At 45.2% G+C, this 288358-nt stretch overlaps 5 protein-coding genes, 1 long non-coding RNA gene, 6 other non-coding genes and 1 pseudogene across 24 annotated transcripts; 4 read left to right on the top strand and 9 right to left on the bottom strand.

Moving 5' to 3' along the window:
• Positions 1-1476: 1476 nt before the first annotated feature.
• ACTR5 (actin related protein 5) lies at positions 1477-20738 on the bottom strand. Its single transcript, XM_032606424.1, has 9 exons — positions 20327-20738; positions 18900-19129; positions 16822-16991; positions 13161-13378; positions 12303-12485; positions 6590-6706; positions 5725-5864; positions 4539-4671; positions 1477-2138 (listed from the first exon to the last, which is right to left on the bottom strand). Exons 1-9 carry the CDS (start codon positions 20723-20725, stop codon positions 1881-1883), a joined length of 1848 nt encoding a protein of 615 aa, XP_032462315.1. The 5' UTR covers positions 20726-20738; the 3' UTR covers positions 1477-1880.
• Positions 20739-34170: 13432 nt separating this feature from the next.
• Positions 34171-39058, bottom strand: SLC32A1 (solute carrier family 32 member 1). The gene is made up of 2 exons (XM_032606830.1): positions 38439-39058; positions 34171-36087 (listed from the first exon to the last, which is right to left on the bottom strand). Exons 1-2 carry the CDS (start codon positions 38829-38831, stop codon positions 34900-34902), a joined length of 1581 nt encoding a protein of 526 aa, XP_032462721.1. The 5' UTR covers positions 38832-39058; the 3' UTR covers positions 34171-34899.
• A 56768-nt stretch (positions 39059-95826) lies between these two features.
• On the bottom strand, positions 95827-118852 carry ARHGAP40 (Rho GTPase activating protein 40). Its single transcript, XM_032606065.1, is given in 19 exon segments — positions 95827-95830; positions 96709-96880; positions 97694-97802; positions 99359-99478; positions 99602-99739; positions 101266-101354; positions 101357-101466; positions 103266-103407; positions 103410-103445; positions 105164-105281; positions 105609-105729; positions 106348-106438; positions 107971-108072; positions 108075-108135; positions 113431-113506; positions 115576-115727; positions 115994-116109; positions 118538-118625; positions 118760-118852. Coding segments are annotated over 19 exon segments (1938 nt in total).
• An 877-nt stretch (positions 118853-119729) lies between these two features.
• Positions 119730-124518, bottom strand: ADIG (adipogenin). The gene is made up of 2 exons (XM_032606162.1): positions 123572-124518; positions 119730-119842 (listed from the first exon to the last, which is right to left on the bottom strand). The coding sequence occupies exons 1-2, from the start codon at positions 123696-123698 to the stop codon at positions 119730-119732; spliced, it is 240 nt and encodes a 79-aa protein (XP_032462053.1). The 5' UTR covers positions 123699-124518.
• Positions 124519-125999: 1481 nt separating this feature from the next.
• Positions 126000-226859, bottom strand: RALGAPB (Ral GTPase activating protein non-catalytic subunit beta). 3 transcript variants are annotated; one of them, XM_032604291.1, is made up of 31 exons: positions 226618-226859; positions 222378-222481; positions 206995-207210; positions 203133-203335; positions 195963-196126; positions 194202-194388; positions 191215-191346; positions 182448-182626; positions 181244-181392; positions 180901-181117; positions 177203-177404; positions 174216-174383; positions 173583-173697; positions 173064-173211; positions 169693-169757; positions 168123-168252; positions 166179-166312; positions 161562-161744; positions 160151-160302; positions 154215-154402; positions 151765-151871; positions 149772-149924; positions 147191-147400; positions 142194-142352; positions 140418-140583; positions 137381-137503; positions 135987-136123; positions 134188-134296; positions 133334-133412; positions 130932-131080; positions 126162-130089 (listed from the first exon to the last, which is right to left on the bottom strand). In XM_032604291.1, the coding sequence occupies exons 3-31, from the start codon at positions 207178-207180 to the stop codon at positions 129896-129898; spliced, it is 4488 nt and encodes a 1495-aa protein (XP_032460182.1). In that variant the 5' UTR covers positions 207181-207210; positions 222378-222481; positions 226618-226859; the 3' UTR covers positions 126162-129895. The 3 variants fall into 3 exon arrangements, with proteins under 3 accessions (XP_032460181.1, XP_032460182.1, XP_032460183.1); XM_032604290.1 differs by lacking the exon at positions 222378-222481 and having other exon boundaries at positions 126000-130089; XM_032604292.1 differs by lacking the exon at positions 222378-222481 and having other exon boundaries at positions 166179-166300.
• Positions 163000-164195, bottom strand: LOC116739699 (annotated as a pseudogene).
• Positions 226860-247011: 20152 nt separating the features above from the next.
• Positions 247012-247146, bottom strand: LOC116741087. The gene has a single exon (XR_004346055.1). It is a non-coding gene; the product is annotated as a small nucleolar RNA SNORA71 (small nucleolar RNA).
• Positions 247147-248722: 1576 nt separating this feature from the next.
• LOC116741091 lies at positions 248723-248855 on the bottom strand. The gene has a single exon (XR_004346059.1). It is a non-coding gene; the product is annotated as a small nucleolar RNA SNORA71 (small nucleolar RNA).
• Positions 248856-250646: 1791 nt separating this feature from the next.
• LOC116741089 lies at positions 250647-250780 on the bottom strand. The gene has a single exon (XR_004346057.1). It is a non-coding gene; the product is annotated as a small nucleolar RNA SNORA71 (small nucleolar RNA).
• An 8051-nt stretch (positions 250781-258831) lies between these two features.
• Positions 258832-267799, top strand: LOC116740352. 11 transcript variants are annotated; one of them, XR_004345867.1, is made up of 6 exons: positions 258832-259462; positions 260681-260929; positions 262289-262525; positions 264155-264364; positions 265475-265574; positions 265681-266016. It is a non-coding gene; the product is annotated as an uncharacterized LOC116740352 (long non-coding RNA). The 11 variants fall into 11 exon arrangements; XR_004345868.1 differs by having other exon boundaries at positions 258835-259462; positions 262450-262525; XR_004345871.1 differs by having other exon boundaries at positions 258835-259462; positions 260830-260929.
• On the top strand, positions 260099-260232 carry LOC116741090. Its single transcript, XR_004346058.1, has one exon. It is a non-coding gene; the product is annotated as a small nucleolar RNA SNORA71 (small nucleolar RNA).
• LOC116741086 lies at positions 261391-261524 on the top strand. The gene has a single exon (XR_004346054.1). It is a non-coding gene; the product is annotated as a small nucleolar RNA SNORA71 (small nucleolar RNA).
• Positions 263089-263220, top strand: LOC116741088. The gene has a single exon (XR_004346056.1). It is a non-coding gene; the product is annotated as a small nucleolar RNA SNORA71 (small nucleolar RNA).
• Positions 267800-288358: the final 20559 nt, after the last annotated feature.

Raw genomic sequence — 288358 nt, forward strand, 5'->3', positions numbered from 1 at the left:
ACAGAGCGGACGAGCTAGTCTCAAATTGTCTTTGTTCACAGATTTAGTCATTCATTTATCTACACAACCAGTTGGTCATTCATTCAAAATCCTGTGAGCCCACAGCACCCTGCAGGCCCAGCACTGGGCTGTGGATACTCCAAGCTGAATAAAACCCTCTTCCTGCTCTTGGGGAATGCTTTACAGTCTATAAGAGACCATCTGGGGCAGAGAAAAAGCTCTCGGTACCATGATGAGTGCTGCTGGTGGTCTGTGTGAGGAAGGGCTGAGAGCTGTCACAGAGGTCACGGCAAGCTCAGTGTGAGGGCTTAGAGATAAAGTGGGAGAGCTCAAGGTCCAGCCTCACTGCAGCCCCAAACCTCCTCAGTGCCAGGCTACGGGCACTCCGACTAGGCCCGGCTTCACACTTCTTGTTGGACTACGCTGTAGCCCAGCTTACCTGTCCACCCAGGGTCCTTCCTCGCTGGACTTCCAGGGCAATCCTTCCACCTCATCACTGCTGTTTGGGCTGTTTAAAATGTTGATTGTGGGAGAAAGACCCCTGTCTCCCCAGGCCTACGGCAGTCAGCACAACTCCTCTCCCCAGAAACCTGATATGGAAACCTCTCCCAGGAGGCGGGGCCTGCCTTCTTCGCATCTGTCCTTTCTCGGCAGCTCCCGTTTGCTCTCACCATCTCACCAGGCCTCAGGCCCAGCCGTGGATGGCCTGGGGCTCCCCAGCAGGGCCGTGGGGGGCCCTGAGTTGGCCTGGATCTTCCGCTTCCTCCTCCACCACCACTGGCCCTTCCCGGTCTTCGGTGTCGAAGCCCCGAGAGCTGGAGATGCAGGTGACAGTCCTTGGTGAACTGCAGCAGCAGACTGGTTCTAAAGTGGCCTCCTCAGAGGGCTGGGCCAGACACCCCCTGGGATTTAAACGTACGGATTCTGTGACAAGGACACTAGCAGCTCCGGAGCCTTCTGGGCTCAAGCACTGGGTATGTTTGAGAGTTAAGATTCTCACCAAGCAATCTCTGTATAAGAGAGGGGTTATCTGTTTATGATGAGGCTGCAAAGGTCCAGGGAATGTGAAGTTGTGGCTAAACTGAAAAGGCTCCACGGCTCACCTTTTCCAGTCTGTTTCTCTCTTCGGAAAGAACTGAAAAGTTAAGCAGCCAACACACTCACAGGAAGAGAAGTTTTAAAAACTGTAGGAAGGCCTCACATCGTGGAAAAGTTTCCAGCAAAGAAAGTACAAACAAGAGTCGGGCCACTAGCCCCACACCTGTCCATTCAGAAGTGGGCACTGGGCAGGCCCTAACGGAGTGACTTCGTACTATCCGGTTCCCCTCTTTGGGCCCCCTTTTCCTTATTTCTAAGCAGAAATAGAAGAAGGAGGGAAATATTTCTAGCCCCTGAGAGTTCGTGGTTGATTGTTCTTAGGATACAAATGTTACCTTTTTACCTGTATGTGAAAGAACTCCATCTGCTGGGCATTCACACAATTTTGGAATAAATTTAGAAGACTATCTACACTGACAATATAACATTTAAAGGATTTTTTTTAAAAAACAAGGCTTTAAAATGTGGTAAGAAGGAAGCCTGTGCAGACTGTACACCTCCGTCCCCCACCCTGTCTTCATTCACTGCTGCGGGAAGTGAAGGCTATGGCTCATCCATGGCTCAGCAAAGACAGCAGGCCACCTACAGTCCCTTCACCGCCAACGCCCCCAAGACAACACAGTTGCAGAGGGTAACTCCCAGTGGCACTAAACTGTTCTCCCCAGGAGAAATCCATCTTGCAGCCAAATGTTCCCAGCACACTCGGGCTGGACACAGCTGGCAGAGTCACCGTCCTGTCACACTGGCCGACGTGGCCCAAGGTCCCTGCAGGGGCCCGTCTGCTACGCCTGCTCGCCGGCCCCGCCTCCGCTGGCCCCCGAGCCCTTGCCGGATGCCTGGGCTTCTGTGGAGCGCGAAGCCTGCTTGGGCAGGCGGATGGGGACATACACGTTGGAAGCACAGTGCTCCTTGAGGTAGCCTCCTCCCTTCTCTTCATATTCCTTCCTGGTGATCCAGACGTCCTCGTTGTCCAGGTGGTCCAAGGCCCAGTCGCGAGCACCATACCAGGCGTCCAGCACAGGGTTCGAGGCCAGCTGAACCTGAAACGTGAGCAGAGCAGTCACTGGATGGGCGTCTCCCATCAGGGTCCGAGGACTGAATGTTCAGCAAGGCCAGCTACAGCCCCTACACTTTATCCCCAGAAATACACACGCAGGAGGGCCCCCTTTAATTCCAAGACGGGGCAGGACTACCTCTGCACCCTCCAAGGAGAGCTGAGTGAAATGCTCCAGACTCTTCAAGAATCACACAAGCATGCAGAGCCCACTGGACACAACCTCAGTGGATACGTGGTTAGCAGCTACTCTACCAACGTCAGATCTGCCGCTCTGGGTGGGAGAGGGACCAGCTGCCCTGCCTCCTGCTCCATGCTGTAGACCACAAGTCGTCAGGTGGAGAGACCTGGAGGGAAGACCTTCCTGGACCTGATCCCCTCTCTGCCAGCAGAGGGAAGCAGAGGCTGATGCGAGGTGGCTCTGGCCATGCGGGCAAGGGAGCCTCAGGGGAAATGAGAGCAGAGAGGCTGACCTGGGCTCTCCGTTATTAGGGGAGCAAGGCCGGGGTCAGCAGCCCTGTGAGTGCCCCTCAACGAGGCTGAGCTGAGCACTGGGCGGACCGCATTCCAGCTCAGATCGGGCCTCCCCTGCTCTGGAGTCGCCTGTCTGACCTCCCACCTCCCTCTTCCCTGCCCCATCCATAGAAGTCCCAGGATGGAATGGTGGTTTTGGAACTTTCTGAAGTAAAGGGCAGGTGGAATCAGCACAGATGGAGGAGGATGAGGGTGAGACTTGCGAGAAGGGACCATCAACAAAATCAGGGCCACAAAAGCCCCGACCGCTCTGGCTTAGAAAGTGTCAGTGACAGAACGAGTGTAAGGCTCTCACTCTACTCCTTGCACCGGGGAAGTGCTCACTGTGATAAACCATGAGGACTACATGTTGAATCCTGTGGGTCCTTCTAGCGAATTGTGGAACCTGGAGAGTTCTTAGGGACCCTCAGCACAGCAGCTGATGTCTGTTTATCACACGCAGGCTCTGTGCTGAGCACCTGACAGGCAAGGCACGCTGAATGCTGCTAACAGGCACCAGGACGATCCCCTCCGTACTGCGGAGAAAACTGAGGCCTGGCAAAATTCAGTGATGGCAGGGCCGGAGTCAGGACCAAAGCCCAGAGACCACACCCTGAACGCACAACACATCGTGCGGCACAGGGGGCCACAGCCAAGCCCCCAGCAGGACACGGAAGCTCTGCACCATGTGTGCCCTGCACACTCCCCTCCCCCACCCCTCTTCACAGCCATGAGCCCCAGCCACACCCAGCTGCTCACCACTCAGCAAGTTCGCGGCCCCCGAGCCCTTGCTCCTGCTAAGCCCTGTCCGGAGTGCTCTCTCCACCTCACAGCCCTCCACACTCCCTACCTGGCAAATACCTCCTCATCCTCAGAAGACTCACCTCCAAGAAGCCTTCCTAGGTGCCTACGTCTGTATGCCCCTCACACTGTGGGTTATCCCAGCCTATTCATCTGACTGCTGCCCCCTTGGACAGCAAGCTCCTTGGGGCCAGGGCATCTGGTGTCTAGGACATCTCAGCATCCCAAGGTGCATGGTCCGCAACAGGAGCTCTGACCATGTTTCTTGGTGATCAGGAATTTGGTAGATAAATTGTGGGGCATCCACACCATACAGTCATTTTTTTAAGTATTTTAGAAGAATAATGACATGGGAGAAAATGCTCACGACAGGTTAAGAAATTCAGGTTACAAAGCAGTATACACTCAAATGTGCAGAAAATATGTGAAAGAAAGAAAAATCTCCCCAGCAGCCTCCTAGAGAATGCCTTATTCTCAATGTACACTCTTTTGTACTCTCCGAACTTTTACTATATGCAGGCCTTCCTTTGTCAATTAAAACAAAGAAATATGTAAAATACGATTTCCATTCTGCTTTAAAAATTAAACATAGGGTTTCCCTGGTGGCTCAGTGGTTAAAAATCTGCCTGCCAATGCAGGGGACACGGTTTCGATCCCTGGTCCGGGAAGATCCCACATGCCGCGGAGCAACTAAGCCCATCGCCACAACTACTGAAGCCATGCGCCTAGAGCCCATGCTCCGCAACAAGAGAAGCCACTGCAGTGAGAAGCCCACTCACCGCAACGAAGAGCAGCCCCCACTCACTACAACTAGAGAAAGCCCGCAAACAGCAACGAACCCAACACAGCCAAAATTAAATAAATAAATACATAAATAAAAGTAAAAAAAAAAAAAGAAAATTAAACATAGATTGAAGACCAGAAGGAAAGCCACAAACGTGTTAATAGTGGCTATCTCTGGATGACGGAATTATCAAGTAATTTTTCTCATTTACACTTTACTACTTTTGTAACCAGAAAACAAATAATTAAGGCTATTTTCGAAACAGCTGGTTAAACGGACAATTGGTACCTGAAAGGAAGACTGAAAGGGTCTCATCTCCAACAGCTCCTTCTCGATTCTGACCTTCATCCCAGGATACATCATGTTCCCGCCAGTGAGGAAAACATTCTGAACCAGCAACTCCTGCACATCCTTTGGGTACCTGGGGACAAAAGGATTCCTCTGCTCTAGTCCCTCCAACTTGAATATTGGAAGAGAATCTGGATGTGGAAATGCAAGCTCTCAGTACAAAACAGATAATGTCTATGCAAAAAGTTAAAAAAAAAGCCTTCCATTTTTCATTTGTGTCTTTATAGAATTCCAAATAGCTAGCCAAAACCTTAATTTGAATGGTCAATCCATTTCCTTAGCATGATTAAAATATTATGCCCTTCTAACACGTTTTTCTAAAAAACTGACTTTATTGAGGATTACTTTAAATACATTTGGATGAAGTCTGACAAACTTATATACCCATCAACAGCAGTAACCATTACACAGTAACCTTCACCACACCCAAGATACAGAACATTTCTATCACCCCCAGAAGTTCTGCCTCTCCTTTTGAGGACCCATCTCTCCACTTGTGCTTTTTTTTTTTTTACTACTAGTTTTCTTATTTGTGTTTGCTCACTTTCCCACCCACTGCTAGACAATACTCAAAGCCACTCTAAGTAGCTGCAATGGCTTTTCTTCCTTGCTAGGTGTAAGTTTCCACCCTGTTTTAACCAATAGCAACCAGAGTGCCACAAAATCGTGTTCCCTACTTGTCCAACTTGTATTAGGAAAACTCACACTGCAGGAAAATACCTGTATAAACGGGTGCGGGGGAGGCATGTTCTTGTAGAAATGCAAACTCTTAAATAAATAAAATGCAAGGTGGGGAAAAAAACTAAGTTCTGCACGTTTTTAGGGTGATTTAGAATCACTAGTCTGCAATACTGTGAAGATTTATAGGAAAGCCAATGCACATATATCATGTTGCCCAAATTTTTGAAAGAAACTCTTAAAGCTCCTCAAATCAAGCATTTACACGTTCAGAAATGAATTAGAGAGCCCTAACTCTGTGCCACGCTTGGTGAGAGAGAAAGAATACCATCTGAGTGCAGCAAGTCAATGAAAAGGAGATGCCTGGCCAACAAATCCACTGTTGAATTCAAAATTCAAGGAAATGGTTCAGGAAAATAGACGTAAAAGAAAGAAATTTCAGTCTCACCTGTCCAGAATGTACTGGAGGGTCTCAGCTACGCCGGCCTGCTCCTCCCCGATGAGAGACGGCTGGAAGATAATTTCTGGAGCTCGAATTCTTTCTGTCCCAACAAACAGCTGATGATATGCTGCCAAGTTAAACACGGGCTTTAAAAACCCAAGGTTTAGAAGATATTTTTAGGCCATGAGAACAAACAGCCCAGTTGCCAGTTTCTTCTAACTGCATTTCTTATGCCAACATAGCTTCTGTCCTTTGTGCCAGAATAACCTCTCCCCAACTCTCTTGATTTGATAATTCAATTTTCTACCTTCTTCAACCTTTGGATTATAAAGCGCTACACATCTGCTTCATGAAATGGTCCCTGAGATGCAGGGAAAGAGACTTGGTGAAGAGCAGCTGAGAAAGGCGGGTACTGGAAGACCAAGTGCCTGGCTCAGTCCTCAGTGCCCACAGAGCCAAGAAGGCCTTCTCCCAGGTGTGTCTCAGCCTCACGCCAGTCTACCTGGCTGCCATTGTAATGACAGAAACACAGACCCAAATGAGGATGAAGCATTATGACACTGGCTTAAATGTAAATAAAATCAGTAAAAGCTGGTCTTCGGGTCTAAAGTCCCCAGTTAGTTGCCCAAATGCTTCCACCGAGGAGACTGTTTCTCACAGATTCACGGAGCTTAGTGCTGGAACCCCAAACAATCACCACGGGGGGGCAAAAAACCCTGACTTCGGAAGTTTTCGGTACTGGGACTCTCCCTTCTAGAAAATACAACTGGTATTTTAGGGAAAAGTATTCCTAAAGAAGAAGACTAAACCTGACTGGTCATTTATGTTAAGCTTCAAAGCATAAGCAAGGTGGAGGCTACAGGAGGCCAACCTGGACCGTGGTCACCGGCTTCTCCACTTCGGGCGTTTCCTCCGAAAACAAGGGCTCGAAATCGTTGATGTTTTCCACGTCTTCCAGAGATGGTTCGAGCTGCCCCAGGTCAGGGGTCTGAGAAGAGAAGAAACACAAGTGGACAGAACCTGTAATTCAGCGAGCCTTAGTTCTATGAGTTCACTGTCACCAAAAAGAACTGGGATCTTGCCTAACGTCCTAAAAGTACATCCACACATAAAAACTATGAAAAAGTTTCTAAACTGTTAAAAAAAGGAACACACGTGAACACAAGATTAAAAGACTAAAACGCCAGGGATGAGCTTCGCTCTTATCCCCTACCCTTCCCACTGAGACAAGCCTCATCAACTCCCACCTTCTCTGAAGGCTTCTGAGGGGCAGCTCCAGCCTGGCGCCCCGGGGAGGACTGTCTGCCTGCACCTGTCACACCACCACGCACAGAGCTCTGGGGGAGAGGGTGTGAGAGCTGGTGTCCTACAAAGCAGCTTGGACTACGGGCAAAATCAAGTCAATGTCTCAATAATTAATAAACATATGTGCCAACACTAACAGGCTTAGCAATCAGTCCCCTTGAGGGCAGGTCCACTGGGCTGGGGATGTGACTAAAGGCTCCAAGGCGGCCCAATGCCTCCCATATGTGGAGGCCTGTAGAATAGGCTTTCCTCTTCCATGACAATGACCCTGGGCGGGGCCTAGACATGCCAGCACGGTTCCCAATTGAGGGTTTAGGACACCTTTAATTTTGACCTGAACAAATGAAGTTGGGAGGGTGGGGGGATAGTTCTGGATGATGTCCTCGGGCATCTGTCATCCTCCCACATGAAAGGCAGATGAGTTGTACCTTCTGGACTCAAAGGGGAGAAGTTTCAGGAAGGAACTCTGTTGCATTCCCTGGAAGGAGGCTCTAACAGTGACAGCTATTGTAGAGAGGACTATCTGATGAGACGGCGTCCTGGGAGGGTTCGAGCAGATTCAACACCAACCACCAAGGTTGCCTGAGAGAAGAGCCCTCCTCACTCTCAGAATCTATGACGAACGTAAATTACCGACACAATTCAGAGTACTTAACTACATTTCCCTAGAACCTACTCATAATCAGCTGCAAAGGTAAAACGCAAAGTCACTCTTAAATAAGGCAAAGCCCCTTGACATATGCTCTCCGGCTCCTCCCTCCCGGGAGCTCCCTCCTGGAAGTCAGTGGCCGTGCTGAGAAGCCCCAAGCGTGTGGAGAGCCGCGTGTGGGTGCTCAGGTCCGTGGAGTCCAGCCTCTGAGTCATCCCAGCCCAGATGCCAGGGAAGTGAAAAAACCCTCCAGAGAGTTCAGTTCCCAATTGTCCAAGTCCTCCCAGCTGAGGTCTCAGAGTCCCCTGCTCCACTCTGTCTGAACTCCTGACCCATCACATTCAGGAGCACATTAACGCGGTTGTTGCCTCACACTGCTAAGTGTGGAGTGTTTTTTATGTAGCAGCAGATACGTGAAACGGGCTTCTGGTGAGGCAGGAGCAGAGAGAGCCCCAGACCACTACCAGGCCATCCCTCTGTCACCGGTCAGCAGGTGTCTTAAACCTCTCATAACACTCTTCCCTTCGACTCCACCCACCCCCTCAGCAGTGGCCTTCCCCAGGCATTCTTCTTTCCCCACTCCCTGTATGAGTCTAGGTCCTTCCACAGCTGGGTCCTGGACAGTCCTGCCTGGTGTCTCACAGAGACTCCAGAGATGGGGGGCTCAGAACCCAGCTCATCATCGCCCTAAGCTCGGTCCCCAGCGCCACCTCCCCCTGCTGCCTTTCAACCCAGCCTCAGTGACCGGAGACAATCTAGACCCGGACTGCCCGGGTCTCTGAGCTGCGCTGCTCCTAGCTGTGCAACCTTGGGCACATTTCTTTCCTCGCCTCAATGTCAGTCTCCTTATTCATAAGATGGGAATGAAGACAGTACTTACGGAATTGGGAAAATTAATCAAGATGATACTTGCACAGCGCCCAGCACAGGGTCTGGCACATGTTCTGTGACCATCAGCAACTGCCACTCCTGAACGACACCAGGATCTTTGGCTCCTACCTTGGAAGTGTGTCCTCTCCACCTTCCACCCCAACAGCCACTGACAAACATCAGCTCTCTTCTGGATGACTACACACATTTTAATCCTGTCTTCCCACCTCCAGCCTTGCCTCTCCCTAAAGCCATCATCCTAACTGCTGCCAGTTACTTTCCTAAAATAAAATCTCATCAGATTATTGCCTTGCTCAGCACACTTTGAAGGCTCTGTCTGAAGGATAATATCTGGGCGATGGATAAAGACCTTAATAGGTGGCCATGGCCTCCCTTCCAGCTTCATCTCCCACGCTCTCTGTGCCCGATGTGCTCTGCTCCCCGCACGTGTGCTTCTTTCCATCTAAAATGTCCTTCCTTCCTCATTTGCTATCTGCTGAAATCAAATAATCTTTCAGGGCCCAGCTCAAACACCTCAATCCTTTCTCAAAACTCCTTCTGTATTCCCACACACATCTACCACCACACTTGATAAGTTTTATTACAGCCTGAGTATGGTTCTGTGGCCCTATTTTTTGAGGTACCAAGGAGGAGAGGGATTGCGTCTTAGTCACCTCTGTACCCCTAGTCCCTGGCAACCCTCAAATTTCTCTAGAATAAAGAGGATTGTAGAATGTCTGGGCTTCAAAAGGCTTCTTCAGCTGTGACAAAACTATTATTATCCACCTTCATATCTAGCTATATTCAAAAGCACCTCACCTTAAAAATAAGATAATTTCTAGCTTCACTAAAAATGATAAAAAGATATTTTCCTTATCCCAATTCATATGATTCACAGAAAGGAACAAAGCTGGTAATTTCAATGCCGACAATACGCATCTAAGACAGAACATATTTCTCTGGCATGGCTGGTTTCTCTCCCCCTAGGGTTTGCCAGGGTCTCCACGTGTACTGGGTGGCATGCGGGAACGTAAACATGACTGTTCTCTTGGAACTGAACAGAGCAAGTTTGCCAAAGTCCCTCAGAGAGGATGCAGCATGGTTCCCTGGAACAGCCCAGAGCAGCATAAAAACAAGCAAAGGGCAGCTCTGATCTTGGCTCGTCAGGCCAGAGCACTTTCTGTATTTGGCCCACTGTCTTTTCCAACAAACAAGGGTGCTCGAAAGCTGTGCTCCCGCCTCCCCATCCCCTTACGCTGCGCTCGTAGCGATGCAAAATCAGCATCTTTTAGTTTAAATACTTCATTAGGAGGTATTTTAAAGTATATTAAAAGTATTTAAAATTTTAAAAGTATTCAAAAGGAAGCCCACTCCTTTACAACATCCTCGTCGAATACCTGCAGAATACCGAGGGCTGGCATGGATTGGTCTGTAGGAAAAAATGGATTTTATTTTTATTTATTTATGTTTTTGGCCGCACCATGCATCATGTGGGAACTTAGTTCCCCGACCAGGGATCGAACCAATGCCCCTTGCATTGGAAGCATGGCATCTTAACCACTGGGCCGCCAGCGAAGTCCCGAAAAAATGGATCTTAGAAAACACTGGAAGCTAAAAAGTGTAGCTATATTAATCCAGTGCAGCCATTACTGCTTAGATTGCATTTCAATATGAACTGTGGTCCACATAAATCTGTTCTCTCCATTCTAAAAGAACTATATTGTTGGAAAATATAACAAATACTTTTTGAAAGGTAGAACTGGCTGGCCAGTGTCGTGGCCAAATTTATTCCATGAATGTTACTGTAATCGATCTAATCTCTAACAATCACCCTGACCATTAAAGCTTTGGGGACAGATCGATTCATCAAATTTGTTGTACGTAGGGAAACCTTTTAAAGTACAACATTTCAAAATCACCCCAAGCCCAGAGAAATTTGAGTATGTTCCCTTGGAGCACAGAACAAAGTAGGGACTCCAGTATCTGCTGACTGAATAAAGAGTGATTGAATCAGGGCGCGCAACAAATGCAGAAAAACGAAAAAAGGAAAGGAAGAACTGGTTCCCCGACTGTCTGGGAATCATCTTCAGAGTTGCTTGTTTTTTCCTTTTTAAATCTGAACTCCCCCACGTGCATGTGGCTTAGTGGTCCATCTCTGATATAAAGATGCTGACGTCTTGTGGACATGCTGATAAGCATGATAAAACTGAGTACAGATAAATAAACAACAAAAGCAATGTGGATCTGGATCCTAGGAAACAACAGCTCAAATCTGAAACACAGACCTGAAAAGGAGCAAACTAGAAAAGGCACAGTAGTTCTCTGGAAGCTGATCTGGGACGCTGTGCGAGAATAAGATGGCGGTCGGGGCACTTCTACCCTGGATCTCAGTGATCCAGTGCGCTGTGCCGAGGCAGCCTGACTCAGGATCTGCTTCCTCAGTCAGGCGTGCTCATGGCCAGTCACTGTCCTCACGTGGTCTACAGCCTGTCGGAGAGGTGGGGAAGGTGAGGCTGAGGGCAGGAACCGAGAGTCAGCCTCCAGCTGAGACACAGTCACTGCAAAGCAGGCTGCCTGCCGAGCCAAGGACGGCCCTGAGGTCCCTGGTAAGCACCACACTACACCCAGCAGCAAACTGGAGTTTTCCACAAGACTGTTTCTTTCTAAACGTATAGGTAAAGTTGATTTAAAAACAAAAATCAACAGTTGGATTGGCTAATCTTGCCCCACAAGTGTCATAAGGCAATGAACAAGTTCCTTTGTTTTAGCACTCTAGAGATGACAGATTCAGCAACAATGTGTCCACTTATTAACACTTTCGTCCAGTTCTAGAGACAGGAGAGCCAACCAGTGACTTGGGGCCGAGGTGTGACCTGCAGGCAGCCCCTTCACCACGCAGGGCCCAGTGCTACGGTATGAATTACCCAGGATCCTATCTCAGCCCCGCCACCTGCCCTTTTGGCCACATCAACACTAACAGCCCACTGGCAGGGAGACAAAAAGGAGAGAGAAGATCAAAGAGTTAGTGTTTAGTAACTAACAAAAGGCTGATCTTAAATCAACCCACAAATATCTTATTGAGCATGGCTATTAGCGGCTGTAAGAAATTCCTAAACTATACATGAAGCATGAGCCCTGTCCTTAGGGAGCATGGAGATGGAAAGGAGGTGAATGAAAGAGCAACCATGATATATTCAATAGAAGATCAGAAGACAGTTAAGGGGGCATATGACTAACTGCCCAGGAACCATCAGAGGGACAGGTTCAGGTTCAAGATGGGCCACACGATAGGCGTGTGTATGTTCTTCCTACTCTACTCGCACACATCCCCTTCCCGGGGGACAGAGCTCTACCGGCTGAAACCCCTTGGCTCAGAACTTCAGTTGGTACAAGGTCAGTGCCATCCCTGCCCCGACCCGTGTACCCGTAGATATCACACACCACTCTGCTCTCTCTCCCCCGAATCTGGTCACAACCCCTTTGATGTCAGCCTTCTCCAGACACTCCTCCCGCCCTCAGAAAGGGCTGTTCTCTCTACACCAGTGGTCCCCAACCTTTCTGGCACCAGGGACCGGTTTCATGGAAGACAATTTTTCCACAGACGGTGGGGGGATGGTTCCAGTGGTAACGCGAGCTACGGGGAGCGGCAGATGGAGCTTCACCCTCTCGCCCACTGTTCACCTCCTGCTCTGCGGCCCCGGGGTTGGGGACCCCTGCTGTACCCCACCCCGCGGGACCTCCCTCCCGAGGCCCGCAGTACCTCTGGCTTGCTGTCCACCACGTCCACCTCGAGGCTGACTTCTGCTTGAAGGATCTTCTGCTTCGCCTGCTCCACTGTGGCACTGAGCTTCTGTATGTAGGACTGCAGCTCTTCCGGGGAGTCCATGTTCAGCTCTATCAGGGCCTTGTGAAACTGATCCATCTGGCCATCCTCTAGGAGCTCCTGCAAGCCGAGCAGTCACAATCCATCCTCAAAGATGTGCATCGGGGCAATCACGCACGGGAAGGAGAGATGGAACTTAGAAACTGGACAGAGAACGATGGCGGCAGAGGGCTCCCCGAGCTCCCTGAGCCTGCCCCCCCATGGAACCACCCCCTCCCCCACCACCAAAGCTTCACAACGAAGCCCTCCTCCCCAGCTATCTCTGAGCTCCCACGCATCACCATCTCAGCACCACCAGAGCAGGCAAAACTCATCTATGGGGACAGACGTCACAAATGTTAGCTTCTGGGTGAGAAGAGATGGGAAAGTTACTAAGAGGAGGCTGAGGGAGGCTTCTGGGCTGCTGGTAATGCTCTGTTTCTTGACCTGGATACATCACATGTTTCAGTGGTGAAAATTCATTGAGCTGGACACTTAAGATTTGTGCGCTTTGCATCACGTGTGCTACACTTAAACCAAAAGTTAAAAATCAAACAAAGGAGACCACAAGAATAAAATAAATCAACGAGGCCAGGTCCACAGCTCTCAGGTCCTGCTGCTACACCGTCCTCTACACGCACGATCTCTCCATGGATGACCCCCCCCTCAGACCCCTTCTTGACCCCAGGTCAAAAAGATGCATGATGCGTTATATGGAGCAAGGCTGAGGTCCCGCCCTGGGGGGCATGCTGTCACCTGCACGTAGAGCAGCCGGTCCAGCCGCTCCTGATCCAGCTGCAGCTTCTCCTCCCGCCGCCGCGCGTTGAGCTCCTGCAGCCGCCGCAGCTGCTGCTGCCGCCTCTCCTGCTTCTCCTCGGAGGTCAGGGTGCTGCCCAGGAGCTTGCTGGAAAACGGGAGCTGCATCTTGTGGACATTGTTCTCATAGTAATCGGGGCACCGCCATTTCTGCAATTCTTCAACAGAATGATTTTGGAAGTTAGGAAACAGAAACACTAATAGCACTGAGATTAGAAAGTCGGCACCAGGGTTCCAGGTGCGGGTAAGATGGAGGAAGCACACTCCATCCCATCTCTGAAGCCACCCAATCGGCGAAATGCAGCTATAAGACCTGGACATGATGCCAACACACCTGCTCTGAGCGAATTGCTAAATAAAGTTCTTCACACAGAAAGGATACCATCTAGAGCACCAGAAATGAAGGGAAAGCAACAGAAATGATGAAAATCTGATTAAACACAGTAGATTAACCTCCTCTTGAGCTCCTTAAAATACATTGACAATTGGAAGTAAAAACCATGACGTCTGATGGGTTTCCAATGTATGTAGGTGCGACACAGAAGACAAGTCCAACTAAAGGAGGAAGGATAAAGGGGCCTCTGGGGACTTCTCTGGTGTCACAGTGGTTAAGAATCCACCTGCCAATGCAGGGGACATGGGTTCGAGCCCTGGTCCAGGAAGATCCCACATGCTGCAGAACAACTGAGCCCGTGTGCCACAACTACTGAGCCTGTGCTCTGGAGCCCGTGAGCCACAACTACTGAGCTTGCACACCACGACTACTGAAGCCCGCGCACCTAGAGCCCATGCTCCGCAACAGGAGAAGCCATCACAGTGAGAAGCCCGTGCACCACAATGAAGAGTAGCTCCCGCTCGCAGCAACTAGAGAAAGCCTGCAAGCAGCAACAAAGACCCAACGCAGCCAAAAATAAATAAAATAAATAAGTTAAAAAAAAAAAAGGGGGCCTCTGGCATGCTGACACCTCCATGTTCCACTTGAACTGGTAAAACAGAGATTCTAAGAAGACTGTGAAAAGCCTGTTTACTGTCATCTCTAGAGCAACAGCTAAAAAAACCTACACGAGAAATATACAATGAAAAACACAGTAGACAAATTAAAATGGAATACCAAAAAAAAAATTTCAAATGTTCAAATAACCCAAAGAAGGCAAGAGAGAGCAATAAGAACAACAAAGAGAAGGAATAACAGAAAACAAAAAATCAAATGGTGGACCTAAACCCAAACATAAGAAGAATTAAATTAATTGGAAATGGTCTTAACATATCGATTAAAAGATAGAGACTGACAGAGGGATCTTTTTTTTAAAAAAAAAAGGACCCAACTATTAAGAAACTTACTTTGAATATAATGATACAGGTAGATTAAAAGGTCGGAAAGACACACCAATCAAAAGAAAGTTGGAGTGGCTATGTTAATGTCCAAGCAGACTTCAAAGCAAAGAAAATTGCAAGGGATAAAAAGGGACACTATATAATGGTCAAAGATCAATTGCCAAGAAGAAGTAAGAATCCTAAATGTTCACCTAACAAAAGAGCTCCAGACACTTGAAAGCAAAAACTGACAGAACTGAGAGGAGAAATGGGAAAATTCACAATTATCCCTGGAGATTTCAACACCCTTAATAATCAACATGGCTTGATGGAAAATGAAGAGGAGAATAGAAGAACTGAACAACATCATCAACCAATAGAACCTAAATGGCATCACAGAATACTCCACCCAACAACGGCAGGCTACACATTCTTTGCAAGTGTATATGGAATATTCGCCAAAGCAGCTCGTGCCTGGGTCCTAAAACAAATCTTCACAAGTTTAACTGATACCAGACAACATAAGTTCTTTGACCATAATGAAATTAAACTAGAAATCAACCACAGAAAGATAACAAGGAAGTCTCCAAACACTTGGATATAAAATAATATATTTCTAAATAATCAATGGTTCCAAATAAAAAAGGCTTAGCGAAATTGGAAAATATGTGAACTCAGTAAAAAAGAAAACATAACATACCAAAATCTGTGAAATGCAGATAAAGCACTGCTGAGAGGGAAATTCAAGCTTTAAATGCCTGTATTAAAAAGAAGTTATCGTAATAATCTAAGCTTCTACCTTAAGAAACTAGAAAAAAAGAGCAAAATAAACCTAAAGCAAAAAAGAAGACACCAATGCAATCACCGAAATAGTCCTACTTCTATTAAAGAAACTGAATTCATTCAGAAAAAGAAATCCCCAGGCTCAAATGGTTCTACTGGAGAATTCTATCAAACATTTAAAGAAAAAAATAATATCAATTATTTACACAGTCTTTTCCAGAAAGCAGACGAGAACGCTTTCTAGCTCATTTAATAAGACCAGCATTGCCATGATACCAAAACAAGACAGAGACAGTACAAGAAAAGTATATATTAATATTCCTCATGAATATACACAAAAACCTCATAAAATTTACCAAATTGAATCCAGCAATATATTAAAAAATAATTTACATGAATAAGTGGGGTTTATCCCCCCAAATCAAGGTTAGTTCAATATTTGAAAAGCAACCATGATACCCTCCTATATGAAGAGTCCAAAGCACAAACACCATAGGATCATATCAGATGCAGAAAAAGCATTTCACAAAATTCAAAATCCATTCATGATAAAAATGATCAGCAAAACTAGGCACAGAAAGGAACTTCCTCAATTTGATAAAGGATATCTGTAAAAAAACTAGAGGTTAAAAAAAAAAAAAAACTAGAGGTAACATCATATAATTAATATGGAAAGACTAAAGGCTTTCCCCACCACAAGATCAGCAATTAGGAACAAGGCAAAAATGTCCACTCTTACCACTCCTAAAGAAACAAAGGCAAACAGATTGGAAAGGTAGAAATAAAAATGTCCCTATTCCCAGATGACATGTCTACCTAGAAATTCCCAAGGAATCTACAAAAAACTAGAACTAGTAAATTTCACAAGGTCACAGGATACAAGGTAAACATGCAAAAATTAATTGCATTTCTATACAATAGCAATGAGCAACTGAAAACTGAAATGAAAAAAACAAGGAAAGAAATAATTAGGCATAAATCTAATAAAACATGTACAAGTCTATACACTGAAAATTATAAAATGCTGATGAAAGAAATCAATAAAGACCTAGATAAATGGAAAGACATACTATGTTCATGTATTAGAAGCCTCAAGGTAGTAAAAAAAAAAATGTCAATTCTCCCCAATCTGGAGTTAACATTATATCTGAATCTACATTTAGAATGTTGTTGTTTTATATACAAACTGATCTACAGATTTAATGTTCTTTCAATCATAATCCCAACAGAACATTTTTGTAGATATGGACAATCTGATCCTAATATTTATATGGAAAGGCAAAGGAACCAGAGTAGCCAAAACAATGTTGAAAAAGAACCTACATATGCAAGTTATCAATTAATTGAAAAAGTCTGTTAGGAAAACAAATACCAAAAAGGGAAGGGAATGCTAAAAAGTACTAAGAGGAAAAAAGTGAGCGAAAGAGTCACCCTGGGAACAATTTAAGGAACACCCCAAAGGTAGACAACATTCAAAAGCTGCAAGCAAACATCCTCTTTGTACCTTCCACATAATCCTCAGCGATGTAGCTGTGCTCGTGCAGGATCTCCTCCATGCGGCTGAGAGTGATGGCTGCCAGGTGCCCAGGATACTTCAGCTGCAGGAGACGCTGGAGGTAGCCAGCTGCTTGGCTTCCTCCCAGGTTGATGCGTTTGCAGTTTTTAGCATCCAACCTACAACCAAGGGATGGAAACAGCACTGAAATTTTTGGCAATGTGGAGGAGAGAATATGGAGCATGTGCACTAGTGTGGAGGACAGTTTGATGTAGACTAATAAGGAAGCAACTGACCAGCTGGGGGAAATAAAACCTAACAGTTGGAAGGAACTTTAAAGTTGCCTTAGTGCAACCTCTTACCCAATGCAGGCATTCCTAGAGCACATCCAAACAGACACATGAACATCTAATTTCTGGCAAGCATCTCGGAAGGACTCATCTGCTCTGGGAAGGGCCTAGAAATATGCATTTTTCCCCAGGAATATGCATTTTGACAAGCTTCCCAAGTCCCTCTAGTGTAGGCCAGAGTTTGAGTACCCCTCCCCTAGACACTCCACTTCTACTTATGCAAACACATTAAGTAATCACATACACATTGGCTTACTGTAATCTCCTAAGAGAACCAGGTCCCTCTGACATGAAGTGAAGGGGAGGAGAACCAGAGTACCTTTATTTTCTCAATATGAGAAAGTTAGAGGAGCAGAGCTCTAGGAACTTGCTGTGTACTAAAATGTCACTGCTATATCACACCTCACCAGCAGATGCCAGCATAGAACATGATATGCCCCAATCTGATCATTTCTTAGCCTTTGGGTAAAATCACTTTCTCTCAATATAACATAACATAAAATAACAATATTATTTTTAATTTCTGCATATTCTGGTTACATAAGATAGAAAACTCTATAGCAGGAGTGTTTGGTAATGTCTAAGAATTACTTTTTTCTTCATAAATTTTTTAAGAACTTCAAGAGAAATTCCCACTATAGGTCTCAATAAATTCAACAGCATTTATTTTCACTTAAATGTTCAGACTGTTTTACAAAGTGCCATCACCTACATTATCTCGTTTCATTCTCAAGGTAACCCTGAGAAATCAGTTTTTCCCAAGTTTATATGTTAGGAAACTAAGTGAAGAAGTTAAGTACCTCAACCTCAGCAGAGCTGCAAACCCAGGCTTTCAATCCCGAAGCCAGGCCTTCTCTCACTACTTACACACCCTCTATCTCTATGCAAAGAGAAACCTTCTCAGGAGAGCATGAGGCTGGCCTAGTCTCTCTCTCTCTCTTTTTTTTTAAATTTTTTATTGAAGTATAGTTAATTTACAGTGTTTCAGGTGTACAGCAAAGTGATTCAGTTATATATACATTCTTTTTCAGTTTCTTTTCCATGATAGATTATTACAAGATATTGAATCCTGTGTGTTTATAGTAAATCCTTGTTGTTTATCTGTTTTATATATAGTAGTGTGCATCTTTTAATCCCAAATTCTCAATTTATCCCTCCCTCCCCGGTCTAGTCTCTTTAACAGACAACGAAAACCCAGCTATAAAACGAGAAGATTTTTAAACATGACAGAAACTACCCTCACCTTTTATAGAACTTGAAAACATCTATTAAGTACCTATTATGTACCAGGTACAGTAGTTAAAAAGAAAGGTCTAAATAATTGTCATTAAATAGCTTTAAATAAAAAAATTAAAAATTTCTTATTAAAAAGTGACTCCAGAACACAACAGTCTAAATTAAATCTATTTAAGTAATTTACTCAGAACATTTTTATTGAGCACCTACTACCTACAGGTACAGTGTTAGCCATCTCACCATTAAGTCAGAACGATAAAGTTCTAGAATTATGGATTTGGACCTCAGGGACCATCTACCCCAACTCGATCCAGGAGGTCACAAAGGATGGACGATGAAGTGACATCTATACTCACACAGTGAGGGAGGTCAGAACTAAGCCCAGAGGCCAGTTCATGGTCCTGTCCTTGCTCTTTCCACTCCACCTTTAAATCAGGTGCCCAATAAACGTTTCCTGAATGCTTCTCAAAACAGTGCCCAAATGCCACAAGTGCAACTCACCTCCCTTCTAAGATGGGTAAAATATGTGTACACTGGTATCCAGATGAAATGATGAGCCCGCTGGAAATCAAGTTCTTTGGCTTATTGTGGTAGAAGCTGAAGAGGCTGTCTATTCCATAGGCAACCGTAGGAATCCCATAGCACTCAAAGAGAAGCTCAGACATCATCTGTCGTGAATACAGTGGGTTGCACACGGCTTCTGTCAAAACTATGGGATGATCGACACAGCCCTACTTGGAAAGAAAAGAGTAAATTGGTAGGTGCTAAGAGAATACTCCTTTTAATGCCTAAAAAGAAACAGAAATCCTTATTGCAAGGGCTCAACTGGCTTTTGGTCTCCAATCAAAACACTGGATCAGAAGCAACTGTAAAACACCCATCTCTCCTAGAAGTTGCTTTGGAAAATATGAAAGTAGGGTCAACTTAAGTCAAGCCCCAGCCAAACTGTCAGCCAATCATCTGGCTCTATCTTCAAAATATCTCCAGAATCCAACTGCTTCTTACCACATCCTCAACTCCTTCCTCATCTAAGTCACCATCATCCCTCACCTCCTAACAGCAACAGCCTTCTAACTGGTCTCCCTGTTTCTACCCTATGACCCCGGCCAGTCCATTCTCCATACAGCAGCTATGGTGATCCTTTTGGAACATAAGTCACGTCCCTTTTTTGTTCAACACCCTGCAACGGCTCCCCATTTCACTCAGCGTAAAAGCCTATAAGGTGTGTGACTTGTCCCCTCATTTCTTCTCTGACTTCCTCTTCCACTGACTACTCTTCCCCTCACTCTGGCTGCCCTCAGTTAGGATTAGGGCACACTCCTGCCTCAGGGCCTTTTTACTGGCTGTGCCCTCTCTCCGGAATACTATTCCCTCAGATATTCACAAGGATCGCTCCCTCAATCATCTCCTTTAGTCCTTGCTCAAGCAACACCTTCTTCCCAAGTCCTCCCCCTAACCATCTTATTGAAAACATGTAACGCTCTCCTGTCCTTCTATCACGCCACATAATATACTACTTAATTCTATCGTTTATTGTTTGTTTTTTCATACTAGAGCGACTTTCCACACCAGCTCCATAAGCACAGGAGATTTCGTGTCACGTTCACGGACGTTATTTCAAACACCTAGAAAAGTGCCTGACACAGAGTAGATGCCCAATACATATCTGATAATAAATTAATGTATTAACAAACGAGCCCGAATATGTGCTCCAAGAGGAAAGGGCGTTGTTTTTGCTCACTGCCATACCCCAAGCTCCTAGCACAGGACTTAACACACGTTAGTCGCCTAATATTTGACTGACTGACTAAATCAATGACTAAATGACATTCAGAACTACTGGAGTGACTATTATCCCTCGGAGAGCGTTGTGAGCGGGGACACGACCTCACCCTTCCCCTCAAGCCTAACCCCACCACGCCCTTCACCTGTGAGGAGACACCCAGATGCTGGAAGCTGTAGTCAAGCAGCAGCTCCTGCAGCTCCAGGTTCACCGGCACGTTGCGGTCGAAGGGCGATCGCAGCATCCAGCGCAGCGGCTCCAGGCTGCCCAGCGCGTTGCCTACCTGCGGGCCCGCCCCGCCCCGAGCCCCGCCCCGCCCGCGGGCGCACACGGCGCGGAACTGCAGCCGGGGCTCAGGGCCCGGGTCCGGCCCGGGGCACGCCCAGCCTGCGCGGGCCTGGAACGACCCGTTGTCCAGCACCAGAGGCACCGGCAGTGGCCCGTGCGCCACCGGACCGGCCTCCAGTACCTGATCCGGCGCGGCGCGGGCATCGCGGAATGGGAACACATTCGTAGGCGGCCCGGGTGCACTGGCCGCCGCCATCTTTGCGCGCGCGTACTGGCCCCGCCTCTCGCCGTAGCGTCCGCCCAAATGGCGCGAAGCCCCGCCCCCGACGCAGCGCCCGCCCAGATCGCGCGAGACTCCGCCCCCGCGCATCACAGCGGGTTCTCCAAGCCTCCTCTCCTCTGTAAGCCCGGCCGGCCTTTTCACCTAACTCGCCCCTGGTGGCCCAGGCCGCCTTCGGGATCGCTAGGCCCCGCCCTCCCTGGCTGTGGCTTAACCTCGTCCCCAACATCCGACCTGACCACGCCCCTTCGCTGTAGCCGGGACTCTGGGCCAGGAAGCCCCGCCCCGAGCGCGTAACGCCAAGGGTCCAGCCCCTTCCTGGCCTCCAGAACTGAGCTCCGCGGGGCTCCCTATTCCGCTTAGCCACGCCCTATTTTCTGGGTATCATCTTCAACCGCCGTTGGCTCTGCCCCCACGTGATTACGTCGCCGTTAGCCTTGCTGTCAAGGAAACAAACTCGGGGGTACCGACCGGTCAATTTCTTGACCGAGGAGCTCGCTACTCAGACGTGTTCACTTTGTGAAAATTCATCAAACCGTCCTCTTTACGATTGGTGCACTTTTCTGCACGTGTGTTATATTTTATAATACAATATAAATTTTTAAAATAGATTTATTAAGACCTACAGACTGTACACTCTCACAGACCTCAAACGCTGAGAAAAGGACTGCTAATTGTTACCTACTATGTGCATATTCTCTTTCTTCCTTTTAGTGGTATAATTCCCCTGCATGGTCATTTGGCTTGTTGTGATCATGTGACTCGGTTCTGGCCAATGAGGGTGGGAGTGGAGGTAATGTGACCGGGACCCCCCCACCCCCTTAGTTTTAGCTCTAAAAGGACTGGGCACGCTCTCCCCTGCCCTGTTTCCCCCTTTCCACCAGCCAAGGGGATTGCAAGAATTAGAGCAGCTGCCTTGACTCTACCCTCCCAGCTCTGGAACAATTTGAGAGATAAAAGCAAGTTAATTATAAAAGGTGGTTGTAAATAAACATCCTTAGCAAGAGATGAGACCCCAAAACGTTCTCAAGAACCTCTAGGAGCACTTCTAGGCCAAATAGGGAGCCAGTTAGTGGCAAAATCAGATTAAAGGTGTTGCCTTTCAACCCAAGCCATTTTCTCAGACATCTGAAGGAATCCATCATTAAACTGAGAAAGTGGGGAGGAGCAGAACAGAGTGAAAATAAGTGAATATAAGTTTAAGAACTACACCTAAGTATACTAATATGGAAAAATCTCCAAGATATATATTTAAAAGAAATAAGGCAGTGCAGTTTATAGGAACTCCCTTTAAGAAAGGGGGTGGGGAGAAAATATATATGTTTTTGCTTGTATTTTCATGCAGATGGACAAGAAACTAAGAAAAGAGTTTGTAAAGGAAAGGGACAAGGTGAGTGTGTCAGGTGTGGGAGACTTTTTCACTGCATACTTTTTCATATACTTTTTATTTTTTAACCGTGTGAAAGTATTACCTTTTAAGGGGGGGTGGAAAGCACTATGTATAGGCGATGTAGATTGGATTATTGTTCCCAGTTCTTCACTCCTCTATAATAGGATAATACAGGAGTGAACATCCATACCATCTGCCATGTAACTTTGTTGGGCCTCTCTCACCGTAGACATTGATAATGGGCTTGGCCATGGGACTCACTTTTAGCCGGTGGACTGTTAGCCAGATATGATCTGAGCAGAGGCTTCAAATGTGCTTGTGTGGCTTAGACTGCCCTCTTACTCTCCTGCTGTTAGTCATGAGAAGAACATGCCCTGAGTCTAAAGAGGATGAGAGACACATGGAGAAAACCCAACACAAACTGTAGCCTGGAACCAAGTCCAGCCAACCTCCCACCTAAAGCTGAGCTGTTCCATGGGTACCAAAAATGTTTGTTTTTATAATCCACTGAAATTCTGGGGTTGCTATGCAACATTATTGCAGGAAAAAACTGACTGATACACTAGACCAATGGCGTTCAGTAGTTCTTTCTGTTTTGATGGGAACGTTCTACAATCTGAAATGTCTAATGCAGTAGCCACTAACCACATGTGACCACAGAGCACTTGAAATGTGAGCAGTGCAACTGAGGAATGGAATTTTTATTTAATTTTAATTTACATTTAAGCTTAAATAGCCATATATGGCTAGTGGCTACTCTGTTGCACAACGTACCACCAGACGAAATCCATGGCTGTAGTTATTTGCCCATGGAAATGACTAGAAGATAGATCAGAAGCCTACTGTGTTTGTTAGTTTCCTAGGGCTGCCATAACAAAGTACCACAAAGTGAAATGGCTGAAAACAACAGAAATTTATTCTCTCTCGGTCCTGGATGCTAGAAGTCCAAAATCAAGGTATCAGCAAGCCTGTGCTCGTTCTGAAAGCTCCAGGGGAGAATCTGTTCCTTGCCTCGCTCCCAGCTTCTGGTATTGCTGGCAGTCTCTGGCTTGTAGACCCAACCCTGCACTCTCTGCCTGCATTGTCATGTGGTCTCCCTGTGTGTGTCTCTCTCTGTGTATCTCTTTTCCTCTTCTGATAAAGATTTAAAAAAATCATATCATATTAGGATTAAGGACCCACCCTACCTCAGTATGACCTCATCCTAATTACATCTGTACCTCTGCAACAATCTTATTTCCAGATAAGATCACGTTCACAGGTACAAGACATTAGGACTTCAACATATCTTTTTGAGGGGCATGATTGAACCTACAGGGTCAACACTAAGTTTTGAGGGAATTGTCTTGTCAAGAAACCACAAGTCTGGACTCCAAAATTATATATTTGACTTGTAAGGTAACCCTAGGATCCCAAACCTGCACCAGGAGGAAGCCGAGTGTGAAAGCTGTGCCACCCCAAGGAGAGGATACTCTCTGAGATCCCCAGGAGGTTCACAGATATGAAAGAACTTCTCAGAGGGCAAAGCCAAGAGCACTGAGAACAGTGGACAATGGAGTTGCCCCAGGAAAGGAGAGGCAGAGAGAGCTCTAACCCAGAAGTTACTCCACTGCCAGGGAAGGAAATCCATAAATTCCTGACCAGCACATTTTGATCATTGCTATCAACCTATGACTGCTGTGTGGGGAGCTTTCAAAAGTGCTAATGCCTGGGTCTCACCCCTAGAGATTCTGCTTTCATCCTATGTGGTGAGACCTGGGCATGGGGAGCTTTCTAATCTCCCCAGATGATGGTAGAAGGAAGCAAAATTTGAGAATCAGTGCTCCAGGGCCTTGCACCTCCAAGTGTGGATTGCAGCCCAGCAGCCTCACCATCACCTGGGAGCTTGTTAGAAATGCAAAACCTCCAGCTCCACCAGAGATCCAGTGAATCAGGAACCTGAATTTTAAGAAGATCCCCAAATGATTCACGTGCATATTAAAATTTGAGAAGCATGGGTCTGGACCTCTTACCAGCTCTGATTTTTATGTGAGAAGGAAATACAACTTCTGTTCCGCTTAAGGCACTCTCATGTTGGTCTCTGAACTCACACACACACACCACTACGTATACACACTGCACATTTAGGTGATCAGGCAATGCATATGCTCTTATTCATGAGGGAGTCTGCACAGCAGGACTCAGGTGATAGAGCCATTAGAAAACTGTTCCAAGGAAATATTTGCTTCCCAGTCTGCCTGATGCTTGGCCAGGAGGGTGTGATGGGAACGGGCATCAAATTTGGCTGTTGAAGCTCAATATCAAAAAACAAACAACCCAATAAAAAAATGGGAAGAAGGTCTAAGAAGACATTTCTCCAAAGAAGACAGATGGCCAAGAGGCACATGAAAAGATGCTCAACACCGCTAATTATTAGAGAAATGCAAGTCAAAATTACAATGAGGTATCACCTCACACCAGTCAGAATGACCATCATCAAAAAGTCTACAAACAGTAAATCCTGGAGAGTGTGTGGAGAAAAAGGAATCCTCCTACAGTGTTGGTGGGAATGTAAATTGGTGCAGCCACGATGGAGAATGGTATGGAGGTTCCTTAAAAATAGAGCTACCATATGACCCTGCCATCCCACTCTTGGGCATATTTCTGGAGAAAAACATAATTTGAAAAGATACACACACCCCAATGTTCATTGAAGCACTATTTACAATAGTCAAGACATGGAAGCTACCTAAGGGTCCATTGACAGATGAATGGATAAAGATGTGTTTTGTATATATATATTACTCAGCCATTAAAAAAGAATGAAATGATGCCATTTGCATCAACATGGATGGACCTAGAGATTACCATACTACGTGAAGTAAGCCAGAGAAAGACAAATATCATATGATATTGCCTATATCTGGAATCTAAAAAAAGGATACAAATGGGACTTCCCTGATGGCGCAGTGGTTGAGAGTCCGCCTGCCGATGCAGGGGACATGGGTTCGTGCCCCGGTGTGGGAGGATCCCACATGTCGCGGAGCGGCTGGGCCTGTGAGCCATGGCCGCTGAGCCTGCGCGTCCGGAGCCTGTGCTCCGCAGCGGGAGAGGCCGCAGTGGTGAGAGGCCCGCGTACCGCAAAAAAAATAATAAATAAAAAAGGATACAAATGAACTTATTTACAAAACAGAAGTAGACTCACAGACATAGAAAACAACCTTATGGTTACCAAAGGAAAGGTGGAGAGAGGCATAAGTTAGGAGTTTGGGATTAAAATATACACACTACTGTATATAAAATAGGTAACCAACAAGGGCCTACTGTATAGCACAGGGAACTATACTCAATATCTTGTAATAACCTATAATGGAATAGAATGTAAAAAGAATACATATATTTATATATATGTATAACTGAATCACTTTACTGTACACCTGTAACTAACACAACATTGTATATCAACTATATTTCAATAAATTTTTTTTAAAAAAAGGAAAACAATTTGGCTGTTGAGCTGTGATTCATCATGGTGGACTAACACCGTGTGCTCAGCCTGGCTCAGGGCTCCTTGAGCCCACTCACTGCCTGGGAAAAGGAAGAGATATTATGTAGCTAAGGAGGCAAGCAGCAGACTTGGGCTAGAGACAAGGAACTTAGCACAGGGTTTCCAGCTTCTCCCCAGATTCTGCCAACCCACTAATAGGCTCATTGGATAGAGGGGATGCTGTGGCTTTTTTTTTTTTTGGCCACTGCACGTCTTGCGGGATCCTAGCTCCCTGACCGGGGATGGAACCCAGGCCCTCGGCAGTGACCTTTCAGTCCTCATCTTCATTGACCTGTTGTTGAGCTTCCTTTCTTCAGCTTCCCTTAGTCTGCCTTACTTACTGGTGTTCTTAGACATCCTCTCTTTATACATCCCCCTTTAGAGTGGAGCCTTCATTAGAGCTGTTTCTCAGTCCTGGTCTCGCTCTTCTTTGAAAAGCTTCTAGGTATGCTTCTTCTACTCCAAGCTCTGAGATTTAGAGACAAGAGATACCCACATCCCCATTCCTGGTCCAAATCAGATGCTATTTGTCCAGAGAAAGGAAACAAATTTTTGTCCTTTCCTGCTTCTTACAACCTGTCCTTCTTCAACCCCAGAACATCATTGTCTTTATTCTTCCCCTACCTCTCTGACTATTCTTTATCAGACTTGAATTCTCCTCTTCCTTATCCTCCTTTGCCTGAGCTTGAAATATTGCTGTTCCCCAAGGTCCTTGGCCCAGTGCTTTTCTTATTTTCATCCATTCTCCTGGTTGGTCTCAGTTGGGCTGTATCCTGCAGGCCTGCAAGCCTTGTAAATGCCCAGCCTTGAGACTAAAGAAAGAGCACAGAGACAGCAACAGAGACAACAATGTTTTATTGGATAGGGGACCTTACACATCTGAAGCAAAAGGTCCTGGAGTGATACCCCACCCCTTGTATGACAGACAGCAGGTAGGACATGGCAGCAATCTTCACTACTCGGGGGCGGGGGGTGAGGGCGGAGAGAAGGAGGCTACAATTTTTTTTAATTTAATTTTTATTTTATATTGGGGTATAGTTGATTTACATTGTTGTGTTAGTTTTGGGTGTACAGCAAAGTTGTTCAGTTAGACATATACATATATCCATTCTTTTTCAGATTCTTTTCCCATATAGTTTGTTACAGAATATTGAGTAGAGTTCCCTGTGCTATACAGTAGGTCTTTGTTGACTATCTATTTTATATATATTAGTATATATTAGTAGGGTATATATTTTTATCCCAAACTCATAATTTGTAGGGCGCGGCCGGATAGCCATTACGCATGCACTAAGTATGCCGCTAGGGCGTATGCACCTAATATGCTAATCAGGTTTTGAAGCAGTGGCCTATCCAAAGTCCGGCTTGCGAAATGCGATAAACCATACGGACGAATCAGGGACTTACACGAGTCCTTAAGCCCTTATATAAGCAGACAGGCTCGAGCGTACGGGGTCTTCCTTCCATCCGCCCGAAACCAAGCTGTACTCCAATAAAGTGTGATGCGAGAAGAATCTAGCGTGTGGTGATTCGTCATTCTGCTGGTCAGAAGCGGCTCGCCGCAATAATTTATCCCTCCCAGCTACCTTTCATCTTTGAAGTTTGTTTTCAAAGTCTGTGAGTCTGTTTCTGTTTTGTAAATAAGTTCATTTGTATCATCTTTCTGGATTCCACATGTAAGTGATATCATATGATATTTGTCTTTGTCCGACTTACTTCACTTAGTATGATCATCTCTAGGTCCATGTTGCTGCAAAGGGCATTATTTCGTTCTTTTTTATGGCTGAGTAATATTCCATTGTATATATGTACCACTTCTTCTTTATCCATTCCTCTGTTGATGGACATTTATGTTGCTTCCATATCTTGGCTGTTGTAAATAGTGCTGCTATGAACATTTGGGTGCATGTATCTTTGTGAATTATGTTTTTCTCTGGATATATGCCCAGAAGAGGGATTGCAGAATCATATGGCAGCTCTATTTTTAGTTTTTTTAAGGAATCTCCATACTGTTCTCCATAGTGACTGTATCAGTTTACATTCCCACCAACACTGTAGGAGGGTTCTTTTTTCTCCACACCCTCTCCAGCATTTATTTTTTGTAGACTTTTTGATGATGGTCATTCTGACTGGTGTGAGGTGATACTTCATTGTACTTTTGATTTACATTTCTCTAGTAATTAGTGATGTTGAGCATTTTTTCTTGAATGTTTTGCCCATCCATATGTCTTCCTTAGAGAAATGTCCTTTTAGATCTTCTGCCCATTTTTTGATGGGATTGTTCTTTTTTTTATATATTGAGCTGCATGAGTTGTTTGTATATTTTGGAGATTAATCCCTTGTTGATCACTTCATTTGAAAATATTTTCTCCCATTCTGTGGGTTGTCTTTTTGTTTGTTTATGGTTTCCTGTGCTATGCAAAAGCTTTTAAGTTTAATTACGTCCCTTTTGTGTATTTTTGTTTTTATTTTCATTACTCTAGGAAGTGGATTAAAAAAATATTGCTGCAATTTATCTCAAAGAGTTTTCTGCCTATGGTTTCCTTTAAGAGTTTTATAGAATCCAGTCTTACATTTAGGTCTTTAATCCATTTTGAGTTTACTTTTGTGTATGGTGTTAGAGAATGTTCTAATTTCATTCTTGTACACATAGCTGTTCAGTTTTCCCAGCACCACTTATTGAAGAGACTGTCTTTTCTCCATTGTATATTCTTGCCTCCATTGGTGTAGATTAATTGACCACAGATGCAAGGGTTTATTTCTGAGCTTTCTATCCTGTTCCCTTGATCTATACTTCTGTTTTTGTGCCAGTACCATACTGTTTTGATTACTGTAGCTTTGTAGTATAGTTTGAAGTCAAGGAGCCTGATTCCTCCAGCTCTGTTTTTCTTTCTCCGGATTGCTTTAGCTATTTGGGGTCTTTTGTGTTTCCATACAAATTACAAAAATTTTGTTCTAGTTCTGTGAAAAATGTCATGGGTAATTTGATAGGAATTGCATTGAATCTGTACATTGCCTTGGGTAGTATAGTCATTTTGACAACATTGGTTCTCCCAATCCAAGGACATGGTATATCTTTCCATTTGTTTGTGTCATCTTCGATTCCTTTCATCAGCATCTTATAGTTTTCAGAGCACAGGTCTTTTGCCTCCTTAGGTAGGTTTATTCCTAGGTATTTTATTATTTTTGATGCAGTGATAAATGGGATTGTTTCCTTAAAGAGGCTACCATTTATAGGGGGAATTAACATCAGGTTGGCTCATCAGTTACCAGGGAAACTAGCGGCTGGGGCAGGGAGCAAGCACATAGGTAGTTACTGATTAAGCCCTATGATTAGGGTACAGGTGAAGCAAGGACTGGTCAAGCAGGGGATGTACAGAGAGCAAAAGAACAGCCATCTTGAATGGTGTGACCATACAACCTCATAATTTCCTGTGACTCCAAATCTATTTATGTGTTGATGATCTTTTTGAAAAGAAATTACAATACAATAGGGAGCCCAACAGCGACTATGCCCGCTCTTGTGGAGCTTACTGTGCTTAAAGTTTGTTGCCATAGACCCATTTATCCTTCCCTCTTTTCTTCCTTTCACCTATTGATCCATCCACTGATCCACCTTTTCATCTGTTCACCCCCTGACCCATTCTTCTGTCTATCCATCTTTCCTTCATCCACGGATCCATCTATTAGTCAATGGCTTATCGACACAACCATTGGCCTTCAAAGCACATACCCACTGACCCACATCCATCTACTTGTTCATCTGTCAATCCATTGACCTAACTTTCTCTATATTAGTGATCCCAAACCAGTGGCACATCAGGAACCTAAAAATCTGAATCTAGGTGTGAAGGCAGGGAACAGTAATCTCTGAAAACCTCCCTATTTGATTCTATTCACCTTGCCTGGCACCTGTCTAAGGATGTATATTTGGGAATCACTGTCCGAGATTAAAAGCACTGTGAATACAGGAGCTGTCTTAGTTTAGCTTTCTTGGAAAGCAGACACTGCAACAAGGACTCAGGTGTAGTTAATCATTTGGAAGGTGATCCCAGAAAGGACAAGTGAGGTAGTAGGGAAAGGGAGACAGGGAAGGGGAGGGGAAGCCAAATAAAAGGTGCTTTGATGAGCTTGTGGACACACGAGGTTCAATCCTGCTGGGAACCATCTGAGATACCTTGTGGAATAGACCACAAATAATCCCAATATAGGACAGGAGCCATTCATTTATTGCCAATTGACTGGGTGTTTGGGAGCTTTTAACTCCCCAGCAATTTCAAGTTGTTCTTCCAAGGTATTCTAGAAAGCCCTTGGGCAGAGGAGAGAGAGACAGATGGAGAGAGGCACTTTGTCATGGTTTGCTGTCAGGTTCCTGAGAAGTGTCCACAACTTCTGGTGAACTCAGATGCACCTAAAGACATAGGATAAGGCATTGACCCCTACCACAGAGGCCATGTCTATCTTGTTTATTGCTGCATCCCTAGGGGCTAGAACAGTCCTTAGTCCAGTGGCCTATAGTAGATGCTCAACAAATATTTGATAAATAAATCCTGTACACCTACCAGAACTTGTGCCAGGTACTGGGTAACAATTCCTTTAATTGTGCTCTCCGTTCGGACTGTACTTTCCTCTCCCATCTAGAGTCTGTACCATTCCCTCTGCATCCTCAATCTCTCTGCCCTGTTTTCACCCCATCTGCAGAAGGTTGCTGGGAGCTGCTGGAAGCTCATATGGCTGGGCCCTCAGCACTGCTGGATCATCCTGCTGGGTGTCCCTGGCCAGAGGACCCTCCTCGCCTGGCCCCTCCTGGACCCCATAACTGGCAGAGGTGGCACCCACAGCATCTCTGTAGCATCAGCTATAGCCAGACTCTTGAAAAGTCTCAATCCAAACTTCCAGGGAGTAGAACTCATTTCCCAAGGCCAACCTCACACCCAGAGCTGGGACTAGTGTGAGAAAGTGAGGCGTTTGTTTAGAGAGCAAAATATAAAAGGATGCCAAAAAATTCAATAATCAAGATCATATTTTATGCAGTCTTTTTAAAAATCAAAATTCAAAAGTAAACCATGTGTTCAAAATAGCACGACGAACAGATAATAAAATTTAAAGACAGGATTGTATTGCTGTTATTTCCTTTTGCCTCAGACTCCATATGGCCAAGCATTGTGCCACTACTGGTCCTGTGCTTATCTGAATGTCACGCTTACCGACCCTGCCTGCCTAAGTATTTGGGAGGGAAATATACTGAGGTCTTCAATTCTTCAAATTTACATTAAAAAATGGATTATTGAATGGATTGATGGATAGATACAGGATAGGATCCAGCACCATAAAATGTTAATTGCTCAAGTTAAGCTGTGGAATTCTTTCACCTTTTCTGTATGTTTGAACTTTTTTTTTTTTTTTGTAATTTTGGAGAAGAAAAAATAAAGAGCAGTGGGAAGGACCCCCGAGGCTGGCTCCCCGGGGTCAAAGCAGCTCCACCCCCTTGACCCCTAGGTGTCCAGTGAGGACGTACCGGTCCAGCCAGCCTGCTCCTCCTTGACCTAAGCCTGTCTCTGGCTCTGCATTTGAGATCCCTGCTCCCCACCAATAGAAAGGCCTGGATCCTCTCCACTTCCTGACTGGTGCCCGTGGAGTCCGGTTGACTCCCTCCTTCCCTCCAAGGCCCCTAAGTGGGGAACATATTAGTCCCTGGGGTAGGGTTTGTCATTTAACAAAACATGTCCTATGATATAGCATCCTTCTATGTTTTGGGGGGAAAAAAAACCCATCGAAATGTCACTTGAAATATGGAGGACTTGAAAGTAAAGCACTAGAGATAAGCAATCATTATCAGCTGGGTGGGGAGGTGAGAGTGAGGAGTGGCAGGGAGGGAAGAAGCATTTAGAAATCTAAAGGTGGAGGGCTTCCCTGGTGGCACAGTGGTTTAAAATCTGCCTGCCAACGCAGGGGACACGGGTTCGAGCCCTGGTCCGGGAAGAGCAACTAGGCCCGTGAGCCACAATTACTGAGCCTGCGCGTCTGGAGCCTGTGCTCTGCAGCAAGAGAGGTCGCGATAGTGAGAGGCCCGCGCACCACGATGAAGACGGGCCCCCACTTGCCACAACTAGAGAAAGCCCTCGCACAGAAACGAAGACCCAACACAGCCATAAATAAATAAAATAAAATAAAAATTTAAAAAAACAAAGAAATCTAAAGATGGAGAACCTTCTCTCACCGCTGGGGAGCGAGGCAGGGCTGGCTCGGGACAGGGTGGTGGCTTCCTCCGGGATCTTGGTGGTTCCCAAAGCACAGAACTGGGTCAGGGTCCGAAAGGCGTAGAGCCAGGATCCGTCATAAGAACCGTTGGGAACTGAGGGAACCCTGGTGGGGTGGGAGGGGAAGGGTCTGGTCCTGAGGTGGATTCCCTTCCTCCTCAATTCCTTCACTGAATGAACCTTGCCGGCCCTATCTGCCTCCCTCGAATTCGGATTGCGAACTCACGGCGGACCCGAGGAGAGTTCAGGAGTTCTTTTCAACTTCTAGCCATGCACTTTGGTGTTGGGGGTAGGAGTCGGAGATGCAGAGATGGGTCGCATCTTCTCCTGCCGTCTATTTCTCCCGTCGGCCTGAATGCCAGTCTGGGGATGGATGTATTGCCCACGAGCGGGCAGGGTTTCCCTTGGGGCTCCTAGGAGCTTGGCTCTCCCGCCTCTGCCTTTCTGGGCCCGCGCAGGGTGACGGGTGGGGGACCCGGGCTCCAGGGAGCTGAGCACAAAGCCGGGAGCTAAGAGACAGTGCAGCGGCTCCAGGCGAGTCCGCGGAGATGGCAGCCGTTGTCCAGGGCCTGCCTGGTGTCTCATTTGTCCTTTTAAAGACGGGAAGGACGGAGCTGGTGCAGCGTGACGCTCCCTCCTTCCCTTCCACTGCAGAAGTCAGGGCTTTTTCTGAAGGTTACAGACCGAGCTCCAACTCAGATCGTACCCGAGGGTGGGTGGACCTGCGGAGGAGCAGCGGAGGCGGGGCAAGGACGATGAACAGTCAGTTCTCCCGGCCTGGGAGGCATCAGAGGGCGTAGAGGGACGGGAAACTGAGAATCCTCTGGTCAACTCTGGATCCTGACTCGCGACAATAGAGACAAAGGGGCATCAGGTGGGTGACAGCGGACATCTTAAATGGCCCGTTCAAATCGTCAGAGCCGCAGGCGGCCGAGGGGACCAAATTTTATCCCCCTTGCGCTTCCACGCTTGTTGGATGGCTGCAGAAGCAGGCGGTGCGAGGTCACCTCTGTCGCAGGCACGCGCTCAGGGATGCTCTGCACACACAGGCAAGCACACGCATTCATCAAAGCTCTCACAAGACACAGATACAGCCTCCCACCCCCAACCCCGCACGTCTTCGTGTAGGCGCTCTCTCTCACACAAGCACACTCTGACCCACGCCGTGGCAGCGGGCAGGGAGAAATGGCCACTGTGTGTAGGCATTCTCCCCGCCCTTTCCTATGCTCCCATTGCACCTGGAGAAATCGTTCCAAACGAGGCCTCTGCCTTGGTGGGAGAGATCAAGAACCTCCCATCGTGGCTTCTCTCCCGCTGAGAATGGCCTAGCCTTCCTGAGCTCCCAGATTCCATCTGGAGAGTCTGACCGTGATCCATACCAATGCACCCAGGACTGGCGCCCCTGGAAGCAACAGGAGGGCTGCCCTTGCAGTAGGATCTGCATAAAAAAGGACAGGGTCCTCTGGGTAATTTAAGCAAACACATTCTCAAACAGGCTGCTCAAGAAAAGGGGAGGCTGGGACATAAACGGTTCTGCCTGGTGAATCTAAACAGCCAGATCTCTTCACTGTGGCTGTGTAAACCCCACCTTGGACTTGAGGGGGGTTCTCCAGGGTGAGAGGTGCCTGGGATGCTAGGTTGGCAAACCCTGGGAAATACACAACGGCCCTGCTGACTTCCTTTGTAGCTCTCTTCACAGCCGGCAGTCATACTGTGGATTTCAGAGTCCCAATCTATTGCCTGTCTCTCCTCTGCTAGACTGTAAGCTCCAGGAGGGCAGGGCTGAGTTTGGCAGCCTGCACGGTCCCAGACCTGGTGGGCTGTCTATAAATATTTGTTGAACAACTCTGTAGGGCTTTTGTACGTAAGCAAAACTTTTTCTTCCTCTTTATTTTAGGACTGGAGTTCAAGAGTGTCCACCAAATTCTCAGATGGATCCAGCCCCCGGGGAAAGGTTTGGGGGTGGGGGGGAAGCCTAGTCCTGGCGGCTGGGGAGCCAAGGCCACACCGAAACCGTGGACGCACCACCATGTGCTCCTTTGCCTGAGTCCCCCAAGTACTCAGAAAGCCTCCCCTTGGTGCTGAGCACCCCTCACTCTCCCCGGAGCTCTCCAGGGACTCTTTAACTACAGCTGCTTCTCCTTCCCCACTTGCTTCACGGGGTGGGCCAGGGCTGGTTCCCTCGCCACCCAGCGCCAGGATTCCCGCGGGTGCGAAAATGCAGAACTGAGACAGGGCCGCGAGTGCCTTTGTTTCTTCTTTATTTGCGGATATAATTATGCACCGCACTCTAAATTAGAGAAGGATTTTTTTCCTGATATACATTTCATCTTATTCACCACGAGCACACCACACGCACAGCAGAACAGTTCCACAACCTGATAAATTGCACAAGGTGAGTCTGGATTCCTGAAAACCGGCAAGCAAGCCGGCCCCGCCGGGGCTTCTCGCTTCCCCGCTTCGGCGAAGGAAATCGCCCACCCGAAACGGATTTCCCGGCCAGCCTTTCCCGCTGAAGGGTTGAAATGTCTCCGGAATGGGAATCGTTCTTGCTGGAGATGGCTAGACTCTGCAGATTCCAAGCACTGATGGCTGTGAAATGTGCCCGCAAGGTCAAGTTTCTGCGCCTGCGAGTTGCGCCCCCTCTCCCTCCCTTCCCCCCCCCCCCTCGGTGACAGGGACCAAAGTGTCGGGGCCCCTCCTGGAAGGACAGAAAGCCCTGCCCACAGATGCGCCGCCGCCTCCCCCGAAACCAGGGTGTTGTGGAAAAGAAAGGACAACAGAAACGCAGACGCAATGGATTGTGGATCCCTATCCCCTCCCGCCCCCAACCCCCAAAATCAGAAACGGGGAGCCAGAGATGTTTAAAGCTTGGCTTCCCAAGCGCGGCTGCAGGGCGCACGGGTTTGTTGGGGGAGGGGTGGGTGGGCAGCGGGGAGAGCGCGGGAGGGTGGCCGGGGCTGGCCCTAGCGCCCTAGTCCTCCGCGTTGGTTCGGTAGGCCTCAATGAGGCCCTCCAGCGAGTGCACGAAGCCGGACACGCTGCAGATGCCGCCGATGACGAAGATGGCGACGTCGAAGAAGACCTGGTGCCACAGCAGCTTGCGCCAGAGCAGGCGCAGGTGGAAGAGGCTGGGCAGCAGGAAGCAGAGGCCGGCGCCCGTGAGGCTGCCGGTGAGGCCCATAAGCAACGCGAAGTGCGGCACGTAGATGGCCATGAGCAGCGTGAAGACGACCAGCGCGCAGCGCAGCGTCAGGCCCCACGACTTGAGGCGCCCGTCGCCGCCGTAGCAGGCGGGAAAGAAGGCGCGGCTGCCTTCCTGGAAGAGCGACTTCTCCAGCACCTCGACAGCAGCGAAGAAGGGCAACGGGTAGGACAACAGGGCCTTGGCCACCAGGAAGATGTTGACCACGGCGCGGATGGAACCGGGCAGGTTATCCGTGATGACCTCCTTGGTCTCATCGGCCCAGGTGAGGTAGGCGACGAGCGCGAAGAGGCCTTTGAGCACGCAGGCGGCGATGTGCGTCCAGTTCATCATGCAGTGGAACTCGCTGGGCTGCTGCATGTTGCCCTCCAGCGAAGGCAGGAAGATCTGCGACGTGTAGCTGAACACGATGATGCCAATGGAGATGGGAAACTTCTTGACGTCGATATAGAACTTGACCTTCTCCCAAGCCCAATCGCGCGCCCTCGATAAGCAGTAGGCAATGACCAGAATGTTGATGACGAAGTGGGCCAAAGTGCACAGCAGGCTGAACCTGGACACGGCCTTGAGGTTCTTAAGGAAGGCGCAGGGCAGCAGCGCCGCCGTGGCGATGATGGACCAGGACTTCTGCGACACAGGCAGCCCTGGGAAGCTGTTGTACATGAGGTTGCCGCTCACCACCACGTACAGGATGCAAGTCATCACCAGCTCGATGATCTGCGCCACGTTCACTACGCGGCCGCCCAGCGTGGGGAAGCGTGGAGCGCAGCAAGCGTTGGCGATGGCCACATACGAGTCCCGCACGCGTACCACCTCGCCGTCCTCGTTCTCCTCGTACAGGCATGCGATGAGGATCTTGCCAGTGTAGCAGCACACCACGGCGGCGAAGATGATGAGGAACAATCCCAGGTAGCCGCCGTGCAGGATGGCGTAGGGCAGGCCCAGCACGAACATGCCCTGCGGAACGAAAAGACAACCAGACCCGGGAGCTCAGTGGATGCTGTATCGGAATACGGCGTCTGGGGCAGTGACTTAAGGGTGTAGCCGGAAGGGGGCGCTAAGTGTGAACTGGGCCTAAGCCACTGGGAGGAGAGGGTAAGGATAGGCTGGAGTGGAGGTGTAGAGCGGTCTAATGGGGAGCCTGGGTATCGAGTCAGAGGTGGAGAAGGGGGTGTTTAAGGATGGAACTGAGAAGGAGAGGTGTGCTTAATGGCTGGGAGGTAGGGAGGGGGCTGAGTAAGGGGTCAAGCCGCAAAGAGGGAAGGGGTACGAGGAGATACCTGGGGGTGGTTCGGAAAAAGATGAGAAGGGGCTGGAGGGGGTTGACCGGAAAAGGACGAGGAGAAAGGTAGAGAGCTGGGCCTGAGCCGCTAGGAAAAGGGGATGCAGAGTCTAAGGTGGGGCTGCAATGGGGTGCAAGGAAGGCAGTGAGGGGAATGCAGGTGCCTAAGGGTCGAACTGGAGAGGGAAACCGTTGAAAGCGGCAGCGGGAGAGAAAGGAGACGGGGTAGGGAGGAAGGGGGGCTGAGCGTGGAGCAAGCGGCAGGGAGGCAAGACCAGTGGGAACGTGGGGTTTGTTGGCGAAGGGCTTTGGGTGGGGTGAGGCCAGAGGCGTGGGGACAGGGAGACAGGGTTGGACAGCCTTAGGGCCAGGCCGAAACTGGGGCGGAGAGACCGATCCCTAAGGAAGGGGACTAAGTGGTAGAGGCGAGCAGGATTAGGGGCCTACGGGGAAAGCGCAAGCGCTTTGTGAACGGCGAACCCAACCGGGAGGCAATACCCAGAACCTGCGGGAACGGGCGGGCAGAGCTGTGGAAGAAGGGTTCAGAATCCACATAGGGAAGCAAAGCTAACGAAATCCAGGGTTACCGAGGCTTGCAGGCCTCCAGCCTTCCACCCTGGCCTCCATCAAGACCTACGGAACGGGGCCTTTAAAGATGCCCCAGGTGAAGGGGGGGGGCGGCAACCGAAGCTGGTGCGTGCCCCCGGTCCCTGGTTGCGCTTGGCCGTCCGGCCCGGCCCCGGAGCGGAAGGCGCCTCGGGTCGGGTCACTTACTGAGCAGGGCCCCGAAGAGCCCCGCGGAGCCCGGGTCCCGGGACAACCCCATTTCGGCCTCCAGCTCCCGGGAAACCCACGTTCTGCGCCCCAACGACCTGTGCGCTCCGGGGACGCCGAGGGTGGGAGATGGGAGGCAAGCCGCAGGGCCCGGGGACGCGTGGGGCGGAGGCCCTCTCTGCCCCTCGAGCTGCGGCATGCTCGCCTTCTCCAGCTCCCGGGGTCGTTGTGCAGGTTCCAAACCCGCTCCCGGTGGAGTCCGGCGCCGCCTGGTGGGGACTGAGGGTTGAGAGTAGGGGTGACGGGGTGGCGGGCCTGGAGACCAGAGGCGGTTCAGAGCATTTGGAGGCGGCTTCTCCAGGGTCACACGCAGAGGAGCTTTTTGCGGTGTAGCCGGGATTTCGAGCGAGAGGGGTGTCTGTGCGCAGGTAGCGCTGAGGTACCAGGGACCATATTGTGCTTGTGTGGTCATGCGTATGTGTGTGTGTGCATGTTTGTGTATACCTGTTTGTCCCCGACAGGGCTGCACCTGAGAGCGGGTGGATCCTGTATGCATGAGTTTGTGCATGTGTGCATGTGTTATGTTCAGATGGGTTTATGTGTGTGCCCTTGGTATGCACGGGTATGTGTTTCTGTGTGGGGGAGGTGTAGGGGTGTATGAAGGTGCATTTGAGGATAATTCTGTGGTCTATATATAGATGTATGTTGTGTGCACCTGTGACCGGCGTTTCTTCGGGGGAGGGGGGCTGTGGGCATGTGTGCCTGCCTATGTGCATGCGCGCTGTCTATGCGTGTGTGTCTTGTGTGTCGGGGGAGGAGACTCCCAGCTCAGATCTTTCCCCCTCTCCTTTTATGCCGAAAATGCAGCTGTGAATCCATTCCGGAGTCCCAGGCCATACTGTTCCCTCCAATCCTGATTTTCTTTCTCCCTCACCCCTCCCCACTCCCCCTCCTCCTGTTTTTCTCGCTTGGCAGGGTCTCCGGGAAAGCGTCTCTAACCGAACCTCAGCCTAGCTGTCCGGCGGCCGGGGATGAGGGAGGGGGCCGGATAGGGGGTGGGGAGACACCACCTGGGGACGTAGATCCCCGCGCAGGGCTGGAAGGGATGGGGGCAGGCGAGATTCCTGGTACAGGAAGGGGTCTTGAGGCTGAGATCTCCAGGGGACTCTACTGCGAGTAGAGCCTGGTGCGCAGATCTGGGGGAGGGGGGGGGGGGCGGGGAGAGAGGCAGAGCTGGGAATCCCGCGCTCACCTGGATAGCGTTGGTCACGTTCCAGCCCGCCTCCCACGCCGTGATCTTGGGCTTGTCGTGGCCCCCGAACTCGCCACCAGCTCCCAGGGACTGGTCCTTAGAGCCCGAGGGCGGCAGGGGCGCGCCGCCGCCTCGCTGGTAATGGATGTCTCCCTCGACGGGCGGTTCAGCGCCCTCGTCCCCGCAGGGCTCGCCCTCGGTTTTCAGGATGTCCATCTGCAGGCCCTGACGGTGCTCAAAGTCGAGGTCGTCGCAGTGCGCGAAGCCCACCGCCTCCTCGTCGGTGGCCGCCTGAAAACCCATCCTGGCGAACATGCCGCTCACCTTGGCCTGGGACTTGTTGGATACAGACGTGGCCACGTTGGACAGCTTGCTGCGGAGCAGGGTGGCCATGGCGGCAGCGGGGCCCGAGAAAAGGACAGAAGGGTCTGGGGACGCGGGGGACGCACGGCAAGGCGGTGAGGGCCACGGGGGCGCGAGACCGCTATCTTCGCTCGCTTTCCCCGCGGCGCCCCGGGGCGCTCTGGCTCATGACCCCCTCGGCTGGCGTCTGAGGCTCGCTCAAGGCCGACCCGGAGGGCGGGCAGCGGCGCTGGCGGAGCGGCGGTGGCGAGTGCACTGCGGAGCTGCAGCGGGGCGCGGGCTGGGCTGCGGAGGGCGGCGGTGGCGGCGGCGGCGGCGTCAGAGCATCTACGCGAAGCTGGCGCGGCGCCCCCAACCGCGCGCAGCCCAAAGCGCTCCCGCCCCTCAGAATCTGGCGGGGGCGGAGGGGCTGGGGAGGGAGAAACTCCAGGAGGTAGGAGGAGTGAGGAGAGGGCAAGGAGAAGAGAAAGGGGGCACCAAGGGACTCCGGAGAACCGAGATGCGGACAGGAGAAGGGCGCCCACGGAAGGGAGCAGGAGGGGGCGCGTGAAGGAGGGGTGTGGAGGGCGGGGTGGGGGCCGGAGTGCTGCATTTCTGGAGGAGGTGCTAAACTCCGATCCTGGCCCTTCCCACCTCGCCGCCGCAGGGAGGGAGGGGGCCCGAGCGGGCAGATCCTCTTGGTCCCCTGTCCCTGGCTACCCCCTCCAGAGTTCGCGAGCCTTTCAGCCCCAGATCCTCTGGCCAAGGACTGGTCTAGACGCCTAGAAAGGCAGCAGGACAGTTACCTGTGTCCGGCGGCCCAGGCCGTCTGGGCATCGCTCTGTCTCCCTGGCACCCATCACCAGCACTTCAACCCGGTCGCGAGCCCCCCTTGAAGGCAGAAGTGATCGGCAGAAGTGGAGGAACGCTCTCAAGAAGGCTCAGCCCCGGCCTCGGTCACTGGGGCTGTCTCCTCCCGTCCAGGGACGACGAGATGGAAGTGATTCTGCGGGTTGTTCGCCACCAACCGTTCTCCAAACGTGTGCATAATGAGGGCGAGAGGTTGGCTGTTCGCTTTCTTTTCCTTTGGGGGTCTGGAAGGAGGAAGGACTGAAGGCACCTGTCAACAGCCTCGAGGCGGGTCTGCGAGTGCCCGCGCCGCGGAGGGGCGCAGCTGGTGCCTGGCACAGAGGAAGGAAGGGCTTGCGGCGGGCCCAGGGTGGGGAGGCGCGCTGTGCGCCCCGGCCCTGCTAGCCCGGCGGCTGCCGGGGGCTTTGCAAACCTAGACTGTTTCTGTTGAGTGGGTTGAGTCTAGCTCGAGAGCAGGAGAAAGACCCAGAGACAAAGACCGACACTGTACCAGGTATTGCTACGGGCTGGAGCTGAGCGGACTCCGAGGGTGAGATCTGGTAACCATGTTTATTCTGTAAGTGCATAGTTCTGCGCGCATTTGAACCTGTGTGTGCGCAGAGCTTGTGTGCTGGATTGTATGTGTATATGTATTCCTGAATGGGTTGCTTGCGGTTTTGCCTGTAGGAGTCCTTTTGTAGTTGTGTCTCCGTGCGGGTCCGCGGCTCGGTGTGTTGCCAGCTGGGCTCCTGCCCCGGGCTCTTAGGCACTAAACAGCAGTGTCAGCGACCTGGCCGTCCCAGCCTAGGTACAGGAGGACTAGTGGTTGTGACTGGGGGCGGGATGGGGAGAATCTGAAGGAATCGAAAAGAAAGGGGCTCCCAGTGACCCCCTTCCCAAGACCCAGTCTCTCTCAGAACCCCAGTCTCCTCCTCCCCTGCTGTATTTCTAGATTAGCTCAGGTCAGCGCACAAGTAGGACGGCCTGAGGGCTTTGACCATCGCGTTGGAGCTGCCAGGAGAAGACAGGCTTCCCCTCTACCTCCTAACCCTCCCTGCCCACACCACCAGCACCTCACGGTCTCTGAGAATCTCCTCTCCGGATACGGAACCTCCACCACATTGGGCAGAGATGCTAGTAATCACTCCCAGGTACCCCCCTTAAATTCCCCCAAGAGCCTGCCTGGCAGAAAACAGAAACCCTCTGCCCTAGCGTGAAGCATTCCCCACCACCACTATGACAAGAAAACCTCTCCATAGAGCCTTCTCCCAGACACGGACCCTCCAAATCATGATAGGACTCAGAACAAAGACAGGACAGAGATCCTTCCCCCAAACACAGAGATTCACTCCTCCAAAGAGGCTTTGAAAAAAACAAACAAACAAAAAAAATTAACTGATCTCCCAACCCAGAGATTTGCCCTAGAGACAGACCCTCCCCACCACAAACCCCAGATGCTAGGGAGAGAGAGCCTTTTCCCTACAGATTTCTATAGACAAAGATCTCTATCTCCTAATTCTCATCCCTCCCCTTCTATTCTTGGTGAAATTCTTTAGTTGCACAGGAGATAATCTGGGCAGAGACAAGAGTTCCCTAGGGCTCCCTTCCACCCCGTACATACCCAGACCTGAAGATGGTCATTGATGCCTTCTTTGACAAGTGAATCAATAACACATATGTATCAGTTGTTCATTGCCAATTTGTGTGTGGATTTTGTGAGGGTCCGGGGTGCTTATCCTGTCTTTCCTTTTCCCTACTGATGTTCACTGTTGTAGGACCCAAGGTGGGCTGTGAAGCTCTTGCAGTATTGAGAAATGAGGTCATTCATTCACTCATTTATTCATTCATTCAGCAAAATTTCTCAAAGCTTATTCTGTGTGTGACTCTCTTTTGGCTGAAGATGACACAAGCACGGTCCCTGTTTCTGCTTCTCACCCCAATTCTTGCGACTGCAGGTGGGGACCCCAGAGAGCACTCAGGCCAGTCACCCTCTCTGCAATGCTTAAACCATCCCTAAAACATCCCAACACAGCCTCACTTTCATTCTCATTGTACAGAGAAGCAAACCCAGGCCCAGCGGGAAGGTGTCCTGCGCAAGGTCATGCAGAGTCCAGGGCAGAGCTGGGCTAGGACGAAGGAACCCTGATGCTCCTCCAGTGCGCCTTCCCCTCCATGACCTCATCTTGGAAAATCCTGCCCCATCACGTACTAGCTGTGTGACATTGGGCGACTCACTTAACATGTCCCAGCTTCCATTTCCTCATCACTAAAATGTGAAAATAACAACAGACCCCTGGAGTTCTTGAGGGGATTCAACGAGATTGGGCATATAAAATTCTTGGCATGTGCTAAGGGTCCCAAAACATGGTAGCAATTATTTTATTATCATTGTTGTTGTCGCTATAACCCAATGACCATTTTTCATTGTTTGGGGGAAAGTGAGTGTACGAGAAAAAGCCTGTGATTGGGGCTGAGAGTCGAAGTGAGTTGAATGCACACCCTCTGGCTTCGCCACACCTCTCTGTCCTCACCCCTTCCAGTCCTGGACTGACCTGAAGGGAAAAGAATGAAGGGCAGGAGGAACGCAGAGGGCAGAGGGCCTGGCAGGCAGCCCCAGGAGATGACCAGGACCACCTATCTATCTGGTATTAAGCTGGGCTGTGCTCTAGTGAAGCCATCAACTTCTGAATTCTCCTACTTGCTCCTCTAGGGGCACCCTCAGGAGAGGAATTTGCAGCTGCTTGGCCCCCTGAGTTGAAACACAACATGCGCATACACACATCCACTCACACACAGCTAATGACAAGCCAGTTGACAGATGCACAAAGAAATGAGGACCAACACACAGATTCAAGTACATTAGCAGATTCACACAGCCTAACAGCAACACACATAGGTCAGAGACAGGCCAGCGCATACACACTGACAGACGCCCAGACACAGGAACACACACACACACACACACACAGATTCACAGTGAGACCAATCATCAGGCACCCACAAAAGCAAGAATACCCCTATGTGATCATGAAAGGGAAAAGAGGAGAGAACAAAGAGAGGAAAGGGGCAGAGGAGACATAAAAAGGAACGTGCTAGAAGAGGCAGCAGGGAGACAGAGCAGGACGTGCTAGACAGAGACAGCAGCTGGGGGGCACAAAAGAGACAGAGTTGCCACAGCCTTCCACTTGGCCGATGTCATAACCCAGATCTGTGACTAAGATAATGTGGATGGCGGGTGAGGAGGCAGGAGCTGCCCCTGCTGCCTGTCCTGGGTGTGGGGATGGGGGTTCTCCTCCCAGAACCACACAAAGTCCCACCCTCTTGGGGGACCTGGGCTGCCTGAGAGGGAGCAGTGAAGGACTCCCAGGACTCCTGCCAAGTCCCAAGAAGCTAAACCTGTATTCTGGATTGGTCCTGCCACCTGGACCAGGGTTGGGGGGCGGCGGGTGTCCCTCTTCCAAATGAGATTATTCTCTCTATTTTTGATGCCTTCAGTAGCCAAAGGGTTAAACACCTGGCTAGCAGAGATGGAGGACACTTTGGGGGAATAAATAGGGTTAAATAGAACTGGGCTTATCTCCCAGAGCAGGCAGCACCATGGGGGTGGGGCATGGAGCCCTTGAATTAATGGCCTGGAAAGCCAACATCATGAGCATCGTTTCGGGGCTGAATGATCACAGACAGACCCCCCTCCTCTTCCTTTTCCAGAGCATATTCTGTCCGTGAGCCTTTTCCTGCTATGGGGACAGGCGCTGGCTCTATAAATCACCCTTCCCCCATCAAGCTAGTGCATTGGCTTGAGAAAGTCATGCCCATCTTGCCTCAAACCAGAACCCACTTTCCTGATGCTGAGTCCATGGGCACAAGGGGGGAGAGGGGGCAGCAATCCGTGCCCAGAACAAAGACCCTGATTCTTCTCCCTTTGGTGAGACAAATCAGGGGGCACCATGGATGGTGAAGATGCTGCCTCTGCTAGCTCAGGGTGAAACATATTAAAATATATTAATGACTTTGTAAATATTAGCAGTTTTCCTTGCTGAAATAGAGAGCATGCCGTCTCTGGAGGCATGCAGGCCAAGGCTGGATGTCCTCTCAGAGATCATGTGGAGTTCTGCCTCAGGGCAAGGGAGGCTGGATTTCATGAGTTCTGGGCTTCTAGGTTCATGTCTTTGTGTGCATGGCTCTGAGAAGAGACCAGGGAGCAGGGGACACTGGGGAGCCAGGCCTGGCCCTTGGCAGCCTTTGAAACCAGAGGAAGCTGCCTGGAACTGAAGCAAGAGCACTGGACTGAACCCTTAGACCAAGGGTTCCTGCCTTTATGAGAACACAGCCTCCTATTACACTGGGAAGCAGGGAGAATGACGACCTCATTCCGCACTGGGTCCCTAGCACACAGTAGACACTGAATAAACATTTGTGGGTTGGATTAAATCCATATCACAAAACCATTTCCCCCCATGAACTTTTAGTATAATTGGTTGAGGAAACACACATAGGCAATGGCCAAAATTTAGCTCTGAATTCTGAGTTCTGTAGCTCTTCTAAACTGATTCATCTTTAATGCTCACATTACCTTCAACATAGTAGGAAGCCGGTCATACATACATGTGTGAGATGTGATTTTTGTTCAGAGAGGGCTTGGGGTACACACCCAGATTCAAAGACTCCTTGCAAGACCTCTCAGCAACCGTTAGGAATCTGTGGGTCACCAGTTATAACTGGGAGAGATAGCTGTGGTGGAGGCTCTGACTCCAGTGAGCCCTGCTGCAAGGGCCCTGAACTCCAGGAGTGCAAAGGTGCTGTGGGTCTGACCTCCTGGACCTTCAAACCTGTTGGTACAGAGCTAACCTTTATTGAGTGCTCTTTGTGTGCCAGGCATTGGTGAAAGCACTCTGGGGATTGCCTCCTTAAATTCCCACAATCCTTAGGTTAGGCTACTGTCACCTTCAGAGGCTTAGGCAGGGACTGGGAGAGATGGTGCTGGATGGGCACAAGCAGGGAAAAGGGGAAGGTTGGAAGGATTATGCAAGGTGAGAGATGTTAGATTTGGAGGGCCAGGGGAACTGGAGGTGATCCTTGCTTAGAAGGGTTAAGGGCTAGCCTCTGCTGGTCAAAACATTGCCTCACCCAGATAGCCTACCTTCCTGAGTGATATGGATCAAATTGTGTCCACTCAAAATTCACTATGTTGAAGCCCTAACCCCCAATGTGACTATTTGGAGATAGACCCTCTATGGAAGTAACTAAGGTTAAATGAGGTCATAAGGGAGGGGCCCTGATCCAATAGGATTAGTGTCCTGATAAGAGGCACCAGATCTTGCTTGCTGTCTCTGCCATGTGAGTACACAGTGACAAGGTGGCCATTTATAGACCAGGAAGAGAGTCCTCACCAGCAATCAACCCTGCCACGTCTTAATCTGGGACTTCTAGCATCCAGTACTGTGAGAAAATAAATGCCTGTTGTGTAAGCCACCCAGTCTGTTGTATTTTGTTATGTTGCTCAAGCTAAGACACTGAGTGATCTGCCAGCCCCTGACCAGCACTACCTCAGTGGCCTAAGATTTTTCTAGGTCACAACCTCTTTGAACATCTAAAGAGGCTGAAGATCCTCCTTCCACAAACACACACAAAATGTCACACAGAGTTTCAAATCCTCTATTGTCCACTCATGATAATTCTATGGCTTCCAGTCTAAGGGCTAACTCTAGAAGTTTCTTTCTCTTCCAATTCTGCTGAGAGCTGGAGTCAGGTGAGATATCAACATTAATATTTAACAAATGCTTATTCTATGCCAGGTTCTAGGGTAAGTGCTTTGTCTGTGTTCTCTCACTATTGCCTTAGAGCATTTTTTGAGCTTGTGTTGGTTTCATGTCCATTAGGGATGAAGACGCTGGCATACAGAGAAGTTAAGTAACTTGTCCAAGATCTCACAGCTAGGAAGCGGAGGATCCAGGATTCAAACCCAGGATCAGAGCTGACCTTATAACCTCCACACTCTAAGTGAGTCTGCCAAGAAGAGCTTAGGCCTTGGACTCCAGGGAGGGGCTGAAGTCCAGATCTGGCTCCCATTGGCGAAACAGATCTCCATGTCTTCTCTTGGGCATGCTTCCTGCACTGAGAGGTATCTATGTCTACTCTGGTCACCCTCATCTTCCTCCCTACCACACAGGCAACTCCTCTGGGACAAGAGGTGGGGAGGCACGGGGGCAGGCATACAATAGGTGCTCAGAAAAGCTTGTGGATTTCACTAACGTCTGGGTGGCCTTTGAAGGTCAGGTCCTGTATCCTGGGCTTTCCAGCCTCAAGAGCACATGGCTCTTCCCCATGGGATGGCTTAGCCTAGCACAGCTGATAAAGGCTCCTGGGACATTGACTGTTTCTTAACTTGGGGTGTATGAACCCTCGCCCAGAACTGGTTAATTTTATGTTGTATCATTTTATATCTAAAGTATCTACCAGCAAATTCTAGATCCCCTGGATGACCAGATACTGCTTTAATCGTTGTGGGTCTTATGACAAAAGAACATAGAGGGGCTAAATGCTGACGCGTACAACACAACACTCACTGTGCAAGTGGAGATTTAATTTCAGCGACACATCATCCATCACATTAAATTAATCGTGTCATTTTGAAATTTCTGATTTTGTAGCTTTGTTTGTATCATGTGGGTACATTGTGTTTGCTTTTCCAGTTGTATAAAGCTAAAAGGATATGGATTTATACTTAGCTTTATGTTTGTACATATTTCAGTAAAATCATAATAAAGATAATTTGTCAGTTGTAGGGAGGGGGCTGTGATTTTTTTCCCGTTTGAAAAGTGGCTCGTGTATTAGTCAAGTGTGAGAAGCATGCGTTTAATTCATTCTGACCAAGTAGAAAATAAGCTTCACACATTGGTGCCCCCCACACACAGCCCCTGCCACCTGCATGGGTCCCCATCCTCCGTCCGGCTCCCCCACTGCTGCCTTGGAGGGGAAATATGACAGCGTAATGAACAGTTGTACGACGTGCTATAAAAAGGCAATTAAGGGAACTATTGGACTGGGACAAGCCAGTGTGACCTGGTTAATAGCTCTGAGCAGAGCTGGGCCGTGGGGAGGGGGAGGGGGAAGGGGGAAGGGGGCTTGCTGCTTTACAGTGAGGGGCTGAGCTTTTCCGCTGCCCACTGCCTGCTAGCTACTGAGGGCACCTGGGCTGACCTCATGACTAACGGGTCCAGGGACAGCCTGAGAGGGATGTTGGTTCAGAGCTCGTCTCCAGAGTCTACTCCGCCACTCCTGGTTGAGTGACCCGGGCCGGTGACTCAGGGTCTCTTAGTTTTAGTTTACTCATCTGTTAAATGGGAATAAAAATGATTGTCCTAGACTGATGTCCCGTCAGTGGGAGGAAGGAGTGTGTCATTCATTATTTAACTGGTCAGTGCTCAGAGCTGCCTAGGGAGTCCAAAGGAAGATGTGGAAGAGGCTTTTACTTTGTGTTTAAGTAGGATCTTCGATACAACACAGTCCGTGTGTGTGTGTGTGTGTGTGTGTGTGTGTGTGTATTGTGATCAGCTCACCCAGGCTCTCCGCCCTACACGGGATGTGAGTTCTTTGATTGGATCTCCTGGAGTCACCCATGTGGTCATGCATCGTGTGGTCACTCCGCCCCTTTGGACCCTCTCTCATGTCCTCAGCCCCTCAGTCTCTGTACTCCCCACATGCCCCTATTTGTTACCATCTTTGGCATATATCAACCTTTAGGATGGAGACAGAAACACTTCCTGCCCCATCCAAGCACATCCTTGACCCTACTTCACTGTGTTGGTGGAAGGATTAATGAGACAGCACGTGAAAAGTAGGTAGCGAAGCACCCGGCACATAGTACGTGCTCAATAAAAGCAAGCTATTCTCATAAATCAACTATATTTCAATGAGAATTAAAAAGAAAACCTTACCTTAAAAAAAGCGAGCTATTCTTGTGGTCACAATAAGAAAAGCTCTGGGTTTATATTTAACACCTAGTGCAGTGCCTGACACATAGTAGGTGCTGAATAAATGTTTGTCGACTGAATTAATGAATAAAACCCCACTTGGTTCCATTATCTACTACCTATGATTGTACACTAACCCCTCTCTGAGCCTCAGTTACTCATTAGTCAAATAGGGATGTGCTGCTGCCCCCTGGTCAGAGATGCCTTGCAAACCGTAAAGTCCTGCCCACTGTTGGAACTGGTTCTATTCACCCCCACACCCACCCCCACTCATCTGTGCCTGGCACCTGGATTTCTGAGAGCCCGGGGGCTCAGCCCGCCAGCACGCGCATTTATCCTAAAATAGGAAACAAGCACACACATTGGCTGCATGGCCCCCTCCCCCTTCCCACAGTCTCAGATGGAAGTGAAGCTGACAGCCAGCCAGCGACAAAGGAGCAATCAGGAATCATTATGGCTTATTTAGGGTGGGCTTGGTGATTGGCTGAGAAGCCCCGGCTCGCTCCTCACTCAAGAGGAAGAGGGTCTGAGTAAGGCAGCTGGAAACAAGTCCCTCGGCTACTTCTCTCCAGCACCCAGCCCCAAGGGGGGCTGTGAGAGGCAGGTGGGTCTCAGAAAGAGACCCTGTCCTCCAGGGAAGTGGTGGCACTCCAGGCCTATGCACTGACATCCCCAGCCACTGAAGACTAATCTGTGGGCCTCATGCTGACTTGGTAGAGTTCTGAAGCCAAGTCTGGCCATCTCTATCATCCAACCGCACTCACGATGAAGTGCTAACCCCCTCCCCTGCCCTCGCAGCTTATAAGACCCCGTGTGTCCTGACCCCCGCCTGCCTCAACAGCTTCCTGTCCAGCAGTAAAACTGGATCTTTGTTTTCAGAGAGTGACCTTCTTCCTACCCCCACTCCCACTTACTCTCATTTCTGTGGCTGAGAACCCACACTGAAAGGCAGGCAGGGCCACCTTCAAATAGAATTCCCACCACTTTGTAACTGTGTGGTCAGGAGACTCACTCCACCTGACAGAACCTCAGTATCCTCATCTGTCAATGAGGATAATCAGATCTCCCTCCCAGGGTGGCAGAGAGGATTACATTAAAGGAGATAAAGCAGCTAAAATATCTCACATGGGGACTTCCCTGGTGGTCCAGTTGTAAAGAATCCACCTTACGATGCAGGGGACGCTGGTTTGATCCCTGGTCTGGGAACTACGATCCCACATGCGGCAGGGAAACTAAGCCTGTGCGCACCACACTTACTGAGCTCGTGCACCTCAAGTAGAGAGCCCGCATGCAGCAACTACAGAGCCCACATGTTCTGGAACCTGCACACCACAACTAGAGAGAAACCCGCGCACCGCAACTAAGACCCAATGCAGCCAAAAATAAAAATAAATAAATAAAAATAAAATACCTCACATGTAATACACCCTTCATGAATATTAGCTTGTAGTATTATGCATTCTTAGGTCACTGCTTAGATGTCACCTCCTCCAGGAAGCCATCTTTGATTTCCCAAGTCTGGGGTTTGCCCCTCCTAAGTATTCTGACCACCCTCTGTGCTTTGTTCTGTCTTGCGGCAGGTACAGACAGGTGTGGCCTGTGTCTTACTCGTCCTTGTATTCTGGAGCTCAGCACAGAGCCTGCCATGGAGGAGGCTCTCCATGGGCCTCTGGACAAACCACTGTCCTGACAGCCAGGACCAGGTGGGGATGCCAAGAACCCCTGACCCCCAAGCCCTGAGCCAGGGGGAGGTGGGGCTGAGTCTGCAAGCCTCCAGTCTATGCTTCAGTGGGACCTGTCACCTCATCCCAGCCCCTGGACCATTATCCAGACTGTACTCCCTGCTGGGATGCCTTTCACCCTCCTCTTGGCCTCCAAAGCCTGTCTTGCCCAAGGGACTTTCCAGGACCACTGACCACAAAGTACTGCATAGAAAATAGAATTTGCCTGTCTGCCCCACACAGATGGATTGCCTCTCAGGGTGTGTATTTGAGCTAGGTCTGTGCTCTTTTAATAATAGTAATAGCAGCTACCATTTATCGAAGCCTTGCTTTTTCCATCTAATGTGCTAAATGTATTATCTCATTAAATGTAGCATTTCATTAAATGTAGTATCTTATTTATCCTCAACCTCAGCCACTAGCTTAGTCTAAAGGGGCAGTACTGGAAGGATGCTGGGGTCTCAGGTAATTATGGGAGGACAGGAAGCAGCATGGCCTCAGGGGATCTGGGACCAGGGACCACCCCCCCACACCCCCGTTCCTTACTTCTGTTTCCTTAACATGTCACCTTTGCTTTCCTCTGCTGCAAACTGACTGTTTCCATGTCGAGGGAACATGACTGCCAATAGCTCCCAAGCCTCCTATGTCATAGCTGCCATCACCAGAGGGAGACTAGCTGTCTGACAGCTCAAGTCGAGTGTCTGCCCTGCTGGTAGGGTTGTGGCAAGGATTAAATGAGATCATGTGCATTAAAGTCTCGTGCCTTGTAGTAAACGCTCAGTAAATGGCGGCTGTGATTAACAGTGGTGTTATTGTTATTATTATTACCAGCTTTGATCATATTCAGCTTAGGAGGATGTGACACTCATAGGCGGGGATGTGAGGTTGGAACCCATGAGATTTGGGTTCTGTCCATCCTTGGAACAGACCCTGTTCTGTAAAGGGTATTTGCTCACACCAGAGACCATGCCCCAGACGCAGCCTGTAGGGCAGGGCTCAAAGGGAGGGGCTCTCTCCGAGCCTGCTGGAGGTCTCCCTCTGACCTTGATCCTGGCAGCTGCAGACCAAAACTGGGGCTGTCCTCTTAGGGCCTCACAGCCTGGGCTACTTTGTCTGTTAAATGAAGGTCGCCGAAAGCCAAGGAGGCCTCCTCCATGCAAAGATGTAAAAGCCAAGTGAATGCACTCACAAAAGGGCCTCCTATAGAGGGTGTCCCTCAATATCAGAAATTCACAAGCCATAGGCCTGCTTGAGGCAGGAGGTCCTGTCTGTGGGTCTCTGGGTCTAGATCCCATAGTCAGGGAGAAATCCTTGTACCTCAACAGCACCCAAGGCCCTCGGAGTGGGGCCAGTCAGATCCAGCCCTGGCCTCCTCTCTCTGACTCCAGAATCAACTCTGCCCTCAGGTGCAGGTGCTGCAGGCTATCCCCCATCCCAACCCCCCACCCCCCCCTTTCCCCCACCACCACTCTGTTCTCCCAGCCGGGCCTTCAGCGTTCAATGCTGGGTAAAAGCATTGGTGCAACCTCCATATTGGCCTATTATAAATGTAACCCTGATTTCAGGGGATGCTCCCTGACCCTGGAGATCGGAGAGGGTGCCCACCTGATCCCACGGCTGGCAGAAGTTTCTCTCCAAGATATTGGATCTTTCAATGTTTCTCAGCAGGTGGGTCTGGGGGGAGGGGCAATGAGGCAAGGATGACGAGGTTTCCTTCTTTTTGCTCCTTGGCCTCTTGTATTTATGCTTTTCTCCTCTTCTCCTCTCTCCCCCTCCTCCAGGATGGCCTCTGATTCCCCCCAAGAGTTCTTTCCTGCCATCCGTAGCTACTACCATCAAGTTGGGTGCAGAGGCTACAACAAGAGAGATGTGGAATTTAGGGAAACAATTCTGGAAAGCTCAGGGCTCTTGGGAACTCACCTAATGCTTTCTGGTCCAAGATCAATAGGTGAGGAGATCTCCAAGCCCTTAATTAAGCTAAGTCCTTGAGAAGATGAGCTGTAACTAGGTATTAACTAAGCATTCTCTTCCCTCCAAACAAGGGGGTGACTTATTCAGCGTTTTCTTGGAGCAGATATTTCCTCTTTCTGTTGTTTTTCTCTGTTTTCTTTTTCTTTTTCTTTTTTTTTTTTTTTTGCGGTACGCGGGCCTCTCACTGTTGTGGCCTCTCCCGTTGCGGAGCACAGGCTCCGGACGCACAGGCGCAGCGGCCATGGCTCACGGGCCCAGCCGCTCCGCGGCACGTGGGATCTTCCCAGACCAGGGCATGAACCCGGATCCCCTGCATCGGCAGGCGGACTCTCAACCACTGCGCCACCAGGGAAGCCCTCTCCTTTCTTGATTTACTTTTTGTTTTACATGGTTGTGAAAAAATATATATATAATGTATATAGTGAAAAGTCTCCCTCTGACTTCTATTTCCTATCCACCTACCTTGTGATTCTCCCCAGGTGCTGTTACTGGCTTCTTTCCATTTGCCTATACAACAAATATAAATATACAAACAAGTACAAATATATATTCTTATTGTCCTTTTCCTTTTTTAGTCACACAAAAGGTGGCACATTGTACACCCTGACAGGCTTTTTGGGTTAATTTTTTGCCGAATTTATCTTTGGAGATCTTTCACATCAGAATATAGAAATTACTCAGCATTCTAAAGGAGCTGAGAATAGCATTCTCTAATTATTTTTCCTTCCTTCTTTTCTTTATATTCTACCGCTTCCCCCCCAATAGATGTGCCATTCATTCATTCATCCGTTCACCAATCGCCTGCTCTGTGCAGGGTGCTGGGGCAGCAGAAATGAATTAGCCCAGGCCCCCTTCCTCAGGGCTCAGAGGCTGGTGGGCGCCAAGTCACCCCCAGCAAGCTGTGGGTGGGGAGGGGGCAGTCCCGCGTTTCCTCTAGTCGTGAGTGACTTGTCTTTTGTAGGCCACTGGTCTGGACTGGGTTTTTCTTTCTTACCTTTACTAAATCTCTAGCAGGGGTGTGTGTGTCTGAGTTTTTAATTTATTTATTTATTTTTGGCTGTGTTGTGTCTTCGTCGCTGCGCGTGGGCTCTCTCTAGTTGCAGTGAGCAGGGGCTACTCTTTGTTGTGGTGCACGGGCTTCTCATGGCGGTGGCTTCTCTTGTTGCGGAGCACGGGCTCTAGGCACGCGGGCTTCACAGTGCAGGCTCAGTAGTTGTGGTGCACCGGCTTATCTGCTCCAACGGCATGTGGGATCTTCCCAGACCAGGGATCGAACCCGGGTCCCCTGCATTGGCAGACAGATTCTTAACCACTGCACCACCAGGGAAGTCCCTGCCTGAGTGTTAGAAAAGCAAATTCATCATCAGCATTTACATGGCTCCTCTGGAAACAAACAAAAATTCCATAATGTTCTTAACACAAAGCACAGAAAGTAATACCCGACTGCGGAGTTGGCAGGTGAGGGATACAGGAGGCAGAGTGCAGAGATTCAGAATGTGCCTGAAATTTTGTGAATGAACAGTTCCTTAGTTCCTTGTGGTGTTTGTTATGTGCCTGGGGTGCAAATAGTATGTATTATGATCCACTTTATGTCTCTGGTGCATTTACTATTTTAAAGTTATTATAGAACAAGGGTATAATAGCAGCTAACTTCTAAAGTCAGATGGCTGCCATTTATTAAATGCTTCACATGGCACACTGTCCTAGCAACACTGTGAGGTGAATATAACCATCATAGCCGCATCATAGCTGAGGAAACTGAGGAACAGAGAAGTTAAGTAACTTCCCCGGACCGAATGAGTAGTAAGGGACATAAGTGGGTCTGTACTCCAACCACTACATTATCCCATTCCCTGAGAGCCCGTTTCACTTCTCTGGGCCTCACCTTTTCTCATCTGTAAAACAAGGATAAAAAATTACATCAAAGGACTGACCTGAGGATTTTAAGGGATCATGTCTGTAAAGTATGTAGGACACTCCCCAACACACTGCCATGAATATCACCTAAGATGAATGCCTACGGTACTCCTATACTCAGGCTGTCAGGAAGGGCTTACTTCTGAGCAGGGCCCTGAGAAGATGGTATTGCAGCCAAGAGTCAGGGAAAGGTGCCCAACGAAGCTCATTGATTTAATAAACTCACCTCTGCATCTCAGCCCCCTTCCCCGGGTCCCCTGGAGCTCATCCTCTGCTGAGAGGGCCAGGGTCCCTCTGGGCAGGGAAGTCTGTTTTGGTCCCATTTCCATTACACACTTGGCTGAGCAGAGGGGGAGGGGAGCCAGCAGCTGCGAGGCAGTAATTAATTGCCTATTTGGACTCCTGCTGTCACCTAGATGGAAGATACAGGACAGCTCCTGCCTGGGCCTGGGCCTGGGCTGGTTGATGGCTGGGAGGGGAGTGTCCCTCCACATCTTGCCTCCACTGTCCCCTCTGAATCCATGCCCAGGCCATTTGGGGAGGAACCATGGCAGAATAAAGGCACCTTCTATCCACTTTGACAAAAAGTGGTTCTGGCCAGCGATACTTGAGACCACTGCAGGGTGCTCTGTTTTGGGTACTTTCTCGAAGGCATTAAGGGTCACTTTGCTTTAGCCTCTGAGAAGCGGCTCTTGTGAAGGGAAGAGCATCCAAGACCCCAGAGTTTTAGGACCCTGTGTTCTCGTCCTGGCTTTTCCATCCGCTGGCTATGTGACTTTGGACAAGGCACTTGCCGTCTCTGAGCAACCACTTTCCTCCTCTGGAAAAAGGAGTAGGGGAAGAGGCAATCATACTCCTGTGGACTTGTGCTTTTTTCTGCCTCCAGAATCCATTCTCTTGGAGAATCACCTGCCCTGCCCCCTATTTCATAATAATCCTCCTTGGTGCCTATGGTATGGGTGGGGCCAACGCTGCAGGTCCCAGGGACAGAGATGTGACCCAAGGGATTTTCTTCTAGCACGTTTGAGAAAAAATCCTCTCTCTTCCTTACGACCTCAAGAGGCCTGAATAATACAATTACCTATCGTTGAGGGTTATAGGGGTAAACTGTGGAAGTAATGTAGCTGCTAGTACTTTGCAAGCCTCAAGGCACAAGGTGCGTCTGCGAATCAAATCATTATCATCACCACTGTCAACATCATCACCATCACTGTCATTAACATAATCATTATCATTGCTATCACTTAGGCCCGAAGACCTTTGCTAGAATGAAATGGGTTTCCTAATCCTTTGGCAGTGGCTTGCAGGAGACTTGGATTCGGAGGCTCACTGGATCTCAGTGGGAAGGATTATCTGATCAATTAGTGTTGTCTGCCCTGAGTGTAGCAGGGGACAGTGCTATGTGTTGGTCATTCTTTATTCACCTCTCCTGGGTTGGAGATGAACACTCAAGGTTAAGTGACATTTCTGGTATTATAAGCAAAAGCAGGTCCTCAAACTAGAGACCAGACAAGGGCCCATAGGATACCGGGGTGAGTTCACCCAGTCAAAACCAGAGCTTCTTTATGGGAGGCCTTCCTGCGCCAAAAGTTTGGAGATTGGTCTGCACATTAGATGAGAATTAAAGGAGTGATCCTAGGCAGAAGAAGCAGCAGGAAGCTCAAAGTGGACAAGGGGAGGTATGTGGGCTGGGGGTCTGCAGTGGAGCCCCCTCTGGCCTGGGTGCTACTCTGCCTACCAGGCCACTGCTGGTTGGTGGATGTCTCATCCTCCATCCTCATACTGGAGTTTGTGTTTAGGTCAAGACTTATGGACTAAACATTCTGCCTCTAAGAAGAGCTCTGATGAGGACACCCAAGGGAAAGGCCACAGCTGGAGGCTTCCCCTCTGCAGCCCTGCAGCTAAGATTCCCATCACCCCTCAGTCTCATCACCTCCAGGGTTTCCGTGACCCAGGTCCTCGACACAAATTCCTGAACTGGCTTGTCTTGAGCCCCCATGGCTGGGTCTTGGAGGATCCTGAGTCTTTACAAATCAAGCACAGTCAGGTCTGAGCAAAAAGTCCACTCCTGGCCACTGCTCTGGCGGGAAAAGTGGCAGAGGTTTTCTAATTGATTTGTCTCATGGTAATCATCTTTTTTTTTTTTTTTTTTTTTTTTTGCTGTACGCGGGCCTCTCACTGTTGTGGCCTCCCCCGTTGCGGAGCACAGGCTCCGGACGCGCAGGCTCAGCGGCCATCGCTCACGGGCCCAGCCGCTCCGCGGCATGTGGGATCCTCCCAGACCGGGGCACGAACCTGCATCCCCTGCATCGGCAGGCAGACTCTCAACCACTGCGCCACCAGGGAAGCCCTCATGGTAATTATCTTTACGATGCTCTGACTATGTATCAGGCATAAGCGAAGCACTTCCTGCTCATTACTTCAATGGACTCTCACAGCAGCCCTGCAAAGCAGGTATTAATACTTCCATTTTACAAAGGAGAGAGCGAAGACTTAGAGAGTTGAAGTGCTTTGCCCAAGGTCACAGAGCTAGTATGTGGCAAGTCTGAGTTTCCACCCCAGGGCTGTCAAACCCCACATTTCTAAGGAGCACAGGGGCAGTGCCAGCCTCACCTCGCTCCCATGAATGTGCCTCAGTTCTCATCCCCCAGGTGTCGCCCAGGTGTCACCTCTTTCCGGGAACGCTTCTGAGAGCGCCCTTAAGCTAGGACATCCCTTTTCCCACCTTGTTCTTCTGGTCATGAGACTGTTTCTTCGAGGCACCTCTCCCTCACATTACTCTACAGCTAAGCTACCTAAGATGAGCCCCACTCTATGACCTTGTTGCAGGTCACGGTCAATGGCTTCCCGATTCCTGATATTTAGAACACAATGTGATCACATCCCGCCTGGCAGCTCTATCTTTCCAGTTTGTTTTCTCTGCTCCCTAACTCCCTCCACACTTGACATTCCCTGTTCCTAGACCTTGCCCAGAGCTCTCCCAGGTCAGTGGACAAGAAGCGGCCCAGCATGCCCCCAATTGCCACCTCAGCATGTGCCCGGTACAGAGAGGGGTGGCTGGACGTTCAGACACTGTTCTAGTGAAGACGCATGGACCCACGGATCAGACCCAGAGCCCCCAGTTTCCAGCTCTGGGGGAAAGGCTGGAACGGTGCTGTGTAGACTGAGAAGTGCTGGGAGTTTGTCAGCGAGTGTCATTGAAATGACCTCAGAACAAAGTCCAAAGTCTCTGCTCACTGGGGCTGACCTTTGGGCAGCTGGGTCTCATCCTAGAGTGGTCTTTCTTTTCATGCAGTACATTCCTGCAGGAAATTTCCAAAGCAGATGGTGGGGCTACCCAGGGGAGACAGGCTGGGTCTACCAGAGAGCGGCAGCAACTGACAGCACAGGCAGCGCTTCGGAACAGTCTGAGCAGAGGAATTCCATCCAGATGGAGCAGGAAGGAGGCTTCCAGAACTGGAGCTGTTGGAGGTCCCAGCAGATCCTGCCCAGGTCTCCTGCTGCCTCCTCAGCCCAGGAGCTAAGAGGGTGGCCCTGGAAGATGTCTTTGAATGGGACTGCCAGGCCTGGGGATCTTGCTCTGTGGCCTCAAGAACAACGTTTTGGAGGTGGAGACTTCCAAGGATCCATCAAATTGATCAGAAACCGCAAAGACCAGATCGGACACAGGCACAATGTCGTAACCTTCTCTACTCAGTCCTCAGGATTGTGAGCGGGTCACTGTCGCCCCTCCCTCCAAAGCAGGGGAGGGTCTAAAACAGCCAGTGGGAGGGGAAGTCCGGGACTCCCCTCCCCACTTGTATATCCAGTGGGTCAGCTCCACCCAGCACCCCTTGACCCTTCACACTGAGGAGATTTGGGGTTCCTTTCCCTTACCTGTCTTTGGTTGGGCCCCGAGAGGCCAACCCTGAGACAAGGATGTGGGTGCTGGTAGTTTAGATGGCAGGTGATTCCAGGAACCTCAGTAGGAGAGCAAGCAAGAGAGGGAAGGGAAGAGAGCTAAGAAACACACGGGAGGGCATCACTGAGCAGGTTCTGCCGAGGGCAGCCGGGGACCCAGCTGGGGACCCCTGGGAGACAGTACCTGCGCTGCCCGAGGAATGAGGGATCAGGACGTTTATCCCGCACTCCCAGGCGTCATCCGCTGAGGGCAGCTCGGTGCAGGGGATGGACTCCCAGGCATCCCGGGCTGCCCCAGGCACCAGCTCAGGGGAAGAGCCCACAGGACACAGCGCAAATTGGGATGGGGATTTCTCATGAGATGTGGGCAGGTACCGATGACACCTGCTATATCACCCTTCTCCATCTTTCCTCCCCTTTCTCCTTTTTCCTCTCTCTTCTTTCCTCCTTTTACCTTGAGATCCTTACTGGGCCTCATGTTCTCAACATTTTTTCCAAGAGTTCCTGGAATCTAATGTTTCTTAAAGTGTGGTCCCCTCGATACTTGGGATTTTTGTTAAAAATGCAGATTGCAGGGCCTCAGCCCTACTAAACCAGTACCTTTGATTATGGGCCTAGGATCCTGCATTTAAACAAATATCCCAAATGAATCTGATACATGGGGACGTTGCTAGCCTAACCCCATTACAGCAAGGTGACAGCAGGGAATTTCTGGTCAGTTATGGAATCTCCAGGCCCTGCCTTTGCCTCCACCTGACCGCCTGACCTCTTGGGCTTGGTCTCCACTGTCTGACTCCCTCCCTTCTCTCCAGGCCCCTTCTCTTGACCAGCTATTGGGATGGCTGCATCTTGGGTGTTGCCTCTGCCCTTGATGGGTCCTTTGTGGGATTTAGGGCTTGGACCTTCATTCGGCAGTCGAGAGGTGGTGCCCCAGCCCATCTGCCATCCAGTCACATCTGCCACATCTGGCCAGATGCTCCTGAGGATAGCCCTGGTCCACGGGGAAAGAAATCAGACTTAGGTCCTTCTGTTCACACCAGCAGTCACAACAAGGCGTCCTACTAGAACACACTGTTTCCCAGAGTGGCCCGTGACTTCAGTGTATGTAGCACAATCCCCAATTCCAGAAGCGTCACACAGGCTGACCGCTGTTCACGTACCTTTGTACACAACCAGGTGGCATAATATAGCCATGTGCAAACTCAGGGACAATTTTACACTGTGTGTACACACAACACACACAGAGGAGAAATCTCACTGCAAACCACCAAATCACCCATAGTAGCACACCACCTCACACTAACACGTGGCACACAAATTGTCACAGCATGAAAAAAACACTTTAGAGTCTGTGGCGACAGAGCCACACACCACATAATATAGCTGCACAGCAAGATGGTGTCACAAACACACACACACACACACACACACACACACACACACACACAGAGTAACTCAGTCACAGCAGCAAACACAGACACTTACATACAGGCAAAAAGAAACCCACACAGAGCACAGCCTCAGAGAAGCACGTGGTCACGGTCATGGTCTTAATATAACATCACACCCTGTTGAAATAATAGACCATCTTACAGCCTGGGGCAGCAACACACAACCCGACTCGACTGACTCAGCCACAGTCAGACGGAGCAGGGCAGACACGGGGCGCAGTGGAGACTGATGGTGAGAGGAAAGGTTGCCTTTATTTGAACAGATGTGTACTAAAGGAGCAGGGGCGTTATGTAGCTGCTTTGATGAGCTAATGGATTCCGGTAGCTGTGAGCCTGGGGGATTCATTACTGGCCCCAGGAGCAATTGCTGCGCCTATACACGCTTCCACCCTCACTGATTTCTCACTTCCTTGCTAGCGTAGCCAGCCTCAATCCCCAAAGCCAAAGCCCTATTTGAACAAGAAAGGCAGAAGCCGAGCAAATATTTGTGTCTTCAGGCCTCGCTTGGCACTCACTGGGATGAGGTTTCCTTCTGGGATCAAGAACAAATTTTGCCAGGCAGATTCTGCTCGACTTGGCCTGGGTGGGAGGCAGGGGCTCGGGCTCAGCTCTGTCCTGGACCCCTCAGGTCATGCTGGGATGGCTCTTATCCCTCTCTCCCTGCACTCACCTTGCTGCCTCTCTCTTCATTCACAGCCAGCCTCCCTCTCCTAGAGGGGTCTACATCCACTGCTTTACCTCCTATCCACTTCCAGCCCACTGTAATCTGGGACCCACTCACCATTCTTCCAAACTGCTGCATCTGGAGCCTCTAACGTCATCCTCATTCTCCTTGACAGCTCGGCGGCCTGTGCAGCTTTTGACCAAATTCTTTCCCCTCACATCTGATTCCCAGAGAACACCCATCTCCTGCTTCTTTCTTACCTCTTACTTTGCCCCTTCCCATCTCCTTACCAAGCTCTTCCTTGGCTGCTGCCCTTATGTGTTGGTGCTTTCAAGCTCCCAGTCACTGACCCGCTCTGAATGCTCCCAGGGGAACTTGGAAACTGCCCACGTCTCATTCAATCTATTACCCCTTCTGCTAGTGGTCAAGTGTGCAATGGTTAAGAGCACTACCCCCTAGATTTCCTTGGTTCAAATCCTTGCTTTGATACTTGCTGGCTATGTGGCCTTGGGGAAGTTCCTTTGCTTTTCTGTGCCTCAGTTTTCTCATCTCTAAAATGGGGACAATGATAACTTCTGCCTCATAGAGTTTTTTGATGGTCAAATGAGTTAATATATGTAAATTGCTCAAGCCACGCCCAGCACATAGTAACTGCTACATCAGGGTTGACTGTTATCATTAACTGCGACATGGTGATAATTTACACGCCTGCATTTGTAACGAAAGAGAAATATGTTTTGTTAGTTGGCCTCATGGAGCTTGAATGCAAAGGGAGATAAACAATGAAAGACTAACAGATATGCCCCGAAGCACAGGCAGATATGACTGAGTCTCCGAACTTATGAACAAGCAGGTGGTTTCACCCTTGGGAACATCTCCCACTGTGGAAGCCAGCTTCCAGGATGGCCCCTAGTGATTCTCACCTCCTAGAATTCATGCCCTGGTGCAGTTCCCTTTTATAGTGGGTAGGGCAGATAAACCATCTGGAGGAAGCTCTGTCCCTCTTCTACCCCACACACACTCCACTCGCTCAGCAGCCTCTGTGGGGCAGGGAAGTAGGAAGGAAACCTCTATTCTGTTATCATCCTTTAACACTTGTGCTCTAGAAATAGCATGATTAAGTGCAGAGAACAAGGGTTGGAAAAGTGGGTGCAAAATGGGGGCCAAGGATCCCTGGGTGACAGGAGGGAACTCTGGGGGCCTGCTGGGAGGAGTGAGCTGTGGCAAGGCGTGGGGGTCAGAGACAAGCTTCGGTTGCTGCTGCTTTGCCCTGTAGGCTCTCTGAGGGCCCCTCCCTAGGTGGAGGGGTTGCTCATATTTCCCTTATCTCTGTGAGCCAGTGACAGCCTGTCTTCCGATGTCACTGATCACATGGCATTGTTTTCATCCTGTGCCTGCCACAAGCCAGGGCTGTGGGGCTGTCGATTTCTGATGAACAGCACCTGAGCGCCAAAGGGAATCTGTTCTTGGCCTTATCTCCGGCCTGTGTATCCTGCTTGGGCTCCACGTTCACGGTCCCAGTGGAGCCATCACTGTACCAGTAGCAGCCCCTGGGGCACCCAGATAAGGCACTACCTGTCTGTACCCTGAGCTCTGAAGTCAATGGCTGTGGGGAGGGGGTAACACCCAGACTGGCATCTCCAGGCCAGGTCATATCTCCGGGCATCTTTCTGGGGGCACTGTGGCAGTTCTGGCCATGCCAAAGGCACAGAACTAAACTTGGGGAATGTCCCCAGCTTCAGCATTCACTAGCTGTGTGGAATTACACATCTTTTCACTTATGTACAGTTTCCTTCCTCAGCTGAATAAGGGAGGAAAAAGAGTCAGCACCGAGGACAGCGCATCGCAAGGCTTTCCAAGAAAAGGTGGAAGGAAAAAAAGGAGGGAGTGAGGGAGGGACGGAAGGAGGAAAGGAAAGGGGGGGGGGAGGGAGGAGGCAGAGAATGGTGAGGGGAGGGGGAGGAGAATTCTTTTGCAGGCCAAATAATGGTGTGTTATTTTGGGGTCTGTACTTTTCAGCTTGCTCAGTGGTTGAAGAAAAGGTTGACTGTTTGGCCAAGGCAGAATGAGTGAGGCTAAGTCTTCCTGATGTTAGACAGGAAGGACTTGGGGCAGTTAGAGATTCCACATCAATATCGACCAAAGAAGGAACTTGAGGGAAATGACAACAATAATCAGTTAGTTTACTGTGTCATGCTCTCTGCTAAGTCCTTTATGTGCTGCAACTCATGTAATCCACCCACCAACCTTGTGATATAGGTGCTATCATATCCCTCATATTACAAATGAGGAAACAGAATACAAGTGAGGCTTAATAACTAGACTGAAGTCACACTATAGAAGATGGCAATGCCTGGGACTAGGGGAGAACGAAATCCCTGCTTATCTTCCCCTCCATTCCACCCCTTCCTGATCACCCCCCATCCTCTTTGAGTGTCTTGTATCTCCTTGAACTTTCATTACAAAACTGGTCTCTCCTTAATTGATTGGCTCATGTATCCTCATGTTTGCAGGAGGGGAGTTCTGGGTTCCATCCTGTAACTTAAAAAGCTCTTTTAGATTTTCCTGGGCTGGAATCAGCCAGTGCATTGTTTGGTTCCCTATGTTCCGAAGCAGGGAGGTTGCTGATCAGGGGAGGCCCCAAGGTCTGACTTGCAGTCACTCTGCGGCTGATTCCCAAGGAGGGTGATATAAAGGGATAAAGGGACCTTTGATAACATCAAATATAAGGTTATCTCAGGAAAGCTCCATGTGCCTTTGGCTGGTCCAATGTGAAAGGAATAGCTGAAAAGCAGTATATACCCAAGGTCAAACTTTAGCTTTGCTGTCAACCTTCAGTGATCTTGAGCAAAACACCTCTTCTCTCCATAAATCATGGAGGCCCCACAATTTCAAACAGGGTAGATACTTGGCACACGCTACTGAATAGGTGTGAGTTTTCTCCATCTAATTTTCTTTGGAAAGTCAAGAAGGGCTTCACTGCCTTGTAGCATAGCCCCATCTCTGTGTCCGAGGCTGTGTTCTACACAGAGGATGAAACTGGAGGTGGAGATGTGAGGGGGGAGCACTGTTAGTGGGAGCTTAACGTTGGGCAAGTTGGGGGTAGGTGGACAGCAGATGGGAAAAGGTTTGGGTAGCCTGGATAAATGAGAGTTGTCACACACTCTAACTCTTTGGGGAAGCTCAGAAATCCTCCCTCATGCACATAGGAATCTTCAGGGACATAATTCCTGGTGATCTGGTAGATCTGACTAATAAAACTTCTAAGATCTTATCTAATATCTGGTTTAGTAAGCCGGAGAATGTAGAGGGATATTTTGATGGATGAATCAGTTAATAGTTAGATAATGCATGCCCAAGAATTCAAGCTTTGCAGACAAAGATCCAGGTTCAGATTCTGGCTCGGTGACTCCATAGCTGTTTGACCTTGGGAAAGTCACTTAGTTTCTTCATCTGTCTGAGGGCAGTTAAATTCAAGAGATCTGTCTAACCCCCAAGTTGACAGGTCAAGTAGACCATTGGATATAAAGGGCTGGACCTCAGAAGCGAGGATGCGGCTGGAAAAATTAACATCGGAGCCATTGTCTAAAGATGATATTAAAAGCTATGAAAATGAGTGAATTCCCTGCAGGAGGTTGGGAGAGAGATGAGTTACTTTGAACAAGTTGCTCAACCTTTCTGTGTCTGTTTCTTTATCATCAAAATGGGGATGATATTAGTACCTTCCTCATTGGATTGTTCGGAGGGTGAGATTTAGATAAATCTTGTTCAAGCATTTAGGGTCTGGTAAATGTTCAATATGGAGACTAATGCTATTAATCTTCACCCAGCCCTTCAAGACAGGTGTAATCATCCCCATTTTACAGACAAGGAGACTGAGGCTCAGAGAGGCTAAGGTTTCATGGCAAGTATGCAACAAATCAATGTCTACATGCAAAGTCCATGCCACACTGCTTCTAGCCTCTGGGGGAAAACTATATGAACACATTAAAAAAAATGAAGGGGTGAGTTTATGAGTCTTGCCAGAAAGGACAAGGTTGACCCTCCAAATGGCAGTGGTAGGACACTCTGGGCTTGAAAGAAGGTGTGATTGGGTGGGAACTACCATAGTCTTTAGGTTGAATTCCCAAGACAAAACCCCAAGTTATGTGCACACTCAGTTTCCCATTTCATACGTGTGAATGCTTCCTTGGCAGTCAGTGTTTTCAGTGATTCCAGCTCCTCCCAGCTCCAGAAGCCAATGAAGCAATGTCCCTGCAAGGAGTGACTTAAAGCCAGTCCCATTTGCCTTCTCAGATGAGTCAGTGAGGCAAAAAATTTAGACAATAAAAAGAGTTAATGACAGGCCTCCCCAGCTGGCTGAGCTGGCCCTTGGGGAAAAGGAGTCAATGAGCTCCTGTCGCAGCTGTGCTGGCTCCTCAATTTCTTCATCTCGCTCCTGCACAGCCCCCTTCCCTGCCTTGCTTGCTGCCTTGGACATTGATTGCAGCAACTCAAGCAGCGAAATGAGACCATGCAGGCTCTGGGGCATCTCTAGGTCAGTGGCGGGAGAGGAGGGGTGGAGCCAACTTGGTTCTCTTCGCAAATGATTGCACAACTTTCCTAGCTCCTCAAAAGAGGAACTTCCTCGGGAATACCATGGAGATGACATACAAACAGGATCCCTGGAACTCACGGTTAATAATACCATTAACAATAACTAACACTGGGGGGGGGGCGTGTTTATTTTGTCAGGCACTGGACCAAGTGTATCACGTGCAGTACCTCATTTAGTTCTTACAACAACCTTCCAATGCTGGTACTATTAGTATTCCCATTTTGCAGATGAGGAGACTGAGCTCAGAGAAGTGACATTTTCCTAAGTTCATACAACATGTACTTGGTAGATTCGGCTTTCTTTTTTTAAAAAACTCATTAATTAATTTATTTATTTTTGGCTGCATTGGGTTTTCGTTGCTGCACACGGGCTTTTTCTAGTTGCGGTGAGGGGGCTGCTCTTTGTTGCGGTGCGCGGGCTTCTCATTACGGTGGCTTCTCTTGTTGCAGAGCACAGGCTCTAGGCGCACGGACTTCAGTAATTGAGGCTCACGGGTTCAGTAGTAGTGGCACACGGGCTTAGTTGCTTTGAGGCATGTGAGATCTTCCCGAACCAAGGATTGAACCCATGTCCCCTGCATTGGCAGGGGGGATTCTTAACCACTGAGTCACCAGGGAACTCCCTGGCTTTCCTTTTATAAATTTATTTTTTATTGAAGTATAGTTGAATTACAGTGTTGCGTTATTACTGCTATATAGTATTAGGTATATATATTCTTTTTCATATTCTTTTCCATTATGGTTTATCACAGGATATTGAATATAGTTCCCTGTGCTATAGAGTAGGACCTTGTTGTCTAACCATTCTGTATATACCACTTTGCATGAGTTAATCCCAGACTCCCATTCCAACCCTCTCCCATGCCCTTCCCCCTTGGCAATCACCAGTCTATTCTCTATGTCTCTGATTCTGTTTCCTTTTCATAGATATGTTCATTTGTGTCATATTTTAGATTCCACATATAAGTGATATCCTATGGTATTTGTCTTTTTCTTTTTGACTTACCTCACTTGTACTTGGTATATTTGGGATTCAAACTCCAAAGTTCAGGCTGGATTGCCTCTCTCCTTACACTTTGTCGTGTAGAACAATAAGTCAGTTTCACTAATTTATTCAAAAATTAGCCAGTCTGGTGTGGTAATGGTCACTAAACTAGGTGTCTATTATTCCCTTATTGGCCCTATGTCTTTACCAGTAAAACCTTGGGTTGTGCATTTTCTTGATAACTGGCTCAATCACCCGGTTGACATTCTTGTGTTTGCTGTCAACTAGAACCTTCAACTCTCTCTCATATGAACTGGGATCGAGTCAGTATTGTCTGGCCTGAATTCATACAAAACACAATGATCTCAAGAGATTTTACTGCCATAGGGAATTGGTTTCCCTCCTCTAAGTGGTCCAAAATAGGGTTATTACATTTAGATTGCATTTTACTTTTTCCTGTTTTTTTTTTTTTAAATCAAGGTATAACTAACACACAGTAAAGTATTCTAAACTCAAGTATACATCCTGCTTGGTGAATTTTCACCCAGATCAAAATAGAGAATATTTCCCCTATAGGATTCCCAGTCAATACCTCTACCCCAGAAGTGATCACTATGGGTTTCACTTTTAAATTTAAAGCATCCACAATTACAAACTACAACTTTTGCAAAATGAGATTTAAAAGTGTAATAGAATCCTTCCATCCTGGAAATTAAAATTGTTCAACTTTCCTTTTCCTCAATTGTTTCTAAGCTTTGGAAATCTATTTTCCTCCTGAGATTTGACAACTTTTCAAGTTCATGTCTTCTATTTTAAAAATACTTTATATGTTTGTATGGTTTGTATTTAGGTATTTAATTCATTTGGAATTTATTTGATTACTCCTCTGATGTGAAGGTCGAAACATATTTTCTTCCTAACCGATTAACCTTATGCTATCTATTGACTGTTTCTCTCTAAATTGATCTTTGAAAGTTCTTTTATTATAAATTAAATAATTATGGGTAACACATTTTCCAACCCTAAATTAGAATGCTAATGATACCCCCCTCACAAAATGAGAGTGAACATCAGATTACGTGGAGTAAATTAAGTATAGGATCTGCCACAGTCACAGTTCTGGCACACAGTGGGTTCTCAACAAGTGGTAATTCCACCCCCTCCCACCCACTCCCATAGACACTCTCCTCTCCATGTTTAAGGCTCTGTAACTATGGAAAGGAGAAAAAATGCCTTACAAGACTGTCCAACAGGCTAACCTGGAGGGCAGACGTGCACCTAGGAGGTAGAAGACCTCTGATTTGGATGTTTATAGAGATTCTATTTATTTCCTAAGGGCCTGGATGTTGGATCAATGACTCCCAACTGACAGTTTTGAAAACGATGCCAGTGCATGATAAAATTTTCTGTGGCTCTTTGTGAAGTGATTAAGATATGTACAATGAAGGAAGTTTTTATAACTTCATTTTAACTAACTGTATTTTAGACTGAGTTTATGACCCTCCTACTTTTTCAGTTTTTAAATGTGCTGATTTTTATTAAAAGATGGAGAGAGTAGGTGATAGTTGATGTTCTTAAATGTCTTTTACTTGGAATTTTCCTTGATCGTTTTTAACTTTACTGGTTCACAAACTCCTTAAATCTTGGAATAACATCAACTTTGAGGTTCATTGCCACATCTGCAAAACAGAATTCAATGATTCTGGGTTGACATTTTTTCCATTCCTCAGAGCACCACCCACTATACATTGTAGGTAATCAGTAACTTTTGCAGAATTACTGAATGAATAATATTATAGTATAACATCTGGCTGTGTGTTTGTCATTGACTGGAAAGAAACTGTTGAAAGAGGCCAAACTTGGTGGACTGAGAAGTATGCACCAGGCATTTACCTCTGACAAGCTTTCCTCTCATATCCAGCCGTCAGCACCTCGGACAGCTCAGCTAGAATTACACGGGTCTCCGAGGAAACCTATCTAAACACAGACAAAGGCATTTTTACATCATCTTTTCTCTACTTCATTATTTAAACAAGAACCTCTTGTTCATACACAGGCTTTCCTCTTTGCTCGTTTAAACCTCCCTCTCAGATTGTTTGCCTCATGATCTGCAATTCCCCAGCAAAACGGCCAGCTTCAACTCTGAGCTTCAGAAATGCCAATTTTAATTAAAAGTGCAATTTTCAAATCCACCTAGAGCGCAGATAGATATGGCACACTTGCTGCCCTGTGATCTTTCTGGCTTCTTTGTTGATTAAAATGGGTGCCGCTCTAAGTGCTTTGTCAAATCTTCACAAAAACGAGAAGAAATTGACACTTACACCTTTATACCAGCAAGAAAGTGATATATTAGATTCACCCCTGTTGCCACAAAAGCTTGCTTTTGGCTTAAAGGCAGCAAGAGGCCAAGAGGTCCCTAGTGATAACTATGTTTTGATGCTTCAGCCTTATAGGTTTTCTCTCCAGCTGGTGGTGGCGTAAGGAAGAGTTACTATGCCATTTTCCCATTGACTTCTCCACCCCTGTCTTCCTAGACAGTTCCCTTTGTGCCTATGCAAGGACTTTGAGCTTTTAGGGTAATGGTTCTCTAACTTTAGTGAATATAAGAAAAGCATTAAAAGCTCTCTTAGCAGATTCATTGGCTCTACTTCCTAGAGATTCTGATTCGATAGGATTTGGGTATGACTCCAGAATCTGAATTTTAATGAAGTACCAGATGATTCTGATGAAGGAAGATCATACTCTGAGAAAATTTGTTCTAGCAATTCCCAGAAAATTTACCACAAGGATCTAAGCTGTACAGTGGGTGAGAAACCCTGTGTAGGGAATCTAGAGGTGTGACCCTGTCCAGCTCTGATATTTGCACTCTGGTGTGCTTGAGCAACTCATTTCCCCTCTGTGTTACCATTTCTCTATCTTTATAGATGAAGGATGCTGGCTTCAGTTCCTGAGACCACCTCCAGCCCTCCCATCAGCATGCTGGGCTTCTCATGGACATGACCAGAGTAGAGACCCCTCATTGAGGCTACAATGACACTTTCTTTTTCTGCCCTTTTTTAACAAAAATTATGAAGTATACCACACACCTAGAAAAACTTATGACATAAATGTACATGGTTATTTAATAATTCTAAAGTAGACATCGGTGTAACTACCACTCAAATTAAAAAATGGAAAATTGCCTGAAACCCCCCATGTGATCCTTTACAACCGTGCCCCCATCCTTCCCCTAGAATAAGCCACTATCCCATTTGCTACAGTCATTTATTTCCTTGCTTTCTTTTATAGTTTTACCACATTTGCATGCATCCAAAAACAGTATTTTAGTTTTGACTACTATAAATTGAATAAAAATGGATTCCTGTTGTATGTGTCCTTTGGTGTCAATATAAGAAAGATTTATCCATGTTGCTATGCATGGCTATAGTTCATTCATTTTCACTGATGTATAGTATTCTATTATATGATTACACCACAATTAATTATTATGCTGTTGATGGGTATTTGGGTTGGTTCCAGTTATTAGCCATTACAAACCATGCCGCTATGATCATTGTGTATGAACCATCTAATGTTATGTACATAACTGCCTCTGGAAACTAATGGAATTGCTGGGTGACAGGGCTTGCATATCTCCAACTTTGCTAGATAATGCCCAACTGTTTTATAAAATGTACCAACTTGCACTCCCACTAGCAATGACTGATAGTTTGTGGTACTCCTCCTTCTCTCCAGAATTCTATGGATACTCTCTCTTTTCAGAGTCTTTGAACGTGCTGATCCTTCTTTTGAGAGCATTCTCTTTCCCTATTTTCTTATTTATCCTGCTAAGTCTAGGCAGTCATTAAGGACTCTTAATCCTGGCAGCCTTCTCTGACTCCTCAAATCCGGGTTATGTGCCCCCCGTACTCCCACAGCCCCCTCCATTTTCCTCTCCATAGTATGTATCACATGTAGTGTAACTTCCTATTCACTTGCCTGTCTTAACCACACCCCCACATTCCCACTCATACACCAGACTGAAGGATCCATGAAGGCAGAGGGTGTGTCTTGATCTAATGCAGTGCCTAGCACACAGCTCAATACATGACTGTTGAATGAGTAGAATCCATTTCTGCCCTCAACTCACGGCTCCCCTCAACCATTGAGAAGCCAGGTGAGCATTAAGGCTTTTCATAGAATTGTTGCCAAAACAACATAATAACTCTGGGGAAATTAATTGTTAGATCTGGCTCTCTCATTAGTAGCTCATCAAAGGACTGTGAGCCCCCAGGGGGACTCTTAAAAATAAGTAACCAATCAGCATGGAAGAAAGGGCATCCTCTTCCCAGCACATCCCCCCACTGCCACCACCACGAACACACAAACAGACACACCTCCTGCGAATTGCTGGGCCTGGCCATTTAACACAGTTATTACCAACACCCACTTAGTGAATTATGAGAAACAGCCTCGAGAGAGCTTTCAAAGATCTTCAAATGGATGTTTAAAAGCCTGTGGTTTCTCAGACAGGCTTAGCTAATGGCATTTATTACTTGGAGGATAGGGTATTTACATAAAGCTGGATTTTTATTATAATGGTCAGATGGTTCCCGAGAGGGAGGGTGGAAGGGAGAAGGTAAGGTGAAGATACAAACCTCCGACTTAAATTTGATATGGACAGGTGCTGTCAAACTTAGGGTAGGGGTTGAGTGGGGTGATCCTGGGGCAGGAGAGGCCAGGTATAGCGAACAAGAGAGTCAGCACCCTGGACAGCTCAAGGTGTCTGTCATTGGTCTATTGGCACACTCTCAGACAGTGCTTTCCTACTAGGGTCCTTCCATCGATGATGTATGGATGTCCCTCATTTATCCCAGCTATAGGCTGGAGTGAATATAATCCAGTGTATTCACTATCTCCTGGCTTCACCAGCGGTTCTAGGGATTCCTACATACTCGTCTGCCTGGCAGTTGTGATGAAGATGAATTAAAGCCCGTTGTTGTTGACTTCAAGGAGCTTGAATTCATTGTTTATTTCTGGATCATAAACCACCCCTAAAACATAGAGGCGTAACACAACAATTATTTATTGTGATTCTGCTGATCGGGTGATTCTTCTACTGGCCTTGCCTGGGTAACTTATACAACTGTAACCAGCAGGTGGATCCTTTGGGGCTGGGGGATAAGACAGTGAGTACGGATCTAATGAGTCTGGAAGATGTGTCTTCCAGGTGGTCAGCACTGAGAAGAACCTTTTAGGAAGAAGAATCGGCATGTGAGCAAAGGTCTGAACTGGCTGGGGGCTGTTTGGGAGCCATGGAGACTGGGAAGTGGTTCTGAATGACCAGGTCATAAAAGGGAGAGTGATTTCAGGTGACTCTGGGGAGGTGAGTAGGGCACTGGATACCATGTAAGGAACTTGGCCATTATCTTGTAGATTTTGAGGAGACCTGGAGTGACAAATACGATTTAAAAGAATAATTACCAAATACCAGGCACATTACTGAGCATTGTTGAAAATACAGCATTTAATCCTTGCTATTATCGTCATTATACACATGAATAAAGTGAGTCTTACCCAGGGTCGCATAGCTAATAAGTGGTGGGGATGTGATTCAGAACCACAAACCTGGCTTTAGCACTGATTATTTTCATTGCTATATTCCATAGTTTTGGGGGACCTTGGAGTTTGGAGTGTGACAGGTAATGAGAAATGAGGCAAAATTAAATTTTCATTTCAGAAAAAAGGGGGAAGATTCCATAATTAAATAAATATGGAGGGCTTCCCTGGTGGCACAGTGATTAAGAACCCGCCTGCCAACACAGGGGACACAGGTTCGAGCCCTGGTCCGGGAAGATCCCACATGCTGTGGAGCAACTAAGCCCGTGGGCCACAACTACTGAGTCTGCGCTCTAGAGTCCGCAAGCCACAGCTACTGAGCCCCTGTGCCACAACTATTGAAGCCCGCATGCCTAGAGCCTGTGCTCCGCAACAAGAGAAACCACCGCAATGAGAAGCCCATGCACCCCAACGAAGAGTAGCCCCCCACCACCACAACTAGAGAAAGCCCTTGCGGAGCAACAAAGACCCAACGCAGCCAAAAAATAATAAAATAAAAATAAATAAATAAATATGGAGAACACTGGATCAAACAAAATTTATCAAGTTTCTTTACTGCTGGCCTCAGAGCCTAATGTGAGATACAAATATGTGCTAGAAAGTAAGCTCCATGAGTGCAGGGATTTTTTCCTCTCTTATTGACAGCTCTTTCAATCCCCAACACCCAGAATGGTGCCAGACATATAGTAGATGCTCAATAAATGTGCACTGAATTAATTAATATTGGGACTCTCCAAGAGCTTCCATATTCCAAAATTATTTAACTGTAGAATAGTCCTTTACCATGACTTTTTTTTCCTATTGAGTCTTCAAGGAACAATAATGCTTTTAGAACACAATTGAGAAATTTAGCCTGAGAGCACATGAAAATTAAATCTAATTTTTATTGTGTACCCACTGTGTTTCAGACACTTTCCTTTTTTCATCCACTCATCCAGGTCTCCAGGAAACACAAACTAAGAGCTTGCCACTCATCAAGTCCCCTACAAAGTACTAGGGGCCAAAGATAAGAAGACATGTCTCATGCCCTCAGGAAGAACCCAGTCAGAGGGCATTTTCTCATTTTACATAGGATTTAATTTTATGGAGTTTGCAACCATCTTGTGCAGTTTTCTATCTAATTAAGAGACCTGAGGCTCAGAGAGGTGAAATGACTTTCCTAAGGTCTTAGCACAGCCAGGTGAAAATGGCTGGCCCTTGTATGATGGACATCCCTCTCCTACTCACTGGTGGAGGAGAGAAGCAGTGGATGGCTTGGACGATACCGCTCCACCTACACACTAGAATCCTGGACAGTCTGGGGCCAGGGCTGCACTGTTTCTTCAAACAGGTGAACTGAGGTTGTCACTGTTTTTTCCTGATGTGGGAATAACCTGCGTCTCAGTGGTTGGACCATGAAGGAGAATTCTGAGGCAGAGAAGCAGCTGACCCCAGACTGTGACTAGGACCTCCTGGGCCACCCAGTAGGTAAATCCTTGCTGCAGAAGCCCATCCCTTAGCCAACACACATCTTCTTGCTGTGGGAGCAGGTGAGGTAGGAGGAAGTTCCTCCCATCACCAAAGGGTCCCACCGCCTGTGGTCACACAGGCACACACATATATGACTGTGCGCACATATGCAGAGACAGGCACAAACGTGCATGAAGACTAAAGCACATAGGCACAGGCACATGCACACCCAAAGCAGGGCACAAAAATGCATGCACACAAAAAGCACACCCGCACCGATGCACACACCGGGGTCCACACATGCACGCACAGTCACGTACCTAATAGCCATCTCTCACTCTGGGGGACTCCAAGCTGAAGCCCCTCCCTGGAAGGAGGAGGTGACTGGGGATGAGATGAGGCAGGGAACCAAGGCAGAGTGGGCCCATGGGAGTAGGTGACATGCTGTCCCTAGACATGGCAGCTCTGGCCCAGGCTGGCTGCTTTCAAAAGTCTCTTTTCGGGCTTCCCTGGTGGTGCAGTGGTTGAGAATCTGCCTGCTAATGCAGGGGACACGGGTTCGAGCCCTGGTCTGGGAGGGTCCCACATGCCGCGGAGCAACTAAGCCCGCGAGCCACAACTCCTGAGCCTGCGCGTCTGGAGCCCGTGCTCCGCAACAAGAGAGGCCGTGATAGTGAGAGACCCGCGCACCGCGATGAAGAGTGACCCCCGCTTGCCACAACTAGAGAAAGCCCTCGCACAGAAACGAAGACCCAACACAGCAAAAATAAATAAATTAATTAATTAATAAACTCCTACCCCCAACATCTAAAAAAAAAAAAAAATTCTCTTTTCAGCCACAGGTTGCCCACTGGTTGTGAGGCCTCAGCACACCTGGCGTCTTGGAGATGCCAGCTCTTATAACAAAGCAATCACCTTGACAGGAGGAAGAACTTAAAAGAGGTTTCCAGGATCAGGGGTACTTGTGCAACCCCATTTAACAACCCTGAAATAAATTGAATTAACTCCATCATTTTGGGAGTCAGAATTGTCCCATCACTTATTTCCTAAAATCAAATGTGATCAGTTTCAAATCCCCATCCAGCTGGCCAAGAAGAAAATTCAACTAGTCATATTGAGCTTCTCCACCTCACCTCCGCCTCTGCCAGTTGAGTTGAGGTCATAAGGGTTTACTCAGAGCAGGTCACTTGGGGAGAATCCTCTCGTTCTCCATTCCCACCGGTCGCTATTGAAATGCTCATTGTTCAAACTCACATACAGTCATCTCTCTGTATCTGTGGGGGACTGGTTCCAGGACCACCACCATCCTGGTCCATATCCCAGGATAACAAAATCTGCAGATGCTCAACTTCCTCGTATAAAATGGTGCAGTACAGTTGGCCTTCTGTAGCCACAGGTTCTATATCCGCGGGTTCTGCATCCGCGGGTTCTGCATCCGCGGACTCAAACAACCTGTGGATACCGAGGGCTGACTGTAGTCCTTGAAGACATGTGGTTCTGAGGTCTGAATGTCAACCATGTACACAGGGACCCTTGCTGGGTCTGAAAACCCTGATGCCCTTCCTAGAGACAGGCTCCCAGGTGGCCTTCCTTAGCATTCTAGAGCTGGAGAAGTCGGTATGCAAATTGTCACATACAAACACTCCCTGAATGAGACTCACAATAGTGTCCTGGAGAACAATCGGTTAAAAGGAAGGGAACCACTGAAATATGTCTTCCTTTATCAGCCCGATTCTCCAACAAAATTGATCGACTCCGCCACGCTTAATTCAAATGAAATGCACGTTCTCAGCGCTATAAAAATAACTTTATCACAGTCAAGAAGAGAATGATTAAAAGAAATGAATATGTGGGTGATTGAATACAGGATGTCCAGTGACAGGGGATGGAGGATGAGGATTGCTATCTCGGTTCAGCCTCAGCTGGGCTTATGATGCTCCCAGGGGCTGCCCCATCCCTGAGCAGAGACAGGATGGCCACAGGGTAAATCGTGCCCCGGACACACCTGGCAGCCATCACCTGGCACACCGACTGGTTGGCTGGGCTGGCCCAGCCACACCCGGCCTCCCACTGTTGTCAACACAGAGGAAGCAAGAGTGTGGTACCTGGGGTCAGACTGACAGGGTTTGGATGCCAGCTCTCCGACGTAATAGCTGTGCAGCCTTAGGTAAGCTGGCTAACCCCACGATGCCCCCCTTTCTCCTTCTGGAAAATGGGGATAATGATAACAATGGGGGCTTCACTGAGTTTGCTGTGAAGATTAAATGTTGCAACACACCTAAAGTAGAGTGACAGTCCCAGTGGAGGCCAGGGCCAGCTGACTCAGTGCTGGTGTTTTCACTCACTCAGATCTGTGCTGCCCTGGGCCTGGCTGGGGGCAACGTGGAGCCTCTGATCCCCTGGGAAGGGGATCATCTTAGCTGGGAGGAGCCTTGCATGTGGCTGGGAGGATGCTTTGACCCTTTCCAACAAGCCATAGCATTTACCTACTGTGCTGTGGCAATAGTGCAGCTTCTGAAGCCAACTTCTTCGGTTCAGATCCTGGTCCTGCCACTTACTAGCTATGAGAATTTGGACATGTTATTCCACCTCCCTGAGCCTCAGTTTCCTCATCTGCATAATGGGGGCACCAACAGTCCTTGGTTCATGGGGTTGATGCAAGGACTAAATGAGGTAACTCATTGCCCTGGGGTGAAGGAGGCACTCAATAAACATAGCTATTACTCATCTATTATTGCGGTGGTATCTCATGGCACCACTTCTCACATTCTGCCTCTAGAGTTTATCTGCTAGGTGTTGAAGTGACCATTTATTCATTCATGGATTTCTAGAAGCAACTGCTCTTGAGGGCTGGGCCTGATAAACCAGCAAGGCCTGGTCCCTGCACTGCCTCTTTCATTCATTAGACAAATATCAGCCGGTGCTCTTCCAAGACCTGGGGATGCCGCAGAGAACAAAAGGAAAGCCCTGTCCTCAAGAAGTTCACAGTCTACTGAGGGAGACAGACAAGAAACCAATGGACAAATCCAAATACAACTTCAGGTGGTCATTACTGTGGAGAAAGAGTGGGCAGGGGCAGGGCATGGGGAGCTATGGGGAAGGTTCTGCCGAATCCAGCAACATTCCCTCCTTCCCCGCTTCTCAGGAGTGGTGCCACCTTCCACGTGGTCACCGAAGTCACGATCCGGAGGTGTCCTCAGCTTCTCCCCCCTCCCTAAATATAACCAGTCACTAGCTTGGTAGATTTTACTTCCTAAATAGCTCTTCATGTCTTCTCTCTGTCCCCCTGACCCACCTCTCTCAGGTTTCACAATAGCCTCTCCTGCTGCGTCCTGGTTCCTGGTGCCCTGGACTCCAGCCTCCCCGCCCCATCCCTCCAGCCCCCAAAGCCAGAGGGATCTTTCTAGAACACAAATGTGATCAAGACCAACTACCCACCCCAACCTCGTTTCCCTGCAGATCCTGTTGCCCTCAGTTACGGCCCCAGGTCCTTTGCCTGGAATTCAAGGCCCTCCAAGACCAAACCCCATCCACCCCAGCTCCGGGAATGTGGACTCGCCTCCTCCAGGAGGCCTTCCAAGATCTCACAGGGTGAGACCCGGGTCCCGCGACTTGGTGTAGGACTGATCAGAACTCACCCCCAAACTCCCTTCCCACCCGCCACCCCAGTCTGAATAACGGGCTGGGCGGGGATGGGGGTGGGGTGGCGCTCCCGGTCGGCGACCACGTGCCGCCCCCAGTGCAGCGCTCGCCCGGGGCGCCCGGGAGCTGCAGAACAAAGAGCCAGACGCCCGCGCACCTGTAGGAGCCCGAGCGCCCCCCACCCACGCCCCCAACCCCGCGGCTGCCGCGCGCTCTGCGCCTGCGCGGGGCGGGCGCTCGCCACAGGCCGGGCTACGGAGGTCGGAGGTCGGGTCTGGTGCTGGTTCTCCAGTCCAGAAGTGGGATCTGAGGGAGGACCGGGAGCGGGCCTGGACGCGAGATAAGGAGGTGCTCGCTCGCTCGCTCTGCCGCCATCCGTGGACGAGTAAAAAGCCCTGCTTTGCTTTTGCTGTTCCGCTTGGAGCCGAGCGGAAAATTGTTTGTTGCCGGGAAAATGAGAGCCCTGTGATTAAACAACGGCAGGAGGGGCCAGGCGTGGTCTGGGGGGCCTTTAGCGTCCCCTCCCTCCCCGCCCTGGGAGAATTGGGGGCGGAGAGAGAGAGAGGAGCTAAGCCTGGGGCCCCCAGCGGCTGCGGGGCCTGCCAGACTGGGCCCAACCTCGAGTGTTTCCGGACATACAGCGTCCTATCAGGGCACTGGGGTGGACCATCCTTTCTGACTCCCAGGGTTGAATAAATCCTGACTCCTCACCATGGCGACGAGACCGTGTGGGATCAGCCCCCGCCCCTGCTGCAGCCCATGCCCACCACGGTGCCCTTTAATGTGCCCCACACATCAGTGTCCTTTCTGTTTCCTGGACAAGCCAATCGCTTTCGTGTCCTCGGGTCTTTGCACATGTTCTTCCCTCTGCCTGGAAAGCTGTTGACACACTCTGCTTGACTGGCTCCTTCCCTCTCGGCTAACTGTCACCTCCTCCAGAAGCCCTCCTTGAACATCCTTTCGGAAGTAGAATCCCCACACTTCTCTTAGTCCCTATACCACCCTGTTGATTTTCTTCTCTTTCAAGGCATGGCAAATTTTGTAATTAGACATTGATTGATTTAAAGCTTCATCAAAGCAGGACAGCCTCTTTCTCCCTCACTACCCCTTTCTCAGGTGCCCAGCTGGGTGCCTGGCCTGTCTTAGGTTCTTCTATTTTTCCTTCTTCTCCTCTTCTAGCCTTTCTCCTCCCCCTCCCCCTCCTTCTTCCTGAGAAGTGAAGGCTCAAGGGAGCTATGATGGAAGAGAAGGTGGCAGGGTGGACAGATCAAAGAGCGCATCTCCTTGGCAGGTCAGGTCAGGAAAGGCGGGTGCTCGTGGTGGGCGGGGCCTTCTCTGACCTGACTCCCGAGGCCCCCATGGCCAATCCAGCCTCAGACTCTGAGAACCTGGCGCTGAAGGGCTGCACTGCCCTGTACAGGAGCCGCAAGCCACATGGCTATTGGCCACATGAAAGGTGGTGAGTCCCACTTGAGATGCGGAGCAAACATAAAATGCAGACGGAACTTTGAAGCCTTAGTGTGAAGGAAAGTATGTAAGATAGCTCATTAATAACTTTTTATATTGATTCTCTGTTGAAATGATACTATTTTGGATCCATTAAGTTAAATAAAATATATTCCTAAAATTAACTTCACCTGTCTTGGTATTTTTTTAAACTATGGCCACTAAAAAATGTAAGATGATATATGTGGCTTACATTTACGGCTTGAAGTATATTTCCTTTGGACAGTGCTGAGCTGAGTGTCTGATTTACTCCGTAGGTCTGCCCCTCGGCCCCAGGCCAGCCATATTCAAGGGGAGGGGAATAAACTCTACCTCGTGACCGTGAGTGTGCAAGAATTTCGGGGCAAGTTTTAAAGCCACCACAGTATCCTTTGGCTGTCTACTAGCCAAGTAAACACACTCTGGGGTCAGCAAGATCTGGGTCCCGTTGACTCCATCATGCATCTACTCGGTGCCCCTGGACAAGTCACTTCACCTCTCTGAACCTCAGTTTCCCCATCTGTGAAACATGGGTAATATTATTTGTCTCACAGTTTCTTGGAAGATTAAATGACGTGTGGATGGCTCTTGACACAGTGAGCCCTCATAGATAGCTGTTGACATCATTATATTATTTAAAACACTCTGAAGGTCATCTCAGGGGATGACCTCTGCCTCCTCCCCCAATCTCTGGGCTCGCAGCAGAACTTCAACAAACACAATGGAAACTGAATGAGGACAAATGTGACCTGGGGACAACGCCTGCACCCACATACCCCAAGCAGAGCACAGGTCTTGGCTAGCCTGAGACCCTCTCAGAAGTGGCAAAGATTCTCTCCTTGACCAAACTCCAGCTGCTTTTCTGAGCCCTCTTCTCAGCCAGGCCGCAACCTTGGCCTATAAAGACTTGAACAAACACTAACATCGTTTCTAAGAGCTCAAGGCCACTTCCCTAGGATACCTTAAGCCCCCCCTTAAAGTGCCTGCCTGAGAAAACTCAAGTCTTCCAACCAACACCTGAAAATGGGCCGCTGTCTCCCTGCCTCTGCGGGAGGGCGGGAGCAAACCCAGATGGGTTTCACATGGATCAACCCCCACTTCCCACTTCTTGTAAGTTTTCACTGACTCCACTGAGCCCCCATTCACCATCCTCATCCCCTCATTCTCCCTTTGACACGACCAGTCACCACTGTACAAATCAGGGTTGAGTTCAGTTCACACTGGACTCTTCTTTATTGCAGTAGTACGTTACTGATTAAAAACCATCCTTACCACGTTCAGCCAGCGTCCAGCTTTGTTTACCTTTGACAGATGACACTAGGGGAAGTATGCAGTGGCCTGGCTGATCCCAGTTCTGGGCTCCATGGCTCCAAGGGCTACCCACAGCCCCCAGTCTCCTCCAGGCCTCTTTCTGAACGCTCAGGCTTCTTACCCTCCAGATTAAGGCAGAGTTCCCTGCTTTATTTATTTTTTAAAATCTTTTATTTATTTAGTTTTGGCTGTGTCGGGTCTTAGTTGTGGCATGAAGGCTCTTCATTGCAGCGTGTGGGCTCAGTAGTTGCTGCGCACAGGCTTAGTTGCCCTGAGACATGTGGGATCTTAGTTCCCTGACCCGGGATTGAACCCGCGTCCCCTACATTGGAAGCCAGATTCTTAACCACTGGACCACCAGGGAAGTCCCAGCGTTCCCTGTTTTAATCATCTACAAATCACCACCAAAAGGTATGCTTTATCTGTATGCCATCTGTACTATTAATTATTTACTTAATATTTTTCTTTAAATTGACTCAACTGGTACTATTTTCAACTACTTTACTAAATTTCAACTATTGCTATTTGCTATTTTTACATTTATTTAATAGGGAATTCATATTACTGCCATAAATGGAAAACCAGTAGCTCTGGCCATAAATGTAAAATACCTATAAACACAGCAAAACCACAATGCTACAAACCTCAAGTTAGACAAGGCTGCTTGCTTTCCCCTTAAAAAAGGAGATTGGAAGTGCTAGGCGGATGTTAAAGACACACCAGCACCAAGCTGCTACTTTCTTCTCTGCCCAAGCAAAATTGAAACATGACTAATGAGGGCATGTCCTTCTCACAACAGGATTTACTTATTTGAAGCCAGGACATAGCACTAAACTGTGCAGGTGATTTAAAATCCAGTCCTGGAAGTGGTGTATCGGGTGAGGTCATTAAGGGCTGATCTTCTGAGCTAAATAATAACAGGACTAGTCAGAATAATAGAGATTACTCATTGTGCACTTATGTGCCTTCCACCGTGCTGGTCACTATAAATATTAGTTTGTTTAATCCTCGCATCAACCTCAGTTTATCAGTGCTTTTAACCACTGCCTGGTATCTTGCCTCTCACGTTGAAGAAGGATCTAGTATTTGCATCCAACATGGAGATGCTGGTGACAGGGGCTGCCGGAAGGGCTGAGAAGATGCAGGGAGGGCCTGCTGCGTGCCATGGCCACTTGGCTCCCAGCACCAGTGGCTTGATTGCATTCAAGACCAGGCTTCCCATTTACAAGTTGTGTGACCTCGGGTAAATCATTTAACCTTCCTGAGCCTCAGTTTTCCCATCTGTTAATGGGACCAGCTTGAGGCTCTCTCTTCCTGGCTTGACTCAAATTCAAGTGGAAACTAAAGGCAGGAAAGCACTTTGTCTGTGGTCCATGTGTTGGCGACTGGCCTAAGAACATCTTGCTGAAGATCACTGCAGAAACTCCCTCCCCAAAAATGCAATATAGAAGCCAAACAAGCGAGTAAAAAAAAGACACCTAATAAGTAATAAGGGCAAACACCTAGTACTTACTATATCTTAGCACTATTCCAGGTACTGCACACATATTGACCAATTGCTACCTCACAACCGTCCTACAGGGGAGGTGTTTGTTATTTTCATCTTTGTTTTGTAGAGTGGGAAACTGAAGCACAGAGAGGTTAAGCGACTGGCCCAAGGTCACCCTGTGGGAAGTGGCAGAACTGGATTTGAACCCAGGCACCTGGGCTGTAGGATCAATCCCCTTAACCACGACTGCTGCATCTTCACATTTACAGTAGACAAACTAGATGATCCAGTAGTCAATACAGTTGGGGTAAATCCCCTGTCTTAATTAAGCCCTGATTGGCTTATAGTAAAAAAAATCTTCTAAAATTATGATGAGAAAGGGGAATATCTTTAGGCAAGTCTTGTTTACCCTCCGCTCATGTGATTGCAGGTCCTCTAGTCGTGGTTGGCAGGGAAAGATGAAGACCGATACAGCGGCGCAGGACGAGCCCTGAGCTCACTGCAGAGAGAACCTGAGTGCTACCGACTTGCAAATGTTTGCCCTCCCTGGGTCTCCAAACACAACAACAACAGCGACAACAAGCGCTCACAGGTGTCAGGAACCGTGCCAGGCATTTTCCATGCCTCACAATGGGCCTCTGAGGTTTGGATCACCTTCACTTAGGGGATAGAGCAACTGAAGCTCCCTTCTTGGGAGGGTGGGCACGGGGTGTTCCTGGCCAGAGAGGGAGGCCCAGGCATTCTCTGGGTAGGGAGGTGGAGGGGCGGGGCCAGCCTGGTCTCTTTCACATCTATGAATAGTTAAAAGGCAATTACGATGCTAATTTGCAGAGCTAATGGCTACAGCTCCCAGTGAGGGGGAGCTGGGAGGTACTCTCTGCCAGAGCTGCCAGCCAGCGCCCTGCAGGGACAGTTCCCTTGAGATCCCTGGACCATGGCCGAGTCTAGGCAGAGACACTGGCTCCTTGTCCCCAAAATGTAGGGGCCCCTGGTCCCAGACAAGACTCAGCTCTGCCAGGTCCTTCCTCAGTGTCCCTCAGAATGAAAGCAGTGTTGCTTGGACTTCAGGCCAACAGTCAGGAGGGGGCTGCAGACTCCAGGGGCCATGAAGATGCTCAGGAAATTTTTTCATCTTCCCCCTCCCTGGAACGAAAACAAAAAGAACAATAATACTCACAAAACCAGATGTCGTTATCTATGGGAGGCAGGCTGCCTGTGACTCACTAGCTGTGTGACTTTGGGCAAATGTATTTTATTCCTGTTCCTCGGTTTCCTCATCTGTAAAATGGGGATGAAAAAAACGTCCATCTCATAGGGCAGGTATCAACTTTAAATGACACAATGCCCGTAAAGCCCTTGGCGTGATACTGGAACTGGAATGGAGGTGACTGTGGGCAGGTCCTGGGGATGTCACGCTGAGTAAGATGCACAAGATCCCAGCCTTGTGGTGGAGAAAGAGACAGTTAAACAAGTGATCAGAGAACAGCATGAAAGGTGCTACAGTGGGGAAAGTCGAGGGGGCTGTAGGCTCATAGTGATGGAGGGGCATAATCCAGATGGGGGTGGGGAGTGGCAAGCAGGGAGGGCTTCATGGAAGAGGGGGCATCCCAGGAAGGCCAGGTGTGGGAATCAGTCAGTAGGTCAAAGACTGGGGTGAAGGAGTGGAGGATGCTTCCAGGGGATTCCTTCTCCATCACTATCCCATCAGCAAATCCATCAGTGCTTGGCGGAGCCCTCTTCAGGCCTCACACACATGAAGCTGACTCAGAAGTCACATTTCACCTGGAAGTCAGGGCTCGAGGACTGAACTGTAGGAGTGGTTGATACGATACTTGCACACATCATGAACATATCAGAGTAAGGGAATTACCCACAGTTACCCGTGATGACGTCACTGTGACTGATGCTGGAATACATGACAAAAGTGTCCCTCGAGTGGGAGAGAGAGACAAGGACAGGGGCTGCCAAAAGAGAGTGAGGAAATTGCTTCTTCCGCTGAGCTCTTGTCAAGGGGTCTCCAAGAAGGAGGAAAACTCTGGAGGCAGCAAGGGGGTAGTCCTAGACCTGCAAACCACCCGGAATCCCTCCATGTCACACAGAAGACCCTCCATGGCTCTTCTCTCTGCTCTTCCTAACCCAGGGCTTCTCAAATGTAAGCGTGCACCAGAACCTTCTGAAGGACTTGTTAAAACAGCCTCTGGCCCCAGCCCCAGAGCTTCTGATTTAGTAGGTTTGGGGAAAGGCCTAAGAATTTGCATTTCCAAGTTCCCAGGCTGCCGATGCTGCTGGTCAGTGGATCACACTTTGAGAACCCAAGTCTCCAGCCACATCTCCTCCCATTCCATCCCACACCCTCTACACACCACAACTTTGACCCACCCCATACCTGTTGGCCATGATCAGCGGCTTTTTGTTTTGTTTCGTTTTTTAATCTTTTGGCTGCGTGGCATGTGGGATCTTAATTCCCTGACCAGGGATAAAACCCACGCCCCCTGCGTTGGAAGCGTGGAGTCTTAACCACTGGACTGCCAGGGTAGTCCCAATCAGTGGTTTTGATGTGTGGTAGGGGTCAAGAAAATCTGACCCAACCTCACAGAATGAGACAATGGAATTTTGAAATGAATTGAATACAAGACATGAGCAAAACAAAACAAAAACTAAGCTAAAATGAACCCTCTGAAGCTGCCCTGCTAGTTTATGTGGAGCTCTGCAACTCCGGGTCTCAAAGTATGAGTGCACACGTGAGGTCCTCTCTGCTCCAGCCCTCCTGAAACCTGCCTGAACACCCTGTTTTCCAGCCTCTCTCCACACCCAAGCAGGCCAAGTAGAGTTAGTCACTGAGGCCAGCAGACAGTGTGGGCTCAAGAGGCACATGTATGACACATATGTCTCTACTCTCCTTGCCTACCCACTGCAGACATCACTAATCAATCACAGCTCTCTGGAACTGACTTAGCTTCAGAATGTTTCCCAATATGGTGCAGACACCCATTTCCAAATAAGCAGAGCTGGTACCCAAATTTAAAACTATGTGGTCTGGTCAGGAACTGAGATTGCCTTCCTCACCTCCTTTTTTGACCCCTCTAATTACAGATGACCTCTATTCATTATCTGCTTCTGTCTCAGCTCCTGGTTCTATTCTCTTGTGTCTCTGCCAACTCTTGATACCCCTCAGCCCTCCAGCATTTTAGACTTCAGCTCTCTTGGGTGACATTTTGCTTTGGAGCTTAGCACAGGGCCCAGAAACAGCAGGTACCTAAGCCGTGTTGTTGATATCTAGGAATCTATGAATGAAAAAAGTAAGTTTTCCTGGTGTCTCGGTTATTATTGCCTAACAAGCTGCTCCAAAATGTACTAGCTTTCAGAGAAAACCATACTTTGTAAAGACACGTGCTCCCCAATGTTCACTGCAGCACTATTTACAATAGCCAAGACATGGAAGCAACCTAGATGTCTATCGACAGAAGATGTGGTACATATATACAATGGAATATTACTCAGCCATAAAAAAGAATGAAATAATGCCATTTGCAGCAACGTGGATGGACCTAGAGATAATCACACTAAGTGAAGTAAATCAGACAAAGACAAATATCAGATGATATCACTTATATGCGGAATCTAAAAAGATGATACAAATGAACTTCTTTACAGAACAGAAACAGACTCACAGACTTCAAAAACAAACTTATGGTTACCAAAGGGGAAAAGTAGGGGGGAGGGATAAATTACGAGATTGGGATTAACAGATACTCACTACTATATATAAGATAGATAATCAACAATAGATAGGACCTATGTATAGCACAGGGAACTCTACTCAATATTCTGTGATAACCTATATGGGAAAAGAATCTGAAAAAGAATGGATATATGTATATGTATAACTGAATCACTTTTCTGTACACCTGAAATTAACCCAACACTGTAAATCAACTACACCCCAATATAAAATAAAAATTAATTTAAAAAAACTTACTAGCTTAAAGCAAGAATAATTTTATTTGCTTGTGATTCTGTGGGTCAAGGATTTGGTAGGGTTCAACTGGGTGATTTTTCTGCTTCACACGCCATCATGTGACTTCTCATATGGCAAATGATGCAGATTTCAGGAGGGCCTTTCCACATGGCTGCTTGAGCTTCCTAGCATCATGGTGGCTGGGTTCCAGGAAGAAGTATTTCAAGCAACAAAGGCAGAAGCTGCTGATCTCCTAGGACCCAGTTTCAGAGTTACACAGTGTCACTACTGTCTCATTCTACCGGTCAAACAGGCCACAGAGCCAGCCCTGATTTAAGAGGAAAGGAAATAGACTACACTTGTCCATGAGAGGGGTGGCAAAGAATTTGCAGCCACCAAATCTGGGGAGTTTAGGGTTATGGCATCTGGTATGTGCTAAATAAATATTTCTCCATGAATGAAGAAATCAATGCCATTGCCAGCACTGGCCGGGGCTCCCACAGTTCACACCCTATCACCCAGATCCCCGACCTGCCCAGCATTCCCCTGCACAAACCCAGACTCAGCTCCTGGCCCAGCTGCATGCTGCTGTGATTGGTGGATTCCTACACCCAACCTGGTATGTGCGAGGCAAGAGGGAGGTGCAGGCTTTAAGAGTGGGAACCCCACCAAGGGGTATGGGTAGAAGCTCCCTGGAAATTAGTCACACTTGGGGGCAGGGAGTCAGAGCTGCCCCGGGTCCGTTTCCATCTCACTGATGTGGAATTGGAGAAAATGCTGATTTTTTTTTTCTTTTTGAGCACTGGAGACAGAGAGCAATCTGGGTTGCTATGCAACCAGCGCCTGTGCCCAGCTGATAACACCAGAGGAATTAACTGTCCTTGTCCTGCTCAGGCTCTGGAGGAGGGGGTTGATGCTGCTTCCCAGCGCCTCAGCCTCAGCCCCCGCCAGCTCAGTGTCTGGCCCAGCTATGGATGGGGGAGTCCGGAGCCAGGTCCCGGCCTCTCTCTTGCTTCACAAAGAGCAACCAAGGGAGAGTCCCTTGCCTCGTGCCAAGGATGGCACATCACAGAGTATGAGGCGGGGGTGGGGGTGGGGGCTGCCTGAGGGACTCTCGGACACAGGGTATCTCTACTTCTTTCATCTGCTAATGAGCTGTGAATTAAAGACAAATAGAAACTCAGAGGGAGGCTGGAAAGAGGGCAAGGCTGGTGAGGGGCTGGCCCAGAGTGAGGATAAGATGGGCAGAATGAGGCCAAATCCTGGGGCAGCAGAAGAGCACATACACTGCCGCAGCTGGGGCCCAGCCAGCTCTGCCCGCACAACGAGCCCCCCAAAGCCTAAGGAGGCAGGCCAGGCTGGGGTAGGATGTCCTGGTGGGCAAGGGAGCCACGGTCAGGCGTGGTAGGGCCTTGGCATCCTCAGAAGACCAAGGACTGTCATATCCAGAGTCTAAAGAGCAGAGGGCAGCCTGTCTGGGGACTCAGGGGAGATCCACAGGGGGCAGACCCAGGGAGACATACTTAATGTGTTCATCTCCCCACTAGACTGGCTCTTTAAGGGCAAGGAACATGTAACGTAAGGGTTTCAGAGTCAGACCTGCATTCAAATGCAGTCACTCATAGCTGTGGGACCTCGGGCCAGCCACTTCACCTTCCCAAACATCACCCTTCTCAGGCGCAAAGGGGAGAATTACAGTATCTCCTCTACAGAGGATGGAACGTGCTCATGTATCTGGTTGAACCACAGTAAGCTGCCGTTTCTGGGAGTGAAAACCTGTCAAACATCTGCTCTTTCATTTGGTTCAACATAAAATGTCCAGCGCTGAGCAGTGTCCCGCACCCAAAACGCACTCAGTAAATACAAGCAGCTATTGATGCCTTTTGATGTACTGGGTAGTGGTCCAGTGTGTATGTTCAGAGGAGGAATGAATGAGTGAATGAAGAAAAGCAGGCTGGGGACAGAGCAGGGGCTGAGTTGTGGGTGGCCGGTCCCAGGGGCCCAGAAGATGCTGACAGGTGATGGGGGCTCCTCCCCTGGGTCAGCAGGGAGCGATGATCCCAGGGAACCAAGTTCACAGCCCCTGCTTGTCTGCTCTTCCTCTCCCCTCATCCCCCTCCCCTTCCCCTCCCACGTGTGCCCTCTGTGTTTATTTCTCTCTCTTGCCCCACTTATGAGCAAAAGTTTTGTTTTCCGGTTACCATGGTTACCATTTACTTACTCTGTGCCAGACTCCTAGCTAAGCATTTTGCAGGCAGTTAGCTCACCTACTCTGAACAACCACCTAACTTGAACCTTATTTTTAACCCTTTGAGGTAGGGTTTTTAATTTGTTGTTTTATTGAGGCATAATTGTACATAGAATAAAACGCACCCATTTTTTTTTTTTTTTTAATTTTTTAATTAATTTATTTTTGCTGCGTTGCGTCTTCGTTTCTGTGTGAGGGCTTTCTCTAGTTGTGGCAAGCGGGGGCCACTCTTCATCGCGGTGCGCAGGCCTCTCACTATCGCGGCCTCTCTTGCTGCGGAGCACGGGCTCCAGACGCGCAGGCTCAGCAGCTGTGGCGCACAGGCTCAGTCGCTCCACGGCATGTGGGATCCTCCCAGACCAGGGCTCGAACCCGTGTCCCCCGCACCAGCAGGCAGATTCCCAACCACAGCGCCACCAGGGAAGCCCACGCACCCATTTTCAGTGTACAGTTCAGTGAGTTTGGGCAAATGTATACATCCAGACAGCCACCACCCCAATCAAGATGCAACATTTTCATCACCCCAGAAAGTTCCCTCTTGCTCCTTTGCAGTCAAGCCCCCCACGGACTCTCCCACCCATCCCTCCAGCCCCAGCTGCCAGAGATGTGCTTTCCATGACTATAGACTTGTTTTGACCTTTCTAGCATTTCCTGTCATGGGAATCACACAGTGTATACATTTTGTGTCTGGCTTCTCTTATTTATCATTAATTTCCTCCTTTTAGTTTCTGAGTAGTTGTTATGGATTGAATTGTGTCCACAAGCATCGCCCCCAAATTTCAGAGGTTGAAACCCTAACCCCCAATGTGATTGGATTTGGAGATAGGGCCGCTAAGGGGGTAATTAAGGTTAAGTTAGGTCATAAAAGTCTGAGGTCCTTGTAAGAAGAGGAAGAGACACCAGGGATGCACACACACAGAGGAAAGGCCATGTGAGGATGCAGCAAAAAGGCAGCCATCTGCAAGGCAAGGAGACAGACCTCAGGGGAAACCAAACCTGCCTCATCTTGATCTTGGACTTCCAACTTCCAGAACTGTGGGAACTGATGCCTCAGCTGGAGCCCAGTGGTCCATGCCAGGTAGAAGGAAGCAAGTCAGGGGGAGATGCCCTGGGAGGTTCCTGTGAAGCCCCAGTGTCTTTGCCCTCAGACACCTTCAGCAGGAGCCCAGCTAGAGGAGTGGTCAGTGCCTCACAGGCTGAGGAAGACTGGGGACTGGAGAGAAGATCCACAGAGGGAGACTGTCCAGTGAAAGACCCTGCTGAGAACTCAGTAGGGCTGGCACGGGACTGGCTCTGCCTCACTAAACCTCAGTCTGCTTGTCAGTAAAATGGGCATGCGAATTCTCTTACCGATCTCACACATGGGGAAGGAAAATGAGAGGAAGAGATGCCATGCCAATAAAGTGGGGAGGGGGGACTGATCATCCCCATTTCACAAATGAGAAATCTGAGACCTAGGGAAGAGAAGGGACACCAGGGTCTGGGCCAGCCCACCAAGCAGCATCCCTGCTGCGGGCTGAGACACTGCCTCTAGGTCTGGGCTCTGAGAATGGCTCTGGGCCTTTGATGCCTCTGAGGCCTGCCTCCCCTCCAGGCTGTAAGCCCTGGAGTCTGGGATTGTGTCCAGTTTCCTCATCATTATATCCTTGGAATCTAGTAGGGTCCCTGACACAGGGTATCCAGACAATATTTGCAGAATTAGTAAACAAATGAATGAACGATAGCCATGCTTTTCAAAGGGGTATATGAGTAGTCTGGCAGAGTACCAGAGGGTGCCCCTTCTTGGAATGTCCATTTTATTCAGTGTGTGGGGGAAAAAATCATGTAACAGTTAACATCATTTTGGGGGGTATTTTTAAATTGCGGTAAAATACATATATACCAGTATGATGGTTTCTTAAAAAATTAAACATAGAATAACTGTATGATCCAGCAATTCCACTTCTGGGTCTATACCCAAAAGAATTGAAAGCAGGGACTCAAACAGATACTTTACACCCCTGTTCATTGCAGCATTATTCACAATAACCGAAAGACGGAAACAACCAAATGTCCATCAATGGACGAACAAATAAACAAAATGTGGTCTATACATACCAGGGAACATTATTCAGCCTCTAAAAGGAATGAAATTCTGACACATGCTACAACATGGATGAACCTTGAAGACATCCTGCTAAGTGAAATAAGCCAGACACAGAAGAACAAATATTGTATGATTCCACTTACACGAGGTACCTAGAGGAGTCAAATTCATACAGATGGAAAATAGAACGGTGGTTACTGGTAGAGGCTGGAGGGAGAAGGGAGTGGGGAGTTACTATTTAATGGGTACGGAGTTTCTGTGTGGGAAGATGAAAACACTCTGAAGATGCATGGTGGCGACGGTTGTACAACAATGTGAATGTACTTAATGTCACTGAACTGCACACCTAAAAATGGTTAAAATGGTAGATTTTATGTTATGTATACATTTTGAGTAGTGGTAAAATATACACAACTCCACAGCATTGAAATCATCTTCATGGGTGATCAGGGTGACCCTTCTGTCTAAGTGGGTGGGCCCAGGGGTCATGGTCATCTTCCAGGCTGAGTGAGCCCTACCAGGAGCTCCAGGCCCCAAAGTCCAAGCTGTAAGCTGGATGGAGAAGGGAGGGAGGAGATGGGGTGGTTTAAGGGGGCCTGACCAGTAAGGTGATTTTCGCAGTAACCCACCCAACCTGCCAGCCTCATACTCCATTTCCTTCACCAAATATCTTTTATGTGCCAAGAGCAGATTTACCAGGTGCCACAGGGCTGAGGCGCACAGAAGCAAACCATGCCCAGGGTCTGGTGTCTGGAGCATCTAAGCCAAGAGGAAAGGCACAACGCCCACATCTGTAAAACTGGAGTAAACCTGCTCCATGAGGTTGGAAGGGATGAAAGTTGAAAAGCTCTTTGCACAGGGCTTGGCCCACAGCAAGAGCGTATGAGATGCCAGCTGCTTTTTTTTTGTTTTATTTTGTTTTGTTTCTTTTAACTCTCATAGGAGGTAAAGACAAACAAAGTCAGTTGGCCACGGGGTGCAGGGTTCTGTGAAAGGAGAAGCCAGAGAGAGGGTTTTAAAAAAAACTTTCTTTCCAATATAAGAGAAAAATCTCACTGAGGCAGCAAAGCAGGGTCTTGGCTAATCATGATTTCTCTGCATTTCCCCACCCCCACCCCAACCAAGAGCCTGGTCTAACATCAACTGCTGCCCCCCCTACACTTTGTGCCTCCAACCCCATGACTCACACTCCTCAGAGCCTCCTCAGTGCAAAGCTCTTGATGGATTTGGTAATTGGAGTAATTACGGTAATTTTACCTTAAAGACAGGCAGCTGCAGATTCCCTATTGAGGAGCTTCCTCCCTGGGCCTCCTGCCAGCCAACGTTCAGGGACAATGAAAGTGGCTCCCCTTCCCCTCTCCCAGAACGCAAAGTGGCTGGTGTGGAAAGAGGGGTTCTCAATAGAAGGCATCTCCCACCCTCTGAGCAGCCCGCGGAGGAGGCAGGAGGCAGCAGGAAGGGTTTGCCAGGAATCGTTTTTCGTTTCTACCACCCTAGCCCTGGCTCCAGAGACTTGCAAAGCACAGCAGTGGATCTTGGCTTGTTCCCCACCAAGACCTGAAAATCAGGACAGGAGACCACCCATCCCCGCCACCCGCAGTCTATGGATGAGGTCCCTTATAGATCACAATTGCACGTATCCTACAGAATCCAGGCGTGAGGGGCAGGCAGGGCTGTGGATCCCGGGACGTGCAGGGGGAGAGTCACCTGCCCACAGCCAGGTACCAGGCAGCACCCTCACGTCCTCATCCCCGCAGAGCCTGGGCTGCCCTTCCCCCAGCGGCAGCCAGAGGAATGTTCACCTTCACACCAGGGCCCCTGAGAGCCAAGGGCCAAGTGCGGGGAGGACGTGGGAGGCGCGATCTCTTCTGATTTCAAGTTTAGAAGGCTTCTCCGAGAGGAGGGACTTGAATGAAGGCCTCGAAGAATATATGAGACCCCTTGGGAGGGCCTGGGGCAGTGAGGGACACCAACCAGACCCCAGAGCAGACCAACAGACAGTCCCATGCAGGGGCGTTTGGGGCCATATTTAGTTTTGCTAAAAGCCAACCTGGGGGCAGTCTCAGCATTCCCAGGCCGGTGGTTTGGTAGATTTAAGCCCTTCCAGTCTTCCCAAACTTCTTTGGATCCATTTCCCATCCCTGCGCAGTCTGCCCACTGTCTCCTTGCCCTCTCTCAACTCCAGCCACGTCAGCCTTTCAGCGTCTCCTCCACGCTAAGTTCATCCGCTCAGCGGCTAACACACCCCCTCCTGCCCAGGGGGCCCTTCCACCTCTCACCTGTTCGGCTTTCAGCCTCCTGGGAAACTTCAGACCTAGTCCACTTCCCCTCTCTTTCCTTTCACTCCCCACGACTGTAGTTAGCAATACAATGGTAAGTAACAAATAGCAATTTGTGGGCTGAGTTATTTTAACATCATTGTTCCTTCACTAGACGGTAAACTCTGAAAGGAAGGTCTGTGTTGATTATTCAACGCTCCATCTCCAGTGCCTGTCTCTCAGTAGAAATTTTTGCTGATTGCATGTTGGAAATTTTCAGCAGGCAGAAATGGGGTGGAAGTGCATTCTCAGAAGAGGGAAAAGCACAAGCTAAGGCTCTGAGGCCAGAGAAGACAGAGTAAGTTCAGAAAATGTGGTGCCAACATGGGGAGCAGAGGTGCAAGGGGACAGGTGTGGAGTGACTCTGCTGTAGGTGAGGACAAAGAGGGGGAGGGGCCTGGGTGAAGGGGTGGGGGAGGGGTTGGGGAATCTCAGGGAGGGGGCCTGATCCATCCCTTAGCCCAGCTGCCCCAGACAACCTCTCTGCCCTGGCGCTCCAGCAACTACGGCCGTGGCTGAGTCGTTTCTGTTCCCTCTATCTGCAAACCTCTTCTCCCAGCTCTTCTGATGGCTGGCCCCTTCTCCTCATTTCGGTGTCAGTTCCATTGTCACCTCCTCAGAGAGGTGTTCGGTAGCAGACACTCCGTGCACATTGTCTCCACGCACGCCCCTTGGCACGTACCACCATGGCTTCCGATTGTAAGCACCCCGGCCTCTCTGCGCAAGATCTTTCTCTGGTACAGGAAGGTGTCCAGCCTGTGTGCCTGTAGTACTGGTGGACCAGGCAGGGAGTTAACACTCCTGGGATGGCACTCAACCCATCAAGGGTGAGTTGTGGATAATGCCTTATCTTCTGTACTCCTGGGTTGGCCTGCATTAGAGGCATAACTACACATTTTCCCAGAAATCCATGCAGCACTGAGCCCCAGCTGCCCACGGCTCTGACACGCTCACTGATGCACCCTTCACCGGCTCCAGCCCTTCCCCATCTCACGTCTCTACTCTCACTGGGTCTTCCTGAGACCACCTCCCAAATACTTGGCTCAGAGTCTGCTCCTAGGGGCCCCAAATCTAAGACCCTTTTCTGGCCACTCGAAACAAAGATCCGCCCACGTTCCCACCCCCTGCATTCTCTCTGTCTCTCTCCTCCTCCCCCATCTCTCTCTCTCTGCTTCATTTTCTCTGAATTTTATCATGATGTGAGATCATTTTGTTTCTAAGTTAGTGTGTGTTTCTCAGTAGTCTGTGAGTTCCCTGAGCCCTGGGACCCTCCCTGATGGTTTATTACTCTCGCCCCAGCCTAACCCAGCGCTGCGCTCTAGCTGGCATTGAATGTCATTGGCTAGTGACTGCAGACTCCCTCATTTCATCCTCCCCACCCTCTGTGGTGTAGAAACAGCAGATGAATCTTTCTCTTGGGCAAGTTACCTGCAGCCCCATGGAGCTGGATTGGAGCCCCATCTACCAGCCAGCCCGGGGTGACACCCTGTAAGCACTGCCCCTCCCAGGGAAACACTCACCTGAATGCCAGGTGAGACATTTCCTCTGCTCAGGGGTCATTTTCACCATTTGCCAAAGGAAATGCTCCCACTGGAGGGCGTCTTTCCAAATCCCACCCTCCTCCCTCTCAGAAACTGGAGGCTGCAAGTGCTTGTTTTAGTCTGTTTGTGCTGCCATAACAAAATACCACAGGCTGGGGGCTTAAACAACAGACATTTATTTTCTCACAGCTCTGGGAACTAGAAGTCCAATATCAAGGTGCTAGAAAATTTGGTTTCTGGTGAGAACTCTCTTCCTGGCTTGCAGAAAGCTGCCTCCTCACTGTGTCCTCACATGGCCTTTCCTCTGTGTGCCCACAGATATAGAGAGAATGTTAGTGTCTCATCTTCTTATAAGGACACCAGTCCTATGGGATCAGGGTTAGGGTTCTGACCTCGGTTAATCTTAGTTACCTCCTTAAAACCGGATCTTCAAATACAGTCACCTTGGGGGGTTATGGCTTCAACATATGAGTTTGGGTGGGGGATGGAATTCAGTCCATAACAAGGCGCCTTAAAAGAAACATGACCTCGGCCCAAGTCCAGCCGGCAAAGAGCCTGCAGAAGCTGGGCACCCGCTGTGAGCTGTGCTAACCCAGCAGCAGGGCTGGTGTGAGATCATCAGTCACCATGATGCCACAGGGTGGGAAAAGGTGAGCGCTTGGATAGCGCTGAAGATGAATAGGGAAACTAACATGTGATTAAACTGGGCTCCTCTGCTGATGGCTGGTGGCCCTCTCTGAGTACAAAGTTAACACAGCCAGACCTGGGCTCCCGGCACCCACCGAAGCACATGCCCCTCTCCTGCTAAGGTTAAAGGATTATCCCTCCAACCACACAGCTCCCTGGGATCCCAGCCCTGTTAGTGAGGGGGTGAGGCATGCCAGGGGACCAGAGCAGGTGCTGAGAACCATGGGGGAGATAATATCATCACTCACCATTTCAAGCTGCCTGGCTCTTGTTGATAATTAATAATAATAATGACAACCCTGAATGAGCTATAGGTCATTTCCTCATTTTCACACATCAAACCAGGGAGGTAGAGTTAAGTCAGGTAGTGAGGACAACAGTTTCTGGAGGAAATAGAGGAGCAGAGAGGGATTCGTGCATCTGTTCATTCAGCCAGTGAATTTTTACTGAGCACCTACTATGCACCACTATATCCACAAAGGTGAGCAAAGTCCCACATGGTCTCTGCTTTCATGGGGTTACATTTTTGGGTTTTTTTTTTTTTGTGGTACATGGGCCTCTCACTGCTGTGGCCCCTCCCACCGTGGAGCACAGGCTCCGGACATGGAGGCCCAGTGGCCATGGCTCACGGGCCCAACTGCTCCACAGCATGTGGGATCCTCCTGGACCGGGGCACAAGCCCACGTCCCCCGCATCAGCAGGTGGACTCCCAACCACTGCGCCACCAGGGAAGCCCGGGGTTACATATTAGTCAGGGTCACAGATGGGGAAAAACTAATTAAATGTGATAATTTCAGGTAATGATAAATTCTAGGAAGAAAATTAATTAAGGTGATGAGAGAGAGAGAGAGAGGAAGAGAGGAAGCAACTTCAAACAGTTCAAAGGGGATGGTCAGAGAAGGCCTCTGGAAGGAAGGGACATGTGAGCTGAGACCAGGAGGTGAAAGAAGCTGGCTGTGAGAGTAGCTGAGGGGAGAATGTTCTGGGCAGAGAGAACAGCACGTGCAGATGCCCAAAAGCAGGAATGAACCTGCTATGTCTGAGGAATGGAAAGGAGGCTCATGTGGCTGGCTCTGCAAAGTGACAGGCAGGGTGGGTGAAGTGTCATCAGAGACAATGGATGGACCTCATAGGCCAGGGTAAGGAGTTGGGATACTACTTTAAGTGGTGTGGGATCCCTCTGGAAGGTTTTCAGTAAGAGGGCTTTTAGTAGAATTGAATTTTTGTTTTACAAGGGTCACTATGGCTGCTATACAGAGGATAGATAGGAGGGCAAGGAGAGAGAGTAGTTAAAAGGCATGGAAGCCACTGAGACTTTGTACCATCACCACTACCACCACCACTGCCATCAACATCACCACCACCATCATCATCACCACCATCATCATCATCATCACCATCACCACCATCGTCATCACCATCACCATCACCACCATCACCTCCACCATCATCATCACCACCACCATCATCACCACCATCATCATCATCATCACGATCACCATCACCACCACCGTCATTATCACCAACACCATCACCACCATCACCATCACCACCATCACCACCACCATCACCACCATCATCACCACCACCATCATCATCACCACCATCACCATCATCACCATCACCATCAAAGGCATGTAGATGACAGAGGCTTGGACTAGGATGATAGTAGAAGCAAAGGAGTGAAGTGGGGGGGGTTGGGGTACATTTTGGTGGGAGATCCAACAGGGCTTGGAGGTGGTTTGCAGCGGGCAGGGAGGAACTGAGGAACAGAAGCAGCAACTCTAGCTGAGCCCCACATGGAAAATGTGCCCAATCTCCCTGTGTCTGCTCCTGACTGTCCTCTCCCACTAGCACCTACCAGGTCCTGTTCCTGCTTCAGGCACTTGTGGTGTGGCTGAAAGAGCAATGGATTTGGAATCGGGCATCCAAGATTCTCACTCTCAGTGTGACTTTAGACACATAGTTTAGCGTCTCTGAACTTCAGTTCCTTCATATGTAAAATGGGACCATGGTAATACCTATTTCACAGGATTCTGGGGCTACTGCTGGGCGAAACTCATGCTTCATCCATTCTACGCTCTTCGGATGTGGCTGCTGGGGAAACTGAGAACACTTAAAGGCTCGTAACCTGCTACAATCTCCAAACGCCCTGCCAGGCAGTTCTAGGATTAATGTCGATCCCTCCTCACTAAGTTTTCTTGGTTCCCTCTTTCTGCTTCTGAGGGTGTTTGCATTGTGGGAGGTGGGGAGAGAGAAGCGGAGACTGACAAAGTGATTGTCATGAAACTAGTTTAAAATATAGATATTTAAGGCAACATAGCGTGGATTTGTAGTCTAAAATAGTTAAGAGCTCGCAGCTTGACACCAGACCAACCTGCACTGGTATTGAATCCTGTCATTTATTGGCCATAATAATATCGTGTTTCAGAAGACTGTTGTGAGGATTAAAGGAGTTAACATATGTAAAGCACCTGCTACGTACTTAGTGCTTAGTGACTATTAGCTGCCGTCATCACATCCTCACTCAAACTAAAACACTGGATTATGGTGAAGATTCAGTTTATAAAACTCTTGGTATCGTCAACATCACCAGCATCACCAGCATCACCATCACACCCATTAGCATCGCCCTCATCGTCATCACCTTACAGGGTCAAGCAGGTACTATCAATGCACCAGCGATACCCTTTCATCACCTACCATTTCAGTGTCCGGTGGTTAACTTCTAATTGCCAGCATCTACATCCCTTTACCTGAGGGCTATCTCTGGCTACCGGAGCAAACTATGCCTGTGCTCATGCCGGCTGGAAGTGCCAGGGAACAAAATGCCCACGCTTGTCAGGAGGAGTCCTCAGCCAATCACTCACAGGAGCTGATGAATAAATACCCAGCTCCCTTGCCCTCTGGGTGTGGATAACTGATGAGTATCTTCTCCATTGTTTCTCAGAGTTCTCCAGGAGAATTAAGCTCTGGTGCCCACAGTGGTAACTTGTTTGATGATGCATTCTTTTATGGGCTGCCTCCCCTTCTTAACTTCCCACTCCCTTGTGTTTCCTGGGATCACTCTTTGCCCTTGAATCATTATTTCAGGGTCTGCTTCAGGGGGAACACAAATGAAGACCTGGATTACTGTGAAAATTAAACTTATAAAGCTCTTGGCATATATGAAGGGCTTAATAAATTCATTGTTGAATGAATGAGGCTTCACCTGTCCCAAGGAGACAGACCCAGGGAAGCGGAACGAGGAGGAAGAGACCTGGGACCATAGGAGAGGGGTGGGACAGGATCCCAGAGAAGCTGCCCCTGCAGCCCCCTGCCCTTCAACAACTGTCGTCATGACTCCAACCCTCCCCCTCTGATTCTCTTCCTGGCCCTTCTGGGTGGCTGCAGGTTCAAGGTGTGAACAGACCACGTTGAGAAACACAGCAAGACGTCCTCATCACCAAGCTCCCATGTTAGCTCACTGGAAGGACAACACCCACTGAGAGCTAGACTGGGGAGAAAAAAACTTGAATGAAGTAAAAGTGACATTTAACTTATGCCCTTAATGTTCAAACAGAACTTAAATACCATTTTACAAAATGACATGATTGTCCAAAGCAATATTTAAAATATGGGCACTGTGAAGGGAGAGGTTTTTCCTCTTTCCAGTCCCCTCTGGGGCTGTCCCCGGCCACAGTGCTTGCTCCCCTTCACCGAGGCCCAATCCTCTCACTTTCACAAGGGCTCAGAAAGGCCAAGAGGCTTGCCCAAGGCCACAGAGCTCTCCTGGCTTCTTCTCCAGTTCTGTCCACTATACATCATAGGGCCACTCTCAAAGCAATTTTTTCCTGGAAAAAAAGGAAAACTTGCCCCTTGATAGGGGTGCTATGTTTTTTATTCTCCTCAGGGCTGGAGATCACAGACAAAAATCCATGCAGGTCTAAGTCCCCAAGAGGTGTTGGCATACAGCAAGCATGGTGTAGGAGCCCACCCTGGAGTGAGGGCTCAATGTGTGTGGTTCTACGGGGTACTTTGTGGGTTCTGAGAGGCATCTCAGAGGAGAAGGTCACCTTGGAGGACAATCTCGACCTTCTCCTTAAGTACCTGTGCTCCCACGCCGAGTACACCCAGCCCGCAGGGGCAGGGATGTGGCATCCAGGCTGCTTCTTAGAGCCCAGGGGCTTAGGTGGGGTTCTGTATGATGACCCCCACTCGCCATGGGGGTTGGTGCAGTACAGATCTAAAAGGTGGGCATCTGGGTCCAGGCGATGCTCACCTGTGGGAAGCAGGGTTGAAGGAGGTTGAGGTAGGAAAGACCAGCCTCCTTCCCCGCAGCCAAAGGGAGCCACTCTGATGCAATTTGTGCTCCAGAGCCCCCTTGTGGCCACGGCTGGACATCACCCCTTCTCCTCCTTCCCTCCCTCCCTTGTAAGGCTTTGTCTGAGGACCCTCCCTCAAAGTATCACTACACCCAAAGCCTTGTCTTAGCCTCTGCTCCTTAGCCGGTGGCTCTCAAAGTGTGGTCTTCGCGTTAGCAGGACCTGGAAACTTGTTAGAAATGCAGATTCTCAGGGCCCAGCCACCTGTGTCTTAATAGCCCTCGGGGTGATTCTGATGCACCACTCAAGTTTGAGAATCATTGCTCCAGAGAATGCAACTGAGGACAGCTGCCCATCCTCGGTCCCCACAAAGCTGGGGACTCTCAGAGCTGGACACATGTTTACAGAATTCCTTAAGGAATCCACGGTCACTGGCCCAGGAGGAGGTCCACTTCAGCTAGGCTGGCCCAGAAGCATCAATTTCACTGGAGGTACTGACAGCTGTCACACTAAACAAAAAGTCTGCCCCCTCCATGTCTGATGCCAGCTCCAGGCAAAACTCCAAGCTCCAGGACGGAATCCTAAGGCGTGCACAAGCTGACCCTTGACCTCACAGCAGGGTTCCACTTGGTTTCACGGGAGACAGAGGCCTGAGGGGGATATTCATCCCAGGGTGGACTCTGGCCTCCCCCAGAGGGGTCCAGTGAGCCCTCAAGGTCAAAGAGCTCCCAGTGACCTGGGCTCAGACTCATTCCCCACTGGAAACTTACTGATATTCCCTCTGACTCCGTGGAGGAGGTTGCGGGCTGACTTTATGGACCTGTTGCTGTAAGACAGAGAGAAGCAAGCCACTGGCTCTTCTAGAGGCAGCAAGAACCACTGCGTATGGAGCCCAGGACTGGAAGGGCCGGTCTCACTGATTTTTGGTCACAGGTGGAAGATGAGACATACGGACCCTCCTGAGAGAGCCGGAGCCCAGGAAGGAGCCCAGCACCCAGAGGCAGGGAAGAGGCAGCTGGACGGCACTAGGGGAGGGCCAGCCATGGGTCCCCTGCCACAAGGCCCCTTCCTGCTGGGCATCAGAGTGGAAGCTGTGGGAGTAGTGGGATGAGTGACAGATGAGGACAAGAGCCTGCAGTGGGGGGGCAAATTCTAAGTCAAGATGGATTATGAATGTTGTATGAGTATGTATGTTAATTATAATTAGTATGTAAGTATCATATAATTATAGATATTCTGAGCTCAATTCCAAAGTCTGTCCCCAATTTGCTGTGTGGCTCTGGGCAAGGCCCTTTCCCTCTCTGAGCCTCAGTTTTCCCATCTGTACAAGGAGGAACTGGACTAGACACTTGCTAAGGACCAACAGTCCAAGAGGCCTTTGTGCCAATTCCATCAAGGAGGCTCCTGAGAGTTCAAGCTGTTTCTTACAACCTGGAGTGACAGCTGCAGATCATCCCCATGGATCCTCTTCCAGCTCTTTGGCCACACCGACTCAGGACCTTTGCACATGCAGTTTTTGGTGCCTAGATGCCTTACCTCATTTCTCACACTATACCAGGTGCCTTGTTTTACATTCGCATTGTTCCCTGTATTTCTTATACAACCTAATACAGCTTGTAACTTGATATTTACTTTATGGCTATTTGACTCATGTCTATGTCTTCCACAGGGCTGTGAACTTGTAGGTCCAGGGCCCCTGTCTGTTCTTTTCCTTGTGATTCTAGCATTCCACATGGTACCTGGTCTAGAATAGGCATTCATTAAATACCTGTGAAATGAATGAATGAATAAATGAATGAATCATGGCTATCACCATGACGATTTGGAGCCAAGAAGTTTTCTGAGAAGGCTGGAGAACCCAGCTCTGACCACCCCAGAAAGGGAACGGTCAACAGCAGGCACAACTCCCCTCAATGGCCTTCAGCTCCAAGGGGCTGACCTCTCCCTGCACCAGCACCCTGTTCCCTGCAGGGGAGAGGTTCCTGTAAGGGGTAAAGGGAGGTGGCCTGCACTCAGAATACAGTATGCACACACACAACACACCCACACCAGCTGCTTGTGCACGGATCATACGTCCACATACACAATGTCCCCCAAAGCGTGCATACATAAACACAGGCTATAGAAACACGTGTGCACATGCGTTCACCCTCACACACAACAGGAGTGCGTGCAGGGCACCTCCAGACGCATGCATCTAGGTTTACATAAATACACATGATGCACAAGGCGACACTGCCAACTTCCCCGTTCTGGACTCCTCCTGGAAACAGTATTCTTAGAAGTCCCCTCTCTTCTACTGCCCCCCTCCCCACCCCAATCACTCGACACCCAACAAAGCAAACCCCACTTTCCTAACCCTTGGCAAAGCACACAAGTGCTGCCTAAAAATGAGGCAGCGGTGACAGCTTCCAGAAGACCCCGCACTGCCCCACCATTTCCTCCTTGCTCAGCCGCGTCACCTCCCTCGTTTCTGAGACCCCGCCTCCTCTCTCGCTGAGACGGGCCCGGGACGCCCCCTGGTGGCCACAGTCGGCAGCGCCGTTCCCGGCAGCCTGGTCATGAGTCCCGGCTGATGCAGAAGATGCGAAGGCACGGTCACCAGGTGCCCTCCCGCCACCCCTTGCCCCTTTCTTCTTCCACCTGTGGGGGCGGGCGGTGGTGCAGGGCTCACTTACCAATTCGGGGCCGTCCTTCGCCTGGTTTCTGTCTGCGTGCATCCTTCGCAGCCAGGTCTTGAGTCCCCCATCGCAGAGCTGGGGGCACCGGCGAATGCTGTCGTTCAGTTTTCACACCTGGGCCACCAAGAAAGCAACCTGGCCAGAAAGAATCAAGTCTTAGCAGGGGCGTCGGGTTGCTGGGGTGAGAAGCAGAGCCGCCAGGGTCACTGGGGCCTCTTCCCTGTCCCAGCGTCTCAAACAGAGCTTGGCAAGATGTATTTGTTGAACTTGGGGCTGAAGCACTAGTTTGATGGGAGGAGGGGGGCCATTTAGTCCCTAAAGGGGGCCATGGAGTAGGGGACTCTGAGAGCAGAGCCCACCCTTGGGCTTCCTGACAGGGATCTCCCAAGACAGAGGCTGGAGGGCACTGCACCTGCTGTGGGACAGGTGTTCATTGTCTTACCCAAGCGGGGGTGTCCCCAAGGAACACACCTGCAGTGGGCTAAGGCTTTGAGAACCCCAGCCAGCCCTCACTGGCAGATCCCCAAAGACGCCTGGATCAACCCATACTCCTCTGTCGAATCAGAACCCAGCAGACAGTCAGGAGAATCCAGACTCCATGGACCCTGATAATAAAGGGCATGTGCCCTGGACTCTGACAGGACTGGGTTCCATTCTGGGCTCCTCTGTTTACTGGCTGTGTGACACCCAAACAAGGTGACACATATGGGAGGGGGAGGAAGAGGATTTTCCTATTTTACTTTATCTACATCCGTGTTGCCTGAAAGTTTTACAAGAAGTCATTAAGGTATTAACTATCTTATGACTTCAGAGATGAAGGGAAGGATAGAAGGGAGGAAGGGAGAGAGGGAGAGAGGGAAGGTGAGAGAGAGAAAGGGAGGGGCCAAAGTTGAGTGGATGGATGGATGGATGGATGCGTGGAGGGCTGGCTGGATGGGTGGGTGGGTGGACTGATGGATCGAGGTGTATGGATGGGTGACTAGATGAAAGGACGAACGGAGAGATGGATGGAGGAGGCTGCACGTCTCAGTGGAGTGGTCTCACAAGCAGTGGTGGCGGTGCTACCTTGCAGTCATGGGAGTGCCGGCCAGGTCTTCTCTGTGCTCCGGCTCCACCCTCAGCTTCCACGGGCCTTGGCATGTGACCACAGGTAGACCGCAGTGGGGTCTCTCTCCCTACTTTTGCCCCTCCCTCTTGCTCTGGATTGTCACTCAGGGCAAGGCTCACGGTGGGGCGGGGGTGTCCTGGTCATCTGACTCCAGTCTCTGTCTTCGGCAGCCCCTGTGCTCCTGAGTCTCAGGGGTGGGGCTTTCTCAGCATCATTAACGCTTTGATGTGAAGGAATCTTTGCGGGGGCTCAGAGAACACCCATAACCTGGGGTACATCAGACGGCAGTGGGCTGACTGAGGTGTGGCAGTGGAGACAGAAAGTGTAGACCCCTCTTGGATACAAAGGCAGGGGGAGGAAGAAGACTCTGGCCTACACGTAGGATCCAGCAAAGGTCCCGCAAGAGATACCACTGGGGATTTGAAAGGACAGTACCCACAACCCTGGAGGGCAGGGGCATCAGGACAGCTGTACCTGGAGGAAGACGGGGCCTGTCCCTGCTCCCTGGGTGGATGCGCCATCCCCTCCATTCGTGGTTGCCCACAGCACTCACCGTCCAGAGCAGATCCTGGTATTGCGCTATCATCCGCACCACCTCAGCTGTACCCTCTGCCAGCTGCTTCTCTCTGCCCCTGGGGAGTTTGGGGGTCCCCCTCGGTGCTGGAAGAGATGAGGGGTCATCTCCGTGGAAACGCTCCAAAGCATCATCTTGTTGCTCGGCCCCCCGGGCCACTGGGAAGAATTCCAGGAGTGCCTGGAGGTGGGACACAGAACCTCCCTCAAACCTCAGCACACCCCTGGTGCTCCCTACCCTTCCCAGAACGTCACGTTGCACAACCTGGGGACACCTGGAAGGAGCCAGGGACTGGAATAGGGGTTCTGGTTTCAGCTTTGCCATCAGCCCATCCCACAACCTGTGTCTCAGTTTCCTGCTCCGCAAAAAGTGGCCCAAACCTTCCCACTTCCCTGCTCCCCCAGATGTTACTGAGACATCTGGGTCAGACCACACCTCCCAGGCAGGAAAGGACCACAACTCCAGGAAGTGGGTCTTTTCCTGGAGAGCCTCACGTCAGCTCCTTCTTTTGAAGTCTGGATCTGCCCAGGATGCAAAGGAAAGAATAGGGAAGCAGAGACAATGGGAAGAAAGGGGGAAGATGAAAACAGCTACAATGTATTAAGTATTCTTTGCACTCATGGCCCTTTTGTTAGCACCTTACATACTTTTATCTTCTCACTTAATCCTCACAACTCTATAAAGTGGATTCTATTATTGTACCCATTTTGCAGAGAAGGAAACTGTGGTTTGGAGAATGTGTCCAAGGCCACATAGCCAGTAAGGCTGAAGGGAAGGAGGAAGGAATGGAAGGAAATATGGATGGATGGATGATGGAAGGCAGAAAGGATGGAAAGAAGGAAGGGCAAATACTGAAAAGTATTACATCTTCTACTCTATGATTCCTCATGTGTTAGCTCTTGTAATTCCCCAATCACACAAGATGCTATTATTATCCTCAGTTTACTGAAAAAGGAACAGAAATTCTAAGAGGCTGTCTCTGTAACCAAAGCTAAGGCATAAGGAGAGGAGGTCCCCTGAGCCCAGCACTACCTGGTTACAGACACCTCTCGGGGGCTCCTATGTTTACTCCAGACAAGGGTTCCAGTAGAACTGGTGTTTCCTCACAGCCTCACCCTAGAGGTGCATCTTGAGTTCGACCCAAGGATAGCCAGGAGAGTGCTGGGAGCTAAGTGAAGCCTACATCCAGCCCCAGCCCCCAGTGCTGAGCACCCACTCTCATAACACACAGTGGGAACTCCCTAAGAGTGTTTCCCAAACGGGTGCCCCAGAGAATACCAGTGCCATACAATATCTTCCACAACGAAAGAGGTCCGTGAACAACTAAGTTTGGAAAATGCTATATTCTCTAGTCCCACTTGGAGACTCAGGAAGCCTTAGCATATCAAAGCCTCTGAGAAGTCTTGTAGGAAAGAATGATCCTTCACTTTGTTTCATTAACTCAATGTTTACCCATCTTATTTGGATACAGAGCCCCTTTTCCCAGTGACACCTGTTAACACCACGTAACACTAATGTTCGCAGTGCCCACTCTGGGAAGCACCATTCCCTTCCAAGACCCATCTGCTTTCTTTAGGGAAAAAGTCTCAGGAAAGACTTGGCAGGACTTCCCTGGTTGCGCAGTGGTTAAGAATCTGCTTGCCAGTGCAGGGGACACGGGTTCGAGCCCTGGTCCGGGAAGATCCCACATGCCCCGGAGCAACTAATCCCGTGTGCCACCACTACTGAGCCTGCGCTCTAGAGCCCACGAGCCACACTACTGAAGCCTGCGCACCTAGAGCCTGTGCTCCGCAACAAGAGAAGCCACCACAATGAGAAGCCCGTGCACCGCAACGAAGAGTAGCCCCCACTCGCCGCAACTAGAGAAAGCCCGCACGCAGCAACGAAGACCCAACGCAGCCAAAAATAAATAAATTAAATAAATTTATTTTTTAAAAATGTCTTGGCCATCATGGTTGGTGACCATTGCACCCCAGCACCTGGCATAGTTGTGGAATGAATGAATGAGCACATTTGGAGGCATTATTTTGGGTGTAGGCCGAGGTGGTAGAGTGAAGGCAGCTCGTGGTAACTTTTCCTTCGGGATGTTTCTGCTGGGTTCTGGGAGGATCTGGATGAACAGTGAAGGGACTGCAGGCACTGGGTCAGGTCCGGGATGTCTGCGGGAAGAGGGAGGGCTTGGTCTCCCGTCCCCATGAGAGGCTCAGGAACCATCCCTCCCTGGGGTTGGAGGCCCCTTCTCGAGGAGGGGAGATTCTAGAGCTGGAAAGAACAGGAACGGCCAGGAAATCTTTCCTCCTAAGGCCTGGAACTGTTTCCCGGGCTAGTGTAGCTCAGACAGAGGCCCAGCCAGTGCTGGTCTCGAGGTTCACTCTCTGTACTGTGTGAATAAAAAGTAACACACATGTGTGCATGCACACATACATTCACATGCACTCACACACACATGCCCAGATGTGCAGCCTCAGACCTATGGCACAGGGTCAGAAAGGCAAGGAACCAGCCATCATCTCTAGGAAGTGAATAGCTCCTGGAGACAAGGATTAATGAGAACCTTTGTGTTTTGAGGGTTAGAAAGGAAAAGCTGTCCCACGCCTGAGGTCAGGATCTCTGGTGTTGTAGAATTCAGAGGAACAGTTCACCAGAGCCAGACCACACCCATCAGCGGTGAGCCAGCTGGAGCCCGGGGAACAGCTGTGTGGGGGACACAGAGGCTGAGTGCCTAGGGTTTCGTCCCTCAGATCCTGTGTGGCCTTCATTCATTCATTTACTCACTCAGCAAATATGGTTAAGCATCCTTTAGGTGCCAGGCTCCAGTCCGAGGACCCAGGACATTGTGGTGAAGGAAACAGAGAGGCAGGTTTGTGGAGTGTATGTTTCAGGGGGAGAAGACAGACAATATCAAGCAAAGAAATAACTAAGTGGCTTCAAACACTGATTTGTACTAAGAAGAACGTAAGCAGAGTATTGTAACAAGTGGTGCCTGGGTGGGCAGGCTTGCCAGGACAGGACGGTCTCTTTCCAGCCTTGACATTGAGCTGACATGTGAGTGCCAAGATGCAGTCAGCCTAATAAAGGGGTGAATTTCCAGGCAGAAGGAGCAGCAAGTGCAGGCACTCAGAAGAAGGAAAGAGAAACGGGCACGTCGAAGCAGGAGAACCTGGCCGGGTGGTGGCGACAGAGAAGGGCATGAGATGGGTACGGAGTCAGAGTTTATTCCCAGTGGGTTTCAGAGAGCTTGAAGCTGTCGAGTGATCATCTCTGATTCCATCTATATGAGAAGAAAATGTTGGAGAGGATTTCTCAGGGTCCCTGCCCTCTGCTTGGGAGTGGAGATCAGACTGCCTGAGCTCTGAAGCTTTTCGGAGAATCACAGAGAGAGGGAAAGAGAGCGTATCCTTGGGTTTCTCTCAAGGTCGAAAGCTTTATTCTTCTGCGAAAACCAGCAGTGACTGTGTTTACTCTCTATGGATTGGGAGGAAGTCCAGGCAGGAACTTGTACATGTGGGATATAAACAGAGAGAGATCCATGTGATTCGTGCCGGTCTGCAGACGGGCACACAGACGGCTCGACCCCGTGGATATCTTGAAGGGAAGAAAACCGGTCCAGTGGGGACTGATAGGGACTGTGGTGGGCAAACCCTTACCCTCCTCTCCTCCCCTGTCACACTACACACACACAGCACACACACACGTGCATACACACACAGCACATGCATGGATACACATCCACACACATAGTCAAATGTGCACACACTCACAGCTTGAGGTCACAGGGACAGTCCTGTCTTCCCACCACCTCCCCTCTCCGGCCAAGGCCAGTGCCTCGTCAGTCAGACACTCTTCCCCCCAAACACAAAGGGCTGGGTATGCTCACTGGGCAGCACAGGGAAGGCCTGGAGGTACTCCGCGGTGAGCAGAGGCGCCAGCAGTGCCTGGAGGGGCATTTGGAGCAAATCAGATGCGTCGTTGTGATTCAGCTTGTGTTCCAGCCCCTGAAGGAAGGAGGGGCGCTGATGAGAAGTTGGCTCAAGGCTCCAGTGAAAGCCACTCTGCCGCTCCTCTGGGCCTCAGTTTCCTCATCTGCGAAGTGGTGATAAGATGTGTGTGAGTCTAATGGCCTAATGTGTGTAAGTCACTCAGCACAGGGTTTTGCTCAATAAATGTGAGTAGTCTGACTCCGGGGCCCGCACTCTCAACCCCTCTGCTGTATTGTGCCAACTTCACCCTTCCAAACCCTCCTGGGATTCCATGACCCAAACAGATACCAAAGACAGAACACTGATAAACCATGAAATGGATTCTCTCCTGGCTTAACGCACGGAGGAGGGTGCTGGGAGACACAGCCTCAACGAAGTGGGGAAGCCAAACCATAACTTTGACCCTGGCACCCTGAGAATGCCCGATGTGTCCAGCCGTCTCTCTTCCAAACAGGACAGCAGCTATGGGAGAAAGAAACCAATGTTTAAACCAGCAACCATTGGAAACCGGGTTTCAACCATGTGTGTTCGTCTCCCATGAAAACCAGAAAGAAGAGAGAGTTTGGAGGAGCTTTCCCTCAAAATGAGGAGAACAGCTTTCTTGGCCGCTGCCATGAGCCAGGGATTGTTCTGAGAGCTTTCCGTGCATTTATCTCATTTCATACATAATAAAAGGACCATGCTGTTATTCTAACCTTCCTCTGCAGATACTGAAAGAAAGGCTCATAGAGGTTTAAAAATTCATCCCAAGGATGAGTATAAGTTACACGTGGACTAACCTCCGTGCTGTTCAAGGGTCAACCGTAAAAATTTGACTCTCTTCCAATTGAATGTTAAATTCTGTTATTTGATTGTGCAAAATTTTTTAAAGTTTAAGACACTATTAAAGACTCCTTTGTTAAAAATTCAAAAAAAGTTCATCTCAAGTGTCTCAGCTACCAAATGTCAGAGACCGAATTTGAACCCAAGTCTCCCGATTCTATAGTCCACACTCTTATCTCCCAGGCTAGACGTCTCCCAATAATGGCTCCAGAGCCAGCCTCTCATGGGCTAAATGAGCCCAATCTGGGGATAACTTCCGGCTTGAAGGACCAGCAGGACCTGGGTGCTGGGGAGGGATCTACGGTCAGCTTCCAGCAGGGTGTCGAGGGACATGCTGAAAAGGCAAGTTTCTGCGGAAGTCAAAGAGCAGAAGGGGCATTTCACTTCCTGGAATGACAGCTGGGCTCCAACCTGCGAGATCTCGTGGGTAACTAGAATCAGACGCTTTCGCACTGAGCTCTCTGGAGGATGGCTGAGCTAAAAATTCTCCACATCTCTCCAACAGAACCTTTGGCCTCAGTGATCATGAAAACATTAGGTGCACCACAGAGCAGTAAATCTCAGCTGGATAAAGAGATGTTCAAAGGAAAACGTGCTGCAGCCCCAGGGAGTGCTGGGTATGACATGTGACAATGGCCTAGGGTAGAGGGTCTAGGTCTGCAAGGACAGGCTGAGTTCTGAAGAAATGTATTTCCCATCCTACCTTGCAGTCTTCTTGGGCAAATTCCTCCTTCCCAATCTTCTCTAATTTCCTTCCTTCTCTCTTCAACCATCTACATGCTTCTCTGCGAAACCCCTACCCCTGGCCTTTCTTATCCCCCATCCTCTTGTCTTTGAAGAAGCAAACAAAAAAAATCACAGTGTGTGATGTTGACAGTGATGCAGTGAGATGAACACTCTCGTACACTATTGAAGGCTGATATATACCAAGAACTGAATAAGTATATTCTAAAATAATCTAAGATGCATTCAAAGTTGTGTGTGCAGCCATAGTGATTGTGTTTTATGATAGAAAATCATGAAATAATAAATGTCCACTAATAAGAAATGGTTAAATAAATCACATCCACAAGGAGGGAAACAGTGCCCTGATTAAAAATAATGTTTTCAAAGAATGTTTAATAGTTGTGGTAAATGATAATACTGTTTCCTTGTATCCATATCCTTGGCCATGTGAATTTGCAATCCTTCCCATGAAAGAAGCAGAAAGTACTTTCCCACTCCTTGCTGGTCATTCAGGTGACAGCTTTGGCCAGTGGAACAGTAGATTCTGTGATGCACACAGAGGTTTAAAATGCGTGGTGTGGTAGGGTTTGCCCTCTCGTGCCCTCTTGCCATAAGGACAGGCTCCAGATAGCCTTCTAGTCCCAGGAGAATGAGAGAAATATGAAGCAGACCCAGACCCTGCCAACAGCCTAGATCAGCCAACTGACCCCCAGTTCACCCCCAAACAGAGTAAATAATTGTTTTAAGTCATGAGTTTTGGGGTTCTTATTATGTAGCATTACTGTGACAACAGCTGAACGATACAGTGACTGGGAAGTGCCCATAATTCTAGAATATTTAGTGAAAAAAGGCTATACACACACATGAAAAACAAAAAGGAAGATGATACCCTGAAAGTTAATAGAGCTTATATCTGAATTGCATTTTTCATTTTTGTATTTTTGCTCTATTTCCCAAATGTCCTACAACGAGCAGGAATTGCTTTCACATGCAAAATTATACATATATATATATATATATATATATATATATATATATATATATATAAGAAATATCGCAGCTAAGCATGTTTTGGTGGAACATTCCCCAGGCAGCTCCCTCGATGAGAAAGCTGGGACTTTAGCCTCAGGGTTTTTGATGCTCTGGGACCGCTGACCTGTCGCCTTCCGTTTGCCGGCCTTGCTCTTTTTCGGGTCCAAGCCCAGGACGTCACAGAGCGTGGTCAGCTCGATAAGGGCTAAGGCAGGGACCTTCTGATATCCTGTAAGGACAAGTCTCCTACCTTAGTCAGGCCAAGTCTGCCCTTGGGGATCCTAAATTTCTAGGGAGAAAAGGAAAAACAATCGTTCAAGCCATGCACCAGTATGTGCGTTGAGGCTCCCCCATCCGCCCAGGCAACCAGGAAGAGGAAGCGCAGAGTGGAGAAGAGCAGGGGCTCAGGACTCCATCCCAGGTTCAAGTTCAAGCTCTACCTCTGACGGGGTCACATTCTGAGCCTCTGATTCCCCGTTTGTCATCATAAAGTTGTGCCTACCTTGTGAGGTCTTTGCGATGGTAAAATGCGCTAAAGGGTGTAAAGTGCTTCAGGTGCCAGAGGCCCCAGTGGAAGATGCTTTTACTACCTGCATTCCAACAGGAGGGGCGGGAGGAAAGTGGTCACCCCACAGGCCTCTTCTCATTGTGTCTATTCAGGTCCTTTGTTGCTCTCTCTCACCTAATCTGTCCCTACGCTTGGCCGTGTCACCCACAGCTCCAATGTTCCTCTTCCTCACTCTGCGTAACGACAGAATATTAATTGAAAAATAAATGATGTTAGACTGCGCCATCTAGAGGCAATAGTGGGGATCTGCAGGCATTCCTGCTATGGGAGGTGAAAATTGCCGAGAGAGGGGGTGACAGATTTCTTCAGTATTACCGGAAGACTTAACCAGAATATTCCGCAGTGCCCCATTAGAGTGCTCTAAGAATGGAAAGGAATCATGCGGTGGCTGTCGGTGATAATGTTGTGGCTACAATACAGCCTAGTGCTCGTTGTATGGGCTATGGGGTCACACTCTCTGGGCTCGGATTCTGAATTTACCTGGGAGTTTGGATAATTTTACCCTTTTGTGTGTCAAGTTTCTCATCTGTAAAATGGGGCTAATAATAGCATCTACTTCACAAGGTTGTTGGGGATATTAAATTAGATAAAGCGTATAAAACACAGTTCCTGAGGGAATTCCCTTGCGGTCCAGTGGTTGGGATGCTACGCTTTCGCTGCTGAGAGCCAAGGTTCAATCCCTGGTCGAGGAACTAAGATCCCAAAAGCCACGTGGCCAAAAACCACATCACCTGACATATACTGAGTACTCAGTCATTATAACTGTTACTATTTTTTAGTTTATTTATAGATAATTACTGTCAACATAACAGAATGAAATTCAATCGTATATAAAGTACTTGGTCTAATAACTAATCCACGGTAAAAGGTCAGCAATATGTGGTACCCTTTAGCACTAATTACTACCATCATTCATAGCTGAGTGGGGAAAATCAAATTACCAAGATGAGAAGATAAGATAATGTTGAACATTAATTATCTCCGATGCTTTAGGAATAGAAAGTCATTATTTAAAAATTTTTATTTGATGAACTATGGTTACATAAGATATTAACACTGGGAGAAAGTAGGTGAAGAGTACATGGGAACTCTGTACTATTTTTGCAACTTCTTGTGAGTCTAAGATTATTTCAAAACAAAAGGTTTAAAAGAAGATTCCATTCGAGGGAAGGACAGTGCTTTCACATTGGACTGGGGTTCTTGTGGGGGTGGAGGACAAATTTCCTAAGCAAGAGGAGTAATGGTCAATCTGGAAGGCTGTGGGTCAGGCTGCTGGGGGCTCAGTTTAGCTCCATCACTTCCCTCTGAGCTTCACTTCTCTTTTTTCTGTCTATAAAGTGGGAGTACAATGACAGCACCCATCTCGTAGGGTGAGGTAAGGAAACAAGCCAGTGCATGTGAACGATGCCTCTGGAACAACTCCTGGGGCAGGGAAGTCCTCAGTAAATTGTTACCTAGGATTATCCAGCCACATCAAAATATGATCAATGAAGAACCTCTTCCTTCAGCAGCACGAGGACATGGGAAAGACTTCCTGATGAGAGATCAGAAGCCTGGTTACCCTGGGGGGAGGGGGGATTAACTGGGAAAGGACATGGGGGAGCCTTGGGGTGATGGGAGTGTTCTATATCTTGATCTGGTGGTAGTTGCACAGGTACACACATCAAGATGTACAAGGTAAATATTTGTGCACTTTACTGGGAGTCTGGGACTGTACTGGGACAATTGAACATTCGGAAAAGAAAAAATCTAAGAAGGTGGGTCTCTCACACCAGACACCAAAATTAATTTTTAAAACACAACTAGAAAAACACATGTAGGTGCATAGTTAGTTTGCTGGATGAGGGGGGACTTTCAATGCATAAAAGCAAAGAAGTAAAGGGTAAATGAAAATAAAGAAGAGCATAAACGACTGTAGTTTCCTGCTCCCCAGTCCCTGCCATTTGTGACAACATGGATGGACCTTGAGGGTATTATGCTAAGTGAAATAATTCAGACAAAGACAAATACTGTATGATGGAATCTAAAACAGCTCACAGAAACAGAACTCATAGAAACAGAGAGTGGAACGGTGGTTGCTAGGGGTTGGTGGGGGCAATGGGGAGATGCTGGTCAAAGGGCAACTCCTAGTTGTACAACGTGTAAGTTCTGGGGATCTAATGATTAGCATGGCGACTACAGTTAAAATACTTATACATTGCTACGAGAGTAGATCTTAAATGTTCTCACCACACACAAGTGCTAACTCTGTGAGGTGATAAAGATCTTAATAACCTTTTTGTGGTAATCATCTCACAAAATATATGTGTATCAAATCATCACATTGAATACCTTAAACTTACACGATGTTATATGTCAATTATATCTCAGTAAAGCTGGGGAAAACACACGTAATGTAAAAGAACCAAAGTTAAAAGTAAGAAAGGTGGGCCAAATATTGGGTAAATGTTAACACAATGGCCGAATATCGATAGCACTTTCTGATTGAGAAGCATTCCAAGGAGGGAAAAAGAGTAAATCCACAAAGAACCTATGACCGTGAGGAACATTTCTGCGCTTCACAGCACAGCAAGAAAAATAAAAAGAACGGCTAGAAATGTGAGATTGACAGAAACACGTGGGCCTCATCATTTGCCATTTCCCCACGTGAACGTTGCTTGCCAGTTATGAGTTGGCAAGTTCTCCAGTTTCTCTTAGACCTCCGTGTCTTTGCATAATTTGTCCCCCCAGCCAGGGCTGGGGTTTCCCCAATCCTGGCCACCGTATCCCTTTTACATGAGATCTGGCTCACTCTTACTGCACTAAAGGCAGTCTTACAATAAGAGCTTGGCGAGGTAAGGAAGGCGTATTGCAGGAGGCCGTCAGCATCTCGGGGCCAGACGAGGACAAAGGGACATCACAACGTCACGAGTGAGCGGAGCACGGATGTGGTGGGCCTTGTGGCTGCCTCCCCAGCATCCTTTCCACGATCCCCCATTATAGCAGCTGTGACCACCACCCCCCAGCCTAGTCACAGACGCAGGTCCAGGTAAGCTTGAATTAAGAACTGTTGTGTGAGTGTCTGACGATGAGTACAGAGTTTTTTTAAGGGGATGAAAATGTTCTAAGATCGATAGTGATGAGGGTTACACAACTCTAGGAATAGACTGAAGACGGTTGGACTGTGTACTTTATAATGGGTGAATTGTATGATATGTGAAGTATAGTTCAATAAAGCTATTGTTTAAAAAAAAAAAAAACAGAAAAGAAAAGAACTATTGCTTGCATTCCTCCAGCCACAGGAATTGTTTCAAGAAGATACAACTCAGGACTTTCGTTGGGAATTCTGAGATGTAGACAACTTGCTGAAGACATGTGCGAAAAATAAGTAGCCCCCAGGTGTCGGCAGTCACCCAGCGGGGATCCGGGCTTAGAACAAAGTGGATACCATGCACAGCAATAAAAAGAAATTTTAAAAGCGGGGCCTTAGATAATATCTTGAGCAGTCGAATCATAAGACGTTCACCCACAGAGTGCATTTGAAATATCCTTACCTGGGGAGGTAGCTTGGTTTTTTAACCTACGCCCTTTTGACAGCTGCTTGGATTGCCTCCATCGGGTCATGAGTAAAAAGCATCCTCATATCTATGACCTTGTACCTTTGCGCAGAGGTAGCAGTGGAAGAGAGTCGAAAGTGGAATTGCTGAATCAAAGGGTTTGTATAAAATTTTGACACTTCCTGCCAAATTGCCTCCCCCGTAGAATTGTTCTATTGGATTTTTCTCTGTTGTTGTCGTAGTTGCTATAGCCTGGAACAGGGGCCAATTTTGCTCCTGCTGTCTACCTGGCTTCTGCCTTGTGGGGTCCTGTGCCCTGGAGTCTCTGAGGCTGTATTTTGCCCTCAGCCTGACACTCCACCCGTGGATGTCCCCCCAACTTCTGGAGGTGTGATCCAGTACCTAGGACCAGCATCACGGGTGTGTGACCTGGGTAATCCCACAGGATCCCAGGCTTAGGAGGAGCGCGTGCTGGGTTTAGTGCTCTGCTATCACCATCTTGAAATTCTTAATAATTTTTGAACAGGGGCCCCCATGCTCATTTTGCACGTGGCCTGTCCCGCCAGCACCTTACCCACAGGCCCTGGCTTGTGCCTTTCCCCCAAGTGTCCTGCCCACACGCTGAGCTCCACCCTCCCATCCTGAAACATCCTTGAAAGTGGTAAAGCAAAGCAATCTCAGGTCTGCCAGTGCCCGAAGGAAGAGGCAGGGCACCAGTTCTCCCTGAGCAACCTCTTGGCCAATTTTACCGAGCAGAAGCTTAACTGGAGACTGATTCCCAGTTAATTATAAAATTGGCGGTTTAGCTTGATTTATGCTTTTCGAGAAAACTGCCCTTCCGGGAACCTCCTGTGTCCGTTTGGAAACCCCTGCTGGTGCACAGCATGATTTCTTTAGTTGCTTTGTGATTTGCTTGAAAATTACCAGCCTCTGGGTGTTTTGGTGACAATTTGAAAACTGCGGTGACTCAACCAAAACAAAAGTCATTACCTTTGTCCCCTTTTGACAGCTAAGCAGGGAGAGGGGAGTGATCGTTTCTTTGGATGAACTTTTTGAGGAGGTCAGATGGGACGCAGGAAGGGACAGAAATGAAATAAAACCCTAACAGTTCCAATGGCGTCACTGTCCCAAGGTCACGTGACACAGTGCTGCAGTGAGTCCCCCATTTCACCAGAGAACAAGGGCACTCAGCACATCCACAAAATTTGTTCTGAGCATCACTAACAGCTGATTTTTGTTTGTTCTGTTTTCAGTGTTTTATTGATGTACAGTATATGCAGAAAAGTGCATAGATCCTCCGTGTACAGCATGAATAACCGTTTCCTGTTGTCATTTTGTTTCCAGTGTTTCCTGAGCACTTACTACATGCCCAGCACCAGACACGCGCAGGCATCAGTTTAATATTCACAGGTGGGTGCTATTGTCCCCAGTTTACAGATGAGGAAACAGACCCAGGAGTAGATGACCCACCCATACGTACCCAGCTGGCAAGCAGCAGAGCCAGGATTCGAACCCACGTTGCAAGCCCCAGCTCTAGTGCTCTCAACTGGTATGCGCTGTGGTTTCAGGAGGCCCTTAGGTATGAAGGCAGTGATCTGAACCCATTCTTTCCCCACCATAAACACTAGCCTGTCCCTGCCTGAGTCACTTAATCAGGCTATTTTCTATGCTGTGTTGGCCAGTGCAGTAGCCACTAGCCACGTGTGGCTACTGGCTCTTGAAATGTGGTTGGTATGACTGAGTAAATGAATTTTTATTTAATCTTAACTAATTTAAATTTAAAACTGGATGCTTGAAAACTTGGATATGCGAATCTACTCTGCCAAATCTCAGTCTTTGCTGGAGAATTATTGAATTAGAAACTCTGGTCGGGGGCAGCAATCTGGTCCTCAGGTGGAAATGAGGAGAGCAACGGGGCTCCCTTGCTGCAGGCGTGTTCTGAGCTACAGCATTTTTTGGAGGACAATTGGGCAGGAACTATCAAGACTCTAACTGTTCCTTTAAAACCTACAATTACCCTTCTAGGAATGAGTTTTACCCACACAAATCCCCAAAGATGTCCATTACAGTATTGCTTGCTTAGAATGGTTAAAAATTGGAGCCAATCTATATGTCTAAATTAGCCAGGAACTAATTAACGAAAGGATACCCATAAAACTGGATTCTGGGAGACCATTAAAATGAATGTTAGATCGTTATGTTACTGACATGTAAAGATGTCCATAACATTAATTAAGGGTTGAAAGGAAGCGTAAAGGCACAACCACTACCATGGTTGTATTTGCGTAGAACTATATAGGTACAGCTTTATATATGTCACAACATTCTCCCAAGGTATATGTCCAAACCTTAACAGTAGTAGGTTCTGGGAAATAGGCGCATATACTTCTGTACTGTTTGAATTTCTGTCAGAATCACATTGTTTGTAATATGCTGTAATCACAGTCGAGGAGAAATGACGTTTTAAAAATTCTGATCTGGGCAATTCCCTAGTGGTCCAGTGGTTAGGACTCCATGCTTCCATGCCGAGGGTCCAGGTTCAATTGCTGCTTGGGGAACTAAGATCCCACAAGCCGCACAGCACAGCCAAAAATAATGATAACAATAAAAATAAAAATTTTAGGGCTTCCCTGGTGGCGCAGTGGTTAAGAATCTGCCTGCCAATGCAGGGGACATGGGTTCGAGCCCCGGTCCGGGAGGATCCCACATGCCACAGAGCGGCTAAGCCCGTGCGCCATGACTAGTGAGCCTGCGCTCTAGAGCCCAGGGGTCACAACTACTGAGCCTGCGAGCCACAACTACTGAAGCCCTCGCGCCTAGAGCCCGTGCTCTGCAACAAGAGAAGCCACCGCACCGCAATCAGAAGCCCACGCACTGCAACGAAGGGTAGCCCCTGCTCACCACAGCTAGAGAAAGCCTGCGTGCAGCAACAAAGACCCCAACGGCGCCAAAAAAATAAATAAATAAAATAAATTTAAAGACATTGTTTTAATAAATAAAAATTCTGGTTTTGCTGTGAGAGGCACACTGAGCAGGGGGAAGCGGGTGACAGTTCTCAGTCGAGATGGCCACACTAACCCAGCTGAGACTCCACAGCTTGGGGTCCTGAATCCTGAGCCCCAAAGAAGCCCTGGAGTCCCTAATACTCTCTTCATCCAGAGGAAGGGGAAACGGCACATATTGTGGGTTACTCACAGCTCAAAGTATCCAAAAATCAGTGACCCAGGGTAGTGTGTGGCCCAGGAAAGGCCTGGGTTTGGGGTCTCACGGACCAAGGTTTGAAACCCACTCCAGGGACTTCCCTGGTGGTCCAGTGGTTAAGACACCGTGCTTCCATTGCAGGGGGCATGGATTCAACATGCAGTCAAAAAAAAAAAAAAAAAGAAACCCACTCCACCCCTTGGCGGTAACCTTGGGCCATTTACTTGACCTCCCAGAGCGTCTGTTTCCTCATCTGTAGGATGAGAGGGGAATTCTTGCTTCACAAGTGTGTGGTGAGGATGAAGTGAGATGATGCACGCCCCCAGCACATATGGGTACTCAACTTGGTCCCCTCGCCCCTCGGGCTTGACCCTGAGACACCGGTGGCCCAAACCTTCCCTCTCCTCTCCTGGGATTCCTGTACCTGCAGCCCAGGTCTGCCTAGCGCCAGGCACAGTGCCCCAGCCGCCTGGTGATGAGGGCCCGTGGGATCTGGGGACACGGTGAAGCCAGGGCCACCAGGGCCATCTGGGCAGCAGGGAGAAGGACACACACACACACACACACCCCTCCTGCCTTACCAGACAAAATGCCACAAAGGGGGCCTCAATCCACTCCCTCAGAGGCCTGGGGTCTCAGCCTCTCACCCAAGCAGGGAGGGCATCTTTCCACAGACAACCCGTACACACACAGCCAACAATCCTCCAGAGCTGCTAGCCTTCCAGGGGCCCCAGGGAGCTGTCTGGCCCGCCTTCTGCTGCAGGTGACGCTCCGGGAGCACGGCCGGACATTCTTCCTGCAGAGCCAGGCTGAGGCCACCCTCCCTCAAGGCCTGAGCTCACCCCAGGAGGCTCCTCTGGCTCCTCCAGAATGGCTGGGGGCGGGTGGTGGACGGTCGGGGGGCGGCTTGGTGGTTTTTCTGGGTCAGCAGGAAGCCGAACGATGCCCCAGCAGCCCCCTACAGACAGCAAAGGGGCAGTGGCACTAAACGGTACATGGCATTGCACGGAGCAGGGCAGTTGGAGAAAATGTCAGACAAAGTCAGTGGGGGGGCGGAGCTTCAGCCAAAGGGGAGCTTTTTGTTATTAAAAGTGTTTATTCGATGCCAGGAAAGCCCCCAGAAAGCACAGCACTGACAGAACCTCGTGACAAAGCGTGTGTGGAGAAGGGGCGTGTGTGTGTGTGTGAGAGAGAGAGACACACACACACACACACATACACACAGAGAGAGACACACAGAGACAGAGAGAGAGGGAGAAAGATAGGGATGGTAGGGAGAGACGTTCCGATTTGTGTTTTGGATGGATTGCTCTAATAGGGCAGAAAAAAGCAGAGCCAGAGAGAACAAAGTCCAGGAGACTAGCTAATAATTCAGGCGCTAATAATTCAGACTCATTCTCTTGCCTTTGTTTAGAAGTCTTACGGTGGCTGGTGGGATGTGGGGTGAGAGAGAAAGAGGGGACACAAAGATGACACCCAGGTGATCCCTGAGAGGGCCTGTCCCCTTCTCCAGCCTATCAACCCTGTTGCTTGCCCATAGCCAGCGGGGGTACAGGGACAGGGGGTTTCTTGAAAGGTCAGAACATTGTGTCTCCTCCATATTCTCCTCCAACACCCCAACCTGGAGAAGAACTGGCACAGTGGAACAGGGACCAGGCGCTAGAGTCAGGGTCAAGGTTCAAATCCCAACCCTACCCGTGTGACTCTGAGCAAGTTGCTTGACCACTCTGTGCCTTAGTTTCCCCATCTGTAAACCAGGAATAACCAAAGACCCTACCTCACAGAATGCTTGTGAGCATTAAAAACCATCATGTGGGACTTCCCTGGTGGTGCAGTGGTTAAGAATCCGCCTGCCAATGCAGGGGACATGGGTTCGAGCCCTGGTCCGGGAAGAGCCCACATGCTGCAGAGTAACCAAGCCCGTGCGCCACAACTACTGAGCCTGGGCTCTAGAGCCCGCGAGCCACAACTAGTGAGCCCACGTGCCACAACTACTGAAGCCCGCGTGCCTAGAGCCCGTGTTCCACAACAAGAGAAGCCACCGCAATGAGAAGCCCGTGCACTGCAACGAGGTGTAGCCCACGCTCGCCACAACTAGAGAAAGCCCCTGTGGAGCAATGAAGACCCAACGCGGCAAAAAAAAAAAAAAAATCATGTGTATAAAAAATGCATAGTGAAGCACCTAGCACACAGTAAGCACCCACTAAAGGTGAGCTCTTCCTATTGTAACTAGGCAAATGGTAGATAATGTACATAGTTATAAAATTAATATTTGTTATTAAAATCAACCTGAAGACTAATCAAGGAGTGAGTTTGAGATGAGTGATTTTGAGCTTGATTTCACATACAGTGAGTTTGAAATTAGAGAACAGAAGTTCAGAGCAAGATCCCCAGCCCTTTGAACAGGTGGGAAAGGGATTCCCAAAGGTCAGGATGGCTCAAGGTGGTGCCAGGTCTGGGCCCGGGCTGCACAGCTTGTCAAATGAGTGGACTTGGTCAGGCCCAAAAGGTTTCTCAGGGGCCTGCCCTCACAGGTCTCTGAGTTCAGTCGGCAGCTTCCTCCCAAGGGCCAGCTTATACTGTCTTCACAGGCTCAGGCTCCTCCCTGGGGGGACTGGGAGGTGGTCTGTAACGGAGAAGAGCCGGGTCTCTGGAGGCGTTCGTGTGTCCATCAGTGGAGGAGACGAGTCGGGGGTCCCTGGGGAGCACCTCACTCGCCAAAGTCCTCTCCCCTCCCTGGCAAGTCTCCCATCCACCTCGGTCGCTGCTGCAGCCCCGCTGACTCTGGGAAAACCAGGCTGGGAAGCAGTGGAACATTAGATCTAGGGTGACAATGAGATGAAAGACTAAGAGGGAGACAGAACCACGATGGGGCAGGAAGGGCTCTATATCAGAGTCCGAATATCTCCTTTTCTTACCCCATTAATTGTACACAAACAGTACGGGCTATGTGATTTGTGGGGCCCATTAAAAAAATGAACAATGTGGGTCCCCTTGTTCAAAAACTAAGAATTTCAAGGGAATTCCCGTGTGGTTCAGTGGTTAGGACTCTGGGCTTTCACTGCCGAGGGCCAGGGTTCGATCCCTGGTCATGGAACTAAGATCCCACAAGCCACGTGGCACAGCCAAAAAAAAAAAAAAATTAAGAATTTCAAGACAGTGACAGCAGAACATTAAACGAAGCATGGGGCTCTTCTGAACATGTGACCTTGTGGAACTGCACAGGTGACAACCTGTGAACCTGGCCCTGAGCACAAAACTCTGAGTGCGTGTCCAAGTGTGTGTTTTTCTCGGGAAAGGGCCCTCAACTTCCTTTTTCAACTGTCAAGGTCATGACCTGACAAGGTCAGTGTGACTGAGGTTAAGTGAGGGTCCCTGCTTCTCACCACCACCTCCTTTCTCCACTCGGACAGGCAGGGGCTCCAAGAGTGAGACATACGGACAGACCTTGGGGTAGGGCAGGCCATGGGGGCCCTGGGGACAGAGAGAAGTGGATGCATGAGAGATGGCATTTAGGACTTGCTGATGGACTGGACGTGAGTGGGAGGAAAAGAAAGGCGTGACGGATGACTCCCGGGCTTGCAGCTCAAGCAACTAGACCAACCAACGGCAATGCTGTTCATGGAGATGCGGACCAGCTGGCAGAAGATCGGGTGCTGTGTTTTGCTTTGTTGGGTAGCAAAGGGAATTAAGAATCCCATTCTAGCCATGAAAAGGCATGGAGGGGACAGATAATAGAGCTCAGAAGGGAGATTAGAGTGAGATACATTTGGAGTCACTGGCATAGAAATGGCATTTAATCCCACTGGGATGGATGAGGTGTCCTCGCTGTTCAGTGAGGGTAGAGCTCTGATACTTGGGCACATTATTTAACTGCACTGACACTCTGAATTCCCATCTGTAAAATGAAGATAAAAATAATATCTTCTTCGTAGGACTTCCGTAAATGAGCTTGTGAACGTTTAGCACGAGCTCTGGTACCTATTAAACACTCAATGAATATCAGCCATTATTATTACTATTACCATTGTTATCATGTCTTTCTCCTTCCTTTTACAAATATCTATGGAGCCTCCATTGTGTGTCAGGCATTGCTATGGATGTTTTGGAGACATCAATTATCGAGCATGTCATGGGTAATAAGTGCTATGGCGAAAGAAAACGCAGAGCAGAGCCAGAGTGGGGAAAAGATTACAGCATTAAGGAGGGTGGTTGTCACTGAAAAAGTGAGATTTGAGCAGCACCCTTCGACGTGAGGTATGTGTGGGGAGAAGGGTTCCAGGCAGAGGGAACAGCCAGTGCAAAGACCCTAAGGAGGGTGAACGGAGGTGAGGTCATAGCGATAATGGGTGGGGGGGGCCTTTGTAAAGAAACTCTTCACGGCAGAGGTGGCAAAAACAGGTCTCCCACACAATAAGGCGGAAGGTTCTCTGACATGGCAGAGACAGCAAGATTTCCAACACGGTAGAGGGAGCAGAGCTCCAACGTGGCAGCCGCCCTAGGCTTTGGGCAGGCCCTGAGGCTCCTGTTTCCAGCCCCCCACCTCTTAGAGGGGCCTCACCTGGCCGAATAGCCTCACTAGCAGGGCCTCTCCTCCTCTTGGCTATGCAACGTCTTCTGGCAAAACTTGGCGGGGACTTTGCTCCAGGGCTCCCAATCAAAGCAAACATCTGAGTCATTTTCCTCTGAAGCTGTGGAGGGACAAGACAAGGCCTCTTCAGTGGTCACATCCTAGCTCCTATTTTCGATGCTAAAGGAGGCTCCTGAAGGGCCCAGGCATCCCCTGCAGCCTTATCTGAGGCCAGGGGGCCAAGGCAGAATCATGGCAGGTGAGACAGCCCCAAGACATCAGGAAGACTTTAGGACCTTGAATGGTGAGCTGGGACCAAGAAAGAAGGTTGGCCCATGACACATCCATCTTCTAGAAGAGGAAGGACCCTAGGGGTGAGCAAATGACCTACCTGTATTGAGCATGGTCCAGGAGGGGTCACCGAGGAGACACAAGCCCACCCACCCACCTGTCCATCCATCCATCCACCAGTTCATTCATTAACAAACGTCTGAGTATATGTGTCCAATGGTTTCCCTTACAGCACTGCTTTATGGTGAAACACACACACGCACACACACACACTAAAATACCCTGGAAACCATGTGTGTGTCCATCATGAGAGGTCTGGGTGATGAAGTGTGGCACACTCACGTGTGGCATGTCAGGAGGCTTGTAAAACACCCGCATTAGATCTGTATCTTGTAACTTGCTGGATGTCTATGGTATATTACAAGAAAGTTGCAGAGAAGTATATGGTAGAATCCCTTTTTTAAAAAAAAAGAACGCCCCCTTCACCCACCAAAGCCCCCCACCAGGGATCAAACCCAGGCCCCGGAGGTGAAAGCACCGAATCCTAACCACTAGACCACTAGGAAACCCCCTCGGCCTTTTCTTGGTCTGAAATCTGAGGGGCTGTCTTCAACCTCCTCTACTTCTCTGTAACCAGTGAAACAACTTGAGTATACTCAGAAAAACAATAATCTCCCCCTTCTCCCTCTTTTCTCACCTTGCCTTCCCGAGATACGCCGTGTTAGCAAGCTCAGGTGGTACCCATCTAATAACACGTGTAGGTTTTCCTGCCGCTGGGAGGTGGCAGCGCTGGACGCAAAAGCAGGTACCGGCTCCACAGTCCCGTGCGGTTCCATGGGGGCCCTTGTCCAAAGGCAGGGAATTCGGAGGCTTCATCCTCCCTTCCTATGTCAGGCTGGGGATCAGCATTGCCCTCCCTGGCCAGCGTCCCCAGGGCTCAGCTGCCAACCATCTTTTCTTGCCTCTGTACCCATCTCACCAGGCAGCTCCCCCCTCCCCCCCACTTGCTCCAGCCTCCACTTGGAAAAGCGCATTGGCATCCTCACATCCTCGTGGGCCACGTGGCACTTGCTACTCAACCTTCTCCCTTCTGGGCTCTGAAACCGCCCTGCTGAGCCAGGCCAGGTGGGGTTGGGGAGGGGGGAATCAGAGCTCCTCTTGACGGCTGTTCATACTGGATTCCAGGCCAGACTGATTCCAATCCAGAGATCCATGGCAGAAGAGAAAACCCCAGGCCAGGGTGTCCCGAGCCCCAGCCCCCCAATCCCTGGCAGGTCCAAACCCTGGGTTTGAGCCAATTCTCAGCACAAAGACAGAACACAGTAATACTGAGATGCCCAAGAAGACGGGGACCCTGAGGAAGGGCTGCTTGCCTCACTTTAAGGACAGTTTCTCTTCAATGCAAAATCAACAAAAGGACCTGTTTCAAACCGCCGTGTGAGATGTCGGTGGGTGAACAGCCTCTCAGGAGAAAGTCTGAGAGCGGGGTCAGACAGGGCAGGCTGTGGATGGCTTAGAGATGGGCCTCCAAGGAGAACGAACTGCTGGAGGAGGTTAGTGCCTTGGACCTCAGGGAAGGTGTCCCACCTTCCAGAAAACCCATCTAAAGCTACGCCTACACTTCCTCCTACCTTGACAAAACCGACACTGCCTGGATTATTTCTCAGCTTCCAAACACCTGCTATATGCCATGGGTGTATAGGTACCCGGCCCCTGACATGCATCTCTCCACAGCCCCAAAGGGTAGGGACCGTTATTATCTCCATTTTGTAGGTGAGAAAACTGGGGCTCAGAGAGGATTCGCCCCAAGTCCCACAGCTGGTAGGTGTCAGAGCCCAGGTGAGACACTGGACAGTCGGCACTCTTAAGGGTGTGGCCTTGCACAGGTAACTTCTCTCCAAACCTCAGTTTCCTCACTTGTATGATACGGATTATTTCACAGGGTTAGTCTGAGGATTAAACGAAATAAGGTACACCAGGTGTTTAGCACAGGCCTAGCACAGTGTTCAAAAAAGCTATTGTTATGAACGATTAAGGGGCAAAGCTGAAACCCGGGCCCACATCCCCTAGACTCTGGAGAAACAGGATTTTATAGCCACTGCAGGCAAGGGCTCTGCCTTCTACCCAACACTGGCCCTCAGGGAGGGCTGCCGTCCACCCTGGTAAACAAACATTTTCTGGAAGCTCTCGCCAGGAACTCGTAACAATTGCACAATTGCCGGCCCCTACATGTGAGAGTATGGGGCAAGTTGGGGGTGAACTGCTCAGCTTGTCTGAGCACCATCTGAGCAGAGCTGGCAGCACACTCAGTGCCCTCCCTGCGCAGGTGGTCAAAGGTCATGGGGCTGCTGAGCAGGAAGTGGGAGGTCAAGCAGTCCCCAGGAAGAGGCCCCTAGATGATGGGAGTGCCGGGGGAGACGGGACACCTGAGGAGCAGAGTGTCATTCCTGCCACGTGGCCAGGCTGTCCCGCGTCCCCACCGGCCCACCGCTCCCAGCCTCCCTCAGGCCTGCTTCGCCCTGCCTCCCACTCCTCTGGGTGGCATGCTGAGTTCAGGACAGGTGTCGGTCAGCTTCTGTGATCCTGTGTCCCACAGAAACCCAGATCCTCCCTGATGTGCGGTCTGGGCAGGAAACTGTGTGAGTGGTCTCTGGGCACCTGCTAAATGCTGAAGGCTGCTGTACCCATCAAGCTGGTTGCTGACTGCAAGGGCACAGGGCTGAGGGCCGACAGGGGCTGAATGCCAGCCCACGCTCTGCTCACCAAGCCTTGTGCCCTGGCTGCATTCACAGGAAGGGACGTCTTTTACTAATTCATCTGCCCAGAGGGGCCACCTCTTTCTGATTTGTACCAAAGACCTTATGTGCTAGCTGTGGCCCTGAAGGGACACCTTTTTGTGTGTGTATTTATTTATTTATTTATTATAAAGATTCAATTCCTTCTAAATTAATGATTGGTCACAAAAACAGAAAGCATTTACTGCCATGCTGAAACATACATTTTACATTTGACACCATATTTCACACAAAAATTATAGTTCCATTATTCTGTATATATATATATGCAGTTTACATACACATTTTGATAATAATAGCTTCTATTATCGGTGGTACATGACTACTACCTCTTCAGAAATAAAATGAATTTTGTATACACGATAACCAATTCCAAGTACATTTCTGCTCCAAGTTTATTTTACCACAAATATATTTATATTATAGCGCAAAAGTAATAAACTGTTTTATCTTCTATCTAGAATATCTTAACTAAATTCGCAATCACATTCACAATACTTTCATATGTACCAAAGACCTTACATGCTAGCAGTGGCCCCTGAAGGGCCGGATGTGCACACATACACATTGTTTTCCAAACTCTGGATTCACTCTGGGACTCCAGGTTAAGAAACGCTAAACTACCAAGTCCATGCTTTCTCGGAGCCAGCAGGAAACCCCTCTGCTTGAAGGACGCCCCTCTCTCGGCAGTTGTTTGGGGACTCCCAGCCTATCCCACGCCCTGCCCAGCCTCCAGGATTAGGGCCCGGGCCTGGGCAGCTCACCCTGGCTGAGTAAGAAGTATAGCCAGACGATCAGCAAGAACAACAGCAAAGCCACGGGCAGACAGAGCCAGAACACCAGGAAAGAAAACGTCAGCTCGTTCACCAGCGGCACCAGAGGGTACTTCATGGTGCGTGTGTGGCTAGGCCAGGCTGGCCTGGGCTGGGCCGGCAGGGCTGCCCTGGGGACCTGGCGGGCCGGGCCACGCTCCGCTCTCAGCCCAATTGTGACTGAACGGGTGACGTAATAAGGAAACCACAAGGTCCTTCAGGCAGCTGAAGAGAGAGCTGTTTTGGACGAGTGGGAAGAAACTGGGGACAGTGGGACAGTTTGACTGAGAACAAAAGCTCGGGCTTCCTGGCCTGGGTTTGAATCCTTGTAAGATGCTGTGGGTTCACGTGACACCTCCCCGACCCTCCTGTAGAATGGAAATAATCCTTACCTCGCCAAGCTGCTAGAAGTTAGAAAAGTGGATACAAATTGCCCCCGGGTGGGTGTTCATATATCTGAGGTCACATATTCCTTCTGGAGCCAGCAAGGCCCTCAGTAAATGACTGTTATTTAATCTGGAAGCTTCTGCATCTCTCCTTATTAGGGTTTTCAGTGAAGAGCTTCTAAGACTTGAACCTTGTTCCTTTATCTCCCAAATGGGCAAGACACCCCCAAATGCTGAGCTTCTCTCTCCCCCTCGCCTCTGTCATTCTTTCATTATGGAGTAGTCAGTAAATCTCCGCGTCAGGTCCCACGACAGGAAGGAGGCGCTGGACCTCCCAGGGCCTGACAGCCCCTAAGCTGGAGAGAGACTCTGGCCAGGCTGGGAGCCTGGTGGGTGTGGGAAGTCCACACGAAGAGCGGCTGCTGCCTGTGGAGGGGAGGAAGGCGGAAGCGTGGTATCCTCCAACTGGCCCACCTGCCTCAGCCACTGCCAGCAGAGGGGCGGAGGGGGCTGGACGGTACTTATGAGACATGCCGATTGGCGTGCTCACCCTGCTCTGCAGAGTCAGAGCCTCCAGGGGTTGAGGCTCAGACGCCACACGTCAGTGGGCAACCAGTCTGAGGCCGACTTGATTTTTAGACCACGGCATCTCATGGAGCATAGGTTGGAAAGTCAGGCAGACCCAGTTCCAGGCTGGGGGAGCCACTGTAGGAAGTGGGTGGTAGACCTAGGGGAGACATAGAGTGGAAGGGCCCCCTTAGAGGAAGACACTGGCCCAGGGAGAAGGGTAAGAGGGGTCCAGCCACAGTAAAAATGGGGGCGGGGACAGCTGGGGTTTGGAGGGCCAGTGTGTTTAAAGGGAGTCTTAGCCCAGCTGTGGAATGACCCGAGTCCCCAGCAGAGGAGGGTCAGGGCAGATGGTATTAGAATGTGCATCCATGAAACATGGTAGCCTGGCAAGCTGTGCCACTCAGGGCCCGGGGGCCAAGACCAAGAGCTGGGTGGTCTGGGTTGGGGTGATTTCTTGCCACTGTTTTTTGTTTGTTCGTTTTTGGCTGTGCCAGTTGTAATTGTGGCATGCAGGATCTTTAGTTGCAGCATGCGAACTCTTCGTTGCGGCATGCAGGATCCAGTTCCCTGACCAGGGATCAAACCCGAGCCCCATGCGTTGGGAGCACGGAGTCTTAGCCACTGGACCACCAGGGAGGTCCCTTGGCACTGGGTTCTGAAGGGGCTGGGGTCAGAAAGAGCTGAGCAGCACAGCTGAGAAAGGCTCGAACACACATACCCTTGCCAGACCCCAAAACAGGGCCACCGCGCAGTCAGCCCAGGGCTAAGCTCCCCCGGCCACCAGAACCCAGCAGCAGGTCCTGTGGTGAGGAGGCAAGCAGGTGTGGACACACACCTGAGGGGAGGCAACTCGCAGCCCTGGCTTCCAGTTGCACTTTGGGGGGCCACGCATTGTCACGTGGAGTCAGTGCCAGGCTGGAGGGGTGGCTCTTGGCAGAGTCACGCACCACAGCTGTTTGCTCAAGTGGTACCACCCGCCCCCCCCCCCCCCGCCACGTGTGACCTAGGCATTAGGTGTTAATCTGGCCCCATGGAACCTTCTGCAGCCAAGATCCTACTCAAAGGGCCAGTGGGCAGCGGGAGGACCTCACCCTGCATCTCTGCTTTCCTGACTGGCCAGCCCTGGCAGAGCTCAGATCTTCTGCAGGCAGGGAGCTCAGCGGGCATTTTTCTGTGTTCCCAGGACACAGAGAGCCAGCCAGCCGCTCAGCAACTGCTAGCTTCTGTAAGGTGGGCCTCTGTTGGCAGTGCTTTAGTTACACAAGCTCCTTCCAGCATAGAAGGCCAAATCATTTTCTTTTTAAATTTATCAAATTTTGAGTATTTCATGATACTCTACAAAACCAGGGTGAAAACCTACTGATCTAAATTATGAAGAACACCCATGCCAGAATCAAACCAAAAGCACACATGACATTTTTAGATAAGAATCTCCTTAAAATTTAATTGACTAAATGTATTACATTCAATATTCCATAGGTTTCTTCTGGACAAAGGGGCTGCATAAATACAAACAAGCCTCTGGGCCTTCTTCCCTAACTGACGAAGAGGAAACACAGGAGGCGAGGGTACACAGGACACCTTCATATTTACATTTCGCCTTTACTTTACAGTTCAGTGCCAGAAATATTTACAGAAAATACAATAAGAAAAAGATCATGTCTTGGCAACATACCAAAATTCATACAAATTGTGTATATGATTTCAAGCAAATAATGATACTGCTTATTTTTTAGCCACAACTGCCAAGCCCTTCAGAGGAGAAAGATGTTCTTGGTCACCGCAAGAGACAAGGACTTGGGAAACTTGGTTTGCTTCAACAAATATTTATTGGGCGCCTACTGTATGCAAGGCACTGTGGAATCCCAAATTATACCTTTCCCTCACCATTAAAAAAAGAAAAGCATCTGAAAAACATGAGTTGATACTCCGAGAAAAACACTATACAGTACATGGCTTCTTTAGCTACTGAGAACCCACAGTTTGATTCCACATTGAACGGGTGGATTACCTCCAATCTCTCCATCTCGGGAAAAGAGGCTGTCATGGAAATCCCTAAAACAGACCACCTAACGCAACTTACCATTTCATGTAAACATATAAATCAATTCTTTTTAGGAAGATATAACCTGAAGGGGTTTAAAAATGCTGAATGGAGAACTACCAGCAGGAGTGTCAAATTACCTCCGATACATTTTTACCATCTACATGTCTTTGAGCAAGGCTGACTTCCACTTTCTTTGGGTAAAATTCCACCTTCCAATATAAATAAATACGCTTGAAGACACTGCTTCTCTAAAAATCACTCTGCAGAGTCTGACAAATGCTTCCTCAGTGTATGCAGGAAGTAACCATTCATGAAGCCCTCACACACAAAACCTGTAGGGAACTGACATTACTGGCCAAAGATGTAGGTATTTTATTTTTATAAATGAGTCCAGAGGAGAATGGGCGGCCTCAGGGGACCTGAAGACCTGGAAATGGAGGACAGCATGCATGCATGTTGTGTATATATTGCCAGGACGGGAGGCGGTCAAACCACCATGTAACTATCCAGGTCAAAGGGCCAAAGGACAGGAGGGGGTCTTAGGAGGAAGCACTGACAAAAGAGAGCCGGCTGAACAGGAAAAGGCAAAAGCCCTCCTCTGTCCTCAATGCTCCCAATCAGAGAGGGGGAGAGAGCCCCTACCCCCCAAATGTGAGAAGGGACTACGAGGGGCTACCTGCCTCTGTCCCCTGGGTAATGCTTTCCTTGTCAACAAATGCCACTCTCATCCACACCCTGGTGCACCTGTCACATGCAGCAACTAAACTGTTTAAGCCAAAGACCGAAGTGGTCCTGGCTTCCCCCCAAAGGTTCTGAACCTGTGTTAGCAAATTTATCAAGTGGACTACGAAAGATTATTATTAGAGACTAAATATGCTCCTCTGGCATCACTGCACTCAAAGTGACTTTTACAAAGGCAGTTGAGAGGACTTAGTGACCATGAACTCAAACCCACACTAGTGAAAGGTCCAAGGGTCCCCACCACACTCCCTTTTTAGGTAGATGTGATTCTGAGCAGAAGGAGTCGGCACCTGACGAGGTATGTGTGCCCCATACTCTGTCTGTGCTGTGCACACTGGGGTTTCACGTCTTTGGGAGCAGCACAGTCCTAAATCTGTCCCTCCTTCCCTGGGAGACCACAAAGTCTTCCAGATCATACATGCATTCAACATGGTTGTTCACTGACTTATCAAAGCCATTAGAATTACAAAGAGTTGTCAGAAATTAGAGCAAACTGAAGCATCAGGAAGGCCACCCCAACACACACACCACCGTACATTTTGCTGACGGCAGAACTATGCCAAAGGTAAAAGTGTTATCTGAAGAGTCACACTGAAGAGGTACACCTGCATCAGTTATTTTTAACCTCTGGAATGTTATAAGTTGCACGTTAATTTATAGCCTTCTTTGTCCACATCCATCAGAACAAGTGCTCATTTTTTCCCATGAAATGTCAATCTGGAATTTCCATGAAAGTTGTTAAACCTCACTTTACACCTGCTGAGCTACTAAAACATTTTTAGGGTAGAACATGCTAATCATACAACCCCCTCCCCCATGCTACCATCTGGAAACATCAATTTATTGCCCAGATTAAAAAGAAGATCAATTACTGAATAATATTATACCCTGAATGGAAACTGGAGTCATAGAAGGAGGAGGTTACCTTTACCTGAGCTTAAAACAAACACGAAGAAAAAGGTACGGCAAACGTAAAACCAAGAGCTGCTATGCCGTTTCTTGCTCATAGATATCAACATGTACTTCTGGAATAGAAATATCTGCACAGGGAATTAGGTCCTATACTATTCCCCACCCTCTAATTAAACTACCAAAACATCAAACCAAACAGACCGTTGTAGGCCTGACCTACAGAATCTACTGACATCAGAGTTCAAGTGGGAAATCACCCCTTATACAACTGTGATCACTCCTCTTTGGACTTTTAAATGTCACTTATTTTCTTAACATAAAATAATCTTAATAAAGAAGAAAGTACATAAGAATAGGAGAAATGAGCAGTGTATACTCTAGCACTGTAACAGGAATCCTTGTAAGGATGTTCTGGGTCTGGGCACCTCAAAACATTTATCCCTGGCAGAAAAGTAGCAGCGAGGTAACAGAAGTATTTCAAAAACCCGGGCAGGGATTTGTTGTGCCTTCAGCCGGCAAAGTCCAGAAAATATGACAACAGCCATTTCTAAAAGCAGCCACCCAAGGAGGTGGTCACTAATGTTTGTCAATTATGATGAAGCCTAGTAGCTCTCTGGGAGAGATCTGAATTAGTAGCGTTGAGAGGCTATTTCCTGAACCCCAAATTAGAATCCTTCATAAACTACTGCAGTTTCCTGCTTGGTCCTGAAATGAGACAATGGATGAAACCAAATAAGGTTTAACCTTTGCTGTGAATTTATATTTCTTAATATTTAACCAAGAAATTACCAAGGAATTACAAATGGTTAACCTGTCATAATGTCACGGAGCTAGACAATAATGGAGAGAGTGGAGGCATCACAGCTGTCTTCTAACAACTCCACAAACTCCATTTGTATCCTCATTAAAGGACTGGGCCATGCTTCCATTTTAGATCTGTTCCTGGGCTGCCCAGAAACTGAGGCCTTCAGACAGACCTTTGCAGTGATGAGAGTAACTTTCTGAAGTGTGGAGAAAAACTATGAAATATTTTAATCTCAGACTTCTTATCTGAGCAAAAAACACTTAAGTTCTTTTCCGTCAGTTTGACATTTGGATGAGAGCTGGATGACAAATGGACCTGCGAGTGAGCAGAAAGTTGAGGTTTCCTTCCTTCTCCTCCATGCTATCAACATGAGTCTTTAAATGTCCTGGAAGATTCTGAGACAGATTTTACTTTTGAACACAACCTCCTAAAAAGTGAGGTATAAAACTATCTTCAACTTCTAATTTGCAAATTTGAAACTACCAATGCACATGTTTAACTGAGATGCATAAAAGCCTTTCTCCTCAAAAGGCTTATATTTAACTAAAATTGTCACTTTTAAAAGAAAGTTTATGGCTAAAACGTATATCATCATTACCAGCAGGAATGTGATTGTGTCTGGGAGCCCATTTCACTAAAAAGCCGAAAAGTCTTCTCTCAGATGGGTTTATAATGTGTCTCTTCTATTCTGGCGGTTAAACAGTAAGCTCTTGGGGAGTGATTTGTTTTATTGTTACAGTGATCACCTATCGAATTGTTTTGCTTTGATATTATAGCTCCAAACTAGAGTTCAATAGTCCCAGACAGACAGTGGCCTAAGAACTACAGTTCTTGAGTCCAACCTCCTGAAAAAGTGAAGTATAAAACTCTGGCTCCAACTGCTTGTTCCGGTACTTGTTGACAATGTCGGTGATCTTCTGTTTCCGGCGGACATGTGGTGGACTGTAGGAGTCACTTTCCAGTCTCTTTCTTCTACAAATGTTAATTACAGTCTGCCTCACCAGAAAACCTTGAAAACAGAGGGTTTTAGTCAGCTAGGTGAGCCATCAGTACTCAAGTGAACTATTTTCTGCAAACTCAAACCACTTCATTCCATTTGCAAAACTCCCTGTCCCCAGAGAGACAGAGCTCTACTAAGACAAAACTGTCAGAAGAAACACACAATGACATGGAAAAACAAAATCAAAATCTAGCCTGACAACCCATTTCCTGCCCTGGAGTGCAAACAACTATGCTCGTTTTCCAGTACTGGAAGTTTGTGAATTATAGCTGTGCTCCTACTTAGCAGATTAAGCACACTTCAGAACAGAACCAAACATGCTTCCTTTTAACAAGAGCCACAGGATTTTCCACATGTGGGACCAACTAAGTAATATCATCATTTCCTTATTTATACTTCTTTTTGGTTCATGAAAATGTTAAATAAAAAAAAGAAAACCCAATGGGACTTCCCTGGTGGCGCAGTGGTTAAGAATCCACCTGCCAATGCAGGGGACACGAGTTTGATCCCTGGTCCGGGAAGATCCCACATGCCGTGGAGCAACTAAGCCAGTGCACCACAACTACTGAGCCTGTGCTCTAGAGCCCGTGAGCCACAACTACCGAGGCCGTGTGCCACAACTACTGAAGCCCACGAGCCTATAGCCTGTGCTCCGCAACAAGAGAAGCCACCACAGTGAGAAGCCCACTCACCGCAATGAAGAGTGGCCCCTGCTTGCTGCAACTAGAGAAAGCCCACGCACAGCAACGAAGACCCAACACAGCCAAAAATAAATAAACAAATAAATAAATTTATTTAAAAAAAAAGAACTGAAAAGAAAATTCAATCCTTCAGCCACATATGAAGCTTACCGAGTGCTCGCCTACTGACAATCATCCCATCCACAAGAGGGATGACCATGTTAAATTTTCCAGTGGCTCCTTGAATTTTAATCCGGAATAATCCAGTGTTTAAAGGGTGGATGAAGATGACAGGAACTTCTTTTTCAAGAGCAGTAGATCTTAAGAAAAGAAAAAACTCTTTTTACCCCAGATATTCAAGAGCTGAAGTCCCCCATGTATAATATAAGAATATCAAGGGGACTTACTGCCAGGCAGTATTTGAGAAGAGACAAGTGATCAGTCTGCTCAGAATCTTCTTTCTGGGAGCCCACGGTGAAGCTCCCCACACCAACACCTGACCCTAATTACCCATCAATGGGGTTGGCCTTTTGAAGCTGACCAAAAAAGGGGCTAAAAATTGTGCTTAGAAAATCACTGGGGACACGGGGTGGAAGGAAAGGCCAGAAAAATGTATGGTGGGGAACCATCAATAGCAGCCAGCCATTTTTTTACTTTTACTTAGTTCCTCCTTCCTGTAGGGAACAAGAGTGGGGCTGGCCAGAGGGCAGGGAATTCCACCACAGTCAATGCTGGCACCTCAGAGCAGAAGTGGAAATACAGTTTAGGCTCACTATGGGAATCCCTGATATGATTTTTTTTTTTAGGGGCTGGGGAAAGAGGTCAGGAGTACCTTAGTCTGGGTCAGTTGCAACTGTCCTCCTCAGCAGAGGTGATAACTGGCTGAATCTTAGCACAGTCAAAGCCCTCAAAGCCTCTGAACAGGTAACACAGCTGCCAAGGTCAGCAACCGTACTTTTAGAAGACTGAATTACACATCATGTGTCAGGGCTATGCCAATGCATCTAAAGGTACCCATGTTACTCTTCGATGCTATATGCCAGGGTTTTGGTTTGCTTTTGTTTTGCAACACAATGAGCTTTCTTTCTAAAGTGATTTTGGCCAAAGGGACAGTGAGTCAATTTTTTAAGACATTTAATAAAAATCAATCCTATACTAATTCTGTCCCCAAGACAAATTCTAAACTTTGCTAAACTACTAGTAAAACACAAATTTTACAGTCCAATCATATTAGAACTTTTGACCTAAAAAGATTAAAACAACAACAAACAGTATAAGACACTTAAAAGTTCTCTTGCAAACTAGTTCTAGAAAAGTACCCCTCATGAAATCTATCCTGGTCTCTTCAGCAAGTCAGTGTCATGGACAAAAAAAAGAAAAAACAGGACTGTTCTGTATTGAGAGACTGAAAGAATTAACACCAGATGGATGAAATGGATGCTGGTTTAAACAAACCAGCTATAAAGACTATTTTAGGGAAAATGGAGAAATTTGAATGTGAGCTGGCTACTAGATGAAATTAAAAAATTGCTACTAACTTTATTACTGTAATAATGTTATCTTTATCTATTTGAAAAGTGTTCTTAATCTTCAGAGGTGCATATTTAGAATGTTAGAAAATCTGTAATTTGCTTTAAAATACTTTAGCATAAAAAACATGGGGACTTCCCTGGCAGTCCAGTGGTTAAGACTCTGTGCTTCCACTGCAGGGAGCATGGGTTCCGATCCCTGGTCGGGGAACTGTCAATAAGATCCCGCGTGCCACGCAGTGAGGCCAAAAAAACCCCAAAACAAACATGGAAGTTTTAAGAATGACTTGCCCTATTCTAGAAATTTAATATGATAATGTTAAAATAAACCACCTTTACTGACTTCGTTTCTACAACAGTAATCTAAATTCATCTTACGTGCAATACAAACCAGATCATGGAAACAGAAGGAACTTACTCAAAGTTAAAATATCAAGTTTAGCTTGATATAAATTATTTGTTTAAACCAAAGACAAGCAAGCAAAAAGCTTTGAAACAATAAAGCCTGCACAGATACGTTCTTATTATTCTTAGAATCATATTATTCTGTTTTTATCCTTTTTGTGCATGAGAAGCTAAAATAAAAATCTTAATATTATAATAAAGTTAGTATTATGTTTTACTTAGAAATATTTTTCCATTAAATAGCTCCTATGTGATGAGGACATTTTAACTGCTATCTATCCAGAATGTTTTGACCAATTTAATTCCATTATTTCTATCTAATATTGCTACTCTATTATCAGCCTTCATTAATACTTAATTGCCTCCACTTCCCTTTCTTTTTTGCCTCAGATAAATTTAAACAGCAATTAATTATGCCATTTAAAAATCCTTGCTAATTTGATCACCTTGTGCATTAATCTACAAACTTCTCTCTTTGATTCTTTTCCCCTAATTATGTTTACTTCTTACTGCCTTCATCCCTTCTGTTTCATTAAAGTCCTTATCTCTTAATGAAACTGCAATCAACATACTGTAAAAAATAGGTTTCTCTATGCTTAAACACAATGCTGACAAACTTCAAGCAAGTATAGAGCGTACCTCAGAGAAGTGCTACTATTTGCAGTAGTTTCCACACCAGTACTGATTTCTGTCATCAGGTCTGAGAGGGGAAAGTTTTCTGGAAGAAAATCATAGCATTACAATTAATATCTCCCTCCTAGGAAACCTATTTTCCTAATCTCTTCACATAGCGGGCAACATATATATGGACTGCGCTATCCTAAAATATATAATCCTAACTATTCTTCACAAATTAAAAAAAAAATTCTCCCTTTAGACGTATTTTAGGTAAGTTCATCTAAAGCAGAGAGTTTTTACAGAACATAATCTATAGTCTTGGAGGGCTTGGAAATAGCTTTAGAAGTTCTGGAAAGCAACTTTCACACTTTCTTATAAACTCTGAGCTGGATGAGATTCTAGGATAAATACACATTTCTAATGTTCTTAATGCAGCTTACATAAAAATCATGAGAAACATATCCATAGCACAATCCCTAAGGACAAATTAATCTTTACACTAAAATAGGACAGTAGGGTCTGTGGAAAGAGGGTGAGGGAGGTGTTCCCCCTTCTCCTTTCCAGAGGTTCTAGGGTAACTGGGGGCTACATGCAGTGGGACCAAGTGGCCACAAACCAGTAACTGTCATACCAAGAAGAGCTAAAGGCTTTTTGTAACCGTGAGTCTCATCAAATCTTCACAACTATGAAATAAGTGCTGGATCACTCATTTAACACATGAGTGACCTAAGGCTTAATGAAATCCAGGCTTGCTGAACTCCAGTCCCAGCTCTTGGCCACCATATAGGGCCCATGCTGCCACTCCCTTTAGACATTTAACAAGTCATCGTCATCCTATTATAATCTTATTAATGGACAAAGTCCTTACACAGTACCTATATCATCATAGCGTTCCACCCAGACTACAGAAACTCTTGTCTCAGGTCCAAGGGGAGGCACAGGGCGCCCCTGAGGCAGCTTCTTCATTCTGGAACTGGGACTGAGCTATATGAGGCAGAGAAAAGCAGAAGAGGGGAAGAAAAAGAAACAAACAAATAAAAAACACTGGCTTAATAAAACTACAACCATACATTCATCAAGCTACCCAGTGAAATAAGGATCACATCATGGGAAGTCACTTCTGGAAAAAAGTATAAAATACATTTGCAAAAAAAGCCCTTCTTTGGTTCCTCTGTTTATCAAGTCTCAAACTAGAACAAGGAAATGAAGGTCTAGAAACTACAAATGAAAAAAGATAAGGAACAGTAAACAATTATAGTTATAAAAATAAAATTTGATGCAATGCCTTAATGAGTGCTTAAAAAGGATCTGAGTCTATCTCTATGGTCAGAAAGCAGGACGATTTTTCCATCATAGCAACATCACTGATTTGCCTGGGGATCCTTTCAGTGTTGAATTCTTGTCAACAGCTTTTCCTGTACCTACTGATATGAATTTTCTTTCCTTAAGTTTGTTAGTAGTCTGCAAAGTATGTGGTAAATGAAAACATGGTGCTTTAAGAGTTGTCATTCTTTGGATTTTAAGAAATAACCAAGTTTTATGCGTTTTATTTCTTTTTCTTATTTCCCTGCATAAAACCTCTACTATCTTGTGAATAGAAGTAGTGAGAGCAAACATCCTTGCCTCCATTTGGGGGGAAAGCTTAATAATAATGTGTAAGTATAATGTTAGCTGCAGGTTTCTAGCAGAGTTCTGTTTCAGGTTGAGGAAGTTCCCTTCTAATCGTAACCACGTTGGCATTCAGAAAATGAGTAGCAATCCCTGACCATTAGATCTGACTAAAATTCTGCATTACCTGACTTGTTCTTCTCCAAACTGTATTCTGTAAAACCTTTTTAAAGGTAGCAACTCATGATTTTCAAAATCAGTCGACTTCAGAGAGTTTTATACAAGTTAACTTCTTTTCCTAAATCAATTTTAAAGGTGAACCTCTCCCATATTCTTTTAAGCAAATACTTATGTTAAAAATCATTTTAACTGTAGAAAGAGCCAAATTAAACCCCTTTACAATGGAAGAAGGGCTTCAGGAAAGTTTACACTACACTTCTTTTGTCTTTTTTACTATTTGTTCTAAATCAATTTTCTTACACCTGTAAACTGATTCTGTAATCTTGTTATCACTTACTCAGTCACTTTCCAGTAAGGATTAAGACATAACATGAGGGGAGAACACAGATAAGACACAACATCTGATAAGGTAAGAAAAAAGGATAAAAGTAAAATGCTGTTTTCTTGTAGTAGCTGCTGTGTTGCCTCAGTGCATTTATTCAAACACTGGGCGATTCTTCAAAATGCTGTCATCTGTATGTTGTCAGACTTAAGTTGAATTTTGCATGATTAATGCTATGAAATGTATAGTAACTGTTGTACCTTTAGTGGATATTTTAGGGACCAAATAATAACCTAGGCTTGAGACGGAATGGATGAAAGAACCGAGCACGGAACTGAAATGGCTAAATCAAGGAAAACAACAAAGGCTGAATTAGAATTAAGTATTTGTTGCAAGCTGAAAAAAAGAAAAGCATAAGAATTTGATTAAAAAAATTAAGATACTAATGAATCAGTACTGCTATAATTACTCTCTGGGTTAAAGTTAAAAGCTTTTCAGGTGTGATTCTATAATTACTTCCATTTCACTACAAATTTTTGGAGGTTTATCAACAAAGTGACTTACCCTCTGTGAGGAATTAAGATTGTCTGTGTGATTAGGGAAAAGCTCAAGTGTCAGGGATGGCTGTTTCAGAATTCCTGGCATAAGATCCATATTTGAATCACTATCTTGGTCTGAGATGTTACTTTCCAATGAATCAGCTATAGCGTAAAGAAAAAAAAATAATTATAATACCTACTACTTCCTTAGAGCAAACGTGTTTATTAAACTACTTATGCTAACAGTCCAACCTAAGTCACTTAAGCAAAGCATTGCTTCTAGAGCAAGGGTTGGCAAAGTTTTTCTGCAAAGGATCAGGTAATAAATATTTCAGGCTTTGCTGGCTATACAGGTCTCTACTGCATATTCTTCTTTGTAGTTTACTTACAACCCTTTAAAAATGTAAATACCATTCTTAGTGTTCTGAATTTTGCCTGCGTGCCATAATTTGCTGGCTCTGGCTCTACTGAGTTGGTGCAAACAGGCTGGGCCAGAGACACCAGGCAGGGACTCAGTTCATAGAGGACAGATGGGGCCTGGCTTCTGGAATTCAGGTGGTAGATCACAGCCTTGACATGAAGGCAAACAGCTGCTAAGACACTGACCTAGAACATGGAAGGCCCCTCCTGCCACGGACACAACTGGCCCCAGAGTAAGAGACAGAGAGGGGCCTAGAGTGCAAAATTAAGGGTCCAAATACAAAGGTGAGGAGGCTGCCTAGGTAGGCTAGGGTACACAAAAAGTCATTAGCCTAGAGATGAGATCATCAAAGTGTGATGTGCAGCATCCTATCCTATGGATGGTCTCAATGAAGAAGCTGAAGTTTTCCACCTACTGCTTGGTCAGGCACAAAGAAATGAGTTTAATTTGCAAGAAGCAAAGGTTCTAGGCAAAATAAGACTAAGAATTCAGACTGAGAAGTAATGATCACTCCTGATCCTTGAGAAGAACAGGCTTAATCACCACCTTTTCTAGGCTGAAGTTTCTCCTCCTCAGTGTTAGAAGATCAGCCAGATGTCATCATGAGGGCCTTCCAATTGCAGGGTTCTCTGGGGTTCCATATAAAGGCTCTCACATGGAAACAGGGAAGCAGGTGAGAGCTTACTCATAATTAGAGAAAGAAATGAATAAACTGGAAAATAGGGCTTCTATGTATTAATCAGATTTTTAAAAGTTTAAAAATGGGCCAAAGTGGATCTCCTTTATTTAAAAATTATTATTAGAGGGCCAGTCTTCTTGTTTTTAACTACTGTCCTTTAGTTAAGAGGGGATAACATCCTGTACCTCTGCATAATCTAAAAGCTATCATGCCTTTGAAGCTGAAGAATGTCTTAGATGACGTCAGAATCTCCCCCAATGCAATACTACTGCACAAACCAGTGAATACAAAAATAGTTCCATACAAAAAATGCTCTTACTTAAGGACTCCACAGAAGAAGGAACCACAAAAGCTATTTCTGTAAGGGCATCAGCATAATACAGCACCTTCCTCTGTCCGTTGAAAATGCTAGCCCCAGCATCTTCAGAGGAAATCACTTCATCTAGGAATGAGAAACACTACATTACTGCTCTAAAAAGTGGGGAAAACCAATATCATCCTGCTTCCTGAAATTTTAACTGGTTAATAAAGTGATAATAAATAGAAGGTACGTTTTCAACATGAGCCAATTAATGTATAAGAAGAATAAACCATAAATGTTCATTAAATGTCTTTACACTAACTTTATTTTTTAAATTAGAAGTTGTATTTTTAAAAAATTTATTTTATTTATTCATTTTTGGCTGCATTGGGTCTTCGTTGCTGCGTGCGGGCTTCCTCTAGTTGCAGCGAGCGGGGGCTACTCTTCGTTGCAGTGCATGGGCTTCTCATTGTGGCGGCTTCCCTTTGTTGTGGAGCACGGGCTCTAGGCATACGGGTTTCAGTAGTTGTGGCACACGGGCTCAGCAGTTGTGGCATGCAGGTTCTAGAGTGCAGGCTCAGTAGTTGTGGTGCACATACACTAACTTTAAATCATAAAATCTTAATTTCATACTTTCTGAAACTACTCTAAACCAGACCACTTCTGATTAGCAGGACCTTTAGCTCACCTGTATAAGGCGGATTTAGGCAACAGTCTTTTTGGAAGAGGTAACAGTAATCAAAAGGGAGAAGACTACCACAGTCCCTCTGAAGGGAAGGGGGACAAATGTCTGCGTGTGTGTACTCTTGCTTTCAAGGCATTTCCTGACCCTGGTCTCTCTCTACTGCTCCTCAGCTTTGCTTCTGTTCCACTTTCCCCAGTGATCAGTGATACAATATGAAAGTGTACAGGCTGTTTAGTAATAGTATCTGCTCTAAGCCAGCAAGATTGAATTAACAAAAGTAACACTCCTGAGAGCTAGTATAGTTTTCAATTAAAATGGACACAATGCCCTGCCAGTAATACATAAAACATCAACAACCTGACAAAAAACTGGGAAGAGGAAATAAACAAGTAGTTCTCAGGTAAGAAATAAAAATATGAGAAGATGCTGAAACTCAATCATAATTAAAAATAGAAAATTCCTCACCTAACAGACTGGAAGACACCTAAATTGGTGAGGATGTGGCAAACAGGAAGTTTGGCCCAGACGTTAGCAAACATTTTCTGCAAAGGATCAGATAGTAAATAAGGCTTTGCATGCCATATGGTCTCTGCCACGACTACTTAAGTCTGCCGTTGTAGCATGAAAGCAGTCAGATAATACGTAAAGAAGCATGGCTGAGATCCAAAAAAACTTTATTTACAAAAACAGGCATGGGCTGTAGTTGCTGACTCCCGGTTTAGATGCTGGGCAAGCACTTGCGTCTACTGCAGTACACACTGTGGTTACTGCCCCAACATCCACTCCACCCTCCCCTCCTCTACCTTGTTTGTTTCTATCAGGATCATTCCATCTCTCTTGCCACAGCGACAGGCTCAGGGTGGTCCAATCACTGCGTATCTCAGGATTTGGGGAGACGGGAGGTTCTGAGACTCAGCTAATCTCTCCTCTTCAGACTAGTGTGGTATGTGAATGTAAAGCCTAGAACTGCCTTATTTGCACTACGAGGAAAGCCAGGCTGGGACAAAGCCAACACATGGAAAACAGAGCTAAAGAAAAACTGCAGAGAAATAGAACAGGACTGCTGATCAAATGGCAACAAAAAATGTACACTAATCTCTGGAATTTTCAGTTATATGAGGCAATAAATGACCTTCAAACTCTAAGCCAATTTGGGTCGGGTTTTCTGTTACCTGCAACCTTAAGCATCCAACTGATACATTTATACATTTATCAAACTAAAAAATGTGCAAATCCTTTATCAATTCTACTTATGAGAACTTAGTCTATAAATACACTCAAGCACATATTAAAGGTTATGTGGCAATTAAAATTAGAGCATATCCTCAAATACTTTGATTCAACCTTGGTTGAAAGTAGAAAAAATTACAAGTCACAATGATATTCAATGGGAAACCTTGAGAGAGTATAATCTCGTTGACTGAGAAACTCTGCTAATTCAAAGCACTGGACACAGGCATTACCCACTTGAGAGAGGTATTATTAACTTTCCAGTGATTTCAAGAGCTCCCAGAACAAAAAGCTCTAGCCAGGTGGTGCAAAGGCCTTAAGTTTAAACTTATACTTGCTCTGGCACTTGTTATCCTGATTACAGTTCCTCAGGAGGATTTGCAGAGATGGGCATGAATCTCTCAGAGACAGTCAGCTGTTTACTACAAGGATTCTTACATAATATCCCAAGAATGTAACTTAAATGACAGCCACAAAGTCTAAAAACACATCTGTTAATAGAAAACTATATTTATTAGACAAAATACACTTGTTAGGAAACTGTACTGTTTGCTATAATCTAAATTTATTATAATATTGTTATATTAAATGGAATTTGTTCACTCACACTACAAAAAAAGAAACTTATTAACCTTGTGATAATTATGCCATTAATTTTATATTAATTAACTCTGTCATTATATATGTATATAACATATACATTCATTTATATATACATAAGTAGTCCCCATATTAACAGAAAATGTCTGGAAGACCACACAATTATTAAGTGACCTCCTGTGAGGATTAGAGGAAAGAGACTTTTCCATTCTATACCTCTGCTTGTTTTTTTTTTGTTTTTTTTTTTTGCGCTACGCAGGCCTCTCACTGCTGTGGCCTCTCCCGTTGTGGAGCAAAGGCTCCGGATGCACAGGCTCAGCAGCCATGGCTCACAGGCCCAGCCGCTCCGTGGCATGTGGGATCTTCCCGGACTGGGGTACGAACCCGTGTCCCCTGCATCGGCAGGCGGACCCTCAACCACTGGGCCACCAGGGAAGCCCTCTGCTTGTTTTTTTTTAAATAAGACTACAAACTAATAGTAATAGGCGAAAAGCCAAGAGTAACAAAACAAGAAAAACCAAATGAACGTATGAGTTTTACCTTGTTCAGGTCCTTCACCATCATCGCAACTGTTAATAGACCAACTGGTGGAAACATGCCCAGTCCAGCCAGGGTGTCTGCCCACATCTACCGCCCAGCCAAGGGAGAGCAAAAATTCTAGGAAATGTGGCTGAACATTTCTGGAAGACTCCACATTCTTTAAAATCTGAAATATATACCAATCATCAGATATAATAAAGGAAACAAAAGGGCGTATCAAAATAAGCTTCATAAAAATCGATTCACTTTGAAGTGTCTGATAAATCAAGCCCAAGCTTAGAATAAACTGAGGACTATATATATCACTGTAGTTAAAAATGCATGCTTCCAAGTTAGATAGATTTGGGTTCAAATCCTGGCTGGGCCTTGGGCAAGTTTCTTAACCCCACTGCTTCAGTTTCTTCATCTATAAAGTGAGTAATAATGATGGCTGTGAAGATTAGGTGAGGTAAGAAATACAAGAAAATCCTTTAGCTCCCTCCCTAGCAAAATAATTATTGAGCTAGACGTGTTTACTAAAAGTAAACAAAAAACACTAAGTCCCTGCCTTCACAGAGTCTGATTAGTGAAAAACATTACATAGGTATGTGATTATTTACTTACAAATCTTGACAAATGCTATAAAAAGTATAAACCTATTACAAATTCAATCATTAATGAATGGGAAAACACCCTTCTCTTAGTCCAAAGAAGAGAATGTAACCATTCCAGAAAAAAATGAAGTGACCAGAAGGGTCTCTCCTCTTCACCAAGTACCAAACTTAATTCCTGGGCCTCAGAAAGAAAAGTCCCTTGTTCTAAAACAGTGGTTCTCATGGGGGTGACTTTGCTCTCCAGGGGACATCTGGCAATGTCTGGAGACATTTTTGATATCACAACTGGTGGGGCACTGCTGGGACCTAGTGAGTAGAGGCCAAAGATGCTGCTATATGTCCTAGTCTATAGAACAGCTCCCATAACAAGGAATTATCCGGCCCAAAATAGCAACAGTGCTTCTGTTGAAAACCTAATGCTAGAGGAAGAAAAAGGAGAAATCCTCTACAAATTAAAAATGAGATGGGGAGAGGGGTAGTGTATCAACATCACCTGGGGAATCTGTTAAAACATAAGATTCTCTTAGCCTACTCCAGAATTTCTTTATCAGATCAGCAGAGGTAAGATCCTGGAATTACCACTTTTAAAAGCTCTCCCAAGTAACTTTTGATGCAGCCAGTCCACAGATCACTGATGTAGTTGATACAATGTTAATCTATGGCAAGACCATCTGGAGGCCTAATGAAGTCAAAATATGTGGTGTGTTACGTCAAATACTTCTCAATCCACTGGGCATCGTTGCCAGGCCATTCTCTTAAACGTATCAACTCTTAAAGACATCATCTCCTTAGAAGTGTACCTGTTTAGTTCACCCATATCCCTTCATATTTTTCTAAGTGCCAGGAAACTGATTTGACTGCCAGTTCTCGTTTTCTTCCTTAAAATTTTTTTTCAGAAGTGAAACTTTTAAATAAACAACTTGAAAATTCAGTCAAGATGCAATAAGTCAGTCAAATTCAACTTGCAGGCCACTGGTTGGCAGCTGGAAATTAATCTAAATCTTCCCTGTGACTAGGGAAGGCAGGTCTCAGCCATTCTAAAGGAGGCCTCAGAGAATCTTATTGTTTTCTAGTCACACTCAGTCCCTAGAAAGCTAAGGAAACTCAACCGGTGTAACAATTACCTCAAGGGTTTATAAAATTTACAGCATAAAAATTTACCCCCAAAATCCAGAAATCTTACCTCCTGGTTTGTTTTCTGACCTGGCTTCATATAGAAAATAAAAACTGTGTCGAAGGGACGACATGGCAAGAGATCCAGATACCCAATGTCATCAAAAAATCCAGGTATCATGGAGTCAAGTGCAATAAGGTGAGGAGGTAGACGACTATTTGCAGGTTCCTATCGCCAAAGGAAGAAAGAAGAAATTATTATCTCTCTTCATCATTCTAATCATAAAAGCAATACTTGCTCACGGTTTAATAAACATTAAGTAAAAAAAAAAAATTATAAAGTGGCAGCAATAAGCACAACCATAATCCTAAACTACAGAAACTATTTAACATGCTTGTGTTCTTCCTTCCAGTTCTCTTATTTGCCTTTTTCTGCTGAAAGACAGTTGAAATCTTAATATGTATACAATTTAAAATCCTGTTTTCTCTATAAAATATCAAGCTTTCTAGCAAAAAATTTTATATGTATTTTATTCTTATTCATTGCCGGTCTTAACGCAAAATGGTACAGCCATGCACGGAGGCAATTTGGCAGTTTCTTGCAAAGCTAAACATAGTCTTACCATACAGTGAAGCAATTACATAACTTGGTATTTTCCCATATGAATTAAAAACATGTCTACACAAAAACCTGCACACAAATGTTTACAAGCAGCTTTATTCATAATGGCCAAAACTTGCAAGCAACCAAGGTGTCTTTCTGTAGGTGAATGGATTAGTAGACTGTGATACATCCACACAATGGAATATTATTCAGTAATAAAAAGAAATGTGCTATCAAGTCACAAAAAGACATGGAGGAAACTTAAATGCAAATCGCTAAGTGAAAGAAGCCAATCTGAAGAGGCTACATACTATATATTCCAACTATATGACATTCTGGAAAAGGCAAAACTGTAGAGACAGTAAAAAATCAGGGGTTGGGTGGGGGAAGGAGGAAGTATGACTAAGAAGACTACACTGGATTTTTAGGGCAGTGAAACTATTTTGTATAATGCTATAATGATGGACACATGTTATTATACGCATTTGTCAAAACCCACAGAATTGTACAACACAGAGTGAACTCAGGTAAACTATGGACTTCAGTTAATAATCCATCCCATACTGGTTCATCACTTGTTACAGATGTGTCACAACAATGCAACAAGATGTTACAATGTGAGAAACTATGTGTGTGGAGGAAGAGAGGTTATATGGGAAGTCTCTCTACTTTCTACTCAATTGTTCTGCAAACGTAAAACTGCTTTAAAAAATAGCCTATTATTTTTTTAAGGCATTTTTTGTTTTGTTTCCCCCCATCCTTTATCTTCTTTGAGATCCTGATCTTGCCCAGCAGGTTGGGCCATCCATGATATTTTTCAGGAAAGCATCCCCCAGAGATGGCAAGGATTACTCTCTTCTACAACAGCAAGGATCGTGAGCCTGGTCTTCTAGTCCATTATATAACATTCCTAACAAGGGTTGAGGCAACACCCTATCATCAAAAACATTACTATTTTTGCAGTCAAACAGAAGAGTACTCACACTATGAAATAAGTAAGACTACAAATAGCCTCGCATCAATTCAGGTCAGATTTTTCCACTAAGTGAATTTTATACAAACATACAAAAGAACTTCTAGTTTCCATTTTTCACTTTGAAATCATGGATAAGGAACTACAGACCTGCAGCATGCTATGATACACCTTATAGGACAAAGGCTCCTCATTCTTTCTTTTTTAAATAAGTTATCTCATCAGCTTGCTCTTTGGATGATCTTCTGATTCAGGAACATAACATACATATATTTTATATCTCTTAACTCTTAATAACTTTAAAGTTTTTCCCTCTAGGTCTGTGTTTTAATACATTTTCTTAGAATAACTTTTGTCAATATTGCAGTTGTAACTGAGGTATTTTGGCATCATATTTGTAACTGCATATTAGAGCCACAGTCATTAATATCTATACTTGGTGTGTAGTGATCTTAATTCTCATTTACTTTAAACATTCTATTGATTCTCTTATGGCTGTCTAATTAGAAATCATACTACCTGAACTGTCTTTTCCTTTCCAATGGTTTTTTTCCTCTTATTTAGTTTCTTTTAATTTTTCACTGACTTTCCTGGTTTTGATACTATACTGTAGTTATGTAAGATGTTACCCATTGGGGGAACCTCCCTGCATATTTTTAAAAAAAACTTTGTTAATCTATAATTATTTAAAAATTAAAATAGGGACTTCCCTGGTGGTGCAGTCGTTAAGAATTTGCCTGCATATGCAGGGGACTTGGGTTCAATCCCTGGTCTGGGAAGACCCTACATGCCACGGAGCAACTAAGCCCACTTGCTGCAACTACTGAAGCCTGCATGCTCTAGGGCCCGCATGCCACAACTACTGAGCCCACGTGCTGCAACAACTGAAGCCCACGCGCCTAGAGCCTGTGCTCCGCAACAAGAGAAGCCACCGCAATGAGAAACCCGTGCACCTCAATGAAGAGTAGCCCTCACTCACCACAACTAGAGAAAGCCCACGTGCAGCAATGAAGACCCAACACAGCCAAAAAAAAAAAATTTTTTTAATTAAAAATAAAATTAAAATAACTTTTCATTAACTAAAAAACTCTCAGTGTTAAACAGTGGCCAAGGTAGATATCCTTTACCTCTGATTTTTAACAAAGGGTGGTTCTAGTTTCCTCATTCCCCATCTCGTTTCCTAAACAGGCTGCCATTTACTGAGATCTACATTACTGGCCCTGACTAAGTTTTTGGTTTTTTGTTTATTCATTTTTTAAAAATCAGACTGAATATTATTCTACTGAATACTGACTGTTTTATTGACTGATCTGCTAAAATAGGATCAAATTATTTTCTTAATAACTTTACTAATATTTACCAATAACTGACTCTCCTTATGTTCCTAGGATAAACCTTACTTGGTTGTAGAAGTTAATTTGTTTAACACGCTGCTGAATTCAGTTTTACTAGCATTCTCCTTAACACTTTTGCACATATATTCATAAGTAAAGATTGGTTTATAGCTTTTTCATGTGTGTGCTGTCCGGTATAAGTTACTAGAGATAAGCTAAGATTCATAAAATAAACCAGTTTACTTTCTGACTTTTTCCTATGTTCTCTCTCTTTTTTAAAAAAAATATTTATTTGGCTGTGCTGGGTCTTAGTTGCAGCACGCGGAATCTTCATCGCAGCATGCAGGCTCTTAGTTGTGGCATGTGGGATCTAATTCCCGGGATTGAACCTGGGCCCCCTGCATTGGGAGTGTGGAGTCTTAACCACTGGACCACCAGGGAAGTCCCTTTTTCCTATGTTCTGAACCCGGTGAGAAAGCATGAGAATTATTTCCTTGAAAGCTTAAAAATTTCAAGCAGAATAGATAACATGAAAGGAAAACTTCAATCTCAGAGACAGGGCTGTTAAGGCTCTTCTTGTCTCCCTTCAGTCCATGCCTCTTCTTGTCTCCCTTCAGTCCACAGAATGTAATATTTTCTTCTAGTATGTTTTTATATACTGCTTCTACTCTGTTCAATTTTCTCCACTAGGAATACCACTAATCATTTTTAGGTCGTATTTTTGTTCCTGGCCTTCCATATTTACCACTGTATTTCTCATTATTTTCCTCTTTCTGTTGTTTTCTTCTGCATTTTAAGAGTTTTTTACTTTTTACTCTCCACCACTAACTCGATTTTCTACAACATAAAATATTTTTCATCTACATGCTGAAATCCAAACTCAGTCAGCAATGTTCCCCTCTGCTTTCCTTAAAAGTTAAATGGCCTTTAACCAAGTAGCTGTTGGCAAGTAAGGGCAGGGGGCAACTTGTGCAATAAGCAACTTCTTGCCTGGCAATCTTCAGTTGTGCTTTTCAAAACAAACAGGCCTTAGTACAAACTCTAAATCCACATTCAGGGAAGCCATTTCACATTTTTGAGGCCCTGTTTCCACATCTGTGAAATAGGTATACCATTACTTGCCTTGTAAAATTGTTTTAATGGAATTAAGAATAATGACATTATTTACCTTACAGGCTGGTTGACTTTGTACTACGTACTACATGAAGCACCTGACACGATCATAATGAGATGGATACCCTTATCACCCCTATTTTATTTATCTATTTATTTATTTATTTTTGGCTGCATTGGGTCTTTGTTGCTGTGCACGGGCTTTCTCTAGTTGCAGTGATTGGGGGCTACTCTTTGTTGCGGTGCGCGGGCTTCTCATTGCAGTGGCTTCTCTTGTTGTGCAGCACGGGCTCTAGGTGCGCGGGCTTCAGTAGCTGTGGCTGGCAGGCTCAGTAGTTGCAGTGCACGAGCTCTAGAACACAGGCTCAGTAGTCGTGGCGCAAGGGCTTAGTTGCTCTGCGGTATGTGGGATCCTCCCAGACCAGGGCTCGAACCTGTGTTCCCTGCATTGGCAGGAGGATTCTTAACCACTGCACCACCAGGGAAGCCCACCCCTATTTTATAGATGAGGAACTAAGACTCAGAAAAGTTGGGCAACTTGCCCAAGATCACATAGCTGGCAAGTAGTGATGCCAGGACATAAACCTAGACAGTCTGATCTCAGGAACTGCACAATATAAGAAGTGCTTATACTTGTTCTTTTTTAAAAGTGGCATAAAAGAGCAGAGTAAATTGTAGCCCATACTTTCAGTAATAAAGTGTACTGGGGAAGAGTTTTAACATTCCTTTTTCTAATTATCTATAGATTTCATTAATATGTGTGATATGAGTCCTACATTACCTAGGAAAATTCAGAGGCGCATATATTATTATATTATAAGCAGTCCCCTCAGACAGAACTCTAAATATATTCATGGGAAAACTGTCTTGGCGCTCATATTATAACCTACAGCATCATGGAATTTCATTTCCCTGTATGAAGGGTAAGGTTTTAAACAGTTTGTTTTTTAAAATTCCTTCTATCTTCATAAAAATGCTTTAGCTATCAGCAGCTGAATGTTAATATATGAATATATTTACTCATAAAAGTTTACAGAAATTACCTTCAATGCTTCTAAGGACAAAAATCCAAAGTGTGAAAGGAAAAGGCGTGCTGTTTGGAATTCCTGGGCAGGAGGTGGGGGCTTACAATCTGTAATCGGATCAGGAAAACTTCTCTTCTGCAATTCCTCCTCACTTTGTTGTTCAAGGTGTATTTCATAAGCAATCTGCTGGGCCATGCCATTCCTTAATTTTTCATGTCTCTCTTCTAACTGAAATAAACCGAACATTTCATTTTTTTGGAATTATCATAAAAGTAATAGAATTAATCAAGTTTTAAATGAAAATAAAGCTACAAGCAACAAAATAAATGAAGATAATTTTCAGTGATCAACACTGAGTTTCAATTCAGTACAACCAAGAGCATACAATCAAGCAAATACGTTACAAGGTTAAAACAAATACCCAAAACATGTCCCTACAGCCTCAAAAATTGCTCCTTCATCTCCTTGCTGTAAGTGAAACCACTCTGTCTCTGCTTCCCTTCACATTGGCAAGAAAGGGGGCACAGTTGCTGCTCTCTGCCAGATCCCTGTCCATCTTCATCCTGCAGTGATCCCCTCATGTTTTGAAGTCCATAACCATAGCATTAGTTGCTATACTCTTGGAGTTACCTCTGCTTCCCTTCTGATCCATCCTATTTAAAATTCCATCCTCTTTGGTGAACAGCCTGGCTTATATTCCTACAACCTCCTCAACCTTCACAACTCTTGCCATCCATGGCACACTTTGTACCTCAGATGTGCTGTACTTTCAAGAGCTACAATCCTGAAATTCCTTTCCTACAGCTCACCCAAACTCCTACTCCCCCTTTACTATCACTGAGAGGCAAACAACCCCTCCCCGTATTTCCCCAAGCCATTAGCATCCTTCTGGCTTCATCTACCTCCCAACCAAAACTAAATCCCCAAATCTGACATCTTATACCCTCTTCTAAGCATATAACATGGCTGTGTTGTTCCTTATTCTTCCTTATTCACCCAGCCAATCTCCACACCATTCAAATTTTTTACTTATGCCTCTGGATACCAAGGACTTTTTTTTTTTTTTTTTTTGCAGTATGCGGGCCTGTCACTGCTGTGGCCTCTCCCGCTGCGGAGCGCAGGCTCCAGACGCGCAGGCTCAGCGGCCACGGCTCACGGGCCCAGCCTTTCTGCGGCATGTAGGATCTTCCCAGACCGGGGCACAAACCCGTGTCCCCTGCATCAGCAGGCAGACTCTCAACCACTGCGCCACCAGGGAAGCCCTGGATACCGAGGACTTTTGAAGAAAGTCAGCAGAGTGCATTAAGTAACTTCACTACAGATGATGCTACTTAAACCTAGCTGGGCTGCCTGGCAATTCTGAGAATCATCTTTGCTTCCCCATTTCATTGCTAAGAACTAAGATTAAAATTTATATAAGCTGCTTTAATTTTCCTCCTTTCCACCTCTAAATGTCTCTGAACCTTCACTGACCCTCTCCTCTCCTGTCTTACCAGAAGTGTCCCTTTTCTAAACTCAATGACAGGTTCTTGACCCTACTGCCTCCAGGGCTTTACTCTGTTACTCATCATTTCCCCAGCCCACCTTACAGTGTTGGCAGGTGCAGACCCTTTTCCACTGGCTCCTTCCACCTCTAATTCTTCTTGAATTAAAAAAAAAGAAAGAAAAAGAAAAACCAGCCTTGCGTTTCCTTAGCTAAGGCTATGTCCTCACACTCTTTTTCACTCTGTACCCTTCCCTTTACTGCTAACAGTAACAGTGTAGTTTATATTCACTGCCTTTTCCTCTTTAACCATTCATTCCCCAGACCCTTACACTTTAATACTCCTTTGAACTTGCTCTCAAAGGTCACCAACATTTCATGACAAAATCCAGGGGCCTCTTCGTAGTGCTCCTTCTCCTTGATCTCTCTAGCATTGGAAACTGCAGGCAGCCTCCATTCCTAACCTTATATTCTCTCATGCCCTGACATACCTGTCTTCCATTTCTTAAAATTCTTCTCTCTTGACCTAAGTGACCAATTACTTAATCTATTTAAGTATCTAAATTAATCTAAAACCAAATAAATTTTTCCCATTTTCCCAAACCTGTTCTCTTCCTAATGTCTATATTTCTATAAATGGCACTGTTATCTTTGTCACTCAAGCCTGAAATCTAAAGTTCTTTGGCTCTTTTCCTTCCCTTGTCAATCCAAGACTGTCTGGATCTACCTCTACAAGACAGGCCATATATTTAAACTTCCACTATCAATGAGGTAGTCCTTCCCATCCCCTGCCTAGATTGTCATAACTGTCTCTGAATTGGGCTCCCTTCTCCAAATATCCTCCACTAGGGTCTGATCATATCAGAACACTACTGAAACCACAGACCAGCCCAGGCAGCCCAGTGCCACCTCTCTATAAGATATGTCCAGTTTCTTTCAATCAGCCACAATCTATATTTGTCTTACTACATGGTAACCTCCTGGATGACAAATACCCAGGTCACCTTATGAATCACCCCCAGGAATACCAAAGAAAGGCAGTGTCTTGACCACAGAAGTTGTTGAAGAATGTTAATAGTCATTCTCTTAACAACAGCTGATAATAATTTATCTTACTTCTTCAGTAACAATTTCATGCAAATCTGGAATGCTCAGATCTGCTTTCACAAAAGGAATCTTGTCCACCTCTTCAGGAAATGGTCGATGTTTCACAGTATATTTAAATCCAACATCATTTTTAGGAACTGGACGAGGTTCAGGCACAAAAAGCTGTTAAAATAAAACAAATAACATTATGTTTATTACATTTGGGTGCCATCTGAAATGACATGTATTTCCCTGGTCTCTTAGAAGCCTGTGTTTCCCTAGGACTGCATAACACAGAAATTCACTAAGAATCTGCAAATACTACTGCTAATGGTAAAGGTACCAATGTACTCTTTTATTTTTATAAAAATGTTCATCAACTTATGAGAGATTTTTGTGCCTGATAAATGGGTTACGGACCTCCACTGCACCAGGCCTGAATCTTCCATATTCAGTGGTAAGCCAATAGGTAAGGTATTTCAGAGCTTAAGGCTCAAACTTCCTTCTTCCCTAAGGGCTCTCAAATCATTCCATATAATAAAGTACAAGTTTACATCCACTGGGCATCTCTAGATGATGATGTGGGTTCGATAATTAGAACCTCAGCATGGCTTAAGTGAAAAGATATGGCACCGAATCTAGGTCTTCAAGGCGCCAAATCCCTGCTTTAATATATATTAGTTGTGTGACTTCCGTTTTCACACCTGAAAAATGGAAATAATCCACCACAAGACTGTCATAAGGATTAAACAAAAAGATATATGGCACATATTAAACTACCACACAGTTTTTTTTTTTTTTTTTTTTTGGCGGTATGTGGGCCTCTCACTGTTGTGGCCTCTCCCGTTGCGGAGCACAGGCTCCGGACGCGCAGGCTCAGCGGCCATGGCTCACGGGCCCAGCCGCTCCGCGGCATGTGGGATCTTCCCGGACCGGGGCACGAACCCGTGTCCCCTGCATCGGCAGGCGGACTCTCAACCACTGCGCCACCAGGGAAGCCCTACCACACAGTTTTAGTGCCTTTCCTGATCTCCTTCTTCCTCAGTCTTTAATGGCATTCAGTGGCTTATTCAGTGCTCTGCTGACAGAATGTGACTGGCGCGACGCCACCAGGAGCAAATAGGGGTGTGCTCCTCACAGCAAACACATCTCATCTAACAGAGACATATGGAATGTTCAATTGTTTTAGGCATTTGCTCCAATTTTGTGAGCGTCTCTCTTAAATGCTGGTAAAATTTTATTAAGTTATGTTTTAAAGAATTTTTAGTAACATAAGTAAAAGCTTACAGTGTGATAAGTGAAAAGAGCAGTATATACAAAAATGACTAAAATTCTATTTAAGTGTTATGTACAGAAAGGAACAAAAAGACTGGAAGGAAACCCACTAAAATATTAACAGTGGCTATCTACTTCTGGAGAGTAAGAGTACAGGTGATTTAAAATTTCTTCTTTATTATCTGAATTTTCCAACTTTCTCCCGTAAGCAAATTTTATTCACATGATTACAACTGTTATAAAGAAAATAAACTGTGCCACCCCAAAGAAAGATTTCATTAAATTATATAGCACATTAAAAAATTATAGAGCATATTACCAATTATACAGTTATATGAAACAATTTGAAACTAAGTACTGTTGCCAGAGACATCAAGGCTCTGGCAAAATTTTTTTCATAATGGCATGTACCTAAATTTTATTATTTTAAACACTGCACGGAAAAAATTCGGTCCACTGTTCAGAACAGTAGTTCTTAATCATAAGTGGATGTCAGAGTCACTCGGAAAGCTTTCTGAAAATACACCTGCCTTGAAGACGTCTTTAAAGAGTATTTCAGTGGACCTGGAATTCTAGGCTCCTAAGATGATTCTGATGTGAACTCACTGACTGAGAATCTGGCTAGGATCAAAAATATTTATCTGTGATTTTTGTTGTAATATTATTTAACCTTTAAATCACAACACACACAAACACGTGCACACACACACTCACTCCTAGTCACTTCCCTGTAACTTCTGATGGATACCTTCTGATTTGCTTTTGCTCCTCTGGGTAAAAGGCAAAGTTGTTGTGCCCAAGCAAGTCTTCCAGACATTCCCCGGACCAGCACAGTGACAGAGGGGAAAAAATCATCTAGAATAAAATGTTGGTGGAAAAGTTTTTATTTCTGACAACATATAAAATACACCTCTAATAATCAAAGCCCTAGCATAGTGCTTCCCTAACGTTTATCCTTTGTGAACCATCTCTGTGGATTCTGCCATATTCAAGTACCGCTATTACTATTTAAATTTAAACTTAAAATTTTTGAAGGAAATGATGTATTTCTACCTTAAAAGGAAAATCATGAATTTTGGTGTGCTAATTATATATTTTTAAAACACATGTTTAAAAATACATAAAATAATGTTCACCGATGTATCAACCAACATCATCTCACATACCTCCAGCAATACACATACACATTTTTGGGTAACACTATCCTAGCAAATACTCTTAACTTTCAGTGTTGGGAATGACCTAAATGCAGAAGACAGGCTGGGTGCTTGCGGTGCTGATGCTACATTCACCCATGCCTTTGTGCACCACGGCCCACCACAGGCAGGCACTGTTTCATCCCAACACAAGTTCAGGGGCAGGAAGAAGGGAGGTAAAGAACTCAGGATGGACTTCCTGAGTACCCAGATCCCTCTTCCTATTCCCTCCCTTCTTTTGTCTCTGGTGTAGGAGTCAAACTTGTTCAAACTTCTCTCTCTTACTTCTGTTATTAACAATGAACTATTGTTCATAGTTAATGGTTCAATGAACCATACAATGAACCATTAAAATATACTTGTACTTCTATAAAATCCCAATTGTTTACATTTTTGGTAGAATTCCAATGCAATGAAATTGCTTAGAATGAGAGTAATGGAGTCCTAAAAAATCTGGAAAAGGGTTGACATTTACCCCTCAGGCCAGGAAACCTGGAGAGGATACTGGGATTTTATAGCCTCTTTAGCAGGTGGCTTGGGAGTGGGAAACTGGAGGAATCATGAATAATTGGCACAAACCAGGGAAGAAAGTCAAGCAACACCCAGGTCTAAGGTAGAGAAGGATGAGGTGCCTTAAGAAGGAAAGACTTGGGACCAGTGCTTCTGGAGTTGGGCAACGATTAAAGGCCCCATCCACTTCATATTAAAGTCACTGTATCTTACCACAAGAGGAAGGAAAGCTGTGATGGTATTCACTCGTCCCTGAACTACTGGGAAACGTCTCATTTCATTTTAGGGGTTTATGAGATCCTACCTATATATACTCAACAGAATTTGCATGGGACTCTAAGATCCTTTTCACGTTTGCAAAAGTAAGAAGGTAAGTCTTTAATCACTGAGGAAATCCTATCACTGTGGGGCAACAATAACAAAGAGACAGTATGAGGTTCAGAAAATTTGGACTCTAGTCCTGGTCATACCATGAACTTCTCAAGTAACCCTGGACAAGTCACATACCCTCTCTGAGCCCCAGTTTCTTAACCTGTAAATGAGGGAATTGCACGCTAGGTGATTCCTTGTATGCCCAACGATTCTGTAACCTTCACTTTACTTTACCTTCCCAGCAATAAGGGTCTCTCTAAGAACATGCTTCCTTTACATACTGGCTGATTCCAATTACCATCAGAAAAAAATGTACTCTGAGCAGTCTGCGTTGCAGTGGTAATCACACACCTTGAGATGGTTTATAATTGGGGGAAAGAGGGGAAGAAAACAGTGCATGTTATGTCAATGGAAAATCACTGAAGAATTTTCAGGAGGGCACTGGCATGGTCAGATCTGCATTTGAGGATGAATGCAATGGTGGCAGCAAGTAGGATGGAGGTAACGGTAACAAATTTTGGAACTGGAAGGAGGAAGAATCAGATCAGGTAGGAAGCAATAATCCAGATAAGAAATAATAAATTCCTGCATTTGGCTGTACTGGGAGGAATGCAGAGAAAAGAAGATTCCAAAGTCACTAGCAGGGTAGAAACTTGGAAACCAACTACATAAGGGAGTAACAAACAGGAAGGAGAAGGCAAAGATGACTCCTCCAATTCCCAGCCTGTTTGGGTGGCACCAATAACTGAAAAAGAACAATGTGGAGTGAAGGGCGGGAAAGGAGAGGGGCAGGATCCAAAGTTCAAGAAGGACGAAAGAGTAATAATGATTTTTATACACAGTAAACAACAGAAATATCCCACTAAACTTTTTATAAAATTATGGAGCTCTTTTCTAATAGATATAAAGGGCCTCTAAAAGATTCTATTTAATATGTATATTGCATTTTCTGACCCTCTATTTTTTAGCTGCTATTATCTCATCAGCTAGAAGGCTTTCTGACAAATGCAAAATTACTTAGAATTTGCAGTCTTTCCTTCCCCGATCCTGGAAACAGCTTGCTAATACTGATGAACATGTTGATTTACCAATGGAAAAAGCCCAAAGTGCTGAAACTTACTCTGTTCATTTCCAAGAGGTTGCTCCAGCATTGCCAGGATGACACTGTTATCCAAGACAAAGTACCGGAAACTATGCTTGTTTATGGTTGGCAGTCTGGAGTATTTAATCAAAGTGGTCTCATTCACCAGACTACAAGGAGAGGCAGGACCACTGGGTGAAGGAAATGCGCCAAGCAACTGCATAATACTACGGAGAATGCAAAAGATAACAGTTAATCCTCAAAGGGAAATCTTAAATTCACCTCATGCATCAATCTGTCCTTCTGTTCTTTTGGATTTATCTGACCACAGCCACGCTTCCTCTTTGAGAGTCAGATTTACTCCCTGTGGCAGATGCTGTGGTGTGCTGTCCAGATTTCCCTCTCCAAGACGGAAAGACCCAGTCGCCCAGATGCAGGGAGATGGTGGCCATAGCTTTCAGCTGAGTCCTGGAGAGGCCAATGAGAACCACTTCACTCAAGATCACAGCTTCCTCCTGGGGCAGTTCTCGTCCAATGAACTGTTAATGCAGGGGTATAAAGTCCCAGCCCCCCGGCCCCAACATGAGAGACTCCTGAAGGGCCAGCCCAGCTCCAGAGCTCTTTGTTGCAAATGCATCACAGTTTATGTCTTCCCTCTGCTCAATCCTACTTCCTTCATTCCCTCACAAGGGTTGATCCTGAGAGCACTTTCCGATAAACTTCCTGCAAGCAAATTTCTCTCTCTTGAAGTCTGCTACCCAGGGAACCTGACTAATCATACTTCCAAATCATGAAGCTCCTAAATATACATTTTTAAAAATGTGTGTGCTCCAGGTTTCAGGATAATGCTAAAGCATTCTAGACCTAGAAAAGGATCCAAAGATCAGCCAAGACCCCTCAATTTTTCAGACGGGGAAACTCAGGCTCACAAGAGATAAGTGATCATCAAGAGACCAGAAAACAGGGCCTACTGCCTTCTCACTGTGTGGCCATGAATAGATACCGTCATTTTACAGATAAGGAACTTGATGCACTAGTAGTTAACATCTCACAGAACCATTGTAATTATTAAATGAGAACATATATGAAAAAATGCTTTATAAACTGGAATTCAACTGATCAAGTCTTACCATTCTGAAATGTTTATATCCACAGAGATTTCTGCATACCTTCAATGCATAATAGTAATAACTTACATATACCACTTACCATGTGCCAGGCACTGGGTCTAAGCACTTTACACATTTTATTTAGTTATCATAACAACCCTATGAGATAGCTACAATTATTATTCCCATTTTATAATTAAGAAACTGAAACACAGAAAGAATCTTAAGAAAACTTAAAGATTTTACCTTGTGGTCCTAATATCACCTGATCCTTCATACGTAACTCATTTGAAAATTAGTATTCCCCAACACCATTGCAATCCTCTCCCTTTCTCTTTCATTCTAATGCTTGAACCCAAATCTCTCTGATAATAGAAGGCAACACTGCTCAATAGATACTTTCCTTCCATTTTCTCTCCTCCTAGGAGGAGGACTATCTAAGAATTTCAAGGACCAGGAGAACTTCATGATGAGTTCAGGCCTAAGAATTTACGAAAAACCAAGAGACAAGTAATGGGAAAATGTGGGCTTTCTAACATGGGACAGAGATGGTTGTCACAAAGCATATGGACCATGTGAGCTTATGTTCCATGCAAGATTCTAAGACATTATCAAATAGGTTGCTGGCAAGGGTACACGTCACACCAGCCTAACCACATTTTCTCTTCTTGATGATTACTAGACTGGAAAGGCAGAGAAATATCTCTGAAATCAAGACATGCAAGTATTTGGCAGTGTATCATTATAAACTTACAGACAAGATTTAAAAACCTCTGTGAACCTGAAGGGAAACCTCTTATCATGTGCTTTGTGAGTCTTTCTCTGTTCAATATATATATATTTTTAAAGAACTAACCATTCATTTATTTTTTTGGCCACGCTGTGCAGCACGCGGGATCTTCCCCGACCGACCAGGGATAGAACCTGTGCCCCCTGCAATGGAAGCGGAGTCTTAACCACTGGACCACCAGGGAAGACCCTGTTCAATATTTTTATCGGTATCTTTTTTTTTTTTTTTTTTGCAGTACACAGGCCTCTCACTGTTGTGGCCTCTCCCATTGCGGAGCACAGGCTCCGGACGCGCAGGCTCAGCGGCCATGGCTCACGGGCCTAGCCGCTCCGCGGCATGTGGGATCTTCCCGGACGGGGGCAAAAACCCGTGTGCCCTGCATCGGCAGGCGGACTCTCAACCACTGCGCCACCAGGGAAAACCCTATCAGCATCTTTGATTAGGACACACAGGGCAGGCTCATTAAATCTGCAGTTGGGGACTTCCCTGGTGGCACAGTGGCTAAGAATCCGCATGCCAATGCAGGGGACATGGGTTCGAGCCCTGGTCCAGGAAGATCCCACATGCCGCGGAGCAACTAAGCCCGTGCGCCACAACTACTGAGCCTGTGCTCTAGAGCCCACAAGCCACAACTACTGAGCCTGCTGGCCTAGAGCCCGTGCTCTGCAACAAGAGAAGCCACTGCAATGAGAAGCCTGCACACCACAATGAAGAGTAGCCCCTGCTCGCTGCAACTGAAAGAAAGCCCGCACACAGTAACAAAGACCGAACACAGCCAAAAATAAATAATAAATAAATTTTAAAATAATAAATAAATAAATCTGCAGTTGATCAAAAGTTGAGCTGCAGAGTTAATATATCAGAGTAAGAATTGAGATCCAAAAGAATCTTAAAAGATTAATAATAATGAGGTAAATCTCACATAAAGAAATTTCAAGTTTAAATGTAAAATTCTGTACATTACATCCAAATACCACCCCCCAAAAATAAGTACAGGATGAGAAAGACAAAAGGTAAATGCGTTAAAAAAAAAAAAGGCTCTAAGATTTTAGCTGACTTAGTACAAATCACCAGGTTCTCAAAAACCCAATGCAGTCTCTAAGTACACTTTAATGAAAATATAATATTCTACAATTTAAAGGTCATTGACCTTTAAAGAGGTACACAGACAAACCTGCACCATTGAAAGGAAAAAAGACGAGGATGATAAAGGTACTCTAAATCTCTGTCATATGAAAAACAGTTGAAGGTACTGGCAGAAATGAATTAGAAAGAACCTGAGCATTGTCTTCGGACACCACCACTCCTCGGAAAAAAGGGTTTCATTATTAAAAGTCTGAATCAGAAACAATGGGTAGAAGTTAAAGTGGGAGAGACTTCAGCTCAGTGTAAACATCAAGTTTTTAACAATTAAAATGAAATGGGCAAACTTGAGGGTTAAAGTACCCCCAAATTAGAGGCCAAATAACTTGGTAAATAAGTCTTAAAGGTGACTAAGCAGAGGGGCCACTAAAATGTCTTCCAAGAGTCCTAATGTATATTATACAACAAGGGAAAAAACACCAACCAGCTGATCTGCATTCCATAACTATCTCCTGTGTGCTCAGCACTGTGAGGGGTGTGAAGAGGGAAATGTGGCCTTTACCCAGGTTGGGGAGGTAACACTAGCATGTTATCAAATATAACCAGGTGTGATCGTGACACTGTAGAATTCATGCAGTGTGGTAAGGTCAGACTAATTGAGCACAGAGGTGTGGAAAAGAAGCAGAATGACCAAAGAAGGTCCATGGAAGTAGTGGATATGATGTGAGCACCAAACAATGGAGGATGTGGCCAAGAGGAGAAGAGGGAAGTCCTGAAACCCAGGGGAAGTATATAGACAGGTATGAACATGTACACTTCACAGCCACAAGTGGCCTGCCAGCTGTGGCAGAAGGGATGTGCTGGGAAAGATCAGACAGTTTGAGTGGGGACTCAAGGAGGGCCTTGAAAACGAGACCAAAAATTTCACACCATATGGCAGTAAACAGCCATCTATTCAGTTTTCAATCACTCAAGCAACAGAATAAGCACAGTACCTAAGATGATGAGTTCAGCAACAGAATGCAAAATGAAAAGTGTGAGAGACTGAAAACAGAGAAATCAGGCAAGAAGTGATAAGGGCCTGGACTGGGAATGCTATCTGAGGTCAGAACAAATGGAGGAAATACTTTCAAAGGTAAAGTCTATTGGACTCAGTCACTGGCTTCATATGGGGAATAACAGATAAAGCAGAGATAAATCAGAAAATGAGTCAAAGTTTTGTGTTTGCATAACTGGAAAACAGCAATGATACTGACATAAAGCTGTAATTGTGAGGGAACAGAGAAAATGTGATTTGGATATGTTTCATGATGACTCTTCAGGGCCCTCTTCAAGACTTAAAACTGAAGATGCCTTTTGTAGAGTTGCCAGCAGAGATAAGACAGATGAGCCACCTCGATAACTACTGGCTAGTTCTGGAAGCATCCCAGGACTCTCTACTTATTCCGAGCTCATATCCAATCCTCACTGCCAATCATATTCTCAATGGAATGTCCCATCCAGCCTAGGATGGAGCAAACTTATTTTTATATAATGCAGAGTCCCAGTGAGAAATGTCCTTCCCCCTTTCTCCATATCCCTTACTCTCCAAGGTACACACATCAAGTCTTAGTTTTTTAATAATGCTTTTAAGTCCACCCCAGCCCACACAGGTCTTCTCTCTGGACTTTTATTATTTCTAGTACTCAATTGCATTTTTCTAATTTTCTAGCTATTAGCCAAACCCCCACAAAGTCAATGAAAGCCCATCATTAGCATAGTGAGCAGGACTGAACTAAAGCAAGTGTGCTTCTAAAACTTCACGGAATGACCTAAGCCCATGAGGAACTGAAATAAACCCAACTTTATTGTGCATACTTTAGTGTGAAGCTTTCAACAGGTCACAGAACTCATAAAAGATGCTGGGATCTTGGTAAGGGCTGATTTACATACAAATCTACAAGCTGTCTTACCTACCACTTTACTAAGAAGAACCAAGATGAGCCAACCCAGACTGACTTGACATTCCTCCTTCCTGTTTCTATGTTGTTCTGGGGTCTCATCTACATTTACCCTTTCATAAGCCTCATCTTTCCATCTGTACCAATTCCACCTAATCTTCTCCACCTACCTCTTCCTTTCAGTTGATAAACTGCCTTTCTTCCCTCTTTCTACTCTGCTCACTAACTGGCCAAACACACTCTTTCAATTCTAATACTTTTTCAAGATACCAACCTGTCTCTGTCCCTTCACAACCAAATTGCTTGACATAGGAGTCTTCTCTTGCTGCCTAACCACCCTGCAATCTGACTTGTAGCTCAAACTTTATCCATTCTCTAAGAGTCAGGTCAATGTCCTTTTCCTTAGGAATCTTATTTTGATTTCCCCGAATCTGGAAGTATTCATTTCCTCCTTCCAACACCCCAGCATTTTATTTGTACCTCGTCTCTTGGAGCATTTAATCTAACTAGCATTATAGATATTTGTGTTCACATCTTATCTTCCCTACTGGACAAGAAGCTCTTTGAGGGCGATAACTGAATCTGATTTATCTTTACATCCTATTACCAGTTCATAAGAGGAAGTTTATAAATCTTGCTGAATGAACCTATAACGTAATATAAATGGTATAGCAGAGAATACAAACCACTGAGCTGGCAAGTAGGAGACCTAACTGTGTGACCCAGACATACCCTGTCTCTGGACTCAGCCATCAAAATGAGGGGGTGGGTAAGGCTCTCCAAGATCCTTTCCAGCTCTAAAATGATATGACTTGAATTAACTGACAACCAGCATAGAGAAACAAGGACCCAAACTCTCAGCCCCAAGTTCCTGGTTTCCTTTGGTCCAAAAAACAAGACATTTCCTTTTCCATTTTATTTCTGGAGAAACAGTATCCTAAATGGGGTTGTGTCACCTAATGCTGAACAACTGGGGAGGAGATGAAACAACACAGGATCACATCTAATCCCATCTAACTCTTAGGCACAATCCCTGTGCAGTCACTTTCATACCATGTTAGGGTGGCTTCAGCAGCATCCTTTACCCTCATAGATGCAGGGTTTGGCTCCTTATCTCCTTTGTACTTGACCTCTTGCTCACTGTTCTTGGACTTGCTTCCTGAAATACCCAGTTCCACAATCTCTAGCACTTCCTTAAGACAGTCCTAGAAAAAGGAAAAGCAGATTAGCTTTTGTAATACACCTATCTTATGAGACGACAAGGAAATACATGAAAGTGTCAATATGGGTGTGTTTTGGTGGTGGGACTCTAATTTCTCATTTTCTTGAATAGGTATATATTAACTTCAAAATAATTTAATAAAATAAACTTGTCCCCCCCCCCAATTTTTCTTTAAAGAACTAAATTTGAGTGTTAAGAGATTTAGATAATAAGTAATGATAAATTCAATTCAATTTTTTCAGTCACAATTCTTATAAAATTACCATGGACTGTAAATCGTGAAAGGCTGAGTGAAAGAGATGTAACAGTAATTCAGTTAAACCTAGACAGTGTAAAATATGTTACATTATCCAAAGGGAAGCTCATAGGTTACTGACATTTTAAAGCAATTTCTGGTATGATAACTTTACAAGTCATCATGAAAATGACTAAGAGTTAATCAACAGTATTATTTTTTAAAAACTATATAAAGCTCTCTATAATTTTCCAATAAACCTGGTATCTCTTCTTTTATTTACACTGTGAATTCTTTGTAACTGTCTGCCTTCCCATAAGAAAAGTATTACATGGAACAATGGTAGAGAAAGCAGCCTAGATATCTGTGTCTACTTGAAAAGAAAGAACCATGTGTGAAATGAAATTTTTATATACAAGCAACCTTTATGAACAAGCAGTGCTCTAGGTTTGCAGCCTGGCTATCAACTGCCCTTCTTGGTTTGATGACAGGTGACCAAAGTACCTACTGGCCATCTCTTGACAGTTCACAGATAAATTATTCAAAGGTCCATCTTTGAAAAGAACTTCTCTATGGGTTAATTTGCAACCAAATACATTTGACCCTTGAACAACATGGGGGTTGAGGCACTGACCCTCAGTTCAGTCGAAAATCCACATGTATAGTCAGCCATATCCATATATGCGGTTCCTCCTTAACCACAGTTCCACATTCACGGGTTCAACCAATCAGGAATCATGTAATAGTGTAGTATTTACTATTTTAAAAATTTGCATATAAGTGGACTCACACAGTTCAACTCCATATTGTTCAAGGGTCAACTGTATAAGTACAATGACAGTTTTTGAATTATGCTCACTAGGACAAGTGTTTTCCTGAAATATAACAAGTATATTCAGTTTAAAGTATGCAATGTTGTATTTAAATTTAGATATTCTCTTTCAAAAGATATTTTCCCAACATACATTTTTGTTTCTATTTACTGGTTTAAGATCTAGTAGACTAACCTTTTCATCAAGCATATCAGGGTGCTCTGTCAGCCAGACACAGAGACACTGAAAAGCTGCCACTATCATGGAGTGAAGATCCCGGGAGTGAAGAGGAGCTGGCCGACTACACTGGTACACAATGTAGCTGCACACGGAACTGATGGCTCGCTTCCGGTCACCTGAGTCAACCATCACCTTCACCTGAGCGTATTCGTACGGTGAACACAGTTAGCCAGGAACCACTGAACCAATGTCAAATCCTCAACACTGAGGCCCAGCCTTTCTGAGAATATGACACACCACAGGAAGCCTTGCTTTTTAAAGTATTATTTATATAGAAGAACATAACATTTCAGATGTATTATCATATACTACTCTATAAAAATAGAGGGCATTTTTCAAACCCTAAAACAGTATTTCACTTTAGCATACTTTTTCATGCTCTAAAACCTAAACTCCTGGGGTGCAGCTACTCATCACTGCCACAAATCAAAAGAATAGCTGGCAATGGAACATGTGCACATTTTTTAAGCCCCCTAACCCAACCCCACAGCAATGCTCTATGGGCTACAAAGTTCTGTTCAGCTGCCCAGAGGTATAATTAACATATAGTAAACGATATATATTTAAAGTGTAAAATTTGATAAATTGTAGCCTAAGTATACACCTGTGAACTATCACAACAATCAAGACGGTGGATATATTCATCACCCCTCAAAATCTCATGCACCCTTGTAATCCTTCCTCTCACTCCTTTTTGCCCCCTCCCTAGGTTACTGCTGATTTGCTGTCACTATAGGTTAACTTGCATTTTCTAGAGTTCTATACAAATAAAGTCATAGAGTACTGCACTATTTGGTGGGGGTCGGGGGGAGAGTCTGGCTTCTTTTACTCAGCACAATTATTTATCCATATTTTTGTGTGTATCAGTTGTTCATTCCTTTTTATTGCTGAGTAGTATTCCATTATATGGATTATACCACAATTAATTTATACAGTCACCTGTTGCATGTGGATTGTCTCCAGCTTCTGAATATTACAAATAAAGCTGCTAAAAACATTCATGTACAAGTCTTTGTACACGTATATACTCTCTTATTTTCTAGGAGTGGACTGACTGAATCATATGATAGATGCATGTTTAGTTTTTTAAGGACCTGCCGAGCTGTTTTCTAAAATGGTTGCACCATTTAACATTCCCTTCAACAGTATATGAGAGCTCTAATTCTTCTACATCATCACCAAACATTTGGTATGGTCAGTCTTTTAAATTTTAACCATTCTAAAAGGTATGGAGTGGTATCTCACTGTGATTTTAATTGCATTTCCCCAATAAGTAATGATAATGAGCATCTTTTCATGTGCTTATTTGCCATCAGTATATCTTCTTTGGTAAAACATCTGTCCAATCTTTTGCCCATTTTAAAACTGGGTTGTTTGTTGTATTATTGAGGGCTTTTGCTGTCATTGTTATACTGTCTTTTTAAAAGACTGTATTAAAGGTCTTTACAAAGCAACATCCAGACTCCAGATGCAGGTGCCAAGAAGACCATGTTATGCAGTGGGGACTGGCTCGAGCATGGCAGGTAGCTCTGGCTTCCTATCCTTCTGTCCCAAGATGGAAATGATGGATAACATCTCATCCTTAGAGTCCACAATGTTCATGTGGTCAGAAAGGGGCTTCTTAGGGCCAGTCTTACCATTTGGATCCCAGGACAAGATGATCTTCACTCTGATGCCCAGCACAACACTGACACACAGGGGTATCAATATAGTAGTTAATGGGGTCTCCACTGTGGATCATCACACCATCCAGAAACTTCATGGATTCAGCCCTCTGTCCTTGGAGTTTCCCTGACATCCATGACCCTGTAGCCCTTGGTCCCTCTCTCCATGATGAACTGCAGCACCCCACAGCAGGCTCTCTGCAGAGCAAGCCCTCCTAGCAGTTTGTAATGCAGAGATTCTGTCTGGGCAATGGCACACAGACCTCGTGTGGCCACCTTTTCAGCACAAAGCTCTACGTAGCTCTCAGGGAATCCACACTTCTTCTGAACTACATCAGTCAATTCCTGGATTCTTCTCACCAAGAACATTCTGCTCCTGAAGGCCAAGGTAATGATTTCTGTCCTGGTTGGTATAATTCAGACCTCAATTCCAGAGCAGTCATCTTCAGCCAGCCTCTGAGTGAGGAACTCATTCAGTTTAATTCTGAAAAAGCCATCAACAACAAACGTCCTCTTCTTGGAAATTTTCACCACCATATTACTACTGCACACCACCAAAACGAAAGGCTATTACTGAGTTTTGAGCATTCTTTATATGATCTGGATACCGGTCCCTCACCACATACATACTCTGTAAAGATTTTCTCCCAATCTGTGACTTGTCATCTCATTTTCTTAACAGTACTTTTTGAAGAATGGTAGTTTTTAATTTTAATGAAGTCCAATTTAATAGTCTGTTCCTCTATGGTATAATATCTAAGAAATCTCTGTATAACCCAGATCTCTGTACAACCAATAAAGATTTTTCTCCCATTATTTCTTCTAGAAGTTTAGAGTTTTGGTTTTATATTTAGGTCTACAATCCATTTTGAGGTAATTTTTGTACATAGTACAAAGTATGAATCAAAGTTCTTTTTTTTTTTTTGATATATGAATACCTGATTGTTCCAGCACCATTTGTTGAAAAGACTATCCTTTCTCCTTTGAATTATCATGGCACCTTTGTCAAAAATCAGATGTCCATACATGTGTGGATCTATTTCTGGACTCCCTATATACTACGCTGTTGATCTAGCTGTCTAACCCTATACCAATACCAGACTGTTTTGATTACCATAGCTTTATACAGCAAGTCTTGAAATCACGCAGTGTTAGCCCTTTATAGTTCGTTAGGTCCAGAGAGCACTCCATCTAGGACTAATTACTCCTTACCACTGCAAGTGTACTGAAGGTCACAGGCAACAGTACCTTGCTCTCAAAGACAGTGTGGTCCTGCATGTCTCACAAATGGCTATTCTTACCTTCTGCATTAATACTGCTCCTCACAAAACTATGGCCATTTCATCTATCCTTGAGAATCTCTGAGGTAAAGGTAAGCTCTAAGTGGTGGTGACTTGCCTATTTTGTCTCTCATGACTTAGGTACGTCACAGCCTCTGTTTACCTGTCCCCTCATCTGTAAAACGAGGGCTTAAATTTTATCTCAGACAATATCACCTTATGTGTGTACATCACCTTTGTGTTTACAAAGTGTTCTATATATTTCATTTCATTTCATCCTCACATCACCAGGTGTTATACAAGTATATATATATATATACACACACACACACACACACACACACACACACACAAGATAATCCTGCCCATTTTACAGATAAGAAAACATTTAGATGTTAGTGAAGATGTGGAGAAACTGGAACCCTCCTATATCACTGGTGGAAACGTAAAGTGATTCAGTCGCTGTGGACAATAGTTTGGCAGCTCCTCAAAAAGTTACATATAGAATTACCATATGACCCAGCAATTCCACTCCTAGGTATATACCCAAAACAACTGAAAATTGGTATTCAAATAAACACATGTATGTCCATGTTCATAGCAGCACTATTCACAATAGCCAAAAGGTAGAAACAGCCCAAATGTGCAACAGAGCAACGGACAAATTGGTACATAAATATATAATGGAATATCATTCAATCATAAAATGGAATGAAGTTGTGACAGACTCTACAACATAAATCAACCTCAAAAACATATTAAGTGAAGGAAGCCATACATAAAAGGTCATAGGTTGTATGATTTAATTTATAAGAAATATCCAAAATAGGTAAATCCATAGAGACAGAATGCAGATTGGTGGTTGTTAGGGATTAGGGGAAACAGAGACCAGGAAACAACCGCTTAATGGGTACAGGGTTCTTTTTGGGGTTATAAATGTTTTGGAACTAGACAGAGGTGGTGGTTGCACAACACGGTGAAAGTACTAATAGGCAATGAATTGTTCACTTTAAAAGGATAATTTTATGTTATGTGAATTTCACCTCAATAAAAAAAAAAAAAGAAAATACTTAGAGAAATGCAAATGGACACCCAGCTCTAAGGTTCCACAAAACTGAAAAAGACCTATGAAAGAAATTTGAAAATATAGCCAATTTTCACTTATCTCTGATAATGGAAGATGGAAGAATCACAGGTAGTCCCAAATGGTATACTTTAGGATAAGCTTTTCTTTTGTTGCCAAATCTGCATTTGTTCATTGAAGTTACATGATCTTATAATGGCACAAAATGTTGTTGAAAATGTAAGGGTATTATAAGCAAATACAAAATCAACAGGTATAAATCAACAGGTATTCTATTATTATGTACAAATGAATAGCAAGTATTGAAATGTTTCCAGTAATTTAACAGCAAAAAATATCATTCACACTCTTTGAACCTATTAAACAAAATAGTAAAGATCATTTTGTAAAATCTCACTTGGAGGCTCATTTCTGCACACCTTGATATCAACTGCATTGAATATAACCAATACCACAATACCCCAAGAAGGGGTCAGGAGATACAGAAAAAAGAGCCATATAGTCCAAGGCCGCTGGGCTAAAATAAAAGGATTGTCCTTCTCACCTTCGCCAGGCCAGAGAGGAGCTCTAGAGCTGCCAGTGATATGCTCATGTCTTGCCGCCACTGGGAGTTGAGTCTTTGGGTGACGAGATGAATGCTGCGAATCAGGAGCCCAGCAGCTGAATCTGTATTAAGAGCTAGGATATAACCCCAATGCCACATCCCACAGGGAGGGAAAACAACTAAGCATTAGTAACGAGAAGCACAGCATTCCACTAGGCACAGACCACAGCAGCCACAGTGAGCACGATGGGCACCCACACAGCGCTATGCTCCCCGCCCCACTGGCCTGAGCGTCAAGCCTGACTGAACAACAGTGCACAGGGCACACACACTGGACCAGAGCAGCTTCTAGCTCCCAGCTCATGTACTTTCATACAGACATCCACTGGGATTTGAAAGTTTCAATATCATTTTTATAGCAATGTAAATCTTAAAACTTCTAAATTAACTCACAGAGTTACATTAAAAAAAAAGCAAAACAATAAAAAGGCTATCAATTATTTCCTTGGAATTTTATAGAGGAAAGAATTCAAATTTTAGAATCTCCTCAGATGCTGGGAATTATCCTAAAGCATCTACTGAGATTATTTTCAGGGTTTAAACCACTAAAAGTTACATGCAATCCCTTTTCAAACAAATTTTAACATTGAATTCTCTAAGACAACTTTAATACTTCTAAAAAAATTAAATAACCAAGTTACTGTGTTTTTATTTAGCCTCCAATTCTATATTTAAAAGTAATTACTACTTAGTTAATAATAAATTAGGACAAATTAAATTGAATTTATAAAGGAAGCTTTAGGGACATTATACCTGTCGATCCTATCAGAAAGAGGGCAGTGACAACAAAAAAAGGAATGATCATTAAAGAGAGACATTCATGCGACACTAACACAAATCTGGATTTCTTAGGAAAAATATTTTATGACATTACAAGCAGAACTCACTAACACCAGTTCAAAATACTGAAACAAACAATAACCACTTCAAACATTTATATTAGAACACATAATAATGTGAAAATTTCTTTAGTTTAAAAGTGTCTTAGAAACATGAAAAAACAAATTTTCACCTACACTTAAATCCACAAGCATAATGAGTAAGATAGCAATTTAAATAACTTCTTCATAAATGCAATATTTAAATGTGTTTAATAGCCACATAATGACCTTATGTATCTGACATGTTGAAGGATACTTAAAACAAACTTAAATCACTGAAATATGCCTGGACTCCTGGGCTAATGAACTCTCCAAATGATTAAAAAACTTAAGCTCACATCTAAGGAGCTAGATTTCATTCCAATCTAGCTGGATTAATACTTACAGATTCAATACACCATTAGTATTTATGTGTAAAAACATAAAGGCACCCATAAACTCACAGAACCCATAAAGTAACTGCCCAGGATAAAGGACATTATTGAATAGGATGCTCTAATGGCAAGTGTTTCCTTACTCTTCCTTACATTTTGTGACTGAAGAATCCCAGATATAGTAGGGTATATAGCCTTCAAACACAAAGACAGACTCTCTTCTGGGTTGCCATTTAATGCATAAACCATCACCCACCCTTACCACACTGCAAAAACTGATATACTGGCTGACTCTACCATTAGACTCTGAGGCAGAGCGTAAATCCTATTTGACTCTGTACTACTAGCACCTGGTACAGAATTTAGAAATGTTTCCTAACCACACATTATAATCACTTATAAAATCTAAGAAACCAAACAAAATCTAACTACTAAAAGCTACAGAGCTAAATGTTTTCTTTTTCTTAATGTCTTGAACTAATAGCCTCTCTGTTACACTTAGATACATAAAAGTCATGAACTTAAAATCTGGTTTAAAATTTCTTTGCTTGTTTGTTTTGTATATCTGTGCGTTAAAAGTGACTCTATAAACTTTAGATTTCAAAAAAAACCAAACAAACGTGGATTACCATAATCTCTTAGAAGAGCCTGAGCAGGTCTTTCACTGTCAGGAGTTGTGGGCTCCGTGCTTCCACCACTTGCTGAACTAATACCACTATTCGTGCGACTATGACTCTTCAAGTTATTTTCTCCACCACCCTAGTCAAATAAAAATGAATCAAATATTTGACAGCTAGACCCATAGTTTACAAGTATAGACAGAAGTCAATCACTAAAGCCATGTTGATAAAATGGAATGTGCCAGTTGAACAGCATAAACTGATACAGATAAAAATTGACAAAGGATTAAAACTGCTGTGGTGTTTTCACATAAACACCACCTATTGAAGGTATCAAGGGTCTGATGATTAGAGGCGGTGCCCATTCTGGGGTTTTCTTTGCTGCTGTTTAAAAGGGCCAGACCTTTTCCATCTTCACTAGACTTCACTAGCTAATGACTCTGGGTCCTTAAAGAAATACCCTAGTGCCTCCCAAGCAAAACATCAGAACAGGAATACAATCTTAAAAAAACAAAACACAAATAAACAAACAACAACTTTCAAATGTAGTTATATGATAAAACACAAACAATAAAACATATGATTAGTACAAAGATTAACTCCTGTATGTATAGGGGCTAACAAAGGTGTCTGTTAAAGACATTCCTCATTTTCTTCCCCTACAAACACAATTCATTTTATCCAGATAAGGTGACTGTTATTAGCCACCTACTGGGACATGAACATAATTTCCTTAATAATAACTTGATCACCCATCCAACATCCACTCATCTCACTCCAGTATACTCTATTAATTCCCCACCCACCCACTGCTCCACCTCTACTCCAGGTAGAGGGATCACATATCTCGAAGACAGAAGCAGGGGAACTGGGAGTCTCTGGAAAGTTTTTTTGAGTTAGAAGCATTGGTGCTTTGGGGGGATTTTCAAACTTTGGTCCAGAGGGGCCAGAAAGAGCTGATGAGATAGAAAAGAATAAACCAGATGCTGTTTACAGCCAACACTAGATCTACAACGGATACAAGGAATTATGGAGTAGGGGACTTTTTCTAGATTATTCAAGCCAATTCACCAACACAGCAAAAGAAGTAAGAGCTTTAGGGCTTCCCTAGTGGCACAGTGGTTGAGCGTCCACCTGCCGATGCAGGGAACACAGGTTCGTGCCCCGGTCTGGGAAGATCTCACATGCCGTGGAGCGGCTGGGCCCATGAGCCATGGCCGCTGAGCCTGCGCATCTGGAGCCTGTGCTCCGCAACGGGAGAGGTTAAAACAGTGAAAGGCCCGCGTACAGCAAAAAAAAAAAAAAAGAAGAAGTAAGAGCTTTAAGTAAACACTGTCCAGGAATAAAGACAGTGTTTAGCTGGAATTTCTCTCATGCAGAATCTCTCAGGGACTTGATGAGGCACTGAAAGGTAAGAAACCTCAAAATAGATACTTTAAAAAGGATCCCTTCTGAATCAGTGAGCTGAATTTACAAACGAATGCCTTTAAAAAACACAAGGACAGACATTTGGGAATATAATTTACATAAAAACAGAAGGTGATATTCTCTGACAAATTACATGTTGTACGCTTCTTACCATCTCCATCTGGCAACCAATGGCTTCTAAAAGTGCTGAATCTTGAACAATATTTAACATTGCCCCTGAAACAACAAAAAAATACATTTAACAATGAGATATCGTCTCACACCAGTCAGAATGGCCATCATCAAAAAATCTAGAAACAATAAATGCTGGAGAGGGTGTGGAGAAAAGGGAACACTCTTGCACTGCTGGTGGGAATGTGAATTGGTTCAGCCACTATGGAGAACAGTATGGAGGTTCCTTAAAAAACTACAAATAGAACTACCATATGACCCAGCAATCCCACTACTGGGCATATACCCTGAGAAAACCAAAATTCAAGAAGAGTCATGTACCAAAATGTTCATTGCAGCTCTATTTACAATAGCCCGGAGATGGAAACAACCTAAGTGCCCATCATTGGATGAATGGATAAAGAAGATGTGGCACATATATACAATGGAATATTACTCAAACATAAAAAGAAACGAAATTGAGGTATTTGTAATGAGGTGGATAGACCTAGAGTCTGTCATACAGAGTGAAGTAAGTCAGAAAGAGAAAGACAAATACCGTATGCTAACACACATATATGGAATTTAAGAAAAAAAATGTCATGAAGAACCTAGGGGTAAGACAGGAATAAAGACACAGACCTACTGGAGAACAGACTTGAAGATATGGGGAGGGGGAAGGGTGAGCTGTGACAGGGCGAGAGAGGCATGGACATATATACACTAACAAACGTAAGGTAGATAGCTAGTGGGAAGCAGCCGCATGGCACAGGGATATCAGCTTTGTGCTTTGTGACCGCCAGGAGGGATGGGATAGGGAGGGTGGGAGGGAGGGAGACGCAAGAGGGAAGAGATATGGGAACATATGTATAACTGATTCACTTTGTTATAAAGCAGAAACTAACACACCATTGTAAAGCAATTATACCCCGATAAAGATGTTAAAAAAATATATTTAAATACATAACAAGAATACTAAAATGGCTAAAACATCTCCATTAATACAGAGATAAGAATATTACTTTTGCTGAGTATTCCTGAAATTTCCATAAAATAACTAATAAATCCACTGGTTGGTCAGAAAAGATCTTTTTTTTTTTTTGTGGTATGCGGGCCTCTCACTGTTGTGGCCTCTCCTGTTGCGGAGCACAGGCTCTGGACACACAGGCTCAGCGGCCATGGCTCACGGGCCTAGCCACTCCGCAGCATGTGGGATCTTCCCGGACAGGGGCACAAACCTGTGTCCCCTGCATTGGCAGGCGGACCCTTAACCACTGCACCACCAGGGAAGCCCAGAAAAGATATTCTTTAGAAGTGACCTAATCTCCTGATCTCTCCCCCAAATTTTAAAATAACGTTTTCCTAAAATAAATCTGAAGGTCAAACTTTGCTTTATATAAAAAAATGACCGTTTTCAGGTATTTTTTAATTGGTGTGAAAGACCAGATGTAAACATCTCAATTTCGAGGGTAATATAAACTAAGAAAAATATTATGTAATACTTTCAAAACCAGATTCTGATCTTTCCTTTTTCTTTTTTTAATAAATTTATTTATTTTTTAAATTTATTTTTGGCCGCACTGGGTCTTTGTTGTTGCGCATGGGCTTTCTCTAGTTGCAGTGAGTGGAGGCTACTCTTCCTTGCAGTGCGTGGGCTTCTCATTGCGGTGGCTTCTCATGGCAGAGCACGGGCTCTAGGCACGCAGGTTTCAGTAGTTTTAGCACACGGTCTCAGTAGTTGTGGCGCACAGGCTCAGTAGTTATGGCGCACGGGCTTAGTTGCTCCACGGCATGTGGAATCTTCCTGGATCAGAGCTTGAACCCATGTCCCCTGCGTTGGCAGGCAGATTCTTAACCACTGCGCCACCAGGGAAGCCCTGATCTTTTCAATATAAAATAACAAAATAAAAATCACAGCTATACCTTTCTGACCAACAGCTTTTTACAAATGGTTTAGGGCTCGCCCATGGCTGCATATTCTGAAGGCAAGCTGCATGTATTTATAACCAAGGAACTCATAGCCCTAGAAAGACTAGGACGGAAACAAGATAGTGAGCCTAGCACACTGCTTCTCATCCCAGTGGGGGAGTGCTCTTGTGCACCATGGATAAAGAGAGGACAGACACAGCTTTGCCAATCTATGGCAAGACCAACAATTGATTCTTCCTTGGAACACACATAGGGAGCCTCTTCAGAACAAGGATAAAGCAGAACTAAATACTCTATCAACTGTAGAAATTATCTGATTTCAAGTGATGTTATTTGAATAACCTAAAGAAGTACAATTTGGAGGCTCTCTCATATCGAGATTTAACCTCTGTTCCTTCAACTCCTTTCCAAAATGAAAGGATTTACTCTTGCCTGTTTATTCCCCTCTCTTGTTGCATAACATACTATACTTCCTGAGTACCCACTCCAACCACTACTGCCACCACCAATTCTCTGGCTTTGTCATTTCCTCTCCTGGAATGAAATCCTAACCTCACTGGCGCCTATTCAAATCCTGCCCTACAAGATCCAGTTTAACTTCCACTTCCCTCTATGAAGTTTCCTTGCTCTTCTGGTTTCTTCTTTCTCAACCCTGAAGACACTCAACATGACATGCAATCAGCACTGCCTTCTGCTGTTATCTGAGTACTCTGTGAAGGTGTTCCAACCTCTGCAATGAAACTTGCTCAAGGATAAAAGCCATGCCATTCTCTTCTTTCTCCCTGGAGTACCTGCACATAGGACTATGCCCTTGGCTTTGATAAAAAACCAGAAGTACAGTAAGAGACAGCTGCAGTAACCAAGCTGAGAGGTGATAAGTGTTTAAAATATGTAAGTGGCAATAATAATAAGGAGCCATTTAAGACAGAGAGTCAGTATGATTAGAAAACCAACAGGAAACAATAAGGAAAAAGGGAGGAGGCACAGCAACAGCTACTCTTCAATCTCCTCCTGGCATGTTCAAACATGGCTTCCAGAATTACACCCAACTCCAAATATTTTCACATGTACGTAACAGGCAGGAGGAAGAGGCAGAGGCAGAAGTAATGAGGACAGAAAGGAAAGAGAAGAGAGGGAAGGGGAGAAGAAGGGGAGGAAAGGGGAGAGAAGGAGAGAGGAAGGGCAAGAGGGAAAGAGAAAAATAAAGAACACAAATAAAACTAAGCCAACATCACCTACCAAGACAACTAGGATGCTTTCCTTCCCTCATCTCACCCCTTCAAAATTTTTCACATATAAAAGCAAACAAATTCTGCCTCTGATTCAGAATAAGTAGGGCTATATTATGCTTAGGTTCCCATCCTTGACCCCTGCCTCCTCAACATGCCTGAGGTCAACATACCACCTGGGTTTTCACCTACAAAAAAACATGTGAACACAAACCTAGTATCATTTGAGTGTTGTTGGGGTCCGTTTCCGTTTGCAAGGCACCTATTAGTATATTCACAAGTCTCAGCTTCAGTGACAAAAAAGTTATTGGTTTATCATAAGAAGAGCTGTCATCATTACTAAATTTTCCTTCCAGGACCACCTACGGAAGAAACAAATAACATTTAACATCGTCTGCTGTGGTACACTACGCCCATGTAGGAACTGCTACAGTGGACACATAGATCAGTCTAACAAGCAAGGCTTTCAGTCTGACTAATATTAGCCACTGTGCTAAGTGTGTCACTAACTCACACAACATATGAGATCAGACATCACCAGCCCATCACTTCTTTAAATGGTAGGCCAAGGGCATGCTGGCTCACTGACAGAAGAAATACCTCAACAAATCAACTTTGTTGATTCACTTGAAATAATTTGAAAATTTTTTTAAAAGCTCCTGTTCCATTTTAAAAAAAACAATTTGACTTGAATTAACACACAAAAGAGAATACAGAATACAAAAAACTTTACCTCGGATTTGACTGTGCCAAAGTGATGTGGGAGGGGCAACAAAGAAAGCAGGATATTAATGGAAGATCTTCTCAATTCTGTTGGATTTACATAGCTTTTGAATTTTGAGAGTTCTCTGCCAAAAAAAAAAAAGATAGCTATTAGTATTTCTGAACTAAAGTATGTTTTTAGCTATCGCCAAATATACATTATGCCAATTTTTTATAATACACGTACTGGGTTTGGTTTTATAAAGAATGCAGTAACTACTTTCCACTGAGTTCATATTCTGCAATTTGTGTGTGTGTGAGAGAGAATCTCTGTGTTAAACTGTTATGGAATTAAACTAGAATCTGATTGACTGATTGATTGATTTTAAATGTAAGGCCTACTCCACAAAAGACCTCTGGGCTGGGGCTATTCTTACCCCTCTAGACCAGACCAAGAAGGATTCAACACACCCGTGGACAAAGAGAACGGAAAGAGTTCAGGGACGAGGTAGGCCTGGTTGTTCTACACTCATTTAATATGGCCTGAGTCCCCCTGGGCTATGAAGACAACTGGACAGGATAAATTGGGAAACTGGGGAGGAAGCACCAAAACAGACCAGGCCAAAACCAACAACTGACATACTAGTACAGAATGAAAGCTTACCTGTCAGGCAAAATGGTTTCAAGAGCTGAAATAAAGTAAGGAACCACAACATCAATCCCTTTCAAGTCACAGCAGAACAAAGGAGGGGAGTTTAGAATAACGCTGGCCAAGACAGGATGGCACACATAATCATTTATCTGCAAACCTTGAATTAAAAGCATGTAAAATCTAGGAAAGCAAGAAAAAAATTTTAAACAAACTGCTGATCAACTGTTTTCATAATTATTAATATTTTCTACACAGTCATCTTAAAGTCTATTTCCAATCTTCACTACTTCTATCCTTTAAAAGGTATTACTGGAGTTAGAACAATTCAGAATCAAGTACACTAAGAACCAAGTTATATTTCCTAATCAAAAGGAAAAAAAGATTCATGTCTATTACACTTTCTTGAGGTTTTAAGCCTTGCAACTCAGTTACAGGTGCCTGCAAATGAAGTAACTACTGATAAAAACAAAAGGCTGCAGTAATTATCAATAAACTGGAGGAATTACTGAATTGATTTCCATGTCAGTAAAATTTTGTAGCGTTTCACAACTCCTGAAAAAAAGTGTGTTGTGTCCCTTTCCCCCTCCCCCATTATTTTTGGGGGCACAATGAAAGAAAGAAACCTCATTCGACCCTGTACTCACCATGATATGAAGGTCACTCTGAATAAGAATCCTTTTAGGAATGTACTTGAACATACCTTACTTTCAACATCCTCCCCTAACCCCCAATGAACTAAGCATTCAATCTTCCATCATTCAAGAGCAACTATACTAGTATACTCTTCTGCTACTGTAAGGTACCTTTCTCCATAAACCTCCTCAGAAACAACTTCCTCACCTCCTGGTCATTGCTCAACCCATTTCAATCCATCTTCTCTTTCTAGAAATCAACTAAAACCATGTTATAGCAAATAACCAATGGCCTCTCAAATGGTAAATCCAAAAGACATGTCTAAGTCTTAACTTTGCCTTTTTAAAGCATTCAACCCTTTGATTACTCCCTTCCGCTCTTAATTCTTCTCTGACTTCTATGGCTAGTTCCTTTAACAGATCTTATTCCACGTGCCTCCTAACACTGGGGGTTCCAACTCAGTTCTCTAAGCTAACTGAGCCAACCTCAGTTCTCTAAGCTATCTCTTCTACTAGCCTAGTTTTAAACACTACTTAAGCCACCAAACATAATCAAATCAGTCTCTAGCTCCAGATCTACTAGCCAAAAGCATACTGCAGACCTGAGGGCAGGACATGTCTACTGATTACTCTAGTACTCCCTGTGCACAGCGACTGGCACAAAGTAGGAACTTAACAAATATTTGTTGATTAATAGCCCGCAGGCACCTCAAATTCAACAGGTTCAACACTAACCCCATCCTTGGCCCCCGTCACAAATCCGCTCTTCAGTCACACTACCACCCATCTAATCTTATGGGCCAGATAGAAGGCTCGTGTTCACAGCCTTCTCCCTTACTGCTATTGATACCGTTTTGGAGTATCGTCCCAACCCGTGGGCTCCCTCCTAAGAAATGTGCCCCCACCACATGGGGTGCCAGTATCCAATGTGACCCACCTTCACAGCTGTAGCTGATTAGACCAGAGGTAGACACCTGATTAATCAGATCCTCTTTCTCAGGAATCTGAAATTAGGATTCAGAATGCTAATTGGCCCTGCTGGTCACCCAGACAAAGGTCACGGAAATTTGAACTTAGAAGCATACTACAATATAAGAACATGATCTGCAGGTAAGAGAAGAATGAAGCAGTTCTGGCAGACCATGATGACAGAGAAACAAAAAGGAGGAAAGTTGTTTTGGTCCCTGAACACTTTCTAGCTCTTGGTTCCTGCCCTTTGTGAGACCCTGCTGCATGTCCTGACCTTAGAAGGTATTCAATAGCGTGAGTTTCTCATATCTCATTCCCCTTTTGCTTAAGTCACATTGAAAGAGTTTTCTGTTACTTAAAGTCAAGTGCCTATTAAGATACTGCTTACTTCCCTGCATGTACCATTCTGTTTCATATCTGTATTCTTCTACCCTTTTTCCTTCTGAGTCAGTTTAATCCTCTCTCCTGAGAACCTAGTATGTACAGACACCTGAATGTTCTTATTAATATTAGTATCACTTCAGGAGCTGTGTGAATGATCAGCTGAGGAGGGCAAAGGACAGTCAAGAAAAATAGCAGGCCATTACAAGTTAATTTAGCAAAAAAGTGACAAGGCCTGAAGTGTCATGGAGGGGACAGAGTGGAGAGATTAGAAAGAGGGTTAAGTAGCAGAAAGGCAAGAGTCGGTTGACCATCTAAAGATACAGAGGGAGAGAAGAGAAGCCTAAAATGACTCCTAGTTTCTGGCATAAGCAACTGAATGGATGGCAGAGCCATTCAAAAAGACTGGCTGAAGTCATAAATTTGGATAGGATGACCCTACCCAACCTGCTAACATAGTCTAAATACTAGTCATCTTTTGTAAGTCCAGCACAATCATCCAATCCTCTGTAACTCTTTCCTGAACCCCCAGGGCAAGTGTATGCTGCTGCTTCCTCTGAATGCCTATAGCACTTTTTCTGTGTCTCTCTCTTACCAGCTTTCTATTGCTATTGGATTGGTGTTACTCGTGTACATGGCTTTGCTCACTTGAGAAAATAAGCTCCTTAGACGCAGGATTGACAGCTAACATTTCTGGACCATCTATACTGTCTAGTACTGTGATAAAAATGTATTAAAAATTTAGTGTGGCCCTTCAAATCTCTCTGTAATTAACAAACGTCATGTAAGATGGAATTAACAATACTTCTAAAATAAAAAGGGTGTTAGGAGTCCTCACCAAATCTGGTATGGTAGGTAAAAAGGAAGAATTCAAGCAAAAAATTTCAGTTACTTACATACATTTGCAGGTATTTCAAACCAACATTTACTTATCAATTCAACCTACTAAGCCATGCTATAATAGTTTCACTATCACAACTATATAAATGGAAAAATAAACAAAAAAAATTCTAAGACCTGGATAAATAAGCTGGCAGAATCTCTTCTCCAGTCTTCTTGCTACAAAAAATCCTACACAGTGTCCCACAAGCCTCAGCTCTTCCTGCTTCATAGTTATCAGGAAATTCACTTGCATCAAACATAGGATTGGAAACCATGGTGTCTGTGGACATTTGTGACCCTTTCCGTCGAAACTCCATGCTAGCTTGTGTTGTAATGGCTGGGGAGAAAAAAGGAGGGTTTTATTATATTTGTTGATATGCAAATAGGCTCATGGGACCCTGGACACAAAGATCAAATGTTGGTGTCATTAAATTGCTACTTGAATAGAATCCAATAATGCTTTGTTTAGCAATTATGTCTTAATTTTTTTTTTAAAGGGCTCTCTGAAATCTTCTTTGAAAAGGGGTAACAATTTACAGTGGTACTGTCAGTTTAACAGATTCTACAAGATGCATTTTTCAACTGAATTTCTGATTAGCAGAGTACATTTGTATATATCTGTATTCACATACATACAGATATATAACACAGAATTTGGCTTTTCTATTATTTATTCTGTTTTTTTCTCTCCCTATAAAATGATGCTTAAACATTAAGAAAAATAGGTACTGCAAATTTACACATTACCCCAGACAGACATCATAATTGAATGGGTAATCCCATGCCAGGTTGTATACTTTAGGGAGAGGGCAAGGTAAGGATAAGAAATGGGTAGGAAGAGAGAGCATCCCCACCACCCAACCAACTCCAAAACACACACCAAAGAATCGCCCAACCAAGCAAAATGAGAATGAATTTTAACAACCACAGACAGCAGCTAACTTGAGGTTGATAAATCAGAAAACTGGATTGGTAAGAAAGATTATCATGGTCATTCGTTGTCACTGAAACAGAAGCCCTTCGAAAGTTGCTTTTATTTTTAACAAAAGATTTCACAGTGTATTGAAAATCACTCTGAAATCTTTTATCACTCTACATGAAATGTTTAAATTATTTGTAATAACAGATTTAACAGAATGCAGAGTCAAGCATAAATCTTTATGCAACTTCCCATGAGCCATTTTTAGTCCTGAATAAGCTATCCAGCAATAATACATTTGAAAAACACTACATGCAGAATGCATACAAATCAAACACTAAATCTGTATAAAAATACGCTTAAAGCTTTAAATTAAAAAAAAAAAAAAAAGCCAAAACACAGTTAGTGCAAAATCCTGGAATTCATGACATGACCAGACTAGTGTACAAAAATAATGGGACTGATTCAGGCAGATTAATTTGCTTTTGCCAACAATCTTCCCCATTCAAAACACAGAAAAGTATTTTTCTTCCCAAGTGCAAAAACTACAAGAGACAATGACAATCAAAATTTTTAATGGAATTATGAAAAAAAATAAAAACATGACTGCAATTAAGGAGAAGCTTCTGGTTCCTACTTACAAGATTTATAAGAAAGAAGAATTTGGATAAAAGATGCTGCAAGATAATAGAAATAAATGGAAACAAATCAAAGGACAGTAGTAATTATAAAATACTTTAAAGATGGTGAAATTTTACAATAAGTTAAGAAGCTTTTTTGCTTTTTAAAAGTTAGATTAAAAGCTTTATGATACCACAAGCTAGTTCAAAAACAGGAAATTGTGCATTCAGATCCAAAATTATGATTTTTGTATCATGCAAAACAATGAACGAAGAAAATTACACAAGTACAAAAAATTGAGGTTTTGAACTGCCCATAACGTGCATTAAAATTTTAGTTCATTAACCCTTCCCAGCTCAATGTTACAATTACAAAGCACAGTGTACTGTCATGTAACTCTAAAGCTAACCAGTTCACAGAAGCAAACATTTTTAGAGGTGAACTACATGGCAGAATTCCTTAATGGCAGCCAGTACTTAAGAGAACAGACTAACAGAGTCAGTATTCTCAACCTTCCCACCACCCGCAAGACCTCAAGAGTAGCACCCAACAGCACTTTAACCCATTCAACTATCTGGACACCTCCTACCTCCTGGGTAATACAACAGCCTTTCTCATCTCTGAACACAAGGTGGGGGAAGAAGACCTTCTATTCCTTTCCCACCAAAGAAAATGGTAAGAGTTAAAAAGTAGGAATTTGTAGCCCACACATGATTTGAATTCTAGTTTCTATCTTTTGGCACAAGAGGGTGAGAAAAGCTGTTAAAAACTCCCTAGAGAGTGGGAAGATCTATAAATTCCCTTTAAGCAAGCCCACCAAGGAAGCAGCAGGTTGAACCACTCTGGATTCAGGGATTTTAGTGTCAACAGCTTGATACCCAAAAGTTACACTGTAAAGAATTGTATCTTAATAAAAATAAAAAATAAAAATATGACTAACTCAATCTAGAATATACAATACAAATTAACAAATATAAACATGGGTCATAAAACTCAAAATATAAGGCGCATGAACTTTAGAAAACATAAGCCAAAATGTTTTTTAAATGTTTTCATTTAGTCATCAAATAAGTACATTTATTTATCCATAAGTCAAACTTGCAAATAAAATATGGAAATGGTAGAATATAAAGTGTCTGAATTTGAACAGAATAAACAAAGGAATCCCTAAACTCAATCATGCAATCTCAAATTATATTCCTGAAAATGCCTTTATATGCACTACTTTTCTAAATTATTTAAAGATTTGTAAGAACAACCAAAACAATTTACATGTATATAATGCTAACAGTCATAGACCCTTAGTTCCGAGATGATACATAATAACAAAGAATGCATTTCTGAGAGAAAGGAGAGACCCTTATGACCATTTTATTAGTTTTATCCTTGAAATTAACACTCTCCCTAGAGATGCATAATCTAACGCAATTAGGCATCCTTTTATCTCAAGTTATTTCCTACCCCAGTGGAAAAGTGCTTCTCTTACCAACCAACCAATATTAATTATATTATTACATAAAGCACAATTAATTCATAAAGCATAGTGCCTGGCACAGAGTAACTGCAGGTCAGTAAGTGCTAGCCATTATTATTGCTCAGCTCTATAAAACAGTCATAAATATTCAGTATATTCTGCAGTACCCCAACCTTCCATCCTGCACCCTATGCCACTACTTCCATGTGTAATGGTAAGATGACAAAAATAAGTCATATTTAGATAGAATTTCATTTCTGTAATAAAATCTAAATAAAGATATCAGGGCTGAGTTATTAATTCTTCACCAGTCTTACTTACAGAGAAAATATATTTTTCGAAGTGTGCCCTTGAAATAAAGTTCTCTAGACTAAAACCTAAAAGGTTAGAGTCTTCTGTGAAGCAGAAATTTTCTGATATTTATAAGTAGTAATGAGTGAATGGCTGTCAAAATCTAAGAAAACACTTCTTATGAATAAATTTCTGGTCAATTATGTTTAATTCTTTATATCAATATTATTATCCTGGCTGACATGAAGGGAACTTCCAGGTCACCTAGGAATCTGGTTTAACAAAACGTGGCTAACCTGAAGTATTAGACAAAAGCCAGACAAAAGCCAAACCTCATAGAACGAACATAAAAAGGACAAGTAGGGAAACTTTCAAAATTACTTCAGCTGGAAGGGGTTAAGCACAAGACACTGCTTGGTCAGAGACAGAGAGCTTTTTAAGATACATATTAATCTTGCAGGTAGGAAAGATTAAAAAGAAAAAAAAGAAAAGAAAAAAATGACAACGTATTTCTTGAGCAATATTTACCAGTCATGCTGCTGTCTCTGTTTATCCCATTATGAAGTTTACAGTGAACAAATGCTGCATCAAATAACCATGATCCAAAGAGATTCAAGATGCTGTTAACCTTTGGTCTCTGTGGGGCAGGCAGTGGCCGGGGTTCTGAACTAGTCTGATTTGGACTTGACAGAGGAGAGGTGGAGGATGTCTGGTGCTGAACTTTTGAGGCGTGAGCAGTACTAACCTATTAGAAGAACACAAGAATATAGCCACACTCATGAAAAGTTTGAGAAAACAGCAGGATTTTTTAAAAGCAAGGCAGATTAAAAAGCCCATTTTATACAGTATAACAATGGTCATGAAAACGTACTGTGCTTGTCTTCATGGTGGCCTTGTTCACAGTAACAGCCCGGTGCCTCCGGTTATGTGGTGGGGTGGTATTGACAGCAGTGCTTTGAGGCATACTCAATCTATTCACGGGTGTTGGAGGAGCACTGTCTGATCGGGGTCTAGAAATGCCTTTAAAGAAAGACAAATGGAGTTATTCTTCATAATTCAAAATGTGTGGTCAGTAAATCTTCCTCAAGCAACACCAGTGAAGGCTCACAACAGACTACAGCAGAGACTGCTAGCTGCCTCCCAGTATCAATTTGTCCTTTCTTCCTGAGTTACAAAACACAAATTTTAGCTAGACATGGCTACGCAGAATAAACAACTGCCTTTTGAAGGCTCCCTTACAGCCAGATGTGGCCATGTTCTGACCACAGAGAAGTGGGCAATTATTGGGTGGGTCTTCCCCAAGAAATCTCCTTAAAAGAACGAATCAAAGGTAGATGCTCCTTCCTTCCCAATTCCTGAACAGGATAGCTGAAACTCTTTCAGCCATCATGGCCCACGAGAGTGTGCACAAAGGATGAAGAGCCAAAAGATGGAAGGGAGGGCCTTGGGTCTCTGACAATGGTGGAACTGCTATAGCAGCCCTGTATACAGCTTAGCCCTGCGCTTAACACGTGTGAAAGTAAACTACCTTGTTTAAACCACTAGTACTTTTGGCTAGGTGGCAGCCAAAGTTAACTGAACTAATATATTACCTCTGTAATACATTAATTGCACATAACAAAACATTTTTGAAAATGATAGGTATTAAATATCACTGCCTTTTTAACAGATTAAAAAAAATCTGACTTTTCATGTGAAAAACAGTTTAAAACAATGGTTCACAAAAAGTATAAACTGCTTCCTAATGATTCACATAAGAATGACACCTAATGCATTTTAATCTGTATTTTCTTGGATTACTAGTGAGAATGAACACTTTTCTCTTTTGCAAATTATTTATTCATAGTCTTTGTCCATTTATCTACCAGATCTTATTCTTTTTCTTTGCATTATTTGATCTATTTATATAATAATAACAAAAACCCTCTAGCTATCACATTTGTTGCAAATAATTTTTCCCAGGTTATTATTTGTAATCAACTCTGATCATCTTTTGCTTTCGGCTGTCCACAAAAGTTTCTAAAACTAGACTCTAAAGTTATCTTCAAACATCTAGCAACATACACAAAATTCACCTAAGAATGCATCCACCAGACAGCTGATTCCACGCATGGCACGAAAAAATATTTGAGGCAGATGTTTAAGGCAGGGATACTGATTCAATTCCTGCGGCATTCCGCTCACATTTAAGAACTGTTCCTGAAATTTGGGAGTAGAGCTTATAATGGCTGGGTTACTCAAATCCACGGGATTACTATCAAAAGAGAGAGCAAGAATTAATTATACATTTAGAAATCTCTTTAGCAATAAAATGCATGCAATCTAATTTAAGAACAGGCTGTTTGTGCCTATTTCTTTGATTCAGAGAGGAGATTAATCTGTATTTAATAAGCTAGGGACTCAAACACCAACACTACTTTACAGAAGTGTGCTTACATGAACCTACTTGGCCTATTCAGAGAATGAGAATCAAAATAAGACTAGTTTTTAATTTTTTTAACATATACATGGATATTTTGTAATATGTTTGGAATTAAGCAATGGAATGGTAAAACTATAAATAAATCAACAAGAAACCCAAGGAGAAAATCTTACTTTAATATTAACATTTCCAATTTTTTAAAAACTATGTGAAAACTGGGATTAGTGTTTGTGTTCACGTGCACATACTAAAGCCATACATTTCAATGTATTTATTTCTTTTCTGTTCCATATTTTTAAAATTAATTTATTTTAACACCTTTATTGGAGTATAATTGCTTTACAATGTTGTGTTAGTTTCTGCTGTACAACAAACTGAATCAGCTATATGTACACATACACCCCCATATCCCCTCCCTCTTGTGTCTCCCTCCCACCCTCCCTATCCCATGCCTCTAGGTGGTTACAAAACACCAAGCTGATCTCCCTGTGCTATGCAGCTGCTTCCCACTAGCTAGCTATTTTACATTTGGTAGTGTATATATGTCCATGCTACTCTCTCACTTTGTCCCAGCTTACCCCTCCCTCCCCACCCCCGTGTCCTCAACTCCATTCTCTACGTCTGCGTCTTTATTCCTGTCCTGCCCCTAGGTTCCTCATATCCATTTTTTTTATTCCAAATATATGTGTCAGCATATGGTATTTATTTTCCTCCTTCTGATTTAATTCATTCACTCTGTATTACAGACTCTAGGTCCATCAACCTCACTACAAATAACTCAATTTCGTTTCTTTTTATGGTTGTATATATGTGCCACATCTTCTTTACCCATTCATCTGTCGATGGACACTTAGGTTGCTTCCATGTCCTGGCTATTGTAAATAGTGCTGCAATGAACATTGTGGGACATGGCTCTTTTTGAATTATGGTTTTCTCAGGGTATATGCCCAGTAGTGGGATTGCTGGATCGTATGGTAGTTCTATCTTTAGTTTTTTAAGGAACCTCCATACTGTTCTCCATAGTGGCTGTGTCAATTTACATTCCCAATAACAGTGCAAGGGGGTTCCCTTTTCTCCACACCCTCTCCAGCATTTATTGTTTGTAGATTTTTTGATGATGGCCATTCTGACCGGTGTGAAGTGATACCTCATTGTAGTTTTGACTTGCATTTCTCTAATGACTAGTGATATTGAGCATCCTTTCATGTGTTTGTTGACAATCTGTATATCTTCTTTGGAGAAATGTCTATTTAGGTCTTCTGCCCATTTTTGGATTGGGTTGTTTGTTTTCTTGATATTGAGCTGCACGAACTGCCTGTATATTTTGGAGATTAATCCTTTGTCAGTTGCTTCGTTTGCAAATATTTTCTCCCATTCTGAGGGTTGTCTTTTCATCTTGTTTATGGTTTCCTTTGCTGTGCAAAAGCTTTTAAGTTTCATTAGGTCCCATTTGTTTATTTTTGGTTTTATTTCCATTTCTCCAGGAGGTGGATCAAAAAAGATCTTGCTGTGATTTATGTCATAGAGTGTTCTTCCTATGTTTCCCTCTAAGAGTTTTATAGTGTCTGGCTTTACATTTAAGTCTTTAATCCATTTTGAGTTTATTTTTGTGTATGGTGTGAGGAAGTGTTCTAATTTCATTCTTTTACATGTAGCTGTCCAGTTTTCCCAGTACCACTTGTTGAAGAGGCTGTCTTTTCTCCATTGTAGATTCTTGCCTCCTTTATCAAAGATGAGGTGACCATATGTGTGTGGGTTTATCTCTGGGCTTTCTATCCTGTTCCAGTCATCTATATGTCTGTTTTTTGTGCCAGTACCATACTGTCCTGATTACTGTAGCTTCATAGTAGAGTCTGAAGTCAGGGAGCCTGATTCCTCCGGCTCCGTTTTTCTTTCTCAAGATTGCTTTGGCTATTTGGGGTCTTTGTGTTTCCATACAATTTTCAAAACTTTTTGTTCTAGTTCTGTGAAAAATGCCATTGGTCGTTTGATAAGTATTGCACTGAATCTGTAGATTGCTTTGCGTAGTACAGTCATTTTCACAATGTTGATTCTTCCAGTCCAAGAATATGGTATATCTCAACACCTGTTTATATCGTCTTTAATTTCTTTCATCAGTGTCTTATAGTTTTCTGCATTCAGGTCTTTTGTCTCCTTAGGTAGGTTTATTCCTAAGTATTTTATTCTTTTTGTTGCAATGGTAAATGGGAGTGTTTCCTTAACTTCTCTTTCAGATTTTTCATCATTAGTGTACAGGAATGCAAGAGGTTTCTGTGCATTAATTTTGCATCCTGCTACTTTACCAAATTCACTGATTAGCTCTAGTAGTTTTCTGGTAGCATCATTAGGTTTCTCTATGTATAGTATCATGTCATCTGCAAACAGTGACAGTTTTACTTCTTCTTTTCCGATTTGGATTCCTTTTATTTCTTTTTCTTCTCTGAATGCCAAGGCTAAAACTTCCAAAACTATGTTGAATAACAGTGGTGAGAGTGGGCAACCTTGTCTTGTTCCTGATCTTACAGGAAATGGTTTCAGTTTTTCACCATTGAGAACGATGTTGGCTGTGGGTTTGTCATATAAGGCCTTTATCATGTTGAGGTAGGTTCCCTCTATGCCTGATTTCTGGAGAGTTTTTTTATCATAAGTGGGTGTTGATTTTGTCGAAAGCTTTTTCTGCATCTGTTGAGATGATCATGTGGTTTTTACCCTTCAATCTGTTAGTATGGTGTATCACACTGATTGATTTGCATATACTGAAGAATCCTTGCATTCCTGGGATAAACCCCACTTGATCATGGTGTATGATCCTTTTAATGTGCTGTTGGATTCTGTCTGCTAGTATTCTGTTGAGGATGTTTGCATCTGTGTTCATCAGTAATACTGGCATGTAGTTTTTTTGTGACATCTTTGGTTTTGGTATCAGGGTGATGGTGGCCTCATGGAACGAGTTTGGGAGTGCTCCTCCCTCTGCTATATTTTGGAAGAGTTTGAGAAGGATAGGTGTTAGCTCTTCTCTAAATGTTTGGTAGAATTTGCCTGTGAAACCATCTGGTCCTAGGCTTTTGTTTGTTGAAAGATTTTTTTTTTTTTTTTTTTTTTTTTTTTTTTTTGCGGTACGCGGGCCTCTCACTATTGGGGCCTCTCCCGTCGCGGAGTACAGGCTCCGGACGCGCAGGCTCAGCGGCCATGGCTCACGGGCCCAGCCGCTCCGCGGCATGTGGGACCCTCCCGGACCGGGGCACAAACCCGTGTCCCCTGCATCGGCAGGCGGACTCTCAACCACTGCGCCACCAGGGAAGCCCTGTTGAAAGATTTTTAATCACAGTTTCAATTTCAGTGCTGTGACTGGTCTGTTTATATTTTCAATTTCTTCCTGGTTCAGTCTTGGAAGGTTGTGCTTTTCTAAGAATTTGTCCATTTCTTCCAGGTTGTCCATTTTATTGGCATACAGTTGCTTGTAGTAATCTCTCATGATCCTTTGTATTTCTGCAGTGTCAGTTGTTACTTCTCCTTTTTCATTTCTAATTCTGTTGATTTGAGTCTTCTCCCTTTTTTTCTTGATGAGTCTGGCAGATGGTTTATCAATTTTGTTTATCTTCTCAAAGAACCAGCTTTTTGTTTTATTGACCTTTGCTATTGTTTCCTTCATTTCTTTTTCATTTATTTCTGATCTGATGTTTATGATTTCTTTCCTTCTGCTAACTTCGGGGTTTATTTTGTTCTTCTTTCTCTAACTGCTTTAGGTGTAAGGTTAGGTTGTTTATTTGAGATTTGTCTTGTTTCTTGAGGTAGGACTGTATTGCTATAAACTTCCCTTTTAGAACTGCTTTTGCTGCATCCCATAGGTTTGGGGTCGTCGTGTTTTCATTGTCATTTGTTTCTAGGTATATTTTGATTTCCTCTTTGATTTCTTCAGTGATATCTTGGTTATTTAGTAACGTATTGTTTAGCCTCCATGTGTTTGTAGTTTTTACAGTTTTTTTCCTGTAATTGATATCTAGTCTCATAGCATTGTGGTCAGAAAAGATACTTGATACAATTCCAATTTTCTTAAATTTACCAAGCCTTGATTTGTGACCCAAGATATGATTTATCCTGGAGAATGTTCTATGAGCACTTGAGAAGAAAGTGTATTCTGTTGTTTTTCGATGGAATGTCTCCAGCCAAGCTGGAGCCTGCTGGCCGTTGGGTGGAGCTGGGTCTTAGCACTGAGATGGAGATCTCTGGGAGAGCTCTCTCCGACTGATCACATGGGCCAGGAGGTCTCTGGTGGTCCAATGTCCTGGACTTGGCTTTCCCACCTTGGAGGCTCAGGCCTGACATCAGGCCGGAGCACCAAGACCCTGTCAGCCACACGGATGTCTGAAGTAAGGTCCTGGGGCAACACCCCAGCATGCATGGCAGACGCGTAGGATAGGGCAGCAGACCCATTTCAATGTATTTAAAACAATGGGCTTGAGGTATATTTTATATGTAAATAATTTTAAACATTTCCATTAAAAAATAGATTTCGGCTTCCACTCAAAATAGTCTGCTTATCTGTCCATTAAACAGCCTTTCCAACCCAAAGTAATATGTTAGTCAACCTACAGCCAGCACCCGGAAAGAACTTCCACTAGCTTCAAGACGAAAAAAACTAGGCTGAGAAACATAAATCAGTGGTTTATAGATGCCCTGGGCCTTTGAAACCTTTTCCATCTACTCAGACTCTGAATTTCACATAACTGCAAGTGGGGACAGGGGCATGTGTGTGCATGTATGGAAAAGGGGCTTCTAGTGTTAGTACACTGTATCCAAAGAACTGTGGTCCACTATGTGGCATAGGAAAGATAAGAAGCCTCTAGAAGCAGTACCTACTGGGGATTATAGTTCTGTGTTCAAAAATTAGAAAAATAAGCAGTAAGCTTGGAATGGACTACACCTCAGTCCAGCAGAGCTCTGCTAAATTCATATCTGCTTGATACCAAAAACTGGGGAGAAAGAAACAGGGGTTCAGGGGGAGTGTGCCGGAGAAAGAGAGCAGTGCATGTGCACAAGAGGAGCAAAAAAGCCAAGAGATAGACAATAGAGCAGTCTGTCCCAAGGCTGCCTTGACCCCTCCCTATCATGATTGAATGTTCACTGCTACTTGGAGCCCAGTGAGACCGCTCTATCATCACACAATAACCCCTCTTTTTCACCTGCATTTGTTTAAGTAAGTTCCTATTCTGTATATCAAAAAAAACCCTGACTAAAATACTAAAATCTTTCAGCTCAAGAAGATAGAGCCTGAAGAGATCAATTAATAGTGAAGGAATAGGAAAAGATTATCCAAGAACTACAAACTCTTAAGGAATATATAACTTTCATGCAACAGAGCATAGAAAAAGATAGGTAGTTTCCTATTTAAGTTACCAAAATATAAATTAGTCAAAAAATAGAAACGGAGATAATTTGGGAAAACATTAAAATAGCATTCCATAACCAAGCAGAAGTTTTCTCTAAAGAATGAAGGATGATTCAATAGAACAGTATTCCATAACCAAGCAGAATTTTTCTCTAAACAATGAAGGATGATTCAGTATTGGGGAAAAATTAACATACTATCAATAGGTAAAAGAAGAAAAAACATTTAATTGCTTAAATGGATGCCAAAATATGATTTGAAAATAATTCAGTAGTATTTCTAATTTTACTTATATTTTTAAATTAAAATTTTTTTCATTGCTTAGGAAATCAGGAACAAAGAAAAGAATAACTATCTAATATCAACAACCAATATCCCACTCAAAATTTCAGACAACAGAGGCATTCCAATGAAAATCAGAATGAAAGAAGGATGCTAAAACAGTATCATTTTAACTCAACAATGTTCTAGAAATTCTGCCTCATGTAGTAAAACACATACAAAAATAATTATAACAACAATGGCAACTTTTCAAGCGTTAGATGTACTGTTTTACATACTTTTTCTTCAACACTTGTAACAAGATGGATAGTATTATTAACCCCATTGTATAGATTAAAAAGAGACTGAGACTCAGAGAGACTAAACTGCTTGCTCAAGTTCACAAAGAAAAAAGTAGCAGAACATGAGCTCATAAACAGATCTTACTGCAATCGAAGCACTTATAATTAATTACCACAGATTCCAGTATGAATTACTAGAACGGAGACATTTATTTGCAGATATGTATTCATTATATCTAGAAATTTAAAAAGAATCAGTGAAATACTCAGAGCATTTTTAAATCCCAAGTATATAAAAAATATACAAAAATAAAATAAGTAAAACATTTTCTTTACAGCAGCAATAGCCACTTACAAGATTTAACAGTAGAAAAAAAGTTAGCCTTTCACAACATCAGCAATAAATACATAGGAATAATGGTAAAAAGAAAAAAATTATGCAGATCTCTGTGAAGAAAACTACAAAACACTTCTGCAAGATATTTAAGATTCTAGGGGCTTCCCTGGTGGTGCAGTGGTTAAGAACCCGCCTGCAATGTAGGGGACATGGGTTCAATCCCTAGCCCAGGAAGATCCCACATGCTGCGGAGCAACTAAGCCCGTATGCCACAACTGCTGAGCCTGCGCTGTAGAGCCTGTGCTCTGCAACAAGAGAAGCCATGTCAATGAGAAGCCTGCACACCGCAATGAAGGGTAGCCCCCACTTGCCTCAACTAGAGAAAGCCCATGCACAGCAACGAAGACCCAACACAACCTAAATAAATTAATTAATTAAATAAGATTCTAAAAAAGAAAAATACCTACTCTTAGAAAAGCAAACACAATATATTAAGATGTCAGCTGTTCCTAAATATAAATACAAGCTTAATGCAATTCTCATCTTTGGCAGAGTCTGGTTAGATGTTCACTAGCTTCTCTTTTCCTCCTATGTTCTCTTGCAATTAAGTGTGGCATATGTTTGAGTTCCAGCCAATGGAATATGGGTAGCAGTGATCTACATCACAGTTCAGGAGCTGGTCCATGAAAACCTTCCACACAATTTTCCTTGCTCTCTCTCTTTTCCATCTTCTAGCCAGATACAGAGGCACTGCCTACAAAGTTAAGGCCCTCATAAAGCCACATGTTGAAGATGGCACAGACTCTGCCAGCCTGGGTCCCTGAACAACTACCTAAGCAGAGCTGCTCCTTACCCAAGACTTTATGAAACATACTGTACTAAGCCACTAAGATTTTCAGGTTCATCTGCTAAAGGAGGACATGTTCCTTACCCTAATTAACACACACTCCAAACCCCAAAAGGTTTTGTGATGTGAGGTTCTTCTGTTCACTTGTGTTTTGTAACATGTCAAATGGATTCTAAAATTCATCTAAAATGTTAAACAGGCAAGAAGAGATTTTTAAAAATATTCCAAGAAATGTTTTAGGGAAAAAGATATTAGTCCCACCAAATATCAATAACTATTATAAGGTTAAAATAATTAAAAGTGTTAATCTCCTATAAGAATGAATTAAAAGATCAATGGAATAATATGCGACCCAAAGACAAAATCCATATATATAAAGGAACTTAATGGCACAAAGGAAACAAAGTCAGAAGAAATCATAGGTGAATATCTATCTGATCAAAAAACAAAGGAAGACTTTCTAATCTTAAAGGAAACAGAAAATAATCACAGAAAAAGACAGATTTAAAAAAATAAACTAAAATCACTGAAAGATGAAAAACACACAATACAAACTGAAAAAAACATGATAGAAAATGGTTAAGATCCCGAACTTATCAACAGGTCATACAGAGTAATTTAGAATCACTAATACACAAAAAGAAAAATGAGGCTCGTCAAACCAGAAAGAAAAGATATGCAAGGAAAAAGTTTACAAATCAAGATAGTATACAACAGAACCAAAGTTCCACAGAGCACAAGGATGGGCCTAGTAGAGAGAAAGGTAGGAAGCAATGAAATTGAATTGAATAGAATTACTATAAAAAAAGAAAGAGCATGAAGTATTACTTTTAGCAATTTGTCCCTCTGTGAAATTTTATGGTGTACCCTCAGTGAAATTTTAAACCACGCTACTAAAGGAGAGGTCCTGAGAGCCAGACTGACCATTCAGTGCTGGTCATAGAGAGGAACAAGCTAGTCTCCAGTCCCCACAGAATGTGACAAAGTCCTGGGAGAGAGATCATCATCCAAGCTGCACCAACAGGCAAGAGAACAAATGCTGCACCTACTGCAGGGAACAAGCCTCTAGAGAGTGTGGCCCAAGAGCAGCTGAGGACAGCCTGACCCTGCTGGGACAGGGAGAGCAGGGGCACATGATCTAGATGTGTGTGTTGTCCAATTTGGCTCCATCTGATGACTGGGCTTAACAGCCACACTGTGAACTCTAACAAGGAGTTATAGCACCGTTCCTGCCCTAAGACACTCACTGCGTAAAGACCACATGAAATACAACAACAACAGTACCTTAACATATGTAAAAAGCGAAACCATGTCTGTGCAACACACTCATTATCCATTTCAGGAGGGATCAGACTGGCATCTTCATCGGGAACTTTAAATGGAGGAAATGAAGGACCATATGTAAAGCGTAGCAATCTAGAAAATAAAAAAAATCATACCAGCAAATTCATTTTGTAACAGAATGGAAAATACATTCAAACATTAAAATATACTAAGAGAAATATGATAAGAGAAAATAGATGAAACTTGTATTATACCTCACTGAAGTGAATAAAATAAATGAAAACCCTTGTTTATAAAATGGATAAACTGGAAGAGGATTTCCAGTTTTGTAAAGGATTTTTTAAAACATGTATTTCTATTTTTAAATAATTAATGTTATTTATAATTTAGTTCATATATTTTTAAGTTATATAATTTATAAATTTATTTTATTTACTTATAAAACTTCTTTATCATTTTATAAATTTATTTAACTGTAATTTTATTTTACTTATATGATTTTATTATAATTATCAAATAAGTGATTTTATAAATTAAATATTATATCTCATATAAAATTTACAATATATCTTGTATATAACATTATAATATGTATAACATGTAACATACAACGGTGTATATAATATATACATAATATACTTTTATAATATATACTATAACATAAATTACAAATCAAATATTACTTTATAAAATTAAAAATTACCTAAAAGTTTACTTTAAAATTGCAAATAACAAATCATATAATAATACACAATTATGCTTATGTTGATTACATAGTCATGTAATATAAATAATAAATTCTTTAAATTATTTTTAAAAGATTCATCGTACTGCAAATGCCTTCAACACAACTAAGCTATAATCTATTCATAATAACTGCTATATAACTTTAAATGAAGTTTAGAATTTATGGTGTGTGTGCCATAAAATGAACTTGACAATTCAATTACTTAACTAAATAGTAATATTCCAAATGTATTAAAACTGTTCAAAGCCCTTTGACCCAATTATTAACCTATTATAATTAGAATAGATTATAATCTATTATATTATAGCTATGTAATCTAAAGATTATGTCTTAATAAAATAACCAGAATATACACAAAGACTATGTATAAAGTACTCACATATCAACAATATTTTTAAAACACAGGGAAAAACTTAAATATCAAAACAGCAGGGAAATTATTAAATGAATTATAATTCCATTTATAAAATGAAAAACTATAAAGCCATTAAAAAATGATCTTGAGATCTATTTAAGAAGAAAAAAGGTACATGTAATTACTGGGACAAGAATCAGACAACAAATAAAAAAGCAGATAATACTATATCAAATAATCTCAAATTTATTTTTTAAAAAAGAGAAAACAGGAAAAATACATTCAAACTTTGGTTATTTGTAAGTGATGGATATTTCCCCCTACATCTTCCAAGTTTTCTATTATAAGCATGTATTGCTTTTATAATCAAGATAAAATGATATATTATTTAAAAATAGATTCATAATATTGACATTCACAAAGATATACCAGAATCAATAGAATATTCCAAACCTTCATCTTAGTTTAAACGATGATAAAGAGATAAACATTTATTAACTCTCAGAATGACCAGTCTACCTTCTAATACATGATACCACCTACGAATGATCTGTTCTCACCTCCACCACTACCCCAACCCCAATCAAATCTGAATCAGATCAAGTCTCTAGATCTAACCACCAGTCGACAGGAAATACAGGGGACAGAGGAACATGCTAATTAACACAACTAGGACATAATCAGAAAAATCCAAAATGTGAAGCATTCTATAAGACAAACAATCCAGTTCAACAAAAAAACTGCAAGGAAATAAATATGAGAGAACAGTAACCTACAGTTTAAAATAGGCTTAAGAAACATGTCAACTAAATACAATGTCCAAACCTTGTTTGTGTTCTGATTCAATGGAATCAACTATAAAAAAAATTGAGACATTCAGGGACATCTGAACACTCAACAGCTAACCAATATTAACAAACTATTAACATTTTGTTTAGGTGTGATAAATGGTATTGTGATTATGTTTAAAAAAGAATGCTCAGGGCTTCCCTGGTGGCGCAGTGGTTAAGAATCCGCCTGCCAATGCAGGGGACAAGGGTTCGAGCCCTGGTCCGGGAAGATCCCACATGCCACGGAGCAACTAACCCCGTGCGCCACAACTACTGAGCCTGTGCTCTAGAGCCCACATGCCACGAGTCCTTGCTCCGCAACAAGAGAAGCCACCGCAATGAGAAGCCTGTGCACCTCATCGAAGAGTGCCTCCCACTCGCTGCAACTAGAGAAAGCCTGCACGCAGCAACGAAGACCCAACACAGCCAAAAATAAATAAGTAAATAAGTAAAAAAAGAATGCTCAACTTTTAGAGTCATATTAAAAGAAATGAAAAAAACAAGTCTGAAAAAAATGAAGCCTAACAGTTTATTCACAGAACAGTGACGGCATTATATATAAATGGTAAAAAAAAAAAAAAAAAAGTTAAATTATTGTAATAAAATACTGCCTACTTTGGTTACACAGGAGAACATTATAGTATGGTCCTATTTCTGTAAAATAATGTATAAACATATATAATAAGACTTCTGGTGAACTTAACTCTTTCTGTTATACCTTTCTTTGGTTTGTTTTTTAAAAATAATGATCATGAATATTTTAATAATCAGAATAAGAGTGGGATTTTGGGGGTGGGAGTGGTAGGGCTCAGAATTTATCTGCCTCTCCAAAACCTGCTTAATCTAAAATGTTTTAGATTAGACAGGCACTAGCCAAACTGACACATCTATTTTTAAAAAGTGGTTTGATTCTCTATCTAAAGTACAGTAACGAGAGACACAGAATAGAGACTTTTTACCATGTACTCTGTGAATCCCAGAAAGACACAGAACTAGGGGAAAGCTACCCAAGGTCAGACGGATGAAGGAAGGCAAGTGGATGATGATAACTTACCTTGAAGTGAGCGCACAGATGACCTTGCTCCACTGCTCCACCACTGCCGGGTGGTGCCTCCAGTTAGCCACCATCTCCTTGGCTGTTTTCCAGTAAGGAGGTGTTGGGAAGCACCGAGTACAAGCTAGTAACCAAACCTCAAAGAGAACACCAATCAACTTCTCTGCTAGATTCTCAGCAATGCCACCTTACCAACAAAAAGAAAACATCTTTGGCATACTTATTTGTAAAGCAGAGTCTTTAATTCACTGACTTGGGAGAACTGGTCAAAAACTTAAAATAACTGCAATGTTAAGTTTTGACTTTCAAATAATCACTTAACAGAGAGAACAAAAAACTATTCTTAGAAGCTCCTATGAAGGAAATCATGGATATATCAACCCATTATCACTTTGAAAGTTTTCAAGTGGCCCTGCTCGGTTCGTATTGCAGATCTTAATCTTCCAGCAGTGGGACAAGGAGTACAGAGGGAAGAAAGGAAAGGATGAGTGTCTATAATGAACGACTGCTATGAGTCAGTTTCTGTGCACATAGCTCATACACATTAATTCTGCAGGATAGGTATTTATAATCTCTTACCAATTACCGATTATACCCATTTTGAAGATGAGAAAACAGGTTCAGGAAATTTAAGTAACTTGCCCAAGTTCACACAGCCAATAAGTAAAGGAATCAGAACAAATACCCAAGACTTTTTACCTCTAAACTTTGCTATAAAATGCTTCAGGTGTTTGAAAGCGACCCTTCAAGGGAGAAGGAGACAAAGAAGGGAGCCCGAAGGACTGGTACTGGGCAGGACAGAGCCTCAACCATGAAAACAGAGCGGCTCCTCTGTTCCAAGCCCTGGAACTAGGAAGAACAGCAGTGGTCTGTACTCTGCATAGCTCCAAAAGACAAACTTGGGACGAGAAGGAAAAGTTCTAAGGATTCCTATTTCAAATGGGCAAAGATGAAGTTTCAACAATAATAAGTCCCAGAAGTGGATGGACTGCCTGCCTTATGGTGCTGAAATCCCTGCCATGGGGAGTGTGTAGCAGAGAAACACACTATCTGTGTCTGGCCAGCTATCATCAATACCAGACAGGGTATTCCTATTATGGGGTCCCTTGCAACACTAAAATTCTAGGGTTTTTTTAAGATATCTTCCTGGACACTGCATTTGTGTGAGAGCACAAGCACACTCACATGTGTTAGCAAAGGACTACACAGATGAATAAGCAATAAGGGAACTTGGAACTAGAATATCAACTTATTGTCTGTGTATACTGTGCATACAAAGCAGGATGTCTAAAATACACTCTAAAATCTTATAAAATTGGAGGCTTTTTAATGGCTAGGCAATGAATGACATACTGTCATACTTCCAAACAGAACACTTTAAGATTCTGTAGGGTTCATTTGCTAAACAAAATATCTTCTAGCTATCAAGTTTTCAGAGTCTACCTGGGTAACTACTTTGTAATCAGGTACATGAGTTGTTTCGTATATAGGCTCTATCCTAATATACTGAACAAGCTACTGTTACTGTCATTATCAAACATGCACTAATTCACTGAGCCCCTCACTATATTAGCAAAATCATCACTGAAGGTAACATAACTTTCCATTGTGCCTTTGAGGGTTTTCCATTCTAAGAACTGTTCATCTTGGTTTGTCAACTGTAGTGCCAAAATTTAAATCCCCACAGAGTCTACTACTCATTAAGTCTAAAAGTAAACAGATTTGGAGCTCAGAAATAAATTAGAAAAAAAATTAACAAACCTTGAACAGTTGGTGGTGCTAAAAGTATGTCATTAATCTGCAGAAGAAACAACAGTAAGACTTCCCAGGTTTCTCGGGCCATAATGGATGACTCACGGGCCAGTTTCTGAATGGCTCTCAGGACCTGTAAGCATAGTCGGATCTGACTGGAGCCCTGTTCCTGTCTGAAGAAGACAGACAGACATCACTGACAAGCCTTGAGGAGAGAATGCAACAGTTAAGGACAGGCGACTTTTGGACACAGCAAGCAATGACCCAGTGATACTCCCTAACAGCATCAGCAGACAGAATTAGGTGCACCCTCTTCAGTTCAAAGCTACTTCCTCGTCATACAGTTTGGCCCTCTGGGATCTCAGCCTACCACTCTTAAAAAGCCTGAAGAGCTCCTGGGGAGATAGAGGATAATAGAAAGTAAACTTCACCTCTAGATTTTTAGAGGATAATAGAAAGTAAACTTCACCTCTAGATTTTTAGAGAATAGAAAATAAACTTCACCTCTAGATTTTCTAAGTGTGAAATATGCCTGGCGCATACAACAGATACTCAATAGGTTTCTGCTGAATGAATGAGTAAATACCCACAGCCACTTCCGCTGCTCACACAGCAGAATGGCCTTTGTATTCTTTTAAAAAATTTTAAACACACATTTACAAGAATTCTGCATGTGATTTCATAGTGCTCACAAGTCCCTCTGAAGCTAATGTCTGCTACAGAAGAGCCTACAGAATGGAATATCCTAACAGATCCCCAAAACTGACGAGATATAGAGGCAATTGCCTCAGAAATGAGCACATGCTACTGCTGCTCTACAAAAAAAAAGGCAACATAACCCAAGATGGGGGCTCCAAAGGTACCCAAGATACTCCCGAAGAACAGTTTTATAACACTTTTTAGTCCACAGGACCATTTTTCTCCAACAGAATTAGATCAATATCAGGTCCAAGCTCCAGCCCTTATCCCCACTGTCCAAAGTGGATCACCTTGAGAATTTCAAGAATCGTAGTAAACCCACTGCACCAGCAAATGCTGAACTGCCCTCCAGAGTTCTCATGTGAAACCCAAGACAAGTAACTAATACTACTGAAATAAATCTTGAGGCCAAGTTTCTATATATTATGACTCATGTTACAAATTCATAAAACATGTCTGAATGAGAGTAGGGAATCGCAGAGCTGCCTCAAGAAATCCAGAAATTGAAGTGAGTGCCCTTAGAACTCCCATCACAACCTTAGAATAAAGATTCTCAGATTCTGGGCCATGACCCAGAAAACCAGAAACTTACACTGGAGTTGCAAAAAAATGACAACCTTAAGTTTTCCCTAAAGAAGTCGGATCTAAAGTAAAATGATGAGACATTCACTTAGGAAAAGCCAAGAGTCCCCAAGAGCAGGAAGATGTCCCATGTTCAGTTTGATGTGAATCCAGTCCATGGGAAGCCATGAGGCTCAAGCTTGTGTCTGTTGCTCTGGCTACTAAAGAGTAAGAAATACATAACAGCCCCAAACCTCATGTAGCCATGTAAGAGGGAACCCAGAATAAGAAATAAAAATACCACTAGCAGTCCTGGGGGTGACACTCTTGCAAGATGGCAATGACATTAGAAGCCTCCCAAATGGTAACCCAGGCCTACCCACCCCTTCTAGGTACAACCTGCCCAGTGGCAGAAAAGGAAACATCTGCTCCTTAGGTACTGTAGCCTCACTCAGACAGCCTAAATTTAAGAGCAGTGTCCAAGTTTCTACAGCTAAGAGAAACAAGGTAATCTTTACTGAAAAATAAACAGAAAGGTCTAAACACCAAAAATATTCCTTTCCCCTTAATATTTTCAAAAGCAACTTGTGAACTTCAGAAAACTGTTCTAGAACATGGGGTGGTGAATTATGTATGGCCAATGGGTCAAATCTGGCCTGCTATCTGTTTTTGTAAATAAAGTTTTATTGGAACACAACCATGCTCATTTATTTATATATCATCTATGGCTGCTTCCCTACACCAGCAGAGTTGAATAGTTGTGACAGACACCGTATGGCCCACAAAGGCTAAAATATTTACTATATGACTTCACAAAAAGTTTGCCAACCACTGCTTTAGAAGAACATCACATTTTCTAAAGAAGTTTATTTGAGCAATGAAGACACTAATCAATTTTAAACGATGGGTCACTCTTCACTCAATTATGCAAAAAAAAAAAAAAAACAACTGATAGGCAAAAAGAGAAAGGCTACATCCACTCTGACATAATCTCTAGCAAAGTAGTAGAGGCTGTTTCCTCTATTCTGAGTGTTAGTTTTCATAAAAACAACTAAGTAAACTTGATGACAATTTTATGAACTATCTGAATCAAAAAAAAAATGAAACTTCCAGTAATAGGAGATGAGATCATAACTCCCAATATTTAGCACTGAAAATATTCAGCTCCCTAAGACATTACTGGCCATGAGAACTCAGTTCAGCACTCACTCAGAAGTATGCACACACACACACTTTTGAGAAAATAAGCTAACTACCAAACAGTAAGATGAACAGTTTATAAGGTAGTCATGTTTCTCAAAAGAGAAAAGCCAAAGCAAAAGCCTAATTAACTCAAATGTCATTGATTTTTCTCATCAATACAAACTGAGCACTGAGAGTTGGTAAGAGTACAAAGAGGAAAGAAACACAGTGACGGTACTATCCATGAGACTGTCCCACGCACTAAGAAAAAACCTAGTAAATTCGTCTCCTAAATGGGATGACAAGAAAGCATTAAAAGTATTATATCATTTTAGAAGAACCTGCTTAGCCACAAACAATATGTCACTTACTTCCCATCATTTCCTGTTATAATTCTATTTGAAATCAATAAATATAAGCAACCAGCATCTTATTCACCCTAATGTAATACCAGTACTGCTCTAGGTACTGTGGAAGTCCAAACTATATACAACCTAGTTCCTACCCTCAAGTTGGTTAGATGGGGAAATGAGACATACACATTTTAAAAGATAAGCAATAAAACTGGAGAGATACAAGAAGTACACAGGCTCAAAGAAGGTGTGATCACTATGGGCCTGGATGATCAGGTAAGGCTGAATTTAAGATGAACCATCAAGAGAGAGATGTGGACAACTAGGACACATCTAGGACAGGGAGACGAGGATGAGGATGGAAAAAGAGTAGGTAATGATGGAGAAGATCTTTAAGGAGTCTTGGGAGAATGTTTAATTTATAAGTCTGACCAAAGAGCAGGGCTCACGCAGAATTAGCAGCAGCTAATCTGGTTAGGGGCCAGATTACAGCAGGCATTTCACACAAGATAAGGAGTCTACAGGCATACCTCACTGTATTGCACTTCATTCTGTTGCACTTCACAGATACTGCAGTTTTTTTTACAAACTGAAGACTTGTGGCAATCCTGCATTGATTGAGCAAGTCTATCGGCACCATTTTTCCAACTGCATTTGCTCACTTTGTGTCTCTGTGGCACATTTTGGTAATTCTCGCAATATTTTCATTATTATACCTGTTATGGTGATTGTAATTGTTTTGGGGCACTACAAACCACGCCCATATAAGACAGGGAACTTAACTGATAAATGTTGTGTGTGTTCTGACTGCTCCACCGACCGACCAGCCATTTTCCTGCTCGCTCTCTCCCCTCAGGCCTCCCTATTCCCTGAGAGATAGCAATATTAAAATTAGGCCATTTAATAACCCTACAATGGCCTCTAAGTGTTCAAGTGAAAGGAAGAATCATGTCTCTCACTTTAAATCAAAAGCTAGAAACAACAAGGACCTACCTTATAGCACAGGGAACCATATTCAGTACCCTGTAATAACCTATAATGGAAAAGAATCTGAAAAAGAATATACATATATATGTGTGTGTTTATATATGTATGCGTGTGTACACATATATATACAAAAAACTGAATCACTGCTGTACACCAGAATCTAACACAACATTGTAAAAAGGTAGAAATGATTAAGCTTAGTGAGGAAGGCAAGTCAAAAGCCAAGACAGGCTGGAAGCTAGGCCTCTTGCACCAATTAGCCAAATTGTGAATGCAAACGAAAAGTTCTTGAAGGAAATCAAAAGCGCTACTCCAGTGAATACACAAATGATACGAAGAGAAACAGGCTTACTACTGATATGAAGAAAGTTTTAGTGTCTGGATAGAAGATCAAAGCAGCCACAACACTGCCTTAAGCCAAAGCCTAATCCAGAGCAAGCCCCTAACTCTCTTCAGTTCTATAAAGGCTGAGAGCAGTGAGGAAGCTGCAGAAGGAAAGTCTGAAGCCAGCAGAGGCTGGTTCATGAAGTTTAAGGAAATGTCTCCATTTAAAAGAAAAAAAAAGTGCAAGATGAAGCGGCAACTGCTAATGTAAAAGCTGTAGCAAGTTATCCAGAAGATCTTGCCAAGATAATTAGAGTGGCCACACTAAACAACAGATTTTCAATGGAGACAAAACAGCCTACAGCCTTCTATTGGAAGAAGATGCCATCTAGGACTTTCATAGCTAGAGAGAAGTCAACTCCTGGCTTCAAAGGTCAAGCTGACTCTCTGGTTAGGGGCTAATGCAGCTGGTGACTTCAAGTTGAAGCCAATGCTCACTCACCATTCTGAAAATCCTAGGGCCCCTAAAAATTATGCTAAATCTACTCTGCCTGTGCCATATAAATGAAATAAAGCCTGGATGCCAGCACATCTGTTTACAACATTTTAAGCCCACTGGTGAGACCTACTGCTCAGAAGAAAACATGCCTTTCAAAATATTACTGCTCATTAACAATGCACCTGGGTCATCCAAGAGCTCTAATGGATGTGGACAAAGAATGTCACCTGCCATTTCAGTAAACAAACAATATTGTGGCCATAAAGCCATCAGCCACTGCAGCTGCCCCCCCACCCCCATGGTGCACCCTGAGGGGACTTCAGGACAGAGAGAAAGAAAATAGTGGCCCTAGGTAGTTAAGATGCATACCAAAGGAATAATTTCAATGATCCCAAACTCTTGCAGCTTCCCATACACAGAAAGGCACTAAAATCATTAACTTGAGATGTCTGTTTTTTGATTAGCAGTAATCTTTTGATGTTCCACTACACAGTTTTGTTTTTTTCCCAGCAAAACTCCTATACATCCTCGCTCCTCCCTTACCTCTCTAGAACAGCCCCTCAGAACTGAGAAACAGTATCCGGGCTATAGTCTTCAGTAAGTCCGCCGAATATAACATAATTCTCAACTTTTCGACTGTGCATTTTTTTCAGTCAACACTGAGATGTACAACAAGATTAATGTTTGCCTGCTAACCCAAAATCCATTCTGCTGCCCACGGATCAATTCCGACTTTCAAGTTTTATTATTTAAGAAATACATTTCTTAAGACTATAGCTGCCACAGACAGCGATTCCTCTGATGGATCTGGGCAAAGGAAATTGAAAACCCTCTGGCAAGGATTCACCATTCTAAATAGCATTAAGAATATTTATGTCATGGGAAGAGATCAAAACATCAATATTAATAAGAGTCTGGAAGAAGCTGATTTCAACCCTCACGGATGACTTTGAGGAGCTCAAGACTTCAGTGGTGGAAGTAAATGCAGATGTGGCAGAAATAATAAGAGAACTAAAATCAGAAGTGGAGCGCGAAGATGTGACTGAATTGCTGCAATCTCATAATAAAACTTTAATGGAAGAGGAGTTGCTTCTGATGGATGAGCAGAGAAAGTGGTTTCCTGAGATGGAATCTACTCCCGGTGAAGATGCTGTGAAAATTATTGAAATAACAACAAAGAATTTAGAATATTACATAAACTTAGTTGATAAAGCAGCAGCAGGGTCTGAGAGGATTAACTCCAATTTTGAAAGTACTGTAGGTAAAATGCTATCAAACAACATTGCATGCTACAGACAAATCGTTCGTGAACTGAAGAGTAAATCAATGTGGCAGACTTCACTGCTGTCTTATTTTAACACATCGCCACAGCCACCCAAGCTTCAGCAACCACCACCCTGATCAGTCAGCAGCCATCGCATTGAGGCAGAACCCTCCACCAGCAAAAAGATTTCAGTTCACTAAAGGCTCAGATGGTTAGCATTTTTCAGCAATGCTAGTATTTTTTAATCAAGATATGTAATTGTTTTTTTAGACATAATGCTATTGCATATTTACAGACTACAGTATAGTATAAAAACTTTTACGCACTGGGAAACCAAAATATTCATGTGACTTGCTTTATTTCAATGATCGCTTTATTGTGGTGGTCTGCAACCAAACCTGCAATATCTTGAGGTATGTTTGTACAAATGATCCTATAGACCAGAGCTCTTAATGGAGATTCCTCTTTTTTAATTCAGATTTTTCCAAAGTAATCTTCCTTCTAAATTTAAAAAGTTAAAATTTACAGGGCTGGTTTTTGGATGATTCAAAGTCCTCATCATCTGACGATCAAAACCCCTAACCAGAACTTTTCCAAAAGGAGGGAAGCCCACTTGCCCCTTCCACAGACAAAAAAACAGCTGAAAACAGATTTTTCTCAAAGGAAATCCCTACAAATAGGTAGGCAACTAATGCTCTCTTCTCCATTATTTTCTATATTTCCAAAATTCTTTATAGTGACATATAATTCTTTTAGAATGGGAAAAAAATGTTTTAGGCACAAGTAAGGCAATCTTACATTACAATATTTAAGGTCTCTGCCGCAGAGATAGGGGAAAAACTCAGTAACAAACTGTCAAGAGTATTCTTTTGGTCTACTACAAATGTGCCTATAATTTCAAATCTGCTTACTTCAATGTCTTCATTCTCTCATAAGAAAGATTCATTTTAAGGTAGATGGCTTAGTCGCCATTAGCTTAAGTGGAGACAAGAATTATGTTAGGCAAAAGTATGGGTTTTTTTGACTGGAAGGGAAAGGGGTCACAGTATTTTAACATCTAATAGCTATCAGATCTTAGAAGCAAAGCCAAAAGCCATTAAAATGAACACACACTTGTTAAAAAGTCCTAGTAAACATTATATAAGCCCATCTCTCTCATTCATATTAACACACTCTTTAACTGAACAAGTAATGAAAGTTACTGTTCAAAGGTCTAACAATGAAATCAGTTCCTATAATATAAAATAGTAACACTGATGAGTAGTTTATTATGATCCTAATAACAGGCCAGATAGACTAGTATAGCTTACCTTGGTACAAAAAGATTCTGCAGGTGTTTTAGTATACTTTGAACATATAGATTAGGCTCTTTAATGACTGGCAATGGAATAGAATCTTTCGGCAACACTAAAGCCATAATCCAGTCAGTATATACATCAACACAATATTTTACAGTCTCTCCGTCCAATGGAAGGGTCAGTCCATAGCAAATTACTTCCATGGTCCATTTTACCTAAACAAAAGAAAATATACATATAGAATTATTACACATTCCTATCTGTATATCAGTAGATTGCTTTAAAATGTTAACCTCTTATTGTCAAAAACCTCTCAACTGAAGTATATTCATCTCAACATACATCAGATTAATTCTACAGAATGTACTTTCCATGTATAAGACATAATCAGGGGGCTTCCCTGGTGGTGCAGTGGTTGAGAGTCTGCCTGCCGATGCAGGGGACATGGGTTTGTGCCCCGGTCCGGGAAGATCCCACATGCTGCGGAGTGGCTGGGCCCGTGAGCCATGGCCGCTGAGCCTGCGCGTCCGGAGCCTGTGCTCCGCGACGGGAGAGGCCACAACAGTGAGAGGTCCGCGTACCGCAAAAAAAAAAAAAAAGACATAGACAACGTTTCCTAAGCAAAAGATTTAAGAAGAAAATAAATTAGTTATTTCTAATTAAGCCTATGTTGGCTTTCACTCCTTAAATATTATTATTGTTTGCTCTGTAAAATAAAAAGTACAGGTCATCTTGATTTTCCATAGAGATCGGAGGCACAGAAATAGAAAATTTTAGATATTTTTCTCCATTACATAAATTTAATTATATTCCATTTCCAGATTATGCAACTTTAACAAACAACAAGAAGGAAGATGAACTGCCCAACTCTTATTTTGTGACTATTTTCATTGGCAAAGAAAACAATATTTTAAATGGAAGGCCAAGAACAAACAGAGGTCAGAAGGGACTGAAGCTGGGTAAGATCTTAAAAAGGCACTTGGCTGCACTAAACGAGTTCCAGCCTCCTGACCTGTCTGAATCACAGGGTCCAAGAGAAGGTGCCTAAGAGACTGCTGACCCACTGCTTGCAGTCATGAACGAATAAGGCACAATGAGAAAGGGGAAATGGCCTAATTTGCAAAAGAGGATGAAACTATATTCCAGATAATGTAGACTGGAAAGTTTAAGTGAATTCCAGACAAAACTCTGGGACAAATTACTAAGCAGATGATCAGTGAGCACTTATGAAAGGGAAGCAGGGTCACTGAGAACCAGCCTGCTCAAAAAGAACAAGTCATGCCAGACAAGCTTCATTCCTTTATTAAGAGGGTTACTATGAAGGCAGCTGACAAATGTAGAAACCTGGCACTGATTTAAAACCAGTTTCTGAGGTACTTTCATAAATATTATCTAAACATCAAAATAACTGGTGTGAGAGGGCAAACTATCCTCACTTTATTTTTATTTTTTATTTTTATTTTCTGGCCACACTGCATGGCTCGTGGGATCTTAGTCCCCCAACTAGGGATCAAATGTGTACCCCCTGCAGTGGGAGCATGAAGTCTTAACCACTGGACCGCCAGGGAAGTCCCCATCCTCATTTCATACATAAGAAAACTGAAGTTTAGCAAATTAAGCAATTTGGACCATGGCACTCGTTTGGAAATGCTGGAGCTGAAAATCTGATCCCTGGTCTTCCAACCAGAAATCTAAAGCTATTCTCACCATGCCATTAACAGCCTTCTCTGGCAAAAGGGGAACTGGGCTTTAACAAGAAATTTGGTCCTTGTGGACAAGATGGAAAGATACAGCCCAGAAGGAGGTAGAATGGTTGGATTTGTAACTGGTCAAAATAACATGGGAGAATAGCAGTGGATTACTGTACCAAGATCATTTTGGAAGAAGATGCCCAATGGCATGCCAAAGTCTCTGCCAAGATTTTAACTTGGAGAAAAACAGATTACATGCTGACCATTTGTAGATATCACAAAGCTAAAAAAAAACAACTAACTTGTTAAATAGAAATTCAGGATTCAAAAAGATTATAACAGCTTTGGGCTTCCCTGGTGGTGCAGTGGTTAAGAATTCGCCTGCCAATGCAGGGGACACGGGTTCAAGCCCTGGTCCCGGAAGATCCCACATGCCGTGGAGCACTTACGTGCACCACAACTACTGAGCCTGCGCTCTAGAGCCTGTGAGCCACAACTACTGAAGCCCGTGCACCACAACTACTGAAGCCCGCATGCCTAGAGCCTGTGCTTCACAACTAGAGGAGCCACCCCAATAAGAAGCCCATGCACCGCAATGAAGAGTAGACCCTGCTCGCCACAACTAGAGAAAGCCCGCGCACAGCAACGAAGACCCAACGCAGCCAAACATAAATAAATAAAATAATTTAAAAAAAAGATTATAATAGCTTAAAACTAAAGCTGAATCTAACAAGATAAATACATGTACTGAAATTTCTAACCTCAGAACTACAAAGGCTAAGGGTAGAAAATACATAACAACAATATAATATAATAGAAAGTAACATATAACAGCAATAAATGTTAAAAGTGACTATAAAAACACAGTGAAGCTGTGACAAATGAGGTGGGAAGGGGTATGGAGGGGGTGGGATTTAGCTGAACAAGAGAAAGAATTTTAAAACAGGTTGCAAGTCCCTAATTATCACAGGAAAGACTAAGGAGAAGGTATCTTTGGTAATTCACACAATAGTTCAATTGTATAATTCGAGAGGACACTGGATTCAAGACCTATTCTCTCATATCCTTTTGAGGGTAGGAAAGGAGAAAAAACAAGGGCTGCACTGAGCACCTTTATCTACTCACATGCCATCTCTTCCCAGGAGAGGGCAGAAGGAATTACAGACACCAAGAAGAGAGTGTGCAGGACAAGTCCTGGTCCTTGGGGTAAGTCTCTGCCAGGGCACTCTGAGAAGAAAATGCTCCTCAGTATGAGGGGCTTCCCCTTTGGCAACCCAGGCTCTTTGGTCTACAGAGGGTAAATAAAATACTTCCTGAGCTATAAACCTTAGTCTCCTAACTAGAGTTGTCTTATATCTAGATTAAGCCTAATCTCTCCTTCACAAGAAATCAAAATGTAAGTGAAAAACGGTGCGGTGTCTGAGAAACAGGTAAACCCAAAGCCTAAAGGTTGTATGAACGTCCTCAAGCACAGGGGACAAGTTCTAATCCTGATCTTAGCCAGACCTCATACTAGCAAGCTCTGTATCACTCCATTCTCAGGGCCCCTTCATGACTCCCCACTGGCAACTTAACTTCAGCCCCGTCCCCTGAACCCAAGAACAGAGGACCAGCTCTAGGCCAAGCCACTCCAAAAGCTCCTCATCTTTAGGAACAGCAAACACAACCCCCATTCCAACCACGTGGGCTCACAGCTATACAGACTTAGCTGCTCTGTAGCACTCTTAAACCTAGAAGTCAGACAAGGGTAGACTGGGATGGAGACAGCGGGAGAGCCTCAAGTGCAGCACACATGTGTAGCCTGAAGACAACACAAGATGGGCCTTCAGTCAGAGGCCATCTAGACGTAGGAATGAAGACCTTCCAAACACAACCTCTGAATGGAAATCTGAAGACTAAGCCTAAAACTTAGGGAAAGGGACCTGACAGGGGAGTCTCTGTCTCAGCTCACAGCTCAAGTGGAGAACTGGGTCCAGCTAGCAGGAAGTCCCAACAGCACAATGGTACAACCTATTCCTCATAACTCCCACAGACTCTGGGCCCCGACCCTCAACCCAAATAGGGTCAAATTAAGACGTCACACTACACTGAGCAGAAATCCACTTAAAAAGACAATGCTAGACAAATTATTCTGTAACAAACTTATATTTTCACAGAGTAGAATGAAATGAAAAAACACTTACTTCTTTGTCAGTTTTCAACAAACTCTCACCACCAGCCGCTGAAAGGGTACCTAAGGCCTGCCCGAGAGGATGAACCACCGCATTGGCCACCTCTCGCCCAACGCTCTCTGGATAGCTGTGTAGCACGCTGGTGTGGCCCTGATCATTCTGAATCACCAAATGCAGCGACCTCCACTCAGAGTACATCGTGCCGCTAAAGGACTATCCAAATGGCACCTGAAAAGACAAAAGAGAATTACAAGTCAAACTATATTGTTGCAAACTAATAAAACTTAGTAAAATACATATTTACCCTACATAGCAAGATAAAGAAGCTGTAAATATATTGCCTTGAGAAGACTGAGGAAAAAAAACATTTAAATGTCTTGAGAATGTCCTAAATAGCCTCTTAGTGAGATCAGGTAGGAAAGGCAGACCCTGGGAAGCAGCTCTCTGAGCACCTCCCCAAAAGAGCCCTCAGAAGCCCAGAGTAGAGCTGGGGCAGATGATCACCGTGCAAGGGGATAAAATAATCAAATTTGGTACACTCACAGCATGAGGGAACCTTCTACATTTCATGTTCCAGAATAGAAAAAGACAGAAGAAGGGTATGCTCTAAGTAGGAAAGGGAGACAAAGGAAAGGGTTTACTCTAGGTCCCAGATTTTTCAGTCAACAGTTTCCAAGTACCTATTACTTGCTAGAAACATACCCCTGCAATTTCCCACCAATGCCCTCAAATCAGACATAAAATTCTTTGAGAATATTTCATTCTCTACAGCAGTGGCATACATTCTTCTGGTAATGGGTCCCCTGGAAGTCAATGTCCTTCAGAAAACATGTAAAGACCTGCCACTTACTGAGCATTTACTACATACTACTCATGAAATCACACAACTCTATGAAAATTAAATAATGCTATCCCTAATTCACAGATGAAAAAACTGAGGCATAGAGAGGTCTGCTGCTTCCCTGAGGCTTCACAACTATAACATGGTAGAGGTGGGTTTTGAGTCCACATCTGTTGGGCTCCAGGGACCATGCTCTTAACTATAGCATGTACTGCCCCTCACTAACCTATACATTATCCATGACATGTCCTGCTTTTCCCTATGCTGTATATTCTCCATGAAAAGACATCTAAGTCTACCATACAAACGAGAAACTTTAGCCACAGAAAACATATCTATATGAATGCAATGTAAATATTACAATCATAAATGCCATACTCATGACTAGAATCAAGGATGGTTAGTCCTTTCCAATTAATTTCTATTAACTTTCATTTTCTACTTGCTCTGAAATCTGTTTGCCCAGCCAGCAGAGTTTAAGGATACATTTAAGCTTTAAAAAGTTCTATCCCTTAAACTAGTTTTTCTTCAAACTGGTAGCTTTGTTTAATTTGATCTTACATTCCAGCTATCTTACATTTATCCTCATTCCAGTTCAATAAGTATCAGTGTTTTTCAAGAGGATATGGTCCTCCTCTGAACCAAGAGGCCCTGAAAATGGGAAGGCAGAAAGGATGCACCAGAATCGAACAAGGTACCTACAATGTGAAGGATGGGTGGATGCGACTGACTGTTAAAGTTGCCTCAATTTCCTTAGGATTTATAAGGAACCCCCCTAAGGATATCCTGATGTTCCCCCTGCCCCCAGCACCACCGCCCTAAAATAAGCACTCTCAAAAACGGACAGGAAAATTTGTGGCCCTGAACCAAGATGACGGAGTAGAAGGACGTGCTCTCACTCCCTCTTGTGAGAACACCAGAATGACAACTAGCTTGCTGGACAATCATCAACACAAAGACACTGGAACTCACCAAAAAAGATACCCCACATTCAAAGACAACGGAGAAGCTGCAATGAGACGGAGGGAGGGGCACAGTCACAGTAAAATCAAATCCCATAACTGCCGGGTGGGTGACTCACAGACTGGAGAACATTTATACCACAGAAGTCCACCCACTGGAGTGAAGGTTCTGAGCCCCACGTCAGGCTTCCCAACCTGGGGGTCCAGCAACGGGAGGAGGAATTCCTAGAGAATCAGATTTTGGAGGCCAGCGGGATTTGATTGCAGGACTTTGACAGGACTGGGGGAAAGAGAGACTCCACTCTTGGAGGGCACACACAAAGTAGTGTGCACATCGGGACCCAGGGGAAGGAGCAGTGACCCCAGGGGAGACTGAACCAGACCTACCTGCTAGTGTTGGAGGGTCTCCTGCAGAGGCGGGGGGTGGTTGTGGCTCACCGTGGGGACAAGGACACTGGCAACAGAAGTTCTGGGAAGTACTCCTTGGCGTGATCCCTCCCAGAGTCCACCATTAGCCCCACCAAAGAGCCCAGGTAGGCTCCAGTGTTAGGGTGCCTCAGGCCAAACAACCACAGGGAGGGAATCCAGCCCCACATACCAGCAGTCAAGTGGATTAAAGTTTTACAGAGTTCTGCCCACCAGAGCACCAGTCAGCTCTACCCACCACCAGTCCCTCCCAACAGGAAACTTGCACAAGCCTCTCAGATAGCCTCATCCACCAGAGGGCGGACAGCAGAAGCAAGAAGAACTACAATCCTGCAGCCTGTGGAACAAAAACCACATTCACAGAAAGATGGACAAGATGAAAAGGCGGAAGGCTATGTACCAGATGAAGGAACAAGATAAAACCCCAGAAAAACAACTAAATGAAGTGGAGATAGGCAACCTTCCAGAAAAAGAATTCAGAATAACGATAGTGAAGATGATCCAGGACCTCGGAAAAAGAATGCAGGCAAAGATCGAGAAGGTGCAAAAAATGTTTAACAAAGACCTAGAAGAATTAAAGAACAAAAAAACAGAGATGAACAATAACTGAAATGAAAACTACACTAGAAGGAATCAATAGCAGAATAACTGAGGCAGAAGAACGAATAAGTGACCTGGAAGACGGAATGGTGGAATGCACTGCTGCGGAACAGAATAAAGAAAAAAGAATGAAAAGAAATGAAAACAGCCTAAGAACCTCTGGGACAACATTAAACTCAACAACATTCGCATTATAGGGGTCCTAGAAGGAGAAGAGAGAGAGAAAGGACCAGAGAAAATATATGAAGAGGTTATAGTCGAAAAGTTCCCTAACATGGGAAAGGAAATAGCCACCCAAGTCCAGGAAGCACAGCGAGTCCCATACAGGATAAACCCAAGGAGAAACACATGGAGACACACAGTAATCAAATTGGCAAAAGTTAAAGACAAAGAAAAATTATTGAAAGCAGCAAGGGAAAAACGACAAATAACATACAAGGGAACTCCCATAAGGTTAACAGCTGATTTCTCAGCAGAAACTCTACAAGCCAGAAGAGAGCGGCATGATATACTTAAAGTGATGAAAGGGAAGAACCTACAACCAAGATTACTCTATCCAGCAAGGATCTCATTCAGATTCAATGGAGAAATCAAAAGCTTTACAGACAAGCAAAAGCTAAGAGAATTCAGCACCACCAAACCAGCTCTACAACAAATGCTAAAGGAACTTCTCTAAGTGGGAAACACAAGAGAAGAAAAGGACCTACAAAAACAAACCCAGAACAATTAAGAAAATGGTCATAGGAACATACATATCGATAATTACCTTAAACGTGAATGGGTTAAATGCTCCAACCAAAAGACACAGGCTAACTAAATGGATACAAAAACAAGACCCATATATATGCTGTCTACAAGAGACCCATTTCAGACCTAGGGACACATACAAACTGAAAGTGAGGGGATGGAAAAAGATATTCCATGCAAATGGAAATCAAAAGAAAGCTGGAGTAGCAATACTCATATCAAATAAAATAGACTTTAAAATAATGTTATAAGAGACAAGGAAGGACACTACATAATGATGAAAGGATCAATCCAAGAAGAAGATATAACAATTATAAATATATATGCACCCAACATAGGAGCACTCAATACATAAGGCAACTGCTAACAGCTAAAAAAGAGAAAATAGACAGTAATACAATAATAGTTGGGGACTTTAACACCTCACTTACACTAATGGACAGATCAACCAAAATGAAAATAAATAAAGAAACAGAAGCTTTAAATGACACAATAGACCAGATAGATTTAATTGATATTTATAGGACATTCCATCCAAAAACAGCAGATTACACTTTCTTCTCAAGTGCACACAGAACATTCTCCAGGATAGATCACATCTTGGGTCACAAATCAAGCCTCAGTAAATTTAAGAAAATTGAAATTATATCTAGCATCATTTCTGACAACGCTATGAGATTAGAAATCAATTACAGGGAAAAAAACGTAAAAAACACAAACACATGGAGGCTAAACAATACGTTACTAAATAACCAAGAAATCACTGAAGAAATCAAAGAGGAAATCAAAAAATACCTAGAGACAAATGACAATGAACACACAGAGAATCCAAAACCTATGGGATGCAGCAAAAGCAGTTCTAAGAGGGAAGTTTATAGCTATACAAGCCTACCTCAAGAAACAAGAAACATTTCAAACAAACAATCTAACCTTACACCTAAAGGAACTACAGAAAGAAGAACAAACAAAACACAAAGTTATCAGAAGGAAAGAAATCATAAAGATCAGAGCAGAAATAAATGAAATAGAAACAAAGGAAACAAGAGCAAAGATGAATAAAACAAAAAGCTGGTTCTTTGAGAAGATAAACAAAATTGATAAACCATTAGCCAGATTCATCAAGAAAAAGAGGGAGAGGACTCAAATCAATAAAACTAGAAATGAAAAAGGAGAAGTTACAACAGACACCATAGAAATACAAAGCATCCTAAGAGACTACTACAAGCAACTCTATGCCAATGAAATGGACGACCTGGGAGAAATGGACAAATTCTCAGAAAGGTATAACCTTCCAAGACTGAACCAGGAAGAAATAGAAAATATGAACAGACCAAACACAAGTAATGAAATTGAAACTGTGATTAAAACTCTTCCAACAAACAAAAGTCCAGGACCAGATGGTTTCACAGGTGAATTCTATCAAACATTTAGAGAAGAGCTAACACCCACCCTTCTCAAACTCTTCCAAAAAACTGCAGAGGAAGGAACACTCCCAAACTCATTCTATGAGGCCACCATCACCCTGATACCAAAACCAGACCAAGATACTACCAAAAAAGGAAATTACAGACCAATATCACTCATGAATATAGATGCAAAAATCCTCAACAAAATACTAGCAAACAGAATCCAACAACACATTAAAAGGATCATACACCATGATCAAGTGGGATTTATCCCAGGGATGCAAGGATTCTTCAATATACGCAAATCAGTCAATGTAATACACCATACTAACAAACTGAAGAAGAAAAACCATCATCTCAATAGATGCCGAAAAAGCTTCTGACAAAATTCAACACCCATTTATGATAAAAACTCTCCAGAAAGTGGGCACAGAGGGAACCTACCTCAAAATAATAAAGGCCATATATGACAAACCCACAGCAAACATCATTCTCAATGGTGAAAAACTGAAAGCATTTCCTCTAAGATCAGGAACAAGACAAGGATGTCCACTCTCGCCACTATTATTCAACATAGTTTTGCAAATCCTAGCCACGGCAATCAGAGAGGAAAAAGAAATAAAAGGAATACAAAGTGGAAAAGAAGAAGTAAAACTGTCACTCTTTGCAGATGACGTACTATACATAGAGAATCCTAAAGATACCACCAGAAAACTACTAGAGCTAATCAACGAATCTGGTAAGGTTGCAGGATACAAAATTAATGCACAGAAATCTCTTGCATTCCTATACACTAATGATGAAAAATCTGAAAGAGAAATTAAGGAAACACTCCCATTTACCATTGCAACAAAAAGAATAAAATACCTAGGAATAAACCTACCTAGGGAGACAAAAGATCTGTATGCGAAAACTATAAGACACTGATGAAAGAAATTAAAGATGATACCAACAGATGGAGAGATATACCATGTTCTTGGATTGGAAGAATCAATATTGTGAAAATGACTATACTACTCAAAGCAATCTACAGATTCAATGCAATCACCATCCAATTACCAATGGCATTTTTTATGTAACTAGAACAAAAAATCTTAAAATTTGTATGGGGACACAAAAGACCCCAAATAGCCAAAGCAGTCTTGAGGGAAAAAAACGGAGCCGGAGGAATCAGACTCCCTGACTTCAGACTATACTGCAAAGCTACAGTCATCAAGACAATATGGTACTGGCACAAAAACAGAAACATAGATTAATGGAACAAGATAGAAAGCCCAGAGATAAACCCATGCACCTATGGTCAACTAATCTATGACAAAGGAGGCAAGGATATACAATGGAGAAAAGACAGTCTCTTCAATAAGTGGTGCTGGGAAAACTGGACAGCTACATGTAAAAGAATGAAATTAGAACACTCCCTAACACCATACACAAAAGTAAACTCAAAATGGATTCGAGACCTAAATGTAAGACCGGACACTATAAAACTCTTAGAGGAAAACATAGGAAGAACACTCTGACATAAATCACAGCAAGATCTTTTTTGATCCACCTCTTAGAGTAATGGAAACAAAAACAAACAAATGGGACCTAATGAAACTTAAAAGCTTTTGCACAGCAAAGGAAACCATAAACAAGATGAAAAGACAACCCTCAGAATGGGAGAAAATATTGGCAAACAAATCAACAGACAAAGAATTAATCTCCAAAATATATAAACAGCTCATGCAGCTCAATATAAAAGAAACAAACAACCCAATCCAAAAATGGGCAGAAGACCTAAATAGACATTTCTCCAAAGAAGATATACAGGTGGCCAAGAGGCACATGAAAAGCTGCTCGACATCACTATTAGAGAAATGCAAATCAAAACTACAATGAGGTATCACCTCACACCAGTTAGAATAGGCATCATCAGAAAATCTACAAACAACAAATGCTGGAGAGGGTGTGGAGAAAAGAGAACCCTCTTGCACTCTTGGTGGGAATGTAAATTGATACACCCACTATGGAGAACAGTACGGAGGTTCCTTTAAAAACTAAAAATAGAATTACCATATGATCCAGCAATCCCACTACTGGGCATATACCCAGAGAAAACCATAATTCGAAAAGACACATGCACCTCAGTATTCACTGCAGCACTATTTACAATAGCCAGGTCATGGAAGCAACCTAAATGCCCATTGACAAATGAATAGGATAAAGAAGATGTGGTACATATATACAATGGAATATTACTCAGCCATATAAAGGAACGAAATTGGGTCATTTGTTGAGACGTGGATGGATCTAGAGACTGTCATACAGAGTGAAGTAAGTCAGAAAGAGAAAAACAAACATTGTATATTAACTCATATATGTAGAACCTAAATAAATGGTACAGATGAACCGGTTTGCAGGGCAGAAGTTGAGACACAGATGTAGAGAACAAACGTATGGACACCAAGGGGGTAAGCCACAGGTGTGTGTGTGTGCGTGTGTGTGTGTGTGATGAATTGGGCAATTGGGATTGACATGTATACACTGATGTGTATAAAACTGATGACTAATAAGAATTTTTTTAAAAAATGGAAGGGAAAAAAGGGGAGACTCTGATAGGTTGCCATTCTCATCAGACTATAACTTACACCCACACAACATTTTTTCTCACCTTTTTTTATGGACATATATATAAACAGACACACACATACATATACATATAGTATATAGTATAATACACACACTATAATCTCTTCAATAAATGTACAAGAACATTATACTACAAGGTTTTTTGTTTGGTTTTAGTGTGATTTTTTACCCTTTACATTTGTCTTCATTCCCTACCCAAATAATTCACTTCCCTGAATAGATAATCCATTTAACCAACCTAACACTTCCTTGTGTAGTTTGCTCCACCCTAACTCAGTCATATTAAAATAATTTATATACACACATAGCTAGGGACTATATACTTTTCTACATCTTTTTTCCATTCACCAGTACCTCATGAATATCCTTCCAATAAGGTTCTTTTTAATGGCTGTGTAATATTCCATGATATGGTACAATTTATTCAGTCTCCCAATGATTTACATTTACTTCATTTCCCATATTTTGTTAACAGGAAATAATGATGCAATAAATATGCTTCCTTATATATCCTTAAGTAGTGGCCTTTTAATTTCTATGGAACAAGTTTCCAAGAGTGAAACAACTGGATCAAGGAGTACATGTATTTTTTTTTTTTTTTTTTTTTTTTTTTTTGAGTACATGTATTTTTAATGTTAATAGGTCTTGCCAGATAGATTCCCAAGAAGCTGTAACAACTCCCATTTACATTAGGAATGGATGAGAGCCCTTCCCTCCTCTCACTCCCAATCTTTTGCCAAGAACCAGATTTATTTACACATTTATTTATTTGCCAATTTGGTAGGTATGAAATGAAATTTCATTATTCTAGCCAAATATATATTTTTTTATTTTATAACTTCTAGTTTTGAGTCTCGCTTAGGTGATTTCTCCCTCCTATCCCCTGTATCAGTGTTCTTCAAACTGTGGGTCATAAAATAAATGAAATAGATAATACTTTTTAATTATATGGAATAGAATATACAATAAAGGCACCACACACAGTAAAGGTAAGCAATGTTCTGTGAGACTTGTTTCATTTTTTATATACGCATATGTTCTGGGTCATAATGTAAAATACATAAAATATTTATTATGCGTCTAGGTCCAGAAGCTTAAAGACATAACCCTAAAGTGTATAATGGAGTTACTAGATTTCCATGCAAGATAATTCTTCACATTTAAGTTTTATATCACCTGAAATTTACTTCTACAAGTGATATAGGAAAGATCCAATTTTATTTTCTTAGAGATGTATAGTAAGCTGTGTCAACATCATCTATTAAAAACACATCCTTGGGCTTCCCTGGTGGCACAGTGGTTGAGAATCTGCCTGCTAATGCAGGGGACACGGGTTCGCGCCCTGGTCTGAGAGGATCCCACATGCCGTGGAGCAACTAGGCCCGTGAGCCACAACTGCTGAGCCTGCGCATCTGGAGCCTGTGCTCCACAACAAGAGAGGCCACAATAGTGAGAGGCCCGCACACCGCGATGTAGAGTGGCCCCCGCTTGCCACAACTAGAGAAAGCCCTTGCACAGAAACGGAGACCCAACACAGCAAAAATTAATTAATAAACTCCTACCCCCAACATCTAAAAAAACAAAAACAACACATCCTTGCAACTAAGCCCAAGTGCTGCAACTACTGAGCCCGCGTGCTGCAACTACTGAAGCCCACGCGCCTAGAGCCCGTGTTCCACAACAAGAGAAGCCACCGCAATGAGAAACCCGCGCACCTCAACGAAGAGTAGACCCCACTCGCCACAACTAGAGAAAGCCCACGCACAGCAATGAAGACCCAATGCAGCCAAAAAACAAAAAAATAAAAGCACGTCCTTTCCCACTGACCTGAAATACCAATTTTGTCATATATTAGACTCTCATTTATATAGGAATCTATTTACAAATCTGTTCTGTTCAACTATTTGTCTATTCCTATGCTAACGCCATATCGATTTTTAAAAATTAATTTTTATTTTTGGCTGCATTGGGTCTTTGTTGCTGCGTGCGGGCTTTTTCTAGTTGTGGCGAGCGGGGGCTACTCTTTGTTATGGTGCACGGGCTTCTCATTGTGGTGGCTTCTCTTGTTGCGGAGCACGGGCTCTAGGCACGCGGGCTTCAGTAGTTGTGGCTCATGGGCTGTAGAGTGCAGCCTCAGTAGTTGTGGCGCACAGGCTTGGTTGCTCCGCAGCATGTGGGATCTTCCGGGACCTGGGCTAGAACCCACGTCCCCTGCATTGGCGGATTCTTAACCACTATGCCACCAAGGAAGTCCAGCCATAATGATTTAAATTCAGTGGCTTTATAGAATGTTTTAACATCTGAAAAGGAAGCCCCCTTTACTTTGACTACTCTTTTTCAAAACTTTATCAGCTACTCTCAGGCATTTACTCTTTTATATAAAAGTTATGATGACTTTATCCAATTAAAGAAAAAAACCTTGCCTAAAATTCTAATTGAAATTGCTTATCCACGTTCCCAGTTTTACCTTCTATGGCCACTTTCCCACCCCATCCTCCAAGCTATGACCCAAAGAACTACTGATGACTGCTCAAAACCGACAAGTTTGTTCATACCCTGTATTACTGCTCATGCTGTTCCCCACCTCTTTCCACCTTACGAAGTCTTCACACTTCAAAGCACAGCTCAAATGTCCTCTTTGGTAAAACTTTTTTTGACTCCTCCAGTCACCGCTCTTCACCAGCTGAGTGCCTACTACAGGCTATTCATATTAAGCTTCACGTCTGGTTATTCGTTAGCTTTGTAAAGATATCTTCACCACAAGTGTGTCAACCTTTTTTGAGGGGAAGCCTCACTTCCTGAATCTTTGAGAAGTCCTTGGCACACAGTGAATACTGAATGTTTCAGAATGCCAAGGTTTATCAATGGGAAAAAGGAAGATGTTAGAAGGTGTTCCCTTTATGCCACTGAAGGAAGTCCAAAATTTTGCATGTTGTATACATATAAAAATTGAAAATGTCCATTTGCTTTAAGCTATTTATTAGTATAAAAAAGTAGTTGGATGGTTTTCAAATATTCAAGGAATATTTAAATAATATTTAGCGGCCATTTCGGATAATACATTGTTGGAGGGAAAAATATGTTTTAAGAAAAAAAAAAAAAAGACAAGCTAGGTCTCAAACTCCACTGTATACATAAGAATCACTGGGGGGGGGGGGCCCTTTGGTTTAAAATGTAGATTTCAAAACTCCATCCCTAAAAAGCTCAATTCTGTAGGTCTGGGTTAGGGCCTGGGAATTTGCATTTTTAAGAAACAGCTACCACCCTTCCCAATTCTGAAGTAAAGACAGGAGTATCTTTCTTGAAAAAAACACTATGAAAGACCAATCAAAACAGGATTAATAGCTCTTAAATTCTTCTTAAAATTTTTAAAAAGTTTTTAAATGTAAGAGATTTAAATTCTTCAAATCTATCAATGTTTAAATGATTACATGGAAGAAAATGAAATAAATGCTTCAAGAAACATGTAAGGTAGGGACTTCCCTGGTGGCCCAGTGGGTAAGACTCTGCGCTCCCAATGCAGGGGGCCTGGTTTCAAACCCTGGTCCAGGAATCAGATCCTGCATGCATGCCACAACTAAGAAGTCCGCATGTTGCAACTAAAGACGCCACGTGCCCCAACTAAAGAGCCCAGATACTGCAACTAAGACCGAGAGAAAAAGTTGAACTAAAATATTTAACACATGTAACAGAAAAATACAGCTGCTAAATTTCAACAGAATACATAAAAGACAAAAAATAATAAGACAAAGATGTACCTTATAATTACAGTTGTCCCTTGGTATCCACAGGGAACTGGTTCGAGGACCCTCCAACAATACCAAAATCACAGATGCTCAAGTCCCTTATATAAAAGTATGTGGCATATAACCTATGCACATCCTCCCATATACTTTAAATCATCTCTAGATTATTTATAATACCTAATACAATGTAAATGCTATGTAAATAGTTGTAAGTACAATATAAATGCCGTGTAAATAGCTGCCTACATACAGCAAATTCAGGTTTTTCTTTTTGGAACTTTCTGGATTTTTTTTCCCCAAATATCTTTGATTCATGGTTGGTTGAATCTGCAAACGCAGAACCCACTAACAGAAAGGGTCAACTGCAGAGGCAAATTAAACAATGAAGAGAAAATGAACACTGGAAACAAACATAAAAAAAAAATCAAAGAAACACAAAGTTAAGTAACTAAGGCATCATTTTGTAAATATTAAACTAGCAAAATGAGTGATAAAAACTCACTCTGATTTAGGAGGTAAGGCCAACAGGACACATTCAAGAGTTTAGGGCAATGATTTTCAATTAAAAAAAAAAAGGACTGCCCCCCCAGGGTAGTTTGGAAATATTAAGTGCACTTTTGGTTAACGCAACAACTGGGGCATGTTACTGGTATTTATGGGCAGATCCAGGATATCTAGACATCCTGTAACCCAGGTGACAGTCCTGCACAATGAATAATTTTGCTACATTTCACCTGACTTTCTAATGTCTGCCAGAAAATCATTCTGTTCTTAATTGTCTAAGGCTAAAAATCTAACTTCATTTTACTCATAAATACAAAATATTTTGTGCTATTTTAATATACACTTAATTTTCCAGTAACACAATTAACCATGCAAACCGAGGAAAGATTCAACTTTTTTATGTTTGGAACCTTACCATACCAAGAATTGTTCACCATTTCAGAACAATCACATCACCAAAGGCCATACCTTTTGTGGTGTCTGAGTTGTTAATACCACACGCTGCTGTCAGGAACACAATCACAAGAACTACATGCTACTTACTTAGCCCTTATTTCAAAATGTCAAATATAAAGTGCCATATTACTATCTTACTTCTCAAGTTATAAGTAGACACAAGCATCTGACCATTTTGTTATGTCCTCTAGTATAGCTCTACCTGAGCATTTTTACCGAAATACCAATTTTATTGGAAGGATAGTAATTTATGGTTTTCATTTGTTATTGTTAGTTTCACAGATTTTTTTTTAATTCTACGTGTTGGTAGGTTATATATTATCTGTTAATTTCAGGATACTGAAGCAGTCATTACCAATATTAGGTCTGGGAAGGATGAAAACCTCCAGTCTAGGAAACCAAACATGGGGTAAAGTGGGTAGGGTGCACATTGGGGCAAATTAGAGAATTAAGGTTCTCTTTAAAGGACACAATCACTACTCAGCCCTAGCCAACTATCACCTTGAAGGAATGTAGACCCCAGTGCTGTCTGATAATCCAGTTTTTCAAGAGACACAGAAAATCTGGACATCTCTGTGAAGTCCACTCTTTAAATGTTGGCAACTAATTCAAGTTTAAAAAAAAAAAACAGGATGTAAGCTAAAAAGAACTCATCTATGGGTCAATTTACGCCTCTGATCAAAGATAAAGGCATATGCTAGTTTCGGTAACTGAATTAGCATGATTCTTGTGGAGGGAAGGTAGGGAGGCATACACTATGAATGAGCCATTGCAGCCCTGAAAGTCACCCTAACCCACCTCTGCTCCAGGGTCTGGGCTTATAACCCAACTATGGAAGTCCTATAACTTCATTTTGTTTCATGTTTGTTGCTCTTAGGAAAAAAGAAGATGAGGGCAGAGTGTAATGTCACAGATTTGGCAGGGTAAGTCCCGTTGGGTCCAGTTTTGTCATTGGCCAGCCTAGACTTAAACACGCAAATAAGAACCTCCTCTTGCTGTTGCAGCTCAGGCTGTCCAAAGCAACCCAGAGATCTCAGAGAACATCTGTAGTTTCAAGAACCAGAATTGTTTCACAGTCTAGGTCCTCCTGGGCAAAGATGTTCGTATGTGCATCAACCTTACAGGATAGCACCAGAGAACATCTGTAGTTTCAAGAACCAGAATTGTTTCACAGTCTAGGTCCTCCTGGGCAAAGATGTTCGTATGTGCATCAACCTTACAGGATAGCACCATGGCAAAACCCTGATGGGCCTTGATTGCCTAGTCCACTTGCCATGGAACTGTTTGTAGCTCTATCCTGCCGATAAATTGACACACTTGTAAGGCACCTCAGCCTAATGCCACTTTTCTAACCATTCACCCAAGGATAGCACGAATGTTTTGCCAATACATAGTGGGAGACATAGTAATATCAGGTGCTTTGACCCAGTAATAACACTTAATTTATCCTGATAAACAACTCAATAGAAAAATGCACAAGGCATTCATTCACTGTAGTGAATTGCACATAAGATGGGGAAGTGATCAGAATTTAACTGTCCATCGATAATGGAATACCTTCACAATTAGGGCATATTAACTCTATATACTATAATGTAGCCATTAAACACAGAGATGAGAAGCATGAAAACAAATAGGAGACTGGTTAAGAGCCAGGACTCTGGAACTAGACTTCTTAGATTCAAATCCCAGTTCCACCACCTGCAAGTTGGAAAATCCTGCAAAAGTTGCTCTATCTCTGTGTCTGAGCATCCTCATCTGTTAAATGGAGATAACAGTAGGGTAACAGCCTACTTTGGAGTTGTGATTAGAGAATCAAGACATGTAAGATATTTGGTCCTATCTAGTCCATAGTAAGCAATCAACAAACGATAGCTCTTATGGAGGAAGAATACTATGAATCATCAGATTGGAGATTTGAAATTAACTTAGTAAAAACTGAGGGCAGAGAATGAGAGAAAGTTTAACTTTATCATAGGAATAATACAAAAGGAAGTGAATTCCTATTAAAGAAATTTGACGGAAGTATCTAAGACAGGCTGAAGGGACAGCAGGAAAGCAGACTCCAGTGTCTCTAATATATTGAGAAAGGGGAGGGCAGGAAGGATGGGAACATTGCAGGGAGGGTTGGGCACTGTGGTGAGATACTGAAGTCAGATGGTTGAGAGCTTTGACTGCTGTGTTAGGATCCTATGAGTCTCCTTCCCAGCTAGGCTCTGTTGGCTATCAACTTGAGCTGCGAGCAGAGAAGTCTCCACTTTCAATACTCCAGAAGTGATAGGAGGAAAGCAAAGATGACAGTGCTACCCTGCAGATCACTTAATCGCCTTCCTAACTCTGCATGTATCCATTTTCTAGGTAATCTCTGGATGTTTCTACTATCAGGTCACTGTGTGCTGGGTAACAGTTTATGACTTGTAGGTACTACCACAAAGTAACATGAAGGTTTGGTCTAATTGACAAACTACCAAAATGATCAATGCAGTGGTAGACACACTAAGACCACAGCTTGGCATTAATTACATCAATTAACTCAGCCAATATTTATTACATGCCTTCTATACACCAAGCACAGGGACTATAATAATGAATAAACATCATCCTTGCTCCCAAGGAGCTTCAAATCTAATTACAGAGAACAGGTTTTTTTTAACTTTGTAAATTCGTACATCAGTCATTTCATTAAACAAACATTTATTAAACACCTGCTATGTGTCAGGTATTGTCCTAACGTGTAGGGAGGCAGATATGAATAGAACACAATGGCTGCCCAAAAGAAAGTTTCATAGTGAAGAAGACAAGAGAAATCCATGGTGAATAAATCCATGATACAGCAGTATTCAACATGGTAACTGACGTGATGAGTTACGAAGGTGGCATCCTACAACAGAAAAACAATTGCAGATCTTGCTTGATAACAATGTACCTTTGCATAATCATTTTCAAAGAGCTTTCACATTATTTCATTTCAGTTCAATAACAAGCCTAGAAATTTAAGCAAGACAGATGTCACTAGCCTCTACAACTTGCTCAGGGTCACATCAAGTAACAGTAGAGCTGGGACAAGAAACTCCACCTCTTGCCTCGAAGTCCAACGCTCCTTCTTTTGTTCTGACTCCCGTACCTCACCATATGACCTTGGACAAGTCACTTGGCATTTCTTTGTCATAGTTTCCTCACCTGTAAAACAGGGAGAATACCTGCAGTACCTAGCTAAAGTGACTTAGGAAAAGGATCAAATAAAACAACGTAAGTCAACATACTTTGAGCTGTACAAATGCAAGGTACACACTATCAGGCATGCCTTGTTTCTCTTAGGAAAAATAGGGTACAGGGTGCCAAAACACTGAATAAATGAACTGAGTAAATAAATGCTGGATTTTAAGGTGCATAAGTGCATTCAAGGTCATCCATATAACCTAATAACTAATAAAGGCAAAAGGAACATATTTCATATTTCTGTTGTAGTCCTATTGACCCCCAAGGCAAATATCAATCAAGCTTGGCCAAAAAGGAATGTATTCACCTGTGCACCAGATTCTGTTAAGGAGCCTATCAAACCCCTGAGTTACAAGAAAAGGAGACAGGTTTTGCCTGCATTCCTCCCCAAAAGTGAAAACAGGTAGTTTTTGCTAGTCTGTCCAAAAAAGTATGGATACCCTGCCTGCTCCCACCCCCACCACAGTTCTCATCTTTTATGCCTCAGACTTGCTCTAACACAGCAGCCATAACCACGTTACTTAAATTTAAATTAAATTATAAATTCAGTTCCTTAAACTAGTCACATTTCAAGTCCTCAATATCACATGTGGTTAACTGCTACCACATTGGACAGTGCAGATATAGAACAGTTCCATCATTGTAGAAATTTCTATTTGACAGAGCTGCCTTAGATACTATACTTTTACTTTTATTACAACCCTGACTAGACTAGAGATTCCTGAAGGAAAGGGGCTGTGTCTTATTTATCTTAATATCCCCAGTTTATATAGCAAAGTACATGTCATACTACAAGCACTCATTATATATCTAACTTAATATCTCAAACATAGCAGACTACTCTGGCCACTTCCCCCATCCCCAACACACACACACACACACAACAACAACAATAAGAAACAAGACATCCTCTCACATGAGGGGCATGAGGGTGGAAGGGGATACTGAGTCCAGAGAAAGGAGACCTGCATTCTATTCTTAGATGTGCTACAGCCAACCATGTAGTCTTGGGCAAGCTACCTATTTTCTGCATCTAAAACTCAAACTCCATGTACCTTAATTCTAAAACGTTTAATCGTCTTGCACCAAAGAAAATCATGTATTCTATCAAAAAGCCCTTTACACATGTCAGGGAACACATCTGCTAACACTGATGGGTACCTCAAATTAAAAAGAATCCATTTCTAGGGCTCAGGCTATCATGATTAGAGTCATTTTTGGTCTTTAACTGAGCATGTGCAGTTTTCCACCTTTTCTGGGGGATCAAACTAGAGACTTAAACCTCAGGCTTGAAGATTGAGTTTCTTCCATGTGCTGAGGCCAGAACTGGATACTCTGCCCATATCTGATCAGAGAAACAAGGGCAAGTTTCTTGAGTATCTGAATTTAACATAAATTATCCCATCAGTTTCTACATTAGCCTTAGCCTAAAATTTGAGTAAACAGTACAAAACAGAACCAAGAAAACTCTTTCTATAACAATCTGTATGATGTAAAGAATGTCATTACGTGAAATGTGTTTCTTATTCAGTCCACATACTTTACCATATTTAACTACTATAGAAAATATTTATTGTCCAAAAGCCTCTTCATAATGACCTTCACACGCATACTCACTCACTCACTTTTATAAACCTTACATGGTTTTAAGACCAGCCAAGAACAAATATAATCTGAACTACCAGGCTGCCTTCCTTTATAATTTGTAAATAATGTTGGGCAACAGCAGTTCAGGCATTCTGTAATAAATCTATACTAAGTTTGTCAATTCCTCTGACATCAAGGTTTTAATCTTTATTAAGTACTTCTTAAGTCATCTCTCCTGGTAACAGGATGAACTACTACCAACAGCACTTCCATCTACTAGTATTTACCAAGTACCAGCAAGGTAACAACATTTAGTGGATGACAACTAAACACTAGTTTGGATGGCACAGTGTTTAGTAGGGAACACATGCAAAGGCCTAAGGGCAATAAAAAGGTTTCCACTACAGAACTGATTGTATCTGACTGTGATAAAACTAGATATTAAAAATCAACCAGGCTTCCCTGGTGGCGCAGTGGTTGAGGGTCTGCCTGCCAATGTGGGGGACACGGGTTCGAGCCCTGGTCTGGGAGGATCCCACATGCCGTGGAGCAACTAGGCCCGTGAGCCACAATTACTGAGCCTGCGCGTCTGGAGCCTGTGCTCCGCAACAAGAGAGGCCGCGATAGTGAGAGGCTCATGCACCGCGATGAAGAGTGGCCCCCACTTGCCGCAACTAGAGAAAGCCCTCGCACAGAAACGAAGACCCAACACAGCCATAAATAAATAAATAAATAAAATTTAAAAAAAAAGAAAACATCATGAAATCTTACTATATGACACCATATGGTAAGAAGTCATTAAATTAAAAAAAAATCAACCAATGTTGACTGCACATAGTCTTCCCTAGTGTCTCGCCAGTTGTAATAATTCAATGTGTTTATTTAACTGCTGAATGAAAAGTTAACAAACCTAACTAGAGTATTTTCAAGCAAAAAGCACAAAACTCTGTAGAGCAAAAACTACCAAACACCTTTTGCAAAGGTGGAAATAGAGAAGAATCGGTTTGCAGCATGCAGTCTGTGACATAAAAGGGACACAAACATTCCATTCAGTAAAACCTTTGTGAGTCTCTATGTCAAAGAACTGGGAGGAATACAGAGATGAGAAAACATGGCTCAGTTGCTCACAATCTAATAAAACACAGAAATAGAACACAGTAAAATCACTGGTAAATTCCATTATGATGATGCTAAAGAGCAAACAGGAAAGACCCAAGGTGGTTGAGAGTGAGAGGTGTGAGGGTCACAGAGGCTTCTTGAATGCTGGGAGTTACACAGCCAGAGATGGGAAGAAAAGGCTACATGCATGTGTGTAAGAAACAGCAGAAGTGTGTGTGTCTGGGCGGAGCAGGGAGAAAGCACAGAGGACAGACTAGGCAGAGAACAGCATATTCAAACAAGACCCAGAGATCAGTGACACTATAACCGTGAGTACTGTGTATCCAGGAAAATTGCAAACTAACAGTTTTGCATGAGATGCACGCACTTTAAAAGGTCCAGCTGACTCACAAATCCTGCAGAGAAAGTTACTTCCCACCCCCAACAGGCTTTCACAAGGTGTAGTAGTCCGTGGGCCTAATGAAAAGATCTCTGCGGGTGGAAACTGCATTTTAAACAAACTCCCAGAAAATTCTCTTACACACTTAAACTGGAGAAACACTGAAACGTTTTACTGAGATGCAGAATTATCTACAGTAGCAGTTCCCAAACTTTGCTGCACACTGAAGTCATGTGGGGATCTTCAAGAAATACTGCTGTCTGGCTTCCCCCACCGACCCCACTCCCAAACACGGTGATTTAATTGGCCTGGCTCTGCTACGTGGGCATCAGGAATCTTTAAAAGCTGCCCCAGGTGATTTCTACGTGCAGCGAAGTTGGAGAGCCACTGACCTAATTGTCAACAACTTGAATCTCGAGTCAAATTTACCAGCTCCGTGACCTTGGGCAAAGCAGTCACCTAACCATTCAGGGCCTCAGTTGCCTCCTCAGTAAGATGGGGATAATCATCCTCCCTTATCGGACTGTTGTGAAGTTAGACGGGGTGGACGTAATGGTCTGGCACAATGGCCGGCGTATAGTAAGCGCTTAACAAGGGCTAGCTGTTTATTCTCATTATTAACTCTTCCTCCTCCGACAGTCACCGTGCAACGGGCAGCATCGTCCCCATAGAGCGACAGCCACTCGACCAACCTTTCTGCCGGAGCAGATTCTTCGCCAGAGTTGTCTAGCTCCGCTCCAGACCCGCCCCCTCCCCCAGGCTGCCAGGAAAGAGCTTCGCCCGGCCGGGGCAGCTCTCAAGGGCCACCTCGGGTTTGAACAGACCCGACAGAAGCCGCCGACTCCACAACCAAGCTCCCACGGACCCCGTGGGTCCCCCCCCAAAATGAGATGCTCTTCCGAAGGGCCCCTGGAGCCACCGAGGCCGAGAAACAAGGCTTAGCCATCCCTAGACCGCCTGGAGGGGAGGAGAGGGGAGGGTCCGGTCGCGACGGGGAGGGCCGCCCGGTTACCTGAGGCGACGGGCGGGGCCCGCATTGCTGGGGCGGGCGCCGCCGCCGCCGCCGCCGCCGCCGGCCGCACTCGGCCTTCCGCCTCACGCCACCCGCGCCATAGGCCCGGCGCTTTCGCTGCCCCGGCCGGCTGTCCTCAAGCGGTCGCTCCGTCCACCCGTCAGCGACTCTCCCAGGGCGCCCGGGTCGACGAAGGCCACTCGGGCCGGCCGGCTGGGCTCTGCTCAGGAACTTCCGACTGCCAGGGGCGGCAGCGTCAAATAACTCCCCGAGCCTAGAGGATCACTGCGCGTGCGCGGCGCGCCTGATCAGAGACTTGTGTGGGGCCGAGGCGGTGGCGTCAAATAATTCCCAAGACACGGAGCCGGAAGCTGCGCGTGCGCAGCTATCCCAGGTCACCGCGCGCGGGGCATAGTCCCGCCTCCCTTTCCGGAGGAGCAGGAGGGGTGAAGTGACGGACTCGCCTACATCATCGCAATACAGGCGTGGAGGCGGTCCACATGCGTCCCTATGAAACAGTTGGGACTCTGCCTGTTTTTGATGCGGATGGAGTAAGGGTCTTCTCTGCAAGATTCTGGCTCCCACTCAGGTTCTAGGAATTTCTCACACCATTACAGCACCCTTCCTTTGAAATGTCCTTTACCCGCCGCCCCCTTATATTGATAGCATTATGAGCAATGTTCAGTTCCAGGCCAGATGTGTGTTACAAAGATGAATCGGACATCAGATTCAGAGCCTGTCATTAAGGAGCTGAGTCTGATATAGGCGATAAGACATTATTAATAGTAGTAATAATAGCAAGAGCTACCGGTTTGAGCACCTACAATGCACCACACATTTCGTAAACAGTACCACTTCCAATCATTTGGTTTCAACTTCAACGAAGAAAATGATAAATACCATTAGAGAGATACAGCTCAAGTCCCTTGGGAGTGTAAAGGAGGAAACTTGGGCCGAGAAAGAGGAGGGAGAACCTGGCCTTGAGACTGTCCTTGATATTCAGAGAGGAAGGGATCAGGATAGTAGTGCTGAAGTCACGGTGCCTGAAAAGAGCAGAACAGAGCAAAGAAGATGCTGACTCCTCCTCCTTACCCTCAGTTAGAAGAGACCATGGAGGAAGGAGTGACAAGGGAACTGGTACCCTCATGGGAAAAAAAAAAAAAAGAGTGTTTCCTCAATATTTTGTCTCCTCCCCCCCCCACACACACATACATACCCAGGAAAGTAACTAGAGGAGAGAAAAGGAAAAGGAAGAATGTTCCAGGACAAGAACAGGCTATATCCAGGATACTTTGTGGATCGAAGCAATACATTTCAATTAAACGCAGTGGGGCACATGTTGTAAGAGGCTCTCAATATTTATTCCAATCACTTATCCCTTGCCTTTCCAAACTACAGAGGCTGGAAAGCAAAGCACACAGTTCCCACCTTCCCTTGCAGCTAGAAGTGGCAATAAGACAAAGTCCTGGCCAATAAGATGTAGGCAGAAGTCCCAAGGGACAGCTTCCCTTCCAGAATAAAAAGGAACTCTTTGGAGAAGTTTGTGACCTTCACCCTTCCCCTACTTCATGCTTGGAATTAAGGCACAACACCCGGAGGTGCAGCAATCATCTTGAGACCATGAGGAGGATTGTGCTAAGGAAGATGAAATAAAAGGACAAAAGAAGCCTGGTACCTTAGGTCATACTCAAGCAGCTGCACAAACCCTGGACTGCCTTCCTGTTTTATGAGGGGGAAAAAAAAATCTTTTTTAGACCACAGTTTGTCAAGTTACCTGTTACTTTCAACCAGACTCATTCCTAACATAATAAATATGGAACATCTGTAATATGTCAGACAGGTAAGGAGCTGATAATGGAGGTGATAGCTTAGAAGAGCAATGGGTGATGGGAACTGGAAAAATGACAGACACAGAGGACTGGGGGGCTGTCAAAGCTTTTAGGGAGATGATGAAAGTACATGTATCTCCCACCTGATGACTTTAATTCATTCCTGAAAATTCTGCCTCTAAGTGAAAAGCTGATAAATATATTTCCATTATTTTTTTAAATTTTATTTATTTAATTTATTTATTTTTGGCTGCATTGGGTCTTCGTTGCTGTGCACAGGCTTTCTCTAGTTGCAGAGAGCGGGGGCTACTCTTTGTTGTGGTGCGCAGGCTTCTCATTGTGGTGGCTTCTCTTGTCACGGAGCACGGGCTCTAGGCACATGGGCTTCAGTAGTTGTAGCACGTGGGCTCAGCAGCTGTGGCTCACGGGCTCTAGTGCACAGGCTCAGTAGTTGTGGCGCACTGGCTTAGTTGCTCCGTGGCATGTGGGATCTTCCCGGACCAGGGCTCGACCCATGTCCCCTGCATTGGCAGGTAGATTCTCAACCACTGCACCACCAGGGAAGCCATTCCATTAATTTTAATGGGAAAAAGATAGGTGTTCAATTCCAACCCAAGACACCTAAATATTTTTAACAGACAAAAATGTAGCAATGGAACAATGGAAACAAAAATCATATAAGCAATAAATAAATAATTTTAAATTAAGAATATGGCTTCTGTGGGGGGGAAGGATATAGGGGGTTTGGGATTGATATGTACACACTGCTATATTTAAAATGGATAACCAACAAGGACCTACTGTAGAGCTCAGGGAGCGCTGCTCAATAATATGTAACAACCTAAATGGGAAAAGAATTTGAAAAAGAAGATACATGTATACGTGTAACTGAATCACTTTGTGGGACTTCCCTGGAGGTCCAGTGGTTAAGACTCTGTGCTCCCAATGTAGGGGGCACGGGTTCGATCCTCGGTCGGGGAACTAAGATCCCACAGGCCACATGGTGTGGCCAAAAGATAAATAAATAAATGAAACTGAATCACTTTGCTGTACACCTGAAAATAACACAACAGTGTTAATCAACTATACTTCAATATAAAATAAAATGCTAAAAAAAAAGAATGTGGCTTCTACGTAAAGAATGTAATGTATAAGGACTAATGCACTGACCAAGAAGACAAGATTTAATATTAGGTGAGGGGTGGTGGGTGGAGGAAAGATACAAGTGAGCAGTCATTTTTTAAAGGTGATATTACATTTCTGCATATTTTTCTTTTCCAATTTTTAAAAAATTTTTCAGGGCTTCTCTTAAACCAACGTAAAAATAAAGTTACAACACACACGAAACACCTTGAGGGAAAATTAAACATCAGAACACTTTGAAACACATGCGAAAAGTGTGCATGCACAATAGACTGAAAAGACATATGCAACGCTATACAGAGTAAAACATTTGGATTCTCCAAACAGGGCACAATTCAAATCTGTTCTACATTGTAAATTCTCACTATAAAAGTAGAATGAATTGGGGAATTGTCTTCATCTGAAACTGTACTGTCAGAATAATCACTTTGTATCATGTACCTAATTACTGTGTATTAAAAGGTATTGCATTTGAAAAACGAAAAAAAATGGAGCAGTTGTATCAACCTTATATGGCAGACGTTTTTCCTGAATTGACCTCACCAATATATATAATCCATCCCCCAGTTCTTCTTACAATGTAACCAACATCTTCCCACTGAGAGATGGATCCGTATTTCCTCTCCTTGAGTCTGGTTGGCTGCTGTGACTGTTCTGGCCAATAGGGCAGAAGTAATGCTTGGTGACTTCTAGGGCTAGGTCATTAAGGGGATTCAGCTTCCACCTGGCTTACCCCCTTTTGCAATGCTCACCCTCAGTACCCAGTCACCATACTGGGAGGAAGCTCAGACCACATGAAGAGAGCATGTGGAGATGTTCCAGCTGACGACCTGAGACAACCTGTCTCAGCTGACAACATCAATGGCCAGACATGTGAGTGAGGAAGGCTTCAGATGATTCCAGTCCCCGGGCTTCAAGCCAACTCACCTGAAAGCAAGCAAAGTAGAGACAAGATAACCCCAGCCCGAACAGCAGATTCATGAGCAAAATAAATATTGTCATTGTTCTAAGCCACTAAGTTTTGGGGTAAATTGTGTGGAACCACAGTAAATGGAGCAGTTTTCAAAAGCCATAATTGAGAAAAGTGTATAACTGAACAAATGTATGAAAGGTATGTCATCTGTAGCCAGTTTTTTTCCTTTTCTTCCTTTTTCAGTTGTGCAGAACTAGCCTGGTGTGGATAATGGTTGAGAAGATCCACTTCTATTTCTCCTGAACCTAATGCAATACTAGCACAGTGTATGTGCTCAATGAACATTTGTTGGATGGATGGGTGAGTGGCTGGAAGATTCATTGGCTCAGTGTTGAACCCAGTTTCTTGCTGGACCGTTAAGTCTTAGTGAATAATATCCAGTGGTAGAGGTAGAAAATATCAATTAGATCTAGGTAAGAGGTCCCCTGCCCCAGACCTTTTGCCTCAAATGGTACTGCATTTTGGATTGGTATTCCCCAAAATTTTCTGAGTGCCCCTCCAAGGCCACCAATGCCATCTTGGCCAGGTGCCCCAATCCAGACCAGGCCCCATGTGGGTCCTGTTGGCCATAAATTTCTACCTTGAAATCTTATAAGTCTCACTTCAGTGGTTGGGGCTGGCCAGAGGTGCCGTCTAGGAACAGCTACCCCGTCCCAGACCATGTCCATCCCGGGTGCGTCTCATTCTCCATTTCTTTTCTTTGAAGAACTCTTCAACCCTCTATCTTACGCCCACCCCTCTCTCACTTATGTGTGGGGCTGCCCAGATGCCCTGAGATACTCCAGGACTCATGTCATGGAGCCCCATAGCCAGCTCTGGTTCCAAGAGGACAGCCAGGCAAGGACCTCACTCTTGCTATCGGATACAGTAGTTCTTTCACCCTTTGTGCAAGATTGGGCTGCCAAAATAGTTTTAGTATGATTTTGATGATTCTCACTCACTTTGGAACCAGGCTAGGTTTAAGATTGTGAGCCATCAACAACGCATTGCAGACGCTTGAGCTGCAAGTGTGGACCCAGGTATTGGTTTGCACTTCTCTGCTCAGACCACAGTGCCCCTCTGACCTACTGAAGCCAGGGAAATGGGAGAAAAGGGCAGCAGATGTCCTTTATTCTGGGTGTTCTGCTGTCCCTTCCCCAGCTAGCCCCCAGGGTAGTCACCTCACTCCCTTTGGCAGAAGCAGCCATGCCTGTTTCCTCCAAGGACTTTTGAGATGTTGATCTGCAATGCCGATGTGCTCTTTCCATCGATGTACTTTTCATGCCTCCAACCAGTGTAATGACATGGTGCTCTCATCTGTCTTAAGCCATGGAGAACAAGGGATGGATGTATCTTGTACGAAGGGGGCCACTCTTCTCACTCTGCTCACGGGCCCCTTTCCTGTGCTCCTGCTGGTGTGGTGTGTGGAAGGCAGGACTGTGGTCAGCATTGAAAGCAATCATAATTCAGGAATGCAGTGATTATGGCCTAAAGAGTTCAAGACATGTAGTCGAAAGGAAAGCTTCACTAGTGTTAGCTTAGTCTGAGTGAAGAGAAGACAAGAACCCAAAGTTGAGGCTGAGGGTTCTTTTGCCCCTCGAGAGATCTGTCTGGGCAAAGGGGAGTTCTGGGCAGAGCTCTGGACCCTGAGGCTTCTGAGAAGGAGCTGCTAACCATCATGACAAGCATGAATTTCTGTACATGAGCCCCTGTGGCAAACTGGTGACACCTACAGACCTCTTCTCAGAGTCGTATTTTTAAATGCATCAAATGAAATATGTCAGATTGCAAGGGAGGCCGATTATATTAAAATAAAGCTATTAGAATATTTTTAAAACCTGCAATATGGTAATATATATGCCTTCTTAGTAATGCATTAAATAACAAGATCTAGCAGCAGGTCTTATAAGTACCATAATTTTGAAGTAGTTGTGAACTTGAAAGATGTTTTGAAATGTCTACAACGACTCCAGCATGATGTGAAAAATCCATGATTTGTATTGGCGACAAAGTCAAGGTCATGCTAATATTACCGTGATTTGTTGCTTACATTAACAATTAGAAAACATGTGAAATTTCAGTCAGAGATTAGTGAAAATAAAGATGTAATTTATTCCCATGCAAGTTCACAAACCCTAGGTTAAGAAGCCCTTCAATAAATTCTGATAGACCTGACAAACTGTGTGGCAAATTCTAACTCACTCAAAACTATAATCGAGGGGCTTCCCTGGTGGCGCAGTGGTTAAGAATCCGCCTGCCACTGCAGGGGACACGGATTCAATCCCTGGTCTGGGAAGATCCCACATGCCATGGAGCAACTAAGCCCATGCGCCACAACTACTGAGCCTGCGCTCTAGAGCCTGTGAGCCACAACTACTGAAGCCCGCGTGCCTAGAGCCCGTGCTCCACCACAAGAGAAGCCACTGCAATGAGAAGCCTGCGCACCGCACCGAAGAGTGGCCCCAGCTCACCGCAACTAGAGAAAGCCGTGCACAGCAACGAAGAACCAAAGCAGCCAAAAATAAATAAATAAATTTATTTAAAAAAAAAAAACTATAATTGTTCCCAAATAGGTAGTATGTAGACCCTTAGAGGGACCAATGAGCTCTAGGAGCCAGTAAGGGATTCCCAAGAATAAGTTATAGCAAGTAATCCTATCAGGTTTTTGTGATAGAATCAGAGACTAATAGGTTGGGAAGGCCTGTGTGTAACCATATTATGCCTGAAAGGCCCTTGACCCAAACCCTCATGATGTCTTTTTAACTGAGATAAAGAGATGTAAGCTGGGCAATAACGCAGTTGGTTGACTGCCTAGCGAGTTCAGTCAGTCTCCAAAGGGTCAAAGCCAAGCTGGAGAGTGTGTTCCAATAGCATCCTAGAGGACTCAGCCCTAAGCTCTGGCTGAACCAATAGTTTCTTGCAGAGACTTGGATGAGAACCTAGAAAACCAGCTGAGCCGATTCTCAAAAGACATGAAGCCCCGAGGCTTGGTGAATACTCTGGATAGCAGAGTCCAAATCCAAAGCGATGCTAGGAAGCCAGAAATAAAAATGAACAGAATTTCTCAAGAAGGAATTTAATGAAGATGGATGCATTGGGATTGACATACATACACTATTGATACTATGTATAAAATAGATAACTAATGAGAACATACTGTATAGCACAGGGAACTACTTAATGCACTGTGGTGACCTAAATGGGAAGGAAATCTGAAAAAGAGGGAATATATGTGTATGTATAGCTGATTCATTTTGCTGTACAGTAGAAACTAACACAACATTGTAAAGCAACTATACTCCAATAAAAATTAATTTAAATAAATAAAAACAGAATTGGAAAAAAAGAATAAAATTAGTTAAAGAGAGAGAAAATATATATTACCAAGAAACAGAATGAAATATTGACTTCAGAGAAAAGACTTGTAATAAAAAGAGAAATATGGTCATCTCAGCAAATCCAGGCTTTTGTACAGTAGATATGTAAGCATCTCTTTTGTCCCTTTTCTGTTTGTTCATCTCTGTTTTTCTCAGACCTTAATCATAAAAATGATATCACTAGGTAACGTTTAACCTAACTTCTGATTTTTGCTTTACTGAATGTACACAATGCCTTGCCTAACCTGTTGATTCCTTTCCTGGATTAGAAGGAGTAATAATGAAGAATTAAGTAGTTAAAGAATGACTTACTATCTACCCCTAGCTTCCCCTTGGTAAACTTGCAGGCAGACCACGCGGGCAGGAGAGCACCCAGAGGAAGATCAGAAGTCAGCAGGTCTGCACGCAATGGAAAAATGACAAAGAATATGACCTCCTTAATATTTAACTGCGATTATTTCCCCTTTTTCCCTTTAAAAATTGTCATGGCTGAGCAGAATCTTTGGAGTTGTTCTTGGCACATGAGTCTACTTTCTCCCCAGATTGCTGGCTTTCTGATTAAAGCAACTTTCCTTTCTACCAAAAAAAAAAAAAGAGAGTTCAAGTCATGATTGGAAGATGTATTACTCCACATTTACAAAACAATATTGCAAATGATAAATTTAACATGACCAGAAAATAAATCATCATTCTCATTTTCCCGCAGACTCTGGGTAAGATTTTTTTTTTTTTTTTTTTTTTTTTTTTTTTTTTTTGTGGTACACTGGCCTCTCACTGCTGTGGCCTCTCCCGTTGCGGAGCACAGGCTCCGGACGCGCAGGCTCAGAGGCCATGGCTCACGAGACCAGCAGCTCCACGGCATGTGGGATCTTCCTGGACTGGGGCACGAACCCGTGTCCCCTGCATTGGCAGGTGGACTCTCAATCACTGCGCCACCAGGGAAGCCCTGGGTAAGATTTATATTCGTAGTTCTCATCAATGAGGCACAGTAAACATCTTTGAGAGAGTCCTTGGAAACCAGTACGTAGGGACCACCGCCATGGATGCTGCAGCATCATGAGTAATGTATGAATTGTAATGTGATATATAAGTAAAGAAATGTGTTAGAGAAATACAAAGTTAAGAAGATCTATATTGCTTCAATACTAACAGGTTCCAAACGGTGTACCTTTTTTTGCAGTGGGAAATAAGAAACTAAGCAAGAATGGCACATTTTACAATAAATAACATGAAGAGATGGTTCTTGGAGTTGAAGAGGAAGAGATGGTGTCTGGATATTACCAAGAATCTTCACATGCACTGATAGGACAAGAAATAAAGTCTCAGTACCTCTTCTCTACCCATTATCTAAATCTTCATCAGTAAATCGCAACGCTCCACATGGGGCTCATGAATTTTTTTTTTTTTTTTTTTGTCGTGCAGTGTGGCTTGTGGGATCTTAGTTCCCCGACCAGGGATGGAACCCAGGCCCTCGGCAGTGAGGGCACGGAGTCCTAACCACTGGACCACCAGGGAATTCCCCTCTGTAATACATTTTTAAGAAAATGGTTTATATAGACAGGGGCTATACAAAAAATATTTGCCAAGGCCTTGCACATACTAGGACTGCCTTGGCTGGTGTCCTCCTCTTCTCCCTATAGGCCCCTTGAGCTCCTCTGAGCTCACTTCCCCCACTCTTGAAAGCACCATTTTCCAGGCAGTCTTAATTGCCAACTTGGGCCCCCACTGGAGTGGCTGCCCCAGAACATCCCCTCCAGTCAAAAGGTCCAAATCACACATACATCTCCCGCATGGACGGAGTGTACCTACTCTTTTATTTTTAATACCAGGAAATAAATTTAGTGACCAACAAATAAGGACAAGCCACTGAGAATGGACAGATGTCTGAATGCCAGGAGCAAAGGCTGTCACTACATGTTTATTCTGAGACCTCAATATACTGCCCTGTTTGCTGGAATCCCCGTTAGGTAGGCAAGATCAACCTGGACAAGCAAACCCTCCATGGAACACCTTAACAACTGGCCATTTGGGGCAAGTTAAGGAGAAAACTCAGGCTTTTAGCGAGGATGCATTGGCAACGGAAATCTAACTTATACTTTAAAAAGAAATATTTATTGGAAAGCTTACATCATCAAATAAGGGGAGGGCAGAGGTCAAGTTGGGCCTTCAAGACAACAAGCACGGGGGACTGGAATTCCTCTGGGACTCCCTGTCCTGCAGCTCTGCCTCTCCCTATGTGCAGACTTCTGACTCCACACTTATTCTGGTTTTTTGCATACAGTTAGAGACATACTCTAGGTTTATCCCAGGCATGTCTCCATCCACCTCCCACTGAAGGTAGGCAGGTCTGCCACACAGGGCTGTGCACTGTACCCCTCCTGGGAACCATTCACATCATACTTCATAGCTGAGAAGCAGAGATGCTGGGGGTGCTTGGTTGAGCGCATGCCATAGAAAATGCTTGACTGAAAGAGAAGGCTAGGTTTTCTTAGTACATTCTTCTCTGGTGGGGAAGGGTGGTCCTCAACAAGCCCATTCCAAGGGAGCTCAAGGAATCCCACCCTAACCGTTAACCATCTCCCTGGTAAAGCTGCCAGGGAATAGCTCAAGGAATCGGCATTTTGAAGCTTTGTATTCCCCGGCTTGATCACCTCAAGCAGAAGACAGCTAAACCTATGAGAGCAGAACCCACACAGGGTCTATTAGAAGTGGCGAGAGTTTTACAAGGAGGTGGCACATTCTGAAAAAGGGCACTTAAAGGCAATACCTGTGACATTGGAGCAAACTTCATTACTTAGAATTTTTTATTTTAAGAAGAGGTTAAACCTATATTCTTATGTACTTTTTTCACTGTTGAGAAGCTGTCTTTCTTGCATTTGGAAAGGACAGCTTTTTAAAAAAATTATAAAACTCTTGCTCCCAACAGAACAATGTCTTTAGCAGATCTAAATCAAAGATAACATAAACTCTGGTTTCCCTCAACACCTCTGATAGATATCACAACTGAAACTTATTTCACAAAGCTAGGGTGGGGAAAATATCTCACCCCTTTTCTTTTTTTTTTTTAATTGAAGTGTAGTTGATTTACAATGCTGTGCCAATCTCTGCTGTACAGCATAGTGACTCAGTTATAGACACATATATATTCTTTTTTATATTCTTTTCCTTTATGGTTTATCACAGGATTTTTTAAAAATATTTATTTATTTGGTTGAGTTGGGTCTTATTGCGGCAGGCGGGCTCCTTAGTTGTGGCATGTGAACTCTTAGTTACAGCATGCATGTGGGATCTTAGTCACCTGACCAGGGATCGAACCTGCACCCCCTGCATTGAAAGCGCAAAGTCCTAACCACTGGACCACCAGGGAAGTCCCTATCACAGCATATTGAACATAGTTCCCTTTATCCCTTTTCTTTGTAGAATCGAATAGGAACTGTTCTGTGCATCCATTTTCGGAACTGGTGGGCCATTCAATCTCAGTGGTTCACTGCGGTTCTGATTCCCTCAGGGTTTTGCTAAAGTCCTGGAGGAGTGCCCAAGACCATAACACTGGGGAGAAACCCTCTGAACTCCTGTCCACACTGGTCAGTGGAGGTAAGTCTTCTGTGTGATGAGTCACAAGCTCCTTTTACTGTAGGGAATTTCTCAATGAAGGCCTTCAAAGTTATAAACTTCTCCTTATGTACTGTTTTAGCTGCATTCCACAAGTTTTGATATACGGTATGTTCGTAATAGTTGAAGTCTAAGTATTGTCTAAACTTTTGTTTTTACGTGTCTTTATGTTATAGTCATATTGTAATCTATGTGATACTGATGCATTGGTATTTGAGACTCGCTTTGCAGCAGATAATGTGGTCATTATTTGTAAATACTTCAAATGTGCTTGAGAAAGAGATATACTCTCTCACTGTTGGGCAAAGATTTCCAAATATGTTTTCTTAAAAATCTATTAAAATCAAGCCTATATTCCAAAGACTAGAGTATGGAAAGAAAAAATAGTAACTTTATAGTGGGGAAGTCTGGCAGCTACCACCTTAACCAAGTAATCAAGGTTAATATCACTGGTGATAAGTCATGTTATATATTCCGATAGGATGTGATAAGAGGGCCTTTTCACCTCTCTGATATTCTTCCCCCAAACCCATAACTCCAGTCTAATCATGAGAAAACATCAGAAAAGCCCAAATTGAGAGACATTCTACAAAATATCTTACCAACACATTTCAAAACTGTCAACGTCGGGACTTTCCTGGTGGCCCAGTGGTTAAGAATCTGCCTGCCAATGCAGGCACGGGTTCGATCCCAGATCCAGGAAGATCCCACATGCCACAGAGCACCTAGGCCGAGGTGCCACAACTACCAAGCCTGCGCTCTAGGGCCCACGAGCCACAACTACTGAGCCCGCGTGCCTAGAGCTCGTGCTCCGCAACAAGAGAAGCCACCGCAATGAGAAGCCTGCGCACAGCAACGAGGAGTAGCCCCCCACTCGCCACAACTAGAGAAAGCCCGCGCGCAACAACAAAGATCCAACACAGCCAAAAAAAAAAAAAAAAAATCCTTTCAGCCTCTTATTCCAACCACTACTGCAGTGACCTTAAAAAAAAAAAAAAAAAAAGACTCCGTGCTCCCAATGCAAGCAGCACAGGTTCGATCCCAGGTCGGGGAACTAAGATCCCACATACTTAGCAGGCAAAAACAAAAACAAAAAACTGTCAAGGTCATGAAAAATAAGGAAAGACTGAGAAACTGTTGCAGATTGGAGGAGATTAAGGAAACATAATGACTAAATGTAATGTGGTATTCTGGATTGGATCCTGGCACAGAAAATGGACATGAGTGGGGAAACTGGTGAAATCCAAACTGAACTTGGAGTTCAGTTAATGGTAAGGTACCAGTATTAACTTCTTAATTTTAACAAATGTGCTTATTAGGGGCACCTGGGTGAAGGATACATGGGAACTCTTTGTACTAGGTTTTAAACTTTTCTGCAAATCTAAAACTATCAAAATAAAAGGTTTATTTTTAAAAGTCATCTATTACTTGTACTGTTCAAATTTTCTAGTAAAAATAAAGCAAGGGAAAAAATAAAGGGGGGGGTTCTGTCTCCACTTCTCCAAACACTTCTACTTTGGAGCCTTCTGAAGTCCCCAAGAGAAGGAAACAAACACAAAACTTGGCCATCTTCTTGATATGGCGCAGAAGAACCTTCAATAAATAATAACAAAGGTCAATAATTTAACAATGAGGTAGGGCATTTGCTGTATCAAGAGTTTTCATACATCACTCTGTTTAATCTTCACCACATCCCTCTAAAGGAGGTAACTGGGGCCCAGACAGGTTGAAACTTGTCACCCAAGTTTCTGGTTGGGTTGGACCAGATCCGTGCGACTCCAAAGCTAGCGCTCTCCCAGCCACTCCAGGCTGCTGCCCTAATCCTCAATGGTGCATGCCATCCCCACTGGCTGTCTTAGAGCTCCTCCCTGCATCCCCCATGCTGCTTTTGCACGTGGACCACTCCTCCTTTGCCCTTATCCTCCGGGATAACTTCTCTGACCCCCAAAGAGGTCAGGTGGCCCTGCTGAATCTCACAGCACCTGTCATTTGTCCTCCATAGCATTTCTAACAGTTTTTAATGATTTCTTCATTTGTGGGTTACTTGTTTATCATGATGGGACTGTGAGCTATCAACTGTCTATGTTCACTCGTGTGTGTTCCCAGTGCTTACTTAGCACAGAGGCTGGCACTTAGTAGGTGCTCAATTAACAAGTAGTAACTGACTGAATGAACACACTCCCAGCACACTAAGGTTAACTCTAGGAGGTGGGGCTTACGCTGGGCAAGCGCTATGGAACTTGGCATCCTGCCTCCAGTAGGTTCTGGAACATGATGCAGGGATTCCATCCGGCACACCTGATATATACCTGGCCCTGCTCTGCCAAGATGGGGAAGAGGGATTCCAGGGGATGGGGAACCCAGGCTGGAGGAGCTTCTTTACCAGATGCAGCAGCCTTCCTGTAAAGAAGACATCCTTGCAACACTCTTCTTTCGTGGAATTAACCTCGAACCCCTCATCATCTAGATCTGTGTGCTGTCCAATAAGGTAGCCACCAGCCACATGTGCTGTAAGCATAACCAAGATGTGCTATAAGCATGAAATGTACACCAGATTTCAAATATTTAGTTTGGGGGAAAAATATAAAACATCTCAATAATTTTTATATTAATTATATGTTGAAATGAAAATATTTTTTGATGTAGTGAATCAAATAAAACCATATTACTAAAATGTATTTCATCTGCTTTTTATTTCTTTAATGCAGCTAGTAGGAAAAGTTTTCCTTTTTATTTTGCGGTATGCGGGCCTCTCACTGTTGTGGCCTCTCCCGTTGAGGAGCACAGGCTCCGGACGCGCAGGCTCAACAGCCATGGCTCACGGGCCCAGCCGCTTCGCGGCATGAGGGATCTTCCCGGACCTGAGCACGAACCTGTGTCCCCTTCATCGGCAGGTGGACTCTCTACCACTGCGCCACCAGGGAAGCCCGGAAAATTTTAAATTACATGTATGGGTTTATATTGGACAGTGCTGTTCTAGACTGTACACTCCGTGAGGCCCCTCCTCAGCTTTGTTCAGGATTGTGTGCACAGCTTAGAGCAAGGCCCACACATAGTGACTGTTCCATAAATATCTGGAAACAGAATTTATTATGTATATACCTGTATGTGATCCCCATGAGGGCAGATCCTGCTTCTCAGCACAGTGCCTGACAAATCCTTTTTCCATGGACAAATAAACCTTCATTCTCCCAGATGGCCGTTCTCCTGGCTTGATTATACTATACGTAAAACTCCCACCAGCTGCCTCACCTCTGGTACCAGGCACCAACTTGCTGACAGGATCATAGCCCTTCTGACCCTAATCCTGGTTCTTGGGCCACCTCGGTCATACCCTGCCAAGGTTTTTTCAAGCTTAGGAGACCTAGGATGACTCCTGCCTCAGATACAGCCGTAATGAGATGCGCACTTGATACTTTGGCGTTGGCTGAAACATGCCTATCGTCTCTGTACATGTCAGGTTCACAAGTTCAGTCCTCAAGACTGGTGATTTAGATGGGGACTATTTTAGGAAGACTGGATAATAGGCCATAATCTGAAACAGATGGAGGGAATAGTAAAATATCCTAATTTCCAGTTTCCCAGTACAAACAAGCATCTGACAGCCTCGTATGCTTGTGCTATTTATGAAATCAGCCTGCAACATTTTTCACTACTCGATACACCAGGAAATGGTAAGCCAGCTGAACCCTTCATCAGAAGGGAGACAGGTCCTTTTGTTTCTCTGAGCTTTGGTTTCTTCCTCATTTATAAAATGGAGAATAATTAAGTCTACCTCACTGGTTGTTGTGAAGATTAAGCGAAGTAATTATATATACAGGCTCACTTAGTACAGTGTATGCGATTTAATAAGTTCAATCAATGGTAGGGACGATTAACACCAGCCCCACTGGGACGTCTGCAAACTTGCAAAGTATTTATGGTGTCACGTTAATAGATGACTGATGAGTCTGTCATAATGACATTTTATATTTGTTCTTCATTTTAACTGTCAACAAGCAAGACATGCTCATCGAATAAAAATAGCTGATGTGTACAGAGCACTCAGTGTGAGGCAGGTACTGGGTTATGCATTGAACAAGCATCATCTTATTTCATCATTACTATTTGTGGTAGGTCCTATTCTGATGGTCAAACCACAGAGCCAGAAACCGAGGCTCAAGGAGGCAAAAGAATGTGCTCCGGGCCCCACAGCAATTAAGGGACATCAGAATTCAACAGGCTCTTAATGGTTTCTCTAGGTCGCTTCCTAATGCAGGCCGAGTTAGGTATCCTGGTGACATGCCAGTTGTAGTCATGGGGGCAGAGGGGCCTCAGTGAACTACTCCTGGTACCCATGGTCGAGGCCACCACTGGCTTCATCCCTCATCCTTCAATGCAGATTGAGCTCCTCGCCTGTGTCAGCCACTACACTGGTAAGTAATACCCTGTAGGCTGTTATGAGCAGACTCATTTAGCTCCCTCTACTAATGGTACAGTGATGGTGTACGTAACTTCTCTTAGAAAGAAAAGGAAGACGAGAATTTTGGTCACTTGGCCATGCTTATAAGAATTCAGGGAAAACTGAACCCCAGGCCTTGTAGCAAGTGCTGCTCAGACTTCATAGCCAGGCCTTGTATAGCAGCACAAACATGGTTTGGAAATTGGAATCTCATCCTCTCCCTGTAAACATTCTAGAAATGGTTCTCTTGCCTACAACAGGAGCTCAATGCTCTGCACCTCTGGACTCTGCTGTTAAAGGGACTTAATTCTTCCATCTCTTCCTGTTTTTGTTCCTGCAACCAATCACTCAGGCTCTTGACACGCTAAGAACTCCCCAAGAGGAAAACATGCCTGGCTTGGTTAGCACTGTTCTTGGTCCTAGACCAGGTCATGGGTTAGGCCTGCCCATGGGTGATAGCACCAAGTCCACCGAGCTGTGGTCGGGGGGTGGGGCGAAGGGCTGCACGCTGACAATGCAGAGCCTGCCCTCCAGACGTGCACAGCCTGGCCTGACTAGCTAATCCCAACTTGATTCGGCTGCTGCCCTCACCATATGGCAGACGTTGCTAATTAGCCGTGGCCCTGCAGAGGCCTCAAAGGTGTCTCGTCCCCCCAGTTCCCTGGGCCTGGTATCCCAGAGGGAAGATTCCTCCCATCGCTGGTCCGTGCCGTGATGGAGACTGCACAGGCTGCCATGAACGCCCAGAGGTGAGAGCTCCTCCCTCTACTCAAATCACACCTCCTAGGTAAGGCCTTCTCCATCTACAGATTCAAAGGCCACGCCCCCTGCTTGTCCCCAGACTTCCTGTCCTGTTTCTCTGCTTGACTATTTTTCTTCTCAGTCCTTCTCTAGCACACTAGACATTTCAGTACTTTGTTTATGGTATGTCCCTGTCCTCTAAAATGGAAGCAGCATAAAGGCAGGGGTTTTCGCTCTTTTGCCTTCTTTTATTGATCATTTCCTAGAATTGTGCCTACCCAAAATTGAACTTGATGTGAATGGAAGGAAGGGCAGGGGATCCAGTCTGGGTGGAGGTTTACCAGTGAAGGCTTCCTACAGGAAGTGACACAAGCTGAGTCAGGCGAGCATCTGAAATGGAAGGGGCGTTCCAGGCACACAAAACGCAGGCCAGGAAAAGGGCAGCATGGTCAGGAACCTTACGTCGTAGCACGGCTGGGGCCTATGGTGCTTGTGGGGCGTGATGTGTGAGATGCGGGTGGACAGTAGACCATGGTCACAGGGGAGGGCCCTGCGTGTCTACCCCGGCGAGTGGGAAGCCTAAGCTGGGGCTGAGGGTCAGGTGGGCGAGGGTAGCAGAGAGCAGAGGAGGGCAGACTTAAGAGGCTGGGTCAGGGGCGAGCATCATTTATAATTTGAAAGTGAACAGGTTAACGACCAGGAAGCGCTGTCCTCTACTGAGTGCTACGTGCGGGGCAGGCAGGTGGGGTGGTGCAACCTGCACTTCTAATGCATTACTTCACCCACCCCCACCTCCAGTCATTATACCAGGATGCCACGGAAACAGGGCGAGGAATGAGTGACGCCTCCGGAAAGTGACCAGGCTGGCGAATTACGAAGGAAATTTTGGTGCCCTTGGGCCAAGCCACGGTCAGAGATCACACCTCCGTAGGCTTGTGACTCCCCTCCCCGCCCCCACTTCACCAACCACAGCACCTCACACCTCTCCCCTCTCCAGTGCTCCATCGCCTCCCCCTCCTACAGGACACAGACAAAATGGCACCAAGGACCCCCAGGCTATAGGATTGAGGTAGGGGGGTCCAGAAAACCATGAAAGAATAAACAGAATAAAGGGGAGGGGAATGGGGCATAGACACTGGTACCAAAAGCTAACAGGAAGTTGCTTAGCAATGAGGGGACAGTCGGTGTTAAAGAAAGAGGGCTCCAAGTGTCAAGGCAACAACCAGCAGCGAAATCTCACTGGAAAGGAAGGGGCTTTGGCTAAGTGGGCGGACATGTGCTCCTTTTTCACTAGAGAACTAGGGCCATGGTGGGATGAAACTGGCCCAGAGAGGAGTCAGAGCAGGTGGGGGTCCTTCAAGAGAGCAAATGGGAGACTTCACGTGGCCCTTGGGCAGGTACCAAGGAGAGGCGAACGGCAGAAACAAGGACATCTGCTGCGGCTGCCCGGCAGCGTGGACCCTCCAGGCCCAAGAATGCCTCCCACTGACAGAAGCCATCAATTTGCTGACCTCACAAAGGTGGGCCTGATCACCTGGTTTCTATCTCAGTCCCCGTCAAGGTGATTCAACGTCACTGGAAGGAATGGACAGCGAACTCCTCCTTTCTCACCAGGGCCTTTGGGAGAGTTCCCCTGTGTGGACGACACCTGAAAGGTGAGCAGAGTACCATGTACCCACAGGGTGGTGAAGCGCACCACTGCCGTTATTGTTACTGTACCAGTAACCCCAACACCTGGCCTTTGCCCACCACACCCCCAGAGTTCTCCCGAGGGCAGCTGTTCCTCATACATCCCTCTCCCAGCCCTGGTCCAAACCATCTCCCCAAATTCACCCCGTGTACTTTCACCCCCAGAGCCCAAGGCTCTCCTGCTTCCTCGAGGACTTCAGCCCCTGACTGTCTGTACGTCCACCGCACCCTCATCCTCTCTTCCAAAGCCCTGGAGCAAACATTCCTCCGCCAACAATTCTCATCTCTGCTAAACCTGAGCCCCCAGAAGCACCTGGGATTATTCAACCCCATGTCAAGTCTACATCCCACCCCCCATCCCTAGGTCAGGCCTCAGGAGTGTGCTTAGTGGAAAGTCTCAATGACTGAAACCTGGAAGACCTGCCCCTGTGACCCACTGTCTCTATACCCAGCTGTGCACACAGAAGCAAGTATTGAAAAAAGAAAACAAAACCATAAAAAGCGGCAAGACAGTTTCAAGATTTATTGAAGTGGGTTAGAGGACACGATGCCCAGCACAGAAGACTCCAATGGGAACTCCTGTTTCTAAAAAGTTACACCAGGAGCAGACAAGGGGACACGGAGGCCACTGGATGACCTGGTCCAGACGGAAGGAAAGCAGACTTCTGGGTCCGCAGTGCTCTGTGGCACCTGCTGGGAAGGGCAGAGCCAGCTGAAGGTCTCCAGTTCTGAATCCCAAGTCCCCAGAGTCCCAGGACTTTCCCTCTGCCCCGCTCACAGGGACAAAGCCATTCCATACTGTGCTAAGGCAACAGTAGAAGGAGGTCTGGTGATGGTCGGCGGCAACACCCCTCTTCGCTCTGCTACGCCAGCGTCCGTGAACAGCCCCAGAACAACCTGAAGGAGGAAGTCACATGAGGCCGGCAGCTTGGAATTTCTATTTCAGAAACACAGGCCGACTTAGCCCCTTGGCAGTTACTCACCATGAGGAGGCCCTTCCAGGGGAGCTGGGACCCAGGTGACCATCCTGAGGCCAGAGCTTCCACCCCTGATGCGTCCTCCAAGGCAGCACCGCAGAGTGATGAGGCGGCCACGGGGCAGGAGGTCGGGACCAGGGATAACTCTCCAACGTTACCTCGTCTTCCTTCAAGCTGACACGCGTGAGAGTGCCCCCAATTAGTCAGGCATGAGCTGCGGACTTTTCACACTAAACCTGGCTCAAAAAGGAATCTCAAAACTCCCAGAGAGGGCTTCCCTGGTGGCACAGTGGTTGAGAGTCTGCCTGCCGATGCTGGGGACACGGGTTCGTGCCCCGGTCTGGGAAGATCCCACATACCGCGGAGCGGCTGAGCCTGCGCGTCCGGAGCCTGTGCTCCGCAACAGTGAGAGGCCCGCGTACCGCGGAAAAAAAAAAAAAAACAAAAAAAAAACTCCCAAAGAAGAGTCAAAATGAACAGTCTTTTAAAAATGGGCCTTTTCATGGCGACAGAGCAAAGGTAGTAACTGGCAGAGAGACGGCTGGAGAGCTTGCTCTCAGGAGCTCTTCCCACTCGGCCCTACCCCTGTGGCAGGAGCGGGGACCGCCACCCCAGCAGCCGTCCCGTCCCCCACACTGTCCCCCGCCCCAGCAGCCATCCCGTCCCCCACACTGTCCCCCGCCCCAGCAGCCGTCCCCCACACTGTCCCCCGCCCCAGCAGCCGTCCCGTCCCCCACACTGTCCCCCGCCCCAGCAGCCGTCCCGTCCCCTACGCTGTCCCCCGCCCCAGCAGCCGTCCCGTCCCCCACGCTGTCCCCCGCCCCAGCAGCCGTCCCGTCCCCCACGCTGTCCCCCGCCCCAGCAGCCGTCCCGTCCCCCACGCTGTCCCCCGCCCCAGCAGCCGTCCCGTCCCCCACGCTGTCCCCCGCCCCAGCAGCCGTCCCGTCCCCCACGCTGTCCCCCGCCCCAGCAGCCGTCCCGTCCCCGACACTGTCCCCCCCCAGCAGCCGTCCCGTCCCCGACACTGTCCCCCCCCCAGCAGCTGTCCCGTCCCCCACACTGTCCCCCACCCCAGTAGCCGTCCCGTCCCCCACACTGTCCCCCGCCCCAGCAGCCGTCCCGTCCCCCACACTGTTCCCCGCCCCAGCAGCCGTCCCGTCCCCCACACTGTCCCCCGCCCCAGCAGCCGTCCCGTCCCCCACTGTTCGCCCCCAGCAGCCGTCCCGTTCCCCCACACTGTCATTCCTGCCTGTACACCAGACTCCCAGGTGCTCATGCTCACCCCAGCCTCAAATCGTCCTCGTGTTCCTCCCTTCCCCCGAAGACCTTCCTACGGCCTATCACATCCCACTCCTTCAAAGGCCAGGTCCGCCACCTCCAACAAGCTGCTTCCCTTTGAAAATCTTACAGCAACCACTATACACCACCCAACATCGTGCGTATTCATTACGTGTAATTCATCCTGGTTCCTTACAGCCGTAAAGTATCTAAACCTGACACAGACGTAGCCTGGCTCTGCTAACAGGAGGCCAAGCCGAGACAGGCCAAGCTCAGAAGTCTCCTGTCACTGCCTGTCACACAGCAGCCCCCAGTGCCTGAGGGCTGGAAAGCACGGGCTGGAGAGAAGCAGGAGTGTGTGAAAGCGCCAGCATTTGAAAGGGACAGGTGTGGACCCTCCAAACACGGGAAATTGCTTTCCACAATTCCTCTCCCTGCATTATCAACGACCAGAGCACAGACAGCCCATGGCCACCTTTTGAATGCAGGTGCGTAAAACGCAGAGAGAGCTCCAGGAAGAAAAGGGAGTGCCAGTGGCCTATACAGTAGACCGAGTCTGGGAAAACCACCCAGCCAAGCACAGGACCCATGGAGTGGCCATTCTTTCCTGCAAAAGCCCAACAGGAACCTTCTACCAAGGGGAATCAAAGAGAAGTCACTTTGGGGCTTCCCTGGTGGCGCAGTGGTTAAGAATCTGTCTGCCAATGCAAGGGACACAGGTTTGAGCGCTGGCCGGGGAAGATCCCACATGCCGCGGAGCAACTAAGCCCACGAGCCACGACTGCTGAGCCTGCGCTCTAGAGCCCGCAACCCACAACTACTGAAGCGTGTGCGCCTAGAGCCCATGCTCCGCAACAAGAGAAGCCACGACAATAAGAAGCCTGCGCACCACAACGAAGGGTAGCCCCTGCTCACCGCAACTAGAGGAAGCCCGCACACAGCAACGAAGACCCAACACAGCCAAAAATAAATTAAAAAAAAAAAAAGCACAGTAAAAAATCCACTCAAAAAAAAAAAAATAACCCAGAGAAGTCACTTTGGACAAAAATGGGAAAATATTACAGTTGGAAATTACAGAAATCATGTGGTCTTAAGAACCACAAAGTCACCTCTAACACAGCTTTGGTTTTTCAAACGAAGAAAACAAGGTTCTGAACAGGACACTGACTAAGCTGGCAGCAGAAGGGGATTCAAAGCCAGGGGAGGAATCTCTGATGCCCAGGTCCGCCCATTTTCCATCACAACATCCTTCTGTCCACACTCCAGGGAAGGACAGATACCCCACAACTCTCATTGCCCCAGTGGAACTCTAGAGGCTCCACCCCTGCAGCAGCCACTGCAGACAGTGAAGGGCCAGATGTGGTCCAGGATGCCCAGAGCTGGGGTGGTGAGCAGACCTGGGGACTCGTGGATGCTGCCTTCAGCTCACCTCTCGGCTCCCCTACATCTTCACCCAAAGCCCCTGGGCACACACACACACGACTACCGGATCAGAGGACCCAACACTCCGGAGAATGGACCAGAGATCTTACCTCAAGGACACTGGGGTCTAGACCACTCCTGATGACAACTCCCATGACACCTCTGCACACAGTGGACTCATCTGCAACAGACAAGAAGCCAAGGATGAGCACCCGCCTTGTCCCTGCTCACGGCAGAGCATGTCAGGCACCAGGAAAGGACTTAGTGCAAGAGTTACCAGACAGTAAACGTTCTGCAGATGTTGGCTGTTATTATTTCCTGAACAGACACACTATTTCCTCATTAAAAAAAACAGTAGTTAACTCTAAAAAGGGAGACAATGGGTGGCCTATGGCAGGGTGGCCAACGCTGACCAATGTGTAATTGACCAGTGAAGGCAGAAAAGGACGCCATTGCCAGGTTTACGGGAACGTGCCATGGCCGACTGATAGCAACTGGGCATCAAGGGGAACTTAAGCAGCACACAGGGCCTGGTTCCCAACAGCAGGGGCAGGAAGCGAATGCCCCAACAATGACACTAATGCACGCATGATAGACCCCAAGGCCCTGGAGGCCCGAGGTGTGGCAGGGAAGAAGCAGGAGTGTGTGGGAAAGCTCCCGGAACTGCAGGGTGAGGATGTGAACCCTCCAAATGCAGGACAACCTTACCATGTTTCCTCTGCCTGCACTACCAAAATGCAGGCCACAGGCAGCCCGTGATCACTTCCAAGTGCAGGGGCAGGAAAGGACAGAGGGCTTGCTGAAAAATGAGGCCAATGGCAGAGGCCTAGAGCAGTCGGCCTAACAGAGCACAAGGACCCAGTATTTGCTTCTAATCCTGCAAAAAAGGCTTCCACGTGGCCGGAAGGGAGAGACAAAGGGAGGACACCTCTGAAAGAAAAGTGACAGAGTTCTTAGGTTGTAAAAGACAGGGACTAGGTGATCTGAGGACAAATGGTCTCACTGTAGTCCTGCTTTATGGAGGATGAAACCAGCGATAAGAGAAGGTCCCAAAGTTAGGAGGAGGCAGAGAAGTGACTGACACCTGGGTACAGGTGGGCATACAGAAATCCTTTCCCTGCCTCCGTTCACACATTCTGCTGCCAACATAACAAACAGTCGGAGGAAGGGCTCCCCAGGGGCTCTCAGAAACAAGCACGTAAAGAGGAACTAGGTGTGTTCCCAAAGGCCCCAGACAGGGTAACGCTGAGGGCCGGGTCGAAGCCACTCTCGTCTCTCCTCTAGCTGCTTCCAGGACCATGGCGGGACCTGCGTGTACCTTGAGGGAGGCAAAGCCCCAGATCTCCAGGGAACAGAGCTCACCTCAGCAGCACGTGGTCCAGCCGCTTCTTGACAGGATGCGAACACCTCTCAAGGGTCTCCTCTGCAACAATCGAGAAGCCCTGGATGAGTAACCTAGATCCCACCTGGCCACAGCACGTCCTGGGAAGCCCAGGCCGAGTACGTGCACAGCGGCCACTTCACAAACATGGGCTGCTGTTACCACCCACGAGCCACGCCACCACTCGTGAACAGGACGGAAGTTATTACTCCACATGGGACAACAGCTCATCTGCATCTGAGGCAGAGGCCTTTTCAGATCACCTTTTGTGCAAACTCTAATGACACTGTACAGCTTCTGGAAGCTGGATCTTGAACAGGATAAAAGTCCAGGACAGGTCTGGGAGCACGCAGCACCTGACAGGCCGGGCCTGGCCTGGTCTGGCCTTGACCCGGGGGTGGGGTAGGAGGGGTAAAGGCACCTCAGGCTGCCTGCGGAGGTGAGGTCTGGTGTCTACTGAAGCCTTGTCCAAGTGCAATACTGCTCTGGCTCCTGCCACCATAACCGCAGGCCATGGGGAAAGTCTCCCCTGGTGGACTGGGCTCCATCTCATGCCAAGGGACCTCCAAGGGATAAATACTGGTCAATAGGAAGAACAATTCCAAGAAAAGGAAACACAGGAAGTGCCCCCACCTCTCCCCTGGCTGGCTGGCTCACAAGCAGTCTTCCCCTGCTTCTCCATGACATGATGGGCCACGCCACCTCACCGGGATGCGTCTGTCCTTGCCTTCTTTCCTGCTGGGCAGTTGTTGCACAGTTGCTGAGCACCCGACACCTGCCAGGCACTGAGGCTGCGGAGAGGCAAAACTCAGACACTGAGCTTGAGATCAGAGCAGAGAGAGGCAAAAAAACAAGAAAACCAACGATTTCCATGAAGTATGATTAGTGCCCTCATCTCACATCAAGCCACTTCCCACACTACATCACACCAGGAAACATGCTTGATTAAGGACCTGGAAAGGGGAGAGGGGGGAGGCAGACCTGGCTTCCTGGAGGGAAACCCTTGGTGAAAATTACCCGAACAGTGGCTCCACAGCCAGCCCACAGCTCCTTAGACACAGCCCATGCTTTATCTTCCTTTTTTAAAAGCTTCTCTGCAACTAGCACTGGGCCTCGCAGAGGGAACACTCAGTAAGCTGGACACCAGGGGCCAGGAAGCATATGTAAAGGTGGCGGGAGGACGGCCGAGTGGGACAGCTCCAGAGTTGGGAAGGGACAGGAGTGAACCCTCCAAACACGGGGAAACGCTTTCAGCAACGCCTCTGCCGGCACTACCAGTGACCAGGGCACGGCCAGCCCACGATCACTTCCGAATGCAGGGGCAACAAAGGGCAGAAGAAGAGCCAGGCAGAGGAGCCCATGTCAGCAGCCGGCGCTCCGCCCAGGCAGGGGAAAGCTGCCCAGCCAAGCCCGGGACCCCAACACTATCCTCACTTCATGGAAAGACTCCATCTCCCCTCATCAACAGAGGCCGCAGGAAGACCAACTTCTCGTAAAAATGCCTCAAGTACTCCTCCACCCACAAAATACCAACTAAGTACCTACTAACCACTTGCCAGGCACTGGGGGTTCAAAGACACAGACCAGGCCTCTGCCCTCCCAGACTGCTTGCTGTTTCCCCCCTGGAAGGAAAGGAAAGCTCAGGAGAATGAAGTAACTCACCCGAGGTTCCACGGCTAACGAGAGGCTGCGTCAGCATCTGAACTCAGGCCTTTCTGGCCCCCAAACCCAGCCCCACTCTCCTGCACAAGGCTTTGCAAGACAGTTCCAGAACCCCCCTGAGCCCAGGGACCACCCCGTCTGCAGCGGGGCAGGAAGGCCACGGCCCCCCCAGTTCAAGGCCCTCAGGAGCGGCACTTGCCCAAGGGACTGGGGCGCCCTCACTTTAAAGCTCAAACACCCGTTTGGAAAATGGAGGTTTCAACACTTTCCCTTAAAGCTTATTCGGGGGAAATGGGCTAACGCTCACCAGAGTATTTGGCCGGTAACCGACGAGCGGCTTTGGGGCCTGAAACGCTGGAGTCGGAGGTGATGGGCAGTGAATCAGGGGTTCTGGCGCCCCTCAGGCCAGGTTCACACGGGCTCTGCACGACCCCCTGCGGGACCTGGGGCCCACGCGGCACCCGACCGGTCTCTCGACATCAGCGGGCACAAGTCTTCCCACGGGGCGGGTGAGGCTCCGAGACGGCGCCGGCCGGTGACGCGGTGACCCGAGGCCTCTTTGTCTAGGACACGAGTCCCGAAAGGTCCACACGCGGCGGAGGTGACGGGCTCAGAACAGGGAGTGAACAAGGGCTCCGAGGTGACCTGCGGCCGGAGCTCCCCCCTCGGGCCTCAGTTTCCCCTCCTGTCGGGGGCGGGGAGACGGAGCACCGGCCTTGAAGGCCGCCGGGGGTCCCTGGGCAGCGCGACCCCGCAATGACTCACCCAGGGCGCCGGGACTGTCGGGGGCAGGTCATACAGGACGACGAGAGAAGATACTGCACGGTTCCCGGCGACTAGGCCGCAAGACCCAGCTGCCAGCGGTTGAGCGCCACCGGAAATGCAGTTGAGGTGCGGGATGCAGCCTAGAGAGGCGGCTCCCAGGGCGGAACCCGCGCAAGCGGTTCTTTCGCGCCCCCTTGTGGATGAGAACGGAAACTCTGACCTGCCAAGTCTCCAAGCATCCTTTCCTCTTCCCAACCGCCCATCTGAATATTAAATGGCTAGGACATCTGTACTTTTGACCTGTCTACTCCTTCTCCCTGATTTTCTTGTGGCATTCACTTTTCCTGTTGAATTCAGTCTTGTTGGGAATATCAATTATAGTTTCTTGCCCTCTCCTGAGAAATGGTTGGGCGTGAGACCCAAGCTGGGAAAATTATACTTTCTTCCTTAATTATGTATCTCGAGTGTGAGAGAGCAGGGATCCTAAAGGAGCTTGGAGGCTAGTTGTGGAGCTATGAGTGGAGTCATACTTCAATCAATTTCCAAACTAAGGTGGTTTCTTGTAGGTGGTGTACCCTAGCAGGGTTTTGAAGGACTCAAACAGAAAGGGGGAATGGGAAGATGTTCAGAAACGGGAGGAAAAGGAAGACGCACAAGCTGATGTAGGGGAAGGGATGGGGGAGTGGATACATGTGTTTGGATGTGAAGAAGTTAGAAACTGGATAGAGCATCTCATTGCATGGCCTGTAATAGATGAATCTTTAAATGTTACAAGAGAAGAAAGAAATTCTCATTGTTGCAATGGGAGAGGCACTCACTTGATTCTGAAATGTAAGAAAAAGTCCATGTGTCTCAGTTTGCTCTTGGTTCCTGAGGGCTTAAAAAAAATGAGGAAAAGGACAATTGAAATGATCCAAATAAAGTAAAATCAATAAAACAATGGGTAGAAACCAAAATGGCAGAAAATGAGCCTAACCATATTTAGAGCAACATAGCCAAACAACTTTAGGAATGGGAAAAGGGGCTTTGTACAGTCAGCAGAGGGTAAAAAGCTAGAGAACAATATGTTTGACTTTTTGCCCATAAAATTTTAAATTTAGGTAAAATGAATGCATTCCTGGAATATATTTAACAGAATTGCCTTAAGGAAAAATAGAAAACCTAAATAATTTCATAACACTTAAAAAAATTGAATCAGTTAACAATCTTCCCACAAAGAAAACATCATACCCAGGTGTCTTTTTTTAATATAAATTTATTTATTTATTATTATTATTTTTAATTTATTTATTTTATCGATTTATTATTTTGGCTGCATTGGGTCTTCGTTGCTGCACACGGGCTTTCTCTAGTTGCGGCGAGCAGGGGCTACTCTTCATTGCAGTGCACGGGCTTCTCATTGTGGTGGCTTCTCTTGTTGCAGAGTACAGGCTCTAGGCGTGCAGGCTTCAGTAGTTGCAGCGTACGGGCTTCGGTAGTTGCAGCACGCAGGCTCAGTAGCTGTGGCTCACGGGCTTAGTTGCTTGTCCTCATGAAGCTTGTGGGAAAATTCCCCCAAAGTGTTGCCCTTTAAAGATATTCCCAAGAGTCTTCATTAGAAGGGCCCACCATTTAAGGATTATCCTCGAAACAAATGAACGCAGGGTCTTAAAGGGATATTTGTCCACCCATGTGCATAGCAGTACTAGTCACGATAGCCAGAAGGTAGAAGCTACTCAAGTGTCCATTGATGGATGAACGGATAAACAAAATGTGGTCTCTACATACAATGGAATATTATTCAGCCTTAAAAAAGAAGGGAATTCTGACAAATGCTACAACATGGATGAACCTTAATAATATTACGTTAAGTAAAATAAGCCAGTTATAAAAGGACAAATACTACGTGATTCCACTTATATGAGGTACCCAGAGTAGTCAGATTCAGAGACAGAAAGTAGAATGGTGGTGGTCAGGGGCTGGGGATAGTGGGGAATAGGGAGTTAGTGTTTAATAGGTACAGCGTTTCAGCTTGAAAGAAGAAAAGAGTTCTGGGGATTGATTGTACAATGCTGGGAATGTACCTGACACTACTGAACTGAGTATTTAAAAATGACTGGGGCTTTGCTCGTGGTGCAGTGGTTAAGAATCCACCTGCCAATGCAGGGGACACGGGTTCGAGCACTGGTCCGGGGAGATCTCACGTGCCGTGGAGCAACTAAGCCTGTGCACCACGACTACTGAGCCTGCACTCTAGAGCCCGTGCTCCGCAACAAGAGAAGCCACCGCAATGAGAAGCCTGCGTGCGTACCACAACGAAGAGTAGCCCCTGCTCACCGCAACTAGGGAAAGCCCACATGCAGCAATGAAGACCCAATGCAGCCAAAAATAAAGAAATAAAATAAAAATGATTAAGATGGTAAATTTTATGTTATGTGTACTTTACAATTCAAAAATTTTAAATTAGGTAAAATAATGCATTGAAATACATGAATACCATAAGTGCTTTTTTTTTTAGCTTTTGGCTTATCATCAGCTAGTAATGCACTTTAGCTATCACCGTCATCATCATGATTAACATAATTTGATAAAAATTACTATTCATTCATAACTTTGAGTCTTAAAATTCTAAAAATAGAATATACATCATAAACCATCAGTCAATATCACATGTAATGGTGAAATCATAGAAGAATTCTTCTATTTTTATCCTAGAAGTCCCAGAAAAGTAGTCAGGGATGTCTGCTGCCCTTGGCCAGGACAACCCAAGGTCTTAAGAGTAAAGAATCGATATAGTCTGCTAGCATGGTGAGAGATAATGACCCACAGTCAAATATTGTTACCCCGGAAGGCCCAGGTCTTCAGGCAAGAAAGTTCATGATTCTCAAGCCAGGAAAGCTTAAGTATAATTAGCCACAAACATCTCAGTTATTTAGTTAGCAAAGGAGGTCCAAAGTTGTTGTTCAGGGAAACCCAAGTAAGACCATCCAGATTCATTAGTCAAGAAGGTTGTTTTCAAGGATTGTCCACCGCAGATAGAAGGAAAGTCTGATGTCACCGGCCAAGGTTATCAGTCTTTCGCTTGGACTCCGGTCCCCCAGGGCCTAGCCCTGCCTGTTTGGGAAGGGAACGGGCCACCTCTTCTCCTGTCTGTCTGCATGGCAGAGGCCTGAGCCATTTAGACTTTCACTGGGCCAACATTGACCCCCCTCTCCGGAACCAGGGGCCTTCAGCCCAGGACAAAAATGAAGCAGAAGCAGAACTAGTGACAAAGAGGCTGTGGGGGTCAGAGGACCAGCGAGGGGACACAGGGAGGAGGGGATGCTGACACCTCGGTGGGAACTGACCCTGGTGGGGAGACCCTCTGTCTCACCTCAGTGTGTCTGAGCATCCAGTGAGGGCCTGGGGGCTGCTGGAGGCTCCCAAACAGGCCCAGACCCAGGCCATGGGGCAGCAGAGGCCCTGGGTGGCTGGACTGGCCAAAGCTACCAATGGGCCTCAGTCCCAGCCTGCAGGAGCCCAAGCCTATTCCTCCCGAAAGATGCAGTAACAGATAATCAGTAAGACGGCAAGGAGGAAGATGAACAGAATAAGCAAGACCACCAGCATGCTGAGCATTCTTAGTGCAGGGACAGGGCTTGGAGATCCTGCAGGGCTCACCGGGCCAGCTGCTGGCTTCCAGCCTAGACCCTGGGCATCACCTCCTTCGGACAATCTGTCCAGCCAGCCGAGACCCCATCTCCCCATCCCACCCATCTCCAGGCTCCAGGAATCTCTCAGCCACTGTGAGGTCACAAACTCCAAGATGATGGAATGTTGGCCTCCCAGCCACAGCCCAATCCTTTATAAATGTGACCAGTATGCTGAAAGAGGGACTTCTGGTATGTCATCATAAAAACAATTTTTTTTTGCCTGTCTCTTTAAACTTTCTAAGTGGAATTATCTTTTCACTGCCCCTAGAAAAATATCAGGCAGTCGTCATCAGTCTTCTGATCATTCTTAGGTAACAAGTCTTGTATTACTGAAAATGGGGAACATAGTTTTCATTCAATTATTTTAAATGTCCGTCTCGTGTATCAATTGTGTTTTCAATGATCATTGATAGCTCAGACTTCTCTGCTCTCCACCAACTGGCGCCAAGCACAGGGTGGATTGCTGTCTGCTGGGAGGGGATGGGAACCTTCTCCCCTTACTCATCCAAATGTGTTTCTCTTCACCAGGTTTCTGCCCACTCTCCCCAGCCCACCCCCACTCCCAGTACCTGCAGGATCAGGATCAGATGGAATGACGAGTGAGATGGGGGAACATTTCTCTCCAGGCTGGTCATGAAATTAATGCTGAGCATTCTCCCTCAGCCCCTGTTTCAGGGGTTCTTCAGAGACCCCCCTCCTGGTGCCCTTTGATTGTACCCCCAGTGATGTGAACAGGCCTTCTTCTTGGGGTCCCCTCCCCCTAGCAGGCTCCCTGTAGGGCAGAACCTCTTGGGCAGCAGGTGGACAGTCCTATCCCAGATTTTACACTTGTTGAAGGAGACAATGAACTTTTTTTTTTTTTTTTTGCGGTACGCAGACCTCTCACTGTTGTGGCCTCTCCTGTTGCCGAGCACAGGCTCCGGATGCGCAGGCTCAGCGGCCATGGCTCATCGGCCCAGCCGCTCCGTGGCATGTGGGATCTTCCCGGATCGGGGCATGAACCCGTGTCCCCTGCATCGGCAGGCGGACTCTCAACCACTGCGCCACCAGGGAAGCCTTATTTATTTATTTTTTTAAATTAAAAAAAAATTTTTGGCCATACCTCATGTGGCATGTGGGATCTTAGTTCCCTAACCAGGGATGGAACTTGTGCCCCTTGCAGTGGAAGCATGGAGTCTTAACCACTGGATTGCCAGGGAAGTCCCTAAATTTTTTATCTTTAATTTATTAATTTTTATTGAAGTAGAATTGATTTACAATGTTGTGTTAATTTCTGCTGTACAGCAAAGTGAATCAGTTATGCACATATATACATTGTTTTTTATAGTCTTTTCCATTATGGTTTATCCTAGGATATTGAATATAGTTCGCTGTGCTGTGCAGTGGGACCTTGTTGTTTATATGTTCTGTACATTTGGTACCTTTTTAATGTGGCTCCTGGAAGGTTTAAAATTACACATGCGGCCGGCCGGCATTATGTTTCTACTGGAGAGTGCTGCCTTAGGCTCTTCAAATACAGCACACTCTCTCTGCCTCATAAATAATCTCACGGTGTCCTCACAGTGACAGAAGCCCTGGGCTTTCTCAGAAATACTAAAGTATAGCAACTACCGCGCTTGGCCATCTGCTCTGTGCTGTGTTCTCGGTGTGCATTGTTTCACTTAATTCTCACAGCAACACTGTTGGGGGAGGGGGGACTAAGACTCTGCCCATTTCCAGAAAAGGAAAACTAAGGCTGGGCAAAGTTAGGTCACTTAGCCAAAGCCACAGGGAGAGTAAGGGCAAGAGCAGGAGGCAGCAGAGGACACTGGGGCTGTGTGCACACCTGACCCCTTTGTCCAGTATCCTCCCAGCCACAGCATCCCATGGCCCCTCCTCATCACGGAGATCCCCAATGTTCTCACAGTGTTAGAATGCCACAGGCTCCTCTCAGGTACAGAAGATGGAGTGTTCTCACCCTCAGAGGCCCCCCCACCCCATTTCCTTCTCCGCTGCATCGGTCAGGCCTGGATTTCCACATTGTGCTGACTTAGTGAAGTGCCAGGAATCTGAAGAGGGAAGACGCTTGCTCGGACACAAGCGTGGGCTGTTTGCACTTCAGAATGTGGACCAAGTTAGTGGCGGGGTTGCCTCAGGTCTGAGAGATACACCCGGCCTAGGATGCAGGCAGTGTTAGTGCTTGTGGGATTAGGGGCCGTGAGCCCCCCTCTCAAGCCTCTCTGCAGTGCCATCGGGAGTATGGGACCTCTGTCTGTCTTCTCTGGCACAATGCAAATCTGACCAGGTCCCCAAAATGCAAATTTGATCAAGTCCCTCTGATTCAAGACTGCTTTTACTTTTAGGATGGCATTTTAGCAAAGCACCTGCCCACCTCTGTAGGCTTATCTCCTTGTCACCCTCATGATCCAGTTTCAGGTCATCTGAACAATATTTTAGTCTGATGATGTGTCCAAATAACTATACGGCCAGAATTCATTCATTTGTTCAGCTGTGCCAGCCACTAAACTCAATACAATGGTCAATCAGACAAGATGTCTATTGTCCACACAATACATGAGTTCTTCAACCTAAATATCCATCAACAGATGAATGGTTAAAGAAGATGTGGTACAGATATACAATGGAATACTACTCAGCCATTAAAAAGAATGAAATAATGCCATTTGCAGCAACATGGATGGACCTGGAGATTGTCATACTAAGTGAAGTATCAGACAAAGACAAATATCATAGGATATTGCTTACATGTGGAATCTTAAAAAAATGGTCAAACAAACTCATTTACAAAACAGAAACACAGACTTAGAGAACGAATTTATGATTACCAGCAGGAAAGGGTGGCAGGGGAGGTATAGATTGGGAGATTGGGATTGACATGTACACACTGCTATATTTAGAATGGATAACCAACAAGGATCTACTGTATAGCAGGGGTAACTCTGCTCAATGCTCTGTAATAACCTAAATGGGAAAAGAATTTGAAAAAGAATATATATATATATATGTAACTGTATAACTGAATCACTCCGCTGTACACCTGAAGCTAACACAACATTATTAATCAACTACACTTGGATATTAAAAATAAAAAAGAAAGAGCTTTTGCTAATTAAAGCTCCTCATGTGGAAGAGTCACCATTCCTACAAATTAATGACATATCAGTGACAACAAACAGAACACACGCAGAAAAGCAAAACAGGTGAGGGAATGTTATTTTCAAAATTTCAGACTGCTTCTGGAAATTACCAAGTCATCCTGACGCAGAACTCGGGCTCCGATCCACCAGAGGTCGCTGCAGGACCGCGAGCGAGGGATCCGCGCCCGGCGACGCCGCTCTAGGCCGCAGGCCTCGTGTCCGCTGCAGTTCCGCCGCCGCTGAGCGGGTGGAGGAGGTTCCTGGTTCCGGTGGCTTCTACTTCTCTTGGATCCACGCCATCTCCCAACATCCGCGGACATCCGCACCTTCCCGCACTAGCTGCTGTGTTTCCTCCTCTGTCCCGCGCCATCTCTCACGGCGCCCCGGGTGCGTTACTGAGGGGAGCCCTGGACACGTGGTCTGCTCCGCCCCCTCCCCCCACCCTAAGGGGAAACTGAGGCCCGAGGGGGCGGGGAGGGCCACATGTCGACTTCTCGGCCCTCGTGTCTTCGACAAAGAGGCCTCGGGTCACCGCGTCACCGGCCGGCGCCGTCTCGGAGCCTCACCCGCCCCGTAGGGAGACTTGTGCCCGCTGATGTTGAGAGACCGGTCGGGTGCCGCGTGGGCCCCAGGTCCCGCAGGGGGTCGTGCAGAGCCCGTGTGAACCTGGCCTGAGGGGCGCCAGAACCCCTGATTCACTGCCCATCACCTCCGACTCCAGCGTTTCAGGCCCCAAAGCCGCTCGTCGGTTACCGGCCAAATACTCTGGTGAGCGTTAGCCCATTTCCCCCGAATAAGCTTTAAGGGAAAGTGTTGAAACCTCCATTTTCCAAACGGGTGTTTGAGCTTTAAAGTGAGGGCGCCCCAGTCCCTTGGGCAAGTGCCGCTCCTGAGGACCTTGAACTGGGGGCTGTGGCCTTCCTGCCCCGCTGCAGACGGGGTGGTCCCTGGGCTCAGGGGGGTTCTTGCAAAGCCTTGTGGGGGAGAGTGGGGCTGGGTTTGGGGGCCAGAAAGGCCTGAGTTCAGATGCTGACGCAGCCCCTCGTTAGCCGTGGAACCTCGGGTGAGTTACTTCATTCTCCTGAGCTTTCCTTTCCTTCTAGGGGGGAAACAGCAAGCAGTCTGGGAGGGCAGAGGCCTGGTCTGTGTCTTTGAACCTCCAGTGCCTGGCAAGTGGTTAGTAGGTACTTAGTTGGTATTTTGTGGGTGGAGGAGTACTTGAGGCATTTTTACGAGAAGTTGGTCTTCCTGTGGCCTCTGTTGATGAGGGGAGATGGAGTCTTTCCATGAAGTGAGGATAGTGTTGGGGTCCCGGGCTTGGCTGGGCAGCTTTCCCCTGCCTGGGCGGAGCGCCGGCTGCTGACATGGGCTCCTCTGCCTGGCTCTTCTTCTGCCCTTTGTTGCCCCTGCATTCGGAAGTGATCGTGGGCTGGCCGTGCCCTGGTCACTGGTAGTGCCGGCAGAGGCGTTGCTGAAAGCGTTTCCCCGTGTTTGGAGGGTTCACTCCTGTCCCTTCCCAACTCTGGAGGTGTCCCACTCGGCCGTCCTCTCGCCGCGTTTCTATTATTTTACTATTTTAATAATTACTGCACACCGCACGGCTTGCCGGATCTTAGTTCCCTGACCAGGAATTGAATCAAGGCCGTGGCAGTGAAAGTGCACGGAGTCCTAACCACTGGACCTCCAGGGAATTCCCCCCAGCACCTCTTCAGATGTTTCCTGGCACCTGGTGTCTGTTGAGTGCCCTCTGCCTGGCTTGGTGCTGGTTTCTCTGAGGCTTTAAAAAAGGAGAATGGGAGTGGGTCTTGCCACAGCTGTGGTCTTCTGACCCTGGTCTCCAGTCTCAGCAGCCCTGTGTTCTTTTCTGCCTCTGGATTTGAAGTGGTTGCAGGCTGCCTGTGTCCTGGTCAGTGGTAATATGGGCCGAGGAAAAGTTGCAAGATTTTCCCCATGTTCAGGGGACCCATACTTGTCCCTTCCATACAGGACAGCCTTCAGTGACTAGCAGTGACCAAGCATGAAGCAGTCTGAGGATGGAGGGAGTCAGGCTGTAGTGCATTCATTGCCTAAGACCCGAATCCCCCCAACACACACACCGTGTTTTCCTGTTGATGAACATAATGGTTTCCTGCCAGTTGGGCAGATCACGTGATGGCTTCTTGTCCCCTGCGGGAGTGTCACATGGCTGCTGTTGCGTGAGATGTGTCGTCAGGGAGAGCCGGGACTGAGTCCCAGGTAAGTGGTGTCCCGCCCGTTCTCTAGTACTTGAGTTGTGTGCAGGCTGTGAGGCCAGAGATGTTGGGTGCTGAGGTGTGGAGAGTGAGGGTGCAGTGGAGGCTTGGGCCCCCTTCTGCTCCTGAGAGCCTGGATGGAGGCTGCTGTGATGTTGAGAGGACAGAGATTCACATCCAGTGACCAGCCAAGTGCTCTTCTGTGAGCCTGAGCGAGAATTCTGTCAGGTGTTCAATCCTGGTGCCACTTACACACATTCCTTCAGGACCTAAGAGTTCTCAGTATTTCTGCCGTTAGTCTTCTCTTCAGCTCTTGGCAGGGACTGGTGAATAATCGGGTGATTCTGTCATCTTAGGCTGGAAGTCTGGTCAGTGACCTGTCTGCTGGTCTGTTCCTAGGCCAGGCCGTTTCCCAGGATGCTGGCAGTGGCCTCCCTTCTCTGCTGCCTCACTGCCCTTTTCTGCCCCTGCATTCGGAAGTGATCGTGGGCTGCCCGTGCCCTGGTCATTGATAGTGCAGGGAGAGGAGTTGCTGAAAGCCTTTCCCCGTGTTTGGAGGGTTCATTCCTGTCCCTTGCAAACTCTGGAGCTTTCGTACATGTCTTTCTTCCCACTGATTTGTGTTGCTTCCTGGTCCCTGGCGCTGTGTGCTCACTGAGTGCCCCTTTTCCCAAACAGGGCCCTGCCTTAGCAGTTCACAGGCTGGCAGTGGAGGGCTCCCCTCTGGACGTTTTCTCTGATTCCCCATCGCACCCCTTCCTCATCCCGCATCCTCAGCCCCGCCCCTCAGCGCTGATCGCACCTAGAAAGTGTTGATTTGCTGATCGGGGCCCTTATGCTGTAATCTTGAGGGCAGCGCCTCCTTGTTTTGCGTTGCATCTGGTGCCTGATGCACAGCACCTAGACCAAAAAAAAGCCCCAAAGAGGTGGAGATGACCCATCTGTTGTGAGGTGACAGGGCTCCTCCCATTGCAGAGTGTCAGGGAACTAAGCCCTCCAGCAAGCCAGCCTGCCGGGTCAGCCTCCTTTTCTCCACTGGAATTGTTTCTGTAATGAAAGGTAGACTTACTATGATCTAGGTAGACTTGCTGGTCATGAGCAGGGCCCGTGGTCCGCTGTGGGTGATTTTCTAGTGACCGACTTGGACAAAGCCCAGTATAGTTGAGGATGCATATGTAAGTCGCTCTTATACTATGTAGCAGGCACGGGGCCCTCCCCCCACCTGTTACCCCTCCCGGTCCATTCCAGTCATTGCCAGGCAGCCACAGCCTGCAGACCGGTTAGCAGCAAATTGATCACAGTTGGCACATAGGGTAATGTAGGTATTATTCCTGTCAGAGATGACCTGCAGACTCCCTCCTAGGGTTAAATCGTCCTTGTTCCTGAGACCGTGGTGTGGCCGTTCAGGTACTGCAGTAACAGCCTGCCTTCGTGGGTGCTAGAGACTGTCAGCTGCTGTGCCAAGTGTTCTGTGCGTCCCCCAGGGCCTGCTGTGAGTGTCCGTTCACCGATTTTCCTTTGCAGCTGGGTCTGTGTGCACAGAGGCTCCACGGGAGGCATCATCTTCGTGCCAGCCAGGCGCTAGGCCCTGGGGGCCCAGGTAAGGCTTTTGGACCTTCCTCTGGAATGTTGTGTTTTTTGTAAAGTCACGTGTGTGTTTTCTGGGGCTTGGATGATCGTGTAAGGGGAAGTGCGGTGACAGTAGCATCTTGCTGTGGGGCAGTCCCCCACATGCCTAGGGGAGGGCCCTAGAAACCTGCTTGAGTGAAGGGCTCCCCGGGGCATCTCCCTTCTGAGCCCTGGGATGTCAGTGCAAGTGCCGTTGTGATGGAGACCGGTCCCGCCTCTCAACCTGTCTAGCGCTGTGACCCCATCTCAGACTCCACATCTTCATCTGAAGAGCAAATCTGGGATAGCAGCAAAAGTTCTAAAAAATTTTTCATGGTGTTGCCATGACCGCATGATCCTGATCTTTTCAGCCCGAAAGCATTTGCAGTTTTTTATGCTGGAAGTGTCTTGACTCCCCCTGGCAGAGAGGTTTTGTGGGGTCTTGGCAGGACACGACAGAAACTGCTGGGACCCGGCTAGGCTGGGCTGCTCTCCCTGACCCAGGCCCCTGGCTCCAGCCTCCCGTCCTTCCTGGCTCTTTCTGCCCTTTTCTGTTCCTGTATCGAAAGTGATCGTGGGCTGCCTGTGCCCTGGTCACCGATAGTGCAGGGACAGGAGTCGCTGAAAGACCTTTCCCCGTGTTTGGAGGGCCCAGTTTTCCCTTCCAAACCCTGGAGCTTTCACACACTAGCTTTTTGGTCCTGCCATTTCCTTCAGAGCACGGGCCTTTGCCGGCCCACATGTGATATGGTGACCGGGCTGGGCCCCGGACTTGTGGAGGTTCACTTTGTCTGAAGTAAAGGAGCCTCCGGACAGAAACCAGTCCATACATTTGTATTTGGACCTCACACTGGAATAAGTTCAGATAATGCTGAAGGGCACATGGGAGAACTGTAAATCGTGGGTTCTGCTCTATGAACTTAACAGGAATGGAGGACAACCCATAATACATTATTCAAGGCAGCCCATGACCAACATGCTTGTTTGTGTGTTGACTTTGCTCCTTTACTCTTTTGGTTTTTTTCCCTTTACTGTTTCTTTTTTTTCTTTTCTTTTCTTTTTTTCTTGCGGTACGCGGGCCTCTCACTGTTGTGGCCTCTTCCCGTTGCTGAGCACAGGCTCCGGATGCGCAGGCTCAGCGGCCATGGCTCACGGGCCCATCCGCTCTGCGGCATGTGGGATCTTCCTGGACCGGGGCACGAACCTGCGTCCCCCGCATCGGCAGGCGGACTCTCAACCGCTGTGCCACCAGGGGAGCCCCCCTTTACTGTTTCTTGAGCACAATGTGTATTGCTTCTCCAGGAGCAGCCAGTAGTGTCGAAAGAAAAATAAAGGTGGGCCAGATGTAGGAGCAAAGAGGGGTTCTGCCAATTCTGAATCATTCAGAAAGCTTCCATTTGTCATGGTCTGCCAGAAGCCCGAGAAGTTCTCTTGTCGGTCTGATGAGAGAAGAGTGCCTTGACTCACCAACCTCTTTGTTGCCCCTGCTTTTAATCTGTGCTTTGGTGGGTTCTCTTTTAAAAAGGGTGACCCCAGGTGTTCACTAGAGAAGAAATTCCAGGCCTGTGGATCTGTGAGTCTGTGTCTGTAGACTCAAGGCTTGCTTTCTGGTTCATGTTAGGATGTGGTGTGGCAGGAGGACTCTCCCACCGTGTAGTCAGCCGTCAGCAGGGGGCTGCCCTTCTGCCTTTCTGCGCCGCGGATGTGTTGGGTGGAGGCCGCACCGCAGATGTGTTGGGTGGAGGCCGCAACCCTGCCCCGGCGCCTTCACTTAGACTCTGCAGGGGCAACGTGGTGCTCCCAAGAGGGATGTCTGGCTCCTAGACAACAGGTGAGGTCAGGTCCCACTCACCCCCCACTTTTGGCCTGAGGGCTCCTTTTCTTCCATCTACATTCGAGTTTCTCCTGTTTGATCCTGTTTTGCCAGATGTTTTTGTTCGCATCTCATGATGATGTGAAGGTAGTGAGACTAATATTTGTGAACCACCTGGTCCTCAGTAGCTGTCTAACAAATCTGAGACTTCCCTTGTCTTTCAAACCTGCCCTCTGCCCCTTTGCATCAGAGGCTTGTCCTGTCCCACAGCCTAGTCCCTGGTCCTGGGGCTCCTCAGCCAGCCTGGAGCATTTAATGGCTGGTGATGACCATTTTGAAAAGACTTTATCTACCCCCCATCCCCCCCCATCCCAGACCTGACACTTTAAACCTCTGGGTGCAAAGTCCCACACGTTGAGTTGGGGGTCACTTGTGTAGTGTCCTCAAGCGTTAATGATATTTTCTCATTATTCCTTCAAATGGGCCTGGCAGTCTTGATTTTCACCCATCTGGGCACCTAATGAGTCTTTCTGGAAGTTTCTCTTTCATTTGCCTTTCTTGGGTGGGCATATTAAGTGGGTCTTTGCAGAATAGGATGACAGCTACTGGGGCCTTGGGATGGACTGGGCAGAGAAGTAATGACAGTGGTGGGAGAACTGCTGAGGACGATGGTCCATCCTTTGATCAAGATGCAGTGGGAACTTGGTGTCAAAGTCTCTGACAGTGAGCTCAGACTGAGCTCTGGTGTATCTGGCCAGTTGCCTTGATCGGGAACTGTTTGAAAGAAAATTGTTTACTCTAAAAACCGAACCTTTGAGGTGTTTTCCTTTATTATCCCGTCTATTCTGGTGGTATCTAAGGTCAGTTTTTTTTGTTTGTTTTTAATATTTATTTATTTGGCTGTGCTGGGTCTTAGTTGGCGGCATGTGGGATCTAGTTCCCTGACCAGGGATCGAACCCGGGCCCTCTGCATTGGGGAGCGTGGAGTCTTAGCCTCTGGACCACCAGGGAAGTCCTATTCTGGTGATACCTAGTAGGGCCTAGTCTATTGGGACCCTCTCAGTGATGTTACTTGGGGAGAAGATGGTGCTGCAGATGAAATGCTTGTATGGTTCTTCTCCCTCCTAGGTCAGCGTTCGATCTGGAGATCGTTGAGGAAGTCCCAGGGCCATGAGTCAGTGACTTTGGGGTGACTTGGGATCTGGCATTGCTGGTATTTCTCCCCAAGGTGAGTTAATGCCATGGGCTGGGAATCCACCGCCAGAGGGTTGGCTGGTTTGAGTTTATGCAAATGGAAACTCCCAGCCGTTGGTCTCGTCTGTCCTTTCTTGTAGATTCCTTTTGTTCGTGGACACCAGCGGGGCAGAGAGTGGAGAGTGCGGTCCACACATGAAGAGCTCCCCGCCGCCTGCTCAGAGTGTCACGGGAGAACTGTTCACTCAGCACGAGAAATCAGGGCAAAGCGCTGGGACTGGGGATTGGGGCCCCCTTCAGCTGGCTCTGAGTCCCGACAGCAGTGCCCTTGGGCGCCATGGACAGGAAGGCCGGTCCCCGTCCCTCTGCCATGCCTGCGTGACTTCAGTGACCAAGAGTTTTTCTCTTGAGTTGGCTGCGGCTCATCATCATCACTTTTCTCTCCACCCATCCATTCAATAAACCGTATGCACCCACCCCACCTGCGTTTTAAGTCAGTAACAAGCCACATGCCTGCGAGGCTGGGCAGGGAGAAAGTGGGTCACAGGCCAAATCCTGTTTGCACTGTGAGCCTTTCCGTCCTGCTCCTGAGGCTTGGCACGTGGGCTCTTGTTTGAGGTGTTCTGTTAGGACGGGGGTGAACAAACGCTGGTGGTTGGCTCAGGTTAGGACCTGTGAGAGTTGAGGGCGTCGAGGAACAGTCAGGCCAGGGCTTGGGAAGGGTGATGGGGACCGGAGTGAGACAGGTGCTGATGTCATTGGGGAAGCTGTGGGTGCCTGGCTCATGAGTACGTACCTGCTTGTGTGACCAACTGGCCTAGTTTGCCTGGAATTGAGGGCTTTCTCAGACATGGGACTTTTATTGCCAAAACCTGGGAAGTCCTGGGCAAACTGGAACGAGTTGGTCAACTTATCTGGGTGTAAAATACATGGTGTAAACTTGAGAGGACAGGTTACTGAGTAAAGGTGAGAATGGTGAACGTGGAGCTGCCATTGGTGGACTCAGTCTTTTGGAGGTGATTGGGGTAAAATCAACAGTTGCACTGAGGACATGTATGTGAACTTTTTAATCTCCATTTTATAGATGGAGGCGTCTACGTGAGGAGGTATGTCCCACAGGCTGTGATGAAAGGCTCTACTTAACTGTCCAGTTTCTGCATTTGGAATTGAAACCACCTTGGCTAAGCTGAGGCAGGATTCAGGCTGTTGGGCCTGCCTGGTGGCTTTGACACCCTGAAGGTCTGGGGCAGGCATTCTTCGTGGCTGAGACGTTCTGCCCTGCTAGCCATTCTTCATGGCTGAAATGTTCTGCCCTGCTAGCCATTCTTCATGGCTGAAATGTTCTGCCCTGCTGGCCAGTTCCTGGTAGAGGCATCCAGAAGCGGGCAGTCCTTTTTCTGTCTCACTCCAAGGACTGTCCTCTGACTTCTGTTTGCCACCTTTATTCAGCTGGTTGTAGCTGCCTGGAAAGATGCCAAGAGAAGGAGTCTGGTTCCACTGGAGATAGCTGTGACTGAGCGTGATGTTTGCTGCCATGCAGGAACAGCAGCAGCGGGACACAGGCCAGTCCTGAACAAGTGTTCCTGGGGACACCGGGCACTGGTCATCATGCTAGCCCTGTTCTACCGCAGTGTGTGAAGCAGGAGACATCCCAGGTTTGTAGGGCCTGAGGAGATCTGAGGAGAGCATTCATCCAGGGTGACCCAGGAACCAGGCTTAAGGTCAGTAAGGCACAAACCTTGGCTGGGAAACTAGGCCTCACTGGAGCAGCTGGTGGGAGATTAACCAGACATCATACTAGACATAGGGGTACAGTGGTGAATAAGACAGTTTGTGCCCTAAAAGGGGTCACCAATAAATATATAGATAATGTCTCCACACACCAAACGTTACACGACATGCACTGCTGGGCACTGTAGGTGTTGGGGATGCAGCTTTAAACAAAACGGGGTGCCTCCTGGAGCTTGCTTAGAACTGCTCTCCATTATGGCAAGCCACCAGACACTTGTGGCTCTTTTAATAAAACTTAAAATTCAGGTCTTCAGTTTTATCAGCCACATTTCAAGTGCTCAGTAGCCACAAGTAGCTGCGGGGTTGGGCAGTGCAGATACATAGAATATTCCCATCAGTGCAGGAAGTTCAGACAGCGCCAGTCTAGAAAATAAGGAGTTGAGTTCCATGAAAGGAGTTGCTGGGACACCTTTACAGAAAGGCTGTCATTTGAGGAGTCCAAAGAGGGCTGCTGTGCCTGGCACTGCATTCCTGTGATTATGGTGGTGGTGGGGGGTTGGGTAAATCGGGGGCATCAGCCCGGAGGGGGTGTGAGAGCACTGGCTTCCGAGTCACAGACCTGGGGTCTAACCCAGCAGGGTGACATAATGTGAGTTTCCATCACCTGACCTCCGTTTCCCCTTGTGAAATGAGAAGACACCTCCACAGGAATATGGTGAGGTAAGGATTAAACAGACTTGTATGTGGAAGCCTGTGTAGGGTGTGGCTTCAGAAAGTGTTCAATAACTGATGGCTATTATTATTTATTGAAGTTTTCTCTTCAATTTTTTTTTTTGTCTTTTTTCGGCCTTGAGGCTTTCAGGGTATAGCCTGTAATGCTGAAGTTTCCAGGAAAGCAAAAATAGTTCCCCTCCTTTTACAACTTAAGATATGTATAATGCAATGGTTAATAAATATCTAGAAACATATACCCCCAAATTAGAGGATATATGCTTTTCTCAAGCACCTACATTTACAAATACTTTTTATGTTCCAGGTTACAAAACAAGTCACAGATACCAAAGAATCAGTTATACAGATCACATTTGTATCATACTACAGTATAATTAAGGATAATAACAACAAAAATGGGTTTGGAAAAATCCATATATTTGGAAAATTTAAAACGTTTAAAAATAACTCATCAAAGATGAAACCAGAGGGGAATTAGAAACTACTTAGAACTGAATGATAATGAAAATTTCTACATACCAGTACTTGTGAGATGTAGCTAAAGTAATTCTGAAGAAGTTTATGCCTCACGTGCTTCTATTAGAAGAAAGGCTGAATAATTTTTATTAATAAGTAATAAAAAATAGAAGTAATGAGGATAAAAATTAGAGCAGAAACTAAAGCAGAGGGCAAAAATACAACAACGATCAACATGGCTAAGAGTTGGTTCTTTGAAAAGTCATGAAACTGATGAAGAAAAATAATTTCAGGAAGGGAGAAGGACATAGGACAGAATCCTATGTGGGATCCTAAATGGGATTTAAAAAAATACAGATTACTTTTCGCCTATAAAAATTTAAACTTTGGGAATTCCCTGGCGGTCCAGTGGTGAGGACTCTGTGCTCTCACTGCCGGGGCCAGGGTTCAATCCTGGGGAACTAAGATCCCGCAAGCTGCATGGCGCGGCCTGGGGAACTAAGATCCCGCAAGCTGCATGGCGCGGCCAAAAAAAAAATTTTAACTTTGACAAAATGAGCACATTTCTAGAAAACATCCAAAAAAGTTGCCTCAAGGAGAAAGAAAACTTCAATAGTCTGATAAAGACCACAAGGGAACAATAAAGTCAGATTTATTCGCCTGTTGCAGCATAAACTTTTTGGTCACTGTTAAAGCTGTGACTTTCTCACAAGAGGAATTTTTGATCCTTTCTTGATATAATGACCAAAACATATGTCCCATTGTTAAGGGACAATTGAATGCAGTCCATTTGGAGGAGGTTGAAGGGACACTGAGGCTCTGGCTTCAGACTGTCTGCAGTTTTGTCAGAATTTGGCTGTGGACAGGACATGCATGAGAAACATCATTGGTCAGGCCTTTAAAATCTTCCCGCCAATGTTGGCTTTTGCTTACAAGAACTTTCTGATCAAGTCTGTTATTCTGCATAAACCCAGTCAAGCTGGGTGTCTGTCACCTATAATCCAAAGCATCATCGATTCTTTTTCTAAGCTTGTCAGGTATGATGCTTATTAGGGTATCCTATGATGGGCCCGGCCCTGGCGTGAGGCCCAGCAGGTGTTGTACTTCTTCAGGAAGACTTGCCCGCTTGTGGTGCTGGCCTAGCTAACCCAGGAGTCCAGAAGGTAAGGGGACCAGCTGATCCGTTTAAATAAGTGTGTGTCAGCTGTCACTCGCAGCTTCCAGACAACGATCCGTTCTCAGAGGCTCAGCTTTGTTTGTCAATCTACCTACGTGTCTGCTGACATTAAAAATAAAACAGCAGGCATGCCTCCTGCCAGTGGGAGAAGAGTGTGTGTGTGTTGGAGGGGACATGCTTCTACCCTGAAAATCCAGGAAAGTAGGCAGGGTTGTCCGATGACCTTGGTCAGGAAAACCCATGAGAAACCGGGGAACCTATTGCTGCCAAAAGATGCAGAAACGGAAGGAGGGGCCAAGGAGACTGGAACGTTTTCATAATAAGTTTTTTTTCAAATAGCCCATGATTAGAGCAGTAGATTGGATACAGTAATCTGCAGGAAAAATCATAACTTTCTTTGCTAACGAACCAAGCATTCCAGGATATTTGGCATTGGTTCATTATCTTTCACCATCCTTGCCAAAAATCTCACGTCTTTACTCTTAGGTACCTTGGGTTTTCCTGGCCAAGGTCATCAGACGTCCCTGGCTAATTCCCTAGGCCTTCCAAGATAAAAACACAACACCTCTATGATTTCACCAGAAGAATGACATTGGTTGATGGTTTAAGATAGATTTTTTTTTTTTTTTTTTTTTTTTTGCGGTACGCGGGCCTCTCACTGCTGTGGCCTCTCCCGTTGCGGAGCACAGGCTCCAGACGCGCAGGCTCAGCGGCCATGGCTCATGGGCCCAGCCGCTCCGCAGCATGTGGGATCCTCCCGGACCGGGGCATGAACCCGTGTCCCCTGCACCGGCAGGCGGACTCTCAACCACTGCGCCACCAGGGAAGCCCCTAAGATAGATTTTTTTTAAAATTAAAAAGTGTCATCCTACTCCTAGTATATTATGGAATTTTTAATAATTAAGAATGGATGATGATAACTATAATTTATCCATCTAGCTTAGTGTGAGCCAAGAATTGCCCTGAGCAGTTTATATACCTTATTTCAATATATTTTCTTTATGTCATGACACCAAATGACACGTACAACTAAATTGTTCTATATGTTTAATGTTGAGCAGGGTGCTTTGGGCGCCATGGTGATTGGCCGCTTCTCATGCTATTTTAAAACTGAGGAATCTGGGGTTTGGAGAGGTTTAGTAAATTTTGCTAAGAGAGCAGAGAGGTGATGGAGCCACAATTTGAAAGCAGGTCACACTTGCCCCAAGTCTGTGTTCTTTCGTACTCTTGTAACCAGGTATGATGTGTTAGTCACAAAGATTTATTTTTCAAGCGAGTTCAAAGATTACTTGGGCTTCACTAAATATGAACGTTTTTAAGTGTATAGTTCTGTGGCATTAAGTACATTCACATCATTGTGCAACCATCGCTGCCATCCTTCTCCAGAACTTTTTCATCTTTCCAGACTGAAACTCTGTACCCATCAAGCACCTCCTTCCCATTTTCCCCTCCTCCCAGCCCCTGGTAACCACCGTTCTACTTTCTGTCTTATGCATGTAACTACTCTAGGTACCTCATATGAGTAGAATCATGCAATATTTTTCCTTTTGTTGCTGGTTTCATTCACCTATCATACTGCCTTCAAGGTTCATCCTTTTATAGCATATGTCAGTTGTATTCACTGAATAATATTCCATTGTTTGTGTATATCACATCTTGTTTATACATTCATCTGTTGATGGACATTTGTGTGGTTTCCACCTTTTGGCTATTGTGAATAATGCTGCTATGAACATCAGTGTACAAATAGCCATTTATATTCCTACTTTCAATTCTTTTGGAGAATGGGGTCTAGGCGCGCGGGCTTCAGTAGTTGTGGTGCATGGGCTTCAGTAGCTGTGGCTCGCGGGCTCTAGAGCACAGGCTCAGTAATTGTGGCACAGGGGCTTTGTTGCTCCGCGGCATGTGGGATCTTCCCAGACCAGGGCCCGAACCCGTATCCCTTGCATTGGCAGACGGATTCTTAACCTCTGTGCCACCAGGGAAGTCCCCCCACCATCTCTTTTTGAGAATAAAATGTTACTGGGACACAGTCACACTAATGAATTTACCCATTGCCTATGGCTGCTTTCACACTACAACAGCAGAATCGAATAGTTGTGAAGATATGGTCCATGATGCTGAAAATATTACCTGTCCTTTATAGAAAATGTTTGCCAACATGCACTTTAGATGATTCCTGAATGCATATTTTAAGTTTTGATAGTTAGAGAATTATTTTAGTCTATTTGAGGAAAAAATATAACCAGGATGTCAAAACTGTGGTTTCATGAATGTTATTGTTTAGGAGAAAACTGAGTTTAAAGAGCGTGCTAATGTAAAGCGGACTTAATGAAATAGTACATAGTGGTACAGATGGTCTTTGGCTCAGGCAAAATTGTGAAGGTGGGGAGGGAGGGCCTGATACTTGAGGCCCACTGGACCGTGCAGGTGCTGGGCGATAGCGGTAGATGCTGAGCATGACCAGAGAGCTTCAGGCCAACCCCTCTGTCGGGAATGGTGGCTGCTGCTCTTTTCAGTTAACAGTGATAGTAAATAATGGGCTGTTATGCCTGGTGCTTTCCATTTCTCAAAGGACTTTCACGTCTATTATCTCAAATGGATATCATTATTTCCACTTAGCAAATTCATCCATTAATTTCTTACCAAGGATTTATTGAGCATCTATCATGTGCTGGGTGGTATTTTAGATGCTGGGGATAAAGCCATGAACAGAACAAGCAGAGCTGCTACCCTATGGACCTTAAATTTTAGTAGGGTGGGTATCAGGATTTTGGCAGCAAGGAATCAAAATCCATGACGCCCTCTGGCTTGGGTAATAAGAAAATTTATCATCTGTCATGACAAGGGGTGCAATGTTAAGTTGGGCTGCAGGCACAGCGTGCTTTTGGTTTTGCTCTCCTTCCCCGTGATTCTCTTGAACCTGCTCATCGCCATGTGTTACCATCCTCTGGTGGGTATCAAGTTTGCTTTGGTGTATCCTGACATGACAGCACCCACAGGAAAAACAGAAACACTGTTTCTTCCTTGTGTCTCTTTCTTAGAAATGAAAAACTTCCCCAGAAGCCCCGCTGCAGACGCTGCAGACTTCCCCATGTGTCTCATTGCCATTGTATTATTTAAATTTAGATTGGACTGCGTATTACAAACAATGGTTCAAAGAAGTGTTAAATACAAAATGGAGACTGGACTTTAGAATTCCCTGAGCAGACAAAACCATTTAAGCACACAAGCAAAACTAAATCCAGCTTATTTCACGAACACAAGTGAAAGTTAAGTTAGGTTATTTCTTAAAAATGCCTCTGCCAACATCATAAAAGAAACTTAAGTCATCTTCCTGAAAATGGTATGAGATATTGGGTTGACCAAAAAGTTCGTTTGGGTTTTTCTGTAAGATGATACAAAAACCCGAACGAACTTTTTGGCCAGCACAATAATTGCTTTTTAAAAATGCAATGCAGTATTATTAACTAGAGTTACCATGCTGTACATTATATCCCCATGACTTATCTATTTTATAACTAGAAGTTTGTACCTTTCGACTCTCTTCACCCATTTTGCCCACTCCCTGCCCACCACTTCTGGCAATCACCGATCTGTTCTCTGTATCTATGAGCTTGTTTTTTCTTTCTTTAGATTCCACAGATAAGTGAGATCATACAGTATTTGTCTTTCTCTGTCTGACTTATTTCACTTGTCATAATGCCCTCAGGGTCCATCCATGTTGTCACAACTGGCAAGATGTCCTTTTTTATAGCTGAATATATATACCACATTTCCTTTATCCATTCGCCCTTTGGTGGACACTTAGGTTGTTTTTATGTCTTATAAATAATATTGCAGTGAACATGGTGCATATATCTTTTCAATTTAGTGGTTTTGTTTTCTTTGGATAAATACCCAAAAGTGAAATTGCTGAATCATATGGTAGTTCTATTTTTAAATTTTTGAGGAAACTCCATGCTGTTTTCCATAGTGGCTGTACCAATTTATATTCTCACCAACAGGGCATGCACAAAGGTTTCCTTTTCTCCATGTTGAGCCGAAACTTGTTATTTCTTGTCTTTTTGATAATAGCTATTATTAAATATTATTTGATAACAATTCCAACAGGTGTGAGGTGATATCTCATTGTGGTTTTCATTTGCATTTCCCTGATGATTAGTGATGTTGAGTATCTTTTCCTGTACCTGTTGGCCATCTGTATGTCTTCTTTTGGAAAACATCTATTTAGATCCTTTGCCTATTTAAAAATCAGATTTTTTTTTCCATTGAATTTATGAGTTCTTTATCTATTTTGATTATTAACCTCTTATCAGATACATGATTTGCAAATATTTTCTCCCATTCAGTAGGTTGCGTTTTCATTTAGTTGACAGTTTCCTTCACTGTGCAGAAGCTTTTTAGTTTGATGTAGTCCCACTTGCTTATTTTCGCTTTTGTTACCTCTGCTTTTCATGTCAAATCCAAAAAATCAGTGCCAAGACCGATGTCAAGGTTACCATCTATGTTTTCTTCTAGAAGTTTTCTGGTTTCAGGTTTTACATTCAAGTTTTTAATCCATTTTGAGTTAATTTTTGTGTATGGAGTAAGAGTCGGGTCCAGTTTGATTCTTTTGCATATATATTTCCAGTTTTCCCAACACCATTTATTAAAGAGACTGTTCTTTACTCATTGTGTATTCTTGGCTTCTGTGTTGTAAAGTAATTGACCTTATACACGTGGGTTTACTTCTGGGCTCTCTATTCTGTTACATTCATTTATGTTTCTGATTTTATGCCAATACCACACTGTTTTGATAACTACAGCTTTGTAATATAGTTTGAAATCAGGATGTGTGATGCCTCTGGCTGTGGTCTTATTTCTCAAGATTGCTTTGGCTATTTGGGGTTTTTTATGGTTCCATATAAATTTTAGACTTGTTTGTTCTATTTCTGTGAATTATGCCATTGGAATTTTGATAGGAATTGCATTGAGTCTGTAGATTGCTTTGTGTAGTATGTATGTTTTATTATTAATTTCCTTCCAGTTTTATTGAGATATAATTGACATACAGCACTATATGAGTTTAAAGTGTACAGCCTAATGATTTGACTTACATACGTCATGAAATGATTATCACAATAAGTTTAGTGAACATTCATTATCTCATATAGATGCAAAATTAAAGAAATAGAGGAACTTCCCTGGTGGCACAGTGGTTAAGAATCCGCCTGCCAACACGGGGGACACAGGTTCAAGCTCTGGTTTGGGAAGATCCCGCATGCCATGGAGCAACTAAGCCCATGCACCACAACCACTGAGCCTGTGCTCTAGAGCCCGTGAGCCACAACTACTGAGCCCGCATGCCACAACTACTGAAGCCCACGCACCTAGAGCCTGTGCTCTGCAACAAGAGAAGCCATCACAATGAGAAGCCCGCACACTGCAATGAAGAGTAGTCAACGCTTGCCGCAACTAGAGAAAGCCGTGTGTGGCAACAAAGACCCAATGCAGCCAAAAAAAAAAAGAAAAAAAGTTTTTCTTGTGATGTGAACTCTTAAAATTTGCTCTCTTAACAACTTTCATATATACCGTACAGCAGTGTTTATTATATTTATCATGTTGTACATGACATCCCTAGTACTTATTCATCTTATAATGGAGAATTTGTACCTTTTGACTGCCTTCATTCAGTTCCCCCTTTCCTCACCCTCTGCCCCTGGTAACCACAAATCTGATCTCTTTTTCTATGAGTTTATGTGTTTGTTTTTGAAGTATAACTGACCTACAACACTATGTTAGCTCCTGTTACACAACATGGTGATTTGGTATTTCTATTCATTTCAAAATGATCACCACCATAAGTCTAGTTACAATATGTCACCATACAAAGATACTGAATAGTTATTTACTATATTCCCCCCACTGTATATAGCAATCTATATGTGATTATTTTGAGTTCCTGATCTCTTAAGTTCAAATACATTTTTACAACCCTGCATTTTTACTTTCCCCACCCCCACATTTACTGTTTTCAACATCATATTTTACATCTTTTTTTGTGTGTATCGCTTAACTACTTATTGCAGTCATAGATGATTTTACTACTTTCGTCTTTCAACCTTCACAGTAGCTTTACACACTGCTAATTCACCTTTGTTGTGTATTCGCCTTTATCAATGAGATTTTTTCCCATTGTAATTTTCTTGTTTCTACTTGTGGCCCTTCCTTTTTCACTTAGAGAAGTCCCTTTAACATTTCTCATAAGGTTGGTTTGGTGGTGCTGAACTCTTTTAGCTTTTGCCTGCCTGTAAAACTTTTTTTTTAAAGATATTCGCCATGTATTTCTTCTTTAGGTCTTCTTTAAAAAATTAATTTATTTTTATATTTATTTTTGGCTGTGTTGGATCTTCGTTTCTGTGTGAGGGCTTTCTCTAGTTGCGGCAAGTGGGGGCCACTCTTCATCGTGGTGTGCAGGCCTCTCACTATCGCGGCCTCCTTGTTGTGGAGCACAGGCTCCAGACGCGCAGGCTCAGTAGTTGTGGCTCACGGGCCTAGTTGTTCCGTGGCATGTGGGATCTTCCCGGACCAGGGCTCAAACCCATGTCCCCTGCATTGGCAGGCGGATTCTTAACCACTGCGTCACCAGGGAAGCCCAGCCTGCCTGTAAAACTTTTGATCTCTCCATCAGGTCTGAATGAAAAGAGGCTTGCTGGGTACAGTGTTTTTGGTTGTAGCCTTTCCCCTTTCATCACTTTGAATATGTCATGCCATTCCCTTCTGGCCTGCAGAGTTTCTGCTGAAAAGTCAGCTGGTATTCTTATTAGAGTTCCCCTGTATGTAACTAATTGTTTTTCTCTTGCTGCTTTAAATATCCTCCCTTTAATTTTTTCCATTTTAATTATAATGTGTCTTGGTGTGGTCCTCTTAGTGTTGATCCTGTCTGGGATTCTCTGTGCTTCCTGGACCTGGATGTCAGTTGCTTTTCCCAGGTTAGGGAAATTTTCAGCTATTATATCTTCAAATATGTTCTCTGCCCCTTTCTCTCTCTCTTCTTCTGGGACCCCTATAATGTGAATATTGATATGCTTGATGTCTCAGAGATCTCTTAAACTGTCCTTATTTCTTTTTAATCTTTATTCTTTTTTCTTTCAGCTTCATTGGTTTCCACTAATCTGTCTTCCAGCTTGCTGATCAATTCCTCTGTATTATTTAGTCTACTGTTGACTCCTCCTAGGAAATTTTCTAGAAATTCCTTCTAGGTATTTTTCATTTCAATTATTGTATTCTTCATCTCTGGTTCTTCTTTATATTTTCTAACCTTGTTAAAAAATTCTAACTTCTCACTCTGTTCATCCAATATTCTCCCAAATTCTCTGAACATTTTTATGATCATTACCTTGAACTCTCTGTGGGGTAGATTGCCTATCTCAGCTTCACTTAGTTCTTCTGCTGGGGTTTTATCTTGATCTTTCATTTGGAAGATATTCCTCTGTCACCTCATTTTGCCTAATTTGCTCTTTTTATTTCTGTGTATTTGGTAGGTTGTTTACATTTCCCATCCTTGGAGAAGTGGCCTTTTGTAGGAGATGTCCTATGTATCTCAGCAGCACACGCCTCTCTGGTCACCAGAGCCCTATATGCTCTAGGAGTGCCCACTATTTGGGCTGAATGTTGTGGCAGACTGACTGCTGTGGGCCATCTGGTAGGTGTGGCCGGCACTTGGTCTGGTTTGTTGTCAGGCCCTACCTTGTGTAGAGGCTGCCAGCCACTGGTTGGCTGGCAGGGCTGGGTCATGGGGCTGCTGGCTATGTGATCCTGGGGGGTTCTGGAGCTAGTGCTGGCTCACTGGTGGGCAGGGCTGGGTTCTGGAGTGGGTGATTATGGGGCTGGGGGCCTCAGATTTAGTGTCAGCCTGTTGGTGGTGGGGCCAGTTCCTGATACAACTGGCTGCAGTATCTGGGATGTCCCAAGGCTAGTGTTGGCCCGCTGGTGAGGGAGACTGGATCCTGGACAGATGGCTGAGGGGTCCAAGGTGTCTCTTCTGTGAACTTTGGCTTGCATGGGGAAAGGTGCATTAGAGGGAACACTGAGGACAGGAGGGAAATAATTTACTCTGCTTCCCATTTAGCAATCTGAAAGAAGCCACTTCTTGAACTATCCCCTGTCCTATCCTGTAGTATATCCAGGACAACTGGACAGCCTGGTGGGGTCAAGCAGAGGGAGCTATCTTCATTATCTTGGGCTGTCAAAACAAAATACCATAGACTGGGTGGGTTAAATAAAATAATTTACTTTCTCACAGTCCTGGAGGCCAGGAAGTCTAAGATTATTGTGCCAGTCAGTTTGGTTTCCCGTGGGGTCTCTCTTCCTGACTTGCAGATGGCCGCCTTCTCACCATGTCCTCACATAGCAGAGACGGAGAGAGACAGAGTGGCCTCCCTGGTGTCTCTTTTTGTTGTTGTTATTGTATTCATTGACCTGTTTTATATTTTAGGTTTCACGTATAAGTGATAACATACAGTATTTGACTTTCTCTGTCTAACTTATTTCACTTAGCATAATACCCTCCAGGTCCATCCATGATGTTGCACATGGCAAAAGTTCATTCTTTATTATGGTTTAGTAATATTCCATTGTATATATGCCTGGTGTCTCTTATAAGGACACTCATTTTACCAGATTAGGGCTTCCCTCTTATGACTTCATTTAACCTTAATTAGTTCCTTACTCCAAATACCAGCGCACTGGGGGTTAGGCTTCAACATATGAATTTTGGGGTTACATAACTCTGTCCATAGCAGGAGGCTTTGAAATTTAGTTTCCCTGAGCTGCCTGGGATCCTGAGTGGTCTAAGTAGACCTAGAGATGGCTGTGGAGCTGGATGGAGAGCTTGCTAGAAGGGACCACAGTACCAGAGTGAGGTACCAGATCTGCCCTCTGCCTAAAATTCAGCATGTGCCGTGGTGAATTGCAAATGTTTATTAAAAGAATCAGTTGACTGTGCCTTCTTTTTGTAGGTGTCGCATGAGTGTCCCAAGTTCTCCAGCCTTCAGGAGTCACCCTTTCCTTGAACATCCTCTGAATATCAGCTCCCAGATCTGCAGGAAATCCATTCAAGAGCCCAGTACATGCTCGTTTGTTTCCATAGATCCATCCTGTCGCTGTTGCATTTTTCTCTGCATGGCTCCATTGTGCCAGGCCTCTTTGTGGTCACCTACAGCCATTTCTTCACCTCTTCTCTCAGTTGTCGTTCTTTCCCTAAGCTATTTTGCTCTGAGCCCTCTGAGCAGCCATGGCTGGCTCCAGGACAGCACAGACTCCAAACTCTGGCCTGATCTTGTTTCTGCCTCAGAAGCATGGGGTGCTGTGGCCTCAGATGCCATCAAGGTGTCTTCTAGCTCATCCAGGCAGGCCTGTTCTCAAACGTTCAGCTGGGAGAATGTGACAATTTTCTGGAGTTTGATAATCTTCCATCTTTCTTGGTGATCCACGGATGGTCTCACAACCCAGCTGAGTACTTATATTCAATCCCAGGGGATTCTGAGAAGGTGTTGGTTTGTAGAGGAGAAAGGATGGGAGATGATGGGGAGGAAGAGAAGATGTGGGGAAGCCAGAGAAGACAGAGGAAAACGTATTACAACTTAACCGAATTTAACTCAAACTTGAATGTGCATCCAAATCACCTAGAAGACTTGTTAAAGCACAGCGTGCTGGATCCCACCTCAGAGTTTCTGATTCAGTAAGTTTGGGGTGGGGACCAAGACTTCGCATTTCTAACAGATTTCCAGGTGATACTGATGCTGCCAGTCAGGGGACCCCACTTTGAAGACCACTGACTTCATCCCCAAACCGTATGGGAGGCAGTGCACCCCCTTCAGACACAGTGTTTTGCTTCTCACAATGGGTAGACAGATCCGTTCCTTCTTAAATATCCTTGTGGCCAACAGCCAAGTCCATCTGTTTGTTCACATAGTAGCAAGATGTCCAACAAATCCCTAAAGAAACTAATGAGCAGCTTGGATCCAACTCTTTATTGTCCGCCAGAGGAAAGGCATCCATGCTTGGTAATGAGCCTTTGGTCTCTCTGCCAGGCTCTGTGGCCAGAATTAAGCACTTTGTCATCTAGCTGGTAAAGGACTTTCTTGACAGTATTGAACCAGAAAGCCTAACCAAGTCATGTACTTACATCCCATTATATTGGGGGAACAGTGGATGGTCTCTACTCTCAGAAACCTGTTAGTTTCCATCTTGGTGGTGTGCAGGACAGGAGAGGGTGTGTGTCCCACATCATGCAAAGTCCTGGGACGTGATGGCCGCTGCTCCCGTTCACACATTCCACCAGCATTTTGTAGCCTCCTGCATAGTCTAACTCTGAACTAAGTCAGAACAGGGCACAGTGACAAAATACATCCAGGATCTGCTTCAAGGCTAGGCCTGTGACACAGCTCCGTGCTGGGTGTATAGTGAACCCCCACGAAATGTCAGCCTTGATTATTATGAGTTTGATTAAGAGCAGAGCGTTCCCATCACCATCTGGTATAGAACTCTCTTGCTTGATGCAATTCACAATCTCCTTCTGGGAGGAAATTAGCATTCTTGATAAATGTTTAAGCAATTTTCTGATTAACTCTAACAAGATTAAAACCTCCTTGGAGAAATCAGCTACCCAAACACTCAGCTGATTATCAAACATTCTTTATCTTGTATTCAAGATACAAGTTTAATAATGCTTCTCCAGCCATTCTGTTTTCCTGGGAAATGTCCTTAACAAAAGGGAACTCTGACTTGGCTTTGTGGCATGATCAAAGTAAAACTTCGTCACAAGCTTATAACTAATTTATCTGAAAAAATTTAAAACAGTCATTATGGAGGTAGGACACAGGAATAGTAATTAACATTTTTAAGTACTTGCTGCTTGCCACATATTATAGGAAATATCTTATATAGCTCATCTTTCTTTCTCTTTATAATGAGTTGGGTTATCATAGCTCTGTTTTACTTATAAGATGCTCAGAGAGGTGAAGTGACTTGCCCAAGATCACAAAGCCAGTAAACGGCAGAGCCAAGTTTCAAATCCAGGTCTGTCTGAGTGCAGAGCTGGAGCCAGCAATAGCTTCCCTCTTCTGCCTCTGCCAAAGGATTATAGCGGGAGATGGAGAACAGGATATTCTCTGAGAGAAGGACAAGTATAGGGCTGTGGGACTGCACAGCAGGGACAGGTCCCTCCTAGGTACAGGGCTTGGGAAGGAGCTATGGGGGAAGAGGTTTCTCAGCCCAGAAGAGGATGTAGGGGAGGGGACACTAAAGACAGCAAAAAAGGCAGTCAGGAGCAATGGTCTGCACAGAGGCAGAGTCAAGGCCCAGGTATGTTTGGAGGATATGGTAGAGTTCAATCTGGCAACTGCAGGAGTGGTCCCCAGTCCTTTCAATAATGAGAACCATGTCTTCTAGTGTTGTGGACCCTACGTGCTGCTAGTTGGATTCTTATGACTCTGGATTGACAGAGCCCATCCCATTTCTGTCACCTACTGGCTGTGTGATCTTGGGCAGATTACTTCACCTCTCTGAGGTGAAGCTTTCTTCATGTGAAAATTGGAAGGTAATAGTAGCATTTCTCTTATAGGATTGCTGTGAGCATTTAATGAGATAAACCATGAAAAGCACATGTCCAGCACCTACTAAGTGCTCTGTAAAACGGTGAGGTTTTAATGTGTAACTGATTTATGGTGGCATTATGTCACTATTTTCTCAGTAGGGCTGTGAAAATTTTTTTTCTTATTTTAGTGTAATTTCAGACTGCTAAAAAAGTTGCAAAAAGAGTACAAAGAATTCCTGAACACCCTTCATCAATATTATACATATATATACATAAATTTCCCTCCTGAACTGTTTGCAGGTCAGATGCAAACCTGTTGGCCTTTTACCCCTAAACACTTAAGTGTGTATTCCCTAAAAGCAAGGACATTCTCTTATATAGTCATAGTACAATGATTAAAATCATGAAACTGACACTTATACTATTTTCAGCAGACTATATTCAGATTTTGTCAACTGTCCCATAACATCCTACATAACGAATGAAAATCTTGGATCATATATTACATTCAGTTTCCCTTTCTCTTTAGTCTCCTTGTAACAGTCTCCTGGTAACAGTTTCCCAGTCTTCTTGTCTCTCATGACCTTGACATTTTTGAAGAGTATATATAGGCCAGTCACTCTCTTTAGGTTTGTCTGATGTTTCCTCATAATTAGATTCAGGTTGTGTTTTGGGCCAGAGTGCATTTCAGTGCATCACATCATTGTGAATATTTTTGTTCGTGCCTTGAAATAGGGTCCCCTCATGGGAAGAGGTGGGGGGCACTGGACCACCAGCACAAGAATCCACTGAAAGACTCGATAAACATGCAGACACCCCAGTACCCCTGAGAGTGTGGGCCAGGAATCTACTTGATGAGCCAGCAGCAGTGTGACCAGTTGTCTCCTTGTCTACGTTCCTTCCAAGACATGGCCAGTAGATGGCGGTGCAGTGTGCACTTTCAGTGCAGCTTCTGCATTTCTGGAAAGATCTCCTTGTGAAACTTCCTGTGAATTCAAGTTAACATCCACCAGGAGAGCTTGGCTGCTTAAACTGCTCTCCCCTCCTGTCCCTTCGGAGTGACTTCTCTTTTTTTTTTTTTTTTTTTTTTTGCGGTACGCGGGCCTGTCGCTGTTGTGGCCTCTCCCGTTGCGGAGCACAGGCTCCGACGCGCAGGCTCAGCGGCCATGGCTCACAGGCCCAGTCGCTCCGCGGCATGTGGGATCTTCTTGGACCAGGGCATGAACCCGGATCCCCTGCATCGGCAGGCGGACTCTCAACCACTGCGCCACCAGGGAAGCCCCAGAGTGACTTCTCTTGATGCCCCAGGACCTCAAAGTGGTCAGAACTCACTTGGAGGTTCCTAAACTCCTCGAGGTGAGAGACCCCTCTTTCTGAAGAGCTAGCCAAGCAACTGTAAGATCATAATACCCCAACTAGCATTTACTGAGAACTTACTGTGTGACTAGCAAGACTCTCACCTTCTCATTTAACTCTCACAGCTACCCCTGAGAAGGAGATTGTTAACCTTCCCACAGTCACACATTAAGTTCCCATCACCACCTCCTGTTTCCGTCTTGGCTGGAACTTGTGCTTGAGTCAGTTGCAGACTGGGAGCAATAATGTCTGTGTCTCAGGCCCAGGCTCTGAGAGCTTGGGGAGCGTCCTGAGAAAGGAGGGGATGCCCTTCCCTGCCTTGGGGGCCAGGGTGACTGGGCAGGGAGCTGCAAGGGACAGACACTGGGTCAGTCCCCCTGTTAAGGGGGCTTCAACTGTTTAGGGAGGCAGACACGACATGGGTCACAGCACATGGAGGGCCAGTGGGCAGGCTGTCTAGAGACTGAGAGGCTGGAGGGACTGGGGGGCTTTCAAAGACTGGGGGTGAAACCGCACAACTCAGGTTGGGATTTGAACCCATGGGCCGGGACTCGAACCTGGCCAAAACCCAGATGGGGACTTGAATCCACTGTCTTTTAATTAAAATCACATATCTGGTCTCAGGACCTACTGAAGTTCAGGGTCTTTATGCCTCAGCAATTCAGTGAGAGACAAAGCAATAGGTAAAAACTGGATTTCCTTAGAGGGATACACATTCCATAGACAAAACATAGTGTGTCTCAAAAGGTGAGAGTGGCCCTGGGAGAAACACCCTCCACAGACAGAGTGTGGGCCATCTCAGAAGGCGAGAGGCCCCGAAATACGGGGTGGTTAGTTTTTATGGGCTGGGTAATTTCATAGGCTAATGAGTGGGAGGATTATTCCAACTATTTTGGAGAAGGGGTGGAGATTTCCAGGAATTGGGCCACCGCCCACTTTTTGGCCTTTTATGGTTAGTCTCAGAACTGTCATGGCCCTGGTGCCATTTAGCATATGCTAATGTATTACAATGAGCATAAAATGAAGCTCAAGGTATACTGGAAGTCAAATCTTCTGCCATCTTGGACCTAGTTGGTTCTAACCAGTTTATGTCACATCCAAAGGCTATGTCATTCTTTTAAAGGTTGTGCCTTGCCCCCTTCCCACCTGTTTCAGGAGGACACTGTGGGACATTCAGTCTGTGTAATGCTCATGATAGAGCAAATCATACTTGTTGAATTTGTTTCCGCTTATTTAATCCTTTTCTAAGAGGACTGAGGGGATTTTCAAGGGAAGAGATCCATGATATCGGGAGGATGGTGTGAAATGAGCCTGGAGACGTGGACAGGTGAGAATGTTTACTTGGAGATGTAGGAAGGTGGGGATTTTCACCAATGGGTGTGGTCAAGGGAAATGTCCTAGAAAGCAGAGAAGTTTGACTGGAGATCTGGAAGGCATCCTTATCAGTATGTACTTGTGTTGAGGTCAAAGCTGCACATTGTTTACGCAAGACCTCAACTCCCCTTCTTTGTTGTTAGCAGAACCCTGGATTAGTTGAAGTGGCCACCTGCCCAGCTAAAGAGCTACATTTCCCAGCACTGACAGCTAGTCCTGGCTAATGAGATGTGAGCCAACAAAGCTGGGCTGGTGTATTAGTCTGGATTCAATCAGGAGAGAAAAACCACATGGTAATTTGAATAGGGAAAGTGTAATATAAAGAATTATTGACTATAACAGAGGATTGAAATAATGAGGGGTTGCCTAGTAAGAGGTAAGGAGAACTCTGAAGAATACAGGTGAAGTAGCAGATATAAGGAGCAGTCATGACTCTCAGGGCTGAGAAAGAGCTTTCCCTCCCCTATGCCCTCCCCCCAGTGCTGAGGTCCAGACTTTGTTGGATTGGGCACAGCTATGGTTCACTGAACAGAGAAGTTACTGAGGTCTGCCCTAGTGGAACTTGCCAGAAAACTGCCCTCTATCATACAAGGGAAAGCTATCCTGATACCACTGAGGTATCTCAATGGAAGCACTTGAATACAAAATTGCCAAAGGTGGGGGTGCTGGAGGAAGCTACTGGCCTTTCAGTGCTTCTGGCTGCTGTAGACCAGGAACAGGTGCTGGAGCAGCTGCCTGTGCTGTAGGAGGCTGCTGAGTGACCCACCTGAGCCAGGAAAGGGTGGGCTCCTGGAAAAGCCCTCTAAAAGGGATTAGATTTGGCTAGTTTGTCCCTTTTGCACTTGGATCTTCCCTTTCTTCCTGCATCGTGGATCCAGAATGAAGAGGACTTGGCACAGAGCTGCAACTGACATGTCACGTGAGTGAGAAATAAACCACTGTGGTGGTCAGCCACTAAGATCCTGGGGCTGTTTGTTCTGCAGCACAACATGCTGAAACCTGACCAATACACATAAAGAATGTTTATATAATAATTGCCAGTTACAGTAAATAGAAATTTCCTGTTTTGTAAAATACTATGAGGAGGTGAGAATTATGGTTAAAGAAAGAGCCAATAAGGTCTAAAGCAAAGAAAAAGAGTCATAAAAATACTTCCTGGACATTAGAAACACTGATGCTTTCAAATTTATTACAGGAACAGGAGATGAAAGAAAAAACAAAATGGGAAGGAGAAAGAGAAAGGTAAAACAGTAAAGAAAAAGCAAAGAGAATTTGAGAATACTGTGTTTATAGACAGCTCAACTGACTCCTTGGTATTGCTCGGGAAAATAAGAGGAATATTATTAAACCAGAGCAGCCCGGTTGCTGCTTATCTAGAAGCCACTTCGAATTGCCTGTGGGAGACACAATAGGGAGAATCTCTCTGTCCTCAAGACATGATTGAAGCCATTGTGCTCTCTCTCAAAGGCATCTTAACATGCCTTGTCTGTCCTCATCAGCAAGCACATGGGCTTCCCGCTGAACTCTAGTTTCAGAATGACCTTTGAGGTGTCCCCAAGGATCCATAAAGTTAATAGCTTTTATTTTGAGTCACACACTTCAGCACACAGTTTCTCAATTCAGTGAGGATCCAGCTATTGGCTTTCATAGAACGTGGCAAGAGACAGAAGCAATTGGCTTTGATGGGTATGAGGAGGAAAAGGTGGCAGAGTGAAAGCCCCGCTGACCCTCTCCAGCACCTTTCAGGTGAACAACAACAGCAGAGACAAATTGATGGAGCAAGTAACAGAAGCACGTGTCATCTGAAATGAACGCGGCAGAGTTGAGCAAATTGGCAAGAGTACCTTCCAGACACACAGAGATATCTGTAACACATTTAAGGAAGACATGGAGAGTCCCTGCCTATCTCCCGGATATTAAGTAGGTACAGGTTTCCTAAAAGCAAGTAAGAGGGTCTGGAAGGGTCTGGCCAACATCTTTACTTGGAAAGATGAGAACTCAGCAAAAGAGGACTCAAGAGTGTTAGGGAAGGTCACACCTTGCGACTGTGTTCAAGCCCTGGGTTGATGGGAACCAGGGCTGTAAGGATGACCCTGTAACTTTACCACCCTTGTAATTCTCTGAGCTGGGCTCCTATATCAAGCCAACAAGCTAAGGGCAAGGTGAGGAGAGAGGTGAGAATCACACTCTGATATCACCCTTGTACAATGCCAGCTGAACAGAGATGAATCAGCTCAACCACACTGGCTGAAGGGCTTTACCAAGAGCCACAGGTCACAAAGGGATACAGAGGATCCGAATCAAATAATGAATCAGGTTGCTATTAGTGATAATATGGCATCATGCAAACAAATGGATATGTAAACAGCGAATATGTCTCCCATTGAAACACCCATGAGAATAGGTACAAAACTTGACCATGGCTATAAAGAAAATACCAGTAATTTTCCCCCAAATAGAAATAGTAGAGACTTCTTTGACCACCAAGTAATAAAACCAGAAATTAAAAAGTAGAAATGAGACAAAAGCCCAACCATATGGGAAATTAAACCCCCTCCTCAGGACTTCTCTGGTGGTGCAGTGGTTCAGACTCTGCACTCCCAATGCAGGGGGTCTGGGTTCGATCCCTGGTCAGGGAAGTAGATCCCACATGCATGCGGCAGCTAAGGGTTTGCATGCCACAACGAAGGAGCCAGGGAGCTGCAACTAAGGGGCCTGCATGCCTCAACTAAGACCCAGTGCAACAAAATAAAATACTTTTTAAAACCCTCCTCAAAATTTATTTACTCATTTTAAAATCAAAGTATAGTTGATTTAGTGTTGTGTTAATTACTGCTATACAACAAAATGATTCAGTTATACACATGTATACATTCTTTTTAAAAATATTCTTTTCCATTATGGTTTATCATAGGATATTGACTATAGTTCTCTGTGCTCTACAGTAGGACCTTGTTGTTTATCCATTCTCTATATAAAAGCTTATCTGCTAACCCTAACCTCCCACTCCATCCCTCCCCCAACCCCCTCCCCTTGGCAATCACCAGTCTGTTTTCTATGTCCATGATTCTGTTTCAGTTTCATAGATAAGTTCATTTGTGTCATACTTTAGATTCCACATATAGATGATATCATATAGTTTTCGTCTTTCTCTTTCTGACTTACTTCACTTAGTATGATAATCTCTAGTTGCATCCCCTCCTCAAAATTTAAAACTCCATTTGAGAACAAAAGAAAGTCAAAATTGTAAGTTCAAACAAGATTGGAAAACAAAGATGAAAACACTATGTGTCTAAAACAATGAGATACAGCTAAAACCATTATGGGAGGGACTTCCTTGGTGGCCCAGTGCATAAGAATCCGCTTGCCAATGCAGGGGACACGGGTTCGATCCCTGGTCTGGAAGATCCCACATGCCACGGAGCAACTAAGCCCATGTGCCACAACTACTGAGCCTGCGCTCTAGAGACCTTGAGCTGCAGCTACTGAGGCCCGTGTGCCTAGAGCCGGTTCTCTGCAACAAGAGAAGCCACTGCAATGAGAAGCCCACGCACTGGAACAAAGAGTAGCCCCTGCTCACTGCAACTAGAGAAAGCCCACGCACAGCAATGGAGACCCAACACAGACAAAAATAAAAAAAACATTATGAGGGAAATTTCTTCTTAAACACTTATATTTCTGAAAAAGAAAAAAGACAAATATAAATGAATCAAGCATTCAAAGCTGGAAGGTACAAAATGAGCAACAAAATACATCTAAGGAAAGGGCTTCCCTGGTGGCGCAGTGGTTGAGGGTCCGCCTGCTGATGCAGGGGACACGGGTTCGTGCCCTGGTCCAGGAAGATCCCACATACCGCGGAGTGGCTGGGCCCATGAGCCATGACCGCTGAGCCTGCGCGTCTGGAGCCTGTGCTCCACAGTGGGAGAGGCCACAACAGTGAGAGGCCCGCGTACCAGAAAAAAAAAAAAAAAAAATTTAAGGAAAGAAGGGCAGAATGAAGACAAGCAGAAATTAATGAATTAAAGTACGAAACAAAGGTAGAATTGGTAAATGGAAGAGTTGATTCATTGTGGAAAAAAACCCTACACAGTAAAATAGAGAAGGCACTAGCCAGCCTAATCAAGAGGAAAAAGACCACATACAGAGAACCCATAATTAGGATGAGAAATGAAAGACAAGCACGATAAGAGAACATTTTAATATGTAATTTTTAATTACATAAATAATTCATGGATACATAGGCATTAGAAGTAAAACGTCAAAGAAGAAGAAAAAAAAGAGTAAAAGGTTAAAGTCAGCTCAGGCTGCCAGAACAGAATATCACAGACTGGGTGTGGCTTAAACAACAGAAATTTATTTTCTTATAGTTCTGGAGGCTGGAAGTCCAAAATCAAGGTGCCCACACATTTGG

Source organism: Phocoena sinus, chromosome 15 (genome assembly GCF_008692025.1).
Source record: "Phocoena sinus isolate mPhoSin1 chromosome 15, mPhoSin1.pri, whole genome shotgun sequence".
Lineage (NCBI taxonomy): Eukaryota > Metazoa > Chordata > Mammalia > Artiodactyla > Phocoenidae > Phocoena > Phocoena sinus.

What these genes read in the sequence shown, in the direction of transcription:
- RALGAPB (XM_032604290.1), bottom strand. Translation starts at nt 207,180, where the DNA reads ATGTACTCTGAGTGGAGGTCGCTGCATTTGGTGATTCAGAATGATCAG. An exon ending in TGTTGAAAACTGACAAAGAA is followed by an intron (nt 203,336 to 206,994) that starts GTAAGTGTTTTT and finishes TCTTTTGTTTAG; the next exon opens with GTAAAATGGACCATGGAAGT. An exon ending in ATGAAATTGTTACTGAAGAA is followed by an intron (nt 147,401 to 149,771) that starts GTAAGATAAATT and finishes GGTTTATTTCAG; the next exon opens with TTAGAAGAGAGACATGAAAA.
- SLC32A1 (XM_032606830.1), bottom strand. Translation starts at nt 38,831, where the DNA reads ATGGCCACCCTGCTCCGCAGCAAGCTGTCCAACGTGGCCACGTCTGTA. An exon ending in ACGTGACCAACGCTATCCAG is followed by an intron (nt 36,088 to 38,438) that starts GTGAGCGCGGGA and finishes TTCGTTCCGCAG; the next exon opens with GGCATGTTCGTGCTGGGCCT.
- ACTR5 (XM_032606424.1), bottom strand. Translation starts at nt 20,725, where the DNA reads ATGGCGGCGGCCAGTGCACCCGGGCCGCCTACGAATGTGTTCCCATTC. An exon ending in CGCTGAGGATTATGTGGAAG is followed by an intron (nt 13,379 to 16,821) that starts GTACAAAGAGGA and finishes ATTCTGTTGAAG; the next exon opens with AATTGCAGAAATGGCGGTGC. An exon ending in ACCGGCTGCTCTACGTGCAG is followed by an intron (nt 12,486 to 13,160) that starts GTGACAGCATGC and finishes CTCGGCTTGCAG; the next exon opens with GAGCTCCTAGAGGATGGCCA.
- ADIG (XM_032606162.1), bottom strand. Translation starts at nt 123,698, where the DNA reads ATGAAGTACCCTCTGGTGCCGCTGGTGAACGAGCTGACGTTTTCTTTC. An exon ending in ATACTTCTTACTCAGCCAGG is followed by an intron (nt 119,843 to 123,571) that starts GTGAGCTGCCCA and finishes GTCCCTCCACAG; the next exon opens with CTTCAGAGGAAAATGACTCA.